Here is a 242,984-nt window from a genome sequence, read left to right on the forward strand (position 1 = left end):
TGGTTTTCGAACTCTTATCAGTGCGTATGAAGACATGCATACAATTATGCAAGTCCTTATGGACAAAAACTTTTTGAGAATGATGTTGGAGAGTTTCTAGTCATTTTAACAGTTCCATTTGTTTCTCTAGTTCTTTAGCAAACGTCTCGGTATCCAAGATATCTTTTGGTTTGTCAAAAATCTGCGCAGGTAATTTGATAGGTTTTTGCATAAACCATTTGTGCAACGGTGTAATTTGTATTAACATGTAAAGCCGTTCTTAGCCTTGACAAAACTGTTGATAAGAATAACCATTTAATTCCATTTAATAGAACTGTGTGCTCTGATTGCAGCCAGTAAAGTTCGATGGATCCTTTCAGTTTTTCCATTACATTGTAGATGATATGCCATTGTTGGGCATACTTTAAATCCACAAATAACACCAAAGTTTTTAAAAAGTTCAGATGGAAATGGACTGACTACCTTGGTCAGTGATTACACGGTATAGCATTCCAAAGCACGAAATCTAGTGATAAAAAAATTCTCGACCTACTGCTTCAGCCATCGCATTTGCTAAAGGAATAACTTCTATCCAACATATGAATTGACCAATGCAGGTAAGGTAGTACATTTTCTCTTCAGAAGTAGGAAACGGATGATATCAACAGGAATAATACTAAATATATCATCTACCTCTTTAAAAGTGGCAATTTGTGCACACGTATGTCTGGAAATTTTGTTCTTTTGACAATGGATACAAGATTTTGCCCACTGGGTGGTATCCCTTCGAATGTTTAGCTAAATAAATCTGGAAGCTATTTGTTTAACTGTAGACTTAACACCAGGGTGACCTAATGTGTGAAATTTTTTAAACATGCTTCCGAAAATCTTAATGGACAAATATTTGTTGTTGAAATATCACACCAAAGTAATTTACCAGACTCCAAAGGATATGGCTTAAAATGTAAAGATAGTTTTGAGCATAGCTTGTTAAGATCTTTATTATTGATTTGTGCTCCTAGAATTTTATCATAATCTATGTCAGAGATAAATTCTATCCTGGATAGCGAATCTACAACGATATTTTCTTTTCTGGCAAAGTGACGTATATCTGTTGAAAATTCTGAGATATATTGCAAATGTCGGAGTTAGGTCTTCTTGTTTTTTGATGATAAGCAAAAGGTTTATGGTGAGTGTAAATTGTTGTCTTTCTAGAATATGCTTGAATTGTTTGATCAAGACGTATATTCCTAAGAGTGTCATGTCGTAAGTGCTACATCCTTTTTGATCATCAGTTAACTTTTTGGAAAAGAAAGCTAAGGGTTTCCAACTGCCTTTTTCCAGCTATTGCAGTACGGATCAAACTGTGCAGTCCGAAGCATGACTGAAGAGAGTTAATGGTAAGTCAGTATTAGGAAAACTCAACAATGCAGCATTTGCCTTCTCATTTTTGCATTGCTCAAATTTTTCTTTTGCTTCTTCTGTCCATGGTAGTTTGCTTTTATCTTTTTTCTTGGCACCTTTTAAATACTCATGGAGGATCGCCTGATTTTTGGCAACATTCTTGATATATTGCCTATAGAAATTAATTAGATCAAGAAAAGTGCTCAATTCGTAAATATTTTCTGGTAATCTATAATTCAAGATAACATTTACTTTTTTGGCAAGAGGTTTTGAGCCTTCCGGAGTAATCATGTATAGTAGAAATTCCAGTTGATTCACTCCCATAACCCACTTTCCAAGATTTATACAAAGACCATATTGCATTATATTCATAACAGTTCACAAAACTTAAAAATTAATAATAATACATAAAGAAAAGCATTAATAAACACCTTTATAATTCATAAAAATAGTAACAATTGATTTCTTACTTTTCATGAAAATTATAAAACAAATTACCTAAAACATTTAAATTATATAGTTTAAATCCTAGCGTATATCATTGTATGTTAAGGAACAAAGATACCAGCTATAAACAGAAACATTAAAATGTATTTAACATATTTTGATTATTATTAAATCCTTTTTTCACATCTGGAAAGAAAATAACATGACATTGTGATATTTTCAACATATTTATCAAATTACATAAAAACAATCAATACTTATGTGTGAACAGGAATCTTTTTAGAAAATCAGTTCGTGCATCTATATATAACATAAGATCCCATGCTTCAAATATAAAAAAAAATCTTTGTGACAGACTTCCTTACACAAGTCACAGCAGTAATAGAAACATGGCTGCCAAGATTCAGGGGTTTGAGTTAAACCTTCCCTCCTTCTATTCTAACATCCATGCTCTTGCTGTGATTAAAGTGAGAGTGTTGATATTTATTTCTAGACTGTTTGTGGACATTTAGTTTTGAAATTTGTTTTTCTAAGTTAGAGATTTTAAGCATAGTATTCATTACAAAAGTATCTGTGCAAGCAGGATAAATTTATGTGGTTTGAGTTCAATTCAAATATTTTATTTGCTATTATCATAACAAACATATTTTGTTTGTGAGTATTGTACTATTGGCACATAACATGTGGTTTGTTTGTGAGCTCACAAACAAAATATGTTTAATGGATTCTGGCAATTTCCCAACCCATAAAGTTCACAAAACTTTATCCATTATATTTTTTCCAGCAAGTGATTTCGTTTATGCAATAATTGGCTTGGTTTCATATTGCTAAGTGAAATTCCTGTAAGCAATTTTATGACACTTATTTCTTTGCTTTCTTTAAAAGTACTTATGTCTTTCTTTAACAGCTACTTATTTATCATTCTGTTGTTCACTTTGGATTATATCCCATTTATTTTCTACTACTTTCGGTTCTAATTTTATTATAAGATAGTTAAATTTAATCTGATCCTGGGTAATATTAGCAAATGAGAACTGTGCTTCATTTTGAAGAACCAACTGTCTAGTTTTTCTTCCTAAAAAGATGGAATTTGAATTTTTACCTTCTTTGCTGTAAATTCCTCAACAGGGGTATTCATCCGAAGTGTCACCAGATGCTGAGTCAATATATGGGATAATTTAAATGATAATTCCAGAATGGATTGAGCATATTTAAATTCACAGTAATGAAAGAAGACATTAGGGTTACAACATCAAGAAGATCTTCACAAAAACAAAGATAATATTTTACATGCTACAAACCGTACAATTCATGTAAAATACTTGAAATTGCCGCAGTGGCTAATCGCATTGACGGTCTGAATGGCCTCTAAGAGACTAATCATACCACCTGCGTTAGCGCATGCGCACAATCAGCCCAGGTACAAGCATTTTACTCCCATTTGCCGTAAGGTAGGCGGTAGGAGGAAGCGAGTGTTGTTAACAGTTCCTGCTTATCTTTTTTGTTAATTTTTAGTTATTGTTACTGAAAATTAGTATGTGTTATATGTTTGACGTTACTTGAGGACCATGGATGCATATGACAAAAACAAATTTCTTGCCTTTTGAGTGTGGAAACAAGTTTTCCATATATTTTGAATTTGAAAGAGCAAAAGAACTGTATTAAAATTAAAATGAGATCGGAAAAATTTCACAAGGGTCATAAACATCGTGAAACATTACTGTACAAATATGTTACCTTTGAATGTAAAAAAGGACATATTCATAAATAGTTATATTCTTATTCATAAAGAGTTAGTTATAGTCATATTCATAAAGAGTTAAATTCTTTTATTTAACACAGGAATTTTTATGCAAACTTAGACTCTAGTCTTATAGTATAGAACTGTCCGACTTTATTACTCAATAAGAAAACTTATTGTAAATTATAATGTTCTTTAATATGCATCACTTTTTCAGTGTCCACACGTTATAAGTTCAAATGCCATATTTCAAAATCAAAGTTATTTATGAAATAAAATCTGATAATGCATTTACGTGTGCAAATCTTTGAATCTAAATCTCTTACATTAAATTATTTTTCTTTTAAATTACATCCCATTATTCATTTAAATTTAATTTATTAATGTGTTTATACTAGTTCTTTGAAATATTTTTGTGCTGAAAATGAAGAGTACTTCCATAGAAAAATTAAACAGGCATACAAAATTGTTAATAACCAGTATTATATGATTAATTGTTAATTTAATAGTTGATTTTATCACTCTTAACTTATTTGATGTCTAAATTTTCTACACAGAAATAATACTTTGTCTAATTTTTATTATCTTTTTTCAGAGGAAAAATTTCAAAGAGGAATGAATAAAAATCTTGATTGTGCAAAACACATCTTTGAATAGAAATTTATTCTAAGAAGTACAAGAAATGTGAACGAGATTTTAGCCCCCCCCCCAAATCAGTCATTTAAACTATTCCAACTGTTCAGGAAAACGAACAGTTGGAATAGTTTATGCGAACATAAAAATAAAGGAACTGTGTTTCTTCATTTTATATATATAATAAAAGGAACACATTTCCCATTCTTGTCTTTTGAAAGTCACTAACGCTTAAAAAATGATAAACTACGCCAATGTCGTAGTAACCCACCTTAAAAAAAAAAAAAAAAAAAAAAAAAAAAAAAAAAGACTCGCTACAACAGACTTTGGCAGTTTGCGTACTTAGGATACCTTCTTTTCAATTCAGTTCAAAAGATGGACTCCACCAGCAGCTGAGCGGTAAAATCACGGAATACTGGTAGTTTGATCCGAGGTTTGAATCCTGCGAACATGCTGACTGCATGGGTGCTTTTGTAGTTACACCCATCTTCATTCATTTGAGCACCAGCAGCCATTACAGTAGCATGTGACAACTTAGATGTGCCTCATATTGCTATAATTGCTGAAACATTATTGCATTTTTACACCACCAGATATCAGTGCCGAAATAACTAACTTGATGTTATGTATATGCGCAAGGCTCATCACTGCAATTCATGAGATTTACTCTCATTTAAGAACTATGCCATGTTATGGTAGGGAAGTCATGCCATTCCATACGATGTTATAGGCAGGAAGTGGCTTATAGCCCAGGGACCTGATTTAACGCGCTACCTGAGCCTTCAAATGACAGATCTGACAACTCAATGCACATGCTTGGTTAATGTTGGTGCAAATAGCCTGAAGAGGCTAATCGCACCACTGGTGTGAATAGCATTGGCCTAAAGTCGCTGGGATGACCACTCGTAATTCATTGGTTTTATTTGTTTCTCGTTCTCGTTAATAATTTTAAATTCTGAATCTACCTTGCAGTTTTGAAAGGATTAATTCTTGTGAATCTAACATTTCTGAAGTTAACGTAGCAAATTTAATTCTTTTCTTACATCTTTTCTTGTTTAGGGCATCTGCCACACCATGCTCTTTCCCGCAAGTGTGTATAATTACTGAATTACCTTCTTGTAATTTAAGAGGACATTTTAAGATCTGGGGAACAAGTTCTTTCCGGATACATACGTACAATGGCCGCATGGTCTATATACTAGGCATGGCCAAACTGCGGCCCTTTGTTGTCTGAAATGCGACTTGTTTTCAATAAATAGTAGCTTTATTTTGTGAAATATAAACAAAATTTGAAACTGAAACCTTACAAAGGCACGTTTATTAATGACTAATTTAATTTCTTATATTACGTATGTAATAATTTGATTGATTTCCTCAGTAACAATAAATCTGCCAATAATTTCATTTCTGGCAATCACTTTTTGAGCAAGTAACGGTTGTTGGAATAGTAATGGCACAAAGTATACAAATGCAAAGTTGATCTAAAAGGTAATGCTCTGTAATATTTTTTCTCTCAAGTTAATTTTATTTCAGCCTGTTTCTGCCTACATTCCTTTTGTGTGATCCTATTATTCACAACAGTTGTGATCCACTTGAAAGATTTTCTATTTATTGTTAGGTAACACTTTTGTTCAATCCTTGAATGGCTTGAATAACAGCTGAAAGAATCTCTTTCACCCTGCAGTGTAGTGTTTCAATTTGGCAAAGAATTTTAAATCCGAAGATTTTTATCTTTGGTGAAGTGAACCCTATCTCGCGTATTTGGTTAGGAGACTTCTCTCAACTTTCTGTGTGTGTTCTTCAGAATGAACTCCCTATTCCTAAGCTATTCAGGTCATTTTTATGCAATTCCTGCATAGTTTTCGCAACCACGTACGGTAATATGCTGCAATGAACACTTTTCCCACATGAAACTAATCTTTCATTATAATTCCTTGGCAATCCTAAGTAGATATCATACTTTATTTTGCCAACGAGTGTGCATTGTGCATGCTGAAATACAGGGTGATTCTAAATTGCTTTTACAAATTTAGAGGGGTGATAGTACCCATCCAGCCGAACAATAATTACCTCATAACATAGGGTTGCATTCCACACTGAGAGGCAGAAAAGAGGAATGTTATAATTCCAACTTGAATTTACTAGTGTTAGGAAAGTGAATGAACGAGACCAAAAGTTGCGCAATCAGATTTATTGTTTACTGAAAAACTTACACAAAGTGCTCAAAATGCCGACCACGCGTGTCGTTGCACAATTGACACCGGAAGGAACGATTGGCGCAATCTCCCGAAGATTCCTGGTGTCGTGTAAATTTTGTACACGACAACAACGATTCTCGCCATGAGATCTTCAGCTGAGTCCACAGGCGTTTTGCACACTAAAGATTTCATCTGCCCTCAGAAGAAAAAGTCTAGTGAGCTAAGAGGCCAAGCCAGAGGTCCGCCACGTCCGATCCATCGTGCAGAATATGTGGCATTTAAAAGGTTACGGACCGTGACGGGAAAATGTGCTGGGGCTCTTGTGTATAAACGATGGTCTGTCTGGATGGGGAACAGCCTGCGATAAATTGGGAAGTTCGAAGAAGATACGGTATGTTGCTCCGGTCAAACGGTCTGGCATGATGTAAGGGCCTGCTAGGTAATCACCTAAGGATACCTGCCTCCCCCAGACGTTTACGAAAAATTTCTGTTGGTGTTTATGAGGGGGATTGCTGTTAGACCAAACGTGTTGATTGTGCACGTTGAAAATGCCTTCTCTGCTGAATATTTCCTCATCACTAAATAATATTAATGCAGGAAATCGTGGATTGTTATTCCTCATTCCAAGCATCCACTGCACAAATTCTGCTTTGCAGGGATAATCATCTGGTGTCCAAAGATTACACTTTTTGCACGTGGTAGGGTGCATGCGTTCTTCGTGTAAAATACGTCACACCACTAGCTGAGAAATACCTATTTCGTATGCATGTGTAACGTGTATATGAGCCAGTTTGCCTTAGAAAGTCCTCCACGAAGGCATCCCTCCCCTTAGGCAGATAGCCCTCGAGGCTTTGCCGTAATTAAATAATCTAACCTAACCTATTTCGTATGCCACCGCTCGCGTACTTGTGGAAGGAGCTGCTTTAAATCTAGTCAAAACTCGCGCTTCCATTTCTCACGTTCGTGCATTTCACAAACGTTTTGCTTTGATTTTTGAAATGGCAAAATAACTGGTTTCTTGCAGTCTTCAATTATCACTGGAAAAGCATGACTTGGAAACCGCTGTTCGTAAAATCTTCATGCTTCGCGTCCCTTCCCTTTTTCCTTCACCGTATATGAGGTGAAAATATCTGCGAATCATACGTGTACTCCGCCATAGCGTTCATGAAATGTTTTGGACGATGTTATCAAGGTGGTTATTTTGAAGCGATGATGTGTCATTTTCAAGGATACCGTTTGCTCTATTTGGCTTTTTCCGGTACCAACTAAGAGCAAAATGCTGCTTCTTCTCAGTGCAAATTTGCATGCGGTTAATTCTTCATAGTTCTTAAGAGATAGATAGTCTCCTTGTCCTCCCTCGATGCTTCTGTACTTTCTTCTTTTCTGCCTCTCAGAGTGGAATGCGACTCTATGTTCTATGGTAATTATTGCTTTGTCTGGATGGATACTATTACCCCTCTTAATTTGTAAAAGCAATTTAGAATCACCCTGTATTTGTGGTAGAGGGGAAAATTACTGGATTGACAACAATTTCAGTTCTAATCACAATTTTCAGTTCCCGTTTTATCAATTGATATTATTTCAAGATAGAAATCTTTCACCTTCATCATCAAATCTTCATATCAATAACATTGCATCAAGCAATGAGGGATCAACTGTACACAAACGTCCCTCTTCTCCAGAGTTTCTGTAGAAATATGGCATACTTATACTGATAAAATAGTTTTAACTTGTGATAGTTTATCGTACATTACTTCATGACCTTATTTCTAGCTCAAAACAAATATCGTTCTAGCTTAGAGCCGGTGCTAGGCTTTTTACTGCTCGGTATTGATAAATTTTTTCACCCCTTAGTACAGCACCTCGGTGCAGCTGCACCGGTTGCTCCGGCTCTGATGCCAGCATTATACTTCTTTAACCTGTTGATAATTTTTGGTCTACCTAATTTTCGATCATCACGTACGTCTGATACTATTTCTAGTAGCCAACAGAAAGCTGTATTATGTTTCACTGCCTGATCACTACAAATTTCACACGATAATATAAAATTTTGTTAGAATTTTGCCTCGTAAACGTTTATTTCTTGTCATCTTTCTTAAGTATCATTATAGACTCCATTTCAAGCTTCATTTCAGCGTTATTTTCTGAACACAGGTTGTGTAAACGTTAGGCTCGCAATAAAATAAGGAAATGTTTATTTAAAATTTTTTCTGAGTTATTTTACTTGGAAATTTAAGACGTGGCGATAAGTCATTTGAACACCTTTCTATCTAGTACGTAACAGAATAAAGCGAATCTGTATACCTCTTTGGCAAGAACTCCCGAACAGAACTGTCAAACAGACGTCTGCCATGTCACAAAAGGCCTTCATATTGAACATGTGTGCATGTCCATAGAAATGTGGAGAGTTCTATGTTCATGATATATCTGTATTTGTGAAATAAATTCATTGGAGTAGTTACGGGTATGTTTCTTTTCTGTATCATTAGTTTTGATTTAACTTGTACTTGAAAAATCGCTCAAAATTCAGCTATGGCTCAAAGTTCGACTAACGGACGGTTGGACTTATGCGCTCGACGAAGCGTTTATATCAACCGGCATGAACTGGTAGATTTATTAGCAATAGGTTATCTATGTCCAGAGTTATCGGGATGGTTCCAGACATAGTTTCGAGAAATTTTAATGACTCGCCGTGTACTTAAAAATTCTGGCAAATATCGTTGGATACCACACTGAAATTGTGTAGCACTGAGGGCCGTCGGGAGTGATAATCAGGATTCAGATACCATTGAAATTGTAATGATATTCTTTTTTAATGGATTCTTCTACTCTGGGCATCAGTAAAAGTAGCCATTCCAAAGTTTGAGGATAAAATGTTTAACGATTTCTTGGGTTAGGATTCAAAAGGTTCGCGTGATGAAGAAAGGTTTAAAATCCGATGTCTGGAATTTAAAATCTTTCTAAAGTTCCCGAGATCTGATAATTCAAATGTATCAACATCAGATAAAAAAAAAGTGTAATTTATAATCTGTTTCGCGTCTAATGAATTAATTCAGTTACTCTTAAAGTTAGATTTTATCTCAGTATGCAAGGCCGTTCCTAGGCCCAATTACAATTTAGGTTTCCATAACCGATAACAAATCACCATTTCTTAAAATCGGTCTGTGGGAGATTTTTTTTTCCGGCGTAGTAGAACAGGGCTAGCATTGGGGCTACTTATGAAGATCATAATTTTGTTTTTCGGCATATCCGCAATATGCTTTTCTATGATTTCCTCTTTAACTTTCTCACCTATTCCGATTGAAAGATTCATCACATGTGTCAACCCTGTGGTATCATCAAATAAGTCTGAAAAATTTCTTAGCAACTGCTCCAACTTCGTTTTTTCTTCCAGATGCAGTTCCTTCAGGTGCAAGACTGGCAGTTTTATCTGTTTTTCAACCAGTTTGTATCATCCAACTGTATCGTAGCTTCCTGAAAGTTAATTTTCGCACCAGCAGGTTTTAAAAAAATCCAACTCCAGTTATACCCGAATGTTTGTGAAAATTAGGGAAATTGAACCATGAAAAAATTATGGAAATTGAACCAAACTTACAGGAAATGTAAGGTCAGGTAAGACATGCAAATGATTGGAATTACAAAGCGATTGCGCATGCGTGGAATGAGAACCGGCCATGTATTCCGTGTATATAAAGGACTGTATAGTTGCGTTGAAATCTATTTATTGTCCTTTTCCTGCTGTGCAGCTGTTGAGGAGACATATACCAACAACCAACGGAGTTGGTTATATGCTTTATGAATACCAACAACTAACGGAGCTATACCAACAACTAACGAAGCTCGAGCGAAACCGCATCGTCGGTATGCGAGAGGGTTAACTTTCGTATCGAGCAATAGCAGGCCGCACGCAGCGTAATGCTACAGCAGTGATGCGTGTTTGAAAAAAAAAATGGGCTGAGCGGAACCAAACAAGGTGAAATCTCGGCAGTGGGGCACGCAGTAGTACAACGGCACGGGACGAGAAACACCTCATCCGTATGGCTGTGATGGATCGTACAGCGTCTTCCCGTGTGTTTGCTTAATGTTGGAACGCGGCCACAGGTGTTGTGTAGCCTAGCTCCACGGTTCGTCGCCGTCTTCTGCAGCATGAACTGCATGCAAGGTTTCCTGTACACAGGTTTCCCCTCTCGCTGAATCAGACACCTCCGATTTCAATGAGTACGGCAACACAGTGCGTGGCATGCTCTTTGGCAACAAGTTATTTTCTCCGATGAATCTTGCTACAATCTGGAGTACAATGATGGGAGAGTACCCGTCAGACTTTACAGAGGGGAACTTCTTCTCCCACATCCATCGTGGTGTGGGATGATGCACAAACGCCTGGCATCATGGTGTGGGGAGCTATTGGGTTTAATTGTCGATCTCTTCTAGTGAAGATTGCGGGCAACCTCAACAGTGATCGCTAAATAAGGGAATTTAAGGATCCAGAGGACCTCCTTATTCTTTGACGCATTCCGGGCGCTGTAATTCAGCCCATGCATGTTTCTCAGTCTGCACAAGCCTTCTGTAGGGCACAACAGGTTTTACTTCTTCCATGGCCTGCTTATTCCCTGGATATGTCGCAATTGAACAGGTCTGAGATTTCATCGGTCGGCGATTTGTTCGTACAGTTGGTGCGGCCCACACTAAAACTGAACGTTGGCGTTAAGTCGAAGCCATATGGAATGCCATTTCCCAGGATTACATTTAGAACCTTTATGATTCAATGCCACGGCGTGTACAGGCTCTCATCGCTCAGCGTGGCGGACACACAAAGTACTAATTTCCGATGTTCGTTGTTTCTTCTTTTTTTGTCTTGTAAATTTGCTCGTTTATTTGTACCATTATTAGTAATATGTGGAATAAATTTTATTTATTTCTGATCATTCCTTCATCATATTGCATTTTTCACAATCGTTAGTGTACATTTGCATGTAATTTTCTCACCACACACACAAAAATCTGCTTCCTATTTTTAACTTGCGCGTTTCTCCATATGCATTCAGAATGTTTTCTCTGTGTTGCTATCGCCTTAGTTCCCGCCACATCAAGAAGTACCGTATTTGACGGCATATGAGACGCACTTTTTTTCCTAAATTTGGTCTCAAAAAAGTTACCTGCGTCTTGTACGTGAAGGACACAGTCTTATACGTGAAGGTAATTGCATTCAATAATTGTTTATTTGGCTTTTACGAAAGGTGAGAACTAAAAGAAACCACGCTATTGAAACCTTTTTCCTTGTGTGTGGCCGTCTAAATAAGGGTGCGTCTTATATGCCGTCAAATACGGTATATATTTTCTAATTTTTTCCCTGAAAAATATTTTCTCCAATAAACTACGTTATGCCGCTACGTCCGAAGATATGCCATTTAACATAATAACCGACAGATTTTTAATTGGCACCGTATTGAATTTGATGTGAGAGGCCTTTTTCTTTCCTCTGAGCTGACTAACCTCTCTGACCCGCAGCACCCTAATCTGGTTTAAAAGTTTCTGCTTATCATCTACCGTTCTGCTGTTGTTAGATTTATTTTAGCGGTGGATATAACCGGACGAAAAATTCTGCCGATTACTAAACCCACCTCCTGCCGTCAAATTTATCGTATCTTTCGGATATAGGCTTTTGAAAATTCCCTCTACCTCTTTCTTCGTATTCCCACGTACGCGTATTCACTGACACACACCGACTTTAAAATTTAACTACTAATTTGAAAAGTTTTTCTAGCGGACAAGGTTTGCTTAGACCCAAAAATTCTTCAATATGCGGCAATAACCTGGGTAACATTATCTGAATCACTTCTGAGTTTACGATACAATAAATTTACCACCTATAATCTTCAAAGAATAAAATCTGTTAACTCATCCGTCTTAATATGGTATTTAGCAGAAAGTTCACCACGGGGAATGCTTTCAAAAAGAGCAGTTGTAAGTACTTCAAACTTATAGTTCTCCGGGTTTGACCTCCTAGCATTTGCTGTGATCACATTTTGCAATTCTCCAACCGGCTATAATAAATAATGCATTTTCAAGATTTCTAAAGAAAGTCGATACCGAATTTCTGCAGATGAACTTGGTGGCATTGTCTTGCGGCATGATTAGTGAGCTAGTTGGGCGCCAAATGTAGGGTACTTTTGTAACTGAAAGTTAAAATCTTGAGGACTCTAACTCACAAAATTATGAAGAAGATTAAAACAACCTTTATATTTAGTTTTAAATTAAACAGAAGAGGCACAACTTGTTCTACAGATGAAGCTTCCATTACTTTTGGATAATTGAATTAATGTAACAAAAGTTAAATGCAAACTTAGATAGCGTAGTCTTTTTAAGACTATACATAAAATAAATTACTTAAACTGAGCCCAGATAATTACTGGCGGTATTTTAAAGTATCGGTCAGCAAGTCACTAAGGTCGGAATATAAATTTAACCAGAGTTGGCGGAATTAAATCATTGAAAACTTCGACTTGCCAAAAGTTCTAATCTAAATCCTCAAAACCCTCAGCTTAAATACACGCAAACCTAATTTGCATTCTGTTGAGGAATGCGGAAAGAAGTTATAATAAAGGAATAAATCATAATAATTGGTTAATTAAAATAAAATAGGAAACGATAATATATATATTTATGTTTATCGTTTTCTGTCTTTCTCTCTGTATATAAACACATACATATATAAGTTCATCATTTATTGGGAAGATCTTAAATTAAATATGAGGTACCTGTACCATATTTTTATATTGTCTGCCTAACCATTTACACAAAGTGAGAAATTTAATTAGTTTTTTCAAACATTAGTTGTAAAATGATCAGTTCAGGAAATTCTGTATTTTGAATAACAGTTACCCTTATTTTATGTGAATTTTAATTATGCTTCTTACTTGAAAATAATTAAGCTGTAACCCGAATTCGAGGAAATTTTCTTTTTACTCAGAAATCTCTTTTATTAATAATTTATTTTCTTTTAGGTGTACAGTAAAAATTTATGCTCTAAATATACATTTGATAATAAGATATGGAGGAGATGAACGTTCTATGACAAATATTAAAACATACTTTTTATCAAAAATCAGGATAAGTTATAACGGAATATTTTCGAAACCTGTAGTAGGTCTAGACAACAATGCAATAAAACAGTACAGACATGATTTGGTGACAGTATGTACTTCACCTACTACTAATTTGGTAAAAAATAACAAATACTACTGATTTGATAAAAAAATTTGAAGAAACTGGATGCACGTGTGAGAGACCGCCATCCGGACAACCATGTATTGCTGGTGAAGATCTTGCGGAAGTGCATAATACGATTACTACAGGTCCTTTGCAAGAAGATTTCAGTGAACAGATGTAGAAGATTGCACGATTACTCAAAGAAGTGTTGCTTGTAGTTTGGTTGCACAGAAAACCACAGTTCTGAAGCATCTGCGCCGTATTCTGCGGATGTTTCCTTGTCGATTGTAGAACATTCAGATGTTGCAACCTGGAGACGAGCAACAGGTCGTCGACTTTGGGAATTCTTTCCTCATCAGGTATAATGAAGATATCAGTGGCCGTTGCGAATATTATGGACAGATGAAACGCATTTCTCCTTAACTAGGAACGTAAACTCCAAGAAGTACGTTCACTGAGTTAACACCATGTGGCACCAGAGCCATTACATGAAGCAAAAGTGACTGTGTGGTGCGGCATCGAAAGCACTTTCTTTGTCGGCCCGTAACTCTTCGAAGAGGTCACTTGCATAGGTATGAAAACGTAGTGCATCCGTCACAAGTGCTCGGTATACAACAATATTGCAGATTTCCGCAACGAAATATCATCAATGACAGTGTATGGATGTAAGCTGGGGCTCTTCCACACGTCGCCACATTTGTTCGCCAAGCGCTGCTACAACACTGGGTAGAGTCATCTCCCGTAACTTTGCTATGCTGCTTCGCTATCCCTCGACCTTCCTTCGATGGAGTTCTGGTTCTGGGGCTCTCTGAAATCTAAGGTTTACACATCAAATCCCCGAGATTTGTCAGAATTTAAAGACGCCATAAACGTGAAGTTATACAGATTCCTCCTGTGGTGTTATGTTCGTCGTTGTTGTTAACAAGCTCCCGCATGCAGTTATTATCTGCGAAGGTAAGCACGTTGGAAACTTGTAATTCCAATGAAAGTTTTTCCCTCTCCTTTGTTGTGTTGTTATTGGTCCTTTACAATGCTCTTCTTTGCATATGTTTTACGTCAGGAATTTTCGTCATGCGTGTAGCGTTCCAAAGTCATGTATGGCTTTCCAATGCTCTCATCTATTTGCAGAGGAAAAAAAAGGGTGTTGTCATTCACAAATATCGAAATGTTTTACTGCCACGTTAACCGTGAGAGCTCTATTACTTTAAATTACCACAATCTCGAGCTCATACCTTCAAATAACAATATCTGAAATTTCAATTCTATTGGTTGAGCGTATAGATCTTTAGGGTTCTATATATTAGGAAAGCTTTTTATAACCGCGCTGTATCTTCGAGTACTTTGTCATGTTAATTACAAAAGTACTGTATTTAATTATTATCATTATTATTTTTAATCAAATTCTGTATCAAAATCTTCATTCTCAAAAATGTTTTCCATTTTAAAGAGAGGATCCTTTTCTCATACTTTTATTCCACTTCTCAACAGAAGATTGTGATACTTGGCCATTGATAAGCTTTGCTTTTAACGGCTAGGAACAAATACCATCGGATTCTCGTGTACTTTCTCGTGGTTAATTAATTGACCGTTTCAGAATTTAGCATTATGGAAACATATTGCATAACAAAAGCAGAGAGAATACTTGTCAGCCAATGAAGTTCTCATAGTGAGTGGTACACAAGTATCAAAACGATTTACGATACTAAAAACACAATAAAACTTACAGAAATACAATACTTGTTACCTTGCTGTCTGCCGTATCTTTGGAGTCAGGTTTAGTATTCTGGAGAAGACTTGGATATTGGTAAATGGGGGAATCTGTAAACAACAAAAAAGGGATTAACCATGAAGGAATTATTCGAATGGGACGAAAATAGTTTGATGTGATCGACATGCACTGAAACGAAACGCTAATAGTATCATAGGAATTGAATGTTTTACTCAGGGAATTCAGCTAAACTCAGCCCCCGTTCGCTTGAGTCGCCTATGAGTGATCATTGCGGTCACCTGGTGTCCCGATTACATGTACGATCTTTGATACGGACTTGTCAGGGGCTGTGATTGCCGATCAGTCAATCACTCTATTCTTGCGTTCTGTCGTCGCTCTTGATAGACCGCTACCTTCTTTACGTGCTGTACGGCCAGGGTTCATACATTCCTGCCAACATCGTAGAATGGTGGCAACGCTCTGGCCCAAATGTATAGCGATCTTGCGATTTGACCATCCTACTTCCTTTAGTCTAATTGCATACAATGGTGACATCTGTTCATATTATTCGCGAAGCCATCTGAAGGGCAATGTTACAGTTCACTTGTGTCAGTGAAACCACATTCTCATGGAAGTTATGCCTTAGCACTCCAATGTCCTCTGTTTCACACACAATCCGGATGTTCTGTTACGTTGCGTTGGAGGCCCCAGCTAGTCAATCATTGGCCGCCCAAAATTAATCAATTGTATATTTTATCGTACGGTATGGACGTGTGCAATTTTGCCCCATTCGGATAGCTCCTTCTTGTTCCATCGCTTTTTATGCTACAGAGTGTATATACAGGGTGTCTCGTAAATGTTACGACATACTTCTGGGGGAGGTAGGGCACATCATAAAGATAAGAATTGCATAGGAACCAAACTCAGAAACGTCACTGTACGCCGCCAGGAGGTGCTGTACAGGAGAGTGTTAGTGGAAAGTGAGGATTGCCTCATTCCAGCGGTAGACACCATACGAAGAGCATGGAACGCTAGACGAACGGAGAGCTTGCAGACATGCACTTAGTGTATGGAAAAGCTGAGGGTAATGGACGAGCCGCTGCACGCATTTATCGAGAACGCTTTTCCGACAGACGTCAACCACACCCCAGTTTGTTTGCACTTCTGCATTAAAATTTGTGCGACTATGGGTCATTAAGAAGTGGCAGGACAAGTGAGGGCAGGCTACGATCGACTCCCTCCGTCGTTAGGGCAGAAAGTGTGTTGGATACGGTGGAGAGTAATCCAAGCACCAGCATACGTGCCATTGCCTTTCAATTAAGAATGCCTCGTACCAATGTCCACCGTGTCTTGAACTCCGAGTCTTTTCACGCCTTTCGTCTCCAAAGGGTTCAGTTACTGCTGCACGATGACCATCCTGAGCGTGTACATTTCGCACACTGGTTTCTGCAAAAAAGGGCTCATGATGTTAATTTCCTAGCTTATGTGTCGTTCATGGATGAGGCCACATTCAATAGGAATGGCGTAGTCAATCACCACAGTCAGCATTTGTGGGCCTAAGAAAATCCCCACGGTGCACGGCATAACGCGGTACAACAACGCTTCAAAGTTAATGTGTGGCGGGTTTAGTCGGCGACTGCCTAGTCAAGCCGTACTTTTTACCATCTAGGTTGAATGCCGTGAATTATCTGATCTTTCTGAAGCAGGTTCTTCCCGGCTTGCTTGACGACGTTCCACCAAATGTGAAGCGCAACATGATGGTGCGCCTGCTCATTTTAAACTGGATGTTCGCAGCCATTTGAACAGATCATTCCCGCATCGATTGATTGGGCGTGGTAGACCGATTCCCTGGCCCCCTCGCTCACCGGATTTATCGAGCCTTGATTTCATTTTGTGGGGAGTCATCAAAAATGTCGTGTATCACTATCCTGTTGTGTCTAAAATGGATCTCGTGGCGGGACTTGCTTACGCAGTAGCTACAATCAAAGAAACTCTCGGTGTGTTTGAAACATGTCCGGCAATTAATGGTTCGTCGGTGTCAGGCATGTCTGGCATCTGATGGTGCAAACTTCGAACATCTGTTGTAACATTCAAGCTGTCGTACAGCATTTGTATTCATGTCCAATAAATGTTTCAAATTAATCACTCTTTTGTTTCCTCTCCCGTCTTCTAACTCTGCTAGCACTTACCCTTGACATTTCCAGGCATGGGTTCCTATGCAATTCTTAATCCTTATGACGTGCCATACCTCTCCCAGAAGTTTGTCGCAACATTTTCGGGACACCCAGTATAATAGATTTCTGTAAACTCGACTTCCGCTTACTCGACATGCCATATAATTCGATGATTTTTTTAAATATCTAAATGATTTCTGCTGATCAATATGAAATTATCTTTTATATAATGCTGTGGTTTATTAATATATAGTTTGTAATAATTTATAACATCGTCTATACAGTATAAACAGTATAAATATATTTTAATTACTGTATTATTGTTATTACAGTACATATGTATATGATTATCCACATGTTCTACTATTTTGTTCTAAGATTTGTTATGGTTTTTTAGTTTTTTAATTTTGATTTTTTTTCCCATTGCAACAACATATCTTGAAAACTGTGTAATGAATTTGGCTACAGGTTTTGTTCTTTTCGTGGAAATTCAAATCTATTCCATTCCTTCTCTCAGTAAAAAAGTGTCCGAGTCAGGTAGTCGCTGTCAATTACTATTACAGTCTTTTTTCTGTCGCTACATTAGCAGGCATGTATTACTGAAAGTTTGCTAGCCGTTAGCAAGCACTTTGTTAACCATCTGTTGCTAGCCATTATCAGATTTGCGTCATTGAAAAGAAAATTTAACTTATAATAGACTTTTGATTCTACCCTATTATAAACTGAACTTTCAATTCATTCTGGGTAGAGTTACTCATTGTACATTTCTGGCTTAAAAGTGTCTGTTGGGTTGCCTATGCAAGTGAAAATGCCAAACGAGAAGGGAAATAAGCAAACTGGCATGGCAATGGAAATAAATTTGGCTCACTTAAAGAGACTGGACAAAGAGTAAAGTGTTACTAAAATTGTTATGGATTTAGATCCTATCTGAAATATTATGAAGCTGTGACAAAGCCACCCCTCCTTCCGTAAAACTTGTTAGTTATTGTTAAAATTTGTTGACATTTTAGGTTACTCATCACATGCTCAGTCCACATTAGGTCGAGTTTGCAGGACTCTAGTGTAATGCCTTTTTGGCATGGGGACATTTAAAATACATAGCGAGCCAAAAGTCCTCTCGGGTGGTTTGGTGGTGGGACAAGAGGGGTGGAAGACCCTTGACCCAATCCCACGAGGTAATTCTCCTTCAAAATTGGAAAAGAACTAGGCAAATAGGCAAAGTCGAACTATCACTTATAAAATACTCAAGTTTCGTGCCAGCGAACAGACATATTTCTTCGGTTTTCGCTACGATAACATTCTTGAAAAATTTTCTAATATTATTGCCAGACACACACAACAACAAAATACTTGTGCAGCCGAATTGCAGTTACTCGGACTCAGATAAATCTAAATTATAACTGAATGTTTGTTTCTGAGAAAACTTATTACAAAATTGGATCACTTATTCATTAATATTCATTTTTCACGAAAAGTCAATTTCTGCTAATCAAAATATGGTGTAAAATAAGATTCGTTTTATAAAACATTTATCATTAATCATCATCACATATTCTAACTGAACAAAAATTTATTTGCAACGTAAATTTTTTTGTTTTGTTTTAAAGCTACACTGGGTTTATTGTTGGTAAGCTAGCTTCAACTGTAAATCCCATTTTTTTCTCATAACACGAGTTGTTTCGCTGCTTAATACACTGGTGTGCAAAACGTATGCAACAGCAATGTTGTTTTCCATAACTCCACGAGAAATCAACTGAGAGACATGAAATGCAGAAATGAAGGAGAGTATTATGTACGTAAAGGATGACGAAAGCATCGGAGCTGAAAAAGGAATACAATGCATACGGTATGGAATCAAACAAACACAAGCTTTATTGAACGCATAGTATCGTGACTCATGATTGTCTATCTAAGAGGAAGATGTTCCTTAATATGGGATATGCCCTCCCCTCACTGCAATAGTTGCTTCGCACCGTTTCCGCATACTCAGAACCAGCTGGTGCAACATTTCTTGCGGTAGGAGTGCCCATTCCTCAATCAGCATCTGTTTGAGTTATTGGGTGCTCTCCGGAGGATGTAAGCGTGCTGCAATGCGTCTCCGCAAAGCATCCCACACATGTTCGATGGGATTTAAATCTGGGGAGTACGCTGGACAATCCATTCGAGTGATATCTTCACTTTCCAATAGCTCCTCAACAGCAAGAGTCCGATGTGTCCGTGCATTTTCATTCATAAAAATTAAGTCTGGGCCAATGGCACCTCGGAACAGACGCACATGGGGAATGAGTACCTCCTCACAATAGCGTTACAGACCCTCTGTCGAAAACGTGGAGCTCAGTTCGCCCGTTCAGCATAATGCCTCCCCAGACAAGAACTCCAGGACCACCGTTACGATGTCTTTCCTTGATGTTACTGGGATAAAACCGGGTCCCGACATCTCTCCAAATCAAAACGCGTTGAGAATCGCTTCTGGTACTGAACCGACTCTGATCCGTAAAGAGGACGCGACTCCATTGATCAGTTGTCCAGTTTCTGTGCTCTCTGCACCACTGTAAACGGCGGCGTCGGTGGCCAACTTTCAACGGGAGGCAGCGTTCAGGGTGGCGGGCGAATAGGCCCCTTTGTGAAGGCGTCTAGCCACAGTAAACCGCGACACTTGTCGCCCCGTTGCTGTACAGAGTTGCTGAGCAATGGCTCTTGCTGACTGCTATCGGCCTCTTTTCGCCTGCAGGACGATATATCGGTCATCTCCTGCAGTTATCGTCCTCGGGCGGCCACCACCAACCTTTCTAACAGCTGTACCTGTGGTTTGGAAAGCTTTCCAAGCGCGCGAAACGACACTTTTGTTGATTCCGAACTCTGCAGCTACACTGGTGACAGTACGCCCTTCCTCCAGCTTTCCGATCGTTCTTCCACGTGTGAAGTCGCCCAGGTGATTTCTTCTAGCCATATTTCACGAACTGACTCACTGGCACTTGCAGCGAATATGTTGAGTTGCGTCTCCGTCCTTACTTTTATTTTACTGTTGAGCTGCGCGCGCCGACATCACGCGTTTTGTGTACGCTCACGTCGCTTCTGACGTTTCGTTCTTGATATTTACATACGCATGACGTTTCTACTGACTTACGTGTTCATTGTATTGATCTCCAGACCTCCTTTTCTGCAATTTCATGGATATCTGCTAAATTTTTACATTGTTGCTTAAGTTTTGCACACCAGTTTATTTTTAGTGATTAAATACAACTTCAACTATAGGAACAGAAGAATGCTGAAATGGAAAATGCACAAATTTTAAAATTGAAGGGACCAATCAGATTGTTATGAGCGAGCTACCTCCCTGAATGTTCAGTACAAAATGCGGGTTTTTTGACATCTAAATCCTGCAATTAGGTCGATTAACATGCGAAATACTGCTCCATCACGAAATACATGAATCCTCAAACAGGAAATGCTGCTTCATCACTGAATACGATTTTCTGAAGAAACTGATCATCATTTCTGATACAGTCAAGAACGTTTACAGAAAATTCCTTGCGAACGAGTCTATCATTAGGCTTGATTTGTTGACAAATCTGTAATTTATACGAAGCCAATTTCAGCCGCTCATGGACAACTTTATGAACAGTCGACCTGGGAATTCCGTTTGCTGGGTGGTATGAATTTACTGAGACATTACACAAAAAAATCTCGAATGACGGTAACATTTTGATCACTAACGCTTAGCCTACCTGCACTTCGTTTATGCGAAACATATGCGGTCTCTCAAAGCTTTTCAGTCATCTTTCGAAAGATTGTTCCTTTGCTGGAGGTTTATTAAATTCATGTCGGAATCACCTCTAAACTGTTTTCGGAAATTTCATTTCTCAAAACCGGAGAGCGCACATTGCTATTTCACTGCATGTCACCATTTTGTCTGTAAACAAGCAAGTTCCATGTTGCCATTCCAGACAATTAGAACAAATGAAATTCCTCTAACTAAACATTATATAGTTTATTTAAATAATTAAATGTATATTTCAATTATTTCAGCTTGCTTCATAAAATTTCCTTTATATTTTATTTTGTTACCCAACGATTAAATTATAGATAATCTGTATATTAAAACGAAAAACGCTTAAGTCATGCCATATTACAGTCGAATCCGGTTAATTGGACCACCGGATAATTGAACCAGCCGCTTTGTCGGACAAAATCCTAAAGAACCGAAACAAATCCTATGTACATATGCCTTATATTATTCGCTTATTTGGACCAAAATTCCGTTTAATGGGACCAAAAAACGTGAGAGCGAATAAGAAACAGAAGCCACAAGTCGGCCGCGTACAGCGGATGTACAGGTGGTCTGCGACATATGGGAGGATCTGTAGTTGCGGATCCCTAGGAAAATGCTTTATTCAGGAATTCCAGGTCAGGAATTCCTTAAAGTTCATGGGAAAAGCGAAACCGGTGGGAGGTGAACACGCGCGCCATTTTCTTTGACCTTTCTTTTTCTTTCCTGCGCCTCCGAGTTTCGAGGAAATGAACAATAGAGTGCCCGGCTCCACCTGAAAGGAATTCCCGCCTGTCAATCATGATTAAACTTTACACGAGAAAGCTATCATTTCATCACCTTTTTGCGATAATTTTAGTGCCAAAGCTTTGAATGATGAGCATTTTATCTTCATCTTGACTTCAACATCTTGAACCCGAAACACCAAGGTTTCTTCAGACTACTTTAGTCAGTGAAGTGTGCACGTGTCTTGTCTCCCTGCCAAAATGCCACGACGGGACTTGAAGTTAGCTGAAAAAATTGGTTTCCTGGATAAGATCAAGCAACAACCACGAAACACTAGTCAGCGTCGGTTTGTGGAAATAACCGGATTGGCAAAGACTACAATTTCGTGCTTGATAAAACAAGAGAATGAGCTGCGAGAAGAATAGGCACAATGTGAAGGACGAAGAAGAACTTCCAAAAAACGAAAGCGTGAAGGCAAGGACCCAGATGTCGATGAGGCCCTTAATGAATGGTTTGCCGTTGTTACTGCACGATCTGTGCGAGTAAGCGGCCCAATGTTAAAATGCAAAGCAGAAGAACTCGCTAAAAAGCTGGGCCATGATGACTTTAAAGCTACGGACGGTTGGTTGTCTTGATGAAAATCTAGACATGACATAAAATTCAAGAAAGCACATGGCTAGAAAGAAAGTGCTGATAGTGCGAATGCTGAAGGATGGAAATCAACAAAACTGCCCGAGCTTCTTGAAAATTTTTCAGATGACATTTACAATGCTAATGAGACTGGGCTGTATTATCATGCTACACTAGACGGCTCGTTAAGTTACAAACATGTTGCACTCTCTGTCTCCAAAAAAGCGATGGATCGCGTAACTGTCTTGTGCTGCTCAAACATATCAGGAACAAACAAGAGGAAGCTGTTGGTTATAGGAAAAAGCACTAAACCTCGCTGTTTTAAAGGACTTAGGGTGGAGAGTTTACCAGTTGTGTATCGTGCGAACAGAAATGCGGGGATGACCTCTGAACTTTTTAAAGAATGACTGAAGGATTGGGACAGAGAGCTACAACGCCAAATGAGAAAAGTGCTGCTTCTTCTTGACAATTGTGCTGCACATCCTCATTTAGATTGCTTGATGAACGTCCAACTGGAATTTCTATCTCCCAGGACCACAGCTTTGGTCCAACCTATGGACATGGGCATCATAAAAAAATGGAAGACCCTTTATCGTGCAAGGTTAGTTAATTACATCCTTGAAGCAATTGAAGAAAGTTTGCTGACCTCATCGTCAAAAGCCAGCAAAGTCAGTGCAAAGGTCAACATCTTACAAGCAGTTACATTTGTGGCCGACAGCTGGCGAAAGGTGAGCAATGAGACATTTCAGAACTGTTTTTCTCACTGTGGCTTTAAGCACTTGGTTTTGGAGATGGATGTGGACATGCTCATTGAAAGTGAAATTGACGATTTACATGTGGAACTTCAACAGGTACAAAATTGCGAAGAATTTTTATACATTGACAACGAGCTTCAATGTTACGATGAAAATGAAGATTACGACGCCGCAATCGTAGCTCGAGTTGCAGCAAAACACACGACAGCATAGGAAGACCAAGAAAGTGATGATGATGCCGCTAATAAGTTGATGCAAGTGACAACACAGGATACGAGGAAATGCATTGAAACTTTGCGTCGGTATTTCATGCAGGAGGGAAATAAAGGCAGTCTCATTGCTGCGTTAGATGTTTGTGGCGATTTCGTTCACGTGCAATCCGTCAAGAGAACGCGTCAGATCACATTGGATAAGTTCTTCAAATGTTGACTGGAGCTCGGTAAGAAATTGTTTTTATTGTGCTTCGCACGTTGAGTATCGTGGAGATTTTTTCTTAGAATTTGTTTCTAAATTAGTTTTCTCAATGAAAAAAAGTCGACTGTATTTCTTGTTTGTACATGTATGTTCGCCATACGTGTGTATCGCACCATAAAGTTCATAATTACATTTTAGTACATGATTTACATGTACATTTACTGTTTGCTACATATAGCACGTCCCGTCTTACAACATAGGACATGTTCGTGTAATCGGAAAAGCCGGTTATTAGGACCAAAACGATCGCTTCCCGATGTGGTCCGATTAACCGGAATCGACTGTATTTTAAATAATAGTAAAATTCCTAAAATCCTTCTGTAGACCAATTTATTTCTCTCCAATAGACCTGTAGACCAATTTATTTCAGATCCCTAACAACACTTCTCTCCGCATCCCTCTCTAAGAATAAGTACCTATTAATTGGGCGACCTTTGATTCACAATTTAGAATATAGGCCAACAAGGCTCATGCCACTATGCAGTATATCCCCTTTATCTTTACGTAGTTTGGATGGTAGATAAAGCAATGATACAAGGCTCTCCTTTCTTTAATTAGTTCTTCTGCTTAGTGGTGTGCGAAAGTGAAGAAATCGTGAACGGCTCACCGTATAGAGTAGAGAAAATAATTGATAGCTAGTGGTTTCTTAGGCTGCTTTCAGACAGCGGCGTAAAGGGCATAGAGGCGTAGTCAAAAGGGCATAAAACACGGGAATTCCGTTCACACTTGCGAGAACGGGTGTAAGCCGTGGCCAATGAGAGAAGCTAAATTTTCACATGCGTGGATGTGTCTACGACTTTCCCGCGCTGTTCTCCTGCTCGATTAACTTTATGCCGAGTTTGGGATAAGCGTCGACCAATCAGAGCGAAGTCAAAACGAAGCGGCGTTCTACAGAAGATTTTGCTGTTACAAAACAAGCAGAGCGAACGCAGGAAATCAATCGAGCAGGAGAACAGCGTGAGAAAGTTGTAGACACATCCACGCATGCGCAAATTTAGCTTCTCCCATTGGCCACGGCTTACACACCGTTCTCCCAAGTGTGAACGGAATTCCCGTATTTTTATGCCCTTATGACTACGCCTCTATGCCCCTTACGCTGCCGTCTGAACGCAGCCTTTGAGACATATGGCGTAATAGACATACCGACATTATTAAAAGAAAGATAAAAGCCTAAAAATAAATTAAAGCTTCTAAAAATTTAAATAAAGAATTATTATAATATAATGATTATATCTAAGTTTTCAAATTGCAATGATATAAAATTATGTAAATGTACGATACCCTGCATATCTAGTCCCGAAATTTCTGAATCCTATTAGGTGCAAATTTAATGAAGCAGTAATCATGAACTTATTACAGTTATCCTGTTATAGTAAAACACTGCATGTTATACAACCATGGAAAGGTACAAAATGCGAAAATAACGTCAGGAACTAACTTCAATTTTGCCAGCATTATACTATATATTAGAAAAACTGTACACGGTTTTCAAATTAACTTAAAGATTTAATTTATTAATAAAGCAAGCTGCATAAATTACGATAGACACACAAAATTTCAGATATGACAACATTCTTGATGCACATATTTTTAAATAAAAAATTTTCACGATATACCACACGGAGACAGGGACAGGGAAAAGTGGACGGAGCACCAGAACTTCGTCAGTGACTTTTACAGGTGTTGCTCCGCCGCACTACTGTACCCCGCTGGGCTTTTAGTTGGTCCGCATCGGATGCTAGCCTACCAAGATATTTACATAGTAATTTTACATTAATACTAGACTTACGTATTGAATATACAATTACAAAGACACAGTATACAATTATTACAAAGAGATTGACCTATTAACAAAAGTTGGATTATGGTAGATTAATATAACATAATTACTTCGAACATACATACAAACTTTCATTTTACATTGTACTTCATACAAACAATATATTTACATTAGTATATCTAGTTATATCGAATTACAATAAACATCTTTTTAAGAAACTAATTGGGGAAGAATTTTTTTTTTTTTTTTTTTTTTTTTTTTTTGTGCATCTTATTATACTTAGTTGAATTACTAAGGCGAAATATCTTATTAATACATTTCCTTTCATTTTTTAACTTGTTACACACAACTGCATCAGCACTGAAGTCTTACATTATTATTTTTGTATATTAATGTATCATAAACACAGAAAATATATATTAGAAGATCGCGTAGTACTTACATTTACACTAATATATCTAATAGAGTCGTATATTATTTTTTTAATTAATGATTTAATTATTACAAGATTTTTCCCCCTCATGTCCTAATACAGTTCAAATTCTTAATGTAATTATTTTGTAAAAACTATTCATACCATATTTAGCCTGTTTCAGACATTTGCAATATTTCTGAAATCTTGCATTAATATTGCAAGTTATGGAATAAGAGGTATTTATACAGATGTGATAACATCTTGACATATGTCTTCTCTTTTATATGCGAAAGGTTTCTTCATAATCGAGGAAACCTTTTGTTGTAATTGAGGGATCGTTAGCATGCATTCAATGTATTCAGGCGTAATTTGTGACCTTCCTTTGCAGTGTAGCTCTTTTGTGAGCTGGCACCTTGAAAATATAATGCTCTGGGTTTTCCCCACATACGCACTTGTCTGAATCGCTCAAATTTCGTGTAAGTAGTACGTGGGGAAAGGACCATGTCCAGATAAGAATATGTTGATGAAGAAGTTATATGAGATTGGATCATATGTGGGTTTCTTGTAGAAGTTAAAAAGCCTTCTACCTACTTCTGCATTTTCCCATTCAGCTTGCCATTTCTTTAATGTAAATTTTTTCAACATATGTTTCGTATACGATTTAGGGAATGGGACATTGACTGGAGGTAGAGATGGGTCTTGAGCTGCATTCTTAGCAAGCGCATCTGCCCTTTCATTTTGGGCTTGTCCAGCATGCGCTTTTACCCACTTTATTTTTATAGATGTTCTGTTGTGCTGTGATATTAAATCGTAGATATCTTGTACTATTGATGATTCGTTTCTTGCATCACTGACAGCTTTAATTGCCGCTTGACTATCACTGTAGATGGTAACATATGTTAGATGCTTTTGATGAGACCATAGAATAGCGTGTTTTATGGCTGAAAGCTCAGCTTGGAAAACGCTGTTGTTGTTCCTTAGGTGTCCTTTCCATTCTGTTGTTTCTTGTTCTGAGAGGAGTGCAAAGAACGCGTATCCTACTTCTTCGTTTAACTTTGACCCATCTGTGTACACGACTGCAAATGAAGGTACACTGAGGGTGTCTTCTTTTGTAGATATTCTGAGTTTTGCATGTACTGCAGGGTGTCTTAGGTAAGGATTTCGTGGCTGTTCAAAATCAAGGGGGCACAGGTATTGATCTTCGACCTATATGTTTTTCTTGAGGTGGAATAACATGGCTAAGTCTGCATCTTCTTTTGCTTTCAGATGGAGGGGTGGGATTCCTGTTAATACAGAGAGAGCTGCGGTTGAGGTAGTTCTGTATGCTTTTGCTATTTGTAAGAGGAAGGGGCGTTGGATCGAAGCTAAGAGTCTTTTCTTTTTCACTGTAATAGGGTGTGAGCCCATGCCGATGCCCCGTAGAGGATTATTTTTTCGATCACGGTATTATAAAGAATGTTTTGCATCCTCGACTTGAGGCCCCACGTTGTGCCTTGCATCCTTGCGAGGGCTCTAGAAATAGTTTGGGTCTTCTTCCGAATTTCCATGAGGTGTGGGATCCAAGAAAACTTTTGTTCAATTTTCAATCCAAGAAATTTGATTTCTTTTGAGATCTTGATTCTTCTATTATTGATTTTAATGCAAGGTAGCCTTTGTAGCGATTTGCCTGGTTTTGGAAATAAAATAATATGTGATTTGGGCTCTGAAATTATTAGTTTTTGATTGACGCAGAGGGAATGGAATATGGAGAGAGTCTCGTTACTATTCTTTTCTAGTATGTCTCTTGAATGCCCATTTGTTACAAAGGCCACATTGTCGGCAAAGGCGATGAGCTTTGTATGGTCCGGCTACTTGTAGGAGGAGATATAATTGAAAGTGATGTTCCACAGGTCTGCACTTAGACAAGAGCCCTGTGGACAGCCCCTTGTTATTCTTCTTTCTACTATACTATTGTTGCTGATGATTATCGTTGCTCTGTTTGTTAGGAAACTATTCATTAGCTTGAATATGTTCTGAGGGCATTTAATGTTGCGCAAGGCTTCAAGGATACCAGGCCACCACACGGAGTCAAACGCATTTTTGAGATCCATACAGAGTACTTCTGTATGGAGAGCTGAAGATTTATTCCTACGGATCTGCTCTTGAAGTTCTGCTATCGCATGTGATGTAGATTTGAGAGGTCTGAAGCCGTATTGGTTGAGGCTTATGGTACCGTTTTTCTCTAAGTGGTGGCATAATCTGCCCGCGATTGCACGTTCCAGAAGTTTACCTATTGCAGGTAAGAGGTTGATTGGTCTGAAGGCTTCCGGATCTGTATTATTTTTCTTGAATAGTATTGTTTGTCCCTGTTTGAGACAATTCGGGAAGACATAAAATTTGAGGCAGAGGTTTAGTAGTTTGTGGAACAGAAAATGCATTGCGTGGTGAATTATCTTAATAATCCTGTTGTCTAATCCGTCAGGTCCCGGAGTTTTATTATTCGGAAGATACTTAAAAATTTTTGAAATTTCTTGTGAGTGGAATTCCACATCGTCTGGAGTATTTGGAGCGGTATTATTGTATTTAATATCGGAATGTGAGTGACCATCGTCGTCTGCATTATCTTTTAGGAAGACAGCATCTAAAATATTGTTGAGAATCTTTTGAGTGACATTACCAAGCTGGCTGTTACGTGAGAGTTGATCTTTCGGAAGACCGATATGTGCGGGACTGAAAACTTTACTTGTAGCCATTTTATACAGCTGGCCATATGTATCTTTATTATTACAGCAGTAATGCTTCCAGCTGCGTAATTTTGCTTCAGTTAATTTCTTTTTGTAATTTGCTAATTGTTGCTTGTATTTTGTATTTTATGCATATTTCCATTTTCAACCCTTTCGGAGCACTTTTCATTTTTCTACGAAAGGCCTTTGTATGTTGCTTTTCACGTCTTAATTCCTTTGTCCACCGGTTAGTCTTCGTAATCTTGTTGTTCTTACGAAGTTTAAATGTGTTGGTCGCTGTCTCCTGTATTGTTTTGATAATTGTTTCCATTAAATCATGGACTGCATCGGGTGATGTGCATTTATCTATAAGTTTCTCCGCATACTGAAGACATGTGGAGATTTTTCTTCCAAATTGCCTTGCTTTTTAATTTGAGATTGAAAATCTTCTTAATTTGAGGTCGGGGATTTCTTCTGATAATTCAAATGAGATGTAGTTATGATCTGAGTGGCTTGGGTCATCAAGAACTTTACATTCTTGTATTTTATTGGAGATACTCAATGTTGACAGTGTCAAGTCTGGCCATCCTTTACCATTTTTTGTTTCAAATGTAGGAGTGTCTGAAGAGAGGTTATGTATATACAGATTGTGTGTAGCAATAAAGTCAGCTAGTGTATGTCCTCTATTATCTGTATTATTGTAATGCCACATTTGATGGTGAGCATTGAAGTCACATGTAATCACGTGCTGTGATCTTCTGAGATTACTAAAGATATTTTCTAATCTGTGGAGATTCGGCTTCATATCCTCTCGTGGTGAGCAGTAAATGGAAGTAATTAATAGCTGTTCAGATTTACAGTTAATACATATCGTAATCACATCTCTATGGCTTAATATAATTGTAGGGGACCATTTGGTATTGGTGACTATAATACTGGCACGTGGGTTAACTAGAGGATCTTTTTCAGTAGATTGAAATATTTGCCAGTGAAGGGGAAGGCATCTAACTTCACCTTTTACGCAATACGGCTCAGTAATGCAAATTACATCATGATTGTTATTTTCAATTACTTCACTAAGTTGTTCTGAAGCCTTTTTTCCTCTGCCTAAGTTTATTTGAAGGATTCTAAGCTTGTCCTGTGGAGGCGAATTATTGTGTAAAATTGTCGTAAACAGTTGAAATTGAGGAATTGAAGGGGCGGCGGTAGTACTTGATGGATCCATGTACAGAAAGGGAAGTATAAATTAACTTAAAGGAAACTAGGTAGTAAACTAACTATTCTTCTTGCTTTGAATGTGTATACTGCAGTAGCTTTAATTTTTGAGATTTCCCTCTGATGTAATGGGCATTTGGGGGAGAATGCAGCATGTGAAGTATTGATGTAGGTTCCATATGTGCAGTTAAACAGTTTACAGTTGATACAATCCGGTACGTCTTCTTTGCAATTCCTTATGGAGTGAGGTCCGCCACAGAAAGCGCAATAAGTCCTATATTTGCATGTACTACCAGAATGTGAGAAATCTTGGCATCTGTAGCATCTCCTCACTCCTTAGAATTCTGCGATTGGGAGAGTGCTCCAATTAATTATAATTTTGCTACGTTCAATACATTTTGATAGAGTACGAGGGGAGCATTCGAGAACCCACTTAATGGTGTTGGGGTTTTTGCCTTTTGTGTAAAAGAGAGGGGAAATCTCCTCTTTATCAATCCTTAGTTGGTCAACTAGTTCTTCGAGAACTAATTTTGGTGGTAATGCATTCGGGATATTATTGATTGAGATTTTCTGTTTTTTAACCCTTGGTGTTTTTATTTCTATTAAGTTATTTGCATTTATACCTTGTATTTATCAGTAGAAATATCAGTTACCAACGCATACTACATATTTTGCTTGCTAGTATGCTAAAATTATATTATGAAAATATTAGACATGATAACTTACAATCAGCAAATTATTTTTTTCCTTAACATAATTAAAGGATAAATATTGTTATATGTTAAAATTCTGTAACTGTGCAATATTTCTTGAACTACAAGGCGTTTAAAGAAGCAAAAATAATCTTTGGCTTGTTAAAGGTATTATAGTGTTATACCAGTATCGATGAAGTCCTAAATGGCAAAGACGTGGTAGAGGAAAATGGCATGTTTTGCATGCTTGTGAAATGCTTTATGTCATGCTCTACTGAATCTGCTCCAATATCTTCATCTTCTGCTGACATCCGTAGTGGAAGGACTAGATTAATTACCTGAAAAATATAAGTGATGTTTCAGGAAATATTATTATTAGACATTTTTTCATACATAAATTCACTCTATTTAGCACCTTATTTCTTAAAATCATCTATGAAGTGCACTGCTAATTAACCGGCTTTTATTGCTATGGACTTAGCACCATTTAAAACGAAAAATATAGAAAACAGCGTTTACAGGTTATAAATCAGATTCAAAAAGTATGCGTATATGTAGTATATATAAATGTATGTAAATGCATTTATATAATTTTAAAAAAAATCAGTAATTTTCATTTGCTATTTTGATTTATTTTTTATTTTCAAGGAAACTGACGCCACTTTTTCATAAACATAATGTAAATGCAGATGAACTTCTTTACATTTTGATCTATAATTGTTCAATGTATATCCATAAATTATTGATAATAACTTTCCCGATAATTGTCATTAAATTCATTTTTAGGATTTTTCATAGGGTAGTTCCTTTACAGCATATTTTCCGGTTCTATTGGCTTACTAAAAACTTGAAATGATTTCCGGTTTCTCGACGCACAAAAACCTACTTCTGAGCGGGTGTCTAAGAACAGAATATGTAAATAAGACGAATGCGATCATATCTTAAAAGGAAATAAATATGTTAGAGCGTTTGTCTTGGTTAAACATAATATACAAGATTACAATAATATACAATAGTCAAATATTGTTAATTATAAATGATAGACGTCTTTTAGATGAAGGCCGGAAATGGCATAATGATCCTTTGGCTCAAAGCGAGTGAAATCATGGAGGTAGGCAATATGAGGAGAGCCCCAAACTGCAACCCAGCAAGCGAATCCTCGGCGGCCATATTTCTCCGACCGCTGTCATAGTAACTCTTATTTTTATTTTATTGTTATTTTTTTTGGAAGAACGTGATATCGTGTTGCATACAGATGCACGGATAGACCGTCTAAAAAGATTCCTGGTATTATTTTTAATTGAATTTAATAAATTTGTTTAAAAATATTACCGCTCTAATTTCTATTCCATATGTAAAAAAATAGGACTTAGTAGTAATCAAATTTTATTAAATATATTTTTCTGTTTCCATTTATAATTAATATTAATGTTCCTCAACTTGCGATGATATATGCTAGGATTTAAACTGTGCTATTTGAACTTTTTAAAGAACTTGTCAATAATTTTCATGACAATGAAGAAATTGATTTTTGTTACTTTTAGGAATTGCAAAAGTATTAAGTATAGTAACTCTCCTTCTTTATGTATTATTTATTACGCATTTTTATGTATTGTGAACTACTATGAATATAATTTGCTCATTTATTCAATACAAACTGTTCTAATGTTGAAAATTGTTTGTATAAAATGGGCCTAAGCCTAAAACTCCTAATAAATAATAATAAATAATATAATAACTCCTAATAAACTCCTAATAAAACTTCCTAATAAATCTAAAATTATGACAATTAAAAGAAAGCATGTCAGCTATACAAACCAACAACTGTACTTGGATAATACCTTACTCGAAACGGTGAATGAAATTAAATATTTAGGCGTTATTCTTGATCATAAGTTTTGTTGGAAAAATCATATTATGTATTTATCCAATAAGTGTGAAAATATACTTAGAGGACTTAATCGTGTCTCTTGCAATACTTTTGGTTTAAAAGTTAATGTTATTGATATGATTTATAAGCAGGGTATTGTCCCCTTTATTTGCTATGCTTCTAGAGTGTGGGGAACAGCTTTAGAAAAGAAGATTAATTCCCGTATACTTCGCAGAATTCAAAGAAGAATTTTACTAAGAGTTGTGCGTGGCTACAGAACAATTAGCTATGAAGCCTGTTTCGCAATTTCAGGATTTCCTCCGATTGACCTTCATGTTTTGAATGACAAAAAGTTTAAAGATACCATCAGCAAATTTATGTTCGATGCCAAGGTGTTGTTTGAAGATCTTCCTCATCCTGCCAATCGTTTGCCAATTCAAACTATCATTTATGACAATTCTGTTGATGATAATTTCCCTGTTGTGTGTTATACAGATGGCAGTAAAATTAATAATCGAGTTGGATTAGCTTATGTCGTTTCCCATAATGGTTCTGAACTGGAATACAAACTCTTTAGAATTCCCAATGAATGCAGTGTTTTCCAAGCCGAATTACTGTGCATTAGTGAGTCAATTAAGTGGATATCTAACAACTGTTCGCTAAGTGCTAAATTTACTATGTGGTGCACAAGGATTTAAAATTTTCAATTAAAAAAAAAAAAAAAGCCTAAAACTAATAAATTTTTGTTCAATATAGCGATAAGAGTAAATAAAATATTTACCATAATTGAATGTTTAAAAAAATTTATCCAATAATTTATATACTTAATATCTTTAATTGAATTTCTTTAACAGAAATTTATACATATGAAACAAGTATAAAATAAAATCCTCAAATGTACATAAATCTATCTTATTTTGATGTAATATTTATAACTTACTGATGATATGTTACTTATTAAATTTTTAACTGTTAAAACTTTGTGAATTTCAGTATATTACAGCTCAAAGCTGAACTATAAAGCATACTGAAATAAAGTAATTTTCCTATTCCTGAAACGTTTTTATATGAAATAAGTGATTGTTAAATTACTATAATATTGTGAATAAATCAGAACTATCTACTTTTAAAGAAAAAATTTGAAAGCAATAACATTAGTTATACAAATGCATTTAGATTTCACAGTATTTCTTAATAATTTCCTGTAACATTTCCTCTTTCTCATTTATTTCCTTTAAATTATACGTAACATTATTTATAGATACATAGCTTTATTACTTTCAAACAAAAATTTAACAATCCATCTGAATTTCATTGTAAATTTAATCCAATTTTACTTAAAAATACATACACGGAACATCCTAGAAACAAGTACATTTCGTTTTATCTCATAAGCATGGTCGCCGCTTGTTAGGCAGGTTTCATTTCCGATAATGGAAGAATCTGCGAACCCTCCCTCCTTCTATTTTATCCTTCTTGGTTTTCCCCATGCACCCATCCTGGAGACCAAAATATTCAATAACTTGCCATTAAGATCAATAGATTTTGACATGATCGGAGGTAAACATTTGTCATTACGTCGTAAAAATATACTACGTCGTTTTACTAAAATATTTCAGCGTCCTAAGTATGTGATAAAATACATTTTTAAACAACATTTCATTCTGAACGGGATTAAACGCTATACTTTTCCCAGAACAGTAAGATTATAACAGTTTTAATTTGAATGAAATATTTTTACAAATTTTCGTTAATTACATCAGAAAGAAATTTTAAGACATTTCGATTTTATTTGGTTAACTGTTACAAAAATTAAAGTTTATTACATTATTAACACTAAATTACACATTATTTCTTTTCTATTTACAGAGCTTCTTTCTGAAACACTTTCTCAAATATGAGATGATTTCTAGCTTCTGGTGGATCTTTGAAATCAAAGATCAGAGTCACTTTATAGTTGATGCTCTGTTCAGTTCATTTCAAAAAAGAGCACCTTTTATTTTAATAGTGAATTACTCTAAATGTTGCTGTTGATTATGACTGTTTCTGAAAAAAGTAAAAGAAGAAGTTCTCCCCAAACTCTCTTAATTTCAACAATACATATTCTAAAATTTCTACTTTACTTCCTTAAGTACCCATCTCGTAGATTGTGCTTTACAACACCTTTTAATAGATTGTTTACCAGTGCGAACAATTTCTGCTTAAATAGTTTTATAAATATATTTGTCAACAGTATTTCAATTTATGTTTACAATTAAATAATATTCATAATCATTATAAATTTAGACATGTTTAGAAACTAGATTTCTTCACAATGACATTTATAAGTGTTTAAGAATGAATAAACCCTTCATTTCCGAATACATTTATGAATAATTTAATAAGTATTTACGTATTTTGTTAAAGGCAAATACATGCTTTTTACAAGAATATGCATAGATACCCATATATAACCATTACATATTTTTCATTTTCTGTATATGCAAAACTTCATATCTGTACATTGACTATATTTTTTGAGTAAAGTAATTCACAATACTTTAGCATATACCAGACGTTTTGCATAAGAAATATATATAAACGTTAATTGAATGAAAATTACATGCGTTATTTTTTAATACGCACCCAAAGGTCAATATTCGTTCGAAATTCCTCCACGGTTACATCTTTTCAATTAGGCAGATTGCCCTTGCATGCTCTACCCTTTTTAAAGAACTTCACCTGTTATGTGCCTAATTACAAATATTTTAAGATACATAATTTTATATTTAGATTTAAACATCAAGTTTCAAACTTTTGACTTAAAAAACGATTTTAGATACATTCATTATCAAATTCAAATTTTCTTGTAAATATATTTAGGCAGAGCATTTAAAATCTCTCTTAACAATTTTGCCCAGTTTACTAGTTCTCTGACAATATAATAAATCCCAACTATCTATTTCACATTTAAATACTATTAACCTCATTTTCATCAGATCCCAATATTGATTGGCTTACTCTGCATACCAATACTGCTTCATTTCTTAAAACAGTTAAAACAACTAATTGATCTAAATTTACAAATACCTGAAATTTATATATTGCAAGGTAATCCAAAATGAAACGATATGCAAAATGTATTCACATACCTCTTAATAACACTGACAGCACCTTATTTTTAAATTCCTAATACGCTGTCATGATGATGTAGCACGTTCACATGATCACATCATCTTGACGGCACATGGCACATCTGCCGAATTGGCAGATGTTTCTGTATGCAGTGTTACAAAAATATATGGTTACAAATGAAGGATAAGTTAACTTACTAGCATATTTGTCTATATATTTATTAATTTTAGCAAGGATTATGGGATTTGGGGACAATTTTATTTTTCAGTTCAGATAAATAAACCCGAAGAGAATATTTTTATTTATATCAAAATGAAATGATGAGTTTAAAATGAGCAATTATTATGCATCTCCCCTAAAATTTTTTAAAAGTGCATATTACGGTATTATGTGTATGATGTAAAATATAATTTATTTAAAACATTTTGATTTTTAGAACATGAAAGTAATGTAGCAAACAACACTAGCAAGGGCATCGAAAGAAGTGGGCAAATCTTTACGCTTATTCCAGTTAGTTATAAGGAAATTGAGCTTTATATTTTCCCGATATTTTGACATTTTAAAGGTACACATTAAGGTATTTATTTAAGGTATTTACTATTCTTTGCACATAAAATGAACATTTTGCTAGAATCTATATTTTTTGTCCCCCAGTTGCTTAAAATTTTAGGAGACAAATTCCTAATCAAAATCGCTATTGCAAGTTATCGAAAAATAGCTAAGATGTCTTTTTGTATAACTGCCACTAAACTAAATTGTATTACCCAACCAACAATGAATGTTCCTTTCATGCGGAAGTGTTTCCGCTTTTCGATTTGCGTGGAACTATCGTGAGTGGAAGTAGCACCAAACCGCTCTCAACATGCTTTGAATGTAAAACAAAGCTTTGGAGACCAAAGCTCGGCAGATCTGCGTCAGGCGTAGTACGGGGATGGCGCCAGCTTTTATCCTTACCTCCATAAGCGAAATATAGTTGAATATCCCCAGGGAATAAAATATTCCTCACAGCTTGATCTCAAGAATCTAGAACACTTTTAAGCGTACGAATATTAGTCGTCTTGGTCAAGGTCGTCCAGAAGATAACTGCTTCATCTCAGATCAGTTATTTGTCATTTCTGGCTGGAAGAAATCGTTATGCGCTCGCTAGACAATTAACATAGGACCTTGAGCTGCCACTGGTATAGAAATAACCAGATCTACTATTTACTGGGAGCTTCACGAGCATAGTTTATATGTGAGAAGTCCATTACTTTGCTTCCAGCTTTCTACTTCTTCCATAGGCGAGTGTGTTTGAAATGGTGTCCTCTGCATCATCAATGAAGACAAGATGACTGACCCCGATTGCTTTTCACGAATGAGTTCAAGTTCAGTTTAATAGAGGTTGTGGAAGTACTTTTATCTGGAAACAGACTAAAACTCACAGTCTTTAATCGCGATGGAAGTCATTGTTATCATGCTGGGAGTTTACGCTCTTGGGCAAAGAATCACAAGAAACGACTACTCATCTCTGATAAATTTTCTGTAACTGTACAGAAATACACTGCTAAAAAAAAAAAAAAAAAAAAGGGGACAGTTCTATACCTCCCGTTCTACTGGGCCGATTGACGAAATTCAAATTGCGTTCTTCATGTCTCGAAAGCGCGACTTAGGATATATATTAGATTTATATATAACATTATTCTAACATAGGTATTTTGACGCAAAATCGGACTTTTTCTGAAATAACATACCATTTTGTTACATATTTCAATTCTACGACTCAAATTAAGCCTAGATACTAAATTTTGTTAAATATGGGGCGAAATTTACGGAGAAATTCAACAGTTTATGTTCGCGCTTTTTTTTTTTTTTTTTTCAGTTTGCGCCCAGAATAGTTCACTTGGCGAACTTCTTAATATATGACAACCTATTTTCCTTTCGTGCGTGAGGGGGGAAAGAGTCACGATCGTTCCTTTTTTTCAGATCATGGTCTTTATATTATATTTTTAATTATAATTGTTATTATTTTAAGTATTTTTTCTTTTTCGAATTTCATTTTAATTGTTTAAGGTGCATGGTTTCTTTCGAATAGCTGTTTTAAAATTTTCTATCTCATTCGAGCTGCGTAGTTTAAATCAAAGGTGCATCGTTTATTTATTTATTTATTTTTTCAAATAGATTTCTTTATATTATATTTTTAGTCATAGTTACTATTTTATGTAATTTTTAAACTATTAGACTTTTATTTTAATTGTTAGTGTTGCATTGTCTCTTCAGATAATTATTTTAAAATTTTCTATTTATTCATTCGAACTGAGCATTTTAAATATATATTTATTAATATAAATTTTCCAGAATTTGATTTTATTTATTTGAATTGCGTTTCTTTCGGAGGAACACTTTGTAACCCAGACTACGAAGCATTTGAAAATATAAATAAGAGAGATGTATAATCGACATTTTAACTTAGGATGACTTGCATACACTACTTTAAACAGTTTTATCATTGTGCCCATTGCATTACACAATTTTATCATCCTACATTTGGTTTCTTAAAATGTTATTCATATTTTAGTCAAATATTTTATTTCTGAAATCGCAAGAATCAAATATCATAAGATTAAAAAAATACAAATACTAAATTTTACGCAAAAATTTATTTTTTCTTCTCTTTTTCTTCAGGCATTCTGCTTCATTCTTGCTCTTTTTCTTCAGGCATTCTGCAAGTATATTAAAAAGCATCCAACTTTTCGAAACATTTTGGTATTACTGACAATCATTTTAAATAAAGTTATCGCCTTTCATTTCATAAAGGCCCACAAACGGCCGAGCGGTAACTTCGCTCAACACTGGTAGCTCACTCCGGGATTCGGATCCCGGTAAACGGGCTGGTTGCATGGGCGTTTTCGTGGATTTTCTCATGTGTAACGTGTATGCCAGCTGGTTTCCCTTAGAAAGTTCTTTACGAGAGCATCCTTCCTTTTAGGCAGATAGCCCTGCTTTGCCGTACCTTAATAATCCAATTCAATCCATTTCATCAGTATTTGGTCAGAGCCTTCATTAGAAGGCTCGTCATTTTGAAGGTATAAGATGAAAGGAAAGACTGGTTTCATCGAGAGGTTTTGGTTTATTTAATTATGGCAAAGCACACTAGGGCTATCTGCCTAAGGGAAGGGATACCTTCGTGGAGGATTTTGTAAGGGAAACTGGCTCGTATACACGTTACACATGGGAAAAACCACGAAAACGGCCATGCAGCCAGCCCGTTCGCGGGATTCGAACTTCGTACCGAACTACCAGTGTTTAGCGACTTTAGATAGGCCGCTGTTTCATCAAGAGGAAAAAAAAAAGTCTTTAGGTGACATCCACATACATCACTTGATAAACTCCTGAATTTTCAAATAATTCGACTGAGAAGTTATGGGATTTTCCGTTTATGATACGATATGATGTTTTATAACGTAATTTAAATTTATACAACCATATAGTCTAAAACCTATCGCTCTTCACTTTAATCTGCAATGATATCGTTTTTGTCTTTTCTGTTAACACAAGCTGAATTCATGGTATTTGCTGGTGTACACGTCCAAGTGTTTTCTCTTTCAACACCTAAATTCTTTGAAGTATCCTGAACGTATATTCAAAAGCATCCAACATTTTGAAACGTCTTGGTATGTCTGACAGCCAAATTTCCCTTCAAATTTTTGCTTACTTTTCTCCCTAATTTTCTTCTTTCCTTCTACAGTTATTTTCAGTGCTCACACAAGAAAGTTAAGATTTTTCGATTGCTAGAGTTCCATAAATTTTGCATTCTTTTTCAATTTTTTTAAAATATCAATTACATGAATTGCGTTTCAGCTGAAGACAGCTTTTCATTTTCTAGTCATTTTAACTAGAAATAAAGTTTAAAGCGAAGTCCAAAGGATAAATATTTTAATTAAAAGATATTTTTGCTAAATGACAAATAAATAAAACAGTCCAGCAGTGTTTATTCTGTACCACCGAGTAACCCGATTCTTATATCGGCTGAAACAATCTAAATCATATTAAAGATCATGTTTTTTATACAATCTAATAACGCGAGAGAAAAATTAGCTTCTTAAAACATTCTTTCTAAGAGAATTAATATAAAAATTTATATTTATATATACATTTTTAAAGCTGGGACTTGAACCAAATTGTCAAACTTTTAAAGTTTAATTTACATGGTGGTTATACTTAAAGTTCCACTTTGAAATGGTCATAAAAGGAAAACTACCGACCAAATGGTTATCAAACTTAGGAATCGTGTAAAGGAGGTTATGGGAATTTATTTTTCCGCGGGAAAAAAAAGAGTTAAAAAACTCACCACCAGGGGAAAAATGGCGCTGTATGCAATATTGTTAAATGAAATAAGACATGAAGACATCGGTTTAAAATGTGTTTAAACGTTTCCGAAAAGTGTTACAAAGCATGTTCAATGTAGCGTCTAGAATTTTCCGAAAGCAAGTTAAATCCTGTCACTGCATTCTCAACAGCAGCTATTAGCATATCAGGCAAAATGTTACGGACATGTCGGTGTATCACATTTTTAATTTCCAAATGCCAAATCGTTTAGATTATCACCATAAGCAGTGCTTTTGAGATAACCCCATAGCCAAAAGTCACAGAGGTTGAGGTTTGGGGGAAGTGTCGGCCTATAAAACGTTCATTCGTGAAATGTTGCATAAGTAACTGTGCGACACATGTGAGGTGGGGTCCAGCCCTGCAGAAAAATTGTAGTATCTAAAATGCCACGTTACTGCAGTTCATGTATCACGAAACATTTTAACATTGACTCTAAGCGAGCTGCAATCACAGTGGTCCAGCTGTCGACTGCTCTTCAGAGAAAAATGGTTCAGTTATGAAACTAGTGTGTGGAATGACTGCTGTGAAATGGAATGCAGTGGGAGAATGCAATGGAACTAGGTAGATAACATGACGGATTTCCTTGGCCCAAATCGATTAAAAGCGTTTTGAATCAGTATCTTCATGTTTTAGGGCCGAATTCAGACTTCAAAAATTACAAATTAGCAATCTGTAAGAAAACGATTTTCAGATTGTACGCACTTGTGCGAGTGATTTGCGATCTCACATTTTCTAATAGCTAATTCGTGGTTTTCACGGGCGAATTTCTCCCTTACACGGATGGCGCACTCGACGTTTATTGACTTTAACGCCTTTAAATGGTAATTTGCTTACTTCACAGTTTCTTAAGGGTATACAACATATTAAACCTGTGTAACAAAAGGTTAAGTTAGATTCCGACCCATATTTCGTTTCACAATATTGCATACAGCGCCATTCCCCTCCCCCGTGGTGATGTTTCGAACTTTCTTTTTTTCGCGGAAAATTCCCATGACCTCCTTTACACGGTTACCAAGTTTGATAACATTTGATCCAGTAGTTTTCCTTTTATGACCATTTCAAAGTGGAACTTTAATTACAGCCACCCTGTATATTATTAAATTTTAATTTGAAACTATGCGTTATATGTATACCATGCATAAGATTTTCGCTTTTATGGAAAAATAAACAATCGAAGCAAATATACTTAGGATAATGGACCAAAACTGAAAAAAAATTCCCCTCCCTCCGAAAACAAAATATTGAAAATTCGACCTTGAATTCATTGGATTATCGAAATATTCAATTTGACTTATCTTCTATGTCCTAGTTCCGAACACAATGCCGTCAAAAATTCCGAATTACTGGAGCTGAAGTAAAAGGTTTAGTACATATTCACTGTATGTTAATAAAGTAATCAGAGTGTAAAAAAATAGATTATAGAATTTACGCCGGTGCAACTTTTTGTCTGAATGCACAACATGTAATGGAAGAGAAGGTTTGTAGAGATCTGTTTTTGACATGCCTCTAAAAGTAGATATCATACTCCTTTGTCTCTTCAATGTCAAAAAATTTTCCTTTGAGAGGCAACTTTAGATTTTGGGAAAGAAAAAAATCACAAGAAGACAAATTTGAAGAACATGCAGGACGATTGAGTACACATACTTATTTTCGAAACACAAGCGGTTCTCCGATTGGTTATTGAATAATGAAAAGCTGCATTGTCATGCAATACAAAACATTTGGAATACGTTTTCTGACTAAATAACGTAAGATTAAAAGTCATCTGCTTAATTCACAGCCATTTACAAGTCAACTACTCGGGCAATTGGAGAATCGTTTTGATACCTGAGCTTGTAAGACAAACCTAAAATCGCTGGATTTAAACACTTCTTTAATCTTCCGAGAACATTCCTTCTTTAGCTCATATTCCAGGAATATTAAGTGAATACAATTATTGCAAAAGAAATTGAATATTCATTTGAGCTACGGCTTGGTATTTTACTAACGAGTTAACAAAATTTAAATTCTGCTTTTTGTGTCTAAGAATACAACAATATTTTAAATATTTACAAATAAAATATTAAATTGGAGATTTAATTGGAGCCTCACCAGTTGCCTAGCATTTGAAGATTGTTAAATATTAATTGTTTGTTGCGAAGTCTAACCCAGGCTGCATGGTTGGTTTTCGTAGTTTTCTAGGTTCTCTTTACAAAGTTCCTCTATGAAACCATCTTAACCAAATAGCTCCTATGTTCTTTCTATGTTCAAATAGTCAACTAACCTAGTTTAAGCGCGATTTTCAAGTAAAGTTACTAGCAAAACCCGAATACTCATTAAAAATCAGCCAATCGGGAGTAACATGAAAGATACGGCGCCAATAATTGAATTGCTGTTACGGTACGCTATTTCTAAACTTAGATGGTCTTTCCTTAATTAAATATAATTGATTTGTAACTTCTACTAGAGCTGACGGTAAGAATTGGAGTGTAAATAAATAATATCTTGTGCAATCTTGATTAATATAAAATTAGAAATATTTGCATTCAGACAAAGGTTTTTTGAAAATATTTGCAATTACTTTATAAGAAGGATTTATTAATAACTGTAATAATTACTTGTAATATTACTGATGATTAGAATCAGTTCTTGACAATTACATTCTAAATTAGAATTTTAAGGATATAATGAAAATACGTTACGCAGAAAATACATTTATGATAAAAAATGAGTCGATTTTTTTATGTTTAAAAACTTCTTAAATTCATTTAATAAACATCGTACCCTCGTTGGTAATTCAATCCAGAATATTGGGTGTCGTTTATATAATTATTCTTACTTGTCCACAGAAGCTGCTGACTTATCTAGCCATTAAGTAGCTGCAGATCATTTTTACATAACCATTGAACTTCCATTAATTCGGTCTCTAGAGGGTTGTATGTTTATATCATAATTTGGCTTTTATAAAAATGATTATTCTAAATCTTATGTTTCTATAAAAATATACTGTGCTTTAAAATATGGATGATAAGTATCAGCCGCTCTCTCAGCCACTTCATAAGCAACAGCTTGTTTAGAAATAAATTATGCAGTTAATGTCATAAAATATTTTCATAAAATTCAAATAAACATCAAACGAAAGTTCTCAGTTTTAGACAATTCGATTTAAACGAAGTTAAAGTAAAGTAGCAGACGATAAACGCCGAAGATAAAAATTTACTCTTACAAATATTTTTTTAAAAAAAAGGAAGAAAGAAAGAAATTTAAAAAAAAGGTAAAAATTTGAATATCATCTATAATTTAAAAAATAATAATTTTTCACACAGTATTAATAAATATTTATTACGCATCATTGTGGGAAAAATTTTACATAATTAATTCTCCGTAAAAGTTTATTTGAAATTTAAGGTTAAAAATAGTTTTGGCAATTCATTGTAACAAAAATCCATGAGCCACAGGCCCACCAGTGGCCGAGCGGTGGAGTCGCTGAACACTGGTAGTTCGGTCCGAGGTTCGAATCCCGCGAACGGGCTGGCTGCATGGGCGTTTTCGTGGTTTTCCCCACGTGTAACGTGTATACGAGCCAGTTTCCCTTCGAAAGTCCTCCACGAAGGCATCCCTCCCCTTAGGCAGATAGCCCTAGTGTGCTTGGCCGTAATTAAATAAACCAAACCAAATCAAAACCAAACCATAAACCACGTTTGGCGTTATTATCGCTAAAAAAAAAGATGCCAAATTTCAAAACGCGAAAATATATATCTTAGAAAATTTTGAATAAAAAAGTGTAATTTTTTGCAGGTATTCTTAGAAATACACCTACTTTAAGATAATGGTAAAAATTTATAGGTTATAATCAAATTTTTTTTTCGAAAATTTATAAAAATTATTTAAAAATACAAATTTTAAAAATAAAACACAAAAAATGGGTAAGTTTTATTTGGAATGAACCTAAATTTCGAAATGTGAAAGGAAAAATCAAAAATGTTTAATAAAAAAATAAAAAAAAAAAAAAAGAGATTAATAAATATTTGCCAAATTCAATTAACATTGAGGAGCTAAAATTTTGAGAGCTAATATTTTAAAAACTACTCGTACGATTTTTATAAAACTTGGTATTCTTGCGAGTCGCTAATTCCCTCATTCTAAAAGCGAATATCTGCACTCTTAGAAGAACGCCATTAACCCAAAGGATGTGATGGTTTATTTAATAGTACAGATGCAATGGGTAGCAGCTAACTTTATTATGAAGTGTTGAATGTATTGACCAGGACAAATTTGACCAAAATTTCTTTCCATATTTGGGAGAGAGAGGGAAAAAAAGATTTATTAAAATGATACTCATAGGCCAAAAGATTAGATTTTAATGTTGTTTGAACTGAGAGTAACTGATTCGTTAGCCCTGGACCGGTGCTAGAACTGGTGCGGCCGTTTCTGGCAGCAGAATGTTTTAGTACAGAAAGATATTATGAAATGTGCATTTCAAGTGGATTAGATCACACACCCTATTAAAAGCTTATATATTCGAGAGCGGAAATGATTTAATTACCTGGCTCTAAATTTTATGCATAATTTGGTATTAGAAGCAACATTTTAGTATTATTCAATTTGTAAACGAAGTAATAAGTCTTTGTAAATGTTTATGTAAAATATCTACATGTTCTTTTGTCCTGTAACAAAAGATTGACTTTACCTCTTCATTATCTTTTAATTTTGGAATGCAATATGAAATAAATAAATAAATGAATGAAAGAAAAAGAAATTAACAAAAAGTTATGGACACGAAATGACTACTGCTCAGAAGGCAAATATGTATCAATCACTAACTGAAGCACAAGCCTCAGAGATTTCAAAACTGTAATTAGCAGTTCTCTTGATCAACTATGTCTCACATTTAAGAAGTGGTGGTAAGGCGCCTCAGTGTAACCAGTTGGTGGTAGGGCATCATTTGTAACCAATTATACCAATACAAAAAAAGCAAAAAATCGTATCTGTTAAAGAACATGATGGCAGCTTTCTAAGTATACAGTAAAGGGGACATTACAGAAAGGAGGTAAATAAGTATGTATTATACAGTCAAAACTGAAAGATATTTACAGAAATAGTACTTAGATGTTACTTAGTGAAAAAAATATTAAAAGCAATTTATACGAAAACTATATTATTTAACATAAATTATCAGGTTTTCTAGTTGATTAAGCCAAAATACTGAATTTAAAATAAAATTTATGGAAATTTAACAGTATGTAAAATTGGAATCCCGTTTTGCAACAAATATTTCTTTAATTTGGTGCATGCTCATTTCTGACAGAAATGTAAGAATTTACCAAATCTTATCAATAGGACATCTGAATTTCATATAATTTACCAAACTGTTGCCCAAGCTTTGTAGAATTGCACGCTCTTCTGAAATTTCATTGTTCAAGTCTTGAAGGGTCCGGCGAGATATTTGTTGCACTGCAGTTGACCGGAATCCCACTTATAATCAGTCGGTTCAAGTTTGGTGAGTAAGCTGGCCAATACATTCGAGTGATATCTTCTGTTTCTAAGCGTTCCAAGACCACAGTTCTCCATGCAGGGGAGCACTGTCATCTGTTAGTAAAACATATGGACCAACAACACTCATAACAGTCTTGCACAGGATTGCAAGATACCATTAGCATATATGTGACCGATTACAATACTTCCATTAGAGATATGCAATTCAGTGAGGCTTTTTTTTTATTCCACTTCAAATCACGAAGCCGCTTCAATGGAAGGGATCTTTCATGACAAGAGAATCTAAATTGCATATTTATTGCTTCCTCCAGATAAAATACTTCTAGAATAACAGTCTCTTTTCTGGAATATTCCGTACACTCTCCCATTCCTCTTGGCCACTTTGAACATGACGACAACGCTACCTTAAACGGGCCCCTTTGGAACATGGAGTGAGTAAGTACAAGCCATTAGCTCGCGAAACTTTTATGCAGGAATAGGTCGGCTAATTCAAGTTATTGTGGCATTATGAAGATCTAAAACTAGCTCTCTTATAGTCACTTTACAAATTTTTAAGTCAACAGTGAGAGGGAACGGCTTTTGGATGAAGCTGGTGTTTTTGACCGCCTTTGTCCAAGCTATCTGCTAACACATTCACAGCTTAAGAAGCGTTCCCAGTTCTTGATATGACATTTCGATGACTATATGTTTATATTTCGAGGACTAGTGTTTGCACCTTTTCAAATTTTCCAATTAACCACCATTTTTTGTCCTTCACTTGAATGATACCTTTGAGTCATAACTAATGAACACTAAGCACAGTCAGAAATTATATTAACTTTTAACAACTCCAACGCATATCCATTGCGCAATACGTATTCAGAAGCGTAATTTTCAAATTTTATACCCTAACCTATGCGCATGAATCCAATTTTGTGGTTCAGTTGTAGATATCTGACGCTAATAATTACACCCTTGGACAATGGTTAAAAGCGCTCAAAAGAGACTATAATTTTTTCAGATAACCTTTAACTTTGACATTGTGTATTGATGCTATAATTTTAATATTATCTAATTTATCAGTATAACTTCTTTTATTTATATAATTAGTCTTTTAATTCTTTTCAGTTCATATCAACTTTACGAAATTTTAGTTCATACTCTTCTTGCATAATGTGTATTTTAATACTCTTATTATTCTGGATACTGAAGATCTATTAGTATTATAATTCTCTGAATATATGTCTAAGAGCCCTAGGGCATATTTGCGCAATAATAATTAGTAATTATGCCTCTGAAGAAAACATATTAAAAAAAATATACTTACCCGCAGAAGAATGTATGTTGTTATACTACTCCATAATCCAACAACTATGATTCCTAGAACTTGTACGCCCAGTAAATAGAAGCCCCCTTTCTGAAATACTCCTGCTCGTCCTTTGCTTAACTTTAACACAGAATCTTTTTCAACAAAAAGGCCTACAGCTACCATTCCCCATACTGAGCCGGCTAAATGTACTGGTACAGCACCAACCGGATCATCGATCTTCAGTTTATCTAAAGCTGGCGTCAGAAAATTTGTCAAGAAGGAGCTGATTATCCCAATGAACAGAGCTTCCCATGGGCTGTATAAGACGCAACCAGCTGCAGTTCAAATAATGGTAGTGTAAATTATATACAGTGTAATGGGTTAAACATAGTGAAATCTTTGTTTAATCTTTATACAGTCGGCCTTTGAGATACTCGGAGTTAAGTGACACCAACACACGGCGGAATGGCAAATTCGCATACAATTTTAATGTCTCAAAAACGTTAATTGTAAACAGTCTATTGTTGATCAGAAGTCATATCGGCAACATAAACAGTAAATTAGCACATATTTTGCATACTTAATATATTATTGGCTGTATTCTTATATTAGAGTAAGACAGAGAGAAGTTCTTTTAAGACAGGAAAACCACGAGGAAGAAAAAATGCACCTATAATATTGTTCCTTGCTCATCAATGACTTATGTTTATGTCGTCTATTTACTAGATTAATCGTACGTATCCCAATACCTACATCAAATATTATGTTAAAGCATTATGCTATGTGTATTATTAACATTAAAAATTAGAAAATGAAAATGTAATGTGAAATAATGAATTTTCATATCGAGATGCATAAACAAAGCAGCGAAATTACGATTATTTTCTGATAACAAGGAAAATGCACTAGTTTCCTAAAATTAAGAAAAAATCACAAAAAAAGCCATACCTCGTTTAAAAAAAAAAAAAAAAAAAAAAAAGGCCGATCCGTATAAAATTTTAATACGTTGTCAAATAAGAATTGCTGAGTAAAAGTGTAGTATGCAAATTAGTGGCGCTGCGAGGGGCATAAAATTACATGCTTCAGAGCCAGCCTGTTAGACATCGCTGTGATGCTGAGATAGGAAATCTGGGATAGTCAATTTGTAACAGTGAAATCCAGGCATCATTTGCCCGAAGAACCGCGACGGAAAGCTATTCGGAGACTAAAGGCAGGACAAAGTCCGATAGATGTGGCCAGATGTCTCAATGTGAGTCCTTCTGTGGTTCATAGACTTTGGCAACAATTCCTAGCCACAGATTCGGCATCCAGAAGGTTCAGCCAAGGATGGTCAACCGTTGCGACGAGCGCTTATGACCGATATTTGTTGTTATGCTGTCGGAAGAACAGAACCTCAAATCCAACTCAGCTCAGATCCTCCTTTGCTGCAGCACCAGAAGGTTGGTGTCAACGTGAACTGTGCGTAGAAGGTTTCACGAAGGAGGTTTGTATACGAAGCGACCAAGCATTTGCGTACTGCTCACGCCACTTCATAGAAGAGAACATTTGAGGTGGGCACGTCAACATATCCATTGGATGGCTGATCAGTGGAGGGTTGTTCTCTTTATGGGTGAGTCCAGGTTTAGCCTCCAAAGCGATAGTAGGCGTTATTTGATTTGGAGAGAACTTGGAACCCATTATTATCCATCAAACATTCGTAAAAGAGATGCATACGGAGACGGCAGTGTGTGTGTTTGGGGTATTATCTTTTGCGCAGACTTTCGGATAGATGCATAGACCTCCTTATCTTGTCATGTGGAACCATGAATGCTCAGGTCTACAGGGATTTTATCTTTGATGCTTGTTCCAGGCAAACAGGTGACAATTTCCTGCTGCAGGACGACAACGCTAGACCGCACAGGACGACAACGCTCGCATCGTGGATGATTTTCTTAAGCAGCAAACAATTCAGCGCTTAAATGCCAGCTCGATTATAGGATCTGAATCCTATCGAGCATGTCTGGTATGATTCAGGAAGACGTGTAGATGCTCTCAGTCCTCTTTTTCAGACCAAGGCCATGCTTCCAACTGCTTTGCAAGCGCAATGGCTCTAACTTCCTGCGGAACTGATAGACTGCATAAATGTGCACATACGTCATAAATAACAAATCATTTCATATATTCATATGATATGGATATTACATTTGTACTTAAAAACCAATCAGTGACATCTATTATAAAATGCATAATATTAAAAGGCACTAAATATAAAGAATCATCGCACCTCGCTGTATGTGTTGCATTGCTTCTAGAGGAGATCATATTCCATATTGAAAGTAATTTTCCTATACCAAACTCTGGCACATTCGATCTGTTCATTTTATACATATGCTAATTTCTGTAACATTATAATTGTTTGGTAATTTCTTTTTATGCTATTTTATAGCTTAATATGTATTGTATATATAGGTAACTTTCTGAGTAATCGTCATTTTTGGGATTTTTTCTTAATTAATAAAACCAGTGTATGATCAGCATATTTGATTTAACGCAGCCGAGCCGATACGCTGACAAATCATCATAGAATTTTCATGAGGTACAAAACATTATTGCATTAAAAGATTTGAGTAACATATAAAGCATTTCATCTTTGGCGTCTCACTTTTCTCTTCTTTCTTAGAAGAAATTCCAGTATAACTCAAAGCACTGTCTAAGGAATTTAGCATATTCAAATACGATTTACCTTTACATTTCTCTCACTGCGAATGAAGCCATGTAAAATTTGCAAACATTTTGCTCTTGGAAAAATTATCATTTTTTATAGCCGATTTTACTTTATTTGGTAGCTGTATAGGATTAATTAATTAGTTTATAATAAATTTTGCGCATTCATAATATGTCTACGATTTAAACTTTTCTTTTATATTTATAAGCTAAGTAGTGTCCCCTCCCTACATACTGCTGTTAACTTCTAAAACAATTTACAGTTAATTAGTTAATAAAATAATCTTATGAGCGGACTTGCGTACCTCAAAGGCCAACTGCGCTTGAAAATATTTTAAATGAAATATATGCAAAAACAATTCCTACACTTCTTGAAATATACTGTCATCTTCATTAAAAAATACATTGGCTACATTTTAAAAACAGGTAAGCATAAAAGAAGCAATATTGATGTATTTTTAATATAAGCTGCCATTGTTTTATTAGCTTAAATATCAAAAGAAAAAATGCCTGTATTTGTATCGATAATTAACGTGTGAAGTAATATTTGTGACGATAATCAATTAATAAAGTCAAGCCTCATAAATTAAAATAAAATCTGCTTACTGCCTTTTGATATGACATGAAAAACAAACCAGATACTTTTTCAAATCGAACGTCTTGTATTTTGTTTGTCCTAATGTCAAAAAATTAATTTATGCATATTTATCAGTAATTAAGGCATGAACCTAAAATTAGCTCATTTCAATACTTAGAAATTTTAAAGGGCCCATTTTGGAATGAGCCATTGCTCAAACGTTAATCATTTTTGAATAGGTCTTTCATGCCCATTAACTAATTTTGAATTTAGCTTTTCTTCTTCCTCCTCCTTTGAATATCGTATATTAATGCATGTCCATATACCGTTTTAAAAGTAAAAGACATAATTTTTAACTTTTCTTTTTTCAAGTAATGCTTTTTTTATGTAAATACTATTCATAGAAGATTTTTAAATTTGTGCGACTTTATTTTTCATGAAGCTAAAAACGGCGACAGATGCATCATTGTTCGTTTATGTTCTTTTCAATCAGTTATGCCCCCAGTAATCAAGCACCGAACTTAAGCCTAATAATAAAAAGATTTCTTAGTTCTTTTATTTATTTATTTCTTATTTTTTGATATGGTTATTACGGATGCTGTTTTTGTAGTCATGCTGTTAAATATTATCTGCTAGATTCATCAGTTAAGGCAAAATAAGTTTTCCCTTTATTCTGTTCCAGAGTTGTCAACCCTTCCATAAAATCAAGAGACTCTAAATGTTTCATCGTATTTTCTCATCTTCTGATAAATCTGTAGATACTTCAGTTTTTAATTTATCTGAATTTAGATAATTTCTTTCAAAGCTTAATCGAGACGAATGTTGTTATTAAGTGTCAAGGAAAACGAAATGCTTCGAAGAAAATTTTGATAACAATTTCTTAAAAATGACTGCCATAAAATGTTATGTCTTAATGAAACTTACATTATGCAAAATTCACGTTTTCCCAAATTATCTTCCGAGTAATTTTTCTGACTATTTGTTTTTCGTTTGAAGTGTTTTATTGTGTAACAGAGATTTGTAGAACATTTCATGAAAATTAACGTTTAATGGTTGAATATGTGTTTTTAACTTTGCTTGAAATTTCTAAATGTGTGCATTGCTAATTTTATTCTCAAGATTATATGTGCACTAATTATTAATTTTACTTTCATGATATACACTACTTTGGCGTTCTTGTTTATATCCTCCTTCGATTTTCATCAAAATAACAGAAAAAGAAATGATTAAATTATTTAATATATCTTACATGCAAATTATAACCGAATTATTCATTTGACTTTAAATCAAATTTTTAACTGAGAGCTCTTTTGAAATCTCGTTTCTGCATAGCGAGAAAACAGTCTCGATTTTTTATTCTTCAAAGTTAGCAAAACTGTGTTATTCTAATGTAAAAAGTATTAGTTAATGAAGAAGAGTGCTGTAAAAGTAAACAAGTATAACGTTTAATGACCAGTTTATTACTGCTTTTATTCATCTACTTTAAATATTTTCTGCTACTTAAAGCTTTTCTGCTAAAATATCGTTATGAAATGTTACAAGACATATGAACTATAACCACTTGCACATTTTCTTTGTGCTTAAGCCCTTTCTAGATTGAATATAGGGACTTAATTACCGAAGAAAGACTATCACCCAATTTAATATTTGGGAAATGTTCAATTAAAGGAAGATATTCAATAGTTCAATCTATTCATTCTTGGAACAATTAAGCTCCAGAAGTTAAGCTATTATATGCATTAATAACTTTTTTATAATTGATGGATTAATCCCTAGTTTTGTGACGTAACAGTTCACCATAAACTATAATGATATTTCATCGGCTATACAAAGCATCGTAAATATTTCTAAGAGAAGAAAAGGTATTATATTGGTATCATTTGTGGGCAAGAATCAACACAGAAATATCAACAAAAACGACAAGTGTCAGGAAATCCAGAGTAATTAAGGTATATGGCTCTAGTTAACGCATCCTCATGAAATCTGAGTCTAAAATGTCTAAAAATTTTATGCTTTTTATTTTTTTCATATATATGAATTGTTTTGATAACACATACGGACAGCAGATACAAATGAAATTGCTAACCTGTTATGGCCACCAAAGATGATAATATTCCATTTATGAGATTTGATATTAGAAACCTTTTCTTGAAGTAAATGGAACTGCAAAAACAGAGGGGAAAAAAATCACAGTTTCAAATCACGCCATTTAACTAATTTTAATATTAAATGCGAATACATACCTAAATATTAATGAGTTTATTCCACCACCCACTGATGCATTTATAGTTGTGATAGCGGATCTGAAAAAAATTAAGGTATAAAATTAATCTTGTTATTGAATATAAATACCAGACCTCAGTTTTTCTTAATCTGCTTTCCATTAACTGTAAGAAACTTAACTAGATAACATTCTCCGGTTTCTATTATCTCCTTTATCCTAAGGTACAAATAGATAAAACTGTAAAAGCTAGTAACTCTTCTGCAAGACAGTACAAGATTACTGCATGGTATTATTTCTATGTTCCCTTTAAAAATTTTCTACTGTGGCTTTTCTCCTAAGATAGCCTTTGGTTTCTTTGCCGTTAGTAAATTACTTAACCTTTACACAATTTCACTTTGCAGTTAAAATTCTACTTAAGTTAGATAATATTAAAATTTAAAATAACACACTAGTAATACTAATTTTTACATGAGGTGCCTCTATTTAGCATTAGTTTATTTATATACTAAGAAATTTATTTTATCGAAAACTTTTGACGTTCACCTGAGTTCGAACCCAAGTGAATAGACTATACTTCACGACAAGCTAACTTGAGAACACATACAAGGCTAGAACGACCTTTTCACGGCTTTTCACCCTATTCTTCAAGTTATCCATACGCACCAAACTTCCCGCGGAAATTCAATTCCTCCAATTCACTATACATTTGGCGACTTCTTGCCAAATCCAGCGTATTTTTAAGTAACAATCTTTTTATGCGATAAAGCTGCAGTTGAAATTGTTAGTTCATTGTAGTGTAAAATGCAGGGCATGTTATTGTCTTAATTTATATGAAATTTTTCACTATAATCTAAATATGACGCAAACGAATTTGATGACATTTAAAGAATCATTACTTAAAATTTGAAACGGAAGAGCTAACAATGTATTCCTTGTAGTTTAGGTTAAATTTTTCTCCCAAGACCGTTCGCTTAGTTAAAAGTAAAATATATAAATTTAGAAAATCTGGTAGAAGCTATTTTCTTTTAATTTTTAAACGTGAACCAGAGAAAAATGCCGATTTTTATTTTCTGAAGATGTTAATTTGATTTAAATTTCCGATTATTTAAAAACTCTGATTATATTTTGTAACAGACATCAATAAAAATTATATCCGGCATTGTCTCCTAAGACACACACTCTTCCAGTCATGCCCAGACAATCACTCTCCTATAGTACGTCTTATCCTTTCTTTTTTATTACTGTTTAAAATCAAAAATAAAATAAATAAAAATACTGGAAACAGATCTTCGGATTACAGTCTAACGACTAAAGAGTTTACTATTAAAAATTTTAAGATATTAGAAAAATATTAAAAACTTTAAAATTGTAAAACAAACATAAAAGTTAAGACGTAAATGATCTTATACCTATTAGTTTGTACCAATCAGTTAAACATATAAACATTAAAAATGTCTTTTGTTGGTTATAACAAAGCGCAAATGTCCATATGAAAAAAAAGTATTAAAAAATTAAACTGTAATTTAATAACTAAGCTCTGCATTGAAGTATCTCAGTGTATTATATGTGGCGTTCCGACAGATACTTCAACTTCTATTCATGAGATGGCCAGTTCTTATTCGGAGCAGCAAAGCGACGTCATTACTCACTCAGACTTCTCGCAAGACAACTGTACGCGACGGTAGCATGAACTGTGTTCCGAGCTCTGCGTTGATGTCTGCAATGTAATTTAAATTGTAATTTAGTACTTAATATATTCTTTTGTTATAGGAGATTGTCTACTCTTATTTTCTTTAATTATATCATGCATTAAGCACACACGACCACCAAAAGTGGTGACCTTTTGACTGAGCACGCTACTGACAATGGATTTTCAACGACCCTAAGCCACGTGCATCCAAGGCATTCTGAAGAACTGACTAAAAATAACAACGAATATGGACATTAAACGTATGCTACAACGTACCCCTTCAATTATTTCTAGAAGTATTGATATATATTGCTTGTGTTTTTTTTAAAGTCGTGCATATCATCGCAAGGAGCTTCAGCAAATCATCATTGTGATCTGTTCCGATCCGCTGACTTCGACAGTCGTGCAATAATTCTTCGATTATTCAACTTTTGTGACAAATGTGATACAATAGTGATTTTCGCTAAATGTGCTACATCAGTAATTTTTCTGCAACGTGCTACGGCAAAATTCTTCCCTCAGTGTTCGAAAGTAGTGAATTTTTTTCCCATGTGCTACAGCAGTGATTTCCTTTTTCCTTCGAAAGTGCCTTAGCAGTGTGAAGTTGTGATTTTGTGCGTGCGCAATACAAAATGAACGCATAATTTTTTTTTCTCAAATAAGGGTTTCTTTTCAAATGCATTTCGGTAAAATATTATTTGTGTGTGTAATTGCTGACCCTGTATTATTTGTGTGTGTATCGTTACGTAAATTTTTTCTGCATGGTTAAAATATTTATTGTTATCATGGTAAAATATCAATAGTGAATCCTCATGCTACAATATTTGTGCTGTTAAGTGTTTATTAATTAAAGTGAAAATTATCTATCAGTATGCCCGACGATATTCCACCAGAGCCACAAATCACACGCGTTGCAGTGAAGCCACCGCCTTTCTGGAAAAATAATCCTTCATTGTTGTTGGGAATGGCATCACTAAGCCAACGAATCAAAAGCCAGATAGAGACTGACGTCATGGGACGCCAGAGGAAAACGAACAGTTCCGGTTTAGTTAGCTAAGAACGATGTTTGCATGATGTGGCTAGATAGATATTGTAGCTAGATAAATATTTTATATTCTTTTAACTTGTCTTTATGTGTAAATAAATCTTTTTGCTTAAGTTTAAATGAAGTACTCCATTTATGACAAGATTGCTGTTAATTCATCGGGTAGATGACTTACGAATCCCTTCTGAGCTAGCCATTGTTCGAACGTAACGCCTTACGTAATATAACATTGTGGCGCCCAACGTGGGGCGCGATAACAGCTAAAATAAATTGAAAATGGAGCTTACACAGCTGAAAACCGAAAATGTCTAAGAACTTCCTTTAGCACATGTGCAAACAAAATTGATGCAGAACTGAAATCAGATATTCCTGATTTGAAGCTACTTTCGATTCTGGAACAACAGCTTAGAGACAAGTTTAATCGACTTGAAATTTGCCAAAAGGAAGTAACGTCGCTAATTCTACAATCTAAAGAAGCTGAAAAGCTATATGAAGAAGATTTTATTTCGTCTGAGCCTTATAGAGATAAATATTTTGAACTGTGTTCTCAAATCGAAAAGCTGTCGAAGAATCCTTTAGCTACTGAATTACCAGAGAAGCGGAAATTTAAACTGCCGAAGATCGAACTAAAGAAATTCAACGGTGAAGCAAAAGAATTTTTGACGTTTTGGAGCCAGTTTTCGAAGATCCATGAAGATCCGACGATTCCAGATGAAGATAAATTCCAGTACCTCCTGCAAGCAGTTGTTCCTCAGTCCAAAGCCGCACGGGTAGTGGAGAGCTTTCCGGCAACGGCCTCGAATTATCCGAAAGCAATCGCTCAGCTTCGAGAGAGGTTTGGAAGAGAAGACTTACTTGTGCAGATATACGTCAGAGATCTTCTAAGCATGGTTATGCGTAATGCAAGCAGTGGACCTGTGAAGACGGATCTTCCCACTCTCTACGATGATTTAGAAACCAAGATTAGAGCTTTAGAAAGTCTTGGAAGAACGCAAGAGAAGTATGGTGATTTCTTAACGCCTTTAGTTGAATCCTGCCTGCCCGAAGAAGTATTAATTGCTTGGGAGAGAAACAGAAATTTAAAAGAAGCACCTCAGCCTGATGACCGATGCCTTGAAAATTTGATGAATTTTCTGAAACAAGAAGTGAAAGGAGAAGAGATGGTCGTGTTAGCCCGCACTGGGTTTGGTTCTAATCATTTTTCTAAGAAAAAGGATACACTAAATAAAAATTTAGATTTCGCCACCGCAGCTGCGTTAGTAAGTACATCAAATTCTGAGAGCCCAGGTAAGCGCAATTTTAACTGTCTCTTTTGTGAAAAACGGCACCCAACTAAAGAATGTTTTTCTGCTAGAAATATGACATTAGAAGCTAAGAAAAATATATTAATTAAAAGAGGGGCCTGTTTTGGATGTTTCAGATTTGGACACACTTTTAAAACATGTCGAGTAAAAAATTCTTGCATGTACTGTAATAAAAATCACCATTCTTTAATGTGTCCCAATCGCCAAGAAAAAAGAGCAAATGAAAAGTCTAAAAGGGACGTAACTGAAACCAGTACATTAACTAATAACTGTAAAATAGAAAATGTTTATTTAATGACTCTAATAGTTAAAATTAAATTTAAGAATGGTGAGCTTAAAGTACGCACATTACTGGATACAGGTTCTCAGCATTCGTTTGTCAGTAAAAAATTAGTAGAGAATTTAAATTTAAAACCATTAAGGCAAATTAAATTGAAGCATTCGTTATTCGGTGGAAGAGAAACGCGAACGCAGATTCACGATGTTTATAATTTGTTGATTTCGGCATTAGATGAAACTTTCTCCTTTCAAATCGAAGCACTTTCCGAGAGCAAAATTTGTGGCACAGTGCCAAAAGTGAATTTTAGTAAAATTCTTAATGAACTGAAAGATAGAGGCGTCAGTTTGTCTGATTTGGGTTCTTCTGATCGTGAGATCGGTCTGCTTTTGGGAGCAGATATTGTGGGCAGTTTATTTACTAATAAATCTGTTCGGTTGGAGTCAGGGTTATTTTTGATTGACACTTGTTTAGGACATGTGTTAACTGGGAAACATGAGTCATTTAGAGATAGCAATGATGATACTGTTTTGAATGCAATTTCGTTGTATATTAGTAATTATTCGATAAAAGATTTGTGGTCTTTAGAATCCATAGGTATTTCAGATCCCATTGAAAATAATAGAAAGAATTTAGAACATTCTAGAGTTTTGGAAGAGTTTAAAAATAACGTGAAAATTCTTTCAGACGGTAGATATAAACTTTGTTTACCTTTTAAATCTGATGTGGCCGATTTGCCGACAAATAAAGATTTAACTTGGAAGCGGCATAAAAGGATGTGCCAGCGAGCACAAGATAAAGCATTTTTAGAAGAATATACTACGATTTTCCGGGAATGGGAAAAATTGAATATAATTGAAAAGGTAACTGATAATATTGAGACGGGACATTTTTTACCTCATCGGCCAGTAATTAAGGACAGTACCACTACAAAAATCAGACCTGTCTTTGACGCGTCAGCCCGAGAAAGTGGTAAATGCTCTTTGAATGACCTTTTGTATAAGGGTCCGAACTTACTAGAAATAATTCCAGAGATACTTGATAGGTTTCGAATTCATCCAATAGGATTATCTTCAGATATTGAGAAAGCATTTCTGATGCTAAGTATAGCCCCTCAACATAGAGATTTCTTGCGGTTTTTTTATCCGTCCGAGATTGAACAGATTGTTTACCGACATCGCAGAGTAGTATTTGGGTTAAAGTCGAGTCCATTTTTATTAGCAGCCTCAATTACACATTTATTAGATAATGTACCATCTGAATTTGATGCTATAGCACAAAAACTGAAACATTCTTTTTACGTAGATAATTGTGTTTGTGGTGTTGCAAATATTGAGGAGCAGGAAGATTTTATTGTAAATGCAAAAGATATTTTGTCACGGGGTTGCTTTAATTTAAGAAACTGGGAGAGTAATGTAAAATGTAAGTATGTTTCTAATAGTACTGGTGTCACGAAAGTATTGGGAATTTTGTGGGATCTTGATAAGGACACTCTTAAGTGTAATTTAAACTTTAATCTTGTAAGTGAAGATCAAAATTTTACTAAGAGAATCATTTTAGCTACAGTTCACAAAATATATGATCCAATAGGTCTGTTGAGTCCTGCAATCTTACCACCTAAGCTTTTACTGCAGGAAACGTGGAATTTAAATCTAAAGTGGGATACTCCCTTACCAGATAGTATTCAAATGTCTTTTAAAAGATGGCTTAGAGAAATAGATGCATTAAGAGATATCGAAATCTCACGTTATGTTGAAATAAATGATTCCACTGAGATGCATGTTTTCGTAGACGCGTGCAAAGAGGCATATGCCACCTGTATTTTTTTTAGAACGAGAACCTCTCAAGGGGTAAAAATTTACTTTGTTAGAGCAAAAACCAGAGTTGCACCTTTGAAGAAAGTAACGATCCCTAGGTTAGAGTTAATGGCTTGCTGCATTGGTGCCAGGTTGGCATATTCAGTGAAGCAGGCTTTAAATGCCCATGAGATTAAAACAATATTTTGGAGCGACTCTAGGGTAGCTTTATACTGGTTAAAAGAGCGTGGTGATTGGACAGTTTTTGTCTCGAACAGAGTAAAAGAAATAAATAATCTGTTTCCTAATAATGAATGGCGACATGTGCCAGGGAAAATGAATCCCGCTGATCTGATTTCGCGAGGGTGTTCCCCTAAGAAATTGTTAGAATCCTGCTGGTGGAAAGGCCCGGCATGGTTGTTGCAAGCAAGAGACAACTGGCCTGACACCGAAATATTGATAACGGAAACACCCGAAATAACACTTGAAAGGAGAAAGGTTAGGTTATGTAATATTAATTTGTCAGAAGAGAGAGTCCCGTGGTATGCCATTAAATTCTCAAATTTCCATTCAATAGTTAGAATGGTTGCATGGATATTGAGATTTATCAGTAATGTAAGATCGCATCATGATACTAGACGGGGGGGGAGAACTTCTAACGCAGGAGATTGAAAATGCTGAAATTCTGCTTATTCGTAATGTGCAAGCTCAATTTTTTCCTAATGAAACCTCTTTTCGGAACTTGTGTGTTTTCAAAGATGTGAACGGAATTATCAGAGTTAACACTCGAATTACTGAACGCATAGATAAGCCTTTCTTCATTTCACCTATTCTTCTTCCTGATAAATGTATCTTTACTCAAAGACTGATTGAATATTTTCGACTGATTGAATATTTTCACCGAGAAAACTGTCATGCTGGAACCCAGATATTACTAAGCATATTGCGTGAAAAGTACTGGATTACAAGAGGAAGAAGAGCGATACGTAGTGTTCTGAAGGACTGTATTAAATGTCGACGATACAAAACTAAATCTCTCATTACTGAACCAGTTTCCTTACCTGCCGATAGAGTGGAAAATGCGGCAGCTTTCGAAGTAGTTGGTATTGACTTAGCAGGTTCCCTATTTGTAAAACGTGGGGACAAAGTATGGATGGTTCTCTACACGTGTGCTCTTTATAGAGCAATTCATTTAGAGTTAATAACGTCGCTTTCCACTGATGCTTTTTTGTTATCATTTAGACGTTTTGTTGCTAGAAGAGGAAGACCTAGAGTGGTTTATACAGACAACGGTACAAACTTTAGGGGAGCTTATAATAATTTTTTAGAAATTGATTGGAGTAAAATAACTCGACAAACAGAAATACAGAAGATCGAATGGAAATTCATTCCCCCCACTGCTGCCTGGTGGGGCGGATGGTGGGAAAGACTTGTTCGAGTAGTCAAAGAACTTCTTAGGAGAACATTGGGCAGAGCTGTTCTTACCTATGAAGAACTGGAAACAGTTATGTGCGAATGTGAAAGGGTAGTAAATTCGCGACCCTTGACATATTTATCCGAAGATACAGAAGACTTAGTTTCACTTACACCTGCCATGTTTCTGACCGATAGATCCAATTTAGATGTAACTGATATAGACACAGTAGACACCAATCATCTCAGTAAAAGAATCAGATTTCGTGCAAAATTAATGGAAGATCTCCGAGTACGTTTTCGAAAGGAATATTTAGGACTACTTATTCAGAAACGACAGCAAAATTCACACTTTCCAAATATTCGAGTGAATGACGTTGTGTTGATAGGAGATGATATCAAAAAGAGATTGAATTGGCCTTTAGCCATGGTTACGGAACTGATTCCAGGAAAGGACGGTAAAGTGAGAACAGTTAGATTAAGAACGCAAACTAACAATTTAGTACGTCCGATACAAAGAGTGTTTCCCCTAGAAATCCAAGATGATGATTTGTCAGGTTCATGTCATCCAAGTGATCCTCAAAAACATCAATCTGCTGTAAAGTCTTCAGATTCTCATTGTGGAGACGACATGAGTACCTCTCATCATTCAGAAATTTCTGGGTCGCCCCGATCTCCGGACCCCACTGATGTTTCCGATGTATGTGACAGTTCTAAGACTATAAAGACACGAGCTGGTAGAACTGTTAAGATGCCACTAAGACTGAACTTGATAGACTTAAATGTTTTGAGTAGCTATCCAGCAACTCAAAGGGGGGAGGATGTTGGGAATGGCATCACTAAGCCAACGAATCAAAAGCCAGATAGAGACTGACGTCATGGGACGCCAGAGGAAAACGAACAGTTCCGGTTTAGTTAGCTAAGAACGATGTTTGCATGATGTGGCTAGATAGATATTGTAGCTAGATAAATATTTTATATTCTTTTAACTTGTCTTTATGTGTAAATAAATCTTTTTGCTTAAGTTTAAATGAAGTACTCCATTTATGACAAGATTGCTGTTAATTCATCGGGTAGATGACTTACGAATCCCTTCTGAGCTAGCCATTGTTCGAACGTAACGCCTTACGTAATATAACAATTGTGGTTCGCTCAGATCGAAGCACAATTTTCTATCGCTCGCATTAGTGAGTATTCTACAAAATTCAACCATGTAGTTGCAGCAATTGAGTCTGATATTCTGAATTCAGTGCATGACTTAATTCTCAAACCACCTGATTGTGATAAATACTCCAAACTGAAACAGCGGTTCATTGAAATCTATTCAGAAAGTGAATCTTCAAAAATACGTACTTTACTACAAGGACTTGAACTTGGAGATCAGCGACCTTTATACTTGCTGTCACGAATGCATGATCTGGCAGGAAGCCATTTTAGTGACGACTTGTTGAAGTCACTATGGCTTTCGCGTCTCCCTAATAACATACAAATAATTCTTGCTGCTTCCAATGAAGATCTAACCCGTTTAGCAGCAATGGCTGACAAAATTAATGAACTTGTCTCTCCAGCTTATGTCAGTGCTGCAAATGCTGCACCTTCCAGTTCATCCCTCGAACAACAAGTGGCTGAATTGACCAAAAAAGTATCTGAACTCTCTACAAGTCTTCATGCTTCACGGAGATACAATCAATCAAATCAGGGCCCACGTAATAAATTTCGTGCCCGAAGTAGGAGTCAATCTCGTCACAATACTCGAACGCAGTACAAAGAACGCACAAGTGGCATATGTTTTTATCATATGAATTTTGGCTCTCAAGCTCGCAAGTGTGCCCCTCCATGCACTTTTGTACAAGCGGGAAACTAAATGGGCGGTCTTCTGCTGGCCAACAGAATGTCCGCCACATCGACAGAATAGTACTGTACTGGCTGATCGTTCAACTCAGTTATGTTTTCTAGTAGATACTGGAGCTGACATATCAGTGCTCCCGAGAACTAAAACAAATGCACACCAACTTAATAAACTTGTACTGTATGCAGCCAATGGTACCCAAATTGCAACCTACGGCACCAAATTATTGACACTTGATTTAAACTTGCGCCGGACTTTCAACTGGCCTTTTATTATTGCGGATGTAACTCAAGCAATTATTGGTGTCGACTTCTTGACACATTTCCACCTTCTAGTGGATGTCAAGAATAATTGCTTAATTGATGCTACAACCCAGCTGACATCACAGGGCCAAGCTTCTCACATATCGAACGTACCTACCAACATAAGTGTTGTATCGGGCAGCACACGGTTTCATCGGTTATTAGCAGAATTCCCTGACATTTTAAACCCATCCAAATCAGGGCAGCATACTCATCAGCCAGAAGTGTATCATCACATTGAAACACATGGCCCACCTGTATTTTCCAAGCCTCGTCGTCTTTCTCCAGAGATGCTAAAAGCTGCTCGCAAAGAATTTGAATTCATGCTAGCACAGGGAACTATTCGCCCATCTAAAAGTCCATGGGCCAGTCCACTTCACATGGTTAAAAAGTCTAATGGTGACTGGCGGCCTTGTGGAGATTATCGTCGACTTAATGCCGTCACAGTCCCTGACAGATATCCAGTCCCACATATCCAAGACTGTACCCATCTTTTTCATGGAACAAACATATTTTCTACCCTCGATCTTGCCAGAGCATATCATCAGATCCCAGTGCATGCTGAAGATGTGCCCAAGATCGCAGTGACTACACCATTTGGTCTCTTTGAGTACTTATATATGCCATTTGGCCTTCGCAATGCTGGCCAAACATTTCAGCGTTTCATACACCAAGTACTGTCTGGCCTCGATTTCTGCATCCCATATTTTGATGATATCCTGGTTGCATCTACAGATGCGTAAGAACATTTTCAACATCTGCGTCAGATTTTCACTCGCCTTAAAGATCATGGATTAAAACTAAATCCATCCAAATGTGTACTTGGTCAACCCTCAGTTTCCTTTCTTGGATGTCTTATCACCCAGAATGGAGTCAAACCTTTACCGGAAAGAGTCAAAGCAATTAACGACCTACCTCAGCCCAAAACCATCTCTGAACTGAAGCGTTTTCTAGCAATGTTAAATTTCTACCGACGCTTTCTGCCAAATGCCGCAAAAACACAAGCCTGCCTACATGAGTTTCTGAAGAATAGAAAAAAAAACTATCAACGAGCTGTCCCTTGGACTGAATCTGCATCTGCAGCATTCGTGCAATGCAAACACGATCTGGCAAATGCAGCCACACTTTCTTATCACTCACCTAGTGATCAGCTCTCTATAATGGTAGATGCATCTGACACGGCCATAGGAGCAGTGCTTCAAGCCCATACCACTAAAGGACTTTTCCCAATGGCATTCTTCTCCAGAAAACTTACTACTGCAGAAAGGAAATACAGCACATATGACAGAGAGCTACTTGCTGTATATTGTGCTGTTAAATGCTTCCGGCACAACTTGGAAGGACACGACTTCATCATTTTCACTGATCATCGACCATTAACCTTCGCTTTTAGAAAAAACTCTGACTCATGTTCTCCTCGTCAGCTTCGACATCTGGATTTCATCGCCCAGTTTAGTACAGATATCAGATATGTCTCTGGTACTGATAATTGTGTCGCTGATGCCTTGTCTCGGGTAAACAATATCAACCTCACTACCCCAGATTTCTCTGAAATTGCAAAAGCTCAATTGCATGATGAGGAACTCAAGAACCTAATCTCAAATCCACAAACCTCCCTTCAGTTACAACCGCTGCACATTGATCCAACGCTTAAAATTTACTGTGACATAGAGAACAATAGAATACGTCCCTATATTCCTGTCAATTTTAGACGTGAAGTGTTTAATGCCTTGCACAATTTGGCACATCCTGGAATCCGTGCCACCAAAAAGCTGATCGCAGACAGATTTGTCTGGCCAGCAATGAATCAAGACATCACAGAATGGACTCGTTCATGTATTAGATGTCAACGGTGTAAAGTATCCCGTCACACTCACAGTCCCATTCAACAATTAAACCTTCCAGCAAGACGCTTTGATCATGTGCACTTAGACTTGGTTGGCCCATTGCCTCCTTCAAATGGTTATACTTACCTCCTCACTTGTATTGATCGGTACACAAGATGGCCTGAAGCCATTCCTATTGAAAATATATCTGCTGAAACTGTAGCTCGAGCATTCATCTCCCAGTGGCTTTCAAGATTTGGCATGCCTACCACCATCACTACTGACCAAGGCCGACAATTTCAATGTCACTTGTTCGCATCCCTCACCTCTCTTCTTGGCATTCGCCATATTCGCACAACACCATACCATCCATCTGGAAATGGGATGGTAGAACGCTTTCACCGATCTCTCAAACAAGGTCTGAAGTGCCACAGTAGCACACACTGGACAGAAGCCTTACCCCTAGTCTTGCTTGGTCTTCGCCCAGCATTCAAAGAAGATATTGGTAGCACTTGTGCTGAACTGTTATATGGTGCAACCCTCCGTCTGCCAGGTGAATTCTTTCACCCAGAATCTACTCGAGTTATCGACCCTCCAACATTCCTTCAACGTTTACGTGAGACCATGAGCAATATCTCGCCAACCCCGCCATCTTCGCATAACCAGCCAAGCTATTTTGTACATCCTGCGCTTGAGACATCTTCGCACGTATTCGTGCGCAACGATGCAATTAAGCCAACTTTAACACCTTCATATGATGGTCCATTCAAAGTTGTCAAACGAAAACCGAAACATTTCACCATCATCTGCAATGGCAAACAATCAGTGATTGGAATCGATCGTCTCAAACCAGCATTTCTAAAGCAAGATCCAACAACTTCCTCATCAACATCACTCCCGGAAGACAGCTTACATCCCGTTAAAGAGCAACCTAAAACTACCAGATCTGGAAGAAAGGTTAAATTTAACCCAAAGTACTTATAACGTACCGATGGTACTTGGGGGGGGGGAGTACTGTGGCGTTCCGACAGATACTTCAACTTCTATTCATGAGATGGCGCCACGTGTAAAATCCAGTTCTTAATCGGAGCAGCAAAGCGACGTCATTACTCACTCAGACTTCTCGCAAGACAACTGTACGCGACGGTAGCATGAACTGTGTTCCGAGCTCTGCGTTGATGTCTGCAATGTAATTTAAATTGTAATTTAGTACTTAATATATTCTTTTGTTATAGGAGATTGTCTACTCTTATTTTCTTTAATTATATCATGCATTAAGCAGACACGACCACCAAATATATAAAAGAAGTCCTTTATCGTTATAAATTCTCCACGAAGACATCGCATCCTTTAGAAAATGTGGAAATGTTGTTCCTTCTACCATAGTTAACTTAATTGATCAGTACTTCCGTATTGGCTTGGTTAGGTGATTTGAATATAGGTTAGGTGATCTGGTTATGTTAGGTGATTATAGGTGCATAGATTTTTTTTTCCATTATTTTCCCCACAACGTGAATACGAGCCATTTTCTCATAGGAACTCCCTCACGAAGGCATTCTTTCCCTTAGATCAGCGTTTCTTAAACTGTGGGTCGCGACTCCGGAGGGGATCGTGGGACCTGCAGCAGGAGGTCGCCAAAAATTTTAGTAGTTTTTCATATTTCTTTACCTTATTATAATTTTACAATTACCAAATATTTTTACACAATGTATCTGAAAATAGATAAAGATAAGACAATACAGACAAAAAAAAAAAAAAAAAGAAAGAAAGAAAGAAAGAAAGAAAACGTTTTGACGCATTCTTTTTATAATATAAACGTACATTTTCCTTGCTTTGCACGTGGCATAGTCTTAAAATTAGAAATTAAAGTTAATGACCTAAAAACTGCAATAGTATATTACAGTACAAGTGAAAAAATTGACAGTTTCACTCACGCGTGAGTTGGACTTCCACAATACTTATGCGGTCCCACAAAATTTTTGTAAATATTATGGGAGTCCTGGGTGTCGCAAAAAAATCTCAGCGATAAAAAGGGATCGCGACGGAAAAATGCCTCAGATAACCATCCTATGTTTTCCCTTATTCAAATAACCTAAGCTGAGTAAAATTTTTTAAAATTTTTGGAGCAAGGGGCTAGAATGTACTGAGAGATGGTTTTGATTCTGAATTAAACTTTTCCCAAATTTAAAAAGCGTTATACCTAATAAAGAAATATTTGTGCGTGTAAAATATAGTAGGTAAATAATACATGGAAACTTTGATCTCATGATTATATACCAGAATTTAATTTTTTTTTTATAATTTTAATGAAATATAAAATTTCTGTGAAGTTGTTAACGTAAATCCCAGACTGCAAAGTTTCCTTATTTAGCCAGCGGAAGCCTAATGAATTATTTCGTATTTTTCTGGGTGATAACCTAGACCAGTTGGAAGGCTCAGTTCTTGGCGCCATCTAGTAGACATAGTGAAAAACGAAAGATCTCAGTATTTGAAAATATTCAAAACCGACAATAATAGTGAAGTACGTTCTTGAATAAGTCTACCTCACTTAAAAAATAGGCAATTCATTTTTTTTTTTTGCGCACGTAGTTCAAGTTTAATAATTATAAAAGCCGTAGAAAATATTACTCGATTAATATATTGGATGCTTCTAAAGATAAATCGGGTGTTTGCTAAGTTATATCTGGATGTATAGTTTCGTAAAATTTTGCAAGATAAAAAAAAGTTATAGTTTATCAAGACACTTAAAAAAAAATCCTGTCGTTAATTTAAAATATCGTTTCTAATTCTGTATAATATGCTCTGAGTATGGTAATAATAAGTCATGCATTCGAGGAGCATATTAAGGGGGAAAAATCGCTTTCAAATATTATGTTCATTGATTCAAGCACAAACAGCGATTTCATTTCCGGCTAATACATTTTATTTATTTATTTATTTATTTATTGCTTTTTTGGTTTTCCACATGTGTAACGTAATTACGAGCCAGTGCCCTTAGAAAAATTTTCACGAACGCATCAATCCCCCTTACGTAAATGGTCCTCGTGTGCTTTGCTGTACTCAAATAACCTAACCTAACGTTTTAGTTACGCTGCGATTCTGCTCATAACCTATTCATTACAAGTTCTGTTGAAAGAATTTAAGAAGTGTTAACGAAGTGATAAAAATTTCGAATGTTTTTATGTCAGTCATTGGCTTTAGTGTTGTTGCGATTAGTCATTGGCTTTAGTGAGTTAAACAAATTATTAATAGATTTTATTGTGGTGATTTATTTTATCACATTAATAATAAAAACAATCAGTGTGTGTGTGGGGGGGGGTAATATTTAGGAGATACAAATGTATTTACAGGAAGCAAAAAATCCAAATATTGTTTGCCCAAATGATACTCAGTGGAAAAAATAAAAAATATATAGATGAAAATGGTCAATGTTTTCAGAATCAAACTGGATGTTTATATTAAAAATGCGTGTATCAAATGTTTGTTCCAAGCAGTTTTCAAAGCCTGTTGATGCTGCCTATATTGTAAGACGGAAAAATGAAAGAAAGAACCTGCTCAACCAATGCTGGATTTGAACAGGAAAAGTGATTGAATGATTTTAGTAAATCTGACTGTTAACTTAAAAGATCAGAACATGAGTCTTTAAGATCAAAAGCAACTAAAAAACTAAACTCGACACACAAACAGCCCATAGAGAGCCATGGCCGACAGTGCCCTGATATCTGCTTTCTAGACCGTGGGCTCCGGGGTACTTGTGCATCTTGCCTGGGCAAAGTGGTCAGCTTGTCGCAGGAGCCCATGTGTTTAGTCCCCAAGCGAAGTTGGTACTCATTTCATCGACCTACTCAAGGGATGAAAGGCTGAGTCAACCTTGCCCAGCCTGGGGAGCAAAAGCAACTAGTTGTTAATGATACAAGAATGATAGCACTGGAAAATAAAATGAAATTCAGACAATCTTGCATCAAAATTATGTAAAGACGGATGAGATATGCGGCAGTGATTTCTCTTTTATAACATTTTCGGAGTTTCCCGAAGCATTAACTGTGTTTCAGTGTATTTGTTACTTAGCCGATCTGCAAATCACCTGCTAACGTATAAATGGAATGTTTAGATCTTCAGTCAAGTATACAACGTAAAATAAAATAAAATAAAAAATATTTAACTATGTTTATTATAAGTTATACCTAGTAATGAGGTATAGACGGCTTGTGCAGGCCCTTTGTTCGGTTTTTCTCTCATTTGCGATTCTATTATTCTTTTTGTTCGCTTGCTTAATTATTTCAACGAAAATACAGTTTTGCATATCATAATCATACTTTGACGAATATTGAATATCGTATAAAAGTATGAAATAAAAATCAGCGAATCTCGGGGTTTCATTGCGACGGCTTTAACAGGGAAACTGTATAATGAAATTTCTAATAGTGTAAAGAATGCTTAAGTATTATATGGAGACTTCCTCTCCTAGTAACACTAAAGCTGAACGAGCTTTCTGCTGAATGAATAGTAATTCTACAATAAGACATTCTTTGACTACGCGATATATTTCAGATTTAATGACAGTCTCCTTAACCCTTTTTCGTGGATTATAGGGACTAATTTTTTTAAGTATTTGAAGCTATTTAGTTACTATTCTGTCAGCGTGGAACAGATAAATAAATCGACAGGATCTGCCGTTTCCCTCTCCATATTAAGTAGCAAAGTTTAAATCTTCATAATAAATTAAATTTCTTTGAGCCTTATTTAATGTAATGAACGCGAGGTGCATTTATGTCCCAGTCCTCCCGCAGGAAAAGGTTTTAAATGGGAAAATGTTAAGATTATCAGCTCCTAAAACTGATGAGAAATCTTATGGGAAAATCATTACTTGCTTTAGAGTGCTCGCTCGTAGAAGATCAACTGAGGTGAAGAAGAACAAAATGACATATGGCAGTTTCAACCATCATTTATGTAGCATATTTAAATTTACTTGTTACATATGTGATATGTTTTAAACTTTTTTCAACAAAATTTTAAATTGTTTTCTGTTTATGCGCAAAGATTTACTTTTGATCTTTTTGTTAAAAGTGAAGCATTTAATTAAAGTTGGATATTTTGTTTTTCTGATAAAAACGAGAGATTATGAGATAAAAATGAGCCCTTTGTTAAAATTTTCATTTCTCATCACTTGTTTTAGCTATTTAAAGAAACAATTCCAGTGTTTCTTGAACACTTCTTTTTCATAATATTTGTATCTGATAACCTATATATCGGACAGCAGTTTGTCGCCGCATGAAGCATATCAAAGGAATCTTTTGAATCATCCTGTATAATGAATAGATTACCCATGAATTAATTAATTATATTTATATAAATACTATTAAACTATTTAATACGGATGAAATGCAAATAAATTTTAAAGCAACCAGATAGCTTAATTTTATTAAAGTTATTATAACCTGGCTGCATATTTCCATTTGGCACCAGTAACACCAAACGTACTTCCACAGTTAAATCCTAGCCATCCCCACCTGCAAAGAAAGAAAGAAAAAAAAAAATCAGCTTTCTAAACAATTTATATATTACACACACCTGTTACCTTCTTACTCTAAGCATAAGTAAACAAATAATCCTTTTTAGTTGCAATCGGTATTCAGTTAAAAGTGACTAAATGTTTTACAATTTTAATTTTCACTAAACTCTTAAAATTTTTTAACAGAATGAAATAAATCTAAAAATATAAATTCATGATAATATAATTAGAAAAAGAATATAAATTAAATTACAAATAAACTTTTTTAATTGAAGGAAAGAAACTTTCAGCAAATATAACATTAGTTTTTCAGTTTTCAAGATTCCTTTTTCACGCAATCGAGGTACTAAGATGAGTTTATTTTGCTATTATTTCAAGTAATTCAATCTTAAAAAGAGTTTGGATTTTAATTTCAGTTACGTACTTCTCTTCTGAGCTTGTGAAAATCGCACTCAGATTTTAAAATAAATACATGAAGTAGTTTTATGAAGCATTTACAACCTCATTATTAGAATGGTTGTCATGCAACAGTATTACAGTTTATAAGATATTTTCTCTCTCTTTCTAGCATCCCTAAGTGGTGTAAAAGTAGCACACTCAGCGCGTATTAAAGACCAGGTTCGAGTCCCGGCGAGAATACATTTTTCACATCTCCTGCTTCAAAAATGCCTAATGACTCTATAAATTCTTCTCCTTGTTTGTTAAATGAGTCATTTAAATTATTAAAGCATATTAATAACACTAATTCAGAAGTCAAACAACAAAAATCAGCGTTATACCTACAAAATTTTCACAGGACTAGTTTCGATGGTTTTACCGAACCATCATCTTCAGCTGCAAAACCGCAAATGAACAAGATAGGAAATAATGATTAGATAAGCAAGTGGCGCCATCTGTCGGCGAAACCAGAATTTCCAGCTAATTTCCAGAACCAGCTAATTTCTCTCACTCAACTCTGTTTGAAACAAACACATTTTGTTTTCCAAAATAAATATTACAAACAAACTGAGGGATTAGCCATGGGAAGCCCCCTCAGTCCCATCCTAGCTGATATCTACATGCATTATTATGAATCAAAATTGTTTGAAACTTTAAACTTCCCGGCATGGTTCCGCTACGTAGACGATACTTTTACCCTGTTTGAAGGTAATAAAGATGATTTAAATAAAGTTCTTTCAACAATGAATTCTATTGATCCTGCTATTCAGTTCACTTTTGAACTTGAGACTTGCAATTCTCTTCCGTTTCTCGACATTCTGGTCACACGTAACACATCCAACTTCAGTACTACAGTTTACCGTAAACCTTCATCGGTTTGCCTTCCACCACACTTTAAATCATGTCATCCGACTAAACAAAAGTTAGCTTCATTTTATTCCTATGTTTTCCGTGCTCTTCAAGTTTGCTCCTCCAAACTAGCCCTTGATGAAGAACTAAATTATTTAAAAGCAATAGCTATTGACAGGGGCTTTTCACCCAACATTATTAATCAAGCAGTTAAAAAATTCTCATCTGAACACACTAAAAGCCACACTCTTATTTTAGGAGATTATAAAATTTCTGTTGTCATTCCCTTCTTTCCATCAATTAGCTATAAAGTTGCACATATTTTGCAGAAATTTAACTTTCGGGTTGTTTATTCTCTCATCAATAAAATTCCAACTTCTATACTCAAGGACCCCATTCCGCATATGAATTCCTGGGGTATTTATAGGATTCCTTGCCAGTGTGGTTTAATTTACATTGGCCAAACTAAGAGAGCCTTAAAATTTCGCGTCAAAGAACATGAGGCATATGTTAGAAAAAAGGAAACACAGAAGTTTTCTGTCATTGTTGGTCCGAAAATCACACTTTCAATTTTTCTGCTGCCAAAATTATTCAAAAAACATCTTCCATTGGAGAACTGGATTTTCTAGAGCCATTTCACATTCATAAAAATATTTCTGTTCTAGTTAACGATCCTAATTCCAATCCAAATTTGCCTTCGGCTTTTAGAGAAATTATGTTTTAGTTCTGGTTTCGCCAACAGATGGCGCCACTTGCTTATTCTTGTCCTGGCTTTCTTATCTTATCTAATCATTATTTCCTATCTTGTTCATTTGCGGTTTTGCAGCTGAAGATGATGGTTCGGTAAAACCATCGAAACTAGTCCTGTGAAAATTTTGTAGGTATAACGCTGATTTTTGTTGTTTGACTTCTGAATTAGTATTTATTCGGCGTGTTATTGTGTCTTAATTATATTAATAACCACTTTTGTTCACTGTTGCACTTATTTAAATAATTAAATATTTCATTTTGTTTAAAGTAGTCGTGGCTTTAATTAGAGTTATATATAAGAGGTTTATTAAAAAAGAATGATTAAGAACTAAATCTTTTGAAATAAATCTGCCTAGTTTATTTCAGTTACTCAAGGGCACAGAGATTCCTTTCGATTTCTATGATAAGTAACCATACGATTTTCGATGTTCAGCAATATATACAAATGCAACTCCTTCCTATCTTTGCAGCAAAGGTCAAGCAAATTTGTTTAATCCGGAAAAAGTTTTTCTTTTATCCCGATTTGCGGCATATCCTTGATACTGTATTTGAGTACCATGTAGTTCCATGTGTAAACCAGATATTTTAATAATTTTTTTGCTACTGAAGTTTTGGGGTCGGCTTATATATGAGTTCAAAATGGTTTAAAAAGAATTCTATATCGAAACCGACATTACAGATTAGGCAACTTCAAATATTTTATTAAATTTTTTAATATCTGTATCCGATTCGGAATTTTCTGACAGTTCTCTGACGTCTATCATTGTTCGAAGTAAGTCTAAGTGAGTATCATTTTCCTCCATTTCACCATTATCATCTTTGTCATCCACCTAGTCGACAATATATTCTACAACTCCATTCGTAACACTACTCAGCAAAAATGATGTCTTTTAAAACTAGCAGGAAACGTATTTGACTCTGCGGTAAAAGTGAGATTAATATATTCGTGAAAATAAGAACTCATCCTAAAGTGTAAAAATCATGTTGATTGCTTGAAAGTAATTGCCACAACTTTTTTTGCTGTGCTCTTACACTTATTTCTTGAACAGAGGCTGAAAGTGAATTTGGTGTTAAACTACAGCTTATCTAGTAAGTCTAGATAAGCTCGACAAACAGTTTTCTCACGTTTAGCACCTCACCAGTGGCCGAGTGGTAAGACCGATGAATAATGGGAGTTCGAGCCGGGTTCGATCCCAAGCGAAAGGAGGCTGCATGGTTGATTTCGTGGTTTTTCCCATGTCTAACTTGAATATAAGCGAGTTTCTAAAAGAAACTCCTCTAAGAAGGCATACCTACCTTTAGACAGATGACTTTTCGTGTGCTTTCCTGCATTCAGATAACTTACCCTAATCTCACATATTTAATGATATGCATAGTTAGATTTACAGTCCGATTTAAATTTGGCTTATATATGAGTTTTCAATTTTGGTCGAATTCTTGCAGCAAAATCTTGCTTCTTGACCTATACACGGAACAGGTTAATAGTCGGAAATGTACGATACTTATTTTATTATTACTGGGCTACATTCATTATATGCATCTGTTATCTTAACTAAATAGTATATTTCCAAAAATGTCTCTTTCGTTTTCATTTAATTTGTGCTAATTACGGAATTAATTTAATTTGTATTCAGTCCCCAATCTTCAGCTTTTAAAATTTATTTGGAAGAATTGGGTATTTTTTAAAAATATTAAGAAAAGATAATGAAAGGAGGATAAAAACTGTCCTTAATTTCATTCTACCTTTAAAAAATATAAAAAGTTAATTTCATTCCTGTTAGATGCAATGCTATTCTTAACAAGATGTTAAAATACTTTCAGGTGAACCTCGGGCTGTTAAATCCCTTTTCTTTCCAATCTGTAACTCTTTCCAAATATGACATTTACAGTAAATGTAATTAATAGTAAATGCATTTATGTAAATGCTTTAATTTTGTGTGTGTGTGTTTGGACATGCATCGCTTTTTCGAGTGATTATAACCATACTGAAGGCAACACCATCTCTATATTTTACGTGTATACGTCTAAGTGACACGGCTACACTGGTTTCCAAAAGGTAAACAGTCAAAGGAAAGCTAATGGTAACTCAAAAGTATAAAAGCAAACTGGACGAAACTTGGTGATAATAATTATTATACCACTTGTAACTTAGAAACAAAATGTTACACAGAGTGTTTACAACTTGTGATAGGAGCATAAAATCTCCTGAATTCTGCTATGCAAGTTAAATACAAAATAAAAAATTCTCATTAGTGATTATGGTCACCTCGAACAACAATACAAGCCTGAAAGTGATGTCCTAGGCTGTTTATGATATTGGCAATGAGTTGCCCGGGTATCAATGCCCACTGATCATGTAAAGTAGTTTTAAGTTCATCTATGATTTGGGGACGTGCTGGGAGGCCATTACTACACCTCCCGAAAGCGTCCCATGCATGTTTAATAGGATTAAAGTCGGGAAAGTGTGCTGACCATTACATTTCGACTATATTTTCTTCTTCAAGACATTAGTGCACGAGGCAAGTAGTAGGAGGGCGTGCATTATCTGCTTGTAAACTGAAGGCTTCGCTCATTGCGAGCAGCATATGGACGAACAATAGAATTTAGCACGCCGTCTTTGTACCTCTGTGCGTTGAGAATGCCGCCTGGCAGCACATACAGGTTTAGGCGCCCACCTAACGATATTCCTCCCTAAACAAGGAACACCACCTCCTGCATAGCTATCCCTCTCCTGTATGTTAGATAGAAGATATAGAGTGTTTGCCTTTCTCCATATGTAAGTACGTCGAGAATTACACTGTAAAACAAAACGGGCCTCATCAGTAAACAGAACAGATCTCCAATGATTTTCAGTTCAATTTGCGACTACGTGCCCATTTCAAACACTCCTTTAGGTGGCGGGACGTAAGTGAGAAGCACAATACCGGTCGCCTAGAGTACCGATCCCTTTCATGCAGCTATCTGCGTACTGACGTAGCTGATACTGTGCTTCCTGTAGTAGAAATAAGTGCGGATGTGAGCTGAGATAGAGATGCAATTCTATTTCGTCAACTGCAAATACTGGTCATCTGCAGAAGGGGTAACTGCTTTCGTTAGTCTTCGTCAGGATGAACCAGCAGTCGGAGATTGGTCTTACAACAGTCTTGCCTCGGAACAGTCGATATTTAGCCATCTTACAGCGTTAGACTGCCGTTGACATGTTTCTAATCGGCTTATCCTATGTTTCTATACCTAATTCTGGTGGCAAATGTTCCTCGAATACATTTTTACACTTGGGCTATCTCGAAATTGTTTAATATGCACTTCTTAAACAGCAATTTTTCTAAACAGCTGATTTTAAGCTCTATTATATTTACGTGATACGATAGCAGTAGCATTCATTTGTAAATGGCTTTACACGCACCTTACTTTTATTTGTAACACATTCAAACTTTCAAGAATTTTGAACTACTTTTAGCCGATTTATAGAGACTTTTCAATTTGTTGTTTATATTGAAACCAGTGTAGTCCAATGTCCAAAGCCTGTTTCTGCATTTTGTACCAGTTACTGTTAATGTGTTGTTTTCTTCATCGCTTCCATATCTCCGAAGATATCTTTTGCATGGTTTTTCTCAATATACTACTCCAGTGAAAACCGATAGGAGAAAATCAGACTGTTCCTTAAGTTTTCTATTTCGATGTATTCCTAATGTCGAAATTATTTCAATTGCGGATCTCCCGTTAATAGAAACATAAAGGACAATAATCTTTTAAAAACATCTCCGTATAGACCTATACGGTTAATTTTAGTTAACACGCTGTTTCCTTCATTGAATTTTTTTTGCAATTCTGTTGTTTGGCTACCTCAATTAAAAAATGTAAATGAATTGGATTTTAAATAAAAATCGAGAATCTAAGTTTAAAAGAAAAAAATTCGAACCTCACCCTGCTGTGTTGATGCTCATCTGTTGGGGTATATGTACTTAGCGCTGTGCTACGAGATGGTGAGTTTATCTTTGATTGAAATTACGTTGATAGTGGTGACGTTACGTTGAAATTACGTTGATAGCCACAAAAGCCAGGCTACTAAGTCCTAAATTTAAACTTCGACTTGTAAGTAATTTGAATCATTATCGTATGTCTAACTCCCAAGAAGTCAACTTAGAGCAAACAGTAACACAAGTAAAAGTAAAACAATGTAACAAGTAGCTTTTACAAATAAGAGTAAAACAAATTAAAGATTTACTTGTAGTACAAATAAATCTTAAGCATTTGTTTTACTTTGTTATAGTTGCTTAGTGTTCTGGGGCTGAAAGGTAAAGAAGGGATGATAATTTGTCCAACAGTGTAAGAAAGTTAGACTACTGCTAGACCGCGGATGGGCAAACTACGGCCCTCCGGAAGATTCTATCCGGCCCATGGATAGAATTTAAATTTGCCGGTCCGAGGCAAATTAAAAGAAATATGTATTTATATATTATATACCATCTTCTTTTCTACTTTGTTTAAATATTATTTTTTTCTTCCTTTTTTTCAAAGGGCTGATGATCTTTTTACTTTCTATTTTTTTGTTCTAAAAACATAAATTGACGGAAATAGCAAGCACAGACAGCTTTCAATCGGTAAAGTGTTTAGCGGAAGTTCTTTGTTAGTTATAGCTGTAAATTGGGGCCAACAAGAGTTATCTCTTTCTCGGGGAGCAGACATATGGAAATCCAGTATAGGGGAATTAGACCTCTTAGAAAAAAACTTAATCTTAACTTAAAACTTAATAATAAAACTTAATCTGTTTGGTGGGTAGCTAGCTAAGAACGACTTCTCTCATTTCCCAAGGTTAAATTCAATACCCTCAGTGAATGAAGAGAAGCTAAAGAATTATGAAGATGGCTTGAAAAAACTGCATTTTGAGTTCGAAACCAGATTTCAAGATTTCAGTGCCATTCAAGCAGAATTGGATAATTTACCATGCCTTTCAACGTAAATTGTGAAGCAGTAAGGTCAGATTTGCAGCTTGAATTATTTGAGTTGCAATCTAACTATCATCTCAAGCAGTTTTTTCTAAATAGGCCAAAGTTAGAGATTTATAAATCATTATCGAAAGTAAGTTTCCCAAATTTAACACCTCACGCCCAGAAAATCAGTGCAATGTTTGCTTCATCTTATATATGTGAACAAGTGTCTTCAACTATGAACCTTAGAATTATTTCAGAAGTAGACTGACAGATGAGCATTTAGCCTCGTTTCTTAGAATCAGTACATCTCACTTCGAAACTCAATAAGAGGAACTTTTAAAAATGAAATCGCACTTTCATTCATCTCATTAACATATTTAAATTATAATACTTGTATATTGTTTTTAAAATTTTAGAAAAATTTATCTTGGCCCACCAATTTTTTTGTTTTCGATTTTTGCTCCTCGACCGAAAAAGTTTGCCCATCCCTGGCTTAGACTATACCAAACTGAGTTTGACCTTACAAAACAACGTCGAAGTTTTATAGAATTTTCTTCATACCTTTCGCTGAAACATTCGCTGAAATATTTTAATATTACTATAACATACTAGTAATTTATGTAAAAGAATTTCTGATTTTTTTAATTACTTCATAAAAAGCATCATATTAATGAAAACATTATGCTAGTACTAAATGGCAATGAAAATGTTCCTTATTTTTATTATAAGGTATTAATTTAGAATAAAAGCAATGCGTAATTTTGAATTTTGTTGTTAGTTTAATACTCTTTTTAATTAAGATAGATAATTACTTACCAAAGCACAAACATTCCTAACATAGCATTAGTTGGAGACTGAATAGTTGGCGATATTTTCTGTCGATCGTATCTTCCTCTTCTGGGACCAATCATCATAACAGCGACCAAAGCCGATGCGCCACCTACCAAATGAACTGGGCAGCAACCAGCAATATCCACGATACCCAAGTGGTTGAGAAATCCATGTTCGCCCCAAATCCAACCAGCTGGCAAGCAATATACAAAAGTATTTAAAAAAGAGTAAACGCAGTATGCAGTGAAATTGAACCTTTCTGCTACAGCTCCTGACACTATAGTCGTTGCTGTTGATGCGAAGGATAACTGGAAAATATATGTCGCATATAAATACCCCATATTTGTTTCGGAAGTATCTACAAAGTAACTTCCTACTGCGAAAAAAGGATTCGTGCCTTCTGAAGTGCCATAGCTCATTCCGTATCCAAACATCCAATAGCTTAGTCCACCGAAAACCATGTCCACAATATTCTTCATCATAACATTCACTTCATTCTTTCGATTAACGCTGCCTGATTCCAGAAGAGCAAAACCTAATGAAAAGTTTAAAATATTTTCAGTCTCACATAAACACATAAATACGTTTAGCAAAATAAATGCAATCTTCAATTAACTGATTTGTTTAATTCCAAAACTATGCAATGCATTTTTAACACTTCGCAATCTTTATGCGTTATATGATTAGAAATACAACATGTATGTTTGGAAAGCGGTATTTTCGAATCATGAGTGGAGTATTAGATTTTTGTCATGTTATATAACATATTGCTTCTCTAATCATTGCAGTGTTTTTGAACTAATTCAATCCGCCACCAGTTCGTATCCTAGAGTTACGAGTATAAACATAAAATTTAAGTATTTGATAGAATTGTTTCATTCTTTAATAAAAGTTAAAGATTTAGTTAAATGATTAGTTAAAAAAAAGAATTATTTTACCTTTTTTCTCAGAAGACTTTGTTTTTAAGATTTCTGTTCCATGCGACGAACTTGTTTCTATGCTTTTTAATACACAAAATTATGCAATAGCACAAATTTACTAAATTATATTATGAATGTAAATCTTTGTCTTTCTGAAAACTGCACACCTGCTTGATATCTTAATGTCTGTAACTTTTAATTTGAATATTTTGTTGTTATATGATAAGTTTTTATAATGTATCAGATTTAGAATTTTACTTTAAGCTTAGTTTCTGTTGAAAACATGCTCAAACAATAATAAAATACTCGTATAAATTTCTTTCTTAAACTTCATTAAGACTTTTCGCTAGAATTTACGGCTCTAATAATGCTGTTTTAAGGAATTAAATCATTTTATTCATGTGTATGTATTCATGTACAGCATTAGAAGCATTGTGTAAAGTGCTGCCAAAATTTTTAAAAAAATCTAAAATAAAAATTTAAACTAGAAATATATTTAGCAAAGCTGTTCATTCAGCGGAATATATTCTGCAGTAACTTAACAGATAAGACTGCAGTAACGTGCCTTGCGTAAAACAATTGCTTTCTAAAAACACATAAAATTAATTTCATATCTTAGGCAAAATTCTACCTTAGCTTATGACATCATTTTTTGTTTCAACATTGCAAAAAGTGACCAAAATATTAAATATATATCCCTAAAAGCAAGAAGCTCGCTTTTTGTTGTAATTCGTACTTCTGAAAGGTATAAAAATTAAGCCTATTAATTAAGTAATATTTCCAATTTGAGTTATATGAATATAACAAAACGAAGATAAAAATTAATGATATAAAACTTAGAATAAGGATTATTGTAAATTTCTTAATTTTCACTAAATTAATTAACTTCCAAAAATATGTTAAATGAAGAAATGGCTTATGCTAATTATGTTATAAAACTTTCTCAGAATTTAGATATTTCTGTAAAAATATTTCTGTTAAACAGCATCAAAGAAAATTAGGCAGGCAAAGTTTACATGATTGAATGTCTGGCTTCTGCTTCTTGTTTTGAATTATTATTGAGAATTTGTAAAAATTCTACGTCGCAGCAATTCTAACTCTCCGAGATATTCAGACATTGTATTAAGCGATGAAAGACCTTTTAAAAATTTTAATTTTTTTTCTTTGTCTCGTTTAATAAGTTGGATCGAAACTTTACATTTTGTTTCAGCAATTAAAAAAACTGTAAATCAAAGGATATGAAAGTAAAAAGCTACAAGCGTATGACGGAGTAAGAGGCAACATACGATCAAATGTAATATATTTTTAATTAAAATAAATCAATTTACATTAGTTAATTATATTTTTACAAATAAAATTCATATTTTTTAATTATAAATTTATTTATTAATTTAAATTAAAGTAAATAGCTTTAAACTATTTGTGAAGAAATTTCATTTCATATTTATATGAATATTTAATTTTGAACACTTTTTAATAGCTTAGAGTAGGAATAGTTTTTCACTTTAGCTAATATTCGCTGTTGAAATTGTTATCACTTACCCCGTTAACCCTGCTACATTTGTGGAGGTGCACTTATCCTAATAGTAATAAAATGAATTATTAATCAATACTAGACAGTATTACTTGTATTCTTTCCTTTCCGCGTTAACACTTAAGCTGGAATAAATAGCATCACTTACCTGATTGCATCGTAAAAATTATGAAAGAACTCGTCATAATCCATGTCGCATCCTCATACGTAATTTTCCGATTGGTCACATTCGAGACTGTAACATTACAAAAATTTCCAGTCACATTGCAAGCCAGTAGTTCTCTGCCAAATGACATTTGTAAATTTTTTTTTCTGGTTAAGCGAAATTTCTAATCTTCACGTCATCATTCATTTTGAAACACTTTTTCAACATTGTTAGATTGTTTTTCTTACTCAATGCGAGTGACTAGTTTGGTTTGGAGTAATATCACCGTGTAATTAACTGTTGTTGCCTACAAAAGTTCTGAAATGTATACCTCACATATAGTAACGATTTAAATGTGGGTAACCTATATCTAAGTTATTATCTCCCCCCCCGGAAAAAAACGATGCATTTAATGTCATGTGTCATGGCCGACTTTTTTTTTTAATAAAATTCTATTAAACTAATGACAAAAACAGAGTATCCAAAAATCTATCCATTGTCCTTTGCTGTGTTCTTTAACTACGAATGCGTACTAAATTGGAAGATGTGACTGAATTAAATATTTATGTTATTGATTCTTTTTGAAACGCAGATGTTTAACTCACGAACTCTAGATATTTGTATTAATGAATGTTATCAATCAAGCAACATATATCTAAGTTGCTATTCTATTTATAAATTACAAGCAAGTTTTTAAACAACCTTAATTATGTTTAATAGAAATAAGCAACTGTTATTTAGTACTGCGAAAAGAAAATTAAAATTAATCCAATATCAGTAAAGAAGCAGAAGATAATGTATTTAATCCTAGTAAAATATCACATGGAAATTTTCACATTTATCTAGCACGTAAAAGAATTTTCTAGAAAATAATGCACCGTTATTAAATCAGGCTACATTTTATATACTTTGCGAAACAAATTAAAAAATTAAATAAATTTTTTAACACGAAATTTGTTTTAATTAGTCTGTTTAAGAAGTTGATTGATAAATACTGTGTCTCATAATATGAAAAAAATAATTCTGTTAAGAAATGCAAATAGCTTTGTGTCTGTTTTGTAATTTAATGATTAAATTGATACGCAAATGTGATGCATGCAAAAATTTTATTTACCGAAATAAGAAATCACTTTTTAAGAATCTCATTGAGGTTTATGAGCAGTAGAAAGGTTGCAAAAGTTTTAAGTGAAATTATGCTGCATCCATCAGTTAAAATAGGCTTTTAATACTGTATATCAACAGCATGGTTTAAATCAATTTTTAGGATATAATACATCTTTTGTAGCAATATTTCATGCGTTTCTTGATTACGTTGAAAGCTCCTGCATTTTCTGATCTGTTTGTCCACATAGCTCGTTGATTTATGAGTTGATCATTTTGAATAAGTGGTAGATATTTTTCGATCAGATATTCATCCCATTCGCTTCTTGGTAGAACGTGTGGATGCAAGGTATGCACTTGGTAACCTTGTCTAATTAATTGTGCTGTCATTGATTTATAATCGTATCCATCATGGTATATATCATGTTCATTGAAGTCAGCACCCAGCAGTTCCTCAGGTGGTTTCATCCTAATAGTGATTACTAAATTGATACCCTGAAAAAGATTTAGAATTAACTATAAAGATACATTATAAAATAATCAGAAATGTTTTACAGTAGTTTTATTTCTGCTTCTATTCTCTATCGAAGATGTACATAAATTTGATTACAAATGTTAAGAAAACTCACAAGTTGCTCAGATGTTTAGTATAACAGGGAGAAGCAACTTCGAATAAGATGTAAAATTGGGAGTAGGTATTTTGTTAAAAATATAGAGAAAATGATTTAAAAAAATATTTTTTACTGAACTACAATAATCCAACTGTACTACAATGATATAACTATGGTTTACAAGTTTCAAAACAGATGCTTTGAGATCGAATATAGTAATTTATGCATTACTGCCAGTATTCATAGCACTCTAAGAAATTTTCATTTGAGATGTTTCTCAAGTTCGAAGTCACAACTTCATGCATATTATTAATTGTTCCCAAATAATGCCGTTTGAGATAAGTTTTGAGGTTGGGGAATAAAATGAATCCTTTGGAGCAGATTCAAGGCTTTAAGGTAGATTGGGAACACTGTGATATCTTCCGAGCTAAAATTCACAGGAAATTATTTTCACAAGAATTTTAAAGCTTTACAGGAAATTATTTTTGCAAGTTCACAATTTTCCCTTTTCTCAAATGTTCGATTACCTGAAGCTAACTCAGGGACGTAGCTAGAGGGGGCATCTGTCCCCAGGCGCAGAATCCAAGGGGCGCCAAACTGATGTTACGACATTTTAGAATTAAATGTTTTCCATCCTTGGCAAGCAGTAGGAGGCGCGAAATCTTCAGTTGTCCCTGAGCGCTGAAAACCCTAGCTACGACTCTGAGCTAACTGGACCGCTATGATTCACATTTTTCTCAGCTTTTGAAGTTGAAGAATGTCTGCGTTCTGATCATCCAGAACATTCTTTCTTCCGACTATGAACGTCTAGTACCACATGAAGATTTAAGGCGAAGCCAGAACAACAAAAGTAACATTTACAACGTATGAGAACCAAATTTTTCAAATTTCGCTCGAAACTTTGTAGATTCCTTAGGTTCTCACTTTGTAAGTTCGAGCTTCGTACAGGCTTATTTCGAAACAGAAAATTCAAAAATTAGTTACAACTTCGCCAGGATTCGAACTCCGATCGCATTACAAGGCACGCTGTAAGGAGGGAGAAAATACTTCAGAACTTTATCGTGTTACGCTGCCCGAGAATTCTCTATGGTTTTGCCTGTGACAAACTCATAAAAATTACTATATACTTGGTTTAACGTACAAACTACTACAAAGATGATGGCTTAACAGAGAAAAATCTTAATCGAAAGGTTCCCCTTCTAGATGCCTCTACTACCTCTTCCTTCTGTGGGCTTCAAAAATTTGTTCTCATTAATTCTAAGAATAATCATGTACAGTATAACGTAGGGAAGAATTGTGAATTATGAGCTAAATGTAAATACAGATACAGAAGCCTTATTTTTTAATAACATGTCAGAAATACTAGTCTATATGAGAAAATAAAATATTTAAACAGAAATGCGAAATATATAAATATAGCCTGCAACGCATTTGTAGAAGGTAAGACTTAAATTTTTATTCTGCCTGCCAAAATAAGGGCATACGCAGGCACGAGGGACATTATTTGAACAACTTAAAATTTAATCACTGTTATCCGTAGAAACAAGACATTTCGTGGCGTGTGAAAGAGGTAATCTGATAGCATGAAGTCTGCAGAAAAATCAGTCACAAGCCCCATTAATCTCAAGAAGGTTTGGTTTATTTAATTAAGGTAAAACACTCAAGGACTAACTGCCTAAGGGAAGGGATGTATTCGTGGAGGACTTTCTTACGGAAAAAGGTTCGTATACACGTTACACGTGGAGAAAACCACGAAAACGTCCCTGCAGCCTGTCCGTTTGCCGGAATTGAAACTCCAGACAGAACTACTACTGTTCAGCTACTTTTTACCATTTGGCCGCTGTTGAGTCTAATCTAAAAAAAAAAAAAAAAAAAAGGGTAGCCACCATACTGCTTTCCTATATATAAAGCATACGTAAATCAACGTGAAATAAGTTAATGATAGCATAGCTTCTGGACGATTTATAGAGTAAATGCACCTACAATGGGCCACCAATTTCCTAACTTGGAAAATAAGCTTCATGCTCATACTTAAAGGATAGTAGAGTAACTGCTCATTGGTTAACACTTTTATCTATTATCTTACAGTAGCACAGTTTGAGTAACCTACTTATTTATGACTTCGCAAAATGGTTTCCAGGAATGGTCAAAGAAAGAATTTTTTCCTGCATTCGTATTTCTTTCTTTAAGAGATAAATCGTCATTCAGTATTATTCTAAATACTATCGTTTAACACTAAGATGCCGTAATCTGTTTAAACGTGCGCTTAATATTTTATACATTACACTAAAAGTACATAAAATTAATATTTTATGAAGTCTGCGAGCAGGCTCATTTCTGGATCATTATTTTTCAAACAGTTTATGCTGTGGACCAATTTAAAATGGTTATTAATTTTGAATTACAAAATTTGATACTAAATTTGTTCTCTAATAAGTCTTGCCGCATAATTCATTCAATTAGCCTTTTGTTAATCGAAATCAGAAGTGGGACACATGGTCCATTTACTGAGATAGTTGTGGCCTACTATTACGGCAGCCAAGACTGATATGTTTGGTGAATTTTGTTGCAGGGCAATGGATGAAAGAAAGGATAAAAACTATGTGTTAAAAGAATTGAAAATGATTAACAGCACAGCTGAGAAAGCTAATATTTATTGCCCATTCCAAAACAACAAAATTGAAAAGGAAAGGGGAAAGCAAAAATATTAGCGACACAAAAACCTATGTATTTTGAGGTCGACTGATCGAGAAAATAAATATTCTTCTGTGGATTAAAAACTGTCTCAAATGCTTGTCAAATATTCTACTTCAAATGCATCCGTATCAAATTTCTTTTAACCAGAAAAATACGTATTTCTCGGTTAAAGCGAAGCCTTTAAGCACTATAAGGGATTTTCGCCCTGATTTATGCATGCCTTAGTGGCATGCGTAAAGAACTCTGTAATTGGTAACATACACGACACGTATTCGAGAGGTCCAGGGTTCAAGTCCCGGCAAGGGCACTGTACATTTTTCATGTTTCCTGCTAAAGAAAAACCTAATGACTCTACAGCACAATGAAGCAGTATTGATAAAGGTTAAGTTAGGTTAATTGAATATGGCAAAGTTCATGAGGGTTATCTGTCTAAGGGAAGGAATGTCTTCGTGAAGGACTTTCTAATGGAAACTGGCTCGTATTTAAGTTACCCATAGGTAAACCACTCCAATGTTGGCGAAAGAATGTCAATATGATCTCTAGAAAGGAAACAATATTCGATTTAAAAGGTAGCTTAAGACTTTTCTAAAAGATCATTCAGTACTTACATATTAACGCCATCGCACTTACGTATTAACACCATCGCAGCAAAAGTTGCGCTGATGCGCCAATAAAGAGAAATCCTGTTGTTGGCACGCAGTTATTTTTTGGATTCCTTTTTGCCTTGTTGTCTGCTGATTTCTGACGCCATTTTTTAGTGCTACGAAAATGCATCTTTGGAATTTGCCAAACAGAGAAGAAGATGCAATTTTATTTTTGCAGGAGCGAAATATTTTACCCCCCCCCAAAAAAAAAGAAACGAAAATGTACCAATTCGCATGATATGAAACTTTATTTTCGTAAACGTACGTTTTGGAAATGTAATGAAGACAGTGTGATCTGCAAAAAGACAACTGGTTTGAAGGAAGCAGAATTCTATTTTGTTCAGCTTTGATTCATATACTGCTGGTGCGAGGAGTTAACTTCGATTAAATTTTGTGAAAAGTAGATTGATTTATCGGATAAAACTGTTATAGATTGGAACAATTACATGAGTGAATTATGTGTCTTGGATATGAAAGATAAACCAAAGAAGAAGGTAGGTGGACCAGATTACATTGTGGAAATTGATGAAAGTTTGTTTACTAAGCGTAAAAATAATTGTGGTCGAGTATTACCCGAACAGTGGGTGTTTGGTGGTAAATGTAGAGAAACAAAAGATTCGTTTGTTGTCACTGTTCCTAATAGAACTGGCTCTACCCTTCTTAATAAAATTATTGAAAACATTACAGATGGTAGCACAATTTATTCTGACAGTTGGAAAGGTTACCAAACAAATAGAATAGAAAAAGAAGGATTCATAAATGCTAAAGTTAATCATAAATACAATTTTATTGGTCCTGATACAGAAGTTCATACACAAACAGTTAAGAGAATGTGGGGCAGTGCTAAACGGAGGAACAAGAGACATAGGGGAACAGCGAGACATCATTTAGAATCTTATTTAGCAGAGTTCATATAGCGACAGCATCAGGTCAAAGAAATTTAGAGACTGTTTTGAATCTATGTTAAACATCTATGTTAAACTCTATATCGGCCCATTTTCCACCGAAATACGATTGACTACTTTTATTTTAAATAAAGTGTTTTAATTTATGATTGTCGCAAAAATTTTAGGTGTAGATTGGCGGCACTTGAATACCGCCAAATGCGCAGCTGTGGTGGCATTAATACGTAAGTACCGATCATTCTGTTACCAGAATGCAGACAGGACAAAATTTAACTATAATGACAAAAGAAGTTTGGCAAAAGTATTAATAACTGGTTACTAGAGACTGGGACTGCTGGCCATCCAAAATGCAACACCATGAACGAAGCGTCCAGTAGGCTTGATTTTCGCGCTTCGCTTAGATCTAGATAGTCCATGCAAATGATTAGCATTACATTTTATACTGCAAACTATGTGTGCCAGTAACAGTACTTAGAAGCATCATAAAAAGGGAAAACAGAAGCTTATTTTAAGTAAGCCTTTTCTCATTGTTCCTTGCATGGGAAGCTTCAGTATACGACGCAAAGAGGGACATAATACGTTAAATATGAAAAGTAAAATATCTATCTATATCTGGTAGTTTATATTGTAGCAGTATAGAGACAAATGAACGTAAAATTTTCAAAGCAGTTTGCATATTTCTAGCAATAAACTATACCTTGACGGTACATATTCGAAACAGCCTCCAAAATAACTTTGTCGTGCTACTGTAGATTAATCTCATGACAGGATTGTTATTTTTGTTTGACTATACGTAATTAGGGGGATGCATCTGAACGTTTCAAGAAGACGTTCCCCTTCTTCAGAAGTTGTCACTAGACAAAATTTACTTCCAATAAGCGGCTGGCATTTTGTGCTAATCTAATTTAATCAGATTTATTTTTCGTGCAAGATTACGTGACTGAAAATTATCTCAAAATACACGATAATCAAGAAAACTCCAACGCTTCTGCAAAGGCCTTGAAGTTATTTGCTTAGTTGTTGTCCTGGGATGCCAAAACATAATGCTAGAAAAGGTATTCTCAAATTGTGGCATACGTATCTCCAAAAATATGCGAACCTCCACAAGTGAGTGAGCATCTTTGAGGGATACTTTTGAAATTTTTATTTTATTTCAAAGCAAAGTTTTTTTTATTTTGTTTCTTTCCATTTTTTTATTACTTTTAAAGAAATTAACTGAAGAAAACATTTTTTTTTTTTTTTTTTTTTTTGTGGACATTTTACAATATTTGTTTTCTTTTTCTATTTTAATTAACTGATTATAACAGTTTTTATTAAAAGCTTTTTACAATATTTGTTTTCTTTTTCTATTTTAATTAACTGATTATAACAGTTTTTATTAAAAGCTAATGCTAAGTTGTTAAACACAAGCAAATAGCTTTGAGATATATTGTCACAAATATGCTTTTATAACACATTAAAAACCGCCTCACAAAATTGCCATGCAATTATAAATATCGTTTGAAACCTCTCTAGGGAAATTAGATCTTGACAGTACATTATTCTTTTGTTGTCCCTAAGCAAATTTTCGTAGATTATACCAGGTGCTATCATCTACAAAATATTTAATAAACACTTATTACATAGCAAACACTAGAATAGAATGTATAATGCAGAGTCAAACTTGGCTAGATCAACTACCGTACACAATACTAACCGTAATACACCGTACTTAGTAAGAAACAAGAATTGTGTTTAATTTCTGCTTCTCTTAGTTTTCTCATCAGTCAGTCTTCTTAATGCCCTTTTATGTAAATCATTCTAACGTTAAACTTACAATGAGTTTCAAGAACGAAGTTATTTTAATATGTTTTATGTTATATGGAATTTTGAATATGTCATATGGAAAATATTAAGCAAAAAATTCTAAAAGTTTAATGCACTTACTTTTAATATTATAAATGTAGTCAACATGCTCCAAGATGCTGTGCAAACGCAGGAAAGCAGCTGGACTAATAAGAAATAAAAGCCGCCGCCTTTAAACACTCCATTTAACCCATTTGTCATATTAAGTAGAGGATCAGCTTCAACAAATAAACCAACAGCAACCATCCCCAATATTCCACCAACGCCATGAACTGCTACTGCTCCTACTGGGTCGTCAACTTTCATTCTATCAAGGAAGGGAGCTGAAGCATTTACTACTATTGCGCATACTATACCAACAACCACAGATTCCCATGGTCGCAAGAAAGCAGATCCAGCTGAAAAAAAGTTAGCAATACTTTTAAAATCAATTTATTGTTTTGGAGGACAATCTGATATATAAGTTTTTCATTTTACAGCAGCTCTTTGACTATGCGTTAATAATACACATGATCCAAAGGAAAGAGTCCACATATATATATATATATATAGTATACACACAGAGAAATATTTTCATAAATATTTCATATTTTTCTCTCTCTATATATATATGTATTGAAATGTGTGTGTACTATATATATATATATATATATTATAAAGATATGAAATATTATTCGCAGAAAAAAAGCGATTTTGGAATACTTGATTCTGCAAGAGCCTGGTCCGTCTATTCCGGTTTTATCAGCTCCATACTGCACAATACCTGGCATAATTCGTAACGCATAGTTTCATAATTTACTTAAAGTAATATTTTACACTATAAAACTAAACGTAATGACACAAAATGTGCTATTCGTCATTATTTTAATGTATATTAATCATTTTCTGATCTCGGAACCTTATAATATACTGCATAACAAAATTAGGAGAGCATTGATATAGCGAGAACAGACAGTTCCTGATAAATGCGCAATAGAATATAAAAATTAATTTATAAAAAAGGACAAGAAAGCAAAGACTCAAACAAATGACACACACTTTCATATATCATTACTACTTATACTTTTGAAATAGAAAAAATAAGCATTGAGAAACCTTGAAAATGTCTAATAAAATGTGTGGCCATTTCGGACGTGCAAGATGGCTTTATACTTGCGAGGCATTACATTGATGGGAGATGGCCAAGGAAGTTTATGGGATCCTTCTCTATTCAACCAGAGATGCATTAACTCAGGTTGTGGTCCAGCTGCAACGCGTCTGCCTGACTGAGCCCCAAGCATGCCCTATCGGATTGAAAACTTCAAAACAGGCTGTCCACTGCATACGCTGTATTGTTTCCTCATCAAATATTTCGTTCATAAGACGCGCTAAATAATTTCTCACTCAAGAAAAGGGTTGAATGGCTGATGGGACCAGTATAAGCTACGAAGAAGGATTTCATGCATCTCTGAGCAGCCAGGAATCGATTCCGAATGACGTAAAGGGGTCAAACCTCGCACCTAAGTATATCCCTGCCCAAACAAGTACAAGCTTCCAAAGCAGTGCAGTCTTTCTTGGGCATGCACTGAAATGTATTGGGTTCCAGGTTCTCACCAAATCAGAAATCTCGATTATTTGGCTATAGACTCAATCTGGACTTGTAGGAGAAAACTTCTTCTTGTAGGATTTGTAGGAGAAAACTTGCTTCATTCAGTTAAGTCCTCAAACACACTGTTGTCCAGCCCAGTTTTTTCGAGCCTTGCGATGTTGGGAGAGGATTGTAACAATGACGGTGGGTCTACGGGCGTACATTCGACACGCATGATGTATTTCTGGCGTGTTTGTGTCAATGCTTTTCTTCCGGTTGCGTTAAAAGTTGCCTATACAACTGGATAACGTTTTCTCACTTTATTCGGAGAACTGTTATTTGAAATAACTGTCTCATCTGAGGCATTGGTCAGTAAAGACTTTGCGCAGGGTGTTTTCGATTAGTTCTGTTCTCTTGGGACTGACTCGACAAGTATGCAATTACGCTTTCGCTCGCTTCAGTGGCTCGTTGACTTCGTTGACTTTGATCGTCTTCCAACCTTCCCTGTGGCTCGTCAAGAGATTGTTTCTGACGCATTGTATTAATTCAGCATGCTAATATGAGATCGAAGTAACAAACTGCTTCATCCGCGACCATTGGATCAAGAATACAGTTCCAAATGAACCACACATTTTATATAATTTTCGCACTGACATGTATAGATGTTAGTTTTGATAACATTGCTAATAAATCTCATTTCAAACTGCTTTCTAAGCTGCTTTTATAGAATTCTAAGGTATCTTTTGACAATTTAATGACGTTTTACTCCAGTAGTTTGAATAAATCATTAAAATAGGTTTCAACTCTAATTTTATTGACAAGTGTAAATGAACTGAAACGAACAATTTCTATAATGTAGGTCAAGGCTCAGAAGTGAATCAGAAGACAATTTTTAGTAGTTCAGGAAAAGGTTTGAAGTTTTTAGTGTAATTATGTATTTCTTAGCATTGTTTATCATATGTTAATAATTATAAAGGCTGTTTAAAAAAGAATGTATGACTGAATATGCCTTGAATAGTTAGTTGTAGATCTAATATTCAAATTTAAGGTAGACTATAGACCTATGGCGCCAATTTCAGTTTAGGGAAAGAAGGTAGGCTCTCTGATTAAGGCAATTTTGATCATGAGAAACGTTTTCAGCAAACATTTATAAAATTTAATTTGTAAAGTATTCTTTAATAAGCAAAACAGACGCTGAAGAAATTTATCAGAATTTTGAAATTTAAACCACTTCGACCAGATGAAAATAAATAAACGAAAATCTGTGATTTTAGAGTAATATAAAGTTGAACTATATTAGATTTAAAACTAAACTTAATATCCCTTCTACATATGGAAATTTGAAGCCAGTTGTTTTCTATTCCCGCTTCCTTGACTCAAAAGCTTTCTTTTAAAAATGTATATTCGAAGTCTTTCATGGGTAGCTGCAATTAGCAATATTTTTTTACATACAGCCTCCAAAATTTTAGTTTATTGTACTCCATGTAACTCTAGTTGTATGAGAAAGGAAATGCTTCTATTTGATTCATTCGGGTATGCAAAAATATTTTTCCTTTTGGAGTCCTACGAAAAGAAAAATTCCTCGAGAGACTTTTCGAGTCCGTCAAACCTCGAATTTCTTCTCGAGTCCAAATTTTATTATACTTTTACTAAAGCTAATACATGACCGAAACTGTCGAAGTTTGGTAGTTTACCTTAGTTCATTCATTCTTAAATAGGATTCATTGAGTCCATCAAGAGATACTTTGCTTTGTAATCATTTTGGTATACCTTGTGTCTATTCTATATAAATACATCATTATTACATTATTTTATTTTAGGGTTATTACTAATTTCTTCCATATTCTTTTAGAATGTAGGTTGTGATGAATCATGTGTATTGAAGCTGTAACGATATAATTCATTTAGTAGAAAAGAATTATAATTATTATATATAAACTCTACTTACCTGTAACACCCACCAAGGCACCTAGAATTCCATTCACTGTATCACTGACTCCAAATCTGCGATTCTTGATGTACCTGTTTAAAATCGCGTTAGCTTTAGAATGCCTGTACAGAACATAAATAAAGTTTTGATCCGTTTTAATGAAAAAAGTAATTATTTCTCAATTTATTCTGAGCATCAAAGACTGGTTGTAAAATGAAAACAATAAAGAAAAGAAGATTAATTGTTACGGAACATTCAAAAAAGGAATATCATTTGAACTCATTCGAGCCGATTCTGAGCGTAAATTTGCAAAACTTGATCGAAAAACTTGATTGCAAAACTTCAGGTACTGCGCAAATTGATCGCAACAGGATGACATCTGTTCGACGTTTCAGTTGGATGCTTAATTTTCCACAGAATAGTACTGGATAGAAATTTGCATAGAAATTGTAACGTTTCGACTTCAACAACATTCTTATCGTATCCAAATAAAACATGTATTTAAAACTAAGCAACACAAGACATACATCATATTTAGCTCCCTGCCGAGAGAGCAAGTAGATGCATTCTAAAATTAGCTCTTGAAAAAAACAGAGGTTACGATTACTTGTTGAAGTAATCCTTGATTCTTACAATTAGTTCTTGAATAAAAGTATAGTCATTATTTTTTGTCAAAAGTGATCTATATTTTATGTACACCCGGTAAAACGTGAAATTCTTAAAAATGTATTTACACTCATGTCCATAAATTAAGGATAACTTGGAGTCACGCAGAAATCGAACTCTAAAATAAATATATCACCTGTAAAATCACTACACACATCTTCAAGAATCATATGCAAATTTCAGGAAGTAACCAGATGGCATCGATGGTACGTCACAATGACGAGGGTGTAAGAGAGTGATATATAAGGAATACAGGCAAAGAAGTAAAATTGTTCGCCGGCGCTTTATAAGCATTTCAGTGCAATAACCAAATAATTATGACACAAAGGATGCATTTGGATGCGATGGATTAGAATTATCGGCCGTCTGGAATGTGGGCGTACCCAACTGGAAGTATCAGACGAACTTGGAATTGCCCAGAGTGTCATCTCCAGGCTTTGGCAACGATTCCAAGATGATGGTAATGTGAGTAGACGTTACAGCACAGGTCAACCCAGAGTTACAACACCGAATGAGAACCGGTATTTGGCAGTTACTGCCAAAAGAAACAGGCGGAGCACAACCTCAGACCTGCCTCGTCAGCTCTCTTCAGCCACTGGTACGACAATTTCAAGGCAGACCGTGTACAGACGCTTAGGGCAGATTGGTCTATATGCTCGTAGACCTGTCAGATGCGTTCCACTTACTACAACTCACTGTCGCCTGCGGTTAGCCTGGAGTAGAGAGCATGCATTGTGTACACCGCAACAGTGGGCTTGTGTGATGTTTTCCGATGAGTCCAGGTTTAGCTTGCAGTCTGATTCTCACCGGAGTTTCATATGGAGAGCTCCAGGTACCCGTTACCACCAAGAAAACATCATTGAACGACACCGTTACGGTGGTGCAGGAGTGCTCGTTTGGGGTGGAATTATTCTGGGTTCCAGAACTGACCTGCATGTTCAAATTGGAACCATGACAAGCCAAATATATCGGGACGTCATTCTGGAACAACATGTACGTTTGTTTCGGGGCGCCATGGGCGCACAATTTGTGTTTATGGATGGCAACGCCCGTCCTCACCGTGCAAACATCGTAAGCGAATGCCTTCAATCGGAGGATATCACCCGTATGAACTGGCCAGCTTTCTCACCGGACTTCAATCCAGTAGAGCACATGGACATGCTTGGCCTTGGGACATGCTTGGCCGACGAGTTGCAGCCCGTCAACCTCCTCCTTCATGTCTACCGGAACTTCGTAGAGCATTGCTTTTTGAGAGGTGTAATATCCCCCAAGATCAGATCGATAATTTGATATTCATCATGCCTAGGCGTTGTACGGACTGTCTTGCATCGTCTGGGAGACATACAATGTATTAACAATCATACCAACCATATAATATTGGTTTTTTTGTAAAAAGGTTTTTTTTTTTTTTTTTTTTTTTTTTTTTTTTTTTTTTTTTTTAAATTTGCTCCAGAGAGAAAAAATCGCTAATTCTTTTAATAATATCAAACATATAGCATCTTTTTTTGCTCTTTACCTTTTGTTTAATAAATAAGCTTTACAAATAAGTCAAATTTGTTTTACTTCTAACTCTTTCTTTGCCTGATTTTGCATTATCCTTAATTTATGGACATGAGTGTAAATATCAGTCAGACTAACTAACCAGCGGCATTACCCAACTCAAGCCAAAAGCTGCGTTTAGTTTCTTTCAAACACTTGGCATGGTTCAACTTATCGGGTTGGAAAAAGACCGTTTTCCACATGCACCGAACTGCGAGAGGTATGGTGATCAATATGCATTAATTTCTAAATGATTTACAAGCAAATTAAGGACAGAAAATTTTAAAATGCAGCTTCAAGTTTCAGAAAGAATAGGAGCGATCGGACTGTTAAAACTCAGTAGAGTAAATACGTCGGGAAAAGTTTTCAACGTGCAGCTACTTGCCGCGCTGTCTTTATCTATTAAGCAATTTTAAGAACATCCAGGAATGCTTATGAGGCTCGGATTTCTATGATATCTTCTCCACTGTTTATCACCTACTTGTAATGCATATTTAGTATGTTTAATTTTAGAACCGTACTCAATGTGAAAAGACGTTATGTTTAGCAGCTATATTGACTCCCTTTGTGTGCATGGGAATAGCATACAGCAGATTCGGTATGTGTTCAGGTGTGATTATTAGCGTTATATTTTGAACTACACCAACTTCACTACATGCAGTACTGCTTAATTATTCCTGATAACAGTTTAGCCACAATTAAAAGTCTAATGAAATAGCATGAAATCATTAACCCTCTGACTGATCATCCCCCGATATCCACGGGCAACTCAAATGTAACAAAATTTGTTCATCCCGCGATTTCCGCAGGCATATGTTTTTATTGAGGAGCGCATCCCGTTTTTTCCCCATTCAACCATTGAAATAAATTACATACAGTATTAGGCGTTTAGTTTACGTTTTGGCCAACAGATATCGTTAGTAGTGCCGCTTTTTTCTTACAGAAATGGCTGCTAGAAAAACGTTCAGCGATCTTGATTACTTAATTAAATTATTGAATTATTAATTAGATTTATTGATTAGATTAATAATTAGATTGATTATTAATTAGATTTATTGAATCTGGTGCAAAGACTGAGAAGTTGGACTTTGCCTTGAACCCTGTTTTGAACTCTATTATTCTAAACTGCATTTCTAAGGTATTTTTCCCTCAGCGCTCTATATTTTCTTAAATGTTATACATTTTACTTTTTTATATTATGCAATAAATAGAAATTAACTGTAATTCGCCTGAAATTTGTTTTAAAAAAAGATTTTTTTGGTGATAACATCTGAAATTGGTTTTTCTGACAACTTAGTTTCTGATGATAAAAATCCATATAAAAAATATTTTCTAGTGCGGAAAAAGTGCATTTTTCAATTCCCCAACTTGCATATTTCTTTGGTGGAGTTAAAGGTCTCCATTATTTGAATAGAAGTAGTACATCTAATATATATATATACATATATTTTTTTGCTTTATAATGCTCTATCCATTATGTAAATTCACGTCGGCCGTCTTCATGATGTGGCAATTTAATGCTCATCAGAGTAGTATGGGAATGTTGTTGCTGATATTCCTTGAAATATGTCCACCTGCAGAAGTAATAATTTGGAATATCTGAGTATACAGACATATAACAGTTGAATATTTTCTACTATGTGATTGAAGTTTAATATCTTTCACCTATTTTATGCAAAACAATTCTTAAAATGAAATTTTAAAGGTTAAATGAAATTATATTTTAAAAGAAATTCGAATAGCTATCCTTGCTTGAAATACTGAAGATTGTGAAGCTAAGCAGTTTCGAAATTATATAATGATAAATAGAAGCTTACGCAGCTTGCTCTCTATTTTTATATTGAATCAAATGGAAAATATTTTGAATTAGATTGCTTCCGAATACACTCTAAGCTACCGCTCATCTTGAAAACTTACATACGTGTCTTCATACAAATCTGTATATCTACACATTCAGGCATTTATTGAGACGATAATGATATGAATAACTTTTTCATATCATTATCGTCTCAATACGTAATTCATGGTGGAGAACTAGAAATCTGATGTATACATGCTGATTTTCAAATATATTAACCCATTAAAATATTTATGATTATTATCTACGTTTAATAGTCTTTTAAACTTATTAATTCGCACATTCTAACGACATTATACTGACACATTTTGAAAGGTTTAGTTTTAATAACAAATTTAACGCTAATAAAGTGCTTGTACTAATGATATAAAGTAAACTATCTCGAACTTACGTTAAAATAAGTGCCGCCATTCCTCCACCCAAAGATGCGTTGATGGTGTTAATAGCTGCTCTAAATAATGAAACAATAATCAAATATAATTACCACTTTCAAAACTCACATTATCTAAATCAGTGAAAATATTTAAGATGTAATCAGTTTATTTTTAAACAAACTGTTGTGTCACTTAAAACAATAACTAGTTTAATCAATAACCTAGTATTTAACAATAACCTAAATTAATAAGGAACCGCCTACCCTATAGAATGATCATCCTGTCTCCTCAGAAACATTTAACCATAAAAAATTTATTTACCCAATTGTATCTATAAATCCATCAGTTATTCTGTTTATATTAATTCCTTATACGAAGACGACTCAAAAAAGACCGAACTTTTTTAATTACGTGCCAGCAGCTTCAGATACCGAACTTCGGACCACCGTTCGCTCCTAGTAGCATTTCTTGGTAACTATCAACTTTTAACTGCGTTTCTATCTATGCATCAGTTGTCCAGTAGCTACCAGCTGAATGAGATCGTGAAAAAGAAGCTCGTCGGATTAGTGAAAAAGCAAAAATAAAATAATGTAATTGGAGGAACAAAGCGTTTGTGTGAAAGTCTGCATAAAAATGATAAAAACTTTCGTAAAATCATTCCAGATGCATAGCCGAGAATACAAAGATTCCTGTACAAGCAAAACGTATTGCTATGATTGGTTTTAACGTTCTAAGAAAGGCAGAAATTTCATTCCTGAAGATCCAAGGACTGGATGACCTTCCACTTCAACAGATGACCAACATTCTTATCATGCACTATGAATTTGTACCACATGATCAAACAGTAAACAAGGAAATCTGACAAAGATTCCAATAGGAATGAGATATGCTGTGCGTTGAAAGAGACTTTAACCGGGGCCAAATCAGTCGGTTCTGTCCCACCCAACCTGTTCTCTGGATTTAGCTCCGGCAGACTTTTTTCTCTTCCCAAGTTAAAGATCCCTTTGAAAGGATATCGTTTCCAGTTCATAGAGTAAACTATATAAAAAAATAATAATAAGACGAGAGTACTGCACTCTGTCGAAAAAGTGATAGGTCAAGAAGTAGGACTCCAAAAGTGCAAAAGCCGACGACAAAGGTGTATTAGCACTAGAAAGAGGATTACTTTGAAGGAGATAGTGGTTTAAAGTTTATGTAAGTACCAAAAAAGCAATAATAGCAAAAGTTCTTAAACAGTCCTTGTGCAATATGAACAAGTTATACAAATATGGTAGATGTCATTAAAGATTTCAAAATTAATCTTCGTACTCGATTTCTATTTTTCCCTTGCGTACAACACGTTGTGACCAAAACCATTTAATTATTGCTTATTCAGTTATTTTTTAAGTTCTTTACCATTGAGCACTGATGATTTGCCTTGGCTTTGACACTAATCTAAACCTTCAGGCTCAGGTAATTTGACACCAAATTTTAATTTACAGTTACACTGCAAAAAATTTGGACAGTCTCCCTAAGGTCGATTGCAAGTTGAATAGCGTAGTTTTGTCAGCACTCCAAAAGTGTTCAATCGGATTTTATTTATGATATGTAGCTCGTTAGTCGATATGTATAGTGGTCTTATCTTTTCTCTGCTTGATCTAGAAACCTTTGACATTCGGGGGTATTATTAGAATAAAGTCTGGTCCCTGATTCTGTCCATACAAACTATGCCTGGAATAACTATGTAAGCTGCAGTTAAACGTAGCAGTTAATCGAAGGTACTGTATATATACAGAAGTCGTAATTCAAGGTTTTCGTTGATTAAATCATAATCCGTATTTAAAAACTAATTCTACGATCTAAGTACCGCGGATGAGCTTCATCAGTCACGTCATTTTATAAGGTATTTTCTCCCTGCAACTAGTATGACTTCGTGATGTAACGGTTAACACACTCGCCGGGTATTCGAGAGGTCTAGGGCTCGAATCCCGGCGAGGGCATTGCTCATTTTTCTGTCTCCTGCTTCAAAACAAAATAACCTAATGCCTCAGTGATTCTGAGCCTGTCTTCAAACATCTAGAAAGTTTAAACGCTTGTATTTCAGACAATGCTATGTTAGTGTCATTTCTACAAAATAGATCTATCTAAATCATTTATTCAAATTTATATACGAAATATGATCCCCTTTTTAAACAGGAAGTAAGATTCTTTCCTAAACGCGAAATAAAACACCATTTTCATTCCTGAAACACAATTTTTAACATTTCCTGTTGGTTTTTATGCACCTTTAATTTATTTTACGTAAGACACCTAAATATTGTATATTAATAAAATAATTCTACCCAAAATTAATTATCGCGGTATAACAAGTTGATATATGTAATTTTAAATCAATAAAGAATAAACAACAGAAATTCCAATGCACTTTGAAGAATAACGGAATGAACAGAATTAAGAAATATCTTGTTGCTGTACAGTAACATCAAATCGCATTATGAATATTCATATGGCTAATTCTCTATGTTACATTATCCTTTCGTTTTAAAAAAAAAACATGAAATTATTCCTATGTGTCTAGAAAAATATAACTAGCCTGTTATTTGTAAATTCCAAGTCTTCTACCCGCATTTCTAACAGTTCGTAAGAAAACAAAACTTACTCATACAGCTCAATGACATGGAAACAGCCATTTTCTAAGTTTTAGGACGTTAATTATTTGTATACTGAGTTATGTCACTTCACATGCATTTTCTTTCCTTTAAAAACCCTGTGAAACTGTAAAGGAATTTCTTTGAAATATAGGTATATTTCCTTCTTTTCCTAATGTGATTCATTTAAATATTGCAAATTAATAATCCTCTCTTTTAAGGCGTTTCCTTTGGTTAGGGATTTGGTGTGAATAATTAATTGCTGTGTTTAAACAGGATATGTATTTACAACTTAATGCTTCAAAAAATGAATGCTGAGATCCTTAGGAAAAAATATCCCCAATAATTATATCCCACAAAATATTTATTCAGATTCTTATAATGAATCATTGGGAAATTATTGATTGTTATAATTATTAAACATAATGCTTATTTATTTTTTACAAAATGTACAGTAATACTCTTTCTTTACAAAATGCCATATTGAACAATTATATTGGTTATGTAAGCCAATAAGTAACAATAAGTAACAGCAATGCTTTATTTCCTATTAACTATGTCTCATCTTTCCTTTTCAACTTTCAGTCAGAGAGTAAAATTTTTAATTGAAGCAAGAACTTTTAAAATCAGTCAATAAATTTATGATCAACTAAAATTTAATAAACAAAAGTAATTTCAGGTTAAAATTCCCTTTCTGAATATTTTGAATGTATATGAGCAAAGTGAAATGCAAATTTGACATTGATATTGTCACCGTTTCAACCCTTAAATAAGTCCTAAATGTTTTGATTATTGTTCTTAAAATCAGATCAGGTGTTTAAAAATTAATATCTCATAATATTTGTATTAAGAAACTTTTAAGTTCCATAGTTCTGTAATCTTTTACTCGTGAAAGGCTGAGGAGCTGCACCTGCTGGGTCCAATGTCATTCAGACAGTCCGTCTGAGAGTAGCTGCTCATTTGCAACTTTCACGAGAGCTCGCATCTACTAAAGTACTATATAGTAGTAATCCATCTCACTAAGTCGGAATAATTAATGTAGAATTCTGGGAGAGAAGGAAAGTAACAAAATGAGTAGCTGGCATTTTTCAAAGATCTAGGGTAATTTTCGCGACATTTTAAGGAGAGTTCGGTCAAACATTAGCGACAGTTTTAAAGGTATTTGTAGAAAATAACTCGACAAGCAAAGGGTTAAGTCTCCTTTTGAAATTTTAGTGACATTTAATTTTTCTCAGTTTATGCGGAGTTAAGTTCGAGCAAATTCTGTCAATCAAATTTAAGTCGAGCAAATTGTGTCAATCAAATTTAAGTCACAGATGGGAAACATTTTCCAATATCGAGAACTATAGTACTTCAAGAAATTTACAAAATTTCTTTCCTTCCTTAATGGATCGTTTCATACTTTTTTTTGTTTTTCTTTTTGACGTTTAACTGAATTTGCTAGGAATTTATATGCCTACAATTGAAATAAAATTTGTTAGGAAAGCAAGCATGTTATAAAAAGCTATGCATTGGTGTGAAGCGTTACATAAATTTTTATGAGAAATACAGAAGCTGAACTTGCATTACAAGTCGGGCTGCCGCAAAAAGTTCGATGTTTTTATGCAAACGAATGACATAAAGTCGTCAAGACATTTCGAATTAGAAACCTGTATCTAATTAAAATTTGCTTTACCTTCCAGAATATTGCCACTTGTTTCCTGTTATGCCAAAACTACTGCCTGTGTTGAATACTAACCATCCCCACCTGTAAAATTCATAAAATTTTAATTAAAAAGCATGAATTGTAATTTTACGTTTTGTGAATAATTTAGAAATCCAACTCTTTTGCTCATTTCTTAGTTTTGAATTAAACGTAAACTGATGCTACTTAAATGTGCCTGTCAAATTGAGTAATGATTGCAGTATGCTCTTTCTTTGTTTATGCTTCATTAACGACCGATTTTCTTAGGTCAGAAATAAAAAAGAAAGTGATAACGGTCTTTTTCGATCCTGGCATAAGAATTTACAAGGAATATCAGTTGGTCGAGAAACTAATATAATGCGAAGTAATTGTTTACTAAAAATGTTACCTGAAACTACGCCTATTGTAAGGCAAAGCAATTATTTAGTTTGGCGCATACGTAATAGCTTATTACTGTCAATTTAACTAAATTATCTTTTATATTTTGCTAGTTGGCTTGTGAAATATTATGGAGGGAGGGAAATAATACAGACTGTAGTAAATAAAGATTCTCCTGTGTTACTTATTTTAACATTCTGTTGAAATCTACAGCTTAGTACTTTCTCCATATTAATCATAACAAAAGTGATACCTCTGCGATTTTGGTAACACCAGTGAGTATGAAATTCGACAAATACTTTTACTTCTCAAATACTTCCTTGTAAACACGCTATTCATGATCCCTAGAATAACTAATCGGAATGCCCATTTATTTTGAAATTAACCTATTTATTTGAATAATCCGCTCAATCAAATAATAGTCGCACTCAGTCTATTTTAAGCCTTCTTAAAATAAGGCTCACTGTAGTCCGACGTTAAACGGGCTAACCATGAAGGAAACCATTCAGCACAATTGTACACTATTTTACACGGATATTGTGATGGAAGGATGAAATGTTAAAATTTCAGGTAATTTTTAAATACAGGCATGTAGAAACAAGCACTCTTCCTCTCTGCCAAAAATAGCAGTTATGATATGGCTGGAGCCCCACTGCCACAGGTGTTTTTACGTGAACAATCCGCGCACTATAAGGGAAAAAAATACGAAATTTCTTTGATTTTTTATTATATAAATATTAAATTAATTATTGAATTGATTTTTAATCATTATTAAGCAAAGTATAATTGTGAATATCCAAGGACCATTTTATTTCTCAGAACTGTAAATCATTTTATCCTCATTTGACTTATTCAATTAGAGCATCTTTTGTGCCATCGGACGCATTTCATGCATTACATTTACGAAATATTTTCATAATTAGTCATCAAATCTGATGAAATCTGTGCCAAGATACCTCAATCCTTTTATATATTGCAATTTCTGCCCAGTTATTGTTAAAAGCATAGCGTTTTAATGCTATGAGAGTTGTTGATGATAAAATTGTTGTTAAAGGAAAATTTGGTTAAAAGCATATACGAATGTACACAATGAACCAGCCTTTGAGGGTAGTGTCTTTCATAACATCCTTAAATAGTTCATTCAAACAAAAATCAAGGTTCTGCAGCTTAGGTATCACTTCTCCAGGTATAATTATTTTATTAAATCTTAAAGAATTCGAATGTTCTTTCTAGCTTCATTATTTGTTTAAATCTTAAAACATTTGTAAGTCCTTTTTCTCTTCCTTCGTTACATGACCCCGAACAGTTTCAAGAACAAGCATCCTAAATTTTAAAGCAACAAATAATAAGCAACAGGAATCTCAGTAACATGACTTAACTAGCAAAATATAATTTCGCAGGTTAAACAGAGTTCCTTCCTCAGCTACGGAAGTGAAAATGGAGAAAAAGGAACATATGCCTACATTAGAAAAACAGAAGGAAATTCAAGAATATTCTAGCTAAATGATAAAAATGAAGCTTCTAGCGGCACTACTGACCGTAACGTAAAAGAAAAACAACTAAGAAATAAATTCTTGAAAAGCTGGCGGGTACGAGAACGGTAATTGGGATCATTGACCAAATGTGAAAGATTTTTATCGGTACAAAGAAACTTCAAGAAATCTAATTCACCAAAGGCCGACGTTTTTTCAATAATGGTAGTTGCAGAGAAATGAAAAATGAGATTTTATGCCTTTTTCTTACCAATAATAATGGGCAATAGAGAATTAATGAGATTATGTTTCCCTAAAATAAGTTTCGCGTTCTTTAATGTGAAATTTCAAGGTTGTTCTTGCTTGATTAACATATACTGCCTAGGAAAGCTGTAAATACCTCAGGATTTCATATGAGGAACAAAATGTTTAAGCATGGGGTGATCTGGGAATGTTTAACATTTTAAATAACTTGTAGAGTAATTAGGTTATTTTGAATTATCCTCCATTGGAACACTGGAGGATAATGATTTCATTTCAAATGAAACAATGAGGAAATCTTTAGGAGAAATGTTTTTTGATTTAATAACAAGCTGGTCGAATTTTTTGTGGTGCTTCCTTTTCTAGAAGAGAATCTGGAAGTTGAATATCTAGTCTATGAATAAGGCGCAGTGTTTAGGTTTGGACTAATCGAATAGAAAGTAATACCAATTTTGTATTCGTAAAAGGCAAATTATATATTAAATTTCGCGGTATAGTTCCGCTATTTTGATAATACAATGGCTGTGTTTGACGATAAAAAGATTTATCTAAGATTCTCTTTGTTATGAATTCAAATGATCCTGTTACTCATTTCTCTTCTGAACTCAAGGCACCTAATTCTCTCATCCTGGTCACACGCAACCAATCTAACTTCAATACAACTATATATTGCAAATGCTCACTAATTTGACTTCCCCTGTACTTCCTTATGTTATTTGGCTAAACAAAAATAGACTTTATTTTATTCCGCCGTTTCTCATGAAATGAAAGTTTGGTTCTCCAAAAAGCTGTTGATCAAAAACTCAAATGTTCAGTTGCGATTGCAACTGACAGAATTTTCTCATCTCATATTAATGACCAAGTGGTTAAAAATTGTACATCTAAACATAAAAAAACTTTCATTTAAGCCGATTATAATAATTGAGCAGTAAATCTATTCTTTCCATTTAATAGCTGTAAACTGCAGATATTTTACATAAGTTTATTTTTTGTGTCACTTTTCTCCTACTTATAAATTTCCGTAATTCATTGCTTGAAGACCTCATAAACTTGAAGGATATTTTTAAAAATCCTAAAATCTTTTATATCCTCAACTGCCCATTACTACCAATGAAATAAAACTTTTCTATTTCTCTGCAGACAAAATTATTCCAAAAAAAAAAAAAATCTTCCATTGGCCTATTAGAATTCTTAGAAGCATTTCATATCCATAAAAGTCTTTCGATTCTGGTAAACTGATTTACCGCTCTTTTTACTGTCAGCTTTTCTACAACTCATTTCTTAGTTACTTTACATTCGCTTTATGGTAAAAAAAATGGGCGTTTTTCACTATTTAGCTTAACAGGGACTTCGTTCCTTACTATTTAGCTAAAATATTGTTTAATTTTTCTGATGTGCCAATATGTTTCTTTTCCGTCATTTTCTCTCCGATAAATGAAAATGAAGCGTCTTGTAAATTTAGTCACATTACATCAATTGCTGATGTTCATTATTAATTGTTTTAGTATTTAATTCTTCGGAATGTCCTTTTTTTTATAATTAACGTGCTATTTGCGTTAAGTATTGCTCCATTTTGATCTCTTCCAAATCTAGTATTCTTTTATCCACAATAAATTCAGTGACATTTCGACACATTTAAAATTATGTGTAAAACACGACGTAAATTTTTATTTCAATAAATAAAAAAAAAATCATGTATTCTGCGAACCCTAATTTTTATTACTATTTTTTAATTAATTATATTTTTATTTCTTCTTATTTAATAGTTTACTTATTTATTTATTTTTTTATTTTTATTTTCAAAGAAAATTATAGGCTTGGTTGCGGAAATATCTTATTCTAATTTATCTAAAGCTTTGTAGATAAAACAGATCTGTTGAATGTAGAGTGAAATATTTCAAAATGTATTTCGTTATAATAAAGAAAGACAGGAACTTCTCATCAAAAAAGAAGTGGAGAGCGCAGAACTAAAGAACACTGGTGTATGCATCAAATAGAGCCTACTACTATTAATATATTCTTAATTTTTTTACCAAAAATAATTAGAAGAATTAATTAAAAGTACATACAACATTATGTAAGGTTGATATTTCAGTGCTGTTAAAATTCTGAATTACTTACGAAATTTTCTTCAAATAATATATTACCTATTATATTTGGAATTGAAGTTACTTTTAAAAATTAAGCAACAATAAGCAGTATTAAGAAATACTATTTTTTTCCTGAAACTGTAGTAATACAGTTAAACTCACCACAATGTGAACATTCCAATAATAGCATTGCCAGGATCTCCCATAGCCAAAGAGCTGGTACCTTGATCATACCTGTGTAACCTTGGTTTAAGCAGCAGAGCTGCTACAAGTGCCGAAGCCCCTCCAGTTAAATGGACTGCGCAAGATCCAGCAAAATCAATGGCTCCAAGCTTCTTCAAAAATCCATGTTCACCCCACATCCAACCAGCTGGAATGCAGTAAGTAATTGTATTTAGAAAAGAAAATACTATATAAGCATTAAAATCTGCTCTTTCTGCCATTGCACCAGACACAATAGTCGTTGCGGTTGTGGCAAAGGATAACTGAAAAATGAAAGTTGCGAACACTCCCCCATCATTGTCAGCGTCTACCATAAACGATCCAACACCACAAAATGCCGAGGTTCCTGGTCCTTGTCCATATTGTAATCCATAGCCAAACATCCAGTAAGAAAGTCCACCAAGAACGACATCCACGGCATTCTTCATTAATATATTCACTTCATTCTTTTTGGATACAGCACCTGATTCTAGAAGCCCGAATCCTGGAGGGGGAAAAGGTACTCGCATTATGAAATTTTAGATTACAGTCTAAGATCCTGATGAAGACATTGCTACTAAACATGCAAAAATTTGCAAATAATAAAAAAATTAAATATTAAATTTTAAAAAATATTTAGCAGTTTTCCTGAAGTAAAAATAGCATTTACAATTTCAAACTCATAAAACTAAATCTTTAATGTTGAATAAAATTAAAATTCAACCCAAAAAGAATTTAAATTTTAAACATTCTGACATTTGCTTTTCCATTTCCTTTTTGAACTCAAAATAGTACGAATAGAGAGCTATTAAAATATGAAAAGAAAGTGTCATTATTTGTATGACGTCATGTGTAAAGATGATTGTAATCTATATGGTGTTACAAAATTTCTTCAACCTTTTTCAATTTTTGTGGATTCAGGTCATAGTGTACAGAAGAAGTAGAGGCAGAAATTCTTCATTCGGAAGTATTTGTAGTATGCAATAACACTTGCTGCAAATGTTATTAAGAAGTTCAGATTTTTACAAAAATAATTCTGTTCATTAAGTTGATGCGGGACACGCATTTATAAGGCAAGGATAAATAAAATATCATCATTAACTAGCCACAAAATGCTCTCGTATTTCTTATTTTTAGTCACAATGGGCAGGATTCCATTGCTAACTGAAAATAATAATACTTCTTCGAAGTGTTGAACACTTCAGCAATTAATAAGCAAGGCATATTATTTTCCAGCAGCAGCACCAATTATAACCAACACCACACTACTTTCCCGTAGTTGTTATTTAGCAACTACGTGAAAGACGCAAAATAATGCAATGCAATATTTCTCAGATCTGTTCAGTATTCTATCCAATGCAATACTGCTTACAACTGAAAGCAGTCAGCTTTGGGTATTAGCTTCATATCTCTTCCCTGTCTTTTAATAAACTATGATCAAGCATAATGCTATGAGGTTGGGCAAAGAAGCTCAATTCCGGGAAATAGAAATATCAATAGCTTAAGGGGGACAGTTCTATATATCCCGTTCTACTGGGCCGATTGACAAAATTCAAATTGCATTTTTCATGTCTCGAAAGCGCGACTCAGGACATATTATACATTAGATGTATATATAGCATTGTTCTAACATAGGTATTTTGACACAAAATAGGACTTTTTTCTGAAAATAACATACAAATTTTTTTTCCATATTTCGATTCCACGACTGAGACTATGCCTAGATATTAAATGTTGCAAACTTTGGTGCGAAATTTAGGGAGAAATTCAAAAATTTATCTTGGCACACTTTTTTCAGTTTTCGCCAAGAATAATTCACTTGGCGAGCTTCTTAATATGTGGCAACCTATTTTCCTTTCCCTTCCATTACGCCGGAGCGGAAAAAAAAGACACCTCGTTCCTTACCTTTTTACACTGTGCATGGACGGAAAAAAAGGCACATCGTTTCTACTTCCAAATAATAAAGCAAATTGGACACAAATTGATATGCATACAGATTTCGACGGAGAACGATTGTCGCTACAGCGCATCTGATCTGCGCAACTGGCAGGATATTTAAAAGGAGAAATTACTATTCCAGGTCATAAATTCTTCACGAATTTCATTCCGTGTACTCTGGTAGATTTTAAGTAACTATGCCTCGCATACAGGTGCTCGAACAATATGTGCAAATGAGGAATTTGAGAGAGGTCATGTAGTTGGGTTTAAAGAAGCCGGTTGATCTTATCGGCGAATAGGTCGACATTTGAGCAGGAGCGATGCCACTATTAGACAATGTTGGCAGGAATGAGTGAACCATAGCCGCACACAGCGTCATGAAGGAAGTGGTAGACCTAGAGAAACGACAGAACGTGAAGACCGAGCAATCGTCAGAGCGGCACTCACAGCCCCAGATGCATCATTATCATGGATTGTAGTGCTTCAGTGACCGGAAGGACCATTCATAGACGGCTCACACAAAGGAGGCTAAGGTCACGGCGCCCCTTGCGCTGACTACCATTGACCTCTGTACAACGTCAAGCCCGTTTGCAGTGGTTTCGGGCTCATTCGCACTGAAATGTCACTGACTGGAGTAGAATAGTCTTCAGTGATGAGTTCCGCTCTGAACTGAGCTCCGATGACCAGCGAAGGCGAGTCTGGAGACGCTCCGGACAGCGGTGTGATACCAACCTGACTGTCTTCCGGCAGACAGGCCGACAACCAGGAGTGATGGTCTGGGGTGCCATTTCATTTCATAGTAGGACCCTTTGGTTATCAACCTTACAGCAGAGCGGTACGTCGACGAAGTTCTAAGGCCCGTTGTGTAGTCCTTCATGTCACGCCACCCTGGGCTTACATTCCAGCAAGATAATGCCCGTCCCCACACTGCACATGTTTCTACGGCTTGCCTTAGTGCTTGCTGAACATTACCTTGGCTAGCAAGGTCGCCGGATCTCTCTCCTATTGAGCACGTTTGGAGCAATGTGGGCAGGGCCCTCCAACCAGCTCGGGATGTTGACGATCTAACGCGCCAGTTGGACAGAATTTAGCACGATATCCCTCAGGAGGACATCCTCTATCAATCGATGCCAAGCCGAATAACTGCTTGCATATGGGCCAGAGGTGGACAAATGCGTTACTGATTTTTTCATTTTGCGAAGCTCTATCACTTCAATAAATCAGCCAATTTTTCTCAAACTGTAATCATTTGTTTTTCTGTACACGTACATCACTTCTACCGATTTTCGTTCCATTCGGATAATTCCTTCTTGGTGCGTCGTTTTTTTTTTTTTTTTTTTTTTTTTTGTCTAAGAGTGTATAAATTCGCGTATATCTTCGGAAATTTTGAATAAAAAAACTGTAATTTCTTGCAGGTATGCTTAGAAATACGCCCACTTTAAGAAAATGGTAAACATTTTATAGATTCAAAAGTGTTTTTGACAAGTTTATAAAAATTATTTAAAAATACAAATTTTAAAAATAAATCATAAAATGTGGGTGAATTTTATTTGGAATGAACCTAAATTTCGAAATGTGAAAGGAAGAATCAAATAAGTTTCATAAAAAAGAGATATTACCAAACTCAATTAACATTGAGGAGCTGAAATTTTGAGAGTTAATTTTTTAAAAACTACTCTTGCGATTTTTACAAAACTTGGTAGTTTGGCGTAATTTGAGTCGTAGAATCGAAATATGGAAAAAAAATGGTATGTTATTTCAGAAAAAGTTCGATGTGTTATAATACCTATATTACAAAGCTATATATAAATGTAATACATATTCTAAGTCGCGCTTTCGAGGCATGAAAAACGCAAGTTTAATTTCGTCAATCGCCCCAGTACAACGGGAGTTATAGAACTGTCACTTTTCTTTTTTTTTTTTTTAAACGCGCAAAGTACTTTTAATTTTAAAGATGTTTCTTAAAATTTATGCTGATAGTTATGCAACATTGCTTCTGTTGTTTTATATTATTTATTTTGAATTTTTCTGCTTCTATTCCGTCACACACACACACACACACATATATATATATATATAAATTGTAGTAAGCTCGCCTAAAAGTTACCAAGAGCTGCTGCTCCAAAAGGTTCAACACGTTTTCAAAAAAATTAAGATGACCAAGATGACCAAGATGTTTTCTAGACCAAAATTGGTTTTTTAAAAATTGTTATTACTGCTTTGCTTGATAAATTATTCTTATATATATATATATAAGAATTTATCTAGTTTATTAGTTAATATTTTTAGCTTTAGAAATTTCATATTGCTTTATTTTATGAAAATTGAATGAAAAAGTAAATTTAATTCTTGAACCTTTTGCTGGTATGCGGGAATGTAGCTGATGTATTCGTTAGAACAATAAGCATAATACATGCTATACATAAGTGAAAAAAAAGTGGCCAGCTAATAAGAAATGTAAACCAAATCTTTAACGTTTGATTCATTAATCTACGCAAAACTAATGGAAACAACAAGAGAAAGTTTTAATGGTAGCAGCTCATATCTAAGCATGCTGTAAATTGACTAGCAAATTTAAAGTACTTCCTTTATACCTAAATAAATAAATTTAAGAGACCTTTTTTGATAAAGCAGGTGAATTTCCCTTCAGAAATTACGATCGATTTCAAATGAATATCTTGTAATAAAAAGTAAAAATTCCAAGAATTTTGTCCTAAATCAAGAATTAATATTATAATATTCCCATTTTAAGTTGTAGTGACTTTCTCGTTAATTAACTTACTATAGCTGAAAGGGGAAAAATATATGTAAAGGAAGAGAAAGAATAAGTAATGAGATAATAACGTTGAAGCTGCATATTAGAGTTTTAAAAGAAACATATTTCAGATCAGTTAGTCGCCTATATATCTCAAGAGATTGTTCGGAAATTTTATGACTGAGTTAAGTCAAATTTCATGACTTATAACAATATTTACACGCAGATATTAGTTATTACTTCTGCTATTCTATACCTCTGAAATTGTTCTAACTTATAAATATGTAATGCGTTATAAAACGTGACATATATTCTAAAACATAATCATGTAATAAAGCATAAAATATGTTCTAAAATATAATCATGTAACATATTATAAAGGAAATTATTCACCCTGTGAAATGTATCATGCGATCTGAATTGCTTATCTAATCAATTTTTCAACAATACGCATCTTTGTAACAATTTCCGTGAGTTTAATTATATATTTCAAATGAAGTGTTATACCTTTACTATGCATTTAACTACAAACCACAAAATAACATTTGAAGTCAAAATCTTAAAAAAGTATGTTAATCTGCAGCATTGCACTAAAATATTGTAATAAAAAATTTCAAATTGTACTGTACCTGTCTGCATGGTGAAAATAACGAAGGAAGCAGTAAGAATCCAAGTTGCATCATCTGCGTTCACAGGATTAATTCCAGCGTCAGTTGCATTGACCATAATAGTATTTATTTTATGTAAAACTGCGTTATCTTTACTTCTAAATGGAAGTTCCAACTCATACGTTTTATTTAAATGTCCTTGTGCAAAATTTTGTAAATTTAAAATGACGCTAAAAGCATAATAAACATTCGAGACCTGTAATTCCTTGCTTAAATTTTCCTTTTATACACCTGAAACGTTAACTTTCCTTACTAGTATTCCTAAATTAGTATAAATCATTATTTAACTTTCGAAGTAAAGAAAATAAGGTAAATATGAACACATAATCAAATTTAAAATATATTTTTTTGATTTATAAGGCTCAAATTACAATGGCAATGTAGTTTCAACGAAATCACAGTGATCACTTGCTTATTCTACCTTTAAAAGCTTTAAGATATTTATGCATTTAAAATGAGAAAAAAAAATCAATGTATAACTATGGAAAACCTGAGACAACTAGAATAAAATGTTAATCATCAATGTAATGTTGGGAGAGAAGGTACTTTGCAAATGGAATCCCATTTGTGATCTATAAATGTTATCTCCTCATTGCCCAGTCGAATGTTATTATTTATTTAAGAAACCTATTCGTTGTCTGTTTGAAATAATAATGAGAAGAACGTATTTCATTTCTGAAGAGCCAGTAGTGACATCATAGCATGTTTTTTAATGCATTCTCTTCCACTACTCAAGGAAAAAAAATATCACTCAAGGGAAAATTATTCTAATAAGCAATCGACTTATTCTAAATGACCGAGAGCTGATACTTTGCTAACATAAAATAAAAAATTAGATAAGTCGCTTACTAATCATACGTGGATGCTTGGAATGTAATAATTGTTCATAAAAGGACAATTTTCATTTAATTTTATGGGACAAAAGCCAACAAGTTATATGAGAAGCTCTCCAAATCAGAAATATAAATTAGAGAAATCTGCTTCGCTAATTTTGAAATCTCTGAAAAATAGGTCAAAAACTGAAAACTGGCATAATATAGATTGGGCAAAGAACCTTTTCCTGATTAAAAATATTTTACATGAATGAAGTAAGAATATAGTCAAGAATATAGTCTGTAATTTGGTAATCCTATTTCCACAATTCCCCTCCCCTTCTATGTAGTTGAGTGTGCCAATGAAAATAGCAACGAAGTAACGCAAATGAAATTAAAAAAGGGTGTTTAGTTTTATGCTGAAACTAAATCGCTCATCAATAATGGTTTAGAAGTTCATATGCATACAATTCTCCAGATGTTAAGAGCATAAAGAACTGGTATGAAAGGTTTTAGTGAATCTAATAATAGCATTGGTGAGCTTCCAAGAAATGGTCTTCTGTAAGAAATGAGATTCACTGATTTGACATTAATCTGATAGAGAACATATGAAGAATAAGCCTAAGCCTTTGCCACGCCACTTCGTGATATTAATACCTAACAAAGACTGTTCTTTTTTTCCTCCATATTTATTTACGATCTTACTCTCTTAGAAATGCATCAAATCAGTTAACATCTGTCAGTCTAGAAAACAAAAAAGTGAGTTATATGTTTTCCTAGGAAGGGACATACACGTGTCTCCTATGCACCATTGCAAATTCTAATATAACTCCAGTTTTAATAACAAGTGGGTCTGGAGAGAGAGGGGTAATGTTTTTTTGCTAAACTTGAATATAACCACATTTTCTTGTCAGCTTTGTTTACCACTTGCCAAGATGCAGCTAAGATGACATTTATGGAGGCTTACAAACATCAGTAACAAGACGCAGGAAGATGGAAGAATCTACACTGGTCATCAAAATTAAAGGATAATGAGACAAAATATATTCACCATGTTGCAACCAATATTCAATGTTACAATTAGTTATGTTAATTAATAACAATTGAACACAAAATTGAACTTCCGCGCATACATTAGAGCCGGAAATATTCAAATTCCGTGATTAACAATGTGATGCCCAATGGACGCATTTTTGCAAATCCGGTGTGTGGTTTAAAGTGAATGCGGCTTCTCAGAGTGATCAATATTCAGTATTTATGGCTCAAAGGCATCATTTAAGTTAGGGATCTTCAACCTTTCACGCCCGAGGTCCACATCAATAAATTCACAAGAATCCGCGGGTCACATATTTGTCAAAAAAATAATGTAGTCAGAAAATTTATATAAAAAAGGTTTATTTTGGAAGACTACAATTGATTCTAAGCGAAGAGATAGTGTTACAGATTTGTATACATTGATGCAAAGTCAAATGAAAATGGAGTTAAAATGTTTTGCAACTTTTAACTATGGGAAAAAATGTATAAAAATGATTGTACAAAACGATGGTACAAAATGCATTTACAAGTAAAAAAAGAAAAAAAAAATTACAATACTGGAAGGAGATGGTAGTTACTTTAGTTTTAATGTGAAATTTGACATTGTTTTTGCTTGATTAATGCTTCGATATCCAATTTAACCTGTGCTGTTGCAATTCGCAAAGTGTCCTCCAAATGTCTCTCTGCCAGCCGTGTTTTTGATTTTAGAATTTTAATTTTACTAAAAAGCTGTTCACACTAAAAAGCTTCAATATCCGGTTTAATCTGTGTTGTTGCAATTCGTAAAGGTTCCTCTAAATATCTGTCTGTCAGCCACGTTCTTTTTTTGATTTTAGGATTTTCATTTTACTAAAAAGCTTTTCACATGTGTAGGTACTGCTAAAGATAGAAGACGTGAAGAGCGCATGCTTACGAATTCCTGGATACTTGTCTTCGATTACGTACCTGGAATAAAAATCAATTAATGTAGGATTTGCAAGAAATTTGCATTTTACTACAGTGTCACACTGTAAATCTATAAATTCTAATTGAAGTTCCGGTGGAACACTTCTAACGTCTACTGAAAATGGCGAGGAGAACATTCTGATAAAAATTCCGTTTTCACGAAAATCGGAAAATCTGCTTTTGTATTCCACTTTCAAATTTGAAATGCATTGTACATAATTATTTGAATTCCGTGTTCTAGAGGTTTTCACACACTCCATCAATTTTTGAAAAGTAAGTGGAATTCTTACTTAACAACTGGCTTTCCCACAGGATTATTAATTTTGTCTTTATTACAAAGTAATAGAGGTTATGAACAAGTAAATCGTTTCCCAGTAAGTGGTAGTTCAAATCGATGAGATGACCTGTAATATCAGCAAGAATTGCAAAGTCTCTCAGCCATTTCTCATCACTCAATTCGTGAATAGATTTCCCTTTAGATTCCATGAATAACTGAACTTCGCTCTTCAATGAACGCAGGCGCGGAAGTATCTTTCCCCGTCTCAACCAACGTACTTCCGCGTAATACACATCACCATATTCAGCTTCCAAATCACTCAAGAACTGTCGAAATTGCATGTGATTAAGTCCTTTAGACCGAATGAAATTAACCACTTTTACAATAACATTCATCACATGTTCAAAGTTTGAGAATGACCTTTTGCACAAATTTTCTTGGTGGATGATGCAGTGGAAAGTCATCACAGTATTATTTCCACTTCCCTTCACATCAGATTTGAGTAATGTTGCTACTCCTATTTTCTCTCCAGTCATAGATTTAGCACCATCCCTGGTTATAGCAGACATATTATTTAAGTCTAACTCCCATTTATCCAAAGTTTGTGTCAGACTCGAATACAAATCTGATCCTCGTGTTGTAACTTTAAGTGCGACGACACTGGCTAATTCCTCTACAATTCTTAAGTCTATCAAACTCACGAATAAAAATGGCTACTTGTGCAGTATCTGTTGATTCATCCATCGCTACAGAATAAAACGCAATTTTTTTTGCATTTGGGTTTTAATTTACTGAATATATCTGTTAGGAGGTCCTCTATGGGTCTCGTTACTGTCACAGCAGACAAGCTAATATTCGCTATGACTTGAGCCTGTGATGGACAAAGCACATCAACTGTACTCTGAAGACATTCTTTTACAAATTCTCCATCAGCAAAGGGTTTTCTACGCTTAGAAATTTTTTCTGCTATCATGTAACTAACACGAGCACTATTTTCAGATTCTTTATTCGCTGTGGCGAAGAAAGACTGCTGAAAATTTAGTTTTGATTTTAATTCACTCACCTCGAAAATGACCTTCCAATGAAGAATATTTCTCACTGTGTTTAGTATCATAATGTCTCTTAATGTTGTATTCCTTCATCACAGCTACACTGTCAATGCAAATAAGCAAACTGTCTTACCCTTATGTACAACAAAAAAATAAATATCTGACCACTTTTCTTAAAATAATCGCCCTTTTCCTTCAACTTTTCTTTTTTTGTTATCACGGCTTCCCATCATGTACTCATTCAAAGACTATAAACGCTTTCGAATTTTAAAATGTGGAATGAGCATGAGTAACCTAGCTTAAAATCAACTGTAGAAAATCTGCTTATCACCAAATCAAACGGCATGTTTACGATCACTCTTCCCTTTCATAACTGATTGCAACATTAAGAGAAATAGAATTCTGTTAATTTATTCCCCCTCCCCTCTATAGTAGCAGCACGCTCAACGTCAACTTTGGCGAAGTATTGACGAAAGATTGACATCTGTTGTAAACGTGTTAGAGCTAAGAACCTACCCTTTCTATGGAATTGAGATTTTATGCGTAGTCAAATTTTCATTTTTAAAATTACATAAGATAAAGTGAAATTTTTCAAAAATTTGTCATTTTCGGAAAATTCTATCTCAAATAATATCAAGAATTTAAATATCAAGAATAAGAGGAAAAAAATTACGACAAAAAGCTCACAAGGCAATTTTTCTTGAAATCAAAATTTACTAAAATTTTTCAATTTTTCTTCATATTCAAATGTGGGGCCACTAAAATGACTTGACTTCAGTGGGCCACGGGTTGAAGACCCCTAATTTAAGTGAAGGTAAAAAATTGGCGAATAATTGGTAGAATCGAATGAGGTCAAACACAAATGGAGGTCGCCCAAGATTTCAAAACCCGTTGAAGTGCCATATCAAAAGTTTGGAACCGCTTTTCAAGCACTGGATCAGTTGATAAACAGCCTGTTCAAAGAAGACCAAGACTAATAACTGCATCAAGAGACCGTGTTCTATCGTTGTCGGCTCGAAGAAACCGCAAAGCGGCTAAAAGATAGTTAGTTTTAGAACTCCCAGACTGCCACAGAAACTCGAACTAGCCATTATATTACTTCACGAGGCTTAACGAGGTTGGAATGTTTACGAGAAAGCCAATGGTTTGCGTTCCACTCACTGCAGCTTCCAAAGGGGCTCGTTTAGACTGGTGCTGTCATCATGTTCAATGCAGCCAAGACTATTGGGCCCGAAGAATTGTTTTCTGACGAGTCCAGATATAGTCTGAACATTGATTCTATACGTGTTTCGATCTGGAGGGAAAAAAAGAAAACGCAACTTGCCTTCCCTTGTCCGTGAAATTTTCTGTTTTCGAGACCGCGGTTTAGGGGTTTGGGGAGGAATTATGACAAATGGATACATCGAGCTGCATATCTTACAAGGAAGTTCTGTAACCGCTCAAAGGTATGTGGACAAGGTATTGCAACCCCAAGTTACACTGTTTAGGAGTGCTGTTGGCCAAAAGGTTTTGCTAATGTATGACAATGCTCGGCCTCATCGAGCATATATGGTGTCAGAACACTTGAAAACAGAAGATATCACTCGAACGGATTGGCCACCTTACTCGCCCAACCTAAACTCGACTGAACATGCGTTGGATGCCTTGAGGCACCAAATTTCTTCTCGAACCCTCCAGAAACTGAAAAGTGCACTTTTAGAACAGTGGCATGCAGTTTCACAAGACTTGATCAACACTTTGGTAAAGTCTATGAAATCAAGATGTGAGGTAGGCATATATGTCCAAGGTGTCTATATTAGTTATTTAATTATTTTGATAATATATCATTGTACTTATATTTTGCATTATATTAGAATATTTTGTTTCATTTCTTTATTCTCATTTTATTTTATCTTAGGTATTATTGTATTATTTATATATTATTCTTTATCTTATTGTAACTTAGTGTACTTCATTTATATTTCAACATTTTATTATAAGCATTCGTATTATTCATACATTCCTTATTTTTCATTCTTTTACTTATCTTTATCTTTGTATTAGTTTATTAATTTCAAATATTCTCTTATTAGCTAATATATTTTCTTATGAAAAAAACATTGTCAAATTACCAGCATATACTCATTACCGATTGAAACCAGAGAAAGACTCAGATATTTTACTCCAATCTACATTAAATTAAAAAAAATATTTAAACTTTCATAAATTCCCGAATACGAACGAAAGCTGAATAGATATTGTTATAATTGTATACATCAAATAAAATTAATTTAAAATTTTTATGAATAATATTTGCGGTAATGCTTTGAACTTCATAAAAGTGAGCAGATACCATGTTAATACATGTATCAACAATCATTTACATTAATCAATGTAATACCATCATCCAGTACATGTATGTGTATTAAAGTTTAATAGTCTTACTTTTATTATAGCTGAATAATTAACTATTGGAGGAAAGGGGTCCATATTTTACAATATTTAGTTCGATTGAACAACTTTTTCCAAGACCCACATTGAGCCACGTTCGTTAAATTCATCAAAGCTCTTTTTTACTTTTTCGAAGGCTTCGTCAATCTCTCTTTATATATCCTGCCGCTTAAATAATTGCAAACAGTTGCTACGAAAATGAGGATAAATGTATTCAGGGTCTCCATTTTCTTACTCGCGACTCATTTTAACGGTAACTATTAAATACCATTGCAGACACCGATATGTATCTACATCATAACTCAATTTTCTACAAGTTGCAATTATTAAAGAAAGAAGAGAAAAAAAGAAAAAGCATTAAACGAAAAAGGCAATTCAAAAAAAGTATGTTATAATTAAAAGTAAGATATCAAAATTTAAAAAGATGAAATAGAGTAAAACCATAGAACAATGGTAATTCACGTTTGAAAAATGGTGATTTGGGTACGATATTGAAAAAGTTGCTTTTAAGAATTTCTTTGTGCATGTGATGCAAGAAATTGCTAGTTTCTTTCAACGTTTTCCATGAGCGTGGACATAGATGCAATTAATGCAGGAAAAAGGTAAAATTAACATAATCAGTGCATCTAAAATATGAAAAAATAATCGTATGAGTGGTGTAAATTCATATGAAATATTGAAATATGATGTAGACTAAATATCAGAAGATATAAGAAATATTTTGGTATGTGTGGATGAAACACTGAATGTGATTGTAAAGTTAGAAAAGAAAATTATGAATACGCTTAAAAGTAATCGGTATTTAAAAACTAAACATGATGTTAGAAACTTTTGAATACCTTAAAACTATATGAGAAAAAAATACTTACATTTATATATAAATGCTATTTAACTGTAAAGTTGTGAATGGAAATTTCTGAGTAAAACTAAGCCTAATCAAGTCATGTAAATCAGCGGTTCTCAATTCTCAACCTTTTGACTAACGCGTACCATCTAAACAAAAATTGAAAGCCTTTAGTACCACCACTACAAAGTACTACTACCACCACCACTCTTGAACAAACTCAGATCGCATAAATTTACGAGTGTTAGGGAAAAAACTCGATCAAGATGATGGGGTTTTAATTTTTTAATTTAATAGTTAAAAATACTTTGCTAATTACTTCGTTTTGCTAATTTGTATAATGTTAAAAATACTTAGCGTACCACCTTTTACTCTCTTGCGTACCACCAGTGGTACGGTTGAGAACCCCTGGTGTAGATGATCAATTATGATCAGAGAATGTAACAAGTATTTTTAAAAATATAAGGAAATGTCTGAATACGCAGTTAATTAAAACAATTTATATTGTTAAAAATTGTGTTAATGTCTAAAATGGAATAAAATGTCAGAATTTTGAATTGCGAGACTAGGAAAAATGAAAGCAGTACAATAAGTAAGTCAAACGAGAATTATGAAATATAAACTACAGGGAAAATCTTAACTTAAGAAACGTAATTAACAGTTATAGATTAAAATTGCTTAAATTAAAAATAAATTCTTGGACATTGTAAGGAAGATATAGTTAAACATGTGAAAGGAATTAGAAATTCTGTAGAAAATTAAGTAAAAGAACTAATATAATGTAAAATAAACTTTTATTTTTAAATAGAATTTAAAACAAATAAGTTAAACTTAACGTGCATATAGAAAACTAGAAAAGTTAAAAAATAGAGAAAAAAAAACGATGTTAAAAATTATGTTTAAAATTAAACGGTATAATAAACAGTTGTTAAGTAAATGAAGTTAAAATTCATAATATGTTGAAAACTATAACGTTAAAAATTTTTAAAAAATGTGCGAAATTGCATTTAAAATTAAGTAATGTAACAAATAAACGCCATGTACGAGAACATTTACGTTCGTGAAATATAATATATAAGTTAAAATTCAGACTATGTTGAAAATTATAAAATATGAAAATAATAATATACGTTTTTATGAAATTGTCATTAAAGGGAAGTCTTTTTTATATTTTTTTCTCTTATATTGTTTTCAGAGACGCTCATTGAATAATTTTTAACACCAGAGTTAAAAATATATTTCTAACACAGATTATTTTCTTTTTTCATAAACAGAGGGCAGCATGAACATTCACCAAAATTAAGATGCAGAAAATATTCCCCGTTGCCAATTTTGAAAAATTCAATTTAAATGAAGAGCAGGAGGTCTACAACTCAACCAGCAGTCTAAAAAATAGCTCAACTCAACTACGTCCTCCAGTGTGATGTCATCGATGACGTTGCACGTTGCACCTGCCACTGTGTGACGTCATTGGCCTTGCTCCTGACCAGTACCTCCTAGATACAGGAGGTACTATGTAGTAGGTACTGTCTATGGAAGCAGCATGAGTACGTCATCACTTCTTACTTCTTGTGTCAAGAGGAAAAGCTCAGCGAGCGAGCCCTTCTCTTTTAAGTCCTGATCCAACCTATTTTTCAACTAAAAGCGAAAGTAAGGTTTTTATTAATGTCCCCATTTATTAAAGTTTTAAAACGTTTACACATAATAAAAGGCCGGTTTTGCTTGATTTGCAAAATAAGATGCCGGCTTAAATAAGAGCACTAAAACTATAACAAATAGTTGAAGGTAAAAACATAAGAAAAGGAGTTTTATGAACAAATGTTTCCCTTATAAAAGTAATATTGGAAACTTGAAAATCACTTTTCAAATGAAGAGTGAATAACAAATCAACTTCTCTAGTATTCACATTGCTAAAAATCCATAAACAATGAACTGAAACTGCACTCTCTTTCAACCCTTTAGATCTAGTATTTCTGCACACTCACTTATAATAAACGACTTCTGACTTCCAACATTCAATAAATACCTGCATTTCACTAACTCTTGCTCCGAATTATCAATTCCAGTAAAATATGACAGTATTCAGTATTCAAAGTTAAGCACCGAAAACCGAAACTACTCCAGATACTTTCGAAGTTCTGATTGTCTCTAAATGCGCATGATACTAGGAAAATCTGGGGCGGCTTTTAGAGGACAAAAAGTTTAAAATTCTAATTTATTCATCTTCTCAATATAAATCATAACCGGCTGGGTTTATCCACAATGCTTATCTTTTGTACATACTGTTTGTGGTGTTGCGCGGCCCCAACCTACACTCAACAATAGTAGTGACTGCTATGAACTGGAAAGTACACAAAACTCTTAAGAAGGGTTTAACTCCCTTTTTATTCTACTTTAGAAGTTACAGATGCGTGCACTTGACGCTCACAAACTACGCCGACCCGGCGGTAAAATAAAAATAAGAAACTAAACATGAATAATAACAAGTTACTACCTACGAGGCTCTCTAAACGTAACTAACCTAACCGCGTTCTAAGATACAGCTGATATTTCAGCAAACTTTCTGAATATTAAGTTGAAAGATTCAACTATCTGCCGAGGCAAGCACACAGGCCGAAACGCGCGGTTCTTCGATTTCTACCTAGCAACCTTCACGCTCGTGAAGCAAGAGCACACCTACAATCTCGTTTCCCTTCTATTTAACTCAAATTACTTCTGCTTAAAATTTGAATACTTTGCGCGTTCTACTAAAATTTACATACTCTGGCATTGGCAATTCCAGGGGAAAGTAAGGCTTGACAGGAAAGATAGCTTAAACTTAAAACAAATGTTAAGTTAAAATAAATATAAACCCTACATTTGCCGCTGCCAGAATTTGGTAAACTTCGAAGCAGGTCCTAGAAACGACCTGTTGAAAAGTTTCCATATTCTGAATTTCAGTTCAAGAGCCTCGTTTACATAAAACAAGCTGTTTTCTCACAAATTAGAATAAATTTCTGTAGATAATCATTTTACCCTCTCTTCGTACAGCAACCTTTCCTGGACTTCAGCAATCAATCTGTTCTCTTCCTTCCAGCATCTGGAAGGAATAAGTATCAGTATCTTTCTAAATACATTATAATTTACACTTTAACACTGGATAAAGTTTTTGTTTTTGATCGTTTTATTTTCCTTAATTACTGCTTAATTCACATTCATTCAAGTATTCAAACATGAATTTAACTTTATCCCTGGCTCTCTACTATGTGTGGTGTCAAACGGGAATATTCGTGTTTTAGTATTGCAACACTTCCCCTAACCACAATGATTTGTTAGAATACAACGACCAAATAGACACACCTTACTCGACATTCTACAACTCGATGAGCTACTTTAACATTCTTAAAATTCAAGTGTAGGTGGAGAACCCTACAAAATAATAGAAATAGTACTTTTTGCCTTAGCTAAATAAAGTAAAACAAAACTAAGTCTCAACCGAGACAAATTGACTTCCGTCAAAACATAGAACTTCGTATTTACGCATAACATTTCGGAACAAAAGAAAAATTTATAGAAGATTTTAACTTATCTTTGAGTTTTTGATGATTGGAACTCCGACATCCTCTTCTGGCAGAACTGCTCCCGCGTTATGGAATTCATCGAAGTCAGTCGTCTCCTTTGTGTTTTTCGAGTTTCGTCCATGTTGATTTTTCTTTTTCGCCCTCTGTATGCAGGCCTCTTGGAGTGGTAGTCGTCGGGTTGCTGTCTTTTCCGTTTTGCCCCTGAACGGCTGGTCTTGGTGTCCTCCGGTCTGGAATCGTGCTTAAATTTCTTCTGTTGGTGGTGGTCTTTTCGTTCCTCCTGCTGTCTTTTCGTTCTCGTGAACGGCGGCCTTGTTTACTTCTGACTATCTGGCCCTGGAAGTGTTTTCCTCGATGCAGAATTTCTACTGCGATACGTTGTAACTGATCTTTTCCTCTTTACCAAAGATTCTTTACACGGCGGAGTTGCTTTCTTGTATTTCTTAAATGCTGGAGTCTGAACGTTTTCCTTTCTTCTTTTGGGTACCGTCGCATGACTTGTAGAAGGGCTAGGTTTCTCTTCTGTTCTCTGCTTCTTGGGTGGTGGAGCGGGGGACGTTACTTCTGGACCTTCCACTTCTTTTACGCTTGAGTCCTGCAAGAAACTTTTAAGGATTTCAAAATCATTTTGATTATAATATTTTTTCACCTGGTCGGGACTTGCTTTACAGATTTCCCCTCTCTCGTTCTTAAGGTACAATACGACTCCCTTCATTTCCTGAATTACATAGGTACCTTCAAATTTTGGAGCTATCTTTGCAGTAAAATTGTCTGGGGCACTTGATAAAGAAAATTTCCGTTTCAATACTTTATCCCCAACTTTAAAATCTGCTTCACGGCGTTTTCTATCATAGTATAATTTCTGTCTATTTCTTGCCGTATCCGAGCTTTTAACCACCTGGTCAATGAGTTTTTGCATATCTTTTTGTTTGAACTCTTGCTCTCTTTGTTGCACAAAGAATAATTTATCTAGTGGCGTAATTAACTTCAGTCCTAAAAATAATTCTGCTGGAGTTTTCCCCGTAGTATCGTGATTTGCTGTTCTTAAAGCATAAGCTAACTCATTTATGTAGCCATCCCAGCGCTTGTGATGTGTACTAACATAATTTCGAATTATTTTTACAATATTTTTATTAACTCTTTCTGCTCCTGTATCGATGAGGGCTTCTACTGGTACATCGCCAACCAGGACTTGTATAATCGGTAATTGTGAGTTTTTTACGACGACCGTATTTAAGTATCTTCTTGAGGGTTTTTTCGAAACTTCCGGGGTCTGGACCCTTGCTTTTACAGGCCCCACTACTCGTTTAAAGCTTTCCTTTCAACTTCTGCCTTCTGGGTACGCGGACGATTGTTTTCAAATTTCCTTTTTGGGCCTTGACCTTCGAGCTTCGAGGAGTTAGCTTGATAGCTCTTTCCCCCATAAGAGCGATTTGCGTTTCTGGTCTGCTCATTTGAAGATTGCCTTCGGAGACCTTGAGAATATGACGCCCCTCTAGCTTTTTCCGCTATTCTGCGATTTTGGAACTTACCGCCAACTCGAAGAGTTCCTGCAATGTGCTTGGGTTTCTAATTTCGAAGTAATCTTGAACAGCAGGTAGCAATCTTGGTAAGATTATTTCAATAATCTCCGCGTCGGGTTTCTTCCCATGCAGTCAGTTTAATTTTTCGCAGAATAAAGTCCGTCAACTCTTCTATATTCCGTTGATAAAAACTATACAGTTCGGCTTCTAGCTTTGCTCGGTCTTTCACTATGGGGAAGGCCTTTAATAATGATTTTTTGAAATTTTCAAAGATATATGTTTGGCCTCCGAATTCCCCTAATAAAAATTTACCTATATTCTTCCACCATAGCGAGGCCTGTCCTCTTAGTGCAGATGTAGCAATGGCAACTTTTTGTCTTTCAGGCACAGGGTAGAGCTGGAAATGGTTTTCGAGACCTTCTAAGAATATTGCCACCGAATTTTTTCCGTCGAAATTGACGTTTGGCTTGATTGATGCTCTCATCGTCTGGACCAGGTATCCAAATCCTTCCAATTGGCTTGCCATTTCTTGTTGTTGGACTTGTCCAGAAGCTTCCATCCAGTTTTCGGCCATTTCAGTTCTCGGGCGTTAATGTGGTGTTGCGCGGCCCCAACCTACACGCAACAATAGTAGTGACTGCTATGAACTGGAAAGTACACAAAACTCTTAAGAAGGGTTTAACTCCCTTTTTATTCTACTTTAGAAGTTACAGATGCGTGCACTTGACGCTCACAAACTACGCCGACCCGGAGGTAAAATAAAAATAAGAAACTAAATATGAATAATAACAAGTTACTACCTACGAGGCTCTCTAAACGTAACTAACCTAACCGCGTTCTAAGATACAGCTGATATTTCAGCAAACTTTCTGAATATTGAGTTGAAAGATTCAACTATCTGCCGAGGCAAGCACACAGGCCGAAACGCGCGGTTCTTCGATTTCTACCTAGCAACGTCCACGCTCGTGAAGCAAGAGCACACCTACAAACTCGTTTCCCTTCTATTTAACTCAAATTACTTCTGCTTAAAATTTGAATACTTTGCGCGTTCTACTAAAATTTACATACTCTGGCATTGGCAATTCCAGGGGAAAGTAAGGCTTGACAGGAAAGATAGTTTAAAATAAATGTTAGTTAAAATAAATATAAACTCTACATGTTAATCAGTACAAACAAAATTCCATTGCCTCACGATTGTTCTAGTAAAATATGAAGTCATTCTGACAAAGAGTTTTAAAGTTAGAGCGTTTTGAAATTGGAACTTTAATTATAATCACCCTGTACATTTTACGGCTACTAAGTTTTAAATATTCTGTGTCTTTTGAAGATCAAACTGAAAGAATTAAACATTTTAATAAATTATTATCCTCTAGATAGTAGGTACATTTAGAATCTGCAATAAGGGCATTTATATTTTTATTTGGCTTATAAACTTTCCCGTCGACACTTTATTATTTTGCAATGTTTTATATGATATTTTAGATTCACAATGAATTCGCACTACCTCATTATTTCATCCTTTTTGAACTAAATCGGAGTTTAGTTAACGAATTTAATTTTTGCAAAATTACATAATCTATTAGTACATCACATAAATTATCTACGTTTTGGTTGTGAACTCTCCAAATAACTAGTCATTTCATTCAGTGTGCCGTCTTTAGATTGAGGACGCCAGTTTATTTTAGATTAAGTTTAATGACTCTACTTTTCTAATCAGTACAAATATTAACTCACGTTTCTCAGAATAACGATTTTATAATTCCCATGCTATAGCATAATTATTATCCGACATTGTTCATGATTGTACAATATGATATGCATAGCCTTTTATTGAATAATTTAAATAATTTAATTTTTGAGTATCTCATAAACTGAGATTATTATGCAAGCAAGCCTAGAAAAATTCAATAAAAGTTTTATTCTTTCAAATTTCCAGTAAATGTTTGAAAATTAATTCTGGGGAGCCTAGTGGTTTCTAAAAATGGTCCTTCAGTTTTTATTTCAGATTCCGAACGCAGCTTAAGTGCCTGCAGATTTCCTGATTAACTTTAGGATTATTTCACTTAGATTTTCCTAAATGTTAACTGCTCTTCGACAAGTTTTCAATGCCGTTCTCATTGTAATTTGCACTCAGCTGATCGAATATTTCTTTTAGTTCGTTATTGAATCAATTATACATTTTCGCCTGTACCTCACTTACATTTAAATCTAAATTTACATTCTGTTATTTGTGTCTTTAATCATACTTTTTTCCTTCTCAGGCTTTCTTCCTGACTCATGCTTTAGGCAAGTAGAAAATTATAAATATTTTGATCTACGTAAACCCCTAAAACTGGGGTTTTGGTAGATCAGAATGTAACTTACAATTTTAGAAGTTCCAAATAAATGTGAACTTTAATACTCCATTAGAAACTGCAACAATGCTCACTTTCAATAGCTTCTCACTCTTTGGCAAAGACTTGAACTCGGAAAACTAATATTAGCATCTTTGGAGCATTTTTTTAACATGCTTTTATTTGGTCATAGTACAAATTGTTTTACTCAAATTCACGGTGAGCTATTGCATAAGGCTATTACAAGTGTAGTTGTTAACTATGTCATTAGAAGGTCTCCTTAAATATATGCTTTATTCTTGACTGTGTAGGTCTAGGCAGTATCCATACCTGGTCATTTTCTTCAAAAGTGGATTTCAAGGAGGGAGGAAAATGTACAGACTACTAAGGCAATAAATGGAACAGAACTCTGATATTTGGAATCTGACACTCAAGAACTATAAAACAGTTAAACTGAAAATGATATATCATTTGTCATTTGGTTTTGCTATAAATAAACTCATCTGTATAAAATGACTGCAAATACATGAATGAAATATGTAAATGAAAATATAAGTTTTACTAAAGTATTTTTACGTTTTGTTAAAATACGCTTTGATGTTATAAAATATTTCATGATCTAGCCTAAACACAATTGAATTTTTCGTTTTAGCTTTTCTTCCCACTGTCTAGCGTATTATATATAACAATAACCTTGATCTATTATATATAACAACGTATTATATATAACAGTAATCTTGATGGGTTCTGTTCAAATTGGAAGCGAAACTTGCAAACAAACTGAAAAAATTTGCGTTTTTTTCATTGAGAACTGCATTGAGATATTGCGTTTAGAATGAACTGTAGATTCCTGTACATACTAGATATATATACAGAAGTAAGTACATTTCAAGTTATTGAATGTAACTATTCAGACAGACAGGCAGACAAAGTAGACAGATGTCTTGTTTTGCACCCGCTAAGACTTTCTGCACAAATGGGAGAAAAATTAAGCTTAGGTTCGAAAGAAAAGGTATATAGAAAGGGGGCAATTTCGTGTTTCAGAGGAGAGTAAAAAGAAACTTCGTACATTTTATACGATTTCAAAAGGTCAGGAAGAAAAGATGGGACAAAATAAAATTAAAATAAATGCCCCAAAAGTAATAGAGGGAGGGAAAAAAGGGGCCCATAGAAAGGAAAGGAAAAGAAGTAGAAAATTCTTAAAATACTCTTGAATCCATGAGTGTAATCAAAAGGGGAGGAAGCTGTGTTCATTTACAGTAAATAGTGTCTCCCAGGTGTATGTAAAGAGTGTGTTTGGTAAAGCTGAATAGATGTGATGATGGGAGGAGGGGAAATAAATAAAAAATAAAGATTGGGGCCCAAGTTACATAACAGTTTAAGTCTAGTTGAAAAGCTAACTTTTTCTAAGACAGGAGCTCTGCTAAGATTCTGCCTCCATCGTTTGCGACCGCAATGCCTTCATGGATAATAGAGTGCATGTGTCTAAAATGAAAAACTTCTGATTAGGAATGTAACTCTAAGTAATTTAGAGTAAATTGAGCTAACTGTAATCGTTGGCAAGGCCCAAAGAAAAGGTAAATTAATGTAATAAAAATAAATACATACATATAAATAGGTAAAAATAATATAATAGGTAAATATATATGTAATAAGATGACTTGGTGAAAGAAAGTTCAATGGATTGACGATGGCTCTCTGCATTATAACTTGAAGAGGCTTTACTGCATAGTTAGAAAGATGACACTCGAAGACAGACATGTAATAGAAACAGTTGTTGATCCATAATGAATAAGAGACTGGCAGCCGAGGCACATTCAATCTTCATTTTATTTTCAGTAAACATATTGGGGCCACAAACTACTTGGCACATTATTTGTACCTATTTCAAGAGGTTTACATTTTTGATAACTTTGCAGCAAGAAGGAAGCAGCAGACAGCAGTCCAGTTAGGTCGAAGAGTTGCGAGCGTTATGTTCAGGCTGAAATCATAATTCAGACTGAATTAGTTTTGGTCCCCAGTGCATCTTGATTGGATAATTAGTACTGCTTGTTTGCTTTTTGAGTTTTGGTTCCATTTACATTGTAGAGTCCAAGGTATAAAATTCTGTCTGTACTGGAGTAGCAGAAAACTACGCAGGAGAAGGGTTCACGTACCCTTTATTAACGTTTTAAAATTTACAATGCGTCAAATCGACGCTAACAAACTTCGCGTCTACTTGGGCGGTAACTGAAAGTCATATAATTGAAACTAAAATTTGAAATATTAACAAGTGATAAAACCAACCTACAGGGCTCAGCGAGATCTCGTAACTTCAACCCCCTTCTAAGCTAGTGGCAGCAAAGCAATGCAATTAAGAACTTGAATCAGCAGTAAGCAGTAAGCAAACGTACCTACGGCAGAGACAGCAGCTAGAGCCTAACTCTCTCTTTCTCCTACCGAAACTCGGCTTTTAACTACTTCCTTCAAAAAAGAAAATTTGTATTCGTTCACGTGCGCTACAACATTTAACTATTCTGGCACTGACAATTAGGGGAATGAAGGCTTATAGGAAAGTTTCAAATGAAACTTTAAATTATTAGTTAATATAAATATAAATCCCTACAACATGACCAGAATAATGTAATCGTCATAGGACATGGATTAATCTCGAAAAGACGCAATGCAAATAGATATTAGTATTTTTAAAATACAGAGGGGAAATAAATTTACTTTGGTAATTTAAATTATAATTTATCTTTATGTATTTTTTATTTTTCCCACTTATACATTTGTAAGATATAACAAAAATATGATGGCTGCTTTAAGAATAATTAGCAACCTCAAAATTAACGATTCTAGATTTTATGCTCTCACCTTAAATTCATCGGTTCTCCCAAATTCGAGATCTTTCTATGTTACGTAATGCTTAATGCAGACAATCGGAATAATTGTAAATGTAAACATTTTAAATCTATTGACTCCCTCTCTTCTCCCTTTGATATGCAGCGTCCTTTTTCACTTTCGCTTAAGCTTCCCTCCTGGCCAGACGCTTCGCTGCTGTGCTTACTCATCTAAATTGTGTCATACTTTAAAACCCATGTACATGGAAATTATTGTATTCAATTATGATTAAAAAATCTTGTCTACAAAAGGATGATTTGGTATGCGTAAAAATTTAGATTGTGATACTTCAAGCTCAGTTGTGTTTGTAAAGATTTAAAAAAGGTGAGTCAGAGGCCCATGATAATTAAGTAGAGGCTTTATTAAAAGATGGAATTTCACGCACATGGCACAACACGTTTCTACATATCACACCATGATTAAGAACTACCACAACTGTTGCCAGATCAACCTAAGCAAAAGTATAAAATAGTTACGGTTAAAATACATGACATTAAAACAAGAACGGGGAGTACGTGTGATTATTCTCAACAGTCATGAGTCATCATGCCTTTCCACTCAGCCCTATCTACAGCCACAAGCTGCTGAAAAGTACCGAATAATCATGATACACATACACATATATATTTAGATCATTCAACACACACACATATATATATATAATTAAATTAAATTAAAAATATATAGATACACTAGCATAATTATATACACAAGCACATTAAGGAGATTATATTTTATAACAAGTAAGGTTCAATTTAAGAAGCTAGCCCAATGATATAAAAGTAGAATAGTACAATATAAATATCAATACATATATAAATAAATACCGTCGCCATGGACAATAATACTATAGTAATAGTAAGGGAATTAAGCCTAATTTTGAGCACTACTGGAAGGACAAGGAATGCTAATATAAAAGAAACCTTATGGGTAAATAGAAGTGTTACAAACTGGTCTTCATTTTGGGATCACCGTTTATCATCTGAAGAAGCCCGGGCCGACTAGCTCCTGAGTAGTTGCAGCTGTTTCAGCACTTTGTGATGCAGTACACAAGAACCGATAAGTCAGTCTAAAAAAACTTTTTATTATAATGACATCAGCTAGTTGTACATTAAATGAAGGAAGGGAACTAAAATTAACAAAAGAGCAACTGTAGGAGCTGCGTCAACAAGGAGATATACGAACGCGAGGAAGGCTCCGCCCATCATAAGGTAGCCCCGCCTTCATTGGAAAAAGAAAAAGATTTACATGAACAAGTGAGACTAAAAACAAGCCAGTTTCTTGGCGAAAAAGCATAGACAACTGATCTTCACCTAAAGGCAGTGGCAGAAAACATCAAATTTTTTGTGGAAAGAAACAGGAAGAGACGGAACTAAAACTATCCAACAGTACCAGTCACTACCCTTTTCTTTTTCCTTCATAAGAAGTATGGATACAAAAAGTTTTGTGAATCTCACTAAGTTATTCTACACAGGATGAGGCTAATAAGCTTTGGTGCCTGCTTCCATGGAATTTGATTCACTTGAAGCTGTAATAAAAGAGTGTTTGTAACTTGAGGAAATAAAGTAAATAGAAAAGTTACTGGACAGAGAGAAAAGCGAACACGAGGTGAGAAGAAGATAATCTCTTTAAGAAAGCTAATTCATATTTATTAAGAAGCATTTTCACCTGTAAGATAAGACGGAGAAGAGGGAAAAAAAGGGTAGATTTGAAGACGTATCAGTTACGAGATATAGAGAATAAGATAGTCCCCGCCTCGCAATAAGAAGCGATTCACTACATTTAGAATGGAGTATAGGAGACTAAAAATGAGATAACGATTATGCCTCATGAGTTTCGACAGGTCTTTCGGCACCTGCGGAGATTGGTAACATACTTCAAGGTAATTTAAGGAAAAAAAAGAGAAGAGAAAGAAAATTGTTTTAAAAAAGCAGTCTAAAAATTCCGACAGAGAAGGTCGCTATAATATGTGGGAGTAAGTAATGGGAGGGAATATGGTGTTACAAGTCTTATTGAGAAAAAGATCACTAAATTAAAAATGAAGAGGAAGGCAAAATGAATAATGGATATTCCCTAGAGCAGAAGCAAAAATGTGATATTTTCGTAATTGCCTGCTAGTTTGCTTTACAGTAAAATTAAACGCTGCATTCAGAAATCAGATGAAGCATTCTGATGTAAGCCAAAATCTGAGATTCGCCAACTCTTTTGAAAGTAATTCCCAAGATGTTGGTGAAAATTAAGAAATTATGCCCACAGATAATGCTACCTATTTAAGCGAAAATTACAGATGGACAGATATAACTCGTGAATTAAAATTTTACAGGTAACATTGGCCTTTCAGAAATAATGAAGCCAAGTGGATAAAGAATATAATTATAATATGTGTTCTTAAACATCCTCAGCTCAGTTGCAGAAAATCTATCTTTCAAAAGTTATTTTCAAATTAGCACTGCGAATTGGCCCACCCTTAATAAAATATACTTCAACTTCAACTAATATGAAATGAGCGATAGTGGTGGTATTGGATTTGGTGTAGAAACATGGAAATTTAATGTATGATTGTTGACTTTTTCGTGAGAATTTATGATCATAACTGTGCTCAGTTTGTTTTTTGTTTTTGTTTTTATTAATGTGGCCATAGTACTGATGTCTTTGTATTTCCGACATGTCTAATGCCAAAGTCGGTAAGTATATAATTGTGATTGTTTCTGTTGCTGTGTTGTAACTGGTACCTTTACAGACATTGTGAAGTATTTTAAACAAAATTAACCACGGAAAGATTTTTTCCAGTTTTTTAGTAAAACACAGAATTGTAATTTTCCTCTGTGTTTTAAGTGTTGTATGTATGAATCATGAAACCATTTCGTACCATCCGAAAACGAGAAAGAATTAGTTATGTGTAACTTCTTTAACAAGAGATTTCTCTTCTTTTGTATTTAAATTTAAATATATTTGTGGTTAGAACTTTCGTGGTTACAAATGAAGCTTACATAGTGTTTGGTTTCTTGCTTTTCATTAAGGGATTTAATTAAAAATTAAATAAGATTTTGATTATTATACTATTGTACAGTACTTGTGTTAAGAGAGCTACATTTCGAGACTGTATTAAAAAAATTGTGTTTTATATAATATTGTGAAAAATATTAAAGCTGTGCAATTCCAATTATATTTGGCACGTTTCGTTTGTTGTATGTATTAGCTGTCAAATATTTCGTTAATTCCTGCTCTTGTGTGATATCTGGTAGATATCAGCATATATTAACCACAGTTAGCTGGTTTGCATATATTAGCCGCAGGGAACTGAAATATTAATAGTTTCTAGACTTTTTGCAGCTTTGTTTTCTAAAGTGTATTGGTGATTATTATCTACCATCCTATATCTGTAGCATTTGTTAAAATGTTCATCTTGTTTTTATTGTGCACATACTAAGCTGCAATCTTCCAAATTATAGACAGTGATGAATGTGCCATGTAGTCATTATGTACTCCAGGTACTGAAATATGGAATGTTTTGAGTCTGAAATATATCATGCCTGTTTTATGCTGTAGAACTGGTAATAACTGAAGCAGACGGGGTGGCTAGCAATTTTATTTTAATTATTTTTTTGTATTTCTGAAATTGAAAAAAATACAACCTCTCATTTGTATTAGTAAAACAGAAGTATTAAAAGACTTTCGTATTACATTTCTTCAACGAGTGAAAATATTCTAATACATTGAATTTTTCTTTCAAACAAACAGTAATTCAAAATTAAATTTTTTATTTCTTGAATTGTGCCTATTTATTCAACATGGATCAGCTTAATGCGGGTATAAAGAACATTAAAAAAGACTGCTGCGTATTTATGATGCTTTGAGAATGGATTTAATTTTATGCATTTTGAACTTTGAGCTCTTTCTGTATTTTTTTAAATCTTAGGAACAATTTTTTCTTTCATAAGAATAATCACAAAATGTTATTTGTATCAAATATTGAATTTAATTATTAAATGGTATAAATTTATTTCTCAAGTGATTTTTATACTTGTGCCTGGTAAGTTTCTCTTTTTAATAATATATGTTGAATACCAACTTACCCTTAAATTTAGTTCTGGTTTCCAAAGCTTAACATTTAAAATTTCTTAAATTGTAGTGTTAGATATCAGCTGTGTGAAAATACATCTGTTTAATCCACAAGCATAAAATTTATTGATAAGTTTAAATTAACTGGTGTAAGCATAAAATTTATTGATCAGTTTAAATCAACTTTTTAAAGGAACAGTTACAAAGTAGAATAAATGTGATTTAGTATTTTATAATTTTTTTTAATTCAGAGTAATTAGCTGTTAAGCTAATTAGGCTTTATTATAGTCATTTACTGAAGAAAAGATAATTATTAAAGTACCATCTGTAATCCTCAGCATTTAAGTTACTAAATAAGAGCTAAGTTGCATAAAAAGTTATTTTTATTTAAAATGTAAGGGTCATTTTTGTGAAATAATTTTCTAAATTATTAGGTACTGTTCTGTTACCAGGACCGGATTCAAAGATGGATGTATGTGTTCATGTATAATATCGCGTTTTTCAAAATAACACATACACATAAACCATGTACACGCCGACTTATTTTTACTTAAAAAAACATCCCAGAATTGCACAAAAATGGCATTGCGCACACTCTTCACTATATCCATGTACACTGCTTTTTTTCTCATAAATTAGAAAAATTTCACGAAAATACATGACAATTTTCTCAATCTTTAAACCCGGTAAAAAGAACATATATGAAATTACCTGAACGCGAAAAAGTATTTACCCTTTCCAAATATGAACATTTCCACATATAAAATAAATAAAATATCCAAAAACGTTTACCTCTAAATCATCTATTACATTATACACGTCACCAACAAATTCATACCGCAAGCATTACAAATACTTAGTATCAAATATTTAAATTATTTCCATGCACGTTTACTTCAACTTAAACGTGTACCAAATTCCTACAAACATAAAATTCACAAAATAACTATCATTTAATTAAAATATCACTAAACCATGTACACGTTGACTTATTTTTACTTAAAAAAACATCCCAGAATTGCACAAAAATGGCATAGCGCACACTCTTCACTATATCCATGTACACTGCTTTTTTCTCATAAATTACAAAAATTTCACGAAAATACATGACAATTTTCTCAATCTTTAAACCCGGTAAAAAGAACATATATGAAATTACCTGATCGCGAAAAAGTATTTACCCTTTACAAATATGAACATTTCCACATATAAAATAAATAAAATATCCAAAAACTTTTACCTCTAAATCATCTATTACATTATACACGTCACCAACGAATTCATACCGCAAGCATCACAAATACTTAGTATCAAATATTTAAATTATTTCCATGCACGTTTATTTCAACTTAAACGTATACCAAATTCCTACAAGCATAAAATTCACAAAATAACTATCATTTCGTTAAAATATCACTAAACCATGTACACGTCGACTTATTTTTACTTAAAAAAACATCCCAGAATTGCACAAAAATGGCATTGCACACACTCTTCACTATATCCATGTACACTGCTTTTTTCTCATAAATTAAAAAAATTTCACGAAAATACATGACAATTTTCTCAATCTTTAAACCCGGTAAAAAGAACATATATGAAATTACGTGATCGCGAAAAAGTATTTACCCTTTACAAATATGAACATTTCCACATATAAAATAAATAAAATATCCAAAAACTTTTACCTCTAAATCATCTATTACATTATACACGTCACCAACGAATTCATACCTCAAGCATTACAAATACTTAATATCAAATATTTAAATTATTTCCATGCACGTTTATTTCAACTTAAACGTATACCAAATTCCTACAAACATAAAATTCACAAAATAACTATCATTTCATTAAAATATAATTAAATTCAAAAACACTACTTAAAATATAAATGAGCACATACATTAAATTAATAAAAATTACCTTACAATCCTAATTACTTTAAACTAAATCATTGCTAATAACAATTTTCCCAATAATACCAAATTCCTTTCCACCTTACATTTACAACAATGCATAAAAATAATATCCTCAAATAATTAAAAATACTAACTTACCTAATCTTCTTCAGAATCTTGATTACGTGGCGGATACACTTTTCTTACTTCTGTTTCAGAATCTTTAAAATCATACTTATCTTTCAAAGCAAGATACCAGGTAAAATAAATAACATAATAAAACATCTTTATTTCTCTCTCCCACAACCTTAAAAAACATTTATTACTATCCTTTTCAATACCACTAAATACCCATTTCGAATTTACTTTAGTTACGGCCATGGGATCCAAAAATTCACAAACACTATTTCACACAACACAGAATAAAGCCAAATACAAAATTGCCAGATTTTTTCCCGATTAAAGAACAGTAATTCGTCCATTAATATCACATAACATATCCCATGATCTCTCATTTCCCTCACACAAAATAATGCGTAATCTGAACTGAATACTACTCACATTCTTAACAAAGTCTAACTAACCTAATCTTCTTCCGAATCTTCCTTACATGGTGGATACACTTTTATTATGGATTCAATAAAATTACTGAATGATTTTTTTTCCGAATTTGATAGAATTTGATAAAAAAAAAAATTCTCTTTATCACATCTACAATTCACTTTAGACAGCGCCATACAATCCCAAAATTATTCAACCCTAATTCACACAACACACAATGAAGCTTAATACAAAATAATATACATCACAGATACTTGTCCAAATTCCCCCCTTTTCCGATTAAAGAACCGTAATTCGTCCATTAATATCACATGACATATCCCATGATCTCTCATTTCCCCCACACAAAATAATGCGTAATCGGAACTGAGTACTGCTCACATTATTACCAAAGTCCCAGGTAGTAACCTTTATCGCCTCCAAAATGTCGCCAAACTACCAGTTACCATAAAGATCAACCAATTATTTTTATTCTGTACATGTAACATGAGTATTCCTGCAAAATGTAGGCAAAATACAGATTTGGCAGCAAGTTTTTCTTCTGGTCCCTAATATGCAGAGTACATTAGTTTAAGGCAGTTGGTTTATTTGATATTGAAACTCAAATGAATATGATGGCATTCTAATTAGTACTGGAATGATTAGAAAATTTTCAACTACATTGGCAGAGTCTACATAAGAAACCAAATCTTGGTTCCCAAAGTTGAAAACTGGCACCAGCACTCGCTAATCCTCATGAAGTTTGGATTAGGAAATATTGCAGCTTTCACTCAAATAAAAATCCATTACAAAAAATTGTTGGTACTTTTCCGTTTCGCCGGCGCAAATCTCGCCAAGCAGACTTTATTGGCGACAACATACATTATACACACAAAAAATATTAAAAAGTCCTAAGAATTCTTTTTTTGAAGGTATAAACATTTTAATATCGCTTAAAATTTTATAAAAAGCCAATAAATAAAGACAATAAATTTATAAAAAGACATTAATTTAAGAATTTACTATGCTTTCATGGTTCAACATCCTGTTTCGCCGGTTCATATCACGTGACCCCAAGCGATCTCATCTCACGTATACTACTCTACAAAAATATAATGCTCTCAGTAATTATCTACATTAATTTCAAGTTAAATCTTAATTTGGAACACAAGTTTAAATGCAAGAAATACTTCAATTAATACGAATAGCTTACTCAGAAATTATATAAAACTGCAGTGCTTTACTTCGCTAATGCATTCTCATTAGAATTGATGAATTTAACCCTTGACTTTACCTTTTCTGTATTTTCGGCTTCGGGTAAGCGCTGTGATTGCATCCTAATTGATTTAATTGCCGAAAATGGCTTTAGACATAAAACTGAACTATCTGAATGAGGCGTAAAAGGTTACCAGCGAGAATAATCCATTTGGCATCGGTTGTACCATTATTGGCGACTTTATCGCTTGCGCCGGCAAAACGGAAAAGTACCAAATTGTTTATTATGTATATGTATACATACTTAATGTTTTAATTATATATTTATTCCAAATTCAATCAGTAAACCTAGTTACAAAAGATGTTTGCTTCTTTTGTTAAGGTGGATATTTTGTAGCAATCGCTTTAAAAATAAATTCAGAGTAATTTTTCCCTTTTGTGATTTTGTGGTAAAATACAGTATTCCTCCAGAAGTTTTACCGCAGTTTTTTCCTCATTTAATGGGAATCTCGCAAGCGCATATTTTAAAAGGGACTGAAGATGAAAAGTATCACAATTTGTTTATAAAACCTTTTGAAGCTTGGAATGCAACAAAAAGAAAGTGTACCCAAATGGCAGTGTTGTTAGAACTGAAAAAGTTGTGCTTGCCAGAGTTTGACGTTTTCTGAAAATTTGGCAGCTTTCAATATAGTTTCATGAATACATAACTTTTTTATTGCTGTGGTCATAACAACTATTCATCACATTGACTAAATTATGGAACGATTTCAGAATCTAATAATGTAATTACTACATTTTCTGGAAAGATAATTATCCACAATACCGACTTGATTTGCTAAAATGTTTTCCAATTTTTGTAGCCATCACTCTCGTCTGTCATAAACCTTCTCAAGAATTTATTTATCACAGTAAAAAACCATGTATAAAGCTGTATACAAACAAACTCAACCAACTTTGCTATAGGAAAGGCAAATGGTATTATAGAAGACCAGTATGGAAAATTAAGACAAAGTTATGTTCAGGTGATAAAAAATAATGGATTTTAGATAAAGTATTCTGTTATTTCAGACTATACACTGTCTTAAATATTTATCATGAAAATATAAAATAGGTATATTTTCATTTTTTATATTTTACAACTAATATAGTGAGAAGAAAATTGTAATCATCATAAATACATAAATAAATGATAAATTTTATACTACAAAAATTATTTCACTTTATGTATGTATGTTCCATTTTATGTGTATAAACACTCTCACTGAATTTGGTTTTTGTTACTTGATAGTGAATTGGTTTGTGCCCCTTGTCAATTAATCTACAGTAAATAATAAAGGGTAACTTTTTAGTACTTTAAATTTTACTATTTAGAATTTTTCTGGTTTAAATACAGCTTATTAAAGTTATTATTCTATATAGCTTATTAAAATAGTTTTACTAGAATAGAAATCTAAATAACTTATACTTAAAATACTAATTTAAACTTAACATAATTCAATGCATTAATTAAAGTTTTGTTCTTTGGAGATGATATATAAAAAACTTTTCTAATAATAAATTATATACTATACATGTGCTATGTTTTTTTCATACAAAATTCATTCTTTATTTCTTTGTGTTTAACTGTTACTGTATTTACATATTTTGATTATACATTAAAGATTTATTTTATGCTCTTTGAAAAATGCCTTTCATGTTTCGAAAGTTTATTAAATATTGTAAATTATGTTTTTTTAGCTACAATAATAGCATCTTGTTTTAGTTTAACTAGGGATACTAGAGTTTGTTACATTTTTTTAAATAATGAAATACTTTGGTAAAGCTATTCAGTCTTTAGTGGTCTGGTGAATAAATGAACTGAACATATGTACAAACCTACAAAATGGTTACATACTTTGTGACCATTTTGTAGGTTTTCTTATATGTACTGCAAATCAATTTGCCTTAAATTCTCCCAGTCAGCTCATTAATGATGGGCCAGCATAAATTATTTACTTTTAATAAATGTGTTTTTGTTTTCTGAGGTACATCAAAATGCAAATCCATAATTAACAGGGTAATAGCAAAATTATGTTACATTTGGTAGCTAATAAATAAGTATTATGGTTTGTTGTATGCTAAAGTTGAGCATCTGAAATCGTTATGGAATACAGTGGAATGTCTTTAATTTGAAATCATAGGGACTAATTTTAATTATTAAAATTATGAAACATCTAATTATGAAATTTAAATTATCAGAAGTATTCAAAAAAAAAAAAAAAAAAAAAGAAATTAATACTTCTATTGGCCTAGTTATTCTTTATTCATGTAAAGTATACAAAGGTACCTTGGATAAGCTTTTCTAACTGAAGGGTTAATTGAGATTTTTAAGACTCCAGCTTAAATTAAATCAAAATTGTATTTTAAGAAATTAATCTATTAAAATTTGCTTGTTTAAGTTGATATTAGTGAAAAAATATTAATGTATTAAAATGATGTCTGATTATCTTTCTTTCTTTTCCTTGTTTCCATTTATAAGAATCACTTCTCTCTTCCTTTTAGCAGTTTGTCAGAGTTCCTGATGAATCTTCCATTTATTAGGAGCTCTTTTGTATGAGTATGGAAAAGTTCAGTTTTCTTTAACATGTTCATCATCTAATGCTATTTTCTTTGATATTCTTGTAAAATTGTGTGTTATTGGCATAGTGGTAAAATAATCTTTAACATACCATAGCTGCCAACTGTCCTCATTATACTGCTAGACTTCAGGTTTCTTTATCACATTTTCCAGTAGATCACCATAACTTCCAGTGTACATTTAGTGTTAGATTTACCTCTGCTAAGAAAAACATTCACTAGCTATAGATGAAATTTATCAAATTAGTAGAACTTGGGAAAATTCCATTTTGCCACCCATAGGGATTTTCAGCATTATATTTATTAAATTTTGTTTGATATAAATTGCTTAATTTGCTGTAGACTTTTTGTGAAATTTCAACTTAAGTTTAATCAGTTAATGTTTTTTTTTTTTTTTTTGCTTATTACGTGCTCCACCCTTGGGCACTACACAGAAAGGGAGGGATGTCCCGTGGAGGTCTTTTTAAGGGAAACTGGCTCGTATCCACGTTACACATGGGGAAAACCACGAAAACGCCCATGCAGCCAGCCCATTCGCCGGGACTCGAACCCTGGAGCGAACTACCAGTGTTCAGTGGCTTTTACCGCTCGGCCGCTGGTGGGCATCAGTTAATGTTTGTATTTAACTTTGCTTCACATTAACATATGGCTAATTACTAAGTTTTTCTACACAATGGTATGTACAGTACTTAGCTGAATGAGTAAAAATGTTTCAGCATCCTGTTGCCTAAGTAGTGTTACATTAAAAGTACACCATGATCATCTGTCTTGGAACACGGCTGCAAAACTGAAGAATTTATGAAAATGAAGAAGAGTCATTGTCATGTAGTCAAAGATTTGAAAAATGGTAGTTTATCCTAAATGTTGTTCATAGTGGCTGAATGAGCCAGCTGTTTTTTTTTTTTTTTTCCTCCATGTTTACCATAAATATGAACCTTTCATTAAAACAGCTCTGCATAACAGCATTCTTTCCCTTAGGTAAGTAATCCTCTTGAGAGTTTTACCACAGTTCAGCAATTCTTTGATCTAGGAAAATTAAAGAAAGTGACTAATTTTCTGTTTGCAGTTCTAATTTGGTATACAGAACAGAAGTGGCTTTAACACATTGCCAAGCTTTTATTGTTAAAGAATTTTTTTTTTTTTTCTAATTATCTACCTCTCCTCCTGAAAAGTTACCAACTCATTGTGGATTAATTTTTTGCCAACATGTAAAAGGTGACAGCCAGTTTGAGAAAGGTGGTGCAGGAAGCATGCCATGAAAGACCATTCATTCAATAAAATTAAAGCAAGAAATGTTCTTAATGAAAGACTTGGTTTTCTGAAGAAATGCCTTATGTAGTTATTTTTTGCGCTGTACACAGCAGTCTATTTTTGCTCTAAAAATTAAATTATATAAATTTAAAATTTAGGATTCTGCACAAATTTTGATCCATGTAATTTGATGGCTTAAGGAGTACAATTTCATGTTATGGGGATTTTAGCATTCTGTGCTATTTGGGAGGGGGAGGGAAAACCCTATCAGCTGCGAAATTCTGCAGTTCCGTTTCAAGTCCTAATGTTCTAAAAATAATAAATTGAACTTATTTTTGGGTTTTAATGTTGTATTATAAAGATACAAATTCTGAAACAAATTGCAGAACTCTAGCCATGTGTAAACAACAGAAATGAGAAGTATTTTAATGTCTAGCTGTTGTAAGTGAATTTGTATTAAAACACCATGTTATATTACTATCATAGCTTATTAAGGTTGAAATTTATTACATGTTCTCAAAAATAATATGAAAATATATATTAAACCAGTTGAGTTATGTTTAATGAAAACTCAACAGTATAATTATCACTTTTAAATTGTAACTGTAATGAGAATGTAGGTATGTAATGTTATTACCAGCAGTCTTTTTACTTTTACCCAATTCTGTGTTTTAAATCTTTCCAGCATGTAATATTCATTCATCAGCCCAGCAGAACTGTCGCCCCCTTTTTTTTCTGCAGTGTACATTTTAAATGTAAAAATTGACACATTTCGTAGGCCTAATATGTATGAAAGCAAAACATTTCATTCTTAAAACATTCAATTATGAAATCCTGTCAACCGTGAAAGTTGGTGGACATGTTGCTAAACTTGTGCCATTTATTCTGGCAGGCATTTAAAGGAACTGATATTTAGTTAACCCCTTCATGCCGGGTAGCGCAAACGCGCTTATCGCGGAGGCTGCCAGTATCTTACGCAAGCGTCTGTCCAGGGCCGGGGGGCTCTTTTGCTACTAAGCCTAAATCCATGAAATTTCCAAAGTATCAATGCATTGTTTAATAATGCTCTATAGAGTATTTAAACGGCTTATGCTTTATAGATATTTTTATACTATATACTTTAATTACCTTATTTCTTGTTTAAATGCATATTTTACAAATTTTATTTTCATTACTCTCCATTTTATGACTTTTAACATTATACATCTGAAAACTAAATATATTACTTAAAATTATCTTTTCGTATGAAAAATTTGAAAACAGGGATCTACACACAGTCCTGCGTTACATTCCTTGCACTCGTAATAACTCATTTGCCGCTTTGGAGGATATTTCCAGGAATGTGAACAAACGAAGCATCGTCGTCTCATTTTCTTATCAGTCTCTTCTGAACAAAGTTTTGGAAAATGTCTTTCAGTTAATCTTTCAGAATCAATATCTGAAATATTTTGCATCATTTCTGCTATTTCATGCTCTGTTAAACATTTTCGACACTTTGACATTGCAACAGTAAAAACAGAAAGAATTCATGTTTAACAAGATCTAATTATTTTCTAAAAACTGAACCGAAATACCCAACGCTGTAGCGCAAATAAAACTTCTCTACTTACAGTAAACAACTACCACGTGCAAATAAAGTGCGATTTAAAGAGACGTCATAAATCACGCTATTCGGAAACATTTATTTCCTCGTTTGTTTATATAATCAAAAACACGTGTATGTGAGTCATGCTTCTCTCATTTCGAGTAGAAGGTCTAATGTACATGTATCTGAAACCATATGGACATACAGTGCCAACTTGTGGCAGAAATTATAGTTTTTCAAACATTCTAGGACACTGGCACAAATACGTGACAGTCGGTAGTGAACGGGAAAATGCTCTGCCACGCCTGCGTGTCGGCCGGAAGGTGAGTGTGTTCGTTGCTGGCACATAGACGTGACAGTTGGCACGAAGGGGTTAAATAATTAATAGATACAAGTTATGTATTTCACATGAAAGAAACTTAATCACTTATCATAATTTTTCTTATTTCATTGCCATTCTTTATGCATTTTCAAGTAAAATTGCATATTGTGCCTATTAATGTGTACTGTTTTTGTTTAATAATGCCAGGATCCTGTAACTTTGAAAAGTACTTTTATTATCAGGACCAGATTCAGAAATGTATGTATATAAGCATGTATGGATGGACGTATGTGTTCATGTGTGCAAAATGTGTATCTGTGTACATATATACGTTTGTTCACTTCTGAATCCAGTCCCGTTAACAGAAGAGTGCCCTTTAAAAATACTCTGTTCCTTACTGTCCTGTAAAAGGCAAGACATTCTGACATATTTTTTCCCCCCATATTTAAATTCGAGGGGGAAACAGACAAATAGCAACCAACTTGAATCTTTCTTTCCAAAACGTTTATTGAAAATTAAATCAGGTTTACACAAAATCAAGGCAAAGATCTCATGCTTATGATATGATATCGCATTTGTGCATTATTGGTGTAAATTTGCACTGTTTGGTGGCATTGTCCTGTATCTGCTGTGTAATTGCTTAGTCTTTCATTTCTTTATTTCTTCAGGGTTTCTTCAGTTTCTAAAATAGTCCAGCTGCTTGAGCTTTGTGGTTAGTTGGATGCTGAATAGAATGCTAAAATCAGGCATTAGTGCATGCATCTGAAAAGGAATTTAAATAACATGAATATTACTCAGAATTATAGCCTTAATTTTCTTATTTAGTTTTAAGAGGTGTTCATTATCTTTTCGCATATATGTTCCCTTAAATCTCCTGAGTATTTAGGAAGAAATTGAATGAAACCAGCAAGACAAAATGTTGGGAGATCCCCTTGTTAATTATTCATTCTAATATTAATAAATGTAAAAATTCTGTAACTCTGTGGGCAAAATTCAGAGAGGAATGCATAAGAACTGTTTTGATGGGGCAAATACTGGAATAAAGATTATCAGTTTAAATCTAGTCAGATGACATCTGGTAGCTTTGAGGCTTCACTTATTGCTTAAGTCAAATAGATAATTGCAAACCCTCTTCCCCAACAAGGCAAGTGGAATGCAACAAGTGCTGCTACAGCAGGTATCGGAACTTAGGGTAGCAAAAATTTTAGAATTTACAAGAACAAAAACACTAAAAATTAGTGATTTCAGAATTTTTAGAATTTAGGAAAGGCATTAGATAGAAGAATTTCAGGATGGCAAGATTTTTAGCATTTAGTGAGGTACAGGGCAGCAGAATTAAGACTCACAGAAAAAAGATTGCAGCGGGTCCGGAAATGCATTGTGCCAGCTCTTGCTTCTCCCACAATCATTCATTGGCTGAAAGTGTGATCCTGGCCAACATCAATACAATGTCAATCAATGTGTTGTACCACAGAGCAACTCCCTAGCCAACAGGTGTTTGAAATTAATGCAGAAATTTCAGTTGGTCTAGAGAAAAATTGCATTTATGACACACCTGCTTCTTGATATATTCTCCATTCCTAGACTTTGCAAGAGAAGGAATATTTGTTATTATTTTATTTATTTTTGGCTAGTCTGGAGTTTATTTATTTTTAGCTATTCTGATAGTCTGGAGGTCGGGATATTAGATCGTTCCAGATATCGGATATTCGAACTTTTTACTACATAAGTCAATTGTAATTTTATTTTGAAATTATTCATAATGTTTTACTGCTATGGGAAATTTGTTTTTTTTTTTTTTGCAATTTTTTATAAAACAGTATATTTTACAATGCGTTGCTCTCTCCTTCAAATATGCTAATGGTAGAACATGTAAATAATATTGAAGCTTGATTTTTAATTTGTTTTCTATTCAGACTTCTTACTGTAAAAATGGTAATTTACTTTTGCAGGTAAATCAATGGAGGAAATTTATGTGGTTGCAAAGTATGATTATGAAGCACAAGGTAGTCAAGAACTTGATATAAAAAAGAATGAGCGGTTAATTCTCTTAGATGATAGTAAACATTGGTGGAAAGTTCAAAATTCAAGGAATCAAGCTGGATTTGTTCCCTCTAATTATGTAAAAAGAGAAAAGCCGTCAATTTTTGATAGCATACGTAAGCGTGTACGTAAAAAGAATGAACCTAAAGTTTCTTCTCCATCTTCCAGAGTTGCATCAAAAGAGACTGATTTGAAAAATATTGCGCCTCGAGTTACAACTCCAGCAAATAAAATATGCTTGAATACTACAGCTGTTGTTAAATATAATTATGAAGCACAGCAAACTGATGAAATATCACTTGTAAAAGGAACAAGAGTTATAGTTATGGAAAAATCTAGTGATGGATGGTGGAAAGGTGAGAGTAACAACCAAATTGGATGGTTCCCTTCCAACTACGTTCAGGAAGAACCTAAAGATGTTCCAGAAGTTACATGCAATTTACCTGTTGATGAAGAACCTGTCACTGTGACATATCAGAATGTCTTGCAAGGGAATGATATTGTAGTTGCATTATATACCTTTAATTCCCAAAGTGATGAAGAACTCAGTTTTCAGAAAGGTGAACAATTAGAAGTTGTAGAACGTCCACTGAATGACCCAGATTGGTGGAGAGCACGAAATAATATAGGACAAATTGGTCTAGTGCCAAAAAATTATCTTCAGATAGTATCTCCTGGTCGATCTGTAACAGATTCTAGTGATTCTGATGCTATCCCTTCAAAGGCTGATGAAGGCCCCAGTATTGCAGTCAATGGATCACAGCATGAACATACAAAATCACCTCTAGGGGCAAGTGGAGGTTCACCTTTGGTTAAACAACGGAGTAAAGGAAGCTGTGATAGACCCTGGTATGTAGGGAGTATTACACGCAGCGACTGTGACAGGATGCTCAATGAATTTGCTGAAGATGGAGATTTTGTAATCAGAGATAGTGAAACAAATGTAAGTTGATTTTATTTGTAATTAAACATAAATTAATAATTGTGGCCATTAATAAAGAAAGATGTGAAAATAGTTATGCCAAATTAGAAAATTGTTAGAAAAACCCTGATTTTTTTCCTTCTGAAGTGTGTCTCATTTAAATGAAGTAAAGTGTTAAGTATATAGGTGTTTTTTTAGAAAGGTTTTATAAATGATTTTATGCTAATATTTTTCATATTATTTAACCCTTTGAGGGAAAGTATATAAAATAATTGTGGTAAAATTGTGCATAAATAATTGTGGTAATTGTGCATAAATAATTGTGGTAATTGTGCATACTTGTGGACCATAAAAACACAAAATTGAGACTTTTTGTCTCGATTTTTTTCAAGTCTTTAACAATTGGCCTTCAAAATTCAGTGAAATCCTGAATTTGAGGGCCGGTATGTATTTTATACCTGTGCCCTTCTATAAGACATTTTTTTCCACAGGTAGCTGCCAACTATTAAATTTTGTCTTTTCATCTATATTTTTGTATACTTGTGAGGAGTATCTATAGAGATGAGTGCTTGAATATAGTTATGCGAGTTTCGGGTCAATAACTTTTTAAATGTCGCTAGAAATTTAAAATTTTAAAAATAAAATTTATGTTTTTTTGCACTTTGATGATGCCATTCAACTGAACATGCTTATGTAAAATATTAGTAAAAACTTTCAAAAGTGATTTAAATTCAATATTATTATTTTATGAAAAAATTTAGCAAATATAACACTGCATGCGTAAACCATATCATGCTGTAAATTGAGCTAGTATGATGTTACAAGGAGATCTCTGGCAAACAAGACAACTCTGGCAAAAAAAAAAAAAAAAAAAAAAAAAAAAATTAATAAAATGGAAATACTACAATTCAGCTGAAAAATTATGTTACATTTTTGAAGTTATTATATTTTATGCTGTAGATAATATATAAAAAGAGCTTCGTGCTATGATAGCTAGAATCACCCCCCACCACACACACACTTTTGATTATCGGTCCCTTTTTAATTTTTTTGTGAATATAGGTATATCATTTTGTTCAGGAAGAAAAGCTGTTAACCCTTTGAGGGGTGGTATATAAAATAATTTAAACTGTGGTAAACTTTTGCATGAACTATAACTTAAAGACTTTAAGGACACAAAATTGAGACTAGCAAAACCCTAAATTTTGAGAGCCGGTATATATTTTATACCGGCGCCCCTCTAAGACATTTTTTTTTCCCAGGTAGTTCCCAATTGTTAATTTTTGTTTTTTAAATTGATTTTGCGTACTTTTGATGTGTATCTGTAGAGATGGGTCTAATAGGTCTAATATAGTTATGTAAGTCTGAAGACAAAAACTTTTAAAATTTCGATAGAAATTTAAAATTTTAAAAATAAAATTTATGTTTTTATGCACTTTGATGATGCAATCAAGCTGAACATACTTATGTAAAATATGGGTAAAAAGCTTTAGAAATTATTATTTTATGAAAACATTAGCAAATATAACACTGCATGTGTAAACCATATCATGCTGTAATTGAACTAGTATAATCTTACAAAAAGATGTAATTCTGCTGAAAAATAAAAAAATAAAAAAAAATTGAAAAATGAAACACTACAGCTCAGCTAAAAAAGCATGTTGCAGTTTTGAAGTTATTACATTTTATGCTTTAGATAATATATAAAAAAGAGCATGCTTCGTGCTATCATACCAAGAATCGTCCCCCCATCCCCAACACACTTTCAATTATCGAGGTTTGTAAGAGCCCCTTTGTAATTTTTGTAAATATAGGTTGTAATATATCATTTTGTTCAGGAAGAAATGCCATTAAATGATTTTATTATTTCATACACCTCAAAGCCCTTATTTCGATTTTCAACACCTTTGGCATCCTAGGGGCTCTTTATCAACTTTTGGATAAATTCTAGTTTGCATCTAAAACGGGCCTTAGAAATATTTTCCGTCATTTCAACAACCGTGAAATTTATTTCAAAAACAGCCTATTTGTAACCCAACCCTAAATTTCTCTTGCGTTCCTTAGTCTTTCATCTCAAATGAAAAAAAAACAATAAGAATAAAAGCATGCTTTAAAATCAGCAGTTTTTGTGATTACACTAAGAGATGGACCTTAAGTGCACTTCCATTTCCCGTATTTTTAAGTGAGCTTTCTCTTTGTGTGATCTTATCACACCACACAAAGGGAAGAAGGCTTGACTCCCAAATGACAAATCAGTTGTCAATGACCTCCTTTCATTTTCGTTGGATTCTATGATTTTGGAAAACACGAAGCAACAGGTGTCTTTTGGGGGCTAACATGCCACATTTAACCCCCACAATTGTGTAAAATTTTGACCCCAGAAGGCAATTTTGAAATCGACGAGTCTCTTGGGTAAGGGTGAAGTGCTGAAGTTAAAATTTTAGCTAAATAGAGAGGAATGAAACTCGAGCAGAGAAAAAAAAGAAATGTACTTATCTTCAGTCCTAGTGGCGGGGTCAGTAAACTCCCCATCCCGTCATGAACATAATACTGAATCCTAAACAACTTGTAAGTTAATCATAAACAAATTATTACATCATAAACTATTATAATGGAAAGAAACGCTTTCATCTCACAGAGTAGAGAAGGAGAAGCCTATCTATTGGCAAGGTACCCTCAGTAGGGGCGCCGGTATATATTATATACTGGTATTAAAAATGCATGCATAATCTTCCTTTAATTACCAGTTTTCATTGAAATGCAGTAAATATAAAAGGTTCAGCATGTGTACGTCATATATTTACAGATTTTGAATTTGTTCTTTCCCTGCAATAGAATTTATCAATCTTCAAACATACCTTGGAACGAGGTATATTAATTTCATAACTGCAAAATATTGAGCATTCATGAGGTGGTGTGCTGCCATTTAGAATCGAAAGGAAATACTACAAACTTACAATTATAGCTTTTGGTGTAAAGAAATTAGCATTTTTTCATAGGCTAAAAAATTGACAAACTGGTATATGTTATATACCGGTGCCCTTCAAAGGGTTAAATGATTTTATTATTTGATACACCTCAAAGCTCTTATTTCGATCAAAACTGGGAAAAAAACTCAAATAGTAGCCCCCCTTTTCCCCTTCAAAAGTTAAATGTTTTGTATCTAAAACAGGCCTTAGAAATATTTTCCCTCCTTTCACCAGCTGTGAAGAATATTTCGAAAAATCTTGTACACTGCTGGCCACCCAAAGTGCAACACCAAGAAAGACAAGATATATCACAGCAAAATTTATTTAGTAGATAACATGTTGACCACGTATCAAATGATTAAATTTATAGACCTCTGTGAAGGGTGGTTCCTTCCAGAATCGGTAGCCAGGGTAGCCGCCATTGTGTGTGATCACTGGTGCCACCTGCCTTGGCATTGATTCAAAGAGACTTTGGATGTGTTCTTGGGGTATAGCAGACCAAGCAGCTTCCACACATTGCCAAAGTTGATCTGGTGTGGCAGCTTGGGATGTAATCTGGGTCAGTCATTCAGCAACCATGGACCACATGTTTTCTATCAGTAAAAGATATGGAGAGCGAGCCGGCGAAGGAAGCAATTCAATCTGGCGATTGACGAAGAACTCTTGGACGATGCGTGCCATCCTGTTGATTATCCTGTTGAAATATGGCTGTGGGCAAGTCCTGAAGGTAAGGAAGAGCAACTGGTTCCAACACCTCGGAGATGTAGCGCTGGATGTTTAAAGTACCGGCAATGCGTGCTAGAGGAGTGCGAGGGATATATCCAATATCGCCCCATACCGTAATATCCGGTGAAGGACCAGTGTGGCAGTGCATAATGCAGCTGTTCAGCATCCTGTCTCCATGGTGTCTCCAGACTCGAATCCAACCATTGTGGTGTTGCAGACAGAAGCGTGACTCGTTAGTAAAGACAATTTCATTCCATTCTGCCGTCCACATCCTTCTTTCATCTCTTTATTGGCGGCGGGGACGTCTATGGTTCTGCGTCAAGGGTAGATGAAGCAACGGAAGTCTTGTGGACAGACCACTCTGCTGTAAACGGCGTCGAATGGTACGAGCATACACTGGGTGATGTGTTACAGACTGAATGTGCTGTGCCATGGTTCGTGATGTGACTGAGCGATCCTTCACTGCCATATGCACATTGCTCCTGTCATCACGTGAAGTGGTGCACTGAGGTGGATACGATCGAACATTTCGATCCGTCGTACCCACCTGCATCCAATGGTCACATATCCACATTACAGTTGTTTGTTTTCATCCAACACGACTACCGATTTCCCTGAAAGATAATCCACACTCTCGGTAGGCCACTATCCTTCCTCTGTCGAACTCGGATACTTGAACAAATGATGATCGCTGTTTACTACGAGGCGTAATTGATAATTTTTTTGAAACACCACAAGAAAAACACAATTTCCAAACTTAAAATCGTTGAAAACTCGAAGCCTTAAATAGGGCTTTGAAGTGACGCCACCGGCACGCATGATTTTCGTCTGCGCTGAAATTCTAATCATTTGCATATCTCACCTCCACTAATGCATGTTGTAAATCTCATGTTATTTGCATGCTTCCTTCAGGGTGTTGCATTTACAGTGGCCAGCAGTGTACTTGTACCGGGGGGGGTGTGTTCCCTAATTTCTCATCTGAAATTAGCAAAGACTATACCCTAAATCATAAAAGCATACTTTCAGATCTGCAGTCTTTCCATTGCACTAAGAGGTGGACCTAAAGTGCATTTCTGTTTACCTATTTGTAAGTAAACTTTCCTTGTGTGTGATCTTATCACAGCCTCTTTGTGGAGATATGATTACAAATTAGCTGTCAATCACCTCTTATTGTTTTCCCTGCATTTTGATGCCACATTTAACCCTACAGTTGTGTAATGTCTTGACGTTAGATGACAATTTTGAAATTGATGACTCTTTATCCAAGGAAAGAGTGACGTGGTGAAATTAAAATTTTAGCTAAACAAAGAGGAATGAGAAACTTGAGTGGAATAAGCAATGAATAAAAAGAAACTAAAATACTTTTATTCATTCGTAGCACAGGGTCAGTAACCTTCCATCCACCATGAACATAATATTGAATCTTAAACAACTTGTAAATAAATCACAACTAACTAACTAACTAAGATTTATACCGCAGTTCGTGAACTTAATCACATTCTGGGAACTGGAATAAACCAGAAAGTGTCACCCAACAATAACATTGAACACTCCTGCTGGGCCCAGGGTCCCACACCCCTGAGACACCAACAATTTTATGGTACCCTCTGATGATCGCTCATCGATCAACTAGCCCACCGCTAAACATGGACCAGTCAAGACCACCGTCCCGGCTGGACCGAGACCACGGTGGGGTGGGCGATGACAATTTAGGGTCGATGACTGGCCGTTAATTTGGGCTACCTGCCAGCACTACACGGGATGCTCCTCTCCTTAGGCTTTACATGGAATTCCAAGGACAGCAGTGACCAGACTCTCAATGGTCCAGTTTGCTATTTGGCTACCAATACCCTGGTGAAGAGGACTTACACCTCCCAGCCCATGAAGAGCAAGTATAGACTTACCCCATGGACCATCGGGAACCGCCAAGTTAAAAAATTTTATACCCCCGTGGCCGAGACTGCCTAGGTACAGATCCTAGCCAGTACTGCACAGAGTACTCTACGTCGACCCCCAGGGGAGGGAAATAAATCATAAACAATTATAAAGGAATTATGTCATCTCACAGAGTGGAGAAAAAGGCCTGGTGCTGCCATCTATTGGCATGGTACCCTCAGTATGGGCACCAGTATATTTTGTATGCCGGTTTTAAAATCATATGAATAATCTTGTAACTATCAGTTCTGACTGAAATTTAGTAAAGATTCAGCATTTGTTGTACATTATATATTTGCTGATTTTGAATTTTTCTCCCTCTCCAATGGAATTTATGAATCTTCAAGCATGATACCTTAGAATGAGATATTAATTTCATAATTTCAAAATATTGAGCATTCATAAGGGAGTGCTGCTATTTAGAATCAAAAGGAAATGCTAGCAACTTACGATTGCAGCTTTTGTTGTAGAAAAATTAGCATTTTTGAGGAGTTTAAAATATTGACAAACATCCAGTATATTTTATATATTGGTGCCCTTTAAAGAGTTAAAAGTGTTTCAAAATAGCTCTTTAAAACATTTTAACTAGGATTTTATTATGTATTATATAACAGGATCTAATCTTTTAGAGCAATGGTCGTCGAGGAAATTTTTGCAAGCAACTTGTGGATAAAATTTTGCTAGATTTTAAATAAGTATAATAAAACCAAAAATATTAGAAATAGATTTTAAAATCAGGCATATATTAATTTATGTTCCTTAGTGAATGTTTTAAAAGCAGGAAATATAGAGATGGACAGTAAAATTATACTAAAATCAAGAACATTAATGCTAATGTAATAAAAAATTATTTTGGCAATGAATCCATTTTTCATTGTCAGGCACAAGTCTCAATTATAAGTGGTTGCACAACTATTTGTACTTTAGTGAGGAATATCTGACTGCTCTTTTAAAGTTGTAAGGGCTTTAATTTTCTGGTACTTACGTATTAACGCAACCAGACAAAAATTCACATAAATTGGCAAATTTGGCGACCCTACTTACGGCAACCCTACGTAAGAGCATGTGGAGATTCACAAAATTTTCCTGCAGTTTCGTGCAAATTTTTGTAATTTATGAGAAAATAGCAGTGTACATGGATAAAGTCAAGAGTGTGCGCAATGCCATTTTTGTGCAATTCTGGGATGTTTTTTTAAGAAAAAATAAGTCGACGTGTACATGGTTACAGCGAATACGGTTTCCAATCAGTGCTAAAAGCAATAGCCAAAAGATTTCCGCCGAAAAAATAATTCTGCAACTTATTCAAATTCAAAACCGGAAGGGTTTAATTGCTATTTTATATTTTAAAACAGAATAATATAAAAAACTGTATTAAAAATTATCTGTAATTAATAAATGTACATTTTCTTTCTATTCATAATTTTTTACTCAAATTTACAAATCGCGCCAACCTGGTTGCGATAATACGTAAGTACCAATTTTCTTTTCATGCTAATACTGCGATGTATGCTTAATTTTCTTTTCATGCGATACTGCGATGTATGCTTAATTTTCTTTCCATGCGATACTGCGATGTATGCTATCAGTGAAACAAGTAAAGGAGTGTCTTCTATGTCATTCAGGTAAAAGTCTGAACATTTTTAACAAAATGTTAATGATCTATGAAACCTTTCTTTTATATGGGAGACAGATTTGGTATCTTAGTTCCATCTGTGACTTGTCAGATAATCTCGATATTGGTTCCAGATGGTTCTTTAAAAACAGTTTTATTACATCATGAAAATGAAAAATTATTTTTGTGAATTTCTTAAATTTTATAATCAGTTTAGAGTACATTTTCTGAAACATGTGATGAAGAAAACTGTGGCACTGAAGCTGTTAATTTTGCCTTTTCTTCCGGGTAACCGTTTGATTTTTTTTTTAACAGTGTGTTAAATTTTATGCATAATGAAGTCTTATACATTTAAAATTTAAATGCTTATGTGAGAGAAAATTTTCTGCATTTTAGGGGGTTTATCATTGAAAAAATAATACCTAGTGAAATTTTACAAAATTGATAGGTAGCTTATTCTGGCCCTTCTTATAGGAGTAAAAATGACACCGATGTTTTTTCTACCAGTTCAGTTTATTTCTGAAGATTTACTTTTTGGCAAATCCTATTTTTGTTTGTAAATCTCCCCCCCCCTTATAAATTTAAAGTAGCTATTCACTGTATTGAAAGATCTGTTAGAATACCTTTGGTAGGCAAGATCTGTGGACATGTGCTGGACTGCCCTTTAATAGAGTATAAAATTAGGCTTTTCTCCTAATTTTCTCATTTTGATCTTCTGGTTTGTTTGAGTATGGGCCTTTTTAAATTTTTTTAATCTCAAGTATAAAAGCTGGTCTTAAATTAAAAATTTAAAAACAGTCGTTATGAGAATCAAAAGACTGTTTTCAGTCTCTTGATCAGCAACAATTTGAGCAGATAAAATTATTAAAAAATATGTGCATTCAATATTTGGAAAGTTTAGTTTTGGTAAAGTATGCTGTTTAAATTGATTATTTTGAAAGTAATTTATTGCATCATATGTCTCTGGTTTTTTGCCACTAGATGGTGTTGATGCCTATATATCTGGCCATACTCATTCAATTGTCTCAGACAAACATGTGCTTAAAGTGTGACATTCAACTTCCATTGTTTGTAAAGATAGTTTTCTAATTAGTTTTTCATGTAAAATGGTATATTGATTTGAAAATGAGGGAAATATCTGAAGAAATACGCTATGTGATGCTTTTTTTTTTTTTACTATAAAAAAGGTAAAACTCATTGTAACAAGATACTTTTAAAATAAAAAGAAGCTTCTCTGTATACGTTAATTGTTTCTATAGAGTATGTAAATTATTAGAAGTGATTCCATTGCAGTGATGATATGGTTGATGTCATTATGCATAATTTGTCTACCAAATAAAGCATAACGTGTTCTGTGTTTCCTTTTTAATGTAAGTGAATGTATTATTTACATTCAGAAATCAAATTAAGAATTATTATAGCAGAACATTTGCCATTTATTGATAATAAACATTGCTATTGGTTTATTTATGCTTTATGAATATATTAGAATTACATAACAGTAATTAAAATTATGTTTTTACCCAGATATTTAACCTTTTAGTAATTGAATTTTTACTTTGAATTTAGGCTGGAGATTTCTCAGTTTCCTTGAAAGCTCCAACTAGAAATAAACATTTCAGAGTTCACATGGAGGATGGTGTTTATTGTATTGGGCAGCGTCGATTTAATTCTTTAGATGAACTTGTAGAGCACTACAAGAGAGCTCCAATATATACTGGTCCAGATGGTGAAAAGTTATATCTTATCAAACCATTCAGAAAACCACTTTGAGAAACCATGGCTGATAGTCTCAGTAATTGTTTCGTACATTTTTTTAAGACTGCTTCCTTTTTTTATCTCGATATATATATATATTTCATAAATTTGGGCGAAAATATCAAATAAGTGATATTAATTTTAAAAATTTATTTCAGTTGAAATGGATTTTTCATTTTTTTAGTCAAAACCTTGTATAAAAGTATGCTTTTATTAATGACTGATCATATATTACTGAAGTGATCTATAAAATCAGTAATATTATTATGTGAATTCTCTTAAATTGAAAAAGGTTGATGCAAGAGAAAAAGTTACAATTTCATAAAAGGTATATTAATGTGGGTTTAAATCAGCTTTATTATATTTTGTTGACTTTTAAAGTATTTATCTTTTTATTGGCAGCTAAGTTTATTCATCATGTGCATAGCATTGGTGCAGCTGTTTTTTAGTGAAGTTTTTACTGAACTCGACTTTCGCAGCTCTTTAATTCAGATATGCCAAATATACCATATTTATGATGGAGAAAGTTATTGTGTGATCACGGGTTGTCCATATTTAATATTTTCTATTGCATTATCATTAAAACTGCTATTTCTGAAATTTTATTTATGGTGCGAGACTGAAGATTAGGAATTGTGCATAAGTATGAACTGTTGTAATGCCAAACATTATAGAAGTTAATTTTTCTACAATATGATAAATTTAACTAATAGGCATAGTTTTAATATGTGAATATTACTTTGTAAGGAGCATGTTGACTCAGAAAGTATATACTTATTAATGGAGTTTGAATTAAAGTGCTTGGTAAGAAAGGATCACTAAATGTTAGTTTTTTGTTTACTTTTCGAACTTATCTGATTTTTTAAAAAATTTTACAAGATAGGAAAATAGGTGCCCAAAAGTAATTTTTTTACGACATTTTAAAGTTTTGTGCCTTTATTTATTCTTATTTATATGTTATGAATTTTTACCTTCAAAATTTGCATTTCTGCAATGTGTGTAATTTTATGTTTATTTTTATCATTGAGAAAATAATATCAAATGCTTTAAAATTGTGTTATTTGGAATTTAGTTAGAACTTTAATATGAAAGGCTTTGTATAACGCTGTGAGTTATAACCATGTTTATATAATTGTGTTGAAATGTACTTAATACATGTGTATATTTAAGAGGCATCTTAACATTATACTGACAGATTTAACATCAGATCATCAAAGAGCGAAGTTTTACTGTTTTTAAGTTTGAATTTTAACTTCAGTTTTATGCTTACCAGAGCATATATATTACATGTTAAGTGATGAAATTTATTTTTCTAATTTTAAATTCATACTTTACAGTGCTGTGATTTGAAATACCCAAACTGTTTTTCAGTGTTTACAAATTTTATGTACTGATTTTAATTATTTATTCCCCCTGAAACTATGCATATTTGTTTTTGAAGGAATGGTCTAATTGCATAGAAATATAATTTTAATTCACATTTAAAATTTTGTATATAAATGTAAAAAGGCCAAAAGCACATATTGTATTCCTTGTATGTAAATTGATCTAATTTCAGCCAAGCATAAAAAGCACCTTTTGCATATTAATATTGCTTACAGAATAATACGTTGTAAAGTTATTAAATGATCAAATACATTAAATTATAAACTAGTGGATAAACTGAATTTTATTTTAAAAAATGTGTTCATTTTACAATGAAAATAGACGTTTAATGAAAAATATTGATGCATTTAAATGGTAATGATCTGAAAGTTAGATTTTTTAAATATTTTAAAAAAATTTCTGTTAATGCAGCTAATATTTTTTAAATGTAAATCTCTGAATTTAAGAACATTATTTTATTAATGAAGTTATTTAAGCTTCATTGATTAAAAGTGTTTACTCTTCTTTATCTTATCAAGTTCTGTGTGCTGTTGGGAATTTGGTTAGTAATGCATTTTATGATTGCTGGAGCTAATCTGTTTCTGAAGTATCATATAAAACATCCATAGGCTGACTATTAATGCTGTACTTAAAATTTGTCATAAATGAGGATTAGCGAAAACAGTAATGATACTTTTACAAATATTATGTATACATTATTTCAAATAAGCATTGACTTCTGTTACTTGATAGTTTCTAAAATACAGTTTTTGTCTGCTGCTGCCTTTTTATTACATAGAACGTGTGCTTCAAAAGTTTTCTTTGCTGTGATATTTTTCATATATAATATAATGAAGTATCACATAATACGCGACATTAAATGTAAGTGATATTTGTAATTGAAATTTTAAAATATTGCATGGCAGTGGATTGGTAAGATAATATGCAACATTAAATATGATATGTGTAATTGAAATTTTAAAATATTGCATGGCAGTGGATTGATAATTTTTTTTGGGGGGGGGGCCCGAGAAAAGTAACAACTTTTAATAGATTAAAATTTATGCACGCGTGCACACAAGGATTGGAGAAGCTTATATGATTGAAAAAAGTGGATTCTGTTTTTCCATTTTGCTTTGCAAATTATACAAAATATTGCATCATGACATTCTAAAATGCCTGCATAATGTATATTTAAGTATGGAAAAGTCATGTTGCTAAAGTAACATAATAGCTTATGACAGTTAATATGACCAATTATATCTAATAACAAAGTCAATAAAATTTTACACCCAAGTGCATTTTTATGTAAATGTAGTTAATATATAAATGATGACGTTCACTCAGTTCATGTGTTAAAACATTTTATGCCCAAGGCTCACTGCTATTAACATGGCCTTATATAGAAGAAAATATTCTAACATCCTTTTTCTTTGGTAATATTTCTTTATGGGTTTTTGTTAATCTGTTTTTTAATAAACCTCATCTCCTCTTATTTGTTAAACATATCATTTTTATTACATAATTCTTGCAAGTGTAATCATATTAGCAAATTCATCTTAATCTTTTCAGAACACTGAAGAAATTCATGTGTGTGGACCTTGTTGGCAGTATATCAGTTAAGTTTAACATTTCAGTGTCAATATTTTCTTCATTCATCAAAATTATTTTTAACTTTATTTACCAAATAAATTTTTTATGCAAAGGATGCAACATTTCAAGTTTTATTTTGATTTGTTGTGTGGACAAAATTATGCAGCATGTAATGCAGCCTGACAGTGGCACACAGTGGTTTAAGAGATGTGCATTTATAGACTTCTATGCATTCTTAAGAAATATAAAATAATATTTTATTCTGCATGATCTCTATTTTTGCATGAAGGAATAAAGAATGTGAACTTGAATGATCAGAATATGTGGCAGCCACATAATTTTTTTCATTAAAAATGTCAGAGTAACTGAATTTGCCTTATTAACAAAAAAGGGTTTGTTCTCTCAAGGAAGAAGGTGGAATGTTTGGGACAAGTTTGCAAGAGTTTTGTTAAAAGTAGTATATTTTCTGTTTTCTCTAGTTGTTAGAATGTTGATTGTTTAATTAAATGTTTCAATACAAATATGTGCTGCAAAAATTTAAAAAAATCATAATGCAGATATCAGACGGTATGGCACAGCTGCCAACTCTCCCAGTTTTTCAACACATCTTCCGGCTTCTTGACAAATTGCAGAATCTCCTGGTTTTTAATTTTTAACCTTTACTAATAAGTGTTTTTCAGCAATAAAATTTGAACAGTTCCGTGTTTCATTTTTGAGTTCATTCTCCTATCTCTAGTGATCCTCAGCATTATTTTTCTCATAAAACTTTTTTTGATGTGAATTTCTTAATCTACTAAAGATGTTTATAGAATTTTATATGAAGATTCAACCAACTCAGTAAATATTTATATTTAATTTTACTTTACATCAGTGTCTAGAATTAAGTCTATTTTGGAACAGGAAACATGAAAATATATGCAGTGCCTTCACTGGGATTGGAAATCCAGACCTTCTAGCTTCTCATATCTCCATGTACTCCACAAAGTTTATTGGGGGGGAAGCTTTGTACCTAGTCTCCAAATCCTGGTAGTGATGAATTTTCATTCACCACATTTTAGTCAATACCACTATAAAGCAATTTTTCTAATTTTTAGAGGCAGGAGATGTAAAAAATATGCTGTGCCCCTTCTGGGCTTCAAAAGTTCAGACTTGATCGCTAGTAAAAATATGTGCGCTTTCCAAAATTAAAAGTCCATACCTGATTGCTAGTAGGATGTGCTTCAGGTATGCCTCTGGCACATGGTAAGGAGGGAGAAAGTACCTTACAAATATATGTGATACATTACTAAGTTTATCTGCACAATCATAATATGTACATTAATTACTAATTTTATTTTTACCATATTTAGAAGTACTCCGGTAATTTAAGACTTTCCTTGCCTATTCAGTATTTTCTCAGGGTATAAGAAAGTGTCAAAATAAAATTAGTGAAAGAACATAAAATGTTGAATCTGTAATTAAATATCAATATACTTCATTTCCGAATCATCATAAATAGTTGAATAAATTGAATCATGCTATAAAGCGAATTTAAATTAATTTTGAGATATTTTAAAATGTTGCAACATGAAGCCTTTTGGCAACTCCAGGTTTCTGATGGGTGAACTTCTCAGTTTTTCATATTTCAAGGTTTACACCTATGGTATTCTATGTCCCTTTTGAGATCTTTTCTCTTTCATTTTTTGAATGAGTTTTTCGTTTTCGGGTTTTTATTCATGAGGTGGTTTTTGTTTTAGTTGTTTATTTAAAATAATTGCAAAGTGAAGGTGACTGTTAATGTATTGATGGTATTTTTGTAAATTATATCATTCTGCATTTACATGTATATCAGGAATACTTCATTTTAAAATTTGTTGAGAGAAAATTCATGTGATTTGAGAACTCTTCCTTTGAAATAATGTAGCCAAAAATAACATATCAATGCTTAGTTGATTTAGTGCAGCAGTTTCATCATTTAGATAATGAGAAAGAAATTGGCTAGTTCATAATCATGGCATGCACGTGTGCTTTGATATTAAAGAGACTGCATTAGTAGACTCTTTCAAAAAATTTTTTGACTGGTTTATGTTGCATTATAGCATCGTACATTTATCATTGTGTAATTTGGAAGGTGTTGCCATTGCGTTAGGGCATATGATCTTTATTTTCCTTATAGTCTTACAAATACGTCGCTCTCAGAGTGTTACTAATTTGGCAAAGCAGATGGTCTTTATCTTTCAGGTCAGTCTGTAATACGTCAATGAAAATAATTGTTTAAAATTATTATATGTATTTCATAGTAATTTGTCTTTATTTTTAGAATAATATATCCAACTGATAATTTGCAAACATTTGCAGCATTATTATAGGTACTTATTGAGCTTGCAATATACTAAGATGTTTCTAATGCTACATCTTGCATAATAAGTACATAACCTTTGACATTCACTAGCAGTTGTATACAGCAGGGCATTCTTCAGGTTGGCATTTAGACACACATTTCTGGAGTAAAAAGCAGAAAAGAAGCTGACTGTAGAAATTGGTTTTTATTTGTGTTTAATTAATACTTTTGATGAAGGAGCTGTCATGACATTGATACTGTTAGTTTAAAAATTTAAGTCATAAAACATTATTGGCTGTTTCAAACTGTTAGTTTTACTCTATAATTAGTATCATGACAAGCGAAAAGGGATTGAAGAAATAAACATGATTGAGAATTGCTGTTTTTTTATTTTATGCAAACTGAAGTAATGTGTAAGGATTCACTTCAGATGATTACGTAAAGTGAATGCCCAGCACAAGTATGCAGAAGACATTTTGTAATAATGGATGATGTGACTGGTTATTATTTTTTTTATGTGGAAACCATTAATAATGTTTTATAGCAGTTATTGTACATAAAATCTCCAGCATTGGGTTTTAAGCACTGTTTTCTGTCATAAAAATATCATTTCATGTTATATATATATAGAACATTTGCCCTTGAAAACTCTCTCTGCTTTTAATTTGACTTCAATAGCAGAATTTATCCTACTAGCATCTTCTTTTAGGCTTTTTTTTTTTTTTTTTTTTTAAGTTTGTTATAATTTTAAGAAGTAATTATCTTATGTTGTTGATATCATTAATTTTAAAATTATATAGTAAAGCATGATTGGATAGAATTTCAACTGTTATTTGTCAGTCTTATGTAAGTAGTATTGTAGCAGACATTATATAAATAGAATCAAAGTGTAACATACAAAGTAAACAGCAGAAGGTAGGATAGTGACTGAAAGGGGAAGAAATAAGTAAACAGAGGTAATGGAGTTTTAAAAAATTAATAAAAATTTTATATTATGTATGTATGCATATTGAAATAAATAAGGAATTTCATAGTGTATATAGTTCAAACTAAAATGTTTTAGTAAATCATGATAAATGACAATGTAATAATTCATACAGTCAAGGTTTCCTTATCATTCTCTAGGAAATGCAAAATTTGTTTTAAAAATCTGTTTTTTTTTTTTTTAATAGTGTCTCAGAATATAATCTCAGAATATGATATAAAATTCCCTAAAACGCTGTCTGCACATTTTTTTCAAAATAATTTTGCAATCATTTTCCTGGTTATCTTTTATTATTTAAATGAAAAAGTGACTTCTTAAAATAGAAATTATTACTTGTTCTCGATATGAATAAATATAATGTAAAAATCAGTTCAAAACCTAATCCAATTGCATGCTAACCGAAGCAGCAAGTGGTGGTAATAATGCAAAGTTAAAAAAAAGTATTCTCAATATGAATGTACATAAATCTTATTGATGTTGATTATCATGCCACAAAGAAAACTTTTGGTGCCAGTATGAAATTGCTTACTGTTTAATATGCAGTCTGATATTCAGTTGAAACCTGTTTTGAGCTAAAATTCAGTCTTCAGTGCATTCATAAGTTGTGACGGATTATGGGGATAAATGGTTCTTAAAAAGCACAAAACTGAAATAAAGATGCATACTATACATATAATGCTCAAATACATGATAAACCTGCAATCTCTTAAAAATTCGTTAATCAAGAAAAGTATTAAAAATGTGATGAAACCATGTGTTACTGAGATCATGAGATATATATCATGCAGCCAGATTTAGATTGGATAAGATTAACTTGAACTGTCTGTCTAAAGGGTAAAATGCTTTTGTATAAGAAGGCTGGGGTATCTGATTTATATCTACATTAAATGATGCAGCCACCTAGTTCAGTTGTGGGAATAGAATTCAGTGTTTTGTGTTTGTAAATTGCTTGATCAATGGTGTGCCAGAGAGATTCAAACTTAATTATTGTTACAAAATGAAGATTTTTTTGGCCTTGAAAGTATTATGATTTATGGTGAATTTGTAAATGAAAGTAGTTAATATTTGTTGTATAAAAAATGCATGGTTTATTCCTGAATTGCATCATGTGGAGGTACCTAAACAACTAGAGCTTCACTGAATGCATGATCAGTCATTTACATTCAAGGAACATTGTTTTTCTCATCTTTTTCTCATATAGGGAGTTTCAGGATTCTAATAAAGGTCAAACTTGATAATCTTCCATCAGTTTGTTTAAAAATATGTAAAATGGTATCTTGCCAGGCACAAAATAACTACTCAGTTTTTGTACTCAAATCATGATACGAAATACATGTTTAATTAAAATCATGTCATGAAAATTTATGTGCAGTGTTATAACTTTAGGTAACAAATTGCAAGAAATATGTATAATCAGGGCAAAAGTAACTTGAGAACAAACACAAAGCAGGCTAGAATAGTTAATTCACATTTTTCATATATTTCGTCTCAGAGAACATTATTATATCATTGTATCATACTATTGTTTTATGATCATCTGTTTCCTTTTCCTGTTCTTTGAGACTGGAAGGTAAACATTCAATCCACATGCCATACATATCTGTAGTTTTTATACTTTTCAATTTCAAATGGATTAGGAAAATAAAATTAGTTACTTGTTGAAAGTAGCTCAATAAAAAAGTTCCAAAAGTAGATTTATACAAGAACTAAAAAAAAATTTTCTTATAAGGTTGTTGTAACAAAGTAATCATTATGACTCAGTTTAAGTTAAAATAATTATTGGATATTGTTCTAATATCAAAATATGAATTAGAGAAAAAATTCTAAATTTAATTGTCTCTATGTATTAATCATAAATTGTAATCATAAATTGTCTCTATGTATTAATTTTTAATCTGATTTATAATAATTAAAAAGCTTCATGCTAAAATATCTTTATGGTATGTGTTGCCAGGTGGATGTACACTTCCTAGTATTTTCTGGTTAGCTTTGCTTCAGTATAGTTATATTCTGGTTCTAAAGGGGTGGAATATGAACACTTCTTCATGCACAAAACTTTTATGGGCTAAAGAACAATTTGTATTTTTTGTTCTCTAACACTGTTGCGTTTATTTCATATTTTATCCTATATGTGATGTGTACTTACTAAGTAAATCAACCTTACTTTTCTATACCTAATGCACATTTAATTTTAAAACATTTTTTTAATTAAAAGAAAGTGATAAAATGATGCCAAGATATTTTTTACTTTGTGTTATGATTCACTTTATTATATTTTTAAATGTGTATGTTTTGTAGAAATTGGAGGAGGTTCACATTATTTGTTTTATGTAAGTTTGATTTTATTTTGTTAATTACTTCAAATTAGTAAACTATATTGTGCCGCAAAAATTTAAATTTTAAGATTGATTGCAGTATATATTTGTGTGCGTTGAATAATTGTAGTATGTAAAAGTGATTTCATTTGTGAAGTATATTAACTTTTGAAAGCATAAGAGTAGGTTTTTTAATGTTTTAAGATCTGTTTTGCAATAATCTGAACATGGCTTTTTTGTGTATTTTGTGTTGAAACATATATGTAAAAAGTAAATGTTAATAGTATGTTTCCTTCATAATGGAATTGATATTTTTATATTGTAAAATGTCTAATTTTAATTCGGGTGCATATTTGCTATTTTGCTGAAACAGTTTTTAAAATTCAACTATCTGGTTAAAGCATCATTCTGCTGCCAGTGTATGTATTTCTGGATACCTATTCAGTATTGAGCTAATAAAGAGTGACATGCCATATAAAGCAGATTTCAGTCCTAATTACAAGAATTTTATTTGAATAATAAATGAGTCTTCTAACTGCTGAGGATGATTATTTGATAAAATAGGTTGCATTGTCTTCAACTTATATTGTGTAATAATTTACATAATTCTTGAAATTTTAAAAATGTAAAATGCTAATAGTACCCTCATGTAGGGCAATAAATGTAAATCCTTTCATACATGTTAAATTTCCTTTCACTCGCATTGATTTGTCATCCTGTGCACCAAGAAACTTTGAATTTTTATCCCGATAAATCTTTGCTGTTTTTAAAATTACAAAATTCTTCACTCCATAGAGTATACTTTTCTGCTCTAGTTTGATTTATGGTAATTCATCTGAGAAGGAAAAGTCATGAATTGTATGCATCAAAAAATAAAAATTTGATGCCAGTCCCTGCAGAGTATGGCTGCTCTCTTATATTTTTATCAGTATGTTACAGCTTAACTGCGAAAATAAGATATCCAGTTTTCTTGTTTTGATCATGTGCTTCAGTTCTCAGTTGAGTTACTCCTTTTATTTCATCGCTTTTACCATAGTTTTGGATGCTAAATTGAAGTATTTATGACTGAAATTATTATAATTCAAACTCAGTTGAGAAACAGTTTCATAGCTAAAATGCTTTTGTTGAAAAAATAATTTTTGAAACAAAGCTGTGGCTGTTACTTCAGATTTTTGTATGCATATTTTGAAAAATAGGTGAATATTATGTTCAGGTTTTAAATTATTGAAAAATGATTCTAAACAAAAACTTAATATAATTCCTTTTTGAAGTAGAAGAGTAAGAATGACAATGTTAATGTGGTTATCACATGATATGGGGGGGATAGGAGAAATTTTTTTAGATGTAACTTTAGCCTTCTTTTCCCATTGGGGAGTTCCTGGCCAAAATATATTCCACTGGAGGTAATGCCCTGACTAGCTATGTGTAACATTCTGCAATTGTGATGAAAATGTTTCATCTAAAGCTGCATTCCTCATATGTTTTCACACAAGTTAACCCATTGAATATCCTGAAGCGGAAATGGTTCTTCTACTATGCTGTAGCGAATAGGTAGTAGACGTGACACTGGTTTAAGAATGCAGCTGTAATCTGTGCTTTTAATGCTACCACAAAACACGTTTATCATTATTTACCAGAAGAAGAAAAGTACTGTCTAAGAAGGTACTATGTTCTAAACAGAGAATTGTGTTCTGGATATGGGCAGCTGGTAAACGATTTTTAAATGCATCATGTTTATCAGACAGTTGATACTATTTGGAAGTTGAATATTTTAAAATGAAATTTCTTTACAAACTTTTACTCTTTCCATTGACTCATTTCATTTGTCATGCCAATTTTAAGAAGTATGTCATTTTAAGTTATGTGTTATGCTCATGTGCAGTTATTGTTATGCATTTTAAATTTTAGTGTATCCTTTAATTTTCCTTTTTCCCTCTATGCCTGTATAATATTTGACATTTCTGTTATATTTGTAATTTAAATTGTAACCTTTCTGCAATTAAAATCGGTAGTGAAGAATTCCAAGCTTTAACTAAAACCTCTTTGTGGTTCTTAATATGTACCTTATAATTTAAACATGTCTTCTGCCAAAGGTTTTGCACATTGGAAGATTTTCTTGATGCCATTATTTGAGATAAGGATAGCTAGAAGAATGTCCAACTGTTTGTAATTCCCTCACTCAATTTTTTTTTTTTTTTACTAATATCTAACTGGAAAAATTTCTAGCATCTATCAGAGGTATTAGAAAACTTTAAACTCTACATCATTTTCATTTCCAGAAAGAAAGTAGAGTGTTTAAGAATTAACTTTGTAACAAGCTCAAATAATTAGAGATAATTGCTGCTTTTTTACTTTTCCCTTCTAAATTGAAGATAAAATATGTCATTTCAATATGGAAATCTCATGATTACTAAATAAACAGTTTAGTTGCAGGTTCATTTGTATTTAATTAATAATATGTAAGATATGACAATGAAAATCTTTACATTGTTTAATAATGAAATATTTTTATGGAATTTTTTATCTGTATTAGAAAATGGAAAGTAAGATATATCTGTGCATGTACATTGAAAGCATTATTACAATGGAGAAAGGATCATCTGTCATAACTTGAAATTCTATTATTGTTTTTTTCCATGGAAGTCGGCAATGGAGAAATATGGTTCAAAATTTTGGAAGTTTTCCTGAAAATTTTAACACAGTGCAACAAAATATTAAGAAAATTCACTGTATATTTTATTGAGAGGCATCTTTTACTAAGAATTACCGTATTCTTTATAAAAGAATTTACGTTTTTAATGTGGACTCGTTTTAGGTTTGAAAGGACTCATTTTGTTTCTTTCAAGTAAGAAGGCATAAAGTAGATCTTTTTAATTGTTTAAAAATAAGTATTCAAATTAATGTACATTTTGTATCAAGATTTTTTATATTAGAATTTAAAATTGTGTACTTATCAAATTATTTAAAGTATTTTATATTTCAACTTGCAAACCAGTTATTTAACTTGTTTTGTTAAGTGTCTACTTTCATGTGTGGTTCAAATTACTAAAATTATGCAACATTTGTGTTTGCATGTCTATTCCTTAAGCTTTTTCAAAATTAGCTTAATGTGATGAATGTAGAAGAATGTTAAATAGATGCTAAAATTTTATCATTAACAGTTAATATAATAAATTTTCAGAAAGTATTATAGTTAGATATATATTTCTGAATTTTAAGAGTAAATCAAGTGAATGTTGCCACCTTTTTAATAATAATAACTATCTTACTGCACATATATGTGAGGTATTGGAAATTTCAGATGTGCTACAAATTTCAGAAACAGCCTTTTTAAAACTATTTACATATTTCATTCTATTAAAACTTTGGAAACAATATATCTGTTATGTGAAAAAGCTCTACCCCTTTTTTCAGGTAAAAAAGAAACTTAAATAAAAGAATGTAAATCTGTGTATACATGCAATTGCTATTATTTAATGTTATCTCTCTTCACGTGCCTTGCAGTAGATTAATTCCTTCCTTTTTGATAAGAATCTATTCATTTAAAACAAGAAATATTAATGCTGTTTTCATGTCTTGCCAATAAATTCCAAGGGAGTTAAAGAGCCGAGGAATTCTGTAACAATAAAAAAAGATAACAGTCCAAAAGAGTAAACCAAGGTCAAGTAAATTTTTCTGAGTGATTAAGTCAGTGTGAGGTCTGGCAATAGCTTGCTAAAAGATTATGCCTTTATAAATAGTATGTAAGTTTGTAGCATTAATAAGTGCTGGCCACTGATGCACCAGTTTTTATTTCAAAATGGCCAAATCCTGGCAATGCATAGCAGTAGCATTAAGGTCTCAGTTACTTTGAAGAAATACCCAATGGATTATTTCCTTCGTATGTTACAAAACCTCTTTGAGATGGAGCAGGCTCTGCTGTACAGTGCACAATCCATTGTTGTTTTACATTATGGTAAAGTGTCCATTTCTTTAACATCCATTCATTCCAAAGATGAAAAAGCAAAGAAACATGGATACTGATTCTCACCTGCCATTGCTTTTTAGTGTGCTGATGTGGAACCCGCTGATCTATCCTGGTAAATCGAAGTGCATGCATTCATTTTCAGCTGTTATTCTGCGTATGGATAACATTTCCAGTAATTAGTCAATAGTTAAATGTGGAGCCAATTAATATGCCTTTGTCCAGAATTTGGTCAGAAACTACTGATAATAGTCCAGAATGTATTAATCTTTATAGCTTCTTACTCCATTTCTGAATGTCCAAAGTCAGTGATGGCATATGCTGTCATCAACTATATCCTTCCCATTTGTTTGACGAATGTTGGGCCATGCTAGGACTGCAGTGTTGCCTCTATCAAACTCCTGTAACCAGCAAGCATAGATATGCTTTTTATCATTTACTATTTTCAACTTAAAGAATTTTGAGTGATTTATTCATACAAGTATGTTGTCTTTATGGTATCTGCTGGCATGTTTAATTGGCTAAAAATGTGTTACCACAGTGTTATATATGCATTTCTAAAAATTGGTGGAACTTGTACATTTTTCTAATATTTTTTATTTATTTTTTAAATTAACATACTTTAAAAGTTTAGACTGTCTTTCTAATATTTTTTATTTATTTTTTAAATTAACATACTTTAAAAGTTTAGACTGTCCATTTTTCAAATTACAGAATGAATTGTTTAACTTAGATATTAATTTGAAGAAATATTTCTAGAAGAGGGAAAGTTTTTATGTTGTCAGTTAAGACAGACTGCATTTCAGCTGGGTTGCATTTTTTTTTTCCCCCCAGCTCATGAGTTGCAGTTTCAGTGCCAAAAACAGTTGAGATTGACAAAAGTAGTACAATTTTCTGATAGTAAGTGGAAATTTATTAAAAATTTAGATATATTTATTGGGAGCAAATAATATTTACAGTTAAAATCACTTAGAAATATTATTAGGTATTAATTTTTGAAAGCATCATCTGAATGAGAGAGTTAAATTTCAGCTTTTGAAAGATTGATGTGTTAACATGTTAGTGCTATGCTTCAATACTGATTACATCATTATTGTGAAACTAGAAAGTTATTATTTTACACAATATTGGTCGTAGAAGGAATATTTATTTGGATGCCGTGTAAAATCATATGCTGATAAGATGATGTAAATGCACTTCAAAAGAAATAAATGAAAATGTAGCTTAATTTTTTGCTTGCATATGAAATGATTTCATTATGTATGTTTTCATAAATTTATCAGCTAATGTTTATTTGAAACTGGCTGAATTAATGTATAATTAAGCATGTTTGTTGATGCATGTTGTCATTTATTGTGAATAAAAAATTTGTAACAGAAGTGTAATATACCTAAAGTTGTCTAAAATATCATTGTGATGAGTGCAAATTTACTGATTTAGATGCCGGGGTGTATCTTTATTATTTATTTTTATTTTAAATTGAATTTAAGTTAATTAAGTTTATTTAATATTTAAGAAATTGCTTTTGTTAAAGAAGGCAGAAGGGATGACTGTATTAAATTTAGTATTTTTAATGCATTGCATAATTTATATTTGAAGTAAAAAGTACTCATCAGTGTAACAGCTTCTTTGTAGAAATTTATTTATTACAAATTGCTCTGCTGAAATAATTTTATCTTTCTTCAAAAAGATGAAAAGTCATCAGGAATTTATCATTTTGTGTTAATTTTATTTATTTAAATGTGTGAGATAAAGAATTGTGTGACTACAAGCACTTATTCAAGACACCATTTAATATTTGCTTTGCTGTGTTTTTTTCTGTACATATTTTTATCCTAAATATTCTATATTTTAGTATTTTTGCATCAAATCTACAGTTTGTAATTTATTGAAAAACCTGAAAATCTGGAATGTGCTATATCTGTCTTGTATCCTTTATTTTAAAAAGTTATCCTTTATTTTAAAAAGGTATTAAATTTGTATAATTTTCTTAAGTTTTTTTACACAGATTAAAATGTAATATCCCCCCCCCCACTTGCCTTTAGTGTGAATCTATTGGAAGAATTTTGTTCTTGAATATTTTTACAAAAAAACTAGTCTCTTTGGTTCAGTCAAAAATATATATTTCATTTATAAGTATTTAAATGATAAGACAGCTGCTTTAAAATGTATGTAGTTTCAAAATGTTTTGTATATTTTTTGCTACTGATTTTACTTGTCATGATAGTATTATATCAGTTATTTATTTACCTATTTTGCATATTTATTGTTCATAAGCTAGTCAGGTAAATCTGTATACTTAACTGCTATTATGTATGCATTAGCATTGAATGTTTATACTGTAGAGTAAACATGTTAGTCCGAAAGGTTAAAAAAAATGCTGCCAGTTTTACTAACTCTATTGGAAGTATTTGTTTGGTATGTGATTATATTGAAAAAATATTCTCCTTTTTAAGAATACCGTGTCTTCATTAAACATGTATTTATAAAAAAATATAGTAGTTTTTTAGTCTATTTTTTATGTATATGTAGTTTAATACATTTGTATGTCATTTATAATTCCTAGAAAACACAGACCAGTGTATTTAAAACAATGTAAATATTGTGCCAGTTGCTTCATATTGTACTTAATATTATGTGGACCTCCAAACTGCTATGCGTACTTGAAATACTGTCAGTTTAGTGCCAGTGAAACTGGGTTATCAATATCATGCTTTAACAAGTAGAGTATTATGAATTTCATGCAAAATACTGAACCAAATCAAAAATTTATCACTGACATTCCATAAAAGATATTTCAGCTGATTTTCATATACATTCTTCACCACAGCAAGGAAAAAGTCTCCTTATATTGGAAACGTCTATGTAAGTGTGCATTTTTCATGCTTATCTGATTATATATCACTTCCACTGTACACTGGTTATCAAAAGTAAAGTATAATGAGAAAAAAATATGCTCCCTAAGTTAATATTGCAACCAGTCCCCAGTGCTGTAATTATTTATGTTAATTAAATGCAGTTGAACACAGAATTGCACTTCCTTGTATAAGTTAGCACTGAAAGTACAAAAAATTTAGTGAATTACAATGTGGTGTGCAGTGGACACATGTTGGAATTCTGGTCTGTAGTATTGTTTAAATTGAATGTGGTTTCCGAGAGTGATCACTGTTCAGTAGTTATGGACCAAAAGCATCATTTAAGTGAAAGTCAAAACTGCTGATAATTGGTAGAATCGAGAGAGGTCAAACTCAAATGGAGGTTGCTCAAGATTTGAATATCCCTCAAAGACAGCCTGGTCAAGGTTGACCAAGAGCAACAAATGCATCAGACAATATTTTTCTCTCATTTTTGGCTTGAAAAACCCCAAAGTGACTACAAGGGACTTGGTTTTAGACCTTCTGGCTGCCACAGGAGCTCGAACTAGTCATTCTATTACTGCACGGAGGCTTGAGAAGGTTAGAATGTATGCAAGAAAAACAATGGTTTGTGTCCCACTCAGTCCAGCTTCCAGAGGGGCTGTTTAGTCTGGTGCCATCGTCATGCTCAATGCACCCAAGATGACTGGGCCTGAGTATTCTTTACTGATGAGTCCAGATATAGTCTGAACATTGATTCTAGATGTGTGTTGATCTGGAGATATTAAGGGACATGCAACTTCCTTTCCCTTGTTTGTAAAATATCCCATTTTTGAGACCAGGGTTTGGGGAGGAATCATATGGCTGCATATCTTTAACCTTCCAGCGGGCGCGCGTATGTGTGACATACACTAGATTTTAATTTCGCATTTTTTTTTGTAGACCAGAAGGCGCTATGACCGCGTGTTCTTGGCTATTCTCTCCTCTTCGTTCGCCCTTCTTTCAGTCATCTGCTGGATTTCGAGGGGTTAATGCGAGTCTGCAGATTTACTATTTGTATTCCAGAAATATGCGCGACCGTTGAAGTAAGTTTTTGATATATCTAATTTCCCTTTTTATTATAGAAAATCTTTATTCTTTTGCATCTAAATCTTATAATTTTGTATAATTTGTGTGCATAATTACTTTTAATGATAAAATAGAAGCACTGTATGGGTCACATACGCGCGACCATGTACGATATTTTTGTTCTTTTCTTTTCAGTTATGGCGAATAAAAGTAAAATACTCGACATGAATGATCCGAAGGATCTTGAGATTATAAAAAATATGCTTTTATGTGACAGTGATGACGATGAGGACATTATTTTAGATGAAAGCATTACAGATGAAGAAGAGCGAATTTCAGAAAATGGTGATTCAGAATCGGAGATAAGTGCAGAGGGCAATTCTGAAGAGGGAAATAATGATGATAATTCTTCCGAAATGTATATAGTTCATAAAACAGAAAAGTCATCGATTCTTGGACATGGCATAAAAAGAAAACTAAACGAGCGCCTCGTAACATATGTGTTCATGTTTCTGGAGTCATCGGTGAAGCTAAATATCTAACAGATATTTTGGATATATGGAAATGCTTCTTTACTGATAGTTTGATAGAAATCATTGCTGAAGATATGAATAAGTTTATTTCTTCTGTGAAGTCTAATTATTCTCGTATAAGGGACAGCAGAGAAACGAATGGGCAGAAATAAGCTTTTTTGGGGCTTACTTTACTTAGCTGGTATTTATCATGGTAACAGTTCTGGAATCTTGAGGAACTGTGGAGAAGGAGGAATTTAAAGTAGTAATGAACTTGAAGAGATTTTTGTTTTTACTAAGAGCTTTACGGTTTGATGACATAAACACCAGAGCAGAACGAAGAGAAGTCGACCGCTTGGCTCCAATAAGAAACATTTTTGAAAAGTTTGTCTCTAATTGCCAGAAGTGCTATTCACTTGGAGAGAATGTCACAACCGATGAGAAATTAGAAGGATTTTGAGGAAGATGTGGTGTCATTCAATACATTCCCAAAAAAACTGAACAAATATGGCATACAAATTTATGCCATGGTAGACGCTCGTATGTTTTACACATACAATATGGACATTTATGCTGGAGCGCAGCCAGATTGTCTTTTTACGTAAGCAACAAACCACAAGATGTAAGAAGAAATGTAACCGCAGACAACTGGTTTTCAAGTTTTGAGTTAGTACGAGAAATAGATGAAAAAAATTGTCATTTGTAGGTACTTTGAAAAACAATAAACCTCAAATTCCTGATCAGTTCAAGCTGGCGAAAACTCGAGAACCCAATACGAGTCTTTTTGGATTTAGAAAAAATATGACACTTCTCTCCTATGTACCCAAACGTTATAGAAACGTCATATTGATTTCAAATCTTCATGATGACGTAGCAATAGATGAAAATACCCAATACCAAAAAAAGCCTGAGATTATCACATTTTACAATCGTACCAAAGGAGGTGTAGACTCTTGTAGTTTTCTTCTCTATGCAGAATATAGCAGCAATCAACAGCTACATAATTCATTCAACGAATAATAGTGAAAAATTACTTAGAAGATAATAGCTGCGAAAGCTATCAAATGCTCTTGTGAAGGAAAACGTTGAAAGAAGAATCCCTCTCTTCAAAGTGAGCTGAAATTTAAATTGTTGAAACGAAAAGCAGAATTAGCTATTGTTGAAGAAATGACTTCAGGAAAAAAAAGATGCAGACCCTGCCAAAATGACAAGCATACTGGAATTACGAGGTTCAGCTGTGAGATTTGTTTAAAATTCATTTGTCTAGAGCACTGTAAACATATTTGTTCAGACTGCACCGATGCAATGAAGTGACTATGAAATTGATTTGTTATGTAATATTTAATGTGTTTTTTCACTTACTGATTAAAAATATAAAAGTTCAATTGAAATATTGGCAGTTTAATTTTGTTTTACTTTCAAGTTAGTTTGATAAGTCTTTAGTCCATTTTATATTGTTTTTTTGCTTTATATTTATTTTATTTTCCTTAATTTAAAGTTAATATTGTTTAACTCAATTGTACTTATTAACATTTAACTATTTACAAGCTAATTTTAATATATTTGCTCTGGAAAATTTATTTTTTATAATAGCGTATATAAGAAATACACGCGACCTTTCTTGTTGGTGCAGAAGGCGCGCCCGCTGGAAGGTTAAAGGAGGCTCTGTAACCTTTTTGGAGGTATGTGGATGAGGTATTGGAATGGCAGTTTAGACCATTTAGAGGTGTTTTGGTCCAGAGTTTTTTCTGATGGATTACAATGCTCAGCCTCATCGAGCATATGTGGTTCCAGAATGCTTGCTGATAGAAGATGTCGCTCGAATGGACTGGCCACCTTACTTCCCCAACTTGAACCGATTGAGCATGTGTGGGTTACCGTATGGCAATGAATTTCAGAGTATCTCCTTACTCTCCGGATTCTCCAAGAGTTGAAAGGTGCACATTTAGAAGAGTGATGTACAAGTCCTCAAAACTTGATCAACACTTTGGTAAAGCCTATGCTATCAAGATGTATGCTATGCATATCTGTCCTAGGTGACCATACACCTTATAAAAGAAAAATTTTTCCTGCAAGAGAGGACTTAATTTTTCCATAAATTTGGTGTTGATTTCAATATTTTGTGGATAATTTATGTTAACTAATGTTTTTGTACGGATTTCTATTAATAATATTTCACCGAGTATCAGTTGCATTTTATTTCTGTCATTATCCTTTAATTTTGATGACCAGTGTATTGATAAGTAGCTTGAAAATATGTTAAGGTGTTGCCATTCCACATGACGTGAAATCTTTAGAATCTCTGTAGCTACACGTATTTCCAATTCTCATAGGTGTTGCTATTCCTTGTAGTTTAACATGTCTATCTTTCAAATTATATATATGTCATGGTTTGGAATGTGCAGTCCAATGCTGGAACTCTTAACAGCTCTTGATGTATGTCATGGCTGTGGTTAAGCGATATAGATGAAGGCAGCAAAACTGAATTTTGACAAATCACCAGTCTTTATTTTCACACATACCCAAATTATTGGGCAGACACTTATTTAATGATAATTAAATATGATAAATTTCTATGTACATTGTCTTTTAACAAGAAATGACAAAGGCAAAGGTAAAGTGAACGTGATGTTGACAAAGCAGCAGTTAGGGAAGGGAAGAAGTCTGATGTAGTTTATTGTGCTAGAGTATTTATACCAAGTTTGAGGTATAAGTAGAGCTAATCTGTGATTGGTTAATATTAGTTTTTGTTGCCCTTTTCCAGTAGTGTTACATAACATAAAAAGATCAAGAATTTGGGAGAACAGATGAATTTAGGGGGGTGCGAGCACCAAATCTAGAAATGTTAATATTAAGGTTGGCATTTATTTTTTAAAGCAGCTATCGTATGAAATCTTACATATATATATATATACTTAACACGATGAGCAGTTTAAAAAGTAATAAATGTGCTTATTAATTTATTTTAAGTTTTAGTTAGAATAATGAAGACTTCTTAAAATCTTTGTCCTTGACAGTTTTGGACTACTGTGAAGGCAATTAGTGTAAAAAATTCTCTTCTACTCAAAAAATAAGCAACAAAGGCAAAACTCGGAATAAAACAAAAACTATTTAATGGATATGCAAAAAACCATTTCCGCATTGCAAACAATAAAGCAAAGACACATCCATTATGACCATCACATCACAAAAGACCAAATGTGCCAGAAGCATGTGCAGTGGAACCTTTACGCTAATAATGGATATGATATCCTCTAGTTGAAATTCATGCTCGACAATGGCAGGGCAAGCTGCCAATAGTGTCGTTCATTTCTTGTTGTGGCAGAGCACCCATTCCTGTAGTAATGCATTTCGAGCCCATGGAGGGTGCCTGACGGCACACTGCAACCTACAATCCACTGTCCCAACATGTCCCACACATGCTGTATGGGATTCAGGTAAAGTGATCTAGCAGGCCATGGCAGATGTGAAATGATTTCACTAACCAGATAACTCCGCACCACTTGAGCTCTATGTGGGAGGGTATTATCATCCATAAATATCACATTGCAGCAGTAAAAGTATGCACAAGAAGGTACAGAATTTCATTTGCGAAATTTTCATGTCAGTAGGAGCCGAATGTTAGAATTCAAGAAAACGAAAGAGCAGCAAGTAGGTTTACCAAGTGAGCCATGATATTGATTTACCAAAAATACCAGGATATCGCATTTTATAAATAATAATGTTGTCAGGACTTGTGTTTCTCTTGATTTGCTTTGGAAACATGATGTGACCTGAATAGGAACAGGGAGCTTACTTGAGCCATGTTCAAGATTTGTGTGTGACGGATGACACAAGCAGGAAGGGTATACGAAACCTTTTATTTTCTATACTTTTTTACAAGTACTCCTGAACTTCGGGATACAGAGACCAACCACTTGTGGTCTGAACGTAAGAATATAAAACTACTAACTAAAAGCTAACTTTGAATTAGTATACAAATGCCTAGCACTAAGACTGGCCTTTATTTAAAAGGGTAGGTATGTAGTATGCCGAGCTACTGAAACTACAATACGTTTTCAAATATCAAGAGGGCTAAACCTCTGGCCTTAAATACAACCAGCAACCTAGTGAAAACTCGTAAAACTGCAGTGGTAAGCGGCTTGCTTCCTAAATCTCCTGCTCTCTCCCTAACTCTCGGTAACTTGGCGTTAGCAAGACAATTTGCATAAACAAGTTAAAGCATTTAGTTTTGGCCGGAAGTAGAAAATAAGAAGTGATAGTACAGTTTTAAAATAAAATAAACGTTAGTAAAACTTAGGATCCTTACAATGTTATTTAGTGAAAATATTAATAAAGAATTATGATTGCTCTTGCACTGCATTCAGGAAAGTATTTGTACAACATTCAAATTTCAAACATTTGTTTATCGTACTGAACATTCTTTTTTCAGACCAAAGTTTTTTTCCGATTATAATTACAAACTGATTTTAACAAGAATAAACTGAAAAAGAACATGCAGTGGACTTTAATGTAAAAAACTTTATTTCAGTGAAGAATGAATAACACAGTAATATGAAAAGCATAACTATTCAAATTTTGTTTACTGTTAACTCTAAAACAGGTAGCTCTATCGAGAAATTATAATTCGATATAAGAAAGTTGTCTAAAATAAGCTGATAACGTAGCAGGGGTTTGGCTCAAAAGTACTTGCTCTCATTTACTCAACCAACCAGTCTCCAGGATCCTTTTAATTCATTTAAAAGCAAACTGATAATCAGATATGTTATGTTTCTTCTAGTACATATTTGTAATACCATTCAGTAAGAAATGTGACGTTACTTCAATGTAGGACCCACGAGTGGCAGAGCTGTAAACTCACTTAACGTGGTGGTTCGATTCCAAACTAATGGGCTGACTGTATGGGCACTTTTGTGATTTTCCACATGTGTCAAGCTAGTTTCCCTTAAAAGTTCTTCACGAAGTCATCCCTTTCTTAGGCAGATATCCTTAGTATGCTTTGCCATAATCAAACCAAACAACCAATATTAATGCAATGTGTTACTGATGTACTTGTATTTTCTGCTAGCCTGATATCTCTCATCGGTTTTAAAGGTATTATCGTAACGATGTCGCAGAAATGTTTAGAATTGCCATATATATAGTTTAAAACTGAAATTATTTATTAAGAAATTATATCATAATGACTTTAGTTTCAAGTTTTTAGAATGATACTTCAAATAAAAAAACTCATTTGCTACGACGAGAACCGCATTTAAGGAGCCAAAGACTCGCAGTTTCCTGCATGGTTTGCCACAGCGCAGGTCTTCAATGCTTATGACAGATTGCAGATCAAAAGTAGCTTTTGATTGTTTGAATTTCGCACTTCTTTGTGAATTTCTTTTCAGGTTTGCGTGCAAGCTAGTTACAAGTCCCCCCCCAATTTCTGTTTTCTGATCCCCTCACCGATTAATTTTCTTTATTAATCTTTGGTAGTCTATACGACGTAATCTATAATTATATAATAATGGTATTAATGATACTGTTTTCTTCTCCTGTTATTGCCTGTCTTTCACCTGTAAATTTATTTCTTCATTTGTTAACCATATGTAAAGTTTTTCAATTTTTATTATTTATTTTTATCGAAAATCTCAAATTCTGAATATAAATTTTCACTTAAATTTGGCGTTTGCAGAAGTTTATTACTCTTACGTTTTAATACTTTATATGCTAATATCTCTAATAGCTCCTAAAATTTCTATACACCTTTTTCAGCCATTTTGGTATTCTTCATTTTCAGCTGTGTAGCATGTTGTGTCTGGCTTTTTTCCTCATTTTTTTGAGTGAAAGAAAAAATATCCATACACCATGCGTATAAAAAATCATAAGCCAATATATTTTATGTTAATTAACTTACAACTTCCTTGTAATATGTGTCAAAACAACAAGGAAAACTCAAACGCTTAAAACTCAAGATATTTTCTGTAAATGTGATAAGTTAGTGTATTAGTGCTTGTGAAATGTCAAAACTGCCTAAATTTGTAAAGGAAAAAGTACTCGTACACTTCATGTTTTACTGTTAACCAGAGAACAGGGGCTTCATTACCTAGCTGACATGATGCCTGCCTTACATGGATTAACCCCTTCGCGGCAACTGTCACGTCTACGTGAGCAACGAACACACTCACTTCCCGGCCGACACGCAGGCGTGCCAGAGCATTTTCCTGTTCGCTACCGACTGTCACGTATTTGTGCCAGTGTCCTGGAACGTTTTTCAAACTATAATTTCTGCCACAAGATGGCACTGTATGTCCATATGGTTTCAGATACATGTACATTAGGCCTTCTACTCGAAATGAGAGAAGCATGACTCACATACACGTGTTTTTGATTATGTAAACAAAAGGGGAAATAAATGTTTCCGAATGACATGATTTATGATGTCTCTTTAAATCGCACTTTATTTGCACGTGGTAGTTGTTTATTTAGGTAGAGAAGTTTTATTTGTGCTAAAGCGTTGGGTATTTCGGTTTGCAGTTCAGTTTTTTGAAAATAATTAGATCTTGTTAGACGTGAATTCTTTTTGTTTTTACCGTTGCAAAGTCGAAGGGTCGAAAAGGCTTAACAGAGCATGAAATAGCAGAAATGATGCAAAATATTTCAGATATTGATTCTGAAAGATTAACTGAAAGACATTTTCCAAAACTTTGTTCAGAAGAGACTGATAAGAAAATGAGACGACGATGCTTCGTTTGTTCACATTCCCGGAAAAGTCCTCCAAAACGGCAAATGAGTTATTACGAGTGCAAGGAAGGTAACGTAGGACTGTGTGTAGATCCCTGTTTTCAAATTTTTCATACGAAAAGAGAATTTTAAGTAATATATTTAGTTTTCAGATGTGTAATGTTAAAAGTCATAAAATGGTAAGTAATGAAAATAAAATGTGTAAAATATGCATTTAAACAAGAAATAAGGTAATTAAAGTATATAGTATAAAGATATCTATAAAGCATAAGCCGTTTAAATACTCTATGGAGCATTATTAAACAATGCGTTGATATTTTGGAAATTTCATGGATTTGGCTTAGTAGCAAAAAAGCCCTCGGCCCTGGACAGACGCTCACGTAAGACACTGCAGGCCTCCGCGGTAAGCGCGCGTTTGCGCTACCCGGCTTGAAGGGGTTAAAGCCCCATCCTCCAGAAGCTATTTATTATCACTAAGCAGAATAAGTTTACAGTGGCAGTTACTATAACAGCAATTAGTTATGCTGTTTAGGGTATCACTTCATAACAGTGCCGTATGGTTTGGCCACTAATCGAAAAGACGAATCTTCATTAACGGTGCTGCGAAATAAGGAAGCGTGCCCAAATTGAATATCAGTTTCTTGCTTGAAACTGATCGTCAGCACCCTTTTTCCAGTCTTGCGTTTTTGAAGAAGCGCATGTGTGTTCCTTTGTGAAACTAGTCAAACCTGCTTTTTGAAAACTCAGATTTCAAACACTGAATAAACTAGAATTGTGGTTCCCAAAACATGTGTTTCGTTGAGAAATAATTTTCGTCGAGGAGTGAAAAGTTATTTGAGCTATTTTTTACAGTTATGTACGAGCATTTAAATTGTGAATTAGTTTATTAATTGATTACTGATATTTATTAATCTATTATAACATTATTTTCTTCTGGATTCTTTTTCTCATAGCGAGCTTTGAGCAAATCTGCCGACTTTTAACAAACATATGTACAACATTTCTTAAGTTCAAAACATTTCCCAAATCCTGATAATATCAGTCTTTCCGCCGTCTTCTCTAGAGCGTGATAATTCTCTCACGCGAGTCATTTTGGACTTTTCTCTGAGACATGATGAGAAAGTTTCAAGTCAAAATATTTTATCGCGCACAATTTGGCTGTTCTCATTTAAAATGCAGTAGCATGACTCTGTTCGAAACCCAAAAATTTGAGAATGCGCTTTCTTTTTACTGATACACGAGATTTTGGATTTCCTATCATCGTTTTTCGAAAACAGAGAGCAGTAGAACTTCTTATCAGAGAAACTCAACTAAAATTTTTCCATGCTGGTTTGTAAATTCTGTTAGCCAGTTGAAGGGAGAAGTTGTAGATTGTCAAGGGGAGAAAAACAGTTCATTCAGTAATTAAAAAACATATGATGCAAGAGATACAATGCCCAATGCATTGAAATAGAACCTGTTATTTTGTGTTCTGAGAGAATAGAAGAGGTTTCTGCTATTGAAGTCATTTGAATGGATTAGGCTGGTTCACACAGTTTAGAAGGTTGTGGTAAAAGCTGGATTGTTCTTTACACATGCAGGTTGTAGCTATACATCTAGAGCTTAGTCTTTCCTTTTGTACTAAGGCTTTATTCTTGGAGGGTTTATTGTCCAAAATTATACGAGGGTTGGGGCAAAAGTCATGGCAACTGTTTTTTTCTTGTAGATATGTGAACGGATCACAAAACGTATATGTGTCGTGTGGAAGTTCTGCAGGCATAGTGTGTATGTAGAACAACAGATGACTGTGATAGCTGGCTCTGTGGTAGCGAGGGCTCTGAAATCAGTCAGTTGGTGAGTGTCGTGCGGGATGGAAGTAACCCGTGTTGAGCAGCGCGCTTACATCAAAATAGCCGTTCTCCGAGGTAGAAATGCGATGGAATGTCACAGTAAATTAGTAGAAGCCCTTTGGAATAATGCCCTACCATATCATACAGTAGCACGATGGGTAGGAAAGTTTCACAAGGACGTGTGTCAACCAGTGATGAGCAACATTCGGGATGACCAGTGAGCGTGCGGACCGACTTGGCACGTGCCGTCATCGAGCACCTCATAGTTGAAGACAGACGATGGACATTACTGGAGTTAGAGAGGGCAAGTGGCATTGAGAAACACACCGTTCACAGGATATTGCGGAATGAGCTACAACTACGCAAAATCGCTTCGCGGTGGGTACCACATGCACTGACTGAAGTTCAAAGGTGGGTGCGCTAATCAATATGCTCCGACCACTTTGCACGCTGGCAACAGGACGGCGATCAGTTCTTGTCACAAATAATCGCCATCGATGAATTTTGGGCCAGGGCATACGAACCAGAACTGAAACGTCAGTCTGTGGAGTGGCGTCATCCTGGATTACCAAAGCATCAGAAAGTCTGTCAGAATCCTTCCCCAGTCAAATTGATGGTGATCGTCGTGTAGGACGTCAGGGGTGTCATTGTTGCCATTTTGTTCCTCATGGCAGAACAGTGACCGCACAATACTACAAGGACTTCCTGGTACGACATGGCTGTTGGGATAAACGTCCGGATCTTGTGGACAGTGCATTAATTCTATACGATAATGCAAGACCACATAAAGCAGAGTGTATACGGCAGCTACTCCAACATTGGGGATGGGAAGAATTGGATCACCCCACCGTACTCTCCTGATCTTTCGCCCTGTGACTTTGATCTTATTCCCAAGATTAAGGAACCAATACGTGGTAGGCGGTTTGAAACACGAGAGAACATTGCTAATGCTGTGTGCCAACAGATGACCCGATTCACACATGGTGCGGCAAATGCTGAGGCTGAAAGTATTCAGCACCTCCCACATCGTTGGCAGCATGTGATGACAGTATCAAGGGACTACATTGAAGGTCTTTAGGCCAAGGTTTGTCATGTCAACTGTATGTGTATTGTGTTATCATTCTTTTGCACGGTGAAGGCTATGTTGCCTTGTATCCTACCGTAATAAATTCGTGTGTTACGATATTTCAGTGCTATTCATTTTCCACCTTGTCCTTTCGTCTGTATATGTCACATTTTCCAACCGGACTTGTATCTTCAAGAAAAAAAGTAGTTGCCATGACTTTTGCCCCAACCTACGTATATAATGATAACGTCAAGAGTTTCATAGGATGCGGAAAACATGTTTCAAAGCTTGAACTGGAATACCATTCAATCAGAGACTTCCAACATCTTAAAGATGTTAGAATTGAAGAGAAATTTACCCCTCCTTCTGTTCCCTGGTTGGGTGGATTTTGGCAGCGTATGGTTCAAATGACTAAACAATTCCTTCAATGTGTTTTAGGAAGTGCTGTCTATTATGAGGAATTATACAGCATCGTTTGCGATTGTGAAGCTGTGATAAATTCAAGACCATTGCCTTATTTGTCTGAGGACCCAGATAATGATTCCATTAAACCCTGCAGTATTTTTTTAGTTTTTATAAATACTTGGGGTAGGAAAACATGGATATTGGATAACCCCAATATTGGTTAATTTTTGTTATAGTAAGTATTTTAATCATTTTTATCACATGTGCGAAAATTCACATATTTCTGTAGTTCGGGAAGTGGATGAAAATTGAACTTGGAGATTCCATTACATTCAGATCTACATTAACTTGGATGATATACAAATTTTTAATTTTAGATTTGAATTAAAAATTTTCAAATCATCCAATTTCACGTGAAATATCTCGTATATAAATACAGGTAAAGTTAACAAAAACCTGTTAATAAAAAATAGAAAAAAAAAAAATGCTTGTAGCACTTCAGTTATAATAACGTGATTTTTGCTATCCTGCAGGAATTGACAGTATTATTCTGTGCTTGTTCTAACCTGCACTCTCCTCCCGCATCACCCTTCTTACCCCCACGCTTTACTTCCGTGCCGAGTGTTATATAAACGAGTCACTGCATGTTTATCTTATTCCTGTCGATGCGTATTAGATATCTCCAACCTATATAAAGCCACCGATTGTTCATTTTATTTTTATTAGCATTATTGCGCGCAATTAATGACAGGGTATTAAAAGTTTATCTTTTCACTGTTGAGAGATACCTCTCTATTATAGCGTTGCAGAGTTTTCCCGAGATAGGAGAATAAACAGACAGGTTGTCTTTTTGAAAACTTAACAAATTAAATCTTGGTTATACAAAAGATCAATTATGTTAAAATTGGCGTTAGAGCATTGATTAAAACCGAAGCAGACTATTTTCTTCCGCGGACGCAATCTTTGCGCCCTATTCGCAGCATATCCATCACAGTTTTTCCGGCTATCTTTTGTGCCTCTCTGAACGCATTTCCCGCAGGGCGCTTGACACAGATTTTTCCATGGAGGTAGGTAGGAAAGGAAACAGTTAATTGAGAACTTGCGCTGTTTGTCAAAAAACATTTTCAAATGGAGCGATGAAGCCTAAAAGGCTTCAAGATCATTTTAGTAAAATACACCCGAATAAGACAAAGATGTGACCTATTTTCAAGACGTGAAAATTCAGCCAACTATATCAAAACGTTTTTCATTAGCTTCTAAGCATGACGACGACGGACTTCAAGCTTCGTACGTTATCTCATTGTTTATTGTTAAAGCAGGCAAACCACATACTATTGAGGAAGATTTAATTTTACCAGCAATAAAAGAAGTAATAACCACTCTGCTCCATAAACCAGCTACAGATATCCGAAAAATTCCTTTGAGCACTAGTTCTGCGCAAAAGACGATTGATGAGATGGCTGAAAACATTGAAGAATCATTGTGCAATCATCTGCATGCTTGACAATTCAGCTGGATGAGTCCACTTTACCAGCCAATGAAGCATTGTTATTGTCATATGTGAGGATTATCAAAGATGAAAAAATATGTCAAGAACTATTGTATGCTACCAATTTGGGAACAAATAAAGGAGAAACCATATTCAATACACTGGAAAGATTTTGTGATGTCAATCTCCAACTTCAAGGCGACGACTTAAATTTGATTAAGACAGAAAACAGTGTTGCTGCTTTCGAGTTGCTGTTATACAAAAGAAATATTGGCAGGCACGAATTTGATTACTTCCCAAATTTATCAGCAGTATCATTCAAACACGACGACTTTGCAATGAATAGCTCTCGTATGTTCTGCAATATCCAAATAGTCAAAACTATTTTTAGTTGAAAAGGAATAAATTACGCGGTTTGTTTTGTAAAAAAAAGGTATCTTCATGAATTTTAGTTTCTTAGAGGAAAGAAGAAAAAAAAAAAAGATTATATATTTATTTCTAACTGTAATTTTGCTTCTTTTAGTCGAAGAAATATGTTGCGCATTTTGGTGAATGAAAAGGGTTTTACACTTCAGTTTTGCCATAGAATGTCTGTTTTGTATTTTATTTTACTGAAATTAAATATATATATATATATATATATATATATATATATATTTCCTGCAAACCATAGTTTGGAAAACATTCTCTCTCTCTATATATATAATAGCAGTCTCACATGAGCATAGTAATAAATAAGCCTATAGGAAGCAAACCTGTTGCCCAGACTTTTCTTGAATATTCGGATAAACTGGGATCATATTATCCCGGGTATTCGTTGAATTTCTTTGAAAAGCTTATTTTTACTTCAATTCATGTTTTATATAATTTCTAATATTCGCATTTTTTAGCATGTATATTAACACATAAATATTCTTGAGAAAATATAACTGAAGGAAGATGAATCTTATCATGATCAGTTCTATGCAATTTTATTTTAAAACTCGTTATCATTTGCATTTTAATACTGAAGAAAATGTTTAGTAAAAATATGCATTACCTCTATTTAACTATAATATTTTGAAAAAATATTTTCAACCGTCTGCACATACAAAACTCGTGTTCCATAAAACGCGTCAAGAGCATTAGCTCATCAGTGGACGAGCAATAAAATCTCTGAACGCTGGTAATTCGGCCGAGGGTTCGAATCGAGGAAAAATTTAAACATTTATAATTATTTTCTTTTAATGCCCTGATTTGCAGTTTTCCACAAAATTTTAATATGGTAACAAAATCCCCGACTAAAGCGAACAATTATTGTTACAAGTCGGATCACTTTTCGAAACACTAACATATACCTTCTTGAAAAATCCAAAAGGGCAAAGTTTTGACAGTAATTGATACTTTTACAGCCTACACTAATCAGTTCTAGTGATGATTCTCTGCAGGTTGGGGGGGTTAAAACAAACTACTTAACGCTCTAGGTGCATTCAGGGAAAGCATTTTCCAAAATCTTTGCTGACAAAGTTGCTGATGCTTTAGGAAACAATACAATCTCTTTCTCAAACTGCTGAGAGGGTTAATGCAGTCTTAAACACCGAATGGCTTTCACACACAACAGTCATAGTGCATGCTGATGACACAGCGCTCCTGGTGCAAGGGTGTACCCGCGATGAACTTGAAAAGCATGGCACTGAAGTTTGTACACTATTTGCCAAATTATGCAATCAGTTCAAACTAACAATTTCAACTGGAAAATCAATGGCACTAATAATTCCAAAACAAGGTACCAAACTTAAAAGAAAACCATGTATTAAAATAGAAGGGAAGAATATTAAAGTTGTCAATTACCTTAAATATCTAGGAATAATATGGGACCCAGGGTCTTACTTGGATTCTGCAACTACAAGCTTAGCGTGCGAAAACATCTATAATAGCATGAACGGCCAAACAATTTCAAAGATGGAAGTCGGGGCAGAACCCCCACATCGCAAAAATATTCTGTCTTACAGTAGCAGAAAAAGTGGCACTTTATGGAGAGCAATATGGACCAATCCTATGGGATGAAGAAAAATAAGACACTTAGCAGCTCTTCAGAGTCCATTTGTCCCCAAGAGCCTCCTGTGTAGGCTTACAGAACTACAGCTACAAACTCAGCACAAGTATTAGCAGGTCTATTGCCTTTGTATATAAAAGCTCAACTGGAAGCAGCATACGATAGTCTTGTACATCTTCGCAAAGTTGCAACTTTCTGCGACACAACCTTCAGCCCAATCGACTTTGAACATCCAGGCAATAGCTTGCACACTCATCCAGCACGTAAAGGCCTAGGAGTTCATATATATAAAGGAATAAACCATCCGCACACGAAATACAAACCATCAACACCCAAATTTTCACAGATGGCTCAAAACATGACAACGATATGGGCAGTGCATTCATCCATTACGAAGCAGACAACGTCATTCATGTTTGGAAAGGACATTTACAACCATATAAAACGAGGCCCTGACTATTGCAGCAGCAATTCAGTTGATATACTGCCTGCATGACATCATTAATTGTCATGTAGGTAGTATATCAACTCTATATGCAGTAGAAAATCCAAATCATACTTCACCGCTTACTTCATACTTCAGAATGTAGAAATTAGTGGAATTTTTAAAACTAAAATTCTTATTGTATTGAGTTTTTATTTTATTTAACAGTAAAGGTTTTATTTCATGATTTGGAAACAGCAGATATTATTTTTATTTAAAAAAAAAATAAATGTTTTTAACTGAAACTCATTTTTTGAGGTGTAATCTGAAGTTTTCGTATTGTAAGAAGTTTTCCCTCTACATTCAGTTTAATTAATTTATTTTTTGTTCGCATTTTCTCTTCTATCATGATACATCTTTTAATTAAAAATTAATATTCAGCTTAAATAATTATCCAGTTGTTTCAGTCACGAGGTTTAATAGAACTCTAATTTCTACCTCCTTTACCCAGTTTACAAGTTTCTGATACGTTTTGGTCAACGCGCTATGGAAGAAATCTAATGTACCCTTCACGATGGTTTTAAAATCGTACAGAGTTTATTCCGAGCCTCATTTCTAGGCACCGAGACACTATTAATTAACAATATTAAAAACTGCTTTAAGGATTGTGTCCAAAAGTTCTAATTTTTATGCCAACTGGGTATTAAAGCCGATCAATCACAGCGAAGCAAACCGGTCGACAGTTTAGCTGAGTCAGCTACACATTTACGCATGCGCAACTTTACCTTCCCTGATTGATTACGACTTAAACCCTATTCAGCTGTTGTGAATGGACTTATGCCTTAAAACACCAAGCCTTATGACCTTAAAATCTCCGCCTGAACAAAGCCTTAGACTGCTGTGACCTAATCCAAGAAGGAAGAAGTATATTTCTTGCTTCAAGCAATACACTGATTACTACAGAAGACGGTGGGTACAACAATAACCGTATATGCCAGGGGTGGCCAAGCCTTTTGATAGTCCGAGCCATTTTTCAAAATTTGAAATTTTTCGCGAGCCGCAATTAAATACGTGTTTAAAATGTAAGCAAAAAAGGTATTAAAAAAATTTTTTTACAGAAATTATATTTATTGAAAACGTATAAATAAAAGTACAAAATATGTGAATTGAATTTAAATATTAAAAATTAAACACATTTATTTTACTTCTCTTGATAAGTCTTTAAAATTTGGTGAATAATTGGTGACAGCACTTCTCAGTAATTCTTTGAGAAGCTGGTTAGTTAATATTGATCGGTGTTTGGATTTCACGAATTTCAAAGTGGAATAAAATGATTCACATAAGTACGCTGTTCCGAATATTGAAATAATTCGACAAGCAACCTTTTTTAGTTCAGGGTACTTCGATTCTGGTGCGCATTTCCAAAATTCAGTAATCAGCGTCGATTTATATTTTAATTGTAGAGCTTGATCTTCTTGCATCTCTATTAATTCTAATTCTCCAGATGCTTTTTGGGTCATAATTATAGTGGAAATGGAAAACTCACGTTGAATTATGTTAATTTCAAATGGATTCAGAAAAAAATCAAGAGACGATGGACGGAAATTAAATTTGTTACAACGTTGCACTTAGTCTTTCATATTTGTTGTCTGTAATTTAAAAGCCATTTTGAAACACATATTGAACGATAATATTTTTTTAAAAATATAATAACACAAAAATGAAAAGGGAACTGGGCTACATTTTCGAGAGCCACAGATAATCCTTCAAAGAGCCGCAGGTTGGCCACCCCTGGTATATGCCATAGATTCCCCACAGTACTTCGAATGGTGGAAGAATTTCTTATACCATGGTCATTCGTAACCTCCTCAAATACGAAGAAAAGAGAGCTTTCCTACTGTAAACAGAATCTTTGTATATAATTAGAATTTAAATTGTGCAAATTCGTGTTATTTACAGGAAATAATTCAATTGTAGCTATGCATTCAAACTCCAGAAAATTATGCATTATTGTGAAAATCTAAAAACTTATTTAACATAATTTCTGTCCTTGCACTTTTATCAAGATCGCAGACAAAAATAATTCGCATCATTTGCAATGAATAGCTTATTTGCTGCGAAAATGGAAGCAGATCTAAATCTGTTTTATGTGCATAATTTTTAAGAAAGGGTAAACTATTCTGAAATTGTAAGAGGGCGCCAGATAAAACGCATGCAATATGAATCATTTGAATATGTATTTCATTTTTACTCGTTTATTAAGAATGATCCGTAATCCAATACACTAGTGTTCAGCTATATTTTCAGCAATGGAAAGAAAAGTCTGGCTGAAATATCCAAAGAAATTCTTATTTCTCCGGTGAACAAATTTCGTAATTGAGATAAAAGTTGCGTATGTGTTAATATACAACTGTAAGTAGTTTAATGAATGCGATTTTTCACATTTTAATATAATTATTTTAATATTTATAGCAGTCTTACTTAGAGTAACAGTATATTCACCGTATATTATGATATCAACTGTAGAGACATTATGTTATTTCGAAGCAGGAGATGTAAAAAATGAGTAACGCCCTCGCCGGGACTTGAACCTCGGACCTTTCGAATTCGAGCCGAGTGTGCTGACTATTACACCACGAAGGCATGCTAAGAAGCCGGGAGAAATACCTTATATAACCATCATGTGAAAACCTCATTCTGTGTTTATTTCCAGGTAATACTTGCTGGTATAAGTGCATCTGTTATAACTGCAAAGTTCAATATTTATTTGGCGTTGATTTTGAGTAGAATGACTTAATTGAAATCTATATAGTATGTATTTCACCAAACATTTGTATTTAAATTGATGTAACAGATCTGAGTGATGCAGAATCTGTTACATTTCACGTTAACAGAAATAAATGAAAATTCAATTGTTTTAAATAGAATAAGTAGCATATTAATTTTTTATTTGTATGAGAAAGTGGAAGTTACATATTTTCTTGAAGGATTACTGTTGCATTGGCATTCACAATTATCATGATATTCCGGTTTCCTCTTCATTTCTGGCATTTGTGTGTATTTTTGGATGTTTGGTTTCCGTTTCATTTCAGGTCTCTGAAAATCGTTCGGTGATAGCGTTCTGCTCTGTTTCGGTGGTCTATTCAATCTTTCATCTTGTTTATCATTCTCGCCAGAGTTGATAAGTTTCTTTGGAACCTTTAAATAGATAAAATGCAAGTTAATATTGTAAATATAATAGATAAGGTATTATATAACCCAAAAAAGTACTTAGCATTTGTTTTATAAATTTGTTCAGAAGGATTCTGAGCATTGTCTTAAAATCCTAATTCAGTTGCTTTTAATTATGTTTTCCACTGATGTGTGTTACCCACTATTAAATTTTAACATAATTTATGTCCTTGCACTTCTATCAGGTTTATAGACGAAAAGAATTCACATATTTGCAATGAATAGCTTATTTATTTCAAAAATGAAGCGAATCTAAATCTATTTTATGTGCATATTTTTTAAGTATACTAGTATGAAAATATAAGAGGGCGCAAGACAAAACGCATGCAGCATGAACCTTTTGAATATACTAAATTTTATTATTTACTCATTTATTAAAATAACGACTCCGCATGAATGACATTATAGATCCAAAGTCTATTCTGTTCTATACTGTACTTTTTCTCATTAATGGATTTACACCGATTCGCTTCCATATTTGGTCATGTTTATTCCGAAAACATTGTGTCAAGATGGATTGCCTGTAATCGCGCTTTCGATCCTAATTTAAAATATCATGTAGAAATAGTAAAGTATTAATAATAGTTAAAGAAGACAGTAGCAAGGGTTTTCCACATTTTATTTACTAGGTAACTTAAAAAAGAATTCAATTAAACCGTATTCTTGGCAACAAGGAAATTCTCCTTTCTAGTCACAATCTAAAGCAAGCAAAATTATATGCGTTCATTTTTCTAGTCGTTTGCTTGAGTTGCCTTTGTGGAGACATTAGTTTATTTCGAAACAGGAGACAGGAAAAATGCGCAGTACCCTCACCGGTAGAGTACGAACTGCGCGAAAATTGATCAAAGATCCCTTCCTCCCTCTTATCTAATTCACGAACTGCGCGACGTTTTCCTGCCCCCTCTTTCTAAGAACTTGAATTCCCAAGAAGATGGTTCTAGAAAAAGTCATTTATCGCCATTAATGGGTCATTTTATTGAGACTACAAGCCTGTATTTTCGCTTATCACTATTGTAAAAATTGTGCATGCAAAACAAATACTAATTTAAAATCTGGCGTGTGCTAAAGTAAAAAGGAAGTCTGAAGTCCTTCTGACAAGTAGTTATATTTTTAATCACTGTATTTTAATTCCTGTTGACTATCAGTACATTATTCACTTGTTTCATAAGTGCAAATATTTATTTTATACGCAAATCTACGTAAAATAGCAATAAAACTTCAGTTATGCAGAGCTCCTGATCGATTGCTTGTTTTAGATTGAATGAAATTAAGCTTAATGTTACTGTTAATTAGCTTGTTATTAATTTAATTAGACATTTCTTATTAATTAAATGTTCAGATATTTCCAAGTATATTACTCAAACTTTTGCATCTCAATTTTTTAATTTTGGGTTAAAAAAATAAACTTATTAGGAGATAGTATTTTATACTTATTTATTTCCTAACATACACATAAAGTATAGAACAAGCAAAAACATTTATGAATACAAAAACGTAAGTGTTGCCATTCACAAAAGGGTAATGTTATTTTTAATAGTTCGCTGGCTTTGCCGCAGCATCCTCCCCACCCTAGTCAACCTCCAGGGGGATGACTAGCTGCACAGGTCGGGTAATGGTATGTCCATTGGTACGTTGGACACAAGTACGGACTTTCTTTTCGCGGCCAAGGATTAGCTCCTCAACACGGGCCCTTTTCCAGGTGTGGCGAGGTCTAACATCTTCTTGTAGTAGGACAATGTCCCCTTTTCGGATTTTATTTGTTTCAGATGGATTCCGCACTTGATGAAATGTACGCAAGTCTATCAAATATTCCTTTTGCCATCTTTTCCAAAAGGAGTCCATCAAATGTTGACGATTCTTGTTTCAGGATTTGTGAGGCTGGAAGGAATAGTAGTTAATTTCTTTCCTATGAGGAAGTGCGAGGGTGTTAAAGCTTCCTCAAAGTAATCTTTTATTCCGTATTCATGGACAATCGGTCTATTGTTAAGAGCGGCTTCAATATGATATAATAGAGTGATCAAACCAGCGTCATTCAAAAGAGCCTTACCTATTGTTTTCCGAAGGCATCGCTTAATTGAGCCTATCATTCTTTCTCACCATCCTCCCCACCATAGAATCTATAGGGAGATCCTTTGTCCCCACCAAGCCGCTCGTGGGGCGATGAATTTCCATTTGATGTTGTGGTGAGCATAAAATTGTTGTGCTTTGGCAGAGGATATAGTATCCCAGAATAATTTCAGTAGAAAAGCCAGAAACATACTTCGCACGGCTTTCCGCTTTCGTTTCAGTTTTGTCATTTTGTCTACAGCTTCGGCCGGCGCCATTGCTCGAGTAGTAAAAAAGGACAAAAAAACAAAACTAAGTTTTAATGCCGGAAGTAAAATAATTCAGCAAGAATAATCCAACAGTAGGAAGTATAAATTCAAGGTCAAGTTTCGTATTTTTTTTTTTTTTTTCCGGCACCAGATATTAAGAGATAGTATTTTATACTTATTTACTTCCTAAGATAAACATAGTATAGAACAAGCAGTGGCGTGCGGTAGGTTTTCATGCAGGGTATGCAGAGAACAACAATAATAATAATAATAAAACCATAAAAATGTACATTAAACACTTCTTTAACTTTTTATTATTCATTTGTACACAAAATCCATACATCTATCCGTATTACTAACAAAATCATCAATTACATGATCATAAAACTCTGGTTTTGACTGTAATAAGCGTAACATTTCTTTTCCTACTGTTATTAGAGATAAATTGCTTAATCTATCCAGGCTCATTGTATTGCGTGCATAAATTTTTACTCTTTTCAATGCTGAAAATGATCTCTCCACCGAAGCAGTTGAAAATGGAATTGTGCAAATTAAATGTGCCAATTTATTTACTTCACTTAGGGCATCTTGTCAAGTCATTCAGCATATAAGTTTCGATAAATTCATTTCGTGGTATGACTCACTACGATAAAGAACGCATAATTCATTGGTTAGCTTTACAAAATCGAAACGTTTTGCATAAGCGTTCTTTAACGAATAAAGGCATTCATCCGGAAATTTACTTTGATATTTCTTTAAAAAAAAAAAAAAAAAAAAAAAAAAAACAGAAATTTAATAGTTCAAAAAATTTGAGCGAATTTAATTTTTTGAAACGGACATCTAACTGACAATAAATAGTGTCCATTATTTCATAATATAAATTTTTAAAATGTTGGTCTACACTTGAGTTTTGTAAATTACACGACGATTTTTTAAATTTGGGGGACCCACTACAGAAATAGTCTCTTCATTAACTTCATCATATGCAACAGAAGTTCACATATTTTGAATTGCATCTTTTACTTCCTCTACTTCTTGACTAGAATATGCTATATTTAAGTTAGTTTTTTGTAAACTATCAAATAGAACATCAGTATAACTAAGCACTTTGACAAAAATATTTAGGAGAAAATTACCGTTAAATTCTTCAAAAAAACGTGATAACTCTTTGCAATATTAATTCTATTGTTATCCCAGGATTCTAATATTTTCAAAAAAATCAGATAGGCCTTGCCTTTCGCTTTTTATGGTATTTACCAAACGAGATGAATAGTTCCAACGTGTTGTAGCTAATTTTGGAAATTTTCTTTTAATAATTTCATTTAGAACATGATTTCTTTTTGTAAACACAGAATAAAATGAGGCTATGCCAGAAATTGTTGCAAAAAATAATTTACAATCTTTTATAAACAATACAGATAGATTGCAACAGAACTAAATTAAGTACATGTGCGCAACAATGCACAAACATAGCTTCTGGGAAAATGTCTTTTACTTTTTTTCTGCGTCCCATTCAACGCTCCTGCCATGACTGCTGCCCCATCGTACGTTTGAGCAATCAGTTTATTCTCACACCCCCCAACTCAAAATCGTTCATTGCACAACATTACACAAAGCTTCTGCTGGACGATCACCACTAACATGTTTAGAAAACAAAAATCTTTCCATTGATGCACTACAATTATTAACATATCGTAGCGCAACCGATAATTGCGATTTGTGAGATATGTCAGATGTTTCATTCAGCATAATAGCAACGAATGACGTTTCTTTTACCTCATTTCTAATTTCTTAAATTACAATATTTTTTATCGATGGAATAATATCAATTTGTATTCTATTAGAGGTTCCAGAAAATACAGTTGCAGTTCTTAGATGGGTTGCTAAAAGGTCATCATATTTACTAATTAAAGTTATTAATTCTATATAATTTTCTCGATTAAGGGAATTTATATTCTCATCGTGTCCACGAAATGCATCTTCTTGTTTTGCTAAGTAACTTGAGAATATTTCTATTTCTTGTTACTTTTTCATTGTGTTGAACAATGGAGGATGCCTTTTATTGATCTAACATCAAATCCATCCTGGCGGTACCAAATGTTTTTAATAGTGTTACGGCATATATATATGAGATTGTGTTTTTTCATGTTTCTTTGCAGCTTCATAGAGATGATTTAAATCACTGTAGCCTTGTTTTGTCCAAATATTCTTGTCCTTTTCAATTACAACAAAAAGTAAACATGGCCAACAGTACAACTTATTCAATTCACTACAACCGGTTAACCATTTAAATTTTTCAAACATAGATTTTTGAAAATGTCGTACACACTGTTGTCCTTTAATCAACCTTTTTGCGATAGAATAATAACCGGCATCGGTCTACTTTATTTAACTATTTCGTTTTTTGTAGTAACGTCTCGTCTCGAAAATGGATTTTCCAATAAATCTTTAATTATTGAGACATTTGAGTTCTCCATTCTGAAATGAGTTATTTATTATGAATATAAAATTAAAGAATACAATAAATAAAATATTTACCTACGAGTAGTCGAGGTATAATATAAAAACAGCTAAACTTACGAGGATTGTACTAGCACTGAAGCAAAAATCATGTCTTGTGTTGTATGGTCTCATATCGGCGGCGAAAAAGCAACGCTTCGGGCTTCCACGAAAAACTTATATTTTCAGCAAACGTAGCACCACACGGCGACCGCCGCTGCGGGGCCTCATCATCAGCCTGATGACATCAGGATGGACGAATTCTTATTTTAATGACGATGGAGGCAGGATCTTGGAAGAGCTCCTGAATTTTCAAAGGTGTTTTCCGGAAAATCTTCATTTATTTCAGAAAATTTTCGCGAATATCCTCTGCATTGTCTCGTTCTCAAAGCTGGGAGTTCTCCTGTACCTGGGGGGTCTTGTCTTCCTTGCAATCTTTTGCAGCACTAAGACGGAGCGTTCAGATAAGTAGAACTTCTTTTCTCTAAGCTAAATCAAATATCTGTCACTAAAGTACCTTTAAATTCATTCATTTATTATGATCATTATTATTATTATGCTCATTTTAGTATGTTTTGGCATTAAATACTTAGTAATTGCTTTAAATCATGTGGTTCTTTTTTGGTTACTATCTCGTAGGGACGCTATCCTTATCAGTAGTGTTAGCCCTACCCATTGGGGCCCCTTTGAGGAATGTCTCGAGAGCTAAAAACACGATCTCGGGCCTCAATGAATGTACAGAGTTGTAGTTTTTGCTCCTTTAATCTATATTTCCTATCTATTTAAATTAAAAGCATATATTAATACAGTGTGCCTCAAATTGATAAAATAGTACACATATAATAAATTATGACCATTAACTTAATAAATAAATAAAATGCTTATTTTTTTTAAATTAATTAATAATAATAATAAAAAACTCCGTAATTTATTTACTTATTTATTTTTGCTGATATGTTCTCACCTTGTTTTGGACTTATGATTTTATCTGATGGTGTTTTCTGAATATATAAATATGTTGGAAACCGCAATAGATGATGTTACTTAGTTTAATGTATAACTTTGCATGATATTATATGTATCTTGATCTTATGTGTCTTCTGTCACTGTGTCTCAAGGTAGAGGCTAATATTGGTTTCCATGTAAAAAAATAAAAGTTTAAATTTAAAAAATTTTAAATTTTAGTTTCCCTGTTATAGCAAAAGTTAGCTTCTAAACCTGACTTATACTGTTATGTGACTGGACCCCCAAAATTTATTATTTTATTATTAATTTTCCCCATCTTTACCTCTATTCAGCTTTACAAAACACACTCATTACACACACCTGGAAGACTGTATTTAATGTAAATGATAACAACTTTGACTACACTCATGAACACAATTGTGGTTTTTTTTTTTTTTTTTTTTTTTTTTTTTTACAAAATTCTCTTACTTCCTTTCCTTTTCTTTCTATAGGCCCTTTTTTTTAATTATAAATAATTTTTTTTTCCCCTCTCCATTACTTTTGGGCCATTTATTTTTTACTTTATTTTGTCCCATCTTTTCTTCCTGGCCTTTCGAACTCGTATAAAATATACGAAGTTCCTTTTTACTCTCCTCTGAAATACGAAATTGCCCCCTTTCTATATACCTTTCCTTCGCACCTATGCTTGATTTTTCGCCCATCGGTGCAGAAAGACTTAGCGGGTGCAACAAAAGACATCTGTCTACTTTGTCTGTCTGTCTGTCTGACATCAGGATGAGTCATCAGAATGCTCGTTGGTGCCTACAAACCGAACGTCTATTCCACGTGCAGAGGATTTCACTGCACGCTGGCACAATAGAACGAACTGTTTCTTGTTCGGTCAGTGGATTAAATTATATTTATTAATTGTTTCTAACATTTGGAAATCATATATTCTGCGAAAAACATCTTGACAATTTTAAAAACCAAAACCAGGGATATGGTGTTAGTCAGATAATAACTTATATACTGTCTGTAAGACACAATGAATGGTAAAATTTGGACTGTTCTGTTAAAATTCGTGTTGCCATTCACAAAAGGGTAATGTTATTTTTAATAGTTCGCTAGCTTTGCCGCAACAAAACTTTTAATTATTGAGAGGCCTGATTGATTATATTAATTTGAAGTACTGTTTATCTAATTCTTTTCTTTTAGATCAATTTTAGAAAAAACTTTTTAGCATAATAATTTAAATTTATAAACAATTTATACGTCTGTGTTCCAAACGTATAGTAATGTTATTATAATAGATTTCATGCTAAGCTTTTTTTTTTAATTTAACTATTAATTTCTGCAAACATTTACATGATTACTTTTATTAACAGAAAATATTTTTAGTACACTTTAACACACTTTGATATGGAATAATCTTTTGCACGCCAGAGAACTCTATTAAATTTTCCAGTCTAGTTCAGACATCTTGACTATTATTATGTAATTTATAAAAAATATAATTCTAGTATTCTTTATAATTATTTAATTTATGATATTATTATAATAAATGAAAGATGTTTGTAATGCTAATATGTATGTTTACCAACACCTTTTACTTTCTTTGCTAGCTCTTACATTTATTACTATTATTCAAGTAATTAGCCTGCTTGTTAGATATTTTTTACTTGTTCTTGTGAAATGTAATTCTATTTCTTTATTTGTATTTTTCTTTTGGCTACAATTGGCTTCGAAAAAATAAATTGTAACCCTGTAGGCAACAGGGGGAAGAAATTTTGATTTGCGCAGTTGGACTATAGCAGGACCCGGGGGGGGGAGATTTTCATTCGCGCAGTTGGAGTACAGCCCCCTCACCGAGACTCGAACCTCTCGAATACGCGCCGAGTGTGCTGACCATTACACCACGAAGGCATGCGAAGAAGACGGAAGAAATACCTTTACTTATCTTCTTCACGCATATATACAACTACATCATTCCAGCATTAATATATTAATGCTGGAATTAACGAACGATTAAGACATTTTTCAAATTTCCATGCGTTAGAAATTGGCATACGTTGAATAAATAATGATTAAATTTCACGCAAAACAGATTTTTGCAGACTTTCTGAGAGCGTTTTGAGTATTTTATTGTATTTTATAACCACTAATAAATGGTTATAAAACACAAAAAATACAAAACAAATCAAAAGGGTCTCAATGTGAAAATGGAAGGTATTCCCTTATAGAAATTATAAGTACATTTACTATTTATTAGAAGAAGTTTGTATTAATGTATTTTACAAGTAACAAATAACTTATTTATTGTGACAGAGGAGTGTAATCAGTATCACTTAGAGGATTTCTTCTGTTAAATAGATGTAATAGAGAATAATCGTTGAGGTAGTTTTTGTAGTAATTCTTAATAAACTTCATGCAAGGAAAATAGATCAGATTTTCAACTAAAACTCACATAAATTAAAATACTGTTCATCAGGAAGACAACTGAGGGAATGCTCCTTTCCTTGTACTAATATGAAGATAACGATCAAGCTGAACTTCCCAGAATTGTAGTTGTAAGTTTTATGGTTGTTCTTCAGTGCCAGTTGAGAGTGGATTATTAGTAATGGAATACTGATATTTAGTTTAGCCCGTAGATCTTGAAACGAATACTTCGATGATATTTTGTCTCAACAGTTTCATTTTCGGGCTCCCGTGCAAAGCAACCAGCGCACATGGAATGTGTATCAAAACAGCGTTTCGGCTTGTTATGGTATCCATTGATTTGTCGCCTGTACTCAGATATCAGATGATCTTGCTCTCGTAATTCGAAACTGAGTTTTTTTAGGTGGCCTGTAATAACTATTAAAAATGCCAACAGTGGAAGAAAAATTAGATATATTAGAATAATAATTAGAATAGATACTCAGTATTTTATGCTTGCTTTGGAGTTTTTCCAAATAATTAAATAATGCAAATGCAATTTATGTTCAGAATTAAAATTTTGAACCTAATCTACTTTTGCTAATTGTCACGTTTAAAGGTTAAAGTTTTTAAAAAGTATAAATTAAAATAAAATACAGTCGTAATGAGAGCTTCAAATGGATGCTTAATGGATTTTTTTTTTCTTTTTTTTTTTTTCTTTTGGCGGTTCTATGCTAAGGTGTTATTTGAAGAGAAAGGAACTGGACTACTTGACAAGGCAAAAATTGCTGGGGTTATCTGCCATTAAACGAGAAGATTTGTTCATGGAGGGCTTTGTAAGGTAAAATGATTGTTATTCCCTTTATACATGCATAACAAAAATGCTTATACAGCCAGCCGGGACTTGAATCCAGGTCGAATTAACAGTGTTCTGTTGTCTTATCCATTCAGCAACTGGTGGGCTTACTAAGAGGAAGTTAAATAAGCGCACGAAAATTACTTCTAAAAATGCTTCTTATGCAGGAAAATTAGGTAGAAGAACAATGTAACGGAACTATGTTAAAAACGTTTGTATTTTATAACTACACTAGGAATTCAAATGGCGAATTTGGCACACGTTTGATAGTTCGTTGAATAAGTAAATATAAATCCCTTTTCATGCATTACTCATGAACCGAAAAAAATGTTGGCTTATTATTTAAAACATTTCCAAAAGTTTTCATATTAAGGAAAACTATTGAAAATGGTTAAAATAATAAAGCAGTTATTTTTATAACTTCAAAAAAGTTTTATTATAAATTTTTTCTGCTTTTGCTGTCATAGACTTTAGCTGAGATGTAGACCAACACTTGTTTCCTATTCTGTGGTTCTGCATTACATTGTAAGTAGGCACATTTCGTTATTCCCACTTTTCTTTTATTTGCTATTCAAGTAAATTATATATAACTAAAGTTGTAACTATAATAGCTTTACTACGTCGTGGACAACGTTTTAAGGTTAATTTGAAATTCAACAAAAATAAATAAATGGTAATGGAAAAAATAAATAAGCGAAACACTGATGAGTTATAAAATGAGAAGAACGTGAGAAGCTTGTAAATAATTCTTTTTTTCCCCCATATCAGTTTTAAAAATTGTTATAGGCAAAATTAATAAAAAAATTTAAAAAAATCCTTTTCTTAACGTATTTCAGTCATAAAACCTGGATATTCATTTATTATTGACTTCAATACAACATCTTTTCAGTTAAAGATTGCTTCAAGGGACGGTGCATTTTTTTTTTTTTTTTTTTTTTTTTGTTAAACTGCGACACCAGTATAACCTTTACACCTTTATACAATAATGAAATTTTACAATAATGAAATTTATACAATAATGAAATTTATACAATAATGAAATTTTTTTTTCTCATGTGTAGACTGCTATTCACTTTTTCTCACTCACACTGTATTCACTTTTTTTTTGAGCTGAAGCTTAAGTATCAATAAAGATTTTTTCAAACTTACTCTGGGCTGTTGTTTCCGAGTCTGTGGCAATAGATCTGCTTTAGGTTGGGGCATTGGTCCTGGAAAGGGTCTTCTTTGCACTGGGGGAAGAACAGGGAGAGGAATTTTCCTGAACAAATTTAAATCGTAGAGGCTTGGTGCATGGGAACAGTTGAAATGAAACCACCAATCACACACAAAGTAACGTTGATGGAAAACTGTGCCATTAACGCATAAGAAACTAGCATTTCGACCATCAGGAAAACATACATGGTAAGCCTTAAAAAATGAAACTAATGTCAAAAAAAGCTTTATTTTAATATAAAATTATTAATTTATTTTTATTTCTGCTATATATCAGTTTTAATGTAAAATACCAGCTCACTTATAATACGTTTCTAATAGTGATTTTAACCTATTGATATATATTAAATAAGATTTTGATATATTCGGGTTTTCGCCCAGAAACTTTATATGATTTCGATTAAATATAATATACTTTAACTATAAAATATCATGTAAACACTAAAAAACTTATCTCATTGTCAACCATTTTGAAGCATAACAATGACTACTAAATATAGAGTTACAAAAATGTTTAAAAATAAAATCTGCCTAAGAAAATACATTATTTCTTCCACGCGGTGAATTTCATAGGAAAGTAAGAAGGTTAGTTACAGATTTTGTACTGTTTAGTCTTATTTAATTTTATTACTACTTTTTTGACTCTACGAGAATCGTATCTTTTCTTTCCATTCCATACCACAGCCATACCCTTTCTTTCGAACCCATTCTTGAACTTCGTGATAATCACAAAGTTAGGTCTTTTTAAACAAAAATTAAGTACTGAATATTATTTTAAAGAGTCTGATATACTCACATATTTACTATTCTAAAACTATAATTATTATAAAAAGAACTTTAACTTCGTGGCAATCAAAACGTATGTAAATTTGTAAATGATTAGCAAGTGTAGTTCATATGTTCTTTCAGAGAACCTTGAAATCTTTCAGAGCAAAATTTTCAGAATACATGGAAATAATCCTTAACCTTAAAGAGATTAAATTTGATTATTTAATTATAACACCGGCTTTCTATCTCTGCACCCTCATGAGGACAATAGGCCTGCCTATTGTACTTAAGCTGTTATTGCGTATCCTCTGGAAGAGGAAATCTACTACTTGTTCACCAAGGTTAAGGACCGGACAAGTCACATAGTTTGAACAGGTACATAGACTGCATGCCTTTAGGAAAATATGTTCTTTCTAAGGAAAACTGGCCCTTATTTACACATAAAAATAATCTCATGCAGCCAAGCTTTTTAGTGGAATTAACACATTACTCTTCGAGACAGTGTTATAGAACCAAGGGAGAACTGCTAAATTCTTTAACACTCCTGTTTGTTCCAATCTTCAAAAGTTTGAATTTTTTGGCTATGAAAGTGAAGAATCTTTCGAATAAAAGTAGCAGTCCACAGACATGTAAGATTCATTTTAATTTTATAACCCGCTATTTTATGTGAACTCCGTTTCCTATAAAGCCTTGTTTCGTTTCCCTGCCAGAATACAAATGTTCAGCGCGTGCAGTGTTCAGATTAGATAGAAAGAAGGAAGTACTTAAAGGAAGGGTGGGAGGGTGAAGTCAGAGCGTGTTCTGCCTACTTTAAGGCAACGCTGCTAACTTTGCTTCTCTGGCGATTAGAATTCTGCAGCTTTGCGTTATTCTTGCCAATAGGCTCGTTTACACCGACTTCGGTCGGAGCCACCTTGCGCTCTAGCTAAACTATGAAGTCGTTAGTCTATACGTAAACTTCATTAATTATAAGTTTATCCGTTATCTTTGATTTAAGCCAAACGTTTTGAAGCACGAGTTGGTGCCGTCTGTTAAACTTTATTTAAATTAATAAAAGGGTTCTCTAGTTCCAGGCGAATTTTGGCCTTACTTTAAAAGTTTATCTAAACCATAATCGGATCAGGGTCAGGAAAGATAAAACGTATGGATTCTGAGTTGAAGAGCTACAGTGGAAACGGATACCGCATTTTCTCAGCTATCCCCTCTTAGAATTTTCAACATGCGATTTAGAAACTACTGATTTATGGTAGCAACATAAAATGCATGCAGAGATGGGAATGTATACTGTATAAGCGAAAATGATATTATTGAAATTAACTGATTTCTTTCAAATCTAGAATATAATAATATTAGTTCTACTGATGTTTTAATGTGCTATATATACTCTTTATTTAAGTCTTCCCCTAAAAAATGATGTATACTGCGTAATTTTCTCCTTTTGATTTCGGGGGGAAAAAAGGACGGGGGAAAAGTAAGTTAGAAAATACGATTTTTCGCTTGAGGCATAAGGAGCTAACATTTCACAGAAAGCTGCAACCTACCATTTTTCACTTATTTTAGTCGCAACAAATGACTGAGATGACTACAGTAAATGCACATGTGGGCTTATATTAAGAAATGTTTAAACCTTTCGATAATGAGGTAAGGATTCAGTGGCGGAGAGGATCATAATAATATAATAGAACTTTTCGCAGTGTATAAAAAGGAAGATAATTTAGTTTTAAGATGACTTATCGTTTCTAAAATTTTTTAAGTACCTTAGCTAGATTTTATGCCAATCTAAATCTGGAAAATTAATAAGAATTCTCACTTGACAATCTGCCTCAATGTCAGCAAAATAGCCTGCATAATCATAATCCTTGCACTGGAAACTAGTTTCCAGTGGCACGAAGGCATGTACTGGGTAATCTACTCCAGCTTGCCCAGGAATATTATCCCCATCAACGTCATTTAGCCAATCTGCGGTTTTCGAAAGAGCTTGACGTAGTCTCAGGTTCTGTCCCTATTTATATATAAATAAAGAACACATAAGAAAATGCATGGAAATAGGCTATACTGTAGCACAGGTATTATGAACTCACCTCTGTTTCTATTAAACTGCAGAAAACTGAAAAAAAAGAGAAAAAAGTATGAAATGCTTATACTTTTAGCCAAAAAAATGCATTGATCTGAGCATGATAGATCATATAAATAATGAATCATATTTTCGATCGCGAGAGGAAAAAATGCAATTATCATTTAAAAGAAAGTCCTTTCTGACATTCCCACTTTCTACATTTTCTCGCATTTGACATCCAAATCCTGTATTCTCGAAATTTCCTCATTAATTAGACTGCAGAATTCTCCTGCTGCTTCAGTCTTAATCTTATAAAATTTACCTCTTCACATGTTTTTTAGTGCCGTTTAAAAGAGAATGATGACTTCGACCCACACTTGAACGATGCAGCACTTACTATATCGCTGTAAATGAAATTTCAGCAATTAAATGAAGGAAAGATCGTGCAAGAAACACTCTTCCGAGTTTCACGCGTCTGTCAGTTTTTTCTCTGACTATTCTCTTTCTCGCATTAGTTTAACATTAGTCGCATTAGTGCGTGCTTTTATTTTTTCGAATCGTTTAGTGAACAAGATTTTCATAAGTAATGAATACAACTATTTTAAAAAGTAAAAAAAAAAAAAAAAAAAAAAAAAAAAATCGGAAACAAGAATTTTTAAAGTTTAATCCATTAAATGAGCCAAAATGAATTTTACTTAAATGGTTGGACTGCCATCATCCCTTCTTTAAACCTTTCCGCGAAATAAAGACACTGCTGAGGAAAAATTTCCAAAGTTTGGCACTCAAGCTAAAAGATAAAAAAAATAATATTAAAAGTTGTTTTTGTGATGATCTTGAAAATGCGCTATTGAAGCGGTTCGCAAGAGTTACTTTTCTAACTTCCTGGTTAGCATTTTATCTTCTTGAGAATCATTATCTCGAGCGTTGCGTTTCTTTCATTCAGAATTTTAAAATGTAGTACCGAAGATAATCCGGAAATCGAAATTTTATGTGTTACAAATACCGTATTTATCATTTCATCAAAGAAAGCATTTACTGTGATTCAGTTTTGCATGCATGAGATTCTCTCCTCTCATAAAGACTTGGATAAACACGCATTCGTTAAAGTAGATTTCCTAGTTTTAACCCGAAGTATTTCTTCCTGATGGGCATGCAATTTTCATTTACTGATGGGCATGCAATATCAAAGGAATATCAATTCCTTAAAAGATATTTATGCTGTAAAATACATATATAACACGAGCATATGAAATATTTATAGCATATTTTAATATTTTGAAGCTTAGTGTTCGGATGAGAACTGCGACATTATTAGTGTTTCTTGTGCCTTCCACTAATAATAGTATGCTCGACATTATTTGTTATGAATGCTTAATAAAAACAGGTTTCATCGTAAACCAAAACCAATGGAACTATCATTTAGATGAGGTCTGAGTAATGTTGCGTTCACTATCATTTAAATGAGATCTTTGAGTAATGAGTTGCATTCTCGTTAATAATTTCTTTTACTTAATAGCTGGCCAATTGCTCTTACAAGTTTTTGAATCATGTAAGAGGTCAACTAATACTAACCGAAATCAATTATTGTAGTTAGCATAGTGAAGGTTTTCAGGAATTTTGAATTAAAATTAAACGGTGGACCTCTATTTAGTTATCTTTTCTGGGAAGAAAAAACTGACGCTGAAGAGAAAAATCAAATCATTCTAAGTGTTAAAAGAAATCGGTCGAAGGAATAAGATAATATTTTCGTTTCGTAAATATGTGGTTTCATTTACTTCCGGTATAGCAAAGTCTAAAAGCTTTCTGAAAATTAAAGGAATTTCAAAAATTCGAGAGAAACGAGAATGAGCCATTAATGTGATGAAATATGGCAGGCTAAACGCTCTGGATGTTGCTGCCTTTCCATTGCAGTCATCAACCTAAATATGCCCGCGAAAGTCAGGTTAATTTTTTTATCGCTCTGACATCCACTAAAAGTGAACATGGTACTACGTAGTGTAGTATAATAGCAGTTTTTCATCAAGTAAGAATTAAACTAGTTTAAAAAAAGAAAAGAAAGAAAGAAGGGAAATAAATAGTAAATGTTCAAAAGAAATGTGTAATACATATTTTATTTTTCTGAATTTTATGTTGATGATGCATCACTTTGCTTTTTCAATTAAATTTTGTCGTTATATGACTATCGCGTTATACATCAGCATTCGCTATTATTTGCCTTAAGTCTTCGAGCGTATTGCTCACATTCATATATAAAGAGAACCCCTAAATCTTCCAGACACAACCATAGTGCTTTCCTATTTAGATCTACAGTCTTGAATAAAATTTATTAATAAGATTAAATCTTAAATATTTTGGGATAACTTAAAGGAATGTGAGAAGTAACATACCTGTTATGAAAATACAGCTTATGATTGACGCTGCATCCATGAATCCAGATGGTTTAGTTACGACCTAGAAATTTTATAACATAGTAACTAAATATAAAACAGCATTCACATTTTTAATTACTAAATATATGTATTTAAAAGTAGTAATTATTTAAGGAGATATGTAACACTGACATTACCGATTTCGTACAAACGCGTATAATTAAAGAGGGTAAGAAAGTGAATAATGTATTTACTTGCGTACCCCCCTCCCAGAATTTTAGCGCAAGGTTCTGAAAAATTTTTCAAGTATTCACAAAATTTTTCCCTGCCGCCCAGACGGTATAGTAGTTAGGGGAGTAAACCGCTGAGTTGCCTTCCGACCCAGGTATAGATATATCCATGCAGAACTGGTTACCAACTCAGCGAGAGTTAACCACTAGTTGCCAGGCCGCAGCCCCAGGCTGAGCAGACGACATTTATAAAATGCAAAAAAGAAATGTACATGTGCATACAAAGCACTTGAAGAAGAGTACAATCAAAACATATGTATGTACATATAAATACCAACTCAGATACAGATATAGACACACTTACATACATATATATTCCGAAACAAATAAATAAATAATAATAATAAAAGTATACATACTCGCACTCATATTTATATATACATTTATACAAATATACTTTATCATGATAGTTAAAGTACGCGTGATCCTTAGTATAAATTAGGTACAATTAATAAAATATATAAACATATACAGATATAGTACAGCATTCAGATATAGTACAAACTTTGTGTATGAAAACCTGGCACAGTATAAATACAAAATTACATATTGAACATACATATCACATACTCTGTTGTTGACATATTGAACTAGCTTATATAGTTCTAACGTGTAAACTGCTGTGCTTTTCAGAGCAAGTAATCTGTCTTCAGGTTAATAAATGTGCCAGTTCAAGAAGAGTTAATGCCATACTGAAGGTGCGATGTGTATTTCTAAGAGAACTGTACTTAGAAATGGCATTGTTAGAACCTAATGTGTGTTAGACACGACTCAAGTTTGTACCTTATAGCTACTATCTTCCAGTGTTAGAAGAGTAATTGCTAGTGCAGTAGTGAATTATTGTTTCCAATTTCCGCTGGCCAACTCTTACTTTGTAGATTCTGGAGCCAATTTGGCCAGAATCTGGCTTCTGGTTGCTTGAGGCTGTAAAGTGCTGTGTTGGCAAGAGAACACAGAATGGTCTGGATGACTCTCCTCCCCGCATTCACAGTTACCATTCTCTCTCAAGCCAAAGCGGCAGAGGTATGAAGGGAAGGGACATGACCAGTGAAGAAATGCGTCATGTACTTGCTATTAGTTTGGATTGTTGTCTTGACCTTGGGAATGAGATTGTAAGCACGCCTCCCTGTGGAGGCTTGATCCCAACGTTCTTGCCATATTCCTAGGAGCTGATGAAATGTCCGACTCTTTAGGTCCGAGACTGGCCTAAGGGTCGGGAATTCTCGCAAAGTGGATGAATCCGCTGCTTCCTTTGCGACAACATCTGCTCTCTCATTTCCTTATATTCCCGTATGAGCGGGCACCCAGATGAGTGAGGGCCTTTGCGAGGCAGGCATGTGGGTTAGAATGTCTCTAATGATGCTGACGATAGGGCTGCGAGAACGAATTCCAGCTATCGCAGCGAGGTTTGAGGCTGAGTCTGTGTAGATGATATTGGGCACTGTGGGATTATTCTTCAGGTGGAGAAGAGCTGCTCTGATAGCTATGAGCTCCGTCTGAAAGACAGAGTTTTCAGAAGCGAGCTTTCTTTTCCACTCATACGTTAAAGCTCCTCCAGAAAGTATACAGAATCCGCTTCCCGTGCTCCCTGGTGTTTTAGAGCCATCAGTGAAAACACCATTTGCAATTCCCTGTTCTATTAAAGTAGATAGTGTCCAAGAGGTTATTTTTAGCAGGGTGGGAGAAAGCTTGCGGTATGTGATGCTCATAATCTGTATGGATATGGATTTGTCCCCAGAGACTCATGGTGCGTCGTAGCCTGCTTACATTAACCACTGCAGCTTATCGTTCAAGTCCAGAGGCGGCGTTCCTGCGATAATTTGTAGGGCTGACGTGGACGTGGTACGATAAGCCTTGCAAATGAGAAGAAGCCTGACTAGGTTAAGGGAGTCTGACTACGATACCGAAGGGCCCGGGTTCGAATCCCGGAGAAGGCATGGATGTAAAATTGTCTGTTCCTTCATATGAGGTAATGGTGACTATTAGGTGACTCCACAAAAAAAATGGCCACCACTTCTGGAGGCCAATGCCGTTATAGGTAAGTGCCCGCAAATGAAAAAAAAATTTTTTTCTTCCTGAAGACGTTCAGGAAAATACCTCCCCTAAATTTTAAAATGAATTCATCCACGTAACGGTTGTTTTCATCTTACTAGTTGATTTTACTCGTGCATTTTGGATGCATGGGCTCTGACTGATGAAGCTATTACAGTGAAGAGCTTCAAGGAAACAGGGATATGATATGATATGAGGGACGCAGCCCGACCCTCCTGGCAGACTTTACGACGCCCTACGGCCTTTTGCGGGCTGCGCCAAAGAAACAGGGATATCTAATGTTTTAATGATTCTGTAAATCGTTGCACGAGAATGACAGGCTGCACTGGATGACGAAGACGATGATAACGGTGATAATGACGAAGACTTGCAGGCTATAGTAGAAGACACAGTTCCAGGAGCACTGAATTTATTGAGGCCTGGGGAGTAGAAGTGAACAACAACAAGACCGGGCGAGATTTATGATATACGGAAGTAAAAATGAAGATATTTTATCAAATATTATAATGTTAATAGTAATATGCATTCTTACTGGAATGTAAGTTTCTTTTAAATAAATAATATTGTCATAATTACCGGTAGTTCATGCATGAATACTCTTCATTTGTTATGCTCTTACTGTAAAAGCTTCCTTCGTAAAATATTCCCATATTTTGTCCCTCTTGATTTTCGTATGATAAAATTTTAAAAAAAAGAGAGAAAAATATACGCAAGTAAACATGGAATACTGGCAAATGCATAAGGCAAACTTCTAAAAAGAAACCAAGAAAAAATGTGAAAGTTCTGAGTAACATCCCTTTTCTTTAAGTTCATCCGTTTGCTTTTCTTTTTTCCTAACTCCATTAGTGTAGTCGATAACTTACAATCTGCAGACCAAAAGTTGAAATTCAGTGACCATTTTGTCATCTCTATTAAGTTTATTAATGCCGTTTATTTTGTAAGAAGAAGCTTTTTTTTTAATGAAAGGTATTTTCGAGAGAATATCAAAAAAATCATATAATTTTTGTGATTTTATGAGGTAGTGTAGGTTCGAAATTTTTCTTAAATTCTTCAGTTAGGCAAATCGATCTAGTATTTTTCGCTTGAAAACGGGTCACGATGCATCATACAAACGAAATTTTGTTGCCTTGCTACAACTGATCAGACTATTAGCCAACAACGCTAAACACTATGTACTGTAAATTATGTTGCTGTCTGCCATATCGTTGGGGCAGGTTCGAATCCCTGAGATAGCTTGGATATTTGTAAGTATGAAGTATCTTTGCTGAAGCGAGGCATTTAAAATATACGGCAAGCTAAAAGTGGTCTAGAGAGGTTTGTAATTAGGGGAATGAGTGTGGGAGACTCTTAGAGCCGAAAGTTGCAATAAAGCTGGTCAAAGTTGTACTGTGGTGCCCAAGATCATGCCACCAAAAGATGAAGTCTTGCGTTCCTGTTGAGAATAAAATTCGTGGACTTATTCTGATGCTACTGTTTGAAAAGCGGGTAAGTCATAACAACCACATTTTGGTGATTTTGACACCTCGTTGTCACGGCTTGCCTCTTTTTATGTTTGATTTCTTTCCGTTTCACTTTTTCGCCTTCGGGCATTTTACTTCTTATGTACTTTGAGAGCTTGTATAAATACTGTTGCTTGCTCTCGACTTTTGTCTTCTAACATACAGGAGCTATATCAAGGATCTGCAATTCACGAAAATGTTTCGTTATTTTTCCTGGTGTATGTGTGTGTATTTGTGAAATATAAAAGTAAAGTGGGCAGAAATGCAAGTCAACCTAACTTTCCGTTTATGAATATTAATCAAATGCGTTTTCTCCTTGACACTTCAAAGAAAAGTTGCCTTTTAAAAATGTATTGATTGTGATAAATGATTATGTATTTAATCTGCCCTGTCCGGTATTTTATGTTTTTAAGCATTTTCGTAGCCAGTATCTACTACCAATTGTAAGAAAAAAAAATGTGGATAAACAAAATAAACTATTTTTTTGACGAAATGTTTATATTATATTAGTTTTGGTGGTTTTTCAGGAATGAATTTCGTTTTAAAATACAATAAGGTTTTAAGAATACTAACACTTACAAAACGAGAGCTGCTGTCTCTTAGATTCGAAGCAAGAAACTCTCGTCAGCAGTATATTACATAGTACTCCGCGAGTTCACAGCGTTTTCTTTCCAAGTGATATATTGAGGGTTCAATCTTCAAATAGAGGTTATTTTTAAGAACTCGGTGACTGTAACAAATGGTGGAACTTAAATAATGTGAATATTATTTAGTCTCGATTTTTTCTTTATTTTTGAGATGCATGCACAAGCCATTTGCAGATAGATGTACTCAGTTTGAGATTCTTTTTTTTTTTTTTTTTGTTTTGTTTTGCAAGTTTGGACGAAATCAACGAACCCAAAGATATGCGCCTCCCTTATTACCATATGCATTGTAATTTGTAGATAATCCGATGTGCATTTATACAGTGAATATAGGATTATCTACAAATTGAAGTTGTGTTAAAGCAACTAAGGCAAATCCGAAGTTTAAAAATGAATTTCACTTTTGGCATTCAGATCATTGTTTTTTTTTCTTTTTGTGCGCTTTAACTTTTCATTTTTATTATTAGCAAAATTTATGAAGGTAATGAAATTAAAGAAATTTTAATTATATGGCTGTAATCTGAAATTAGTTCTTCAGGACAAAGCTTTTAATTCAACAAACTATCTCCTTGAAGTCATATATTTACCTCTAGATTATACTATTCTTATTTACAAGGTATACTTGATGTCTAACTCAAATTTAGCGGTGCTTGCTGAGCAACTGACCGGTGGATAGCTGAAAGAACAAAATAACCTGGACGTTACGGTGATTAGCAGAGACAAGTTGTCTTGTCGTAATCGAAATCGCAGACTCTATTCACAAGTCAGGTACTTTCGTTTGTGTTTTCCTTCCAACCCTTTGGAAATTCAATAGTGATCTACGTCCTATGACACAACCTCAGCAATAACTTAGGAGCTCAGACCTGTAAATGACCCATAAGTTAGGCTGTACCCAAACGAATGGCAGAACGTGCAAGGAGACCAACTGTTTCTCGTCAACTGCAGACGATTTTCTTTTGCGTAAGTTCATAGCTGAAATTTTTAAAAAGTACTTTGGAAAAGCACCCATTCAGGACTCTCTATGGTCAACCCTTTCGTATTTAAAAATAATTTGTATGCTATTTTAATTAATTGCTATCGTTCCTCAACTGTTCCTGATAACATCCATCAACTGAGAAGACCATCAGTCATTGTTACAAGTCATCAATTCCCAGAGTTAATTCCTGCCTATGTATATTTTCTCCCTTAAACGATATTGCTGCATTCTGATTTTACGATCATGTAACCAAGTTGCCTCTTAATTTTAATTGCCTTTCTCTCTGCTTTTATCCTTTTTATGTTTATAATATTAAAAAAATAATGTGTAAGGTTTATCCTAAGTTTTTAACAGTTATTTTTAAGTTAAAGCTCCTTTCCTATTCCTCCTAATTTCAGCCTACAAATTTCTTACCAGAATGTATTTTTAGAATCGCGTTTAATGCAGATGAAAAGGACTAGATTTAAGTCGAAGTTTCACTGACTTTGACAGAGAGAATCAGAGTTCTTGATTAGCGCGCGTTTGCCTTTTGGCCACGTCTGTCTAAGCTGTTACTACGCTCGGCTGTATTACGGGCCCTTGTTAACTTCGCTTGCTAATTCGATATTTAGTGGCAACTACTTAGAACTGTGTTAGCTTCGGCTAAATCTTTTTAGTTAGTCATTAATTAAGTTCTTATTTCTTACACTTTTGACTTTAAGCCCAAATGAGGCTTTGCTGTACGCCCTGAGAAAGGGGCCGACTGTTATTCTTTATTTTGAGCAATAAAGAGTAATTAACCCTTCTTGAGCCTTACGTTTCTGTTACTGAACTTAAGCGGTTATTCGCTTAGCTTTTCACTAGGTTTCTCCACAATTAGTTATTAGATAAAAAGAAGGAACACTACAAAGTATAGTAAAAGTAAGCACCAAAAAATAAAAAAATATGATAGAATTACAATAAAAAATCAAAATTTAATAAAAATTAAAAACTGTTTTATTTCCTTAATCTTTATTAAGACATGTTGACGTTCTCTAATTTTTCTTTAACGTCTAGCATGTATTTATTTCTCTTTTTGCTCACTGTTTTTGAAATTCTGATGTGGAGATAGTTGGCTTCTAACCAAAGGCAATCCAGTATCTTTGGCAGGAAGGGATTCTTAGGTGGCCTTCTTGGTAGAAGGAAATTCTTAGGTGGCTAGTATACGCTCGGGAAATTGGAAATTGAAACGCAAATCTTCAGTCAAACAGTATCTTTGCGCACTCTGCCATTCATCGGATTCCTTTATAAGTACAGTCGTTATAAATCCTCAGTTGGTACAACGTAATAAGATGCATACAAAATTTTGCTATTCCAAGGATGTTTGATTGAACTACTAAAAAATAAAAATATTACCATATCAACCCCAAATATAATTTTATTCACCAACTCAGTAGTCAAAAACTCATCTTCTATTTATAAAAACAAATTGGATTCTAAAGATAAACTGTTACCAAAACGATAATACAATAATATGCAAATTAAACATTTATAATTATTAAAATATTATGAGAATTAAAATATTAAAATATTGTGAGTTACTTTCAAACTAATTATTTACATTTTATGTCGTTACACATTGTTTCTCATAGATCTTAACTACGAGTTAAGTTCAATAAATGAAATATATTTCTACCACTATAAACGTAGTAATAGAGAGAATATGTCTTAAAATTTGGAAGCTGTATGCTATCTCATTTTGAGTTAGAGAAATCTTTCAAAAGAGTATTAGCTAGTATGATTTTATGCAAAACCTCTTTGAAAACTTGAGGCAGAGTAAACAGAAAAAAATATTAAATTCCTAATATCACATGATAATTTGAAATGTGCTAGCAATTATTAAAAGTTGATCAGAGTCGCAAAGTTTACTTAAAGACAGCATAATATTTCCTGCATTTACTACATTTTCTATATTTATTATTTATTTTCCTACACTCAGTAAGTATATTAACTATACAGCAAACAGACATTTGAAAATAATTCAGAGATTGAAGCAAAACTGGTAACTAATTACGGGATGAGAAAAGCTAAAGAGTTTCACGGGCTACAAGGGTAAACAACCTAATAAGCAAACACACTATGTAGTAACAAATTTAAGAAAATGATCTAGCTTCAAAATGATCTTCGATCGCTGACATCAGACGCTTTATAAAAGTCACGTGCTTCGCTACGAGTGGTTTTTCACTTCATTTCTAATACGTTATCCTAAGGTTATTATCAATATATGCTCCAAGGACTTCCACCCTCACGTTCTTATTGTCCAGCTTTGTCTCTCTCACGTTCCTCTCCTTCAGCATTTTCTTATCCTGAATCTTTCCAAGACATACATTTAAATAGATTCGTTTTCGGTTTAAAATTTATATTTGGATTCTGAATTCGTTACGCAGAGAGTGAGAAATTTAATATATAAAAGCTCGAGTTAAATATTAATTTTAAATTTAAGTCTATATTAGTATGTATAGTAGGATGCTATATTAATTTTTAAGATAGTTATTGCAACCGGATATTAACTCTGTAGAGGTTTGGCTATTTTACAGTTCACTAGGTGTATGATGGGCGCACTGTAGTTTACGATCAAGTGTTAAAAGGTGTTCTGATCAAGGTAATTATTTATGTCCAATGAAGTAAGGTTACTGATAGCCACAAGATAATTTTGTAAAAGTGGTTGGTAGTTTCCAAATGTTTTGATCAGTAAGTCTGCAATGCGTCGAAAGCCATCATTCAATACTTAGCATCAGTGTGAGAGCTAAAATTGCGATAAATGATATACAAATGTAAATTACCTTAGAAATGCTCCTAACGCACTTTTTGAGTGCATTCAAGGCTTGTTCTGAAGAATTTGGTTACACTATGTAGTAAAAGCTACTCCACGTTAATTTGTTATGAATATACTTTCCTCATTTTTTAAATAAATCGCGAAAATTCATATGTAAGAAAATTACTTTTATTCTAAACCCATTAGAATAATTAAAATGATCATCTTCCTTGAAGATCTTGGGTAATTTAAACTTTCATCACACTAAAATAAACTTTAAAGTAATTTTTTTGTTTTTTATTCTCTCTCTTATCTTTTTGGAAAAAACTAACAGTAGAAGAAATAATATTCCTCCTCCTATGGCAGTAATACAAAATAGCTGTTCTCCAAATTTTCATAAGTTACAAAGCTTATTAAAATAACATGGAGAAATTATGTGGAAACAGTCTCACTCTGTGAGCAAAAATAGGTCTGCATTTGTGCGAGTGTGGGAGGGGGAAAGACTTTTTTGTATGATTCTAGTAATGTAAAATTCTAGTTAATAAAATATAGATAGTGAAAAAAAAAAGAGCCCAGCCAAAAAAAGAAAGGCTGCTAAGCATACAAACTTCTCGAATCGCGAAAGTACGCTTAATTAAATAGGAAGGTGCGAGTTAATAAAGGGACTAGCTAAAAATTAAATAATGGATATTTTTACCCAAAACGAATCAATTAAGTGCCCAAAACATGACAATTTTAATTCGTAACTTTCTCTAAATATTTTCTCGAAAGTCTTGAAATTAAATGTGACTATGTTAGTAAAATTTCTTCCTGAAATATTTCAGAATTTTGCGTGTAATGATATGAAACATTTTGCTAATTTAATTTTTTCGCTGCAGGACTATTTTCCTTTACATAAAAAAAATTACAAAATAGATTTCTGGGTTTAAAATATTTCCATGAAATCCTGGGGCCCTAAAACTAAAAGTTAGTCTTGTCTTTGATTTTTGCTCACCTAAAATGGTAAAAAGAAATTATTGTTTAACCATGAAAGTATAAGGTAGGTAGGTATAGTCCACCTTCCTGGCAAGCTCATACTCGCCTTATGGCTGTTCTAGACCGGCCACAACTATAAGGAATTAGAAACTATAATGTATTTTCTCTCTCCTTTCCTCATGCAATTCATGGTGTAATTGAAAGCACACTCGACCCGTATTCGTGAGGTCCAGGGTTCAAGTTCCGGCGAGGGTATTGCACATTTATAAAAAAAATAATTACTTCACAAAACAAAGCATGTTACCTATTTTCTTTCAATTAATCAATTTATCCAATACTTTTAATGGCGTACGTAAATGTGCAACGTAATAAATTTATATCTAGCACTATATTTCAACCTCAATTTGTAGAGAATCAGTTCCTTACAATAAAGAGTAGTACCATTTTTTTTTATTGTACAGTGTGTGTTGGGGGGGGGAGAACATGGTTAAATGCCTAACTATTTCTTCACTTGAATGACAGAATGCATGTATTTGCCCCCCCCAAAAAAAATACGGATTTTTTTTTTAATATTCATATGAGTTGTGATCCTAGTCTTCCAGATATATGAAGTTCTACTACGAAATTATTAGCTTTTTGCTGATTTGATACGTTGTTAAAGTAACTAGGTAAGCTGTTATTGTTTTGCCACCATAGGATGAAATGCAATAGATTAGACTTGTTATTAGGTTTTATCTTCGCGAAGCTGAAATAAAAACCATTTCTCATCGAGTAATCATTAATGAGTTCTACTCTACTCCACTACGAACACTTTCTCAAATAAATTCCTTATAGTAAGTAGTACGTAAATGTTTTCATACTGATAAATGAAGGCTGCAGCTGTGTAACGCTAAAAAAAAACCAAACTTTTCTTGAAATATTCTTTTGGATAATACCTTTTGCGGGGTAATTTAAGAAAAGAAACTACCAAATTCATTTTCTTTTCCTTCATTCCAACAGCTGGATACATCACGATCCGCCGAACAAATTGGACATTCACGATGAGTACTGCTGAGGGATAAGCACAAAATGAGGAGAACATTTTTCATAAGATGAATGTTTAAGAAACGTTTTCTAAACTATTTAACACCGCCTATTTTCTTTAAGAACTTTACTTGAGAACCTGATGAATTATATTTAATCCATCATTTCTTAACTCTTGTAACTGGGTAAATTGTTAAAAAAATCAGATTAAGTTTATATTCAAAAAGTTTAAAAAGCTGATATCTTTGTGGCTCATTTGCACACTGCTTGCAGAATTTGTGGAGAATATTAGATTCTTTTAAATGTAACCATTCAACTCGTCAGCTATTGGAGTTTGATTGAACAGTGAATTATATCGATTAGTGAGTAAAGCATGTGTATTTCTGACTCTCATGTAATTGAGAAATTTCAGAAGTGTGCAAAACGGTAATAGACTGCCTGACGTGAAAGGCTAACAAAACTGGAACACTGCTAAAGCAGCATTTACAATTCTTTGCCTTTTTCTTCGAAAATTAAGAAGTTTCCGTACAACTGGCAATTAAAATTTAGAAACAACGAAATGGCTGTGTAAATTTGTGTAAGTATAATGGTATCACGTTAACTTCAACAAAATGTTAACAATATTGTATTCTAACATTCAGATTTATTTTTTTATGTGTTACTTCTTCACTACGATACCTGTCTTTGGTTTATGTAATTCCTGATCACTAGTGCCAGTGGCGGTGGCGGATTTCCACACAGCAGAACGAAGCTCGCGCTGACTGCCTCTTAAACCTAGGGGCCTCAAATTTCAGGTCTCAAAATGAAAAAGAAAAAATGAAAACCGTTTTATTTTATTAGTTATTGTTAGTATTTCGAAAAAGACATTTTATAAGTTGTATTGAGTATCTAGCGGAATTGGATATTCGATAGCTTTTTGAAAATTCATTTGCAAAAATTTAGCTGTCCAGGTATTGGACAGGTAACTTATTTATCGCAGACAATATGTGGCGAATTTATAAATTTAATAGGTAGCTTATGAAACACTTAATTTATGAAGTTCAAGAAGCAGTTTATTACTCCATTATTGTAGACTCTATTCCCTATGTAGCTCATACAGATAAATTAGTTGCATTTTGAGATGTGTCGAGAAAAAGGAAACTATTAAAAAAACTATATTTTGGTGTTATTCATATTAAATGTCACGATTCTAATAGAAATAGCTCTGGAAATTTTAAGAGATTTATTGGTGAATATAAAACACTGTAGAAGGCAAACTTACGATAGTACTACAAATATGACTTCCAAATACAGCGAACTGAAAGCAAGAATAAAACATCACATTAATACAACAATCTATGTACCATGGGTTAGTCATGTTTTAAATTTAAACTGTGCTGTGAAATTTTATACTGCAGTATTAGATCATTTTTATTTTGTTCAAAATTTATATATGTATTTCCCAGCATCTATTTGGTGATGGCATATACTTATAAATAGTATGACACAGTCTCCACATATTTTAAAAAAAAGGTTAGGTTAGGTTAGTTAATTACGGCAAAGCCTCGAGGGCTATCTGCCAAAGCGAAGGGATGCCTTCGTGGAGAACTTTCTAAGGCAAACTGGCTCGTATACACGTTACACATGGGGAAAACCACGAAAACACCCATGCAGCCAGCCCGTTCGTGGGATTCGAACCTCGGACCGAACTACCAGTGTTCAGCGACTTTAACGCTCGGCCGCTGGTAGGCCTCCACATATAAAGCGAATAAATGATACTATATGAGCAACAACAGACGCAGTTTCAGCATTAAAATCTAATTACCAGAACATTAAAGAAGCCCTAATTCCATTTAGTATTTTCGATAATGAAATAACTAATCGGAGGCGAAGAAATTAGCAGAATATTTCAATGAAAAGAAAAGGCCTTATTAACAGTTCTATGGGATATGTCACTAAAACAAATATTAGTACAAGCAAATCATTAGCGGACATGAGTTACGAATTATTGTTAGGAACAAATTTCGAATTTTAATCAGTTTCGAATTTTATCATGAATGCCGAGAACAACTATGATGATATTGGAAACTATGCCAATTTACTAAAGAAGAATCGAAACTACGGAGAGAGCAGGATTAACAAAAGAACTTGAACTGCAAATGAAACATATTTTACTGCAAAGCTTTATGATAAACATACATAATGTTCTTTCTGATGTATTAATCTCTGAATTATCTCTGTGAAGCAGAATTCACAATGATGTACTAAAGGAATTTGGTTTATTTTTCAATTTCAAAATGCTTGACGTCCAATTTAATGAATGTGTGGAAAGCATACATATAAAATGCTTTCGATATGATGAACCATATTGATGTGAGTGATGTTGACATTGAAATATTTTGAACAGAATCCATTTAATGAATATGCATGAAACTGATTCAAGATATTGGTGTGGCATTACTAGACTATATAGTAAACAATAAAGCAAAGACATCTCTTTTTGTGGCAGAGCACCCATTCTTGTAGTCACGAATTTTGAGCCCGTGAAGGCTGGCTGAGACATACTGCGACCTGGCATCCGTCGCCCCAACATCTCCCACACATGCTGTATGGGATTCAAGTCCGTTGGTCTAGCAGACCACGGCAGATGTAAATGGTTTCACTCTCCAGATAACTCCACACCACTCGAACTCCATGAGGGCGGGCGTTATCATCCATAAATATCTAGTCGGTACCCATTGCAGCGATAAAAAGCACGCCAAAGAAGGTGTCGACTTACGTCGCGATATCGGACGGCTGTGAGGGAACCACCAGGAATCACGTAGAGGCCGGTGCGGCCGTTTGTTGCTATCCCAGCCCATACAAGTAAGCCTTCTCCTCTGTAACGGTCTCTTTCGATTATGCTTGACTCCCGATAGCACGACCCTGGCTCTCACCATATCATTACCCTTTGGAAATAGTTCTGGATGTTAAATCGAGGCTTACCAGAAAGAGTACGCGGCTCCACTATTCTGGTGTCCAACTGCGATGTTCACGGGCCCAATTCAAACGCGTTCTGACATGCAGTGTGGACAAAGGAACACAAACCACAGGTCGTCGAGTGTATATTCCACCTTCACGTAGTCGACGAGACACAGTTTGGAGGAATATGGTCCGTCCTGCAGCAGCAGAGAGTTACGGTAGCACACTCTCAAACTTTTATTAATGTGATCTGGAAATATTTCGACGAGTAACAACACATGTGGCAGGACATGATAAAGACAGCAGTGTTACGTCAATGCTGAAATAGGCATTCGCCGAATGTTTCAGTCATTCAGTCTTCGTTGATGGTTACGGAATAACTCTCACTGAATTTAATTCACATGCAGACTTAGCAATTAGTTAAGTCAGTTTAAGTGAAGACTATTTTTTGAAATAGGTGTCATTTACTTTTGTATGCGTGAACAACAAAATCGTCCGCAGGTAGACCAAAGAAACATGTCGTACGTATTTAAATGTTCAAAGGCATGCATTAAATTTATGATACTAAACAAATATTTTTGATAGACTCAAATAAAATGAAATAAGCTTGAAAGACGGAAAGTTTGGAATCCATGTTGAAAACTGGAACTGATGAAAATGAAATATGCAGCTGAGTTAATGAGAAAATGGAGAAAAACTTATTAAAATAAATGACGAATCAAAATTTGAAACATTAGAAAGAGATGAATGACTCTAAAATTTAGAGACTAAAATTCAACTAAAATCCATCTCATCGTATTCGAATTATTCACCATAATAAGTTGAATACTACAGATTCCATACCTCTGAAAAAATCTTAAAGTGTCAGAGTATTAGACTATCTGAAATCATTAAGAATTTTAGTCTACGTTTAGCCGCAGATTATACGCCTAATAAGAATATCTTGGGATTAATTGGAGGATGTTCCCTCGTTTGACATAGAATTTAATGTTTTCAATAAAACATCGTGTAGAAGAAATAACTAAAGCTTTACCTTTTCCTGATAACTTGAAAATGCAATGCAACCAAAGAAAGTGAATTAAAATAAGGTTAATACTTTTAGAAAAAGGAAAAATTTAATGCAATAGCAATCCAAAGAGCATCAACTAAACAATTAAAACAAAACAATGAACATAAAACGGAATTTTTTAAAGTCACGGAATTTTTTAAATTCTCACAATACTAATAAGCCGAATAAGCAAACTTTCTTTTAAATTTTTAATTTAAGGATATTGTTTCCGATTTTCTGTCAGATTAATTCACTGTGGGTTTTAATCTGTCTGCATAATCCATGAGGAATTTCCTTTGATATAATATGTGTTATGTAAACGGAAAAGTGTTACGTCAGTGATCCTGTAAAAGTTTTAGTATAAATTCTTGGACTTCTGAAACACAAAAAGTGAATCGTTTCCTGAAGTTATAAAGTCACCTTCGACTCCAGTAATTAGTCAATGTTGATAAATAATTCCGATGTCAAGTAATCTTTTTTTTAAGTGCTACTTAATGCAAAAAATTTGTCTATGTGTAGTATAATGCATAAAACAATATCCTATTAAATGATAATCTTGATGTAAAATAACGATGTTATACATGTTTCCAGAACTTAGATGTGTAGATTTAACTAAAAACGCAGTTTGGATTTAAAATAATCTTTTTTAACATAATTGTTATTAATTAAATACTAGTTATTTTGTTATTGCTTCTTTTTTAATCTTGTTTTGCTTGATTCTAAATCTTATTTCCAACTTATAAATGCTCTTTTATACGTCTTTTCGGATTAAGCCACCATTCACCTATCTGTCCAATTTAAAAGAGGCCGGTTAATCGGGAGTAAATTATATTATTATATTTCATTTTGTCTGACTGATCGTGAACAAATGATGTACTTAGATTTTAGTTGAAGAATTCAGGTTTCAAAGGAATTAAGCATAGCATTGAAAGGGGATTAACGCTGCAAGTAAAACATTTCGATGACTGGATTTGTTATTATTTTGTATAGGCATGACATTTTAAGTAGCCCATGTTTTGTCAGCCAGGTTCCTAACAGCTGAGAGTCTTTGGTGAGTTTCACTTGACCTAGATACAGGGTAGGTATATGATTATCTTATACATTCAAAGAATGAATTAATGTGCCTTCTGACCTCTCGCTGACCTCGCTTCGAACAGGAAATAATCACCCACATCTCCTCTCAAATCATTTAAGTATCTTCTGCTCTGTCAACAATTCTGCCATTCGCAGGGAAGCACAAGTGTTTAATTTGAAAGTAAAAGTAGGTTTTGGTGCTTTTTTAACAGGCCCCTTTTTTCTCAGTTGTATTTTAAGAAAACATTTAGTAATAACATTGATGTCTACTATAGTTGATGGTGACCTATACTCACCACGTACCAGTCATGAAAATTTCAATTTCCTCTTTTTTCAGCTGATGCCTTGAGACACAGATCAATAAAGACAAAAAATTAACTCTTTAATATGTTTCTTACTATGCATGAAAAGATTATTTCCGTTAGTTGCATCACGGATATGCATGTTAGAATTATGCGTAAATATTTCTAGCTGAATGAGAAAGATTCATTTTGAATGTAATCTATTTCATTTATATGCATTTTTATGAACTATTAAATCGTACTTCACTTGTTTGATAAAACATGGTTGATATTTATAAGTCCATATATGTTCATAAATGTGTTTATTTATTCTTCTCTATAAATTTCATATAAAAAGAGATGTTTTTTAAAGTAGGGTGAGCATAATTATACCTATTACTTACAGAATGACTTCTGAAAGAGTAGATTTTATGTCAAACAGATTGAAAGAGCTATAAATTATTCAGTGCTAACATATAGAAACCTAGTTTAACTCTTTATTAGTTCTTCAATTAATGCACGATAAGCGAAATAACATTAAATGAATACATTAAACAAAATGAAAAATTATTATTCATCCATGCTTTAATCCAAATGTGAAAAAAATTCTAAACTGTATTACGTTACAAAATCATGAGATCAGTTACTAGATATTTTAATTAATTATTTAAGGTCTAGTTAAGATATTTTAAAAGTAAACCCCTGAATAAATTATTTTTCTATTCTGAAGTAATTAATATATGATCTTAGAGACTCCATAATATTTATTAATTACTATAATGTCACTAACCTTCAAAAATTTATCGAACCAGTACATTGAATATATAATCGATATTGTGAATTATATTCATAAAATGCCTTATAAATTATATCAGTTACAAAGTTTGTTAAAATAAAGGTATACATTTTCGAGACATGTACACATTGCTTTTGAGCTGCTTAGTTTGGTAACCAACTGCAGTTATAATTTGAAAGGTTAATTAAAGATCTCGTGTCATCCCAAATAGCAGTATTCTGAGAACCGCTTATGGCTCATGGCAGATACATTACGGATCTTATGCATTCCAGAATAGCAACATTAGCCAGATTGCATGGATAATCAGTACACTCACAGCGTAACTTAACGGCCCCGGTCCCTTAATTAGAAAGACAGGTGTCCGTGATATCAATAAATGAAGTAAACATATTTCAATTGTGCTAAATTTGAATAATGCCTTTCAATTATATACTAATGTCCATGTGACGATGGACCTACTACCATTGACGGTAAAAGAAAAAATGCTCAGTTTTATCCTATCATGCAGTCTGAAACAGTTGACGATAGCTTTATCGAGATTTTAGAGGAATTCGAAGCTTTGTTACCTGTCATGATCAGCATCAAATAAAGTTTCCTTAGCGTGATCAGCGTGATCGAAAACTTGTTTAAGGTTTGAAATTAGATCAGAGTATCTGAGTGGGGATGATGCTTTCTCCTAATAAGAAGAGTGTTTCGGTTAACGTAATTCTCTGAACGCTTTTAAACCCAATTTTAATTCAATCTGGTTTAAAATAAGAGAAAGAGAGAGAGCAAATTTTACCGTTTAAAAAAATTTTATATGATGCTAAACACATCTTATTGATAAAATGTATTAATTTTTAAAGCTAAACGGTTGTTCTGATGAGCAGGATTTTAATATTTAGTGGGAAACTTCGATAATACATTACGTATGTCACCAGCAGCATACCTGCCACACAACCAGTATAGTGGTTAGTGTCGTTGACTGGGTTCGAATCCCTGAGAAGGCATGGATGTTTATAAATATAAAGTGTCCGTGCGGCATGGGGATACTTTAAATATGCTGCGAGCCGAAAGTCTTCTCGAGAGGTTGGTGGTAGGGGAAGATGGGTGGGAGACCCTCGTACACGTTCTCCGGGTTCTCTCCGTCAAAATGGGGAGCGTAACTGAGCTAAATCGCACTGTCACCTGTAAGGTGCTCATGGCTGTTGCCAGGGACAAGAGTAAACTTGCGCTCCTTGCCACGAGGATTTTCGTGAGCTTGAGCTGACTGTATGTAGACAAATGAGCATAAGCAACAACAACAAAAACACCTGTAAACCTGCATAATGTTTGCGAAACGCAATAGATACATTTTTCCGAAGTATTTCAATGCTTAAAACAAATTTATCGCCGTTGAATGGCTACAAAAGTCATTTTGCGTATCGCTCCAACAACCCCTCCTCCCGAAAAAATAAAGCTAAAATCTAGGTGAAGGCATCATTGACATTTTATGCTACAATAAATGCTTAATCACTGAACAAATTTTAATTTGATTAACTTATGTTATTCAACTATTGTATCTACTTTGCCGTGCCCATTGTCTTTTAGTTTATCACACCCACACATACACACAAATAGTTGGAACTAATTTAGCAATTAGAACGGCTCAACTATCAGGAGTTATTCCGCTAATCCCGCTGTTAGTACTAGAATCTAATGAATTTCCTAAATTTATCTGCTAGTTTAACAAATTTTACTAGTAAGTGAATCTTGCTTAAAATCTCTCCTGCTAAGAAGCTTAGGAACTCAACATTAGTTAAAGAACTTTCCAAAGTGACGACTTCTTCCTAAATTTAGGAATAGTTATTTGATTCGTATAACACTGAATATTTGTGGAAAGTTTTTTATATTAGTTTTTTCAAAGTAAGCACTTGCATTAGCATTCGCTGAGTGTTATGATCGAGTCCAATGGGGATTTCAATGCCTTATAACTCAGAACGTTATCCATGATACGTTCATCACAGAGATGACCGATATTGCACCAAGGAGAGGAGAGACAATGCACAGTCAACCCAGCTCTGCAACAGCAGTCGAACCCGCGCCAGCGGTTTAAGTTTGGTTGACTGGTAGAGGCTCACTCTGGTAGAGGAACATTTGTAGGGACTGACGTTGATGGTTGGTAGAGATCTTTTAATTAAATAGAAGTTTATGTTTTTAGAAGACTCCTAATCATCAGCTTAATCCTTTCTCAGTGCATCTTCAAATTCATTAATTCGACAATCTGAGGACTAACAAATCTGTCTTCCTTAAGTTTGGTTTCATTAATTTTGAAAAACTCCAATTTTTAAAAAATCAAAATCCTTTCTTCCCCCTTTTGCCTTCAAAAACCCTTCTTCATAAAACCTAGTTTGATGTGAAGTAGACGGTAAGTACATTTTTCCGAACTTATTGAGGTAACAGACATTGTTTTAAAGTCTCAAATAATTAAGGAGCCAGGAATTATTTTTAGTGAACCACTTGTTATCCATTTGCTCTTAGCTGAGGCAAAAATATTACACCTCATTCCATATCTTCTTACATCACCATTAATCTAAAATTTATCTTCTTTCTCTTCTGCACGTATTATCCAAGAAAACATAATGGCAAAATTTAAAATTAAGTGTCATGCTTCGCGGAAATAAAATCCACGGTTGGCAAAATGGGATTCAGAAATCAGGTCCACCTGTCAGTGAAATTAATCCCTAAAATTATCTTCTTTTCATCAAATCTATCATAGAATGACATTAGACGCCTTATTTACAGCGGTCCATCTGTCTTAAAAGTCATGTATACGGTTTATCAATTTTTACATTACTCCTTAACAATACAAATAGAAGCGTTCCCGTTTTCTATTTCAGAAAATATTTAGTTGACATAATTCAGTATTTTCAGTATATTTAGCTATAGGTTTATAAATATATTTAGCTATAGGTTTATAAATATATTTAGCTATAGGTTTATAAATTATTATGTTCTGACTTTCATAAAGGGCATATTTCTTGGTTCTGCTCTAAATTCCTTTCTTTTCCGAATCACGTTTTGAAAGTGGCTCATTATCCACACACATAAAGACTGCGATTATGGGAAAGTTACTGTTATTAACTTTACTTTTTTTTTTTTTTTTTTTTTTTTTTTTTTTGCTGTGAGTGAATGTTAATAAATTGTTTCGTTAATGATTTTACTTGATATTGTAAACCTGTTTTGTAAAACGAAATTTGCTCCATGGTCAAGCTAGAAAGTAATCTAAATACCATGGTTTCGATGACCTTCGTAGAAACTGCTCAGATACAATGGCAAAAAAATAAAGCTTTGAGTTCTTTTATCATAAGCCTTGTGTGATTTCTCATACAAATATCTCTCATTCAGGAAAAAAAATGTTAAAATGAAAATTTTTGAGTGATGGGTATAAGGAAGGCAAAAAATACTTACGTGAAAATTTGTAAAGAATTGTAGGAAGGAACGAATATGAAAATAATTACCCAAATAGATTAGGAGAATTATTATATAAAAAGTATATTTTACAACATTAATAATTTTTTTATTTACATGTACCTAAGATTATGTAGAAAAAACAAAACAAAGAAATTAGGCTTGACATTAACATAAACTGGAGAAATTAAAATTAAGATTTTGCATAATGATCTCGGTTTTATTACATTCAAAAATGCTAACTGGTTGTGCTCTCGTACCTGTGCTATGGTAGTTTTCAAATTTATAATCGTCGACAATTTCTATGAACATTAGTTAAAGAGTCTGGACTAGATAGGCGACAGATTTTGTTTATAAAGTGCATCAACTCAGAAATCTTGAAATATTTCAGTATTTTTTCCTGATACTATTGTTTTCTAACGTTTGATTCATGAATAGATATACAGGATGTTTGTAATTATTTCAACAAAATAAGAGGGTTAATAGTACCTATGAAGGCAAACAATATTCGCAGTGAAATCTAATGAAGCATTTCAGAGTGTCAGAAAACAGTAACTTCGAAAACATGTCTGATAAGCACAAAGTTGTCTTTTCTGATGTCATTTCTGTCCTGTCGGAGAAACAGCACATTTCCAGAACCTGTCCGTTAAGGATTTATCATACGGATACGGATATATTTTAGTATATATGCTGTCGATTACGACACTGACCAGGCTTCCGTCCCAAGATCATACTAATCGGGAAAATGCCTGATCCAGCGGAAAGAAAATCTACAACCAGGGTGGACTGCGAGATCAGCGGCATTTATTATGTTCAATAGCGAAATTATAGTTGCATAGCAAGTTTTTGTTCAAAGACATACGGATATATCACAGGTGTGCAAGCCTATGGCCTGACTGGGCCGTCACCCGTTCAGTAAAGAATGGTCTAAAAAACCATGATCTTGAAGTTTGATGCAATGAATTCTCCAAAGAATAGGAAATGGAAGAAAGTGGAGACCTTTGAAATCCAGGGGTAATATTTCAAACATACAAACAGGAAACTAATGAAACAATAGGATGACAGAAGTTTGAACTACCGCACTACACTATTGACAGCCGAAATTAAGAAGTGAAATCAAACAATGTACAACACGAGCAAGCTCATAAAAAACCAAAATATGCAATCCCATACAGAGTTCTAAATTCTCAAAACTACGAAACAAAGTTATGCAAAGTAACCTAACAGATTCAAAGCGAATGGTCTAGTAAATTTATCGTCTTCCAGTACTATATAAATGACTATCAACGAGTAATTTACAGCAGAGTAGTTACTTGCTTCAGCATACACCTTTTCATTGGTAATCACCTGTTCATTGGACTTTTAATTCCCTATGCAGCAACGAATTTCTGATGAAAATGCAAGCATTAGTTAAAATGTTTACCGTACGTAAAATTCTACGTAAAAGAAATACCATCAACAGTTGCAGCTGACTGGCAATCAGCAGAAAGCCAACTGAAGCAAAAGCTGTTCTTTAAAAACGTCTCTCAGTCCTTCTAATTATTCCTGTGATAACGCTGTCTGAAACGATTTCTTGAAGATCATGCTGGATTACTCATACGAGGAACTGGTAGATAAAAATATACTGTACGGTCAAGCAAATGCGAATGGACATAAAGTACAACAATAGTATACTGCCCGATTTTCGATGACGCGTATTCCATACCCTTCTACTTTCACCAGTTTTGATAGAAGACTATGTAAAACTATCTCTTTCATTCTCAGAGAGATATGAGATGTAAGCAAAGTGCAAACGGACGCCGGATACAGAGAAGCGTTCCTTGCAAAGATTTACAGCATCTTCTTCCACAAGTACGCCAGTAGTGGTATCCGACATTGATATTTGTCACAAGACTGGAATGTTAGACATGATACACCCATGCGCCCCTTCAGCGTGTAGAATGTCGTAGTTCACAAACGCATATAACATGCCCTCCAGCTAAAATTTGTGAACCGAATGCTTCAAATGAGAGTCAATAATTCGCAGTTTGCTGCTTTAGTTTTATTGCATAATGAGACTCCATTTACCCTAGAACGCATTTTCAATACTCGAAGTTAGCAGGTCTGAACTGAAATCAATTTCTACATTATTATTCGTCGCACCAGCAGAGATTTGCCGTAAGCATCTGGGCATATACCTTAGTGGCTGCCTGGTGGGCTTTACCTGTTGCCGTAATGTTTGACCAGTGCAACGTAGCGTGTTTATCTGGAGAAAGTGCTTGTTGGTTTGTTGGAGGCTGTCCCACTCACCACACAGAGGGATACGTGTTTTAGGCATGATGGAGCCCCGCGTATGTTGCCACCTCAGCCTAACAATTTCCGAATCCTGCATATTCTGGACGATGCATTTAACGAATGGCTTGGCCTCAGCCTGCACTGGAATTAAATGCACTAATCTTTTTCTTGCGGGGATACATGGAATGATTGATGTACTCGACACCTGCGAAATCCAGGGAACACCTTGTTGCAAGAACAGTTGCAGCTGTAAACAAGATGAACACGACATAAAGAATCTACGAGATGATGCACTAGTATTTCATTCGCCTATGTGAATTGTGTAACTGCAACTCTGACCTTAATTTTGAGCATCTAATCTGAAAGTTTATTTGGGATTGTGAAACTTTTGATTTTTTTTTTTTATTTTTTTTTTTTTTTATTTATTTATTTTTTTTTTTTTTGTGGTTATTGAGATTTAACGTGGGCATTTAATTTTAAACTTTTTTGACACTGAGAGGAATGCGACCCTATTCTCTATGGTGAACATCGTTTATCTTGATGAATACTATTACATTTCTTATTTTGTTGAAACAGTTTACGAACACCTTGTATTATCACGTTGAAATATATGTTTCTTTTTAATAGAAGTTTTGTGCGACTGATATCAGTTTCTTTTGGACATAAAAATGGGGAATGACATAAAAAACAGGAAAGTGCATTACTCACCGTGCCCATCCAAAAATTTTTATAAGTGCTTCCGTAGACCTTAAAAATCATGCCACTCCGAATGAAAGTTAATATTCGTGTAATTTAAATATTTGCCATCAGAAATTAAGTTTATTCTACTTGAGAAATTAACAACAATTATCTAATGAACGTCATTAAGTACGAACTTGCTTGTACGTTAATATCAATGAAAGTGTTCCCTCCAATTTTCGGGTGGTAGATGCTTAAATTCCTGTTAAAGTATCTGAAAGCTGTCATGATTCTAAACATGTTGATTTCTAACTAATTTTTATATCAGCTGTGGCCAGTGTATTCTGTATAGCAAGCACATACTTTTGTCCCTTTGTCTTTTGAGGTAAATATATAGGTCATTCCTAGGTGCGCCCACCAGCGGCCGAGCGGTAAAGTCGCTGAACACTGGTAGTTCAGTTCGAGGTTCGAATCCCGCGAACGGGCTGGCTGCATGGGTATTTTCGTGGTTTTCCCCATGTGTAACGTGTATACGAGCCAGTTTCCCTTAGAAAGTCCTCCACGAAGGCATCCCTCCCCTTAGGCAGATAGCCCTAGTGTGCTTTGCCGTAATTAAATACACCACCACCACACCACACCATTCCTAGGTGCTTTTCTGCTGACACTTCCTCCCTGTTTTATAACATAGAAACCCAATTACCCACCGAGGGGTACTGAGAAAGTCTAGGGAAAAGCGCTGTTTCTCCTAGGAGATTTAAGGGAACATTCAGAAAAATGTGAGTAATAAGAATAAGTTGAAAAATTTATTTGAAAACCCATTTTCAAACAAACACACTTTAACGTTCTTTTAACTATACAAATACGGCAGTCAAACATCTTTAGAGAATTGTACTATATGTCGGTTGACCATTCATTCATGTTAGTCTGACAAGAAAGGTCCGAGCTTTCTTATCCTGACCCTATTCTAATTTTTTCTGAAAAAAATATGCAATAATTTACTCATCCAGACATAGGTAACAGTAAAAAGGTTTAGTTGCTAATCTTTAGATAGGCCGTTAAAATGTGTAATAAGTAACGAGATCTGGCGATATAGCGCTTCCAAATTTTCGAAAGGCAGTTTTGAAAATTTGGAAAATCGTTAAGTTGATCGATTCAGTCAAAAATATAAAATGATAATATTAAGCCATAGGCTGTCAGTACACAATAACGTATAGTGAAAAGATGACGAAAACTGAGGGAAATTTCATCTTTGAAAAATTAGGCCTGTATACAAGAAATTCTAGAAGTTGTAGGATGTGTAATTCTATGTTATTGTTGTAAGTGAAGAATCTTAAGAACTGATAAGCGAATAATCGCTTGAGTTCGTGTGACAGGAAACAACAAGATAGAAGTGTAAAATAACTCTTTATTATTCCAATTAAAGTTTAACAAAACTGCGTCTTGGAGGTAGGTGTACAATAAACCGACACTTGGGCCTGAACTTGGGCTTGAAACTAAGAATTAAACTAAACTAATCTTAACTAAAGAGATATAGCCGAAGCTATCAAAATTCTTACAGAGTTAGCCCCTTAACGCTAATTGACTGCGAAGCTATCAAGGGCATAAAGTACGGTCGAGTATAATAAAAGCTTACGAGAGAGTAGCCTAAAAGGCGGACGCGTGCAACCAGAATATAGCCAGTATCTCTCTCACTAAGACTGTAAAACTTCGCGGTTATATACCGCTCTTCCTCATTAGCATTCAGACGTGCTTCTAAAACTACGTTCTGGACGGAAGTGGTAAGTTGAAATTAAGAATCGATAGGAAAGAAAGTTTAACTCAAAATTTAACTGATAATAAAATTAACATAATACTTATAAAGTTAAGCATTTTATTGTAGAAATATGCCTTGTGTTGTAGTCAGTTTGGCGTAATGTAAATAAAAAAACACTTTACGTGATGATAGGGCTGCGAATTAAATCTTATGTGATGAGTGGGCTGCGAATTGAATGTTTCGTAATGATAGAACTACAGATTGAATAAACTGGGAAATACAGATGAACTACAGTTAAAAAAATGATCAATGATGATTTTAATCAGCTGCAAGTAGTGAACTTAATTGAATTGTAAGTTTAAAAAATGCAATTCCACCAGCGGCCGAACGGTAAAACCACTGAGTTCAGATCGTTTGATATGAGCTCAAATCCCGACGAAGGAGCTGTATACATAGGAATTTTAGCGTTTTTTCCCGTGATTAACGTGAATACGATTGGACTGCTTAAATTATGCAACACACAGGAGCACAGGAGGCTATCTGCCTGAGGGAAGGTATACCTTCCTAGAAGATATTTTAAGAGATACTGGCTCGAATTCGCGTTACACATGAGAAAACCATGAAAGCTCTCTTGCAGCCAGCCTAATCACCAGGATTTGAATCTGAGTCAAATTACTATTACTAGCATTCAGCGACTTTACCGCTCGCTATCAACGTGAATACGAGCCACGTTCCCTTAGTTTGGAGTTCTTCCTCTCAGAAAGAAAACTTCTGTGAATATCTCACCAAGTTTATTTTGAGCTTATTTGAAGCTACGTTTCGGGATTCCCTCCCCATCTTATATCACATTAAAAGTTTACCGCTTTTCTCTTATGATCTCGTGATAAGTAGTGAATTTAGTTTTGTACTAGTAATTTTAATTTATTTATTTATTTGGTTTTAATTCAGATTAATTTTTTACGAAGTATCTGTGAATTTACTTCGAAATTTTTTATCTGATTCATATTCAAAGTCAGTATCTTGAACTGATGAGGTGAAGATATCTTCTTTTACTTCATTTACTTACTTACTTCATTTTCATAATTAATTTATTTATTCTTTCAAATTCTTAGATTTCAGAATTTTCAGTTCAATATCCTTTAAAGTCTGTTAATTTCCAAATGCCTGGATGCGTTAACTTGTAATAATATCCAGACCACATTGTGTGTATTTATATCATCAAATAAAGACATAAAAGTTTAGCCTAATATCATCCAAATTATTTTCTTTAACTTTGAAATAAACTTACGGCACATATAATTAAAATATAGTTATTTGCATCTTCCAAAACTAGATATATTTACATGAAAGTGACAGTTTGTATTTGAGTGAATACTAATAAGCTAACTTAAATAAAGCGTAAAGAATTTGATTACAATTAATTGACTTCAAAGGACAAACTGAAATGTATGGAAGGTGGTACTGTGCGAGTATTTTCTTAACCTATGGCTATAGAAAGAAAAGAATTCTTAAAACGAGGCAAATCTTAAAACAAAAAATTTGCCTTTAATGATTAAAATTTGTTTATCTTTACTTGTTCATTTCCTCTGTAGGAATTTAGCTGTTAATTTTAATGTAACGACTTTCTTTCTTAATTTCGTAAAATCAACTATATTTTTCCCCTTTGAATCAGTTTGAAGTTCAAGTAAGTGCTCGTTTCTGTTTTGTTGAAAAACTGAGAATTATTGGAAATAACACAATATACATAAAACTGCAAATGATTTTGCTCATTTATAAGCACATAACGTTAAAAAAATAACTACTAAAACAATATAAATGCGAAATTAAAAAAGCTATATTTTGGCAATGCAGCGCTTTTTTCGAGGTTTTACTAAATTTTAGAATTCCCCAAATTTTTGTCAGAAAGTTCACCATTAGTGATCAGACACTCTATATTTAGTATTTTTTATTATCTATAGAATATTAGTAAGTAAATTCTTATATATGTAGTTTATAAAAATTTCAGATTTCAAAGTTGGAAGACCTTTCTTGTAAGTTGTACTCGTAAGTTCGCTTTTTAGTAAAAAAAAAAAAAAAAAAAAAAAAAAAAAGGCAAAGTGCAGGTTGTAATCATGAGTTTAAAAAATTAAAAACAAGGCAGCAAGTCTGTACTTGCAGTGATAACTAGGCTCGTAAACTGGCTTTTACAAGCTCATTCTATGTACAGTGGCAAATAATCTAAGCAAATAATTTCAGGATTATTAGTTTAACTGTATATACGTAAGAAACTTGTAGTTATTATTAGTCTGTTTTACAATTTCGTGATGAGTTTTAATAAATTTTTCTATTCATTGTAAGTGAGAGATATAGATACCTACAATTTTTTAAACATATTCCTTAGTGCTTATATTGATCTTCAACTATCTGACAGCTTAAAATCAAGCAAATCAATAACCTTGTGTTTGGCCAAAGGTTTGGCGTAGAATTTTAGCGAATACTCTATCGATTTGGATGGTAAACAGGTACAGGTCCCTGTTCATCAGAAACAAAGAAATCTGCAACGAGGGAAAGCCAGAATTGAACATAGCACCCTCTGTCGGCAGAAATATTAAAGAAAATTGAAAAATTAAGTTAACAGAATTTTAAAAGCGTAAGGAGGTCTGTACTGAAATTAAATACACTAACTGAACAAGGTAAATCTTTTTGATTGGGAAACGATTCAAGAAAATCCAGTTTTTCATTCACCGATGAAAGAAGCTTTTTGGATAGTTTTTCCAAACCCAGAGAGGGGATTAAATTTCCAACCATGATTAGCTATCGAAGACTTGTTAATTTCGTTTTTTTGGACGTAAGATCCGTGTTCGCTGATGCGAAACATTAACGTTCTTTTACTTCGGGCGATATATTTACTGACAAGGTATGCTATAAATTCAAAGAATTAAAGTCAAGAATCAAACCATGGATTTTACTGATAGGCAAGAGACCGACTTGAAAACTGAATTTCTGGAGCATCCGTGCAATTTTGTAACTGACAGCAGGATGAAGTGGACATACGGCTAGATTTTTTTTTTAAAGTTTGTTTCTAACAGCGGATTGTCTTTGATGAAAAGATGAAAATTACTTAAAGGCTTTATCAATGAGGGCGGGAGAAAATCCTTGGACAATGGCAACGGATCTCAAATAATTGAGTTCATAAGCAAGCAAAGGTTCTGAAGAACAACTTTGAGAGCGTATCTGAAAGCTGTTATAGGATCATAATCAGGAAACATTTGACACATCACTCTTGTAGTGGTAGGGAAAGCTGAAAGAAACAAAATTTCTAAAATCAAGTGGTGGGCTAAAAAGGGCTATGTAACCTTCTAAATTGCTCTCCCTAATGTTTTTTGCAGTGTTACTGATGAGAATTCCAATTTCATAAATTCCCGAATTTCGTTTTAGTACAATAGTTAATGTATCGCACATGTTGTAGTTAATGTATTGCACATGGCTTTCTTTTTAACTCATCAAAAATTTCTCAAATAATACTTTTGTCCTCTTCGGGTGTTAAAAATGTCATGTAGTGTTTTCAATTTACTTGCACCTGTACAGTTTGAGGATTAATACAGAATACTAAATCTCTTACATTTTGTCCAGGTATATTTTAAAATTTTTGAAAATTTTAGGAATTTCTTGAAATTAGCAAATATAATAAAAATATCAAAATAATGCTCATTCTTTCGAAGTTAATTTTGTTTGCTTCGAATTTCTAAAAAAATGTTTATCCCTTATGATTAGTTACCAGATTGTAAGTTCTGTGCTAAAAACATAGAAAAGTGGAAGTATAGGAACATTTTCTTTTTCCAACATAATTTCTTTTATATTATTTTTATATTTACTTATTCCTCTATTATATATTTAAAAATCAGATTTAGGAAAGTTGTAAATGAATTTGAATTTGAAGAAATCAGACGAAAATTATGTAAAGTGAATCACAGTGAGTTTGCAGTTTTAAGTTACATGGAAAGACATGAACATAAAAGTGAGTTGAACATAGTTATTCATAACATATATACAGTATGTCCACAAAACTCTTTATCCAACCCTTATTTTCGCAACTGTTGGGAGTTATACAGAAATGTTTTCAATGCCTCAAATATTCATGTTTTGATATTTTTAAATTTAAAAAAAAATAAATCAATTTAATAAAAATTGGGGAATTTAGTTTTCCTCTACAGTCCTTACATTTATATTTTGTAAAAGTGTATACTCATTATTAAAAAAAATAAAAATAAAAGTTTGACTTCCTAGCGGAAAAAAAATTGATTGAGATATTTAATTACAAATTTTTGGATATTTGACGTCATCATCAACTTGTCTTGACTGGTTGGTTAATAAATAAATCCTAATAATTCAAGTTTCATAGCCATTCAATGATTTTTTGTGATTTACTAATCTGAATTTCCTTGATTCATAATTTTGATATAAGTGGCATGACGAAAAAATTTTCAAATAAGTAATTTTTAAGTTTTCAAACTCTAAAAATACGTTGCTGATATTCTCATGAAGTTTTATTTCTTTCTAATAATAATAATATAATAAAGATGCAGAAACTCATTATACTAGAAAAATTTTACATTTAAAATTTTTGCAAATGATGTTACGAGTATGCTCTGTGCCAATAGTTAACAGTGTTTTCTAGAAGCAAACAGATAGGAATCTATCTGGCAAATCTCAGATACCTAGCAAACAGATAGAAGGCTAGCTAATATATATATATAGCTTCCTATCTGTTTTCTTTTATATCTGAATTTGTTTACTGTAGAATTTCTGAAACGACTGGGAAAAATTTACATATCAGTCTAAATATTCTCACAGTGGAGACAGTTCTATTTGAACTATCTGAAGCTTCACGTTATCCCGATCACTTTTCATAGTTTACTAAATTTTATATCAGCTTTTTAATTTTTTAATCCTGTTTACGAAAGTATAATGATTTATGTATAAGAAATAAAGCTATTAATTTAAACTTTAACCTGCCTATATTATATCTAAGGAGATTTTCGATAATAAACTCTTTCAAAACGAGATGTCATAACTTTATTAATTTTAAGTTTGCGCATACATGATTTAGGTCTTATATAATTTGTTTAATTAAACTAAACTATCTCATCCATTAAAACATGTAGTGCTAAATAGTGGCTCTGGAAAATTTCAGAACCGATTAACATAGCCTTTTGTACGCGGTAACGGCTGAATTAATCTTTGATTTTCTAATGAATTATATTCCTGAGAAATCTTGTTGCATGTTGGTTTTGGCATTTATGTCTAGCTCAGCTATCTTGCTGGGTATCTCTAAAAGTAAAAGCTTGAGTATATTTGATTTCAAATAACATTTTTTATTTTGCTTTTTAAAACTTATTCTAAACTTTTTTAAGAATTCGTTACGGAAATAAGACCTTTTAGAAATATAACGATTTACTATAAAAACAGCTATATGATAAACTTGCCTCCACTTTATTTACATTTACATTTGAACGAAAGTTAAGTATTTTTCTTACTTTAAATTTTAAGCAGTAAGATCAATGAATGAAGCTGAATAATCTTTTAATATTTTACTTTTATTTTTTCTCTTCTTTTGTTGTTTGTGGAATTCATGCGTATTTTTCATTAGCTGTAGAATATAAGTGCTGTTATACTGAAAGCAGAATATGATTAATTCTTTTGACAAATCCGCAAGTAAATTTATGCAAAAGAACTTGAAAAAAATGAGGTTTGATGCTGCGTCATTAAATTACTACAGCAATGTATAGAAATCATTAGCAATAAATTAGCAAGTTCCTGTTTTGCATCCGAAAAGTTAACAATGCTGATCATTATTTGCATTTACGTTTAGGATTGCGAAACTGTATAGGATAGTTATTTTTTCTTTCCCTCCTCCTTTTTTAATGTTTAACAAAATTGTCGACTTACATCATTCATCTTCTTCTCTTTCTCTGTAGGTCGTTGATGAACCTTGACACAACGCGTATTTCAAATCCAGCTTTTAGTTTATACTATTAATTTTAGCTTGCCAATAATGATCAAATTTGCTATCGTGTTGCAAACTTCTGTTTTCCTATAGTTTAACTGATTTGAAATCAAATTTTATGATAATTAGAATTGCAGTTTTAAGTGAGATTTATTAATTTTGTAATAAACTTTTCCCTTTTCATATATACTGTGTTAATGCATAGTTTTAAAATTAAACAAGAAAAGTTTTTGTTCAAAAGTTTCGATGAAGAGCGAGTTGAAAGGAAAAAGTCTCTAATATTTTGATTTATAGAACTGATTTCAGTTTCAGTCAAGTGATTAAAAGAAAACAATGTCAAATGTATATGAAACTAATATGAAAACAAAGAATTAAATTCTAACAAGAAGATAACCAAAAGTCTGTTGAAATTAAATCTTAAAGTAAATTATATCTCTTACTGAAAGTATTCCACCATAAAATTAAATTTGCATTTTCTTCTAATTATTCGGCAGATAGATTTATAATTGTCCGAGCAGTTGGGTGATTAAACCTTATGAAGTAGAACATTTGTCAAAGACCAAGAATCGTATGTATTGTTTTGAAAAATGTTAAAATTCCTTGCTAAAATCTAACAATGAAATTTAAAAGCAATCATTCCATTTTACCTAAAGCAGAGCCAGTTTTCCGTCATAGAAAACTAATTCTGGGTTTATTTTTCATTTGGAGATGGTAACATCAAACTTCGCATCCAGATGAAAGAGTTTTAAATGTCAAACTTTTGCTTAGCTGAGCGCTACTGAATGTTTCATGCAAAATCGAGTAAGCATTAGTTATAATATCTAGTACTTAATAATCATGAAATGCACCAATAACAAATTCCAGTGACTAAAAATCAATGAATTCTTAAAATGAATCACAATAGAACTTTTAAATATTTATGCAACAATGAACTCAGTAGTATGTATAACTTATTTAATGTAATAATACAAACGTATATATTTGCATATAAGAAGTGTTAATATTTTAAATTCCTGAATTTACTCGCTCTATAAATCATTCACTTAATAATACATCTGATGGAGTATAGTTTTTTAATATAACACAGTGCAAAACTGAAGTCGCAATGCATGAATATACAGTAAGCCTCTGAGATACTTTTTAATCTGCAAGAAAAGCACTGAAGTGTAAAAAATAAAACTTTCAAGTAATACTTTAGATGCCGTAAAACATTCACATGTGATCAATAGGTCGAAGATAAATTTAGCAGCTTGGGTAAAAGAATCATATGCTTAAACTTCACAATACCAATAAATGATTTTATTTCAGTTAATATATTTGCTCTACTGAAATGCCTACTTTTATATCTTCCATTGAATTCAGATCTTTGCTGATGCTGTCTGTCTAATGGTAAACTTTGTTTTTATTTTTATGACAGTAAATAATTTTATTTTTTATTTCATTCCTAGCCTATCTATTTCTTTAACTTCTACCCCTCATTTTTGTGTTTCGTATAAATTGCAGCGAAATAAAGTAAACACAAGAGACTTCAAAGACAATTAGCTGTTTTTCTTCTTTTGAAATCAAGAGTCAGTTCCCGCAACTTATTGTATCTAATATATAACTATTGCCGCTTCAAAGACAAAATGGTAATTACATGCAATTTCTTTTAAACAGAGTCCAAAAGTAACCTACAAAAATGTGTTGTTATTTTCATGACCTTTATATGCCAACGTAACATGTTTAATTCACTTAATTTTCATTTTATAATAATTTACTTAAGCTAACTCAATGTCAAGCTGTGATGCCCAGTTTTGAAAGCAGTTGGCCATGAATCCTCGTCATCTACTAAATTGCATATTACCGCAAAGTCATCAAACAGTTTTGCGAGGCAATTAATTACGGACTTATTTAATTTTTAGATGCAGAGAAACTATAAAAGAGAAATGAGGACAATTTCCTGCCGTCAAAAGGCATTGTAGAATGCACTGAAATAATTAAAACACGGGAAGAAGAAAATAACGGAAGCAGAGACAGTCTGCTGTATTTTTTATAATTTAAATAATATAGTATGTGATAGTAAGCTAAGTACGTTAAAGTAAGCTCTTCGTTAAATAGCACACGATGAAGCTTTTTGTTTCTATTTATTATGAATTTCTATAATTATGAAGCAAATGAACTATCTATTATGAATTTTTATTTATTATGAAGCGAAGAATATACTTAAATTATGAATATACTTAAATGACTTACTTAATATACTTATTTAAGTATAATGAATATACTTAAATTTAATAAAGAACAAAACCTAATTTCCAACATTTATTTATTGAGATAATCTAATAGAGATACATAACGACAATATTAAAAAAAAACGCGAATTACACAGTGTTTGGAAGAATAGATACCAAACGACAAGTAATAAAACTACAATTTGCAATCAATAAAAAATATTTAGTGTTTTTCAATACTACACAATTAAGTATGGCATAATTATAGATAACAATATTTCATAGTAATGCTAATGTTTCCTTAACACTATTTTTTCGATTATATGCGCAAAGTCTGAGCACCAACCTGCATCATGAACACAATAATCGACTAATATGAATGATATGCGCTGTAGCACTTAGGACGTTATAACCGAATCTGTGTATCCAAATATTGCACCACTGGGCCACTGAAGATTGGAAAACCACAATATAATTTAATCACCGGAAAGTCATAAAATACCAAAACAGAACACTATTTAACTGTATAAACGATGTTAGCACGTTGCAAGCAGATATTCACAAACAAAATAAGCAGAAATTCGGCATCACAACGAAGATTTCTCCTCAATTCTAAATAAACTGCCATCATTATATTTTTGTACGTCGTTCTCTTTCTGTATTGAAGCTCTCCAGTATTTAATTCCGATGGTGAATTACAAAACCGTGAAGAAAATATTTCTGAAAATAAAATGAAGTCTGAAATTATTGCGCCGTTAACTGACTTGTTCGAATTTGGCAGCTAGCCAAAGCGCGCAAGCCTCGACCTCAGATGTTCGTTTATATAATCATCCAGTAAATATGTACATGGAATGTCAATCTCTCGAACAGCAGTTCAGTCTAAACTTTTCAGCGGTTTCTACGATGGCATTAAAACTTTCGACGGTTCTTCTGATAATTTAATAGAATCTCTTTTAAATAGCATAGAAGAATTATTTCAACTGAATAGAATTACAAACAATGTTCACAAGATTATATTTACAAAAAATATTTATCGGGCTCGCTAAAACATTTGTAATGTCAATATCGCCAAATCCCGAGTGTACCGTATACTAAAAGGGTTAAACTAAGCATTTTTAAATGCATGGAGATGGACAAAAACGTAACAAACAGTTCATCAGGACTTTTATGGGTAATGAATTTCGTATTTTTGTTCACAGTTTCTATAATTTTGATGTCAACATTTATTAGTAATTTATCAAAGCCATTAATTCTGTCGTTTTCCATTAAAAGTGTTAATATTTCTTTCTCCTTTTCCATTAATTTTCCATCAGATATTTTGGACAGCCGTTAAATATGAATGGATATGCAACGTCTTTTAACATTGGACGTTTTCTCGGAATTCTTAAAATCGCTCCATTGATAATCGTGAATACATCTTCACGCACAAGCATATCTTAGCGAAAATTGTACTTTTTGCTCAGAATGCTGTAAAAATGTTTCATATTATGTCAGCATATTAATTCAAATAAATTCGTCCTTACTTCAAAAATAATAGTCATATTTCAGCAGTAAAATAATTGCTAACATGTGATTTGCATTGATTTCGGAAATATGATTTTTTAAAATATATAAAATGCATAACTTAATAACTTTCTTTATAAATTAATTTCATTTTTAAATATTTTGCTATAATATTTATAAAAAAATATTTTAAGTATTAATTATTTTAACAAAATTTTGACAGTAATTTAGCACGTAATTTTAGTAATAATTAAATTTAATAATTCAAGTATTTATATTAAATTTATATTTCATTAGATGAATCTTAGATTAATATATTTAAATGAAATAAAGCAATGAAACATTGCAAAGTGAATCTTATGCGGACTTCAGATTCTTGAAAGAGCAGATTTAGTCTCTTTTCATCTAAAAGTAACGCTGATGAACTATGAAAAAGATGCTAAAACGACCACATCTAAAAGCGGTCATATCAGGTCGTTTCAGCGACGTCGACAAATTGCCAAGATGCAACGGCAAATATTTTGTGTCTTCGCAACGTTGTAAAGACGTCGTAAAAGTTACCACGACCACTTTGCAACCTCTCGGAACAGTTTGCAACGTCGTAGGGTTATTAATAAAATGTGTTTGTAATTTATCACTGCTACCTCTTATCTTCAACTGAAGAGATGCAGGCCAAAGCATCTAAAATACGATATAGAACACACTTGCTCCCACTCCCTACTTTTAACTGCGCAAATGCAAAATCTGAACTGCCATATTCTCAAATTTCATCTTTTGAATGGGTTAAGGGTGATGCAATACAAGTAACAGAACATTAAACGGGTTAAAGGCTAAATCTCAAATAAGATGCTGAATAAGAGTTTAGGATATCAAAGCGGTGAGTAGAAAGCTTTTAAAATTTTTTAGTTTTCCGTTCATTTTCTTCATAAAAAAATCTGATGTGCCACTTCCTTGTACGGCCTATTATATAATACACACTCTTTGCTGCACTTCATTTAAACTTATTTCTTCGAATTATTTTGACCTAATTAACCGATCCCTCAAGGCAAGTTGAAAATGGCATCAAAAATTGCAAATATAAAAATTAAATATCCCGATCAGTTTTTATTCTACGGGAGTCAAACTTCTTATAATTTTATTTTTTCTTAATGAGTATAAAACTTTCCCAAATATAAGTATAGGAACCGGAAGACTGCATTAAAAGTCAAATTTAGTTATTTGTCGAAAATTATTTTTTTTTAAACTTTGAAAGAAGCATGAATATTTTCGTCATTTAAAACACCTTCTGTAAATGGAAGTATATGGCAATGACAGATGATTGTGAAAATAAAGGCCGGATGAGGAATTGTAAGCTGGGTAAAGGGTTAAATGTGTATATATTTGGTAATACTGATTACAATAAAAAAGGGATATGCACAACCAGATGTTATAGCAGTATCATATACAAAATTTAAATCTTCTACGGCTAATTATTTTTTATATATGCATATATATATATATGTATAGACGTCACGAAAAAAATTCCTTTTGATTTAAATCCGTTTTACAGTCTTTTGGAAAAGAGAGTCGTTTATTCTGTCCCTACGTACAGACGTCACGAAAAAATATCATCCAAATGGATTCGGGAAAGATCAAAATGGATATTTCTGTTGAAATATGATACCCGAAATTTTTCGCAATTATAATACTTCCTTCAAGGAAGTAAAAATGTAACTCTTCCGAAAGTTAAAAATGTATTTTTTATTATAAATTTCATTTATTTATAAACTGAAACACGATTGCAACAAAATGGAAATTTAAAGAAAATGAAAAGCTCCTTTAAATAAATATGTCATTACGTTTAGATTATAACAGAATCTTTTACCTCAATCTAATTTTTATTATAATCTCTGTTAGGATTTTTCCGTAATCTAGAATCTAATCGTCTTGGCAAAACGTTTGTTAAGTAATTGAAATAGTATATAATTTTGGTCAGTTTTAATCAGGAAGAAATCATTAAAGGTGTGAAATCCAAATCAATAGATTTTTTTTCGTCCGCATTAAAATCAATGAAACCGACGTGATTTCTTCCTATGTCCTTAAATATGCCAATGGTCAAACAGAAGTTGTTCGTGAAAAGACTTGGGAAAATGTTTCCACAGAACATTCTATCCTAAACCCCGATTTAAGATCTCTGAATTTTCAACATTACTAAATTCATTTAGATATATAACAAAAAATCTCTTTTCTCTATCTATTGCGCTTCACTTGTCGAACATTTGCATCCACACTGGAGGTATACCTCCAGATTAGGAAAATGAATTATATTGAATGTAAGTAAACAGAACAAGAACTCCAAAAAATCCAAAACTATTTTGATAATGTTAAATTTCTGTCCGTGAAAGTAAGGTAAGAAACCATAAAAATGGTAAAGCATTTATATAACCGAATTCAGCAGCCAGCTAATTATATAAAGCAAAATATGTGCTTTTGATTGATAACTATCCTTATTTTTATCGTTGAACGCAATCCTACAATATCAAAACCGATGTCGGTAAACATTAAGAGGTTTTGTTTTCTGTTCTTGGGAGAAAAAGCTGTTGACATTATGTTAGAAACTTAGTTTCAATGATGAAGGGAAGCGACATTATTGTAGATCACTGTAAATAGGTATCAAATTGTCAAGAATATACTTAATGAAAATTTATTAACTGGAGGTGTTTTTATTCAAATTCAAAAATTTGACTAAAATTATTAGAAAGTAGTATTTGAAATTTTGAAGGATTGAATTGGATTATTTAATTACGTCAAAGCACACGAGGGCTATCTGCCTAAAGGGAAGGATGCCTCCGTGGAGGATTTTCTAAGGGAACTGGCTCGTATACACGTTACACATGGGAGAAACCAGAAAACGCCCATGCCGCCAGCCCGTTCGCGGGATTCGAACCTCTTACCAAACTACCAGTGTTCAGCGTCTTTACCGCTCGGCCGCTGGTGGGCCTGAATTTTTGAAGGTATGCTATTAATTAAATATTGAAATGCAGGGTGCATTCACAAGTCTAACTTTACAAAATACAAAAGTATCAGCTAAATGTTAAGGGAAGGAAATATTTTTTACTAAAGTTTTAAATGTCGCCTCTTAATTTCTAAAAATAAATTCAGCTAGTTTATCGGTTATAGGAAATTAGGATTTTATTCTATAGAAAATATTTATTACGATTATATGCATGTCTGTAGATAAACAGAAAAAAAATTTCTTAATAATGATAGCGAAATGTATTTTAACAGAAAATTATATTTGAAAACTTGAGTGTATTTTAATAGAAATTATATTACAGTATTTTTAGAATATTTCGGAATATTCAAATTTTCTCGATAAAGAGCTAAATATTTGCTTTACAAACTAAACTTTATTGCTTATAACTTTAAACGCATATGTTTTTCTATGTATTTTAAGTGCTTACTATGGAAATATTTTCCCTAAAATATAATAATCGGAATAAAGGATAAGAAAGCTGGTATCTGTATAACTTTTTATATTTGAAACTATCTCAGCAAATATGACTTAAAGTTCTTTCTGTAATTTTAAAAAGATTTACCACTACTTTTAAAATGCAATAGATTATAACAACAATTTTTACAAATTCTGTTACAGTATATTAATCATCGTTTGCAATGAGAATAAATAAAACGGTATTTAAACAAGATATTATTGTTCTATAAACATAGAATTTAATACCTTCAAAACCATTAAAATAAGGATAAGTTTCAGGGAAAAGTTCCACAGTAACCTAAATTTAATGCTTTCCTCTCATATAAAGTGATACAGTTTCAAGTAGTATCTTTCCTTAATACATTTATATCAATTTTCTGACCTATCACTTCAGTGCTAGTAGGCTAAAATCAGATGAATTTTAACTTATTTTAATCTGGCGAAGCAAAAATATTAATAGTTTATTGATCGAAGATTATTTGACAGATGTTGTAACGCGATATAAGCTCAAAAAATGTCTTAGAAATTTTTCAGAGGTTGAAATACAAGTAAATAAGTATTATTACAAAATAATAAAAATATCTTGGATTCAACTACAAAAGTTATCAACACATCTAAAATTCTATAATTAAACTGTTTAAAAATGCGGGAAATCCCTTGAAAACTAAAATCGTTTTTTAAGTTTATCTCTCATGAAATAAATTTTTTTCAGAGGATAGTATTTTTAGTTTTCGTGAAAGTAAATTAAAAAAAAAAATTGTCGCGTACGCAAACCAGGAGAAAAATCAATTTTAAAAACATCAAGTAATATTGCTTCTTTTGGGGGGATAAACCATTCTTTAGCATATTAAATGAAGTTTCCTGATTTATAATATCATTTTGTTAATAAAGCAATGGGAGAAAATAAATAACTTTAACAATAGCATGAGAAAATAACAGAGCAACTTCTGAAGAAGTAATAATTTATGAACCTACCTGTCGGCGGTCACGGTAAAGTAAGACCTTCATGTACTGCTGTTTCGCCTTTTTATACTTTCCCTCGCTGAACTTTAACCCATGTCCGTTAACCTTTTAACACCAGAAACTTCCTCGTAGTTATAATGAACAAAATGTGTATTCTCGATCACGTGTTTCTTTTCCAAGTCACAGTAAAAGAATGTTTGAGTTATTATTTCTTAGAGAAATTCTATCATATTTTTCAATGAGAATGTACTCTGAAAGATGGAACTGTGAATGTCGAAGATAAAATGCAGTCCAAATGAGTTTTTCAAAAATAAACTTAATATTTATTCAGGCTGAAAATAAATATTTATGACTAGAGAAGTTTATGAAATATGATATTACTGGTTATTTTTCTCGAAATTTCAAGCATAAAAACTGTTAATTTTACACTAATTTGGTATTCTGAATTTTTTTATTTAATTGCATATGACCAAATATATTAGCAGATTTTATACAAAATATTACAAGGTATGCGAATGTATGTGTAAGAATATGAGGTGTGTGCGCAAATATGCATATAAAGACACACATGTTCCTCATGAGTATTCCTCATGAGTGGGAACACTTCACATTTCTGGATTGAGTTATAACAATACACTCAAGAGCCAAAACATTATGACCAGCCCTACATTTTGCGATGAAACGCGCCTGGATGACGTGGAAGGCACGTGATCAGGTGGAAGTGGTATTAACTGCTGCTGGAGAGTCTGAAGAACCATTATCTTTAATGCCTGCATTAGAATTTCATATTTCCCTAAATTATGGAAACATTCTATTGTTATTATGATTCTAAAACCCGGTAAAAACCCTAAAGAAATAGCAAGTTACAGACCCATCAGCCTTCTTCCTGCCATCAGTAAAGTTTTCGAAAGAATAATAGCTTCAAGACTCAACTCTTATACTGCCAGTCTCAACACAATAGACAGTAAGCAATTTGGTTTTAAAAAAGGCCACTCCATCTCTCATCAAATTCTGAATTTAATTGAATTCATTGCAGTAGAATTCCAGAAGAAGAATGCGGTCGCAGCATGCTACCTCGATTTCGAAAAAGCTTTCGATCGAGTGTGGCATGCTGGTCTTATTTATAAATTAGCCAAACTTCAAGTTCCCACTAATCTCCTCAAGTTAATGATCTCTTATCTTGAAGAAAGAACTTTCCATGTCCGCTGCGGAGACGCTCTCTCTAGCATCAAAAATATTCAAAGAGGACTCCCCCAAGGATCTGTTATCTCTCCGACAAATTTCAACATTTATGCATATGATATGCCAAATTCCAATACTGCAAAGATCTTAAAATATGCTGATGATACTGTTATTCTCTCCAATTCTCTTCATTTTCAACTTGCAATAGATAAACTCTCCACTCACATCAACATGATTAATGAATGGTGCCAGAAATGGAAAATTAATCTAAATCCTTCAAAATGCTGTATTGTTTTATATAGAAGGTATAAGAAAAATCAACCAGTTAATATTAATATCAATATAAACAATATTCCAATCCCTCAAGGAAATTCTTATAAACATCTGGGAGTTTTTATTGATAAACAACTTACCTTCAAAGAGCATATTGATTATATTTGTAACAAGGAAAATGCAGCTTTCATGTCAATCTACCCTTTAATTGGTCGTAATTCTAAACTTAATTTAAATACGAAAAGAACGCTTTATCTCACTCTGATCCGTCCTATTTTACTTTACGCAGCACCCACTTGGGCGACAGCTAACAAAACTGCCAGGAAAAAATTAAGTGTTCTACAAAACAAAATCTTAAGATCTATGACTAAAGCTCCCTGGTTTGTTAGAAACAGCCAGATTTATGCTGATCTAAAAATTCCTGAATTTCAAGAAGCTATTCTTAGAAACGCGCATAATTTCTCCACAAATATGGCAAATTCTAACTATGAAACTATTAAAAATCTCTCAAACTATGATCCTGACGAAGAATCTGTTGTCAAACGACCTAAAACTATTCACCATAACTCAAAATGGTAACTGTAAATATTGTATATATTTATCTTTCCTTTTATTTAACCAAGATTTTTCCAAGTTTT

The 242,984-nt window shown here is 33.7% G+C and overlaps 5 protein-coding genes across 6 annotated transcripts; 1 reads left to right on the forward strand and 4 right to left on the reverse strand.

Annotated features, from left to right (window-relative positions):
* Positions 1-30,830: 30,830 nt before the first annotated feature.
* On the reverse strand, positions 30,831-79,830 carry LOC118196951 (putative ammonium transporter 3). The gene is made up of 7 exons (XM_085808180.1): positions 79,683-79,830; positions 77,066-77,615; positions 69,208-69,279; positions 52,287-52,346; positions 52,130-52,206; positions 46,782-47,098; positions 30,831-30,989 (listed from the first exon to the last, which is right to left on the reverse strand). Exons 1-7 carry the CDS (start codon positions 79,828-79,830, stop codon positions 30,831-30,833), a joined length of 1,383 nt encoding a protein of 460 aa, XP_085664306.1.
* A 1,109-nt stretch (positions 79,831-80,939) lies between these two features.
* Positions 80,940-109,548, reverse strand: LOC118196952 (putative ammonium transporter 3). The gene is made up of 7 exons (XM_085808181.1): positions 109,452-109,548; positions 104,091-104,634; positions 99,719-99,790; positions 95,434-95,493; positions 90,994-91,071; positions 87,564-87,900; positions 80,940-81,275 (listed from the first exon to the last, which is right to left on the reverse strand). Exons 1-7 carry the CDS (start codon positions 109,546-109,548, stop codon positions 80,940-80,942), a joined length of 1,524 nt encoding a protein of 507 aa, XP_085664307.1.
* Positions 109,549-112,519: 2,971 nt separating this feature from the next.
* LOC146993254 (general transcription factor II-I repeat domain-containing protein 2-like) lies at positions 112,520-113,532 on the reverse strand. The gene is made up of 2 exons (XM_085808182.1): positions 113,352-113,532; positions 112,520-113,247 (listed from the first exon to the last, which is right to left on the reverse strand). The coding sequence occupies exons 1-2, from the start codon at positions 113,530-113,532 to the stop codon at positions 112,520-112,522; spliced, it is 909 nt and encodes a 302-aa protein (XP_085664308.1).
* A 16,159-nt stretch (positions 113,533-129,691) lies between these two features.
* Positions 129,692-171,006, forward strand: LOC118196954 (SH2/SH3 adapter protein dreadlocks-like). 2 transcript variants are annotated; one of them, XR_015038649.1, is made up of 4 exons: positions 129,692-129,865; positions 142,626-143,659; positions 152,450-169,120; positions 169,299-171,006. XR_015038649.1 is itself a non-coding variant. In XM_035368423.2 (3 exons), the coding sequence occupies exons 1-3, from the start codon at positions 129,847-129,849 to the stop codon at positions 152,651-152,653; spliced, it is 1,257 nt and encodes a 418-aa protein (XP_035224314.1). In that variant the 5' UTR covers positions 129,692-129,846; the 3' UTR covers positions 152,654-171,006. The 2 variants fall into 2 exon arrangements, 1 of the variants encoding a protein (XP_035224314.1); XM_035368423.2 differs by having other exon boundaries at positions 152,450-171,006.
* A 15,492-nt stretch (positions 171,007-186,498) lies between these two features.
* Positions 186,499-202,355, reverse strand: LOC118184958 (uncharacterized). Its single transcript, XM_085807573.1, has 5 exons — positions 202,271-202,355; positions 199,909-199,934; positions 199,638-199,829; positions 196,997-197,254; positions 186,499-186,784 (listed from the first exon to the last, which is right to left on the reverse strand). Exons 1-5 carry the CDS (start codon positions 202,308-202,310, stop codon positions 186,533-186,535), a joined length of 768 nt encoding a protein of 255 aa, XP_085663699.1. The 5' UTR covers positions 202,311-202,355; the 3' UTR covers positions 186,499-186,532.
* Positions 202,356-242,984: the final 40,629 nt, after the last annotated feature.

Source organism: Stegodyphus dumicola, chromosome X1 (genome assembly GCF_044657685.1).
Source record: "Stegodyphus dumicola isolate Sdum_Otavi_A_Nest chromosome X1, ASM4465768v1".
Taxonomy (NCBI): Eukaryota; Metazoa; Arthropoda; class Arachnida; order Araneae; family Eresidae; genus Stegodyphus; species Stegodyphus dumicola.

What these genes read in the sequence shown, in the direction of transcription:
- LOC118196951 (XM_085808180.1), bottom strand. Translation starts at nt 79,830, where the DNA reads ATGTCATTTGGCAGAGAACTACTGGCTTGCAATGTGACTGGAAATTTT. An exon ending in ATCTTTGGTGGCCATAACAG is followed by an intron (nt 47,099 to 52,129) that starts GTTAGCAATTTC and finishes TTTGAACTGCAG; the next exon opens with CTGGTTGCGTCTTATACAGC. An exon ending in CAACATACATTCTTCTGCGG is followed by an intron (nt 30,990 to 46,781) that starts GTAAGTATATTT and finishes TATATTTTTCAG; the next exon opens with GTAATTAATCTAGTCCTTCC.
- LOC118196952 (XM_085808181.1), bottom strand. Translation starts at nt 109,548, where the DNA reads ATGGTCAATGCAACTGACGCTGGAATTAATCCTGTGAACGCAGATGAT. An exon ending in ATTGGAATGTTCACATTGTG is followed by an intron (nt 99,791 to 104,090) that starts GTGAGTTTAACT and finishes TGAATTTTACAG; the next exon opens with GTGGGGATGGTTAGTATTCA. An exon ending in CTACATTTATAATATTAAAA is followed by an intron (nt 81,276 to 87,563) that starts GTAAGTGCATTA and finishes AATCTTTTTCAG; the next exon opens with GGTATCAATTTAGTAATCAC.
- LOC146993254 (XM_085808182.1), bottom strand. Translation starts at nt 113,532, where the DNA reads ATGATAGCAGAAAAAATTTCTAAGCGTAGAAAACCCTTTGCTGATGGA. An exon ending in CCTCCTAACAGATATATTCA is followed by an intron (nt 113,248 to 113,351) that starts GTAAATTAAAAC and finishes TGAGTTTGATAG; the next exon opens with ACTTAAGAATTGTAGAGGAA.
- LOC118196954 (XM_035368423.2), top strand. An exon ending in TCAGAGATAGTGAAACAAAT is followed by an intron (nt 143,660 to 152,449) that starts GTAAGTTGATTT and finishes CTTTGAATTTAG; the next exon opens with GCTGGAGATTTCTCAGTTTC.
- LOC118184958 (XM_085807573.1), bottom strand. Translation starts at nt 202,310, where the DNA reads ATGGATGCAGCGTCAATCATAAGCTGTATTTTCATAACAG. An exon ending in AAGCTGTATTTTCATAACAG is followed by an intron (nt 199,935 to 202,270) that starts GTATGTTACTTC and finishes CTTTTTTTTCAG; the next exon opens with TTTTCTGCAGTTTAATAGAA. An exon ending in ACATTGAGGCAGATTGTCAA is followed by an intron (nt 197,255 to 199,637) that starts GTGAGAATTCTT and finishes TCATTTTTTAAG; the next exon opens with GCTTACCATGTATGTTTTCC.